At 37.9% G+C, this 288,358-nt stretch overlaps 2 protein-coding genes and 3 pseudogenes across 2 annotated transcripts; all 5 read right to left on the bottom strand.

Moving 5' to 3' along the window:
• Positions 1-65,548: 65,548 nt before the first annotated feature.
• Positions 65,549-67,741, bottom strand: LOC149225788 (3-phosphoinositide-dependent protein kinase 1-like). Its single transcript, XM_089380017.1, has 4 exons — positions 67,598-67,741; positions 66,691-66,696; positions 65,952-66,550; positions 65,549-65,762 (listed from the first exon to the last, which is right to left on the bottom strand). The coding sequence occupies exons 1-4, from the start codon at positions 67,739-67,741 to the stop codon at positions 65,549-65,551; spliced, it is 963 nt and encodes a 320-aa protein (XP_089236143.1).
• A 3,585-nt stretch (positions 67,742-71,326) lies between these two features.
• LOC149225787 (3-phosphoinositide-dependent protein kinase 2-like) lies at positions 71,327-73,519 on the bottom strand. Its single transcript, XM_089380016.1, has 3 exons — positions 73,376-73,519; positions 71,730-72,328; positions 71,327-71,540 (listed from the first exon to the last, which is right to left on the bottom strand). The coding sequence occupies exons 1-3, from the start codon at positions 73,517-73,519 to the stop codon at positions 71,327-71,329; spliced, it is 957 nt and encodes a 318-aa protein (XP_089236142.1).
• A 23,889-nt stretch (positions 73,520-97,408) lies between these two features.
• Positions 97,409-101,077, bottom strand: LOC149225786 (pentatricopeptide repeat-containing protein At3g12770 pseudogene; annotated as a pseudogene).
• Positions 101,078-109,134: 8,057 nt separating this feature from the next.
• Positions 109,135-127,065, bottom strand: LOC149225785 (kinesin-like protein KIN-5C; annotated as a pseudogene).
• A 9,446-nt stretch (positions 127,066-136,511) lies between these two features.
• LOC149225784 (putative LRR receptor-like serine/threonine-protein kinase IRK pseudogene) lies at positions 136,512-273,646 on the bottom strand (annotated as a pseudogene).
• Between the last annotated feature and the right edge of the window lie 14,712 nt (positions 273,647-288,358).

Here is a 288,358-nt window from a genome sequence, read left to right as displayed (position 1 = left end):
TCAATTGCTCATCTGGGTCCTGAAATACTATGACTGCATCCTGCAGAAGAACATGTTTGTCTATACATCTCGTTCCTTCTGCTGGAATTCTAGAGACTTCATCTATGACTGCTTCAAATACTGTTATGTTCCTGCCTTTCACCATGCTATGGCCATTCTATAAATTCTACAGAAATTCAAGTGTCATTTCCTCATGAAATCCCTATAATTTGGTAAAGTATTGTAGCTAGCCGACGTGCTCAAGAATCACACAAGCCTGGTCTGATACCCTGAGCACTTTGGGTTCATTTCGAATGGCTTTTCCTCCCATTTCTATTGTTTTTCTGTGGTTGGTTCACTTGCATGCACTTCTCTCACACTTTCACAGTTTGGAACAACACCAGAGAATGTTAAAGCTATTGACAGAAAAATGACGTTGTTTTGAGAGTTAATATCAAAGGAAATTATGTTATTTGTCTCGTCAACAATATTTGGCGTAAGATCATAATCAATTCGCATGCTATCCATAATGGTTGCCTTCTTCCCTCCAATCAGAAATGGTTTGATAATTATTACACACGTGCATTCATCATGCAGTCCTTTAACCAAAAATTAGTTTAATAATCATCACACAAACTATCCATAAATTGTCACACATGTTGTTCATACGTAGACCATCCCCCCTCCAATCAGAAAAGGCCGTCCACACCCACCAAACATGGGAAAAAGGGAGAAAGCGTCGGTAAATCATAAATGTAGGCAACCAATCAATAAAAGCGGTGTAAAATACAACAACAGCAATCAAATCAGTACACATCAAAAGATTTGAAATTCCTGTAAAATAAAATAGAGATTTAGATCATTATATAAATATATTTTTACCTTATGTGTAAAAGTGACAAACGCATGACTGACGATAAATATTAATGATTGTCAGTAAAGTGATTGGACAATAATGATATAATACATAAAAGATATAGGTTACCATGCATGTTGACTAATTAAATTAGAAATGTTATTCAAGTGGGAAACTTTCCTTTAGAAATGAATCCATACGTGGTAATAAGATAGAGAGAATTTGGCAGTGTAACATAGTACTTCAAAACCATAAGTAGAGCCACTACTTCTAGCAGGTGTTCATAGCCTCAACAAGGTTGCTTTTTAACCGCACAAATGAGCCAGAGTCCTCCTTTTAGTATTTATATGATTCTCCTTTTCTTGTTATAAAGAGACCATTACGCTGGCATGGTAACCAGATAATCATAGTGCCACTCACCAAGATATAACAAAGTGATCAGGCTAGTTCGTGATGAGACCCCCTGTCCTTTTGACAGTTTTAATTATCAAGAAGGTCATTACCTTGGTGTGGTGGCCATAATAGAATGTATCCTGTTACATCCTTATGATCATGGTAGGCTAGCTCATACTGAGACCCCCTATCCTCTTTAAGACAATGTTTGTTGCATTTTCATATTTTTATATTTTCATATTTCGATGCTTTTATTGTAAAGAGAGGGAGGCTCATTTACTCCTTAAGAGTCAGGGATGGCATAAGAAGTAAACAAATGCCAATGAAAGTTATTCTTTTACCCCCATATCATCATATCAAAGGGATTTATCCATTTGAAAGTGTGAAATATAAATCAGCATGGTATTAAGATAATAAAACATTTTATGATGTGTCCAAAGGGAAGATATTCAGCCAATCATTATAGAGATGCACCAAATCAGATTTTGAATAAAGATGGCCATCAAAAAGTTTCATAAGTCATAATGGTATTAGGATTACTGTTTTTCTTTATCTTAGGCACAAATCCAACCAGATGGTTTTTATTCAAAACATAGAAGAGAAAGAAAATGACAAAAATAATGACCGGCGAAGAAACAGCAAAAATAAATCACAGCTATTCATTCTACCGAACAATGGTTTTTCAATCGATTGAACAACAACTTTTCAATTGATCGAACAAAAAACACACAAAAGAAAAATCGGGGTTGTTCAATTGATTGAACAACAATCGTTTAATCGATTTAACAAAAAAAATAAGAAAAGAATTGGGTGATGTTCAATGGATTAAATAGCAATCGTTTAATCAATTGAACAACAAACACACAAAAAGAAATTAGTGTTGTTCAATTGATTGAAGAGCAATCATTCTATTGATTGAAAAACAAAACACAAAAAAAGTGTTTTTCAATTGATTGAACAACAATCGTTCAAACAATTGAACAACAAAACACGCAAAAAGTGTTGTTCAATTGATAGAACAATAATCGTTCAAATGATTGAACAGCAAAACACGCAAAAAGTGATGTTCAATTGATTGAAAAACTCTCATTCAATCAATTTAATAGAAAAACACACACAAACAAATACGTGCTATTCAATTGATTGAACAACAATCGTTCAATCAATTGAACAACAATCATTCAATCGATTGAATAGCAATCGTTCCATCCACTGAACAACAAAACACACGCAAACAACTAAGTGTCGTTCAATTGATTGAGCAGAAATAGTTCAATCGATTGAACAACAATCGTTAAATCGATTGAACAAAAATAGTTCAATCAATTGAACAACAATCATTAAATCGATTGAATAGCAAAACACACAAAAAGTTTTGTTCAATTCATTGAACAATAATCGTTCAATTGATTGAACATCAAAACACACAAGAAAGTGTTGTTCAATTTGATTGAACAATCGTTCAATCGATTAAACAACAAAACACATAAGAAAGTATTGTTCAATTTGATTGAACAACAATCATTCAATCGATTGAACGATTGTCAATTGATTGAACAAAAAAACACAAAAAAAAAAATAGCGATGTTCAATTGATTGAACAACAAAACACACAAAAAAGATATTAGTTTTGTTCAAATGATTGAACAGAAATCATTCAATCGATTAAACATCAAAACACACAAAAAAGAAATTAGTGTTGTTCAATTGGTTGAATAGCAATCATTCAATCAATTGAACAATGAAGAACACAAACAGAATTAGTGTTGTTCAATTGATTGAACAACAATTACTAAACACACCCAGAAACAAGAGAAATCCTCATATTTACATGGTGATGCCTAACTAGATTTCAACCAACCATAAAAGAATATATACATTATTTACAGCTAAAGAAAGATACATTTTTACGAGAGAAAAGTTGTTGGGTCATTACTCCCTGCAGCTAAAATTTTCATAGTGGGGTCATCACATACCTATTGACAAAAAGACTCTTTGGTGAGTGGTTTGTGATAAAGATGCACCCAATTCCCATTCACCTTGAAAGAATGGCTAGACCCATCAATGGTAGTCAGAGTGAGAGTATCATTGTTATGTACTTCTTGAATTTCATAAGGGCCAAGCCACCTTGTCTGTAACTTTCCCGGAAAGTCTTGGAATCTGGAGTCATAGAGGAGTGCCCAATCTCCTTTTTGAAATGTCTTCTTTTTAATAAGACTGTCGTGCCACTTTGCACTTTTCTGCTGAATAATTGCGGTGCATTGTAGAGCAAGTAGTTGAGCCTCGTCCAATTCATTTATTTGTTGAAGTCGTTTGGTTTGGGCCTCTGTCAAATCCAATCCCACTTCTTGAGCTGTTCTGAGAGTCTTTATTTCAAATGCAATAGGAAATATAGGTTCTTTGCCAAATACAAGTTGGTATGGAGAATCTCCAGTAGTATTTCGCCAAGTTGTGTGGTAGGCCCACAAGGCATCTGGTAGTCTAGCAACCTAGTCCCGCCAATGTGTTGAGACTGTCTTGGTCAGAATATCTTCGATGACTTATTAGTGCTTTCAACCTACCCGTTCACCTGCAAGTGATACGGGAAAGTGACTCTATGTGTAATGTGGTGGTTCCTTAGAGTGGTTGTAATCTTGTGTCCTACAAATTTCCCTCTTCCATCTGTTATCACTTCCCGAGGTAAAACATACCGCACAAATAGCTCAAAAAGGAAATCAATTACAACTTCTTCTGTAGCTCTTGGCAAATCTACTGTTTCTACCCACTTTGTTACATAATCTGTGGCAACTAGTATATAGGCCTTTTGGTTTAATGGCATGGCCAACAAAATCCAATGTCCATCATTCAAAAGGTTTTATTACCAATTGGGGCTGCAATGACATTTCATCAGATTGACCAGGTCGGTCCATCCTTTGGTAGCTATCACAAACCTGGGCATATTTCTTAGCATCTTTAAAAATAGTGGGCCAATAATAGCTCATTTGTAGTACCTTATGCCCTGTTCTATGATCTGTGAAGTTTCCTCCATAGGGCTCGTCATGGAAAGCCTTCAGGATGTCATAAATTTCATCCTCATGAATGAATATCTGTATACACATATCAAACCCTATATGAAAAAAGTATCTGCCAATCCAAGAAAACCGGGCATTGCGCTGGACAACCTATTTCATTTCCCTTACTGTCAAGTGCCTGGGCAACTTTCCTACTGCTAGATAGTTTGCTACATCTACATACCATGGTGTTTTGACTACTATGGAAAACAAATGTTCATCTGGAAATTGGTCGTCCATTGCCAATGGATCATTTATCTTTGAAACTCAAGACAAAAAATCAATGACTAGGTTTTCCTTCCCCAGACGATCTTTGATGGTGATATCAAACTCCTGCAAAAGCAACAACCAATGAGTCACTCAGCCATTTGTAATAGGCTTGTTAGCTAAGTACCTAATGCAGGAATGATCAGTATACAGGAAAACTTGATAGCTAGTTATATAATGTCTAAATTTGTTTATGGCATAAATGACAGCTAAGAATTCCTTTTCTGTTATTGTATAGTTAAGTTCAGCAACAATAAGATTTTTGCTAATATAATATATAGCATAAGGTTTTGTGTCCTCCTCTTGACCGAGGACAATGCCTATTGTTGCATCTGACGTGTCCCTGGAGATGTGAAAGGGTAAGTCTCGGTTAGGTCCACGTAATATTGGTGTCGTCGAAACTAATTTCTTTAAATTTCTAAAAGCTGTGTCACATTTGTTAGACCATTTAAAGTCAACATTTCATGTTAAAGCATATAAAGGCGCAGCAATTTGTGAATTTTTATTGATAAACCTGTGATTATAGCCTACATAACCAAGGAAGCTATGTACCTCAGTCTGAGTACAGGGTGTATGTAGTAAGAGAATTAGCTATATCTTTGTTGGATCTACATGTATCCCTGCTGCAGAAATGTAATGTCCTAGGATTACGCCTTTTGTCATCATCATGTGACACTTGACATTGCTTAAACACAGCCTGGTAGTGATGCATCATTCCAAAACCTTCTCTAATGTTTGTAGCGCTTGATCAAAGTCATCCCCATACGAGGTAAAGTCATCCATGTAAACTTCAAGTCCTTCATTTATCAGATCAGCAAAAATGCTAAGTATAGCTCTTTGAAACGTAGCTGGGGCATTGCATAAGCCAAACAGTAACACTCTGTAAGCAAATGTACCCCACGAATAGGTGAAGGTTGTTTTGTCTTGGTCTTCAGGGGTGATTTGAATCTGATTGTAGCTATTGAAGCCATTTAAAAATGAAAAGAATTGCTTCCCTACCAAAGTATCAAGGACTTGATCAATAAATGGAAGAGGGAAGTGATCTTTCTATGTTTCCTTGTTCAATTCCCAATAATCCACACAAATATGCCACTTCCCATTTTTCTTGGGGAAAACTACCAATGGAGAGACCCATTTGCTATCTGAAATGGGATAAATGAAATTCACATCCAGTAGCTTCTGTAGCTCTTCTTTTACAATGTCCTTGAGATGCGGATTCAATCTCCGTTGAGGCTGCCGGATAGGATGAGCATCCTTTTCGGTGTAGATATGATGCGTACATAACTGTGGGTCTATGCCCTTCATGTCAGGATAGTCCCAGGAAAAATCCCCTTTATATTTTTGCAGGACCTGAATGAGTTTTTGTTGTTGGTCGCTGTCCAGGCTATCATTAATGTTTAAAACCTTGTCTGGTTCAATTTCAACAAGCTTGTTGTTATGAACATCAATTATCTTGATATGTTGAACATCAGTATCTTTCAAGGGGTCTTCCAAGGCTTCATTGTCAAGAATTTATTTTAACATTTGACATTTTACATTATTCACATTAGCTGGATGATTGATAAAGTTGTTGATAACATCATCTTCAGTTTGATTCTTGAATTCAAGTGCCTCTACTACTGTAAGTGGTGAACGAATGCTTTCTTCCAGGTATGCGGGCAGTCGTTTATGTAATTTTACAATGGGAAGACTTGGTTTGGCAGGAGGATATAAAACAAGATTTTTTACAGCATCCCCTTTAGCAATGGTCATGCTGCCCTCTTGGAAACCTATATAAGCATCAGTTGTTGCCAGCCAAGGTCGGCCCAAAATTAGAGGGTGCCCATCCAATCGAATATTTGGGTTTATAACGAGAAAATCTATGGGATACTCCCATGAATCAACAGAAACCATAATATCCTGTAAAGTTCCCTCTGGTCTTACCACCAAACAATCAACAAGTTCTAGCAGGGTGGTGGTTGGTTCCAAAGTTGTAATACCAAGTGTCTGACAGGTTTCTATTGTTAAGATGTTAATGGTTGCACCCAGATCAACTAGTGTGTTTGGAAATGAGCGGCCATATATTTGAACTATAACTATGGGATTCCCAGGATCTTCATACTTTACCAGAGTTTCCCCTCCCAAGAGAAAATCAGACAAGGTCCCTACAACGTGAATAGTGGGTGAAGCTTTTCTTTTCCTCACAGGCTTCTTCACACATAGCTCTTTAATTGTTTTAGCATAAATAGGAATATCTTGGATGGTCTGGAGGAGAGGAATTTTAATACAAATATTTTTCAGTTCCCCTACAAGATCAAAGTTTGGATAAACAACTGGTTTAGGTATTGTTAACCTTTCAGGGAACGGGGGAGAAGTAACTATGAGTTTTTCAGGGTCTTTATGCTCTTATATATATTTTCTTTGTTTTATTTCTATGTCAGTTACAATCGATGGTGTATGTACAGGTGGGGTTTCTAACTCAATTGATGGTTGGTCTCTGTTTTCCCCAGGGGTGATGATGTGTCCTGACCTCAATCTAAGTTCATTACATTCTTTTTGTTCAATCTCATAGTCTGAGCTTTCGACAATTTGCACCAGTTGAACCGGTCTATTATTGGGATTCAAATTGGTTGAGATGGAAATTGAGGACGCAAAAGGGGCTGAGGATTTTGCTGTAATGGATATGGGGTTGATAATGTAGGTTGAGGTTGAGGACCTGTCCCCATAGGTGTATTGGATATCCCTAAAGGTCACTGCCAATTCAGAGACCAGTTCGGATTTTGTGAAGTAGAGGCAGGCCACTGGGATGGATATGGATTACCTTGCCAAACAGGAGTAAAAGGAGAATTTGGCCAGCCATTACCTGGAAAGGACTGAGTTGGCCAAGGTGTCATAGGAAATGGTTGGGATTTCCAATTGAGTAAGGTGATTGACCTTTTCATGTTGTCTCGGGGTTTCTGTTGTTGATTAAATGATGAAGAAGGAAAGAACTGGGATGTGTCTTGTGACATACCTATGGGTTTGGCCTACCACTGTTGACGTTGGTTCATTAAGTATACTGGTTCTGTCTCTTCTTCTGCTTCTTTGAAAACTGCTTTTAGCCCTGGAAGTGATGGAAATTGTTTAGTGGCATGATCCTTGGTGTAGATGGTGCATGTTTGGACCATGTCCAATGGACACTCTCGTTGGCTGTGCTTCTTCTGGCAGCGTGGGCAGAAAACGACCAAGTTTTATTCTGCTAAGGCTTGTTTCTGTTTAGCCTGCAGGATGTCCAACTACATTGTAAGGGTGCCCAGGATGTCCGTCTTGAAGTCTTCCATGAGGTTACCAATTTCCATTCTTGTTACGCCTCCACTATGTGGTTTTCTTCCTCTGGTCATAGGATCTCAGCTTCCTAACCTAGTGCATATGCTACCTCGTGAACACCTGATACACAAGTGAATGATTTAATCATAATCTTATTAAGAAATATCTCCTTTCCCCATCAAATTTAGAGTTTCTATCCATTCTTCTTTCATTCCCTTAATTAAGATAGCTCTTAGGACTTCTTTTGGTAAAGTGGTGTGAGAATATCTCTACAAAGTACAGTGAAACCATTTGACATATTCTTCTAGAGTTTCATTATCCTTTGCAACCATCTTAAATATTTCATCTTTTAATTCCCTAGTTTTGCAAAAGTCATGGTATCTTGGGAGGAAAAAAGTTTTCATGTCATCCCAAGAGTTAATAGTACGTCCGCCTAAACCCATGAACCACCTCAAAGCTTCTCCTTTTAGAGTAGAAGGGAACAATTTTAGTTTTTGAGGGTCAGTGGTATAGTCATACCCTCTGCAGAGGACATCAAACTTGAATAAGAAGGCATCCGATCCTCTATGATCATCCCATGAAAAGTTGGGATGCTTTGCAAGGGAATAACTTTCATCAGGGCATTGTCCACTTGGTCAACTATGGGGTATTCCAATGTCGAGGTCTGACCTTGAGGTACTAGGTTTTCCATTTGGTCAAAAATGTGCCAATATCCTATGGGATTTTATTAGGTGTTATTTGGGTAAGCGGAGGATTCCCAACCCGAGTTGGTTTTGTAGCACTGCCTAGATTTGGGATCACAGGAGATCCTTGTTCAGACAACTGTGGTCCTGCCTTAGCAATTCCACTGGTTTCTCCCTTTACTTCTCTTAAGTTGCATGATTTTCCCTCTTGTAGAGGATCAGAATGTAAATTTGTTGAAACCTGAAAAATCTATTCAAATCCTCCAATTTGGCTATGAATCTCAATGTAAGCTACATATGGTGAGCCTGCTTCTTGAGGGATTATAGTAGGGATTTTTCCAAATACAGTCTAGAATCCTATTGATGCTTCAGACTCTTCTATTCTTACAATTTCATCTATAAAAGTTTTTCTCCCAAAGTTCACTGATCCCTTGGGTTTTGTGGATTTAGGTGGGGGGTTCTGATCTTTTTCTATCTTTTTATCCATAGTCATTCATAAAAACTATTCCTATTTAACCTCTATGCATTTGCTGAAAAGCGAGCTAGCGAGAAAGCACTTCACTTGTTGGTTATGCAGGTTCTTACCTCTCATTTTTAAAACCCAATTCTTTTATAGAAAGATAAAAATAAATCACTTTGAAACATTGTCCTCGGCAACGGCGCAAAAATGTTAGTGCACTAAGATGCCTTATTACAAGCAATAGTAATACCTACATTAATCATCAACCCAAGGAGAGTCTTTTTATTTCAAGAGTGTCATCACTGTATATGTAGTGAGTTCAGAGGTCAATTCATAATGAAAGAAGTTGGAATCATTGTAATTGCTAATGTCTATCTATCTATATTCAATTCAAACAATTCTAAAAGAAACCCATAAAACACCTTCAAGTCTACTTAATCTATTCTGCAAGAAATTGAATCAGAATGCAAATAGAAAGAATCACTCTCACCAATCTAACTGGTATTGAAACTAATTCATTTAACATGAAGGAAAGCTATAACAATTAAACAAAAAATAACCATATAAACATATCATGGAAAGCAATCAACTCTAGCTTTAGAATCTGTGATAGCGTTACTTAGAATGAACAACAATCTAATGCTGAAATTAACATAACCAATTCAATAAAGAGTATCACACATATGTAACACACAACTAAATCTAGAATCTTGACTGAACTGCAAATGAAAACCAAAATCATCAATATTCACAGTAATCAGAAAGATGCTAACTTTACAGACTAAAAATAATAAATAGTTATAAGAATAAACAGAAATAATTATAACACAATTGAAGTAGAAGATATCCTTTTGACTCAGCCCAAAGTCTCCAGAAGTCCTCGTTGATAGACATTCAGAATACGATTATGAATTAAAAGTAGTCTTCTTCATTAAAATCAATAACATAGTTACAACATCACCGTGATGAAAGTATTATATGTCCAAAAATAATAGTTACAATATGTGAATTCCTAACTAACTGTTTAGCTCGCCTTACAACTTTATATAACTTTTGGAAAAGTAAATGGATAGAAGCGAATCCTCAGGATCAGGGGATCTTGAGGATTTCGCAACACTCTATCTGATTTCATCATAGAATAGCATTGGTCCTCTTGGTCTTCCGTTGTCTTCCATACTTAAGATGTTTTATTTTTTCCTTTACTAGTTTTTGTTGTTCTGTTGATTGAACAGCGATTGTCCAATCCGCATCCCTGCATATAAAGATAGTGAAATTTAGTTTTCCATGCCCAGATTTATCTAATTTGTTACTAATCGATTTTACCTAGCTTCTTCTATTGTTTCCTCTCTTTTTATCCATAAAATGAAGATACAAATGTGAAGACAAATGCTTAATTAAGCTATTTATGAGGATAAAACATACCTTTTCCTTGTCCCAACAATGAGATGCGCCATTTAGCTATGAATTGCCCACTCGAGAAGTACAAGAAGAGGTCCTCAGGAGGAGCAGTGGGTAAGGCTTTGGCCTCTCAATTGAAATTGTACTTTTCCCTCATTTCATGCATGGTGTCATCAATTATGGGAAGTGTATGGTACTTAGACAGTGGAGCTTCATTCCACATGACCGACGAAAAAGAGCTATTCAGTGACCTGGAGGAGAAATATTTCCACATGCAAATCGAGATGGGTGATGATGGGAAGTATAGTGTTACTGGATTGGGCATGATTACTTTTTAGAGGGATCATGAGGCACCACTCACCTTGAAGAATTTTATGTATGTGCCCAAGCTGAAGAAGAACTTGGCATCCATTGTCATGCTTGAGGATAGAGGCTATGATGTGATCTTCTCGAAAGAAAAGGTGTTCCTTCGACACATAACCATAGGTCAAGTAAAGAAGATATTCAAGTGAAGAATCTCTATAAGTTGGAGGTAGAGGAATGTGTTGCTTTGAGCACTAAAGCAGAAAGGGTGCAGCACCGAGATGTTGGTGAGTTGTGGCATAGATGATTGGGCCACTTGCATTGTGGGCCTTTGAAGATATTGCAGCAGATCTCTACCGGGCTTCCCAAAGGTACACTTGAGAAAGTTTATACATGCAAGGGGTGTACTTTCGGAAAATACACCAAGTCTTCCTTTCATGATAGAGATAGTCAAGAAGAGGCCATTCTAGAGCGAGTCCATTCAGATGTGTGTGTACCATTATCACAAACATCCATGGCCAAACACAAGTATTATGTTATATTTTTTGATGACTATTCTCGTAAATTCTGGATATTTTTCATGTAGAAAAAGGATCAAAGTTTCAAAAAAATTTGTGAGTTTAAATCATTGGTGGAGAAAGAGTCGGGCAAGAAGGTTAAATCTGTATAGAGTGATAACAGTGGTGAGTATGTTTCAAATGAGTTTAAGAACTTTTGTGCAATGAAAGCGATTAAACGGGAGTTGACGACACCCCATAACTCTCATCAGAATGGGGTGGCTGAGAGGAAGAACAAAACCATAGTAGGGGAAGCAAGGGGAATGTTGCATGATCAGGGCCTACCACTACACTTATGGGCTGAGGCATGCAACGCAGCAGTTTATGTTCAGAACCATAGCGCACATCAGATACTTGAGATGAAGACACTAGAGGAGGCTAATTCCGGTAATAGGTCAGATGTTGGTCTCTTCAGGATTTTTTGGTCATCAGTATATTTCCATGTGATCAAACATACACGGAAGAAGATTGAGCCTACAACAGAGTTGGGGATATTTTTGGGGTACACTGATACACCTCACAAATATCGGGTTTACTTGTCGACTAGCAGGATGACAGTGGTTCGCAGGGATGTCAGATTCGATGAGGAGAAGGTCATGTGAGATTCCCTTGAGAGGGAGAGTGAGATACATGTAGATGAGGAGATTTTAGCTCCTAAGGTTGAGGAGCCTCAGATTGATGTGGAGTAGCCACATGCAGAGGATCCGGGAGTGGAGACATCCACTCAAGCAGATTCTTCCAGAGAGTAAATAAAGCACACCAGAGAGGCTGACAGATTGTTGGATAATGCACGGGAGAATGTGGGAGCACCCACTTATTAGCACAGGAAGAGGAGGTCACCTGAGAGGTACATTGGATACATGGATCTTATGGGAAAATGTGTTGTGACAGAGCCATCTTCCTTTAAGGAAGAAGTGCAGCAACCAGTTTGTGTTGATACCCTGGTGGAGAAGTATGACTCCATAATTCGTAATAGTGTTTGGGATGTGGTCCCGATACAGGAGGACAAGTCAGTAGTGACCTCCCGTTCTATTTTCAAGGTAAAGAAAGATGTATATAGTAGTTTGGAGAAGCATAAGGCTAGATTTGTGGCCCGTGGATTTTCACAGGTAGAGGGGATTGACTATGATGAGACCTTTGCTCCTGTTGCAAGGTACTCGTCAATTAGATCAATATTGGCACAATCAACACAGATGGGTTTGAAGATATATTAGATGGATGTGAAAACAACCTTCCTTAATGGCATTATTGAGGAAGAGATGTACATAGAGCAGTCTGAAGGTTTTGAGACCTTCGACCGTGAGCCACATGTGTGCTAGCTCAAAAGAGCGTTATATGGGCTAAAGCAATCACCTCGTGCTTGGTACACCAAGATAGATAACTACTTCACCAAGTTGGGCTTCACTAAGAGTGAGTCAGAGGCGAACCTGTACCACATAGTGGTGGAAGGTAAAATGTTGATCATTGTACTTTATGTTGATGATCTCATACTGACAGGTGATGATCAACTGATCAAATATTGCAAGGAGGACCTTGCAAGAGAGTTTGAGATGAAGGACATGGGGCTCATGCATTACTTTCTTAGCATGTAGTTATGGCAAGGAGATGTGGAGTTGTTTGTGTCTCAGGGAAAGTATGCCAATGAGATACTCAGGAGATTCTGCATGGAGAGCAGCAAACCCATGTAGAGTCCTCTAGCAAGGTAATTGGAGGAAGGAGGATGCTACCTCAGGGGAAGTAGTGGAAGCTACCTTTTACCGACAGCTTGTGGGTTCACTCATGTACTTGGTGAACACATGACCGGATATGTTCTATGCAGTTAACTAGCTTAGTCAAGTGGTGGTTAGGTCTACCAAGTTGTATTGGAAGGCGGAAAATCATGTGTTCAGATACCTTAGGGGAACTTATCAATATGGATTATGGTACAGACAGATAGAGGGAGTAAATATTCAAGGCTTCACCAATGCAGATTCAGAAAGGATTCCATCCAACAGGAAGAGCAGATCAGGAGGGATCTTCAGTGTTGAGTCTGTGACAATTTCTTGGTACAACAGGAAACAGAGATAAGTTGCACCCAGTTCAGTAGAGATAGAGTAAATGGTTGCGATTTAGGCAACATGTGAGGCCATCTGGATGAGGAAGATCCTAGTTGGTTTGTTTGGTCAGCAGATGAATCCAATCGTGATTCACTGTGATAATCACAGTTGTATCAAACTCTCTAAAAATCTAGTTTTTCATGATTGGTCCAAGCATATTGATATCCGATATCATCATTTCAGAGATTGTGTATTGAGGCAGATTATGTTGTTAGAGTACATTCCCACGAAGGAGCAAGATGCTGACATTTTGACAAAGGCATTGTCAATATGTAAATTCGAGTTTCACAGAGACAGGATCAGGTTAGCTGATAATCCCTTTCTTGTTGAGATGGAGTGTTGAGAAATGGAAACAAGAAATTCCTGTTTAATTTGTCCTTGAATTAAACTGAGAGTTAAAATCAAATTCTATTCTCATAGCAACTTGTAAATAGTTAATTAAGTTTACTTAACTTAATTAGCTTAGGAAAATCGAGTTGGAAGTCTTTCTATAGTCATGTATAAGTTCTCCGTAAATTTTAGGGGTCTAGTATGAGTTTAAATTTAGTTGGAAATTAGATCACTCGATTTACTGAGTTAAGTTCAGTTAAATTAGTTCCAAATTGTTTGAGGAACAAATAGAGAGTTAATAGTCAGTTGATGCACTAGTGCATCAACAAGTGCCACCCTAGTTAACTGAACATTGCCTCATCAAAAACTCATGCACGTGAGTTCTGAGAAAAGCACAGTTGAGACTAGAGTGCAGGGACAGTGTACTATTAGTGGTATTATTTACTAGAGTGTAAATATCATGCATGCATCAAAGATTGATCCTATGTTTGGATTTCGCATTTTTGGAAGCATGAATTCTCTTTAAATATGGGCTATTAATCCTAGGAATTACGGAAGAGATTAGGGGCTTGGAGAGTTGTAGAATTGGATAATTGTTGGCCAAGAGCTAGCTTGTGAGCTGAGAGAGATGAGAAAGCTTGTGCGAAATTGTTCTAGTGAAAACAAGCCTTGTATATTCATTCATATTTCTGATATATGAAACAAAGATAGTGGGGTTTTGAGCAGTGGATTTCCCCAGAGACATCTTGTATTATGTGCCATTGATTTATCTTCTTCTTGTTCATATTGTTTTCGTCAATCTATTGACTTCTACTGGTTGAAATTAGAAGTATATTATTGTCCTGTGCTTTAGTACATTGCATGAGCTTGTGAATCTAAAGGAATTTATACAAGATTCTCACTCACCTACTCCACTTCACCCTATTGTTGTTGGACCTTTCACCAAATGTTGAAATGACTTCATGCAATTTAAACCCACCTTAGCTCGGAGTCACCATTACATCATTGTTGTTGTCAATTACTTCACCAAGTGGTTTGAGGCTATGCCAACCTTTTCAAACAACAACTCCATTACAAAATTATTCTTTTTCAACCATGTCATAGCTAGTTTTGGAGTTCCCAAAACAATTGGCATTAATCACAGTGCTAATGGACCCCCTATTATCCCCTATTATCCTCAAGCTAATGGACTTGAATATAGGATGTTAATCAAGTCTTGAAAACTATGTTACATATGATGGTAGGGAATCACAATTCAAATTGGGACCTTATGATTTTCTCTACACTTTGGGGATACCAAACCTCAGCTAAAAATATACAGCTTTCACTACTTTTAAGTTGGTTTACAAAGTGGAGGATTTTCTTCTTATTGAATGTGAGATCTTGTCCTTAAAACTAGTTTTATAACTATTACCTGACACTCCTACTGAGGAAGAAAATTTATTACACATAGCCCATCTCAATAAAAAAATATTTAAGTTGCATTTACCAACATTACTCATATGAAGTGTGCCAAGGCATAGTATGATAAGTTTGTCCAACCTCATGTTTTTACAGAAGGTGACCTGGTTGTGGTCTATGATCAATATCATGATAAGTTGGGGGTAAGTAAACTCAAACCTCTATGGAATGGGACCTGTTAGTGTCGGTATCTTTATCCCTCCATCAGTGATCAAATTTCTCTTTTTTTCATGCATATTAGGTATCTCATCTGATCAGCTGCATTCCATTAGGTCATGGATCAACTGATGGTAGTGGTTCATTGTCAATTTCCCTCATGGCATTTACCTACTGGCATGTTTTCACATGTTTTAGGTCATTTATTGTCATTTTGTTTCATTTCATTTACAAAAGTCAGTTTTAGGGTGTTGGTCTCACTACGTCTAGGGTTTGCCACCATGGTCATCCAAAGCTCAATAAAAGGTTAGCAGGCACATGAGGGGGTTTTATAAGTTCATAAAATCATAAATTCACTGATGATATGCTCAATAAATGGTTTTTACCTCAAAACTTTGTTTTGAGGTGAAAACAGAGTTTTTTATTTTATGTACAAATTTTATGTAATTTAAAGTGTTTTCTATATGTAATAAGTTCCAGCTGCTACCCTTGGTCACCTTGCCAACTCCAGCCACTGCAAAAAACAAAAACATCAATGCATCAGTTCATCAATTGATCAAGAAAAGTCACACTTCAAATGAAAAATAGAATTTTTGAGCAAAAGTGACTATGACATTATAAAAGTGGGTTTGAAATAAGGAAAAATCTAAAGGCATCCATATATAAAGTGAAAACATACTAGTCATCTATTTCATTGTGCAAGACATCCTTGAAGAGATAAAATCATGATTTGGAGGCAAATTGAGAAAAAGAAGGTGAAAACCCTATTTTTCTAGCAAGTCTTCCAAGCGCTGTGCATCAGAGGCAGTGCGTTGCACATCAGTGGGTTTTAGCTAGTGTTAATTTACAAGGACGTTGTGCATTGGGCCCAGTGCGCTGCGCATCAGTCAAGAAAGTGCCAAAACCATTCCAAATCACCCAAAACTCTCAAAAATGTTGCATTTCCCTCCTACAAGTAAGTTCTCATTGGTCTTGAGCTGAATTTGATCTTCTACATGTTTTCTTCATAAGTTTTGCATCTTGAAAATCAAACCCTAGCTTGTCTTCATAAATTTCCATTTCATTGTAGAACTTTCACTCCATAACCAAAACCAACATCATTTTCCCCTTTTCTATATTTCATTGCCCTAAATTAATCCATTAAATTCATTTTCCATATCCCACTCCCCTAAGAAAACCCATTCCCTTCATTCAAACCCTAAGTCCCTTCACAAAACCCTAATTTCCCAAAACCTCTTCCTTCATTCCCCAACTCCATTTCACATTTCTAAAATCTCTTCATACTCATCTCCCTTGTCCTCCCCATTATCATTTTCCACCATATCATCATCACATCACTTCCCTAAGACAAGCACCATGACAAGAAGCAGTGAATCACTTTATGAAGAAGAAACACTTAATGATAGCTCAAAGGAAAGAAATGTACAGCCTAGGAGACCTCACAAGGGTGGAAAAATTATTGTAGAGGAACCTATTAGCATGACTAAACTCCTTGCTTGCCCTCTTGCTACCACATGTTTCAGATATCAATCTTGCTTTGATTTTTGTGAGATGGTTGAGCACATTAAATATCATCATGAGCTACCAAGGCAATTTGTCATAAACATGGAGAATAATGTGGTGAACCTTGCTAGGATCAATTTCACTCTTTCACTAGCTATTATTGCAGAAGCTACTAGAATGCCAAATGTAGGGGAAAAGTGGAACAAAAGGCAGAATATCAGCAAGCAGCATTATGAACCATATATCAAAGCCAAATATCATGATAAATTGAGCAGGGTGTTTCCTTTCAAGTTCTTGGAGGACCGGTATGTTCCACTCATGAAACTTATCATCAAATACTTCACTTGTGAGAGTAGGTTCTCCAGACTCTATGCCTACCATATCAGATTACTTATGCACTTCACCAGGGTCAAGATGATGAGTATTCCATATTTCATCTGTAAAAACATCAAGAGGATGACTGTGATTGTAAAAAGAAAACCATACCCACAGTGGCTCAACAGTGTTATCACTTTGCTGTCATAAAAATTATTGTTTTGCATCAGCTCACTCAGTTGGGAGTTCCATGGGAAACTTTCATTGCCCATGAAAGCTTCAAGGGGCCTCAAATATTTGCAGATCCTCAAGAAGAAGGTGAACCTTCCGGGCAACAAAAAGAGCCTGAAAGAAAAACTGAAGAGGCTCATATTCATGTGTTTATAACTTATGAAAGAGGGACTAGGATGCTTTTTTCAACTTCCAAACGAGTACTATCTCCACCAGGGGTGGAAGGGGTCTCGTTTTCTTCACCAGACCATGGGAAAATGCTATCTTCACTAGGGGTGAAAGGGGCTTCGCCTTATTCTTCAGCTAAACAGGTACAATACAAATACAAAGGAAAGCAACAGGTGCATGATGAAGGCCCTACTGAAGGGCAAGACAGGGATTTTGTTTTGGTTGAGGAAGATGACACTGATTTGGACTCTCAAAGCTCAAGACTCAAGGATATGATCATCAAAGAGAAGGAGGCTGAAATCCAAGCCTTATCACTTGACCTTGAGAGGGCTAAATGGATCATTAACTTCCTTGAGCAAGAGAACAAGCAACTGGAGGACAAACAAGCTATTATGGAGCTGCAAACAATTAGAGAAAACAGGCAAGTGGCAAAAAGAAGGAAAATCAAGATGACATCACTTGAGCAAGAAATTGAGGCTAACCGAGAATCATGGTTGGAAAGAGTGAATATCCACCTTGAGAAGATGCTCGATAAGGCTAACAAAGAGAAGAAATTTCTGTGCCACATGGCTTATCATTACTTAGCTCGGAATAGAATTTGCAAGACAAGGATAAACAACCTAAAGCTAAGTTAAAGAGAGCCTTAAAAGCCAAAAAGGAGCAAGATAAACTTAAAATTTTGGCTGAAGATTCATTGGCTAAGCAAAGCAATTAGTAATCTTGCATCTTGCCAAATTTGAAGAGATTTTGGAAAATTTTTGTCATTTCACAATTTTATAATGCAAAACACGGGAATTTTCAGACGGTGGCACTGTGCATTGAGTTGGCTAGGAATTTTGCAAAATGGCTTACATTTTGGGTTCCTCATGGAAAAATAATGAAACCCAGAAAGTTTCATAAGATTTGGAGGAGATCTAGGTCACCTAAAGGGCTAAAAACACCTAAAAAAATGCCCTCTCTGCCACTTTTTGGACCCACAGGAACCAATCTTGGGAGAAATGATTTTTGAAGGGGCAAATGGACTCCAAATCCAAAAATTCTAGTTTTCCTAGAAAGTAGACAGGTAGAGCTTTCCAACAAGCTATCTTGGGCTTGATTTGGTGAAATGGATGGCCTTCAAACTCAACCTTGAAGTGGCACTGCGCATTAGGCTCAAGGCGCTACGCATCAGGCAAAATTTTGCCAATTTTGCCTAAAAACTCATAATTTCGCCTAGTTTGCTGTCAGTTTGACTTTTTCTTCTCTCTTTGGTAAATTAATGATGTAATATGATGTAACATGATGTACTATGATTTAAATATGATGAAAAATGACTTGAGGGGGTAGATACATTAGTTAGAGTTGGTTTGAGGATGAATGAATCAGTTTCCATAGTTTTAGAGGCAAGTTGTTCCACTACCTACTTTTCAGTTCCTAGTTTAGATGTTGTTGAAACAGCTCCCTGATCATGGATTCGACCCCTGATGGCTAGCATGGGTGGTTTGATGCCTATATCTTGTACTTTCTTAGTCACTTGTCAAGGTTGGACTCTTGTGGATGCATTGAGCACGATTGTAAATCACTTCTGCAGTTTGGCAAGGAAATGAACCATGGTTTTGCAGCATTTTGTGGGATTCTTTTGGTAATGTGTATTAGCATTATTTTCTCCTCCGTTGTTTAGTTTCTCTTATGTGTATATGTGCCATCATCTATCTTTTTCTGCATAACTCAATGAATCAAGATTAATAGGTGGAATAAATTGATGTTCAGTGCCCTGCCTTAGATTTCATTTAGTTTTAAATGTTTTTTGTTGTTTGAAGAGGACTCATGAAATTTGCATGCCATCTCCAACTCCTCACCAGTCATTAGACTGACCATCTCATTCAATTCAAAGTGCTAAAACACTTGCCTACCTCGCCCCACAGAAACCTCTGCAAATCTAAGTTGATTTCTTGGGCCCAAAGCTGCCTTCCTCATTTGATCCAGCAACCAACCATTAAAATCAATCAAATCCTCTGAGCAAACATACGTAGCTTAAAATTAGTATTCATTTCAGTCATCTCAAGCCTTAGTTCCCATATTCTTTTTGAGATTGACAAGGAGAGAGCCCTCTCCCGACCTGGTAGGGCTAGCTACCAGGTTAAGTGTGGTTTGATGTTACCCTAGACCTTCCTTCCTTCAACCTGAGGTAGATTTAGGCACTAACAGGACCTATATTGTTAAACAATTTCTTAAGAAAGATTCCTATGAGCTGGTTGATTAGGATGGGAATCCACTATCGGAGCCATTGTAATGGGCTCTACTTGAAACGATACTATGCATAGATTTTTGCATGGTGTCTTTTACATATTGTGCGTAGGAGTGTGTGTGATGTTTTGTCTCTTTTTGGGTTGTGTTGACGATTTCGTTGCATAACTACTTTTTGTGGTTCTTGATTGGCAGATGTTAAGACCCTCTTTGATTTACGTAGGCTTTATAGATGGTGCCATCCGTAGCACTTATAACATAACTTATGTCGATTGGGTCTTATTTTCACCCACCAATGAGCTTGTGAGTTTAGGGAGAATTTGTCTTTTCCCAGTCATAAATAATGTGGAAAATTATAGTGCCATCATTGAGTTCTTAATCAAGGCCATTTCCTTTAGGATCTTCCACGATCGTGCAACTTGAATCACAACTTGTAGTGTCTCAACTAAGCCGTGCTCACTCTATGATGAATCCTGCGTTACTTTGATACTATTTGAGGGTCTGTCTCTTGGAACGAAATTTTGATTATCATATTTATTCTCATATTCCTAGAGGCTACAATATGCTTGTTGATTCTTTGGTTAACTACATGTTGAATTGGCATTTGTCACATTAATAATTAAAACCATGCACATAAAAATGAACTCATAGAACATATCATTTGAAACACACCATCGAAACCATCATATATATATAATTTTTACATCATCAAACCATGAGTACATAGGTTGAAATAAGGCATCTAAGGCCCAGGATATCAAGTCGAATACATATGCAAGACAAAAATTCCATCCTAGGAGTACTACTCTATGAAGCTAATTACACTTGTTATTAGCTTAGAGCGGTTTCATCAACTTGGAACTAGTTGCTACCCTTTATACAACTCATTCCTCCAGGACGAGCTTCCTTTGTGTCATTCTTATGCTCGTTAAAAACCAAAAGGCATTGAGTATCCTTTTATCTCATTTTTAGGCTTGTTAAAACTTAACAAAAAAGGATATATTGAGTTTACTTGTCTTCTCTTTCATGCTCATTAAACTATGAAGGATACTAAAAAGAGAAAATGGAAGAGGATTTTCTTGAGTTATTAGTCAAAATGGTATTGTCAATCACATTTCTCTTGAACATGGCACATGTTTGTGTCATTTTCTCATAGTTGGATTTTAGCTTTCCTAGGAGTCATACCATACACGAGTCTCTCTACTCCTCTGGTCGGTTACTCTTCTTGTCACTATGGAGCGTGCTTCAATGCCTCTTATGTTTCTTCACAATATAATGTGGTTCTCATTAGTCAATGCAACCAAGTCAATTTTATGTTGTGTCATTATATGTTATAGGGAAGTCTCAACTTTAGTTGGAGATTTGCATTACTTGTTGACATTTTTGTGTTGGCCATCCTAGTGTCAGTCTTACTTCATGAATTCTTCTATTCACATCATCTCTCAATATTTTCTGTGTTGATTGATGGGGAATACATCAAGACCCTCCTTCGACAGATCTTCTCTTGTCGATGTCAACTCATTATCCAGGAGTTTGATCAAGGAACCAAAAGCACCTTGGAGCTTGCATACCTCAGTGGCAGATTTCCTTGTGGCTAAAAGCTTTTTTACCTCATTGGATCCTAATCAGTGGAGTCCTTGAATCTTCGACATCAGATCATTTATTCACACCAGTGGATTGTCCTAGGTACCTTGGGGTCCATTTATATTATCAATGGGTCCCCTCACATCGGTTTATGGTATACCTCAATGACATTAGATGGTTTCTACGATCCTTGACATCAACACATATATTCACATGTTGTAGATTCGTACCAGTAGGCTTGTGTAGAAGGCCTTGGGTTAGAGACATTATACTCTTATATCTCACCCTTCCCACGTTGTGTTGGATTTATGTATTATTTCATGTACTTTGAGGACTACTCTGGGGCACCTCTCTTCTGTGTGTCCATATTCCTATTGTCGTATACTATGACATAGATCCATGATGTATCCATTGGTTGATCTGAATTGGATCCATGAAAAGTATCAAAGTGCTATTACTGTATCAAATCAGGACAGACCTCAAACTTGTGAACAAAGAGCTATCAGGAAGGACCTCTGGACAGTGGCAGTTTGTAGCCAGCAACGAATGACAAGGACCTCGGTCAAAGCATGTTGACCGAGGCCCATGGAGACCGCGCAAGATGCAAACTGGCAGTTAGGAAGCCCTGATCAAAAAATGGAGGCCGTTTCTAATCACTGGGGAAAACCCCTCGAGAAGGAAAGGCACCGAGCACTCGGTCACATGGGAAGCCGGGAAACCATAAGGAAAAAGCGCTAAAGCGAAAGGCGAGTCCCGCGCTCCAAAACCGGCGGAATATCGGAGGCATTTTGGGTGGTAAGCGGATTTGGTAGAGAACGAGTGATTCCATACATTGCACGACGCATGTCCGGCAGATGAGAGAGAAAACCACCTCTCATTGCGGGATAATGGTCGAGCAAGTCAACCGAGCGATAAGAGCGAACACCGTAGGATCTGGGGGCTCTAGATCTAACGGCAGAGATTGCACCCAATGAGAAACTGGATCTGAAGGGAAAATAAGCTACAACACAAAAAGTTTGAAGTCCAATCTGACCACTGAGTTGGCGGATGAATCATTTCACAACATAACTGAAATACCGAACTGTTGAGGAAGAGTTGGCACAATTCGTGAGAGGACAAGTGGCCACTTCCCTGTGAGATGTTGGCGATGACGTAGAGGCAAGGAACTCGAAGAAAACAACAGTAGGTGATCCGAAGGGGAAGAAGAGGAAGCGAATAGTCAAGGACATATTGGCTTTAAGCCATGAATAGACAGACAATAGAACAAGAAGAACTAGAGAAGGGAACAGTGAAAAAAGACGAAAGAGACAGTGAAGCAAGAGGCAGAAAAAACAGAGAGTCGAGCTGACCTGCAACATAAGGCAACATCAAGCAGAAAGAAGGCTTGAGAGGTTCAAGCGATCCCTAAGAGGATATCTGTTGGGAACTGAGTACCACATTGGACTCATCCCATTAAAGACCAGTGAAGTTAAGACTTGGTAAGAAAAGAGTTTGTGCACTCTAGTGGCTTGGGGAATCCAAGAACCACCCTGCCAAGCATTATCTATTTTGGGAGACTCAAATTGAGCTCCTTATTGTAAAACTCTGCTTTAAAGACACAATAAAAAAAGGCCACCGCTAAACATTGGATCGGAGACGTAGCCCAAGAGGATTGGGTGAACTCCTTATTAATGTTGTGTTCTTGTATTTGCTTACTGTGTTTCTCTTACTGTTTTCCATTTTCCAGTGTCTGTGTATTTTGCAATCTGATCGATCTGTTTCCTAAGATAACATAGACACACACCAGCACATGAGTCTGTAATACCTTCTTTCATTAATTATTTAACTGAGATCACTCACAAGTGATTTTCAAATCAAGTGGTATCAGAGCTATAGGCTGTTAAGGTTAGACAAGCTTGTGTTGGATTTAGCTGTTGAATGCTAACTAGATCAAAGCTCAAATTGGATGAAGGGGAGTTGGTCGAAAGTAATCCTGAAGTTGGGAGAGTCTATCGTCGTAAGACAATGTCAAAGGAAGGTTCTATGGGGCTAGCCCCTCAATTCATAGATAGTTACCTAGCCATAAAGTCCATGGTAGAGGAAATGTATAGGGACTTTAGAAAACACAAGGATGAAGATTCATCAAGCTCCAAACAAGACAAAGGAGAAGATGAGTCTCACTTCCATGACCACTCAAAAGGCAAAGGGAAAGAAGAAAGCTTTCTCACACCTCCTAATAGCCCTGAACATAAAAATAAGGCATCTTTGATTAAACTAGATGTTAAATTTGATTTACCTATATATGATGGAGAGTTGAATGCAGAAAAGTTGGACAATTGGATTAGACAAATTGATGTTTATTGTAGAGTGTGGAATATTGATTCATACAAGAGCAAGATTCATCTGGCAAGCCTACACCTTGGAGGCACTACCTTTGTTTGGTGGGAAGGTAGGACCCAAGCTGACATGAAGAGACATGGTAAGACTATCTATGTTTGGAGTGAATTTGTTTCTGCAATAAAAAAATAGTTCTATCCATTGGCCTACATGCGGCAAGCCATGATGAGCTGGCAAACTCTTCGACAGTTGAAAGGGAAAAGTGTGAAAGGGTACACTAATGAATTTAGAAAGAAGGCATTGATTCTAGGAATCTCATTAGACTCACTTGAGACTCTGTTGAAGTACATTGGTGTTCTACACAGCTACATGAGGCACACTATCCTCATGTTTAATCCCACTAGTATAGATGAGGTATCTATACAAGCTACTCATCTAGAAGCTAGAGGAAAGAATGGAAGTCCAAAAGTTGGGGAATCATCCCAACCCACTGCCAGCAAGAATAAGGAGAAAAGAAATCAGAAATGGAAAGCAAGGAAGGCTAACACTGCACAGAAAAATAAGGCTTCATGCACTCACTGTAAAAAGGATGGGCATGATGATGAGCATTGTTGGAATCTGCATCCAGAGCTGAGACCTAAGAAGTTCGAGGGCAAGAAGAAGAAGATTGTTGTAGCTATTCAGAAAGATTTAGGGTCAGACTCAGGAGATGAAACAACTATTGTAGCCACAGGTATAAGAGGTAAGAATTCTGAAGCATCTACTAGTAATTCTGCACAATCTACTATTGATGAAGAAAATGAGAGAAAAAGACATGAGCTTTTCCATATTCGAGTTATTTCCAAACATCAAAGGATTGATACTTTGTTTGATAGTGGCTCACAAGTAAATTTAATTTCTGAAGCAATTGTAAAGAAGTTGGGATTAATGACTACACCTCACAAGAAACCATACCCATTAGGATGGTTAAATGATAAAGCACAACTACAAGTGACTAGACAATGCAAACTCAAGTTTTCTTTTGGATCATAATTTGTAGATGAGGTTGAATTAGACATAATTCCTTTGGATATATGTGGAATTGTTTTAGGAAGTCCTTACTTGTGTGACAGAAAAGCTATTTTCTATAGAGCCGAGAACAAGTATCTACTTGTTAAACATGGAATTGAATACTTTGTAAGAGCTCATAAGCTCAAGAATAATTATACTCTCATAAACTCAGGGCAGATGAAACGAATGATAAATTCATGCAAACAATTCTTACTAATGATTGTAAAGGAAAAGAAACCTGATAAAACCAATGTATTTGAGGGTTGTAATGCTAAACAGCAAGCTAATTTAGAAAAGTTTGTTTCAGAGTATGATATCTTGTTTCAAGAACCTAAAGGACTACCACATGTTATCACTCAGGTTGTCCCTTAGCTCCTTGAGGGATACGGCCGAGGTAACCACAAACCAATCTTTGGACTGTAGGTGCTAGCCCACCAGCAGTCAAATAGGGCTCTCTCTTTAGGATTTAGCTTTGTTGATGATGATTTTAGGCTAGTTATTGAGTACAATGGGTTTTGTTTTAGTTTTGGTGGGACGGATGATGCTTCCAAGTAAAGAGGCAGGGATAGCATGAAAGTTTTAGAACCATTGGGCGTGGAGTCAAGGAGTAGGACTGTTGGTGCATTTTCTTGGTCACAAGAGGGAATATGGAGCAAGCTAGCTACACATGAAACAATCATTCAAAGCTAAAGGATGGAGTGAAGGCTAGGAATGAGAGGCAGTTAAGAATCTCTCGTTCAGCTTAGCAGAGGGAAGGTGAATGAGCTCTATCTAGGAGCAGTGAAGAATCCCTAGATAACTGTCAAACATGAGTGAATTAGGGGAAATATGAGCCACAAGGAATTCATATTCATTTCTAATTCAGATGAAAACATATAGAAACAACAGAAATTGAGCATAGAGGGCAATTAAACAAATTCTAAAACTATTCATTCTTTCTACTATTTTTGATGCTACATCAATGGAAAACAAAAGGTAAGAAACACTTAATGAGTCATGTTGCAGCACAAGAATTCCACATTCAATTCTTCAAAACATTCATACACAGCACACAGTCATTCCTCCAAGCTTTTTAGCAGTCTTTGATTAAGTAAAACATCAGGTATACAGAGCTAGTCTCTCTTGGAGCTATACAACCAACCAACCCTTTAAACAGTGAATTAGGGTGGTTTTTATAAGTAAAATATCTATAAAGATCAGATCTCAGACAGATCTGCTGTAATAAGTGTCTTTAACCTAACACATGTCTGAAATAAATGCGGGAAAATATCCTCGAGCTGCGCTGGGTGCAGCTATACCAAAAGGAGTTTAATGTGTTGTCTTTATGGCTCTGTGCTGATCACTTAGCCATAACTGTGCTTTGGGTTTTGATCCATGCTCTTGAGTGGTTCTGAGGAGCATTAACTGTGATGGGAGAGCCTTGATTGGCCTTTACTGCTTTCTTTGACTTTGTTGGAGGTCATTCAATGTCCACCTGCATTGGGAATAAAGGTTTTCATTTAAAACTTTCGACTGATACTCTTTGCCGCTTCCTTGATATGCTTTGGCACTGAATGTGCGCCTTTCTTACTTCTGATACTCTTTAAACTGTTGCATCGACCTTTCATGGCTACTGTTCAGCCCTCTGTTTGCTTTTAAAATTGTGTTTGCCCCTTTCTGAATGTTGTGCGAAGAAATTCATGTCATTCTGCGCCTTTCGGGCCTGCTGGAGGCCGAGCCACGAAAGGGATTTCCATTTTGGCCTATTTCCCGTAGCGATGCGCGATTAGCACTAGGCGCTAATCGCGCATCAAAAACTGCCTCAGATTTTGATTCCGGGCTTCCTAGGCTGCGATTTGCGCCTCTCACATTTTTTGACGGTGATGTCAGCATGACGTCATGCGGTGGGACCTAGTACGGCGGGTGATGTGGCAGGGTGACGTCAGCAGGGTGACGTCAGCAGTACGGTGGGTGACATGGCGGTACAGTGGAGGAGGCTACGTGGCGGTGACATGGCAAGGACACAGCAGTAGGAGGCCGACGCAGGATGATGACGTCAGCATGACGTGGCGCTGACGCAGGAGGAGGAAAGGCGGTATCCGGTTTCGGGCGCACCGCTTTTGTGCGCAGGCGGTATCGGAGGAGGGGGCTCCGCCACAGCCGAGAGGGTGACGCGTGGCGGGAGTACGACGGGAAAACCGCCCATCTCCTGGGCGTTAACCCTCAGCACGTCGGGGCACAAAAAGGCCCGCCCACCGTAGATCTTGGGCGCGCCAGATCTGACAGTCGGCGGCATGAGTAAGGCGGCGGACGGTTAGGGACGGGGCCCGCGTGCAATTTTTGTGTGTTTTCATATGGCGGGGGGGGGGGACTTTAATAATGTGGGTTTTTATGGGTTAATGCGACATGGGTGTGATTCGAACCAACTTTATCACAAAATATGAACACGGATGGGTTAAATATAGGTCCCAGATGGACTTAATATTTCCCCAGACTTGATAAATGTCGCTAAAAAATGCCAAGGGGTGGGAATATGTACGTAGGGGAGTTATTAACATATTTTTAGTAAGGGAAGGGGAGATAGATAGGGAGCTACATAGTAAAATTAGTAGTTAATATGACAAGTGATCAGAAAGCACTAAGTATGTGAATATTAGGCTATTTATGGGGAAAAATGATTCATAGAGGAAGTATGAACATGCCTTGAGCAAAGCAGATCTTTACCAAGGCAAATGATATGGAAAATGATGAAAGTAAGATATATCAAGCAAATCTTGACCCCTTCATGGAAGTTAGTGAGTGATTTTGAAAATGAGAAGAAGGGGGAGTTAGACATGCCTCACTTGAGCTCCTTCGAATGGAAAATTGCATCATAACTGTGATCTGTGAAGATATAACACCTGAAAACATGAAATGGATTATAGAGCATGATTCTGCAACCACAAAACTACTTACCCAGCCTACTTACCTAGCATTTTTTCTCCTTTTTGCATAGGTGCACTTGGACTTGCAGACCCAGATTATCCTTTTCTCTTTTTGTTGTCCCTCTATCTAAGTCTACACTTATTTCTTCCAAGGGCCCAGATTAAGCAGTTGGGCTCCTTTGTTTCTCTACCTATCTATAAATCTTCCAAGATTGAACTGTTTGGACAGATAATGACTTTCTATATTCTAAAACAAGAAATTTAAACCTAGGGAAGCCAAGATTAGGCTGTTTGGACTTCCCTTTAATAGAAACTTCTTCAAAATGGATAGCTCATCAAAATTGGGATACAGTAGTTGCATTTAGACTGGCACACTTTCATGGCCTCTTCTTTGGCCTCTTTTTAGGAAATATGGAGCTTTGCAGTATGCAAAGTATGACATATTTGGCATGTAAAAATGTCAATCATGAAAGATGAACACCTGTTGCAACAGGAGGCTAACAGTGGCTCCACTTGGGGATGGCTTCTCCTTGTGAAAAGCCAAGAACAGCAGGTCAGACTGCCTTGATCTCCTATCGGTGCTGTGGACTGAAGAATTTCCTTGTGCTGGCTGCTAAAAATGTAAAACTCTGAAATAGGAGCAGCCATCTCCTTCATTGAAATATTGTGAAATACATAGCACTGCTTGCTTTCTTCTGCGTGCTTGCTATTATATACCATATTGCTTGAGCATTTCCTTTGAAATAGAACCAAAAATGGATCAAAACTGATGTATTTCCCTTAGCTTCTGGTCTAGAAACAGTTGCTGATGTGAAACTAAACAGTTCTCCTCTCTTATTGATACTTTTTGATTGGATACTGCAAACTGAAACCAGTTTCCTTTTATCATGGATTGTTGTTATATGATAGCGCCACTCCTGCTGTTTTGCTGAGACTAATGCAGAGATAGAGCCTTAAAATGAAGTACTTGCACTGGCTGTGTCTTAGCAAACTTTGCTGCTGCTCCTCTAACACTCAGACTGCTAAAAAAATAAAACAAAGTGCTAATATATACAAATATTAATGTACAAAGAGATATGTACAGAGCTGCATTGTACCCCTTAATAGGGATCATGGTAATGTTTTAGCATTCGGCCATTAACAGGGCCTTCTTCAATAGTGTTGCCCTCTACAGATTTGAGGAAATATGTGTTATTTCCCTGAACAGCAGAAATAACAAATGGCCCTTTCCATAAAAAATCAAATTTTGCATGTTTGCCCTTGTCTTCTATATGTGAGTCCCACCTTAGAAATTTGTTGCCAATGCAGAAATCCTTAGCCTTAGCTCTTTTATCAAACATCTTTTTGAGTTTCTCTTGTAATATTTGAGCTCTGTTATAAACTTGCTCTGTGGTTTGCTGAAGATGAATGGTCTGATTGATTCTTCTTTGAATATCATTTGGTTCTGCTTGGATCTCTTGCAACATTTTCATGATAGGAGTGCCCAAGGAGGATGGAAACGTGGCCTCCATGCCATACACCAGCTCATAAGGGCTCATCCCAATGGATTTTTTTGTTGAAAGTCTGTCTGCCCATAGGGAATTTGTGAGCTTTTTATGCCAGTTCTTCTTGTTTTCTTCTAAGACCTTCTTGATAATATTAATCAGGCTCTTGTTAGATGACTCGGCCAAGCCATTACCTTGGGGGTAATAGGCTGTGGAGTGGCCCAAGGTAATGTGAAATTTATGGCAAAAACTGATCATCTTCTTGGATTTGAAAGCAGCGGCGTTGTCAGTGATGATCTTCTCAGGGCAGCCAAATCTAGAAAGGATATTGCACTCAAGGAACTGGATAATAATGGAGTCATTGGCCTGTCTGCATGGGATGGCTTCAATCCATTTAGTGAAATAGTCAGTGGCTGTTAAAATCCACTTGTGCTGGCCTGAGGAGGAGGGGTGGATCTCTCCAATGAAATCAAGACCCCATTGTTGAAAAGGTTTCTCGGTTGAGATGGGCTTAAGGGGCAAGGGTAACAACTTTCTTTTGCCCTCAAAGATTTGGCATTTATGACATGAGATAGCAAATTTCTTTATATCTACAAATAGAGAGGGCCAATAGAAACCAGCCCTTAAAATTTTATCAGCAGTGGACTTCCAATATAGATGTCCTCCACAATCCCTTGCATGGAATTCTTTCATGACATTGTTAGTTTCATTCATGGTTAAACAATTAAGCAATATACCTTCATGATTTTTCCAAAATAATGCACCATCTATGACACAAAACTTTGAAGCCTTCATTTTTAGAAATCTTTTCTTGGTTCTGGACAATTCTGGGGGAGAAAACAGGTTTAACAATACAATGTATATATCAGCATACCATGGGGATTGCAAAAAGGTTTCACTGATCTGTGGAGTCGCCAGCTCCTGTTCATTGTCCAGTTGGTTGATGTCTAAGGCTTGAAAGTTTGTTTCGGACATCAGTTTGGCTAAACCTTGTCCCTTTATGAGCTTGGTTGGTTTAATTTCTATGTCATACTCAAGGATGTTAGCAATCCATTTGCCTCTTTTGCCTTCTAGCCCCTCTTGGGTTAATATGTCTTTTACAACAGCATTTGGGACATAGGCAATCACATGTGAATACAAAATGTAAACTCGGAAATCTTTGATTGCTTTAACAAGGGCATAGGCCTGCTTCTCCATGATTTGGTATTTCAAAGGGGCATCTCTTAAGGCTCGGCTGAAAAATGCAATTGGCTTTTCAGCTCCCTGATCATCCTTTTGCAAAAGGACAACAGCTATGGTGTGCTCAGATGCAAATGAAAATATGATGAAATCTTTGTCAAATTGCGGACTGGTGAGGACAGGGGCTTGGGTTAAGGCAGTTTTGATACTCTCAAAGGCTTGCTTGGTCTCAAGAGACCATTTTACCTTAGCATCCTTTTTTAACATGTTGCTTAACAGTCTTATTATCTCGGCTAGGTTTGGAATAAATCTTCTTAAGAAGTTGATTTTTCCAAGGAATGCTTGCAATTCTTTTATGCTTCTTGGATATGGGATTTGGAGGATGGCTTGGATCCTTTCCGGATCTATTCTAATACCATCTTTTGAGATGATATGGCCAAGGAGTTTGCCTTCTTCAAGGCCAAAGAGGGATTTCTTGGGGTTCAAGGAAATGCCATATTTCCTACATGTCATGAATGTTTGCCTCAAATGTTTTAGGTGCTCTTGATCGGATTTGGAGAAAGGGGTTAAGTCATCAAGGTAGACAACTAGGAAATCATGTATTTCCTTGGCCAATGAAATATCCATTGCCCTTTGAAAGGTAGCACCAGCATTTTTAAGTTCGAAAGGCATCTTCACATACTTAAATGTTCCCCACGGTGTGGTAAAGGCTGTCTTGTCTTGGTCATCCGGGTGAACCAGTATTTGATTAAAACCTGAAAAGCCATCTAGCAAAGAGATTCTAGATGACCCCATTACTCTTTGTAGGATGTGGTCCATTTTTGGCAAGGGGTAGTGGTCTTTTAGGGAGACTTGGTTTAAATTTCTTAGGTCTACACATAGCCTAATCTCACCTATCTTTTTTCTTGTGGGAACAAGATTGGATACCCATTCAAAGAACCTGATGGGTGCTATGATTATGGATTTCAGAGATCTGTGGCTTGAATCTTTTGAATCAATGTCCGGAGAATCCACAGTTTTAACATTTTTGTACCAACGTTTCAAATCCCAAATGGGATTCATCATCAGGATATGAGAATGATGAAGACAGAAGAGCAGCAAAGAATAATAAATAGTGATGAGGATAAAACTTTTAGAATGACAAACTGTCGGCTGAAATAATTTTTATTTTTATTTAATTAATTTTTAAAAATTTTATATATTAATTTGCTTTAAAAAATTTTAATTAATTTTAATTAAATTTATATAATCTAATATTAATATTAATTTGATTTTTAAAATTTTTTAATATATTAGCTTGTTTTATTAATATATTATATATATAATATTAATTTGTTTTAATATTAATAAGATTTAATATATAGAATTAAAATGCTTTAAAATTATTAATATGTTTTATTAATTTGTTTTATTAATTTGTTATAATATAACATTGATTTATTAATTTTATACCTAGATCTAAGAGAAATTAATATTAACTCTAATATGAAATTAATTTTTACCTAGAACTAAATAAAATTAAAATTAATATTAACCCTAATATGAAATTAATTAATACCTGGATCTAAATGAAATTAATATTAACCCTAATAGGAAATTAAAATATACCTAGGGAAAAATTAATTCTAGAATATTAATTTGTTTTATTAATATTATATAAATAATATTAATTTTGAATTAATATTAATTTTTATTAATTTGATTTATTAATTTGATATAATATTATTAATTTGCTTTATTAATATTAACCTAGATCTAAATGAAAAAAAAAATATTAATTCTAATATGAAAATAATATTAAACCTAGGGAAAATAATATTAATCTGAAATTGATTTTATACCTAGGGAAAATTAATACTAAAATGAAATTAATTTTAATAATATTAATTCCTAAATAATTTAATTAAATATTATTATTATTATTATTATTAAATTATTATTATTATTATTAATATTAATTATATTATATTAACTATTATAAATAATTAATATTTATAATAAATTAATATAATGATTAATATATTACTCAATAGTAATAAAGAAATTAATAAATCCTAGAATTTAATGGACATTCTATACCTAGACCTAAATGAAAACAAAGACTGAAGTCACAAGAAAGGAGAGGGATAACTTACCTGCTGAGGCCTTAACCAGGGGATGCGCTTGCGATTTCCTTGATCAAGGGAAGCCAGCTCCCGCTAATCTCCACGCCATTATCTCTGTTCAAATTATGAGGATGTTTGATAATTTCAAGTGCTTCTCTGATCTTTCGTCTCTGATGTTGCTCTTCCCTAGCGATAATTGATGCGCTTTCCAGACAGATATGGTGTTTAGTTTTTAAGGAGTGCTCTGCCAGGGCTGAAGTACGAGATCTTCCGTTCTTAATATCCGCGCCATGTTCCTTGAGTCTTGTCTGGAGGGAGCGACCTGTTTCACCAATGTAGCTTTTCCCACAGGAACACTCTATTTTATAAACTCCTTTAAGCTGATGGTTGTCGATAACATCTTTAACAGACTTCAAACTTTGTCTGATAGTACCAGGAGCTGAGAAATGAGTGATAATGTTTTTCTTTTTTAGGATTTTAGCGATTTTGTCCGTAATCCCATGGATATACGGTAGAAAAACAACACCACAATTAGGCTGGTCTTGAGCCTTAGGCTCATGAGACAACAACTTTCTTTCAGCTTTCTCTATGGCCTTTTTGATTTCCTGCTCCTTGTAGCCTATACTTTTAAAAGTTAAGATTAGATGCTTCTTCTCTTCCTCCAGGTGCTCTGAGTCGGAAATTCGAAGGGCTCTGATGGCCAGCGTGTTTAGAACACCAATCTTCTGTGCAGGGTGATGGGTTAAAGCAAATTAATATATAAAATTTTAAAAAATTAATTAAATAAAAATAAAAATTATTTCAGCCGACAGTTTGTCATTCTAAAAGTTTTATCCTCATCACTATTTATTATTCTTTGCTGCTCTTCTGTCTTCATCATTCTCATATCCTGATGATGGATCCCATTTGGGATTTGAAACGTTCGTACAAAAATGTTAAAACTGTGGATTCTCCGGACATTGATTCAAAAGGGTGCTATGATACCTGCTTCAAACATCCTTTTCACTTCCTTTTCAATTAAGGGAAGGAGTACGGGATTGATTCTTCTAAGTTTTTGTTTGAAGGGCTTTTGGTTTGGTTTTAAGGGAATGGTGTGTTGGATCACTGAGGTGTCATAGGACTTCAAGTCCTCATAACTCCAAGCAAATACATCTTGGAATTCTTTGAACAAATCAATATATTTGGGTTTTTGATCGGGTGGTAAAGTTTGAGATATTTTGATAATTTTGGGCTTGTCTGCTGTCCCAATGTTGTGTTCTTCTATAGCAATGTTTAGGGGCTGTATTTTTGGCTTTTTGGGAACATCATTTGCATCAAACATATCTTCTAATGGAGTGAGGCCAGCAGGGAGAAAGTTATCTTTCAGATCAATGATCTCGGCCTCTGTTTCTACTATATCCTCCAAATGCATCTGTTTCAGCTCTTCTATGTTTACATTGTCAAAAATTGTTGGGTTTAGGATTTGCTTGGCTGTTACAGCGGTTACAGCCTGCTGATTTTCATTTGTTTGCTATTGTTCATCCGTCATAGCGTCCATGTCAATGTTAATATTGGAAAACGCATGCTCAAGAGTGAGGAAGTTGTTAATCTGGGCATCACTTTCAAACACTTGCCAATCTTTAACATTATTTGGGATAGCAGGCCTATGTTTTATCTCAGCAGTAAAATGGTGATTTGGCTCAAAGGGAAGCTTACATGTAATAGCAAAAGTGGCTAGGCTGTGTGCATGAATGTTATGATCTCTTGAAATCTTAGCAAGCTTGGATTCAGTGAATGCATTGAGTATATTAGTAGCGGCAGTCCTATAGGCCCTCATTCTATTGTCATTGGTGACAAAGTTGCCTTTCATTTGTTGTATGATTAAATCAGAGTCACCTAGAATAGACACTTTTGCAGCTCCTAGAGCTTTGAGCAGTTTAAGGCCTCAAAGGAGAGCCTCATACTCTGCCATGTTATTGGTGCATTTGAAATTTAGTCTGTAGGCATGACCTTCTGCATGATTGTTATGCGTATTGTGAATCCAGACACCTACCCCTGCTCCTAACTTGTTAACAGAGCCATCAAACTCTAAATACCATGTGATTTCTTGCTTGTGGTTAGTATCCAGAGTTTCAGTCACTTTAGGATTGGACAGATTTGAAATTTCTGTTTGGGGAGGTTTTTCTTGTATGCTGGTTGCCTTGATTGTTTTGACAGTTTCATCAGTATGGGCAACCAATTCTTCATCGGTGTGTGTTTTTAGTTCTAAAGCCAAGGGCTTGTCATCAGTGAGAGTATTTGTTTCATCATTAAATAGAATAAAAGAATCCATATCAGAATGGATTGAGTGAATAGGAAAATTTTGGGGCTTATCCTCACTAGTTATCACATACTTCATCAGTGTTTCTCTATATAGTCTCTTTGGTTGCCCAAAGACAGATATAGTGGCATAAGAGAGGTCTAATTGGAGGGATCCTTGGAGTTTTGCTCCCCAAGATCTTGATAATAACATGCCATACTTTGGTGGAATGTCAGCAACCACCACATCCATGAGGATAGTCTTGTTGGGATATTGGACTAAGGAGACACACAAGTCTTTGATAAGGCCTAAACACTTGACTTGACTTGAGTCAAAGGAGAATAGATCTTTGTAGGGTCTTGTGACATCAAGGTTGAGTTTTTCCATTACAGCTTTGGGCATAAGGTTGTGTGAGGCACTTGAGTCAAACATAGCATTGTGCAAGACTTTGTCATGTATGTGTAAACTGACATAAAAAGGTAGAACAGATCCATATGTTGATTTTCCATTAACTTCAAGACCGAACAGCAGTTCAGGCTGATCATCAAGAACATTCACATCATCCTCAACCTCTGGCATTTGAAGTGATCTTTGAATTTGTTGCCTATTGTTACACTAAAAAATGTCACCATGACTATTTACAGTTAGTATGGCTCTATCAACAGTCATGCTATCCTCTTAGGCAAGTCTTATGCCTCTGCTCTCCATGTCAAACTCCAAAAAGAGAGAAAGTCTTTATAAATGTATTTATCTCTGGGTACGCAGGTTCTCTCAACCTTACCTGCGAGTACGCACCCAATGTTCATAAAAGTTGCGTCTTTGGACGCTCTGTATGTAAAGGGGCAGGTGCGTCCCCCTGTAAAGGTCAAAATGCACAAGTTTCATCTTTAAAAAGTTACTTGTGGTCATTTCTAGAGCATTCTAGAAGGTTGTTCGACGTGTATTGAGCGCCTCCAGATGGTTCATGTACCCCTACCAAAGAGGAACTTATCCCATCAATAAGGGAGCTATCCCATCCAAAGAGGGGATTATCCCATTGATGGTGGACCTGATTAACTTCCTCTTGAGCACTATACATACAGGCATTGGGCCAGAAGGAGGAGAGGTTGGAAGCTATACATTTCTAAGGGTAAATGCTATTGGAATTAGGACTCCCATTTAGAAGCTTGTGAGGAGAGATTGCCATCTTTGCTTGTTCTATTTGGAAGTGGGTGAGATTTGTCAAAGTAAAGGAGAACTCTTGATGGACCCTGGGAGGGACTTGCACAACACCAAGGCTCAGGTTGTATTTGTTCCTTTTGTTACCTATTAATGCAAATGAGTCCATTCTTCTCAATAACTTGTTATTTATGAGTTGTTTCATGTACTCCTTGGTCTATGTGTTAAATATGTTTTATTCTATGAGATTATCAAGTGCTATTTAATCGTTTGATTGTTAGTGGATGTAGGTTTCAAAGTGAAGGAGGAGCTCATCCGGACCAGCGGAGCTGGACTGCTACAACAGCGTTGGACTACAGGTAGGATCTAAACACTTGATTTCCCATATAGTAAATGCATGTTTAGAGAAGGATTGCTCTTGTTTGTCTTGTTTGTCACTAGAGAGTCTTAGGCTCCTAGGGAGGTTGGTTGTGTCCGCACAATCGACTCTTTCCGCCTGACAAATTGGCGACTCCACTGGTGACTCCATTGATGTGAAAGTCTTTTCCTTTGTATGCAACTTTGCTCTGAGAAAAGTCATTTATTTTCTGGTTTTTGGCTCTGTGACTTTGTTTTTGGGTGGGTTAGCTTAGGGTTAGATTCAATTTAGTTTTTCTTGAATTTTCCAGTAGGACGCACCCTCTGAGTATTGCACAGTGCGTCCCTGGATGCACTGTCGCTGTGTGCACAGATCGGGCCCCCACCTGCCTTAACAGGTTGCCTGCGTCCCCTGCTAAAATTTAAGAAAATTCCATTTTTTGCATTTTTTCTCTTAGATTTTGCTTTTTCTTAGTTTTTACTGCCCAGATCCATTAGTCTCTTGTCAAAGATCTTCACCTGAACTTGTTTCGATAGCATTGAGTGTTTTAGTGGATTTCATAGAAGTTTAAGCCCTAGGGTTTGATTTTTGAGTAGGTCTTGTAGTGACTTTGGCGGTAGAATTTGTCAAGCCTTAGATCTCTCTGGTTTTGTCAGCATTCTTAGAAGTCAGACCTGTCATAAAGTCTACCTGTGAGAGCAACTTACCATTGAGTTGTCTCTTTGGCAAATTTCGAAGTGCTTGTTGATTGAGTATTGAATTCCATTTTACAAAAAGAACAAAAAGATTTGAGTTTTGTTTTGACTGGTCTTTTGACTCTGCATTAGATGGTCCTTGACTTGATTGTGGTCAAGTAAAACAACCTAGAATCATCTTTGTAGGCTCTTGCCTCGTTAGGTTTACTTAGTGTAAATTTCTTTTTGATTTGCTTGTGAGTCAAGTTTTCATAGATTTTATAGCTTTTAAGATTGATTTTCGTTAAGATAGATTTATATGCTTTATTAAAAAAGAGAAAATACAAAAACATCTCCTTTGAAAAGTTTTGTTTCAAGTAGCTTTGAGGCATTTTGAAAGAAAAAGAGTTTTTTCGTGCACGTAAGGAGTGGTCATGTTTGTATGCTTGAAAAGATAAAAAGAATTGTTTCTTTGATTGTCTTTACTAAGAAAGTTGTTTTCTATAAAATTTGCATCTCTCAACTCTCTTAGTTAGGAATTTCATTGAAAGAGGAAAGTAGCGTAAATCATCTTAGGTGCATCTTTGTAGTGGTTTGAGTCGAGTCTACACACCATTGGTTTCACTTCCGCTACCTTTTGTCTTTAAGAAAAACCATAAAATTAACGCTTAAAGTAAAATCGACGTAGTAACTTTTATTTACTAGGGCTCTGAAACACCAATTTAGATCAGGCTAGTGTCTTGGAGTAGGTGAGTAATTAACTCTCCAAGACAACAAAACCAAACAAGTAGCTTATCTTGTGATAGAATAAATCCAATTGTCTCATTTGTACTCTGGGAAAGCTCCTCTTAAAGGAGAAGCACGAGCTCGTGTCCGAACCAATGAGGGGATCAATCCCCCCTCGTTGGGAACGACGCCAGACACGCACGTATTACAAACGGTAAACCTCGGATTAACCATTGTCGAGGAGCCAGGGGTCACTTGTCGGTAAACCTTGGATTATTGTCAAGGAACCGACAAGGGGATTGAGCTTGATACTCTGCCCTTGCGTGCTGTCGGAGTGTAGACTGTTCCCCCAGGTGCATTTGTTGCGGTTGGTAACCTTAGTGACCATTATCTTTAGGATTCTACCGAGGTGACGGTGGAGGGAAGATCCCATTGTACCTGGAGCAGACGTCGGCTAGACTCACTTGGATTTTCCGGGGGGTTCACTTCACTCGAGACGGTTAAAGTGGAGGAACTTGTGCCGGTCTATTCATTAAGCAGGTTGCCGGGGTAACTGTTCCACCCGCCACTTCTGGTCTGCGAAACCAGAGATTCTGGGTTCGATCCCCAGCGGAGTCGCCAATTTGTCAGGCGGAAAGAGTCAATTGTGCGGACACAACCAACCTCCCTAGGAGCCTAAGACTCTCTAGTGACAAACAAGACAAACAAGAGCAATCCTTCTCTAAACATGCATTTACTATATGGGAAATCAAGTGTTTAGATCCTACCTGTAGTCCAACGCTGTTGTAGCAGTCCAGCGCCGCTGGTCCGGATGAGCTCCTCCTTCACTTTGAAACCTGCATCCACTAACAATCAAACGATTAAATAGCACTTGATAATCTCATAGAATAAAACATATTTAACACATAGACCAAGGAGTACATGAAACAACTCATAAATAACAAGTTATTGAGAAGAATGGACTCATTTGCATTAATAGGTAACAAAAGGAACAAATACAACCTGAGCCTTGGTGTTGTGCAAGTACCTCCCAGGGTCCATCAAGAGTTCTCCTTTACTTTGACAAAGCTCACCCACTTCCAAATAGAACAAGCAAAGATGGCAATCTCTCCTCACAAGCTTCTAAATGGGAGTCATATCGACATCAGCACATTATCTAGAGAGATGACTTAGAAATCGTCAGTACCTTGAAGTCTGCATTGTGAAAATAGTCAAAGGTTCTCCCACTCCTGCTGTGTTAAAAGATCCATTTCCAAAGCAAGAAAGTAAGATGATAGGTTCTTCCTCGACTGCCAGTGAAGAACCCATTTTGATGATGTCTCATGTGAGGATTGCGACTCGATCACAAGATTATGGTAGTAAGGCTCCTGTTGATGGTAAGGAAGCAGAATCTTCTCACTCTAACCCATCAACCTCAGCTCCCGGTTCCGATCCACTACAGATCGAGAAACCTAACCCGGACCTAGTAATTAAACCGCCCGCCAAGGGTGTACTTCGAAGGTCTGCTTTCAATCCACATGCGAGAGTGGCCCAGAATTACAACATCGTTGAGGACTTAGTTGTTTCACCCTCAGCAATGTCGGCTTTAGAAGTGCTGCAATCATGCCCAGCACAACGAAAATTACTTTTGTCGGCTATCGGAGCTGTTGATGTTCAGGACCCGAACCTGATAATCTTCGATCTAGAAAATAGTACATCGCGTCTACCCCATGAAATGGCTTTCCAAATTCCAGTGATAGTCAAAAACAGGCCTATTCATCGGACTGTGATTGATGAGGGAGCTTCTACGTGTATTATGTCGATTCAATGTTGGAGATCACTTGGTTCTCCTTCGTTGAACCAGTCCCCGACCATCCTTAAGGCCTTTGATGGTCGTGGGTTCCGTCCGTTTGGTATTCTACAGGAATTACCTATAGGGGTAGAAGGCAAAACCGTTAGTCTGGATGTGGAGGTGGTTGATGCCCCTCTAGACTACAACCTTCTTTTGGGTCGAAGTTGGTCATATGCTATGACAGCAGTCGTTTCATCGGTCTTCAGAGTAATAAAGTTTCCATATAACGGTAAGATCGTGACCATTGATCAGCTGACATACTTTTCATCCGACCTAGCCTCTTCAGAGAGTATCCAGCATGTCGGTAAGACGACAATCCCCTATAGGGACGTTGGCGTAGGTTTAGTTAAAGATTCCGGTTTACTGGGAACTTTTCCTTTCCCTCCAATCAACGCAGACCCTTCATTTGCATCAATTCATATGATTACATCAGAAAACATTATTTATGATGATCCTTGGATCGTCCCATCTGAATCTGAAATAGACTCATTCGGTGATGCTATGCCTTTGAGTCCATATGAAATTGCTTATGAAGCTGTCATGTCTTTTACCGACTCGCGTTCAACCGAGCTCGACCAAATGAATGTGGTCAGTGAAGAATCACTTTTCACATCAACCTTAGAACGGATAGCGTTTCCTGAAGTTGTGTCATCTGACGAGCAACTTCGTGAAATCCTAAGTGTAGACGATCTACCATGGGAAGATCTCCATCACAGATCTTCGTTTTTACCTAAGGATGATGCTTTTGAAAATGATTTTTCATCTATCTTTACCGCTGAATATGTCAAAGACGCTCAGAATCCAACGAAACATTCTGATTCAGAGTTGAATTTAGGGAATATTTCTCGTACTATTCCCATTGATATTTCAGTGAAGCCCGGAATTGAGGAGAACATTCATATAGGTGCCTCATGTACAGAAGATGAAATCCAAACTTACAAGGCCCTATTCCAAGAATTCCGCGATGTGTTTGCCTGGTCTTACGAGGAAATGCCGGGAATTGATCCTGCCATTATTGTTCATGAAATAAAGACCTACCCGGATGCTAAACCCGTCCGGCAACGGTTGCGTCAGATTCACCCTCGGAAAGCGGCTGCGATTAAAGCAGAAGTCGAAAAGTTGTTGAAAGCAGGTTTCATTTATCCGATCCCGTTGACGGATTGGGTATCGAATATTGTTCTGGTCAACAAGAAACAAGGAACAATAAGAATCTGTATCGACTATAGGGATATCAATCGAGCTTGTCCAAAAGACAACTATCCTACGCCTTATATCGATCAAATTATTGATGATTGTGCCGGAAGTGAAATGTTTTCCTTTATGGATGGTTTTTCGGGCTATAATCAAATCAATATTCTACCTGCCGACCAACCAAAAACGGCATTCATTTGTCCATGGGGGACATTTGCTTATTGCAAATTACCTTTTGGGCTTAAGAATGTCGGGGCCACTTTTCAAAGGGCGATGTCTTATGCATTTCATGACATCAAGCACATTGTGCAACCGTACCTCGATGATTTGCCTGCTCATTCTTTACATCGAGCTGATCACCTTGTCCACTTACGAGCAATCTTTATGAGGTGTAGGCATTATCGAATTCGATTGAATCCCCACAAGTGTGTGTTCTGTATAGAGAAGGGTCAATTGCTGGGATTTGTTGTTTCAAAAGCCGTCATTCGCGTCGATCCCTCGAAGGTCGAAGCTATCATCAAATTGCCTCCTCCTTCGAGTTTGCGCCAACTCCAAAGTTTGCAAGGGAAAGCGAACTTTTTACGCCGATTCATTCCAAACTACGCCGAGGTCACTAAAGGTTTTACACGGTTGTTGAAACAGAACGCTCAATTCTTTTAGGACGAGATTGCCCAACAATCTTTTGATGCACTTAAACACGCGTTGACCCATGCACCGTTGTTGCATCCTCCCAACTACAACCAGGACTACTTCTTATACCTCGCAGCTTCGCATTCCACCATTGGAATGGTTTTAGTTCAAGAAGATGAATTCGGAGCGGAACATGTGATATATTATCTTAGTAGGACCTTAAATCCCACTGAGCTGAAATATTCGCATGTGGAGAAATTGGCCCTGGCAGCCGTTCAAGCTGTCCAGCGTTTTCGTCACTACATTCTTCTCCGTAAAACTACAGTTATTTCGGATTGCAACCCTATGATTTATATTTTGACAAAACAACTGCTAGGGGGCAAGTACTCTAAATGGATCGTTATCCTGCAAGAGTTCGACTTGGAGTTCGAGAAGTCCAAGTCTAAGAAATCCTTAGTTTTTGCGGAATTGATGTGTGATTTCCCGCGTGCTAACACAGAGACTGTGGCAGAGGAGTCCATTGCGGACGAATCTTTGTTTCTTATCAGTACTTTAGATCCGTGGTACGGGGATATAATCATCTATCTCCAAACCCAAACCTTTCGGCCTGAAGCTTCAAAGTCGGAACGTCAAAAAATTCGGTTTCAATCCCAGCAATACAAAATTATTGGAGATACACTTTATCGCCGTGGGGCAGACTTAGTTTTTCGACGTTTTTTAACTCACGAAGAGGCTGAGAGAGTTTTGAATGATTGTCACTCTGGAGCATGTGGCAGTCATATGTCTGGGTATGCCACAGCTCAGAAGGTGTTGTGCGCTGGCTACTTCTGGCCATCTATGTTTAAAGATTGTATCATTGCAGTCCGGAAATGCCACAACTGTCAAGTGTTTGATCGCAAGATGCGTGCACCACCTGCTCCTCTCCACCCTATAATTGTCGTTGGTCCATTCGCCAAATGGGGTATCGATTTTATTACTTGTAACCCTCACTCGGCCAGGGGGCATGCGTATATCATCCTCGCGGTTGATTATTTTACTAAATGGGCCGAGGCGATGCCTACATTCGACGCAAGCGGCAAAACAGCTGCAGTTTTCGTATTCAATCATATTATAACTAGGTTTGGTGTCCCACAAGCAATCATTACTGACCATGGGAGCCATTTTCGAAACATCATGATGACTGAGCTTACAAGCCAGCTTGGTTTGCGCCACGATAGCTCTACTCCTTATTATCCGCAAGCCAACGGTTTGGTTGAGTCTATCAACAAAGTTCTAGTTATCATGATCCGACAAACCATTGGTATTCATCGGTCGAATTGGCACAACATGTTATTTTCAGCGCTATGGGCATACCGAACCTCAGTAAAAACTTCAACAGGGTTCACTCCTTTCCAGCTAGTTTATGGCTTGGAAGCTGTGTTACCCATTGAATGCGAAATCCCATCACTTCAAATGGCTGTCGAATTACTTCCAGCTACTTCCGAAGAGGAGAAACGTTTATTATACTTAGCTAAATTAGATGAGACTCGACATGACGCTGCATTGGCAATCGAGACTCACGTGAAGCGAATGAAAGCTCAGTATGATAGAAATGTGACCCCTCGAACTTTTTCAGAGGGAGACCTAGTGCTATTATATGATCAAGCTAACGATAAGCTAGGTGCTGGAAAATTCGTTCCTATGTGGCATGGACCCTACATTGTAAAGCGAAAGCTAGCAAAAGGGGCTTATGAGCTGGTAGATTTTGATGGGGACTCTTTGGGTAAACCCAGAAATGGACTTTACCTAAAGAGGTATTATGCTTAAATGGTGGGTATAGAGAATTTTTAGTTAGGTTAGGTTTTCTTTCTAGCTAGCATGTTTGTTAGTGTAGTCAGTGTGCTTAGCTTAGAGAGTGTGTTTTTCGTCGTTATTCTGGCTTATCTTGGTTTTACTCTTGATATTGCAGATGTCGACGCCTCTCCAAACATACATCGGATTTGCTGATGGTGCTTGTCGTAGTACACGGAATATCTCTTCCGCAGCTTGGGTTATCTATTCGCCCTCTGACGAGTTAGTTTCTATGCATGGGGTAAGCCTCGGTCAAACAACGAACAACATTGCAGAATACAGTGCAGTGGTTGAATTATTATCCGAATCTATTTCATTTGGAATTCGGCGTTTGATAGTGAGGTTAGATTCTGAACTTGTTGTATTACAGCTTAATAGAGTATATGCTATTAGAAATCCTGTGTTATTAAGGTTGTTTTTGAGAGTGCGTCTTTTGGAACGTGAATTTGATTACATTTAATATCAGCATATTCCGAGGTCTTTAAATACATTAGCAGATGCAATTGCTTCTCGAATGTTGGACAGACATTTACGATAATCATGCAAGTAAATTTAAAAACTTTTCATCACATATGTTAAACAAGATAAGCCGGTAATAGTGATATATATATAGATAGGAGTGTGTCAAAAAATATACATCGTCTTCGATCATAGGTTGAAAAACACCTTATGATCGGCAAAAATGATAAGTACAAAAAGCCAAAAATGTCATATGTGTCTACAAAAGTGGCTAGCCAATCACTGGTGGTGCTCCCTATACGACACCACTGCACGGGCTACCTTACACAAAAATCTCCTAAACGGCCCAGGGACTGCGACTACATAGCGCTGAAGTCTGATAGGAATATCATCTATGGTAGTCTCAGGTATATCCGCCGTCAGACGCTCTAGATCCTACTCCAACTCAGCCAGTGACTCTGCAGCCGCATCCTGTGGGGCCGGTACCGGTGCAACTGGATGTCTCCTCTCAAAAGGCCGGAGGTTGGCTGGGCGCTGTGGACCAACATCTGCATTTTGAAAATTTTTACTGTCAGTTTTGAGATGATATATATAAAAAACAAAAAAATATATAATTTGAAAACTTGTGAAAAATAAAGTACCTCTATCATCCCATTGTTCTCCCTGTGGAAGAACCATGTCCGGATCACCTCGAAAATCTACTCCAGCATACGAAAAGTCCTAGATCGAAAAAACCTGGTCCTCTAACCAGTGAAAATAACTATCAGGGAATCGAACAACCGCCGCGCCCTCGTCAGGATGTCGGGCCATCACCGTAACCCATCGTATCAGCTTTGGCTCCCGAGGACCCAAGATTTCAACAGTGAGTTGCTGAGGGATCAGCATCGGGACTCTCTCTAAGGCAAAGCTCACAACTAGAGGCCCATATCCAAAGGTCTTCAGTTGTCCGTTCTTTGCCCTAGTCAGTTGGCCCTTCATATTGGCCGACACAGCATCACACCAGTTGAAAATGGTGCCTTGGAAACAGTCAATCGCCATCCGCATTTGGGACCCGGTGGCAATATGTAAAGCGGCTGCACCGCAAATTCTAGTAACCGTGAAAGCTATAACCTTGAGTTCACGCAGAGAGATGTGTTTGATTTCTACGCCTTTCGCATGGTGTGCATTGGGTGTGCACCAATCTGCCCGGAGACTAGCAAGGGATTGGCCACCCGGCCTAGTCCCGGCTAGATTGAGTTGCTCGCCCCTATTTGGCAAGCCAGTGAGAAAGTATATGTCAGAGGGCTCTATCTCGAGCTGGTGTCCTCCGATGTAAAAGCATTGCTCATGAATGTTCCATCTCTCAACCAGCCACTCCAAGAATCTCACCTGAGCCCTCATGCCAGGTATGGCCCAATATTTATATAGTCCGCATGCTTTTAGGGCATCAATGGAAGGTTGATGATTAATTGCGACTAAATCAACGTCCTCGTGCTCTCTTTCTCTCCAATCCAACATGGTGAGTGCCCTACACACCAAGAAATGAAGATTAGAATTGATTTGGGAAAATTCAAATGGTTGTTTGTGGAGTTTGGGGTTTCAAATTCTGCCTTTCGCGGGGGACGCACCCCGTGTTTAGGACACAGAGCGTCGGGACGCAGCTGGCCTGAAGGTGGGCTGCGTCCCTCGACCTTTTTCCTGTGTGGGAAAAAGTCGGGGGACGCAGGTCACCCTAAGGGCACCTGCGTACCCCGCAGAGCGATTTTTGAAACCCAAAAACCCCCAAAAATCAAAACTAAAACCTAAAACAAACTTTTAATCGGATGAAATTGAAGAGGAGGATGTTGTGAAATACCTGGAAGAGACGGCGTTCGATTCTGACGGTCGGATTCTCCGCAGCGACCACGGGAAGTTTCTTGCCAAAAGCCCTTTTTTCAACCTCAACAGTAAAATGGTAAAAAGTCTTTTTATAGGTTTTTTGGATGAATGAATGCTAGGTTTGTTCATTTTTCACCATGGAAGGATATTTTTCAATGTATTTTTGCCTATCTTAAACAGGTATGAGTAATGTGTCATTTTTGTGTAGGACAAAGGGATTTAGAGGGAAAATTGTCATTTTCACGAACCAAAATATCAGAGTCATCTTTTAAGCCCTTTTCTGACTCCTAAAATATGAAAAGATTGTCGAGCGTTTCTTTTACACTCGTTAAAACGGAATTAAAAGACGGTCCCCTTATATCTCTTTTCTGACCGTAAAATCAGGAAAAGATTGCCGGGTTTTTGTCGTTTCAAACTCGATACGGAAATAAAACGATGTGTCCTTGATCGCTTTTTACTTTTCAGGTCAGTGACACTAATTATGAAAGTACTCCTTGGTCGCAAGATCAAGCGGTTCCCCCAGGTATTATTTTATACTTTTTCGGGCTTGAGGGACACAAATCTACGAAAAAGTTCAACTTGGAGTCTTCTTAAGTTTTTCAGACTCTCTAAAAATGAAAAACGCCGAGTTTCTCCTATACTGGGCTCGTTAAACATTTCACAGTGAAGGACCTGTTCAATTACAAACAGGAACGAACCACTCCTTCCTAGGGTTCGAATCAAAACTAGGTTGGACTCATCCGAAGGATGAGCTTATAATCAAGCATATGTTATCCTCCTCAAGCTTGTTAAAAATAAAGAGGTACTTGCCAGAAATGGTGGGGGAAAAAAGAGAAGAATGAGCCTATTTGTTATCCTTTGTCTCAGAAGAAACTTTATTACCACTCTTGAACACGACACTTTTTCATTCACCTGGGTTGGGAAATCTTTTACCTCACAGTTGATCAAACCACTTTGAAAGTCTTCAGCCGGGTTCCGGGGATTAACTTCGAGTTATTCATCACCAAGCCATCTGTCGTGTCGTTATGTGTTCAAGAGGTCTGCAAGTAAAACTTTCATTTGCAAAATACTTGTCATCCATTTGACCACCCCTGAGTCAGTCCTTACAGCAACATTTCTTCAACTTGAACAATGATTTCGTGTTGTGGGCTTGCCTGCAACGGGTCACTTTCTATCGACATCAGCACATTATCTAGAGAGATGACTTAGAAATCGTCAGTACCTTGAAGTCTGCATGCATCAATGGCAGGTTTCTCGCCTTTGACGTCAGTTTACATCATTGACTTTCGATCGAAGGATTCCGTGAAATGTTCGACATCAACTCATTCATTCACATCTCATGGATTGTACTGGGTACTTTGAGAACCATTGACATTACTGGTGGTCTCTCTCACACTTGTTAACAGTTTGCATCATCGACTAGTAATCGAGTGGTTTCTACCATGTTCGACATCAACTCATTTATTCACATGGCTAGAATCGTACCAATTCGGGAAGTAGAAATGAAGACCCTGGATCTAGTTTCCACCATCCAGGCTGCGAGGAGTTTTGTATTCATTATCTAAGTAGACTAATCATAAACAGATGGCTGCGCCCATACTGTGTCTACAAAAGTCTATGATTATGATGTACTGCAAGATCATTCCTGTATCAGAGTAGTTAGTCTGTTAGTTAAAGTTTTGACCTGAGTATGGGAATGCCTACCTCAGTGATGATATAATCTTATACATGTATTTTGTGTTGAAAATTGCAGGTTCTGACCAGGCTCTCCACGAGATAATCCTTGAAATGATAAAGCACTTCACCCTTCCTAGATAATACAAAACCCTAATCTATTACAGGCTTCGCACTTTAGGGGGCAATCTATTACACTAAAAAATGTCACCATGACTATTTACAGTTAGTATGGCTCTATCAACAATCATGCTATCCTCTTAGGCAAGTCTTATGCCTCTGCTCTCCATGTCAAACTCCAAAAAGAGAGAAAGTCTTTATAAATGTATTTATCTCTGGGTACGCAGGTTCTCTCAACCTTACCTGCGGGTATGCACCCAATGTTCATAAAAGCTGCGTCTTTGGACGCTCTGTATGTAAAGGGGCAGGTGCGTCCCCCTGTAAAGGTCAAAATGCGCAAGTTTCATCTTTAAAAAGTTACTTGTGGTCATTTCTAGAGCATTCTAGAAGGTTGTTCGACGTGTATTGAGCGCCTCCAGATGGTTCATGTACCCCTACCAAAGAGGAACTTATCCCATCAATAAGGGAGCTATCCCATCCAAAGAGGGGATTATCCCATTGATGGTGGACCTGATTAACTTCCTCTTGAGCACTATAAATAAAGGCATTGGGCCAGAAGGAGGAGAGGTTGGAAGCTATACATTTCTAAGGGTAAATGCTGCTGGAATTAGGACTCCCATTTAGAAGCTTGTGAGGAGAGATTGCCATCTTTGCTTGTTCTATTTGGAAGTGGGTGAGCTTTGTCAAAGTAAAGGAGAACTCTTGATGGACCCTGGGAGGGACTTGCACAACACCAAGGCTCAGGTTGTATTTGTTCCTTTTGTTACCTATTAATTCAAATGAGTCCATTCTTCTCAATAACTTGTTATTTATGAGTTGTTTCATGTACTCCTTGGTCTATGTGTTAAATATGTTTTATTCTATGAGATTATCAAGTGCTATTTAATCATTTGATTGTTAGTGGATGCAGGTTTCAAAGTGAAGGAGGAGCTCATCCGGACCAGCGGAGCTGGACTGCTACAACAGCGTTGGACTACAGGTAGGATCTAAACACTTGATTTCCCATATAGTAAATGCATGTTTAGAGAAGGATTGCTCTTGTTTGTCTTGTTTGTCACTAGAGAGTCTTAGGCTCCTAGGGAGGTTGGTTGTGTCCGCACAATCGACTCTTTCCGCCTGACACCTATACACTTCATGTTTGGCAAGTTCAGATAAGGGGATGGAAATCTTGAGTTTACCTATTTCTGCCTCTAAGTCAAACGATTTTTCAGATTGGGTTTTAGTATTTTGGGAGGCAGGCTTCCCTTTTTCTATTGGAGTATCAGCAGTTTGGTCTTGTTTGTCAACGTTAAGGGAAGTAATTGCTTGCGATTTTTCAGTTTTAGGAGGGCTTTTTGGAACGTTGTTCAAATTCTCTTTCAAGGAATAAGGTGGCAGAGGCTGATCATTAGAAGATTGCATTTCTATTATGTCCTCTATGGTGACATCCTTTGGATTAGGGACTGTTTTACCAGCAGTTTCCATGAAGGCAACCTTTTCTTTAATCTTCTTCGGCTGCTTGGTATCATTTGCCTTAACCTTTTCAGGCACATCTATGGTTCTTGTCCTCAGCCTATATTGTTTGTGTACCTCATACACAGCAGTATCATAGCCTTGTTTAAAATCAAAAGACTCACAAGACTTAGTCTGAAATTGATTAAGGTCATCTTCATCTTGGTCTTGGTCTTGTTGAGTTAGGAAAATTTGTTGCTCAGCCTTCAAATCCACCAAGTTCATGTGAGTATCTTCCGTCTATTCACTAGATGTAGATGCTTCAGCGTAATTTTCGTGAAAAGGAGGCCTTACATCATGGTCTGGGCTAGACCTACCAACATTTGTATTCTGAGTTTTCCGGAAATTTGGGTTCCTTATGGTATTGGGTTGTTGTCCTTCCCATGATGATTTCCTCTCAACACTCTCTACTTTGTCTCCCAGCCTATGCATGCCAGTGATAATAGCATCCAACTTTTGGTATAAGGCTGAGGGTTCCTCTTTAAAGGTAGTTCTTCTCTCAGTTCTAGATTTGTTTCTTTTGTCAATTAGATTTGCCTCTACGCTAACAGCAACATTTTTCATGTCTGCAAGGGTTTGAGGGGCTCTTTCCCTTAACTGATAAGCCATGTCAGTGTCAAAACCATCAAGGAATTTATACAAAGCAAGATCAGGTGGAGGTCTTAAGTTCTGTGGTATTGCATTATAAATATTATTAAATCTTGCACAATAGTCCAAGACAGATTCTTGAGGGCCTCTTTTGATGGTGTCATATTCAGATAATATGTGCAAGGGGTCTTTCTTTTTTTCCCATCTGTTGATAAATGACTGGTATAAGGCTTCTAGGTCTGCTATGGAATTGGCTGTGAGTGCTCTAAACCAAGTTCTAACATCACATGTCAAACGCTGGATAAAAATATTCATTCTGATGCTATCATCATCTATCTCGTAGTTCTCAAAATAGTCTTGCATCTTCTTTGTATGCTGAAGGGCTATGCAAGAACCAGTTCCATCAAAGTATGTGATTTTAGTTTGATAATCCTGCGGCATAGCCCCTGGATTAGCAGGTAACTGCAGGGGTGCATATCTATTAACCATGTTTACGGGGATAAGTGGAACAATAGGAACAGCTGGAACAGCTGTAACAACAGCGGTCAGGGGCGTATGTGCAGTAAATGGAGGTGTGGAAGGAGTGCTTTGAGAGGTGGACGATGAACAAGGGGAAGTGGGGGTTGAACGAAATAAAACCTTGATAGGGGTTGGAACACAGCTTGGCTAAACTGTTTCAGGGCTAAAGTCAACAAAATCTTCTCTTTTCTCTAGCTTCCTGAGGTTCCTTGGGATTAAATTGGGATTTTCAAAAATAGTTGGGGGGTTTGGGTCTGGACTTCCTGAGGTTCCTTGGGATTAAATTGGGATTTTCAAAAATAGTTGGGGGGTTTGGGTCTAGATTTGACCTTGTATACCGTGAATTCCTTTTGGGAACCAGATTCTGAACTTTTTTTGGTATTTTCTGTGAATGCTTTTTTAGAATTAGCAAGGAACTGATCAAATTTTGGAATAGCTATCTATAACTTAAAACTAGCACGAAGTTTGACTAAAGCAGCATTTCCTTACTCCTGTAAATGCAAAGCAAGAACAGTTTCAAAGGCTTCGTGGGTGACATTCAGGCTGCATCTGTAGTTTTAAGGAATATGCAGCAATTGGAAAATTCATTGTTTTTCCCCAGTGGAGCTTTCCAACTTGATTTATGAGATTTAACCGAGGATGTCCCCAGTGGAGTCGCCATTATGTTATCACTCAGGTTGTCCCTTAGCTCCTTGAGGGATACGGCCGAGGTAACCACAAACCAATCTTTGGACTACAGGTGCTAGCCCACCAACAGTCAGAGAGGGCTCTCTCTTTAGGATTTAGCTTTGTTGATGATGATTTTAGGCTAGTTATTGAGTACAAGGGGTTTTGTTTTAGTTTTTGTTGGATGGATGATGCTTTCAAGTAAAGAGACGGGGATAGCATGAAAGTTTTAGAACCATTGGGCGTGGAGTCAAGGAGTAGGACTGCTGGTACATTTTCTTGGTCACAAGAGGGAATATGGAGCAAGCTAGCTGCACATGAAACAATCATTCAAAGCTAAAGGATGGAGTGAAGGCTAGGAATGAGAGGCAGTTAAGAATCTCTCGTTCAGCTTAGCAGAGGGAAGGTGAATGAGCTCTATCTAGGAGCAGCGAAGAATCCCTAGATAACTGTCAAACATGAGGGAATTAGGGGAAATATGAGCCACAGGGAATTCATATTCATTTCTAATTCAGATGAAAACATATAGAAACAACAGAAATTGAGCATAGAGGGCAATTAAACAAATTCTAAAACTATTCATTCTTTCTGCTATTTTTGATGCTACATCAATGGAAAACAAAAGGTAAGAAACACTTAATGAGTCATGTTGCAACACAAGAATTCCACATTCAATTCTTCAAAACATTCATACACAGCACACAGTCATTCCTCCAAGCTTTTCAGCAGTCTTTGATTAAGTAAAACATCAGGTATACAGAGCGAGTCTCTCTTGGAGCTATACAACCAACCAACCCTTTAAACAGTGAATTAGGGTGGTTTTTATAAGTAAAATATCTATAAATATCATATCTCGGACGGATCTGTTGTAATAAGTGTCTTTAACCTAACACATGTCTGAAATAAATGAGGGAAAATATCCTCGAGCTACGCTGGGTGCAGCTGTACCAAAAGGAGTTTAATGTGTTGTCTTTATGGCTCTGTGCTAATCACTTAGCCATAACTATGCTTTGGGTTTTGATCCATGCTCTTGAGTGGTTTTGAGGAGCATTAACTGTGATGGGAGAGCCTTGATTGGCATTTCCTGCTTTCTTTGACTTTGTTGGAGGTCATTCAATGTCCACCTACATTGGGAATAAAGGTTTTCATTTAAAACTTTCGACTGATACTCTTTGTCGCTTCCTTGATATGCTTTGGCACTGAATGTGCGCCTTTCTTACTTCTGATACTCTTTAAACTGTTGCATCGACCTTTCATGGCTACTGTTCGGCCCTCTGTTTGCTTTTAAGACTGTGTTTGCCCCTTTCTGAATGCTTCGCGAAGAAATTCATTTCATTCTGCGCCTTTTGGGCCTGCTGGAGGCCGAGCCACGAAAGGGATTTCCATTTTGGCCTATTTCCCGTAGCGATGCACGATTAGCGCTGAGCGCTAATCGCGCATCAAAAACAGCCTCAGATTTTGATACCAGGCTTCCTAGGCTGCGATTTGCGCCTCTCGTGCTTTTTGATGGTGACATCAGCATGACATCATGCGGTGGGACCCAGTATGGCGGGTGATTTAGCAAGGTGACGTCAGCAGGGTGACGTCAGCAGTACGGCGAGTGACGTGGTGGTACGATGGAGGAGGCTACATGGCGGTGACATGGCAAGGACACGGCGGCAGGAGGGCGATGTAGGATGATGACGTCAGCATGATGTGGCGCTGATGCAGGAGGAGGAAAGGCGGTATTCGGTTTCAGGCGCACTGCTTTTGTGCGCAGGCAGTATCAGAGGAGGTGGCTCCGCCACATCCGAGAGGGTGACGCGTGGCGGGAGTATGACGGGAAAACCGCCCATCTCCCGGGCGTTAACCCTCGGCACGTCGGGGCACAAAAAGGCCCGCCCACCGTAGATCTTGGGCGCGCCAGATCTGATGGTCGGCGGCACGAGCAAGGCGGCGGACGTTTAGGGATGGGGCCCAGGCACAATTTTTGTGTGTTTTCATATGGCGGGGGGGGGGAACTTTAATAATGTGGGTTTTTATGGGTTAATGTGACATGGGTGTGATTCGAACCAAATTTATCACAAAATATGAACGCGGATGAGTTAAATATAGGTCCCAAATGGACTTAATATTTCCCCAGACTTGATAAATGTGGCTAAAAAATGCCAAGGGGTGGGAATATGTACGTAGGGAAGTTATTAACATATTTTTAGTAGGGGAAGGGGAGATAGATAGGGAGCTACATAGTAAAATTAGTAGTTAATATGACAAGTGATCAGAAAGCGCTAAGTATGTGAATATTAGGCTATTTATGGGGAAAAATGATTCATAGAGGAATTATGAACATGCCTTGAGCAAAGCAGATCTTTACCAAGGCAAATGATATGGAAAATGATGAAAGTAAGAGATATCAAGTAGATCTTGACTCCTTTAGGGAAGTTAGTGAGTGATTTTGGAAATGAGAAGAAGGGGGAGTTAGACATGCCTCACTTGAGCTCCTCCGAATGGAAAACTGTATCATAACTGTGATCTGTGAAGATATAACACCTGAAAACATGAAATGGATTACATAGCATGATTCTGCAACCAAAAAACTACTTACCCAGCCTACTTACCTAGCATTTTTTCTCCTTTTTGCATAGGTGCACTTGGACTTGCAGACCCAGATTATCCTTTTCTCTTTTTGTTGTCCCTCTATCTAAGTCTACACTTATTTCTTCCAAGGGCCCAGATTAAGCAGTTGGGCTCCTTTGTTTCTCTACCTATCTATAAATCTGCCAAGATTGAACTGTTTGGACAGATAATGACTCTCTATATTCTAAAACAAGAAATTGAAACCTAGGGAAGCCAAGATTAGGCTGTTTGGACTTCCCTTTAATAGAAACTTCTTCAAAAATGGATAGCTCATCAAAATTGGGATACAGTAGTGGCATTTAGACTGACACACTTTCATGGCCTCTTTTCAGGAAATATGGAGCATTGCAGTATGCAAAGTATGACATATTTGGCATGTAAAAATGTCAATCATGAAAGATGAACACCTGTTGCAACAGGAGGCTAACACCACCCAAAAAGGAAATAGTGCATGATATTACTTTACAACAATATGCTCCATTGCCTAACATTGGAATGTATAGGTTGTCCGCTTTAGAGAATGAAGAAATCAAGAAGCAGGTGCAGGAGTTGCTCGAGAAAGGGTTCATCAGACCTAGCGTATCACCATGTGGGTCACCAATCGTTTTGGTGAGAAAGAAAGATGGCTCATGGAGAATGTGTATTGATTACTGAGCACTAAATAAGATAACAATAAAAAATCATTATCCCCTTCCTCGCATAGATGAGCTTTTAGATCAATTGAAAGAAGTTATTTATTTCTCCAAGCTAGACTTGCATAGTGGATACCATCAGGTCAGAGTTGCAGAACCAGATGCATGGAAGACTACTTTCAAAACAAAGCAAGGATTTTCTGAGTGGCTGGTTATGCTTTTTGGCTTAACTAATGCTCCTGCTACTTTCATGAGATTAATGAATGAGGTACTCAGACCTTTTCTTGATGATTTTGTTATTGTGTATCTGGATGACAGTTTGATATTTAGCAAAACATGGGAAGAACACTTAAAGCATGTTAAGTAGACACTAGATGTTTTGAAAAGAGAAAAACTTTATGTTAAGATCTCAAAATGTGAATTTGGCAAAACATATCTGAATTATTTGGGTCATATAGTAGGGGGTGGTGAATTGAAGATAGATCCCTCTAAAGTTGCAGTCATTGTGAATTGGCCTAAACCCAAATCTGCTACAGAAGTTAGGAGCTTCTTAGGAGCAGCACAATATTGGAGAAAGTTCATTTCTAACTTTTCCTTAATTGTAGCTCCCTTACATGCTTTAACAAGATTGAACAAGGTGTTTCAATGGGGAGGCAAATAGCAGAAAGCCTTCAACACCTTGAAAGAAAAGATTAGTATAACACCTATACTAGCACTACCTGATCTTCAAAGACCATTTGAGATCCAAATGGATGCCAGTGACTATGCCATGGGAGCAGTGTTGACACAGCATGGTAAACCCATATGTTAGCATTCTGAGACATTTAATTTTGTAGTAGTTAACTATCCTACATATGATAAAGAATTGTATGCATTAGTACAAAGTGTGAAAAAGTGGAAACATTACTTAATGGGCAAAGAGACAGTAATACATACTAATCATCAACCACTTCAATATCTACACTCCAAAACTAAGTTGCAACAATCAAGGCACTATAGATGGATGGGTTTTCTACAACAGTTCCATTTAGTCATCAGATATAAAAATGGCATACATAATAAAGTTGCAGACATGTTATCTAGACCCATTATAAATGCATCTACTATACTTAAGCATAATTATGTGTTACAAGAGAGCTACATTGAACAATATGCTCAAGATGTAGACTTTAAAGATGTATACGCAACTTTAAGTCAAGGCAAATGAGTAGAAGAATTGGATTATCATGTAAAGGACCGACTCTTATACCATTGTGGGAAGTTATGCATTCCACAAACTGAAAGAGTAAAGATAATTCAAGAAGCACACACTTCTCTAATATCAGGTCACTTAGGGTAAGTAAAACAGTTGCACAGCTACAAAGATTTTTTTATTGGCCAAAAATGAATGAGATAGTTTCTAGATATGTAAGAGGGTGTACTATGTGTGCTAAAAGCAAGCCTGGCAATAGAAAACTAGGCTTGTACATTCCATTACTAGTTCCTTCTCACCCTTGGGAAAGTGTTCCCATGGATTTTATTGGAGGACTGCCTAAATCTAGGAAAGGTCATGATTATCTGTATGTTGTTGTGGATAGGTTCAGCAAAATGTGTATTTTGATACCTTGTAATAAACAGATTACAGCTGAACAAACTGCAAAATTGTTTTTTGAACATGTATGGGTCCATTTTGGATTACCCACTTCCATTGTATCTGATCGAGACACCCGATTTGTGGGGAAGTTTTGGTCAAGTCTGTGGGAACTGAAGGACACCAAACTGAATAAAAGCACAGCTTTTCATCCACAAACTGATGGCCAAACAGAAGTAGTCAACAGGACAGTGATCCAGTTTCTCAGGGGATATTTCAGCAAGCATCCTAAGCTTTGGGATGAACATTTATGTTATGTGCAGCATGCTTACAACAAAGCAAAACATTATTCTACACAGAGATCTCCTTTTGAGACCTGTTTTGCTTTCACACCAAGGTCTCCTTTGGATTTTGTCTTTGGTAAAGACACCACAGTTGAGGGACACAGTGATGTGTTCAAGGCAACTAGGTTCATTGAACAAATCCAAGAGATCCACCAGGTAGTATAGGAACAGCTGGAAAAGAGCCAAGCCAAATACAAGGCAAGGCATGACAAGCATTGGATGGAGCATAGTTTCCAAGTTGGTGACCAAGTTTGGCTGTATATCAGCAAGGACAAGATGCAAGGTGAAGGTAAAAAGCTAAAGCCTATCAGGTACTTGAGAAAATTGGTGAGAATGCTTTTCGCCTTGATCTACCAGCTTACATTCTCATCTACTCAGTCGTGAATGTAGATTGCTTGAGGCTGTTTGAACCTTCACTAATTGAGGATCTCGAAGAGCAAAGTCAATTGCCTTCTATTGATGACCTGCTACCTTAATATCTTAATGAATTGTAGGAAGACACAATTCTGGATAGGAAGGTGAGGACGACACATAGGGGAGATGTTGAGTACCTCAGACTTGGGCTCAAGGGTTCAAATCCGAGCAGTGCAAAGTGGATAGAGATTGGACAAGTGAGACAAGTGTTCCCTCACTTAGTCGATGCTTGAAAAACAACTTTTGGTGGTCCAAAAGCTTTTTCAGTGGGAAGGCCATGATCTGAATTGGATCCATGAAAATTATGAAAGTGCTATGACTGTATCAAATCAGGACAGACCTCAAACTTGTGAACAAAGAGCTATCAGGAAGGACCTCTAGACAGTGGTAGTTTATAGCCAGTAACGAATGATGAGGACCTCGATCAAAGCACGCTGACTGAGGCCCATGGAGACCGCGCAGGACACAAACTGGCAGTTAGGAAGCCCAGATCGGAAAACGGAGGTCGTTTCTGATCGCTAGGCAAAACCCCTCAAGAAGGAAAGGCCCTGAGTGCTCAGTCACATGGGAAGCCAGAAAACCGTAAGGAAAAAGTACTAAAGTGAAAGGTGGATCCCGCACTCCAAAACCAGTGGAATATCGGAGGCATTTTGGGCAGTAAGCGGATTTGGCAGAGAACGAGCAATTCCATACATTACACGATGCGTGTCCGGAGGATGAGAGAGAAAACTGCCTCTCATCGCGGGCTAACGGTCAAGCAAGTCAACTGCGTGATAAGAGCGAACACCGTAGGATCTAGGGGCTCCAGATTTGATGGCAGAGATTGCGCCCGATGAGAAACCGAATCTGAAGGGAAAATAAGCTATAGCACATAAAGTTTGAAGTCCAATCTGATCGCTGAGTTTGTGGATGAATCATTTCACAACGTAACCAAAATACCGAACCGTTGAGGAAGAGCTGGTGCAGTTCGTGAGAGGACAAGTGGCCACTTCCCAGTGAGACGTTGGTGATGACGTAAAGGCAGGGAACTCCAAGCGAACAATAGCAGGTGATCCAAAGGGGTGGAAGAGGAAGCGAATAGTCAAGGATAGATTGGCTTTAAGCCATGAACAGACAAAGAACAAAACAAGAAGAACCAAAAAAGGGAACAGTGAAAAAGATGAAAGAGACAGTGAAGCAAGAGGCAAAAAAATAGAGAGCTGAGCTGACCTGCAGCGTAAGGCAGCATCGAGCAGACAGAAGGCTTGAGAGATTCAAGTGATCCCTGTGAGGATATCTGTCGAGAACTGAGTACTAGATTGGACTCATCCCATTTAAGACCAGTGAAGTCAAGACTTGGTAAGAAAAGAATCTGTGCACTCTAGTGGCTTGGGGAATCTAAGAACCACCCTGCCAAGCATTATCTGTTTCAAGAGACTCAAATTGAACTCCTCACTGTAAAACTCTACTTTAAAGACACAATAAAAGAAGGCCACCACTGAAAGCTAGACCAAAGACGTAGCCCAGGAGGATTGGGTGAAATTCTTATTAAATTTTTGTGTTCTTGTATTTGCTTATTGTGTTTCTCAAACTGTTTTCCATTTTCCAATGTCTGTGTATTTTGCAATCTGATCGATCCGTTGCTTAAGATAACATAGACACACATGAGCACATGAGTTTGTAATACCTTCATTCATTAATTATTTAACTGAGATCACTCACGAGTGATTTTCATATCATTGGTGGCTATGATCTTTTGGTTTGTCATAATGATCCACTATGTATTCCTCGTGGCCATGTCCTAGCATTTCATGTCATGGATCCACTTTCTCATTTTCCTTTAGATTATTTATCTATTGATCCTATGGAAAAGGGCCCCTGGGGGATTCTTGGATTTTTAGGAGAGTGAAAAAAATCCTCTTCTTAAGAATCCACCTCATCTTCTATCCTGCATTGATCAACACATATTGCAGTTGAAGGACATCTTCAAGTCTATAACCAGCACACTTACTAGGTGATGGGTCTTGGGGGATCTCCTCATTTTCATTAATCTAATTTTTCTTCTCTTATCCCATCAACTCCAAAACTACAAACTTATTACCTTGGGGGCCCATATCCTTATTTTTAATTAAAGAAGAAGCCTACGCCTCAACCATTTTTTTTGGAAAGGGAGGGGCTTTTCATCCTGCTCCATTTGTCTTTGAGGTTTTCAATATTACATTTTGACAATTTGGACCTCACTTGCACTTTGATTGTTTCCATTGTTCACCCTCCTTGAGTTACTTCTACTGATCTTTAATTTTTGGGGGGAATTCATAGTGAAGTTCCCATATTCATGGCATGATTTGCACTTAAAAGGAAATTGATCATAATCAACCTCTCAAGAGGAAAGTCTAGTTATTTAGATTGAGGTGCACTACTTCAAGCAAACTCTTATCCAAATCCACTTCAACACATATATATGCACATGTAAAAATCCCTTCCTATGGTTTGGCATGATCAATATATCATCCTAGGGCATTACCTATATTTCGAAATTTTTCTTCATTCCAACAATCAAGCGGAAAGTGGGGTAACTTGACCCACACAAGAACTATTGAAGGAACATCATTCTTAGGATTAAAATTTGGACTCCACCTATCCACATATGTTCCTTAAGAATCCATAAAATATAGCCTACTATGGAATATGAGATTGGAATCTACCTTCCCCTCAAAGAGAAACATGAAAAACCCTTAAGCATAGAAAGAAATCGGAAGGTGCCCCTATTGAAGAATCTAGGGAAAATTAGGTGTAGTGTGATTCTTCGTTACTTGCTAACAATTTGTGGAGTCTTTTTACTTTTCTTGTTAGCTTAATGTTCTCTTCTTATTATTAATGCATGTGTGTGTACTTCATCAAATTTCTACCAAAACATAAGAACAAGAACATAAGATGTTGGCTCTCTGTCAGGGCCAAAACCTCTCTTCTCTTCAGAGGAAAACCCTTTCGTGAATTTCTCTTATTGAAAATTTTATTGATTAATTCCAAACCCTAGACCCATGACAAGAATATCCTCCAAGCACAAGTCAACTCCTTTCTTCTTTATTCACTTTGTTTCCCGGCACATAGGCTTCCTTCTTTTGACACTTTCCCCTCAGCACTTCGTCCTCCTTCTTTGTTCTTGTCTAGAGATAAACCTTCCTTAAGTGAGCCTTCTAGATGAAGTGTTCCTCTTCTATCCCTTGCTCAAGTAGACTTCTTCTTGGACCAAGTGAGATCCTTCTTGATGTATGGGTGTATGACTATACTACTATTCTGTTGCCCTAGTTTTCTTATGTGTGGAGGGTACCCTTAGTGAATTAGGGTCTTTTCACCTTCGCTAGAGAGATAGGCTCCTTTTCTAGGTTTGGGAGTCCTTTTAAACTTTATTTCTCACCCAAACAATGATATTTCATGGATTGTTCACTATATATTGTTATTATGTAGAAATACCCTTCTCTTTTCCGCATGTGTCACTGTTTATAGCCCTAGAAGCAATCCTCTTCTCCTCGACCTTATTCTTTCTTCCTTCGTTTGTGAGAGTCTCTTCTTCACTCTTAGAGGGAGGCCTTATAGACCTTAATTTCTAGCCAAAATAGTGATAAGTATGGGACTGATGTACTATTGTTGTTATGATGGTAGAGAGACCTCTTTTCTTCACACGTGTGGTTGTTTTTGGCCCTTAGAACAGCCCTCTAACCTTCGATCTTGTCTTCTCCTTCTTCATTGCACTAGAGGCTCCTTAAACTTGTCTTCATTTCCTCCTTTCTTGGCTTCCCTTACTCGCTGATTTCAGAGATGATTTACGTTGTCTTGGAGAGGTGAAATGACCCTTATATATAGGTGTTTGCTCTTTCTTTTAGGTTGACTTGAGGCTGACTTGACTTTTATGCTTCGGATTTCTTACTTTTAGGATGTTGTTGCTTGGAGGAGGCTTTTGACTTCGCTTGGAGGTATTCTCTTGACCATAATACATACACATACAAGGTGTAACATGCCCTTAAGGTCTTAAAACTTTTCTTTGACTATTTGACTCACCTATAGCACTTTAACTAGTGCTACACCTATTTCAATGAGCAAGAAACTCATGACATATATTATAAAAATAATATTTCTTTTCTTGAATAAATACAAATATCAAAAGTACATTTATGAAGACCAAAGCTAGTTACATTTCTGTCAAAACTCCCTCTTAAATAGGGAGGTATTCATACAATATTCCAAGGTGATTGGCTATTATCAATCTTGAAGAATTCACATAAGAGAAACTGGATTTGTAATCCATCTGTTATAGCATCATATCCATCAACATTGTCATAGTGCAAGGCCTTGACTAACAGCTCCATCTCTCTACGAGACCGTGAGCTACAATGTTGGTGAGACCAATGATTTATAGACACCTTCATCATTGTCTCTCAAGGTACATACCCACTCGGGTGTTCACTGAGTATGCCCTTCTAGGACTATTCTTGCCTTGGGTTCCCAGCCCTCAAAGAATATATGTCCTCTTGCCTACTCTTGTCTTGGATGCCCTACACTTCCTCAAAGAGTATCGGATGCCAAATGATTACCCAATCCTCCCATTATTTCTTCCCACGTGAAGACAAGAATGTTGTGCCTATCATGTATCTACATTTCCCTTCATGGCCTTCATTTAGACTTACAGCTATCAGTCTTAGTCTAGTGCATGACCCATGAGATGGAAAAACACAAATCTCACTCCTTGTAATTAGGGGTGATTCAAGAACTCCTTCTTGATCAGGGATCAGTCAGAGCTCCCTCTTAACTAGGGACTCTTTCATTCATCAGTAACTTCTTCTTCGGGGGTCCTTCAGCTGCTTGTTCACCTTCCTTTCTTTGATGTCACGAAGTCTTTGTTTTAACTTCTTCTAGGTAGGGCACCATCCATAGATCACTTTCCTTCCTAGTTTTTCATGTCATTGTTTCCTTTGTGGAAAGTAGCTTTCTTGTCATACATCAAGTTTTCTTGTCATCTTGGCTACTCCTTTGTCATCTTGTCCATGCTTTGGAATACTCTTCTCATGGATGCTTCATTGTACTTGCTTGTTTACATGCTTCGACCTAGTAGCCCATCATGACTTCATCTTGATATTCTTTCAACATTTCTTTTTCTTTTGTTGGATGGCTTCTTCATCACAACATCTTTGTAGAGTATAATCGGTTATCTTCATCTTCAATATCTCCAAGGCCTTCATAAGTATCAAGGGTCCTTTCTTTCTTTGTCAAAGTTGTCATGCCTTCTTTTGGCAGATATCTTCAAAGATTTTTGTTATATAGTGATTCTCGGTGATCATGTTGTTCTTACATGCTTGATCTCTTTCTTCATTTGCTTCTTTATTAGCTAGATAGGTCAACCAACGTATGTTTCTTGTGAGATTATTTCTTCCTTGCTGGCTTCCTAGACTTGTCAGCATTTCTTCTTGCTTCTTAGTCATCAACCTTATACTCCTTATTTGAGCATATCCTTTTGTTAACCTTCATTGCATTGTAGTACATGCCTTCGAGCATGTCCTTGGTGAAAGAGATTCTTTCATACTTGATCATGTTATAGAACTATTCCCATGACTCAACAATATACAAATGATAACATGACTAAACCTTGATGCATACATACCTCATCTTGATTCTCCTTTGATCATCTTGGCTTCATTTGGTTGTCCTTGGTGTGGCCCTTCTTGCTTCATCTTAGCTTTTCTGCATGTCATCCATAGGATCTTAGATACCCTTGTTAATCAAGGTTGTCATTGATGTCAATATGGCAGTGTTTGTGATGGAAAATTCTTGTGATCATAATGTTGCCCATGAAGGACCTAAGGACTGAATACAACATATGGAATGAATATATATATATATATATATATATATATATCTATATATATATATATATATATATATATATATATATATATATATATATATATATATATATATAGATATATATATATATATATATATATATATATATATATATATATATATATATATAGATATATACAAACATAATAGAAGCAATAAACCCAAAGAGGAAAGCCATCAGGGAAGCCATTGGAGGATAGGAACAAGAGCCATCAAAAGAGTAGCCATCGGAAATCACAGAGAAGCCATCAGAAAGCCAAGCAAGAGTAAGAGCCATATCGGAAGTATTGCATGTAATATATGCCCAAGAAGAACTGATAGGAAGAAAACAACGGAGGAGCATAAATAGAGTTATTGGAGGTCACAGGAAGATAAGCCACAGGAGCAACAGCTATCGAAAGAGCGGAAGAGTGAAGAGAAGTCACAGGAGATCAAACCCAAGTGCTTGCAGAAGAAGAATGGCGGAGGAATAGATTTGGATCATCAGATCGACAAATCAGTCAGATCGACGGTGATTAGCAATTGTGGGGGTAGGAAAGTACGGATTTCCTTGATCATGGCTGAAGTCCCGCACTCAATCCTAGCCATCGATCTCATATTCAACTCTTAGATCACATTCAACTGTGGGGGTTAAGGCCGTTTTAATCCTTGTGCCAGTCGAAGTCCCACAAACCATAGATTGTGATATAATACGTGGACCCGATGCTCCAATAGAACACGCCCTAATGTAATATCGTGTCCGCCTCATCAGAAGTCAATGTCACACTAAAATTGTGATTGTGATAATACATGCGGACCCGAACAGGTTATAGTAACAGCCCTAATATAACATCGCATCTGCCATATCGCAAGTCTTATAGGGTTGTCATGGTAAAACCTTCGATTGCGATATAATATTGTGGACCCGCTGCACCATTATAACATGACTTTATACAATATCGCATCCGCAGTATCACTAGTTTCTAAGGGATGTCAAACCGTTGATTGTGATAAGTGTGTGGACTTGCCAGATTTATTAACAATTGTTTAATATCATATCGCATACGCTATGTTGCCAGTAGAGGAATTGGCTATGTTATGTGCAAACCTCCGAAAGTTGCGATTACAGGATTAAAGGAATAACTCTGACTTTCATGAAGGTTGAGATTATAGAGGTAAGGTGATAACATGGTCGGCCCCTTCACCTTCAAATGAGTCATTTCGATTCATTGGAAAAACACATACATACATATATATATATATATTGAAACGCTTCACTTCTGTGAGGTGTATCAGGCATCTACCACAGAGAACAAGGAAAGTTCACAACTCATGAACTTGAAAAAACAGAGGAAACCGAAGGGCTAGAGATGCAGAAGGTGTAGTAGAAGTCGAAGGTCTGGCAGATGTAGAAGGTGCAGTAGAAGTTGAAGGTCTAGCAGACACAGAAGGTGCAGTAGAAGCCGGAGGTCTGGTAATTGCAGAAGTTACAGTAGAAGTCAAAGGCCGAGTGGAGAAGGAAGCTAAAGACAGAGCGGGAGGACAATCTTTTGACCTGATTCATCTTGAAAGATAGGGTTGGAGCCCTTGGGGTTGGTGCCTTAGAGTTGGAAGGATTGGTGTCTTTGGAGTTGGTGCTCCTAAATCCAAGGTTGGTTCCTTGACAAGATAGGGTCGAAGCCTCATCAAAACCAAGTTGGAGCTTGGAACACATTTATATTTTATTTATTATTTACTCAATAAAATTATACTTATACATTTCTCTATTTAAATTTTGAATAATTAAACTGGTAATAATAACAATTGAAAGAAAATATTGATTCAACCCCCCCCCCCCAGTATTTCCAACAATTGGTATCATAGCCAGCTTCTTCATATCAGCCTAACAGCTAGAAGAAGGATTCTTAATCACAATGAGAAATTAAGAAGTGTCAGGAAGACCTCCTCTGTGTGATGGCACAAATTTTGGTTTTTGGAAAAAAAGAATGTCCTACTACTGAATGTCCCTTGGACCTGATTAAGATGAAAGGAAATCTTACATTGCAAATGCAAAAGCCTTAAATTCCATCACTAGTGCAATCACTGATTTTGAATTTATAAAATTCATGAATTGTGACTCGACCAAAGAAATATGGGATAATCTAGTTAGCTTATACGATGGGGACTCCAAAGTTAAGAAGGTAAAGCTTCAAACTCATAGAAGACAATTTTAAATTCTGAAAATGGATGATGAAGAAGATATTGCATCATACTTTCTCCGAGTAGTTGAAGTGGTCAACTCTCTTAAAGGATTGGAAGAAAACATTGAAGAAAGCACTATTGTTCAAAAGGTCTTAAGATCTTTCCTAGATAGATTTGACTCCAAAGTAAGTGCTATAGAAGAAATGAAGGACCTACATACTCTCAAGATGGATGAACTTCATGGAATCCTCATTGCCTATGAGATGAGAAAAGGAAGCCCAAGTTCCAAATTTGCAGCGTTCAAAATGTTATCACAAAACCAGTACTAGGGGCTGCAACCAAGCAAGGTTTCATGTAACTGTTTCAGACCAGACTTTAGACTAGGAATTAGCCTTCCTAATCAGAGAGGGCTCTCTCACAGGCTTTTGATAGAAAATTAATCACAACAACAGAGGGCTAACTCTTCACACATTTATAAAAATATAGCTGGCTGGACATACATCAAATTAGTCTTCATTGGGCTATGGAGTCTCTCACAGTTAATAAACAAAATCACAGTCATCTCATGGAAGTCAAGGCTCTTTGCATCATCAGATGTTCAAACATAATTTACCTAAATCAAAGCTTGCTAAACATACAGGAAGTCAGAGCATTAAAAATGAATTCTGAGTGATGTTCAAACATGCTTCACCAAAACCCACAGCTTGCCAAACACACAGGAAGTCAGAGCATATAATATGAATTCTGAGGGATTGTGCTATAACAAGGCTGTAAAAAGAACATTAAGAAACTAAACCATCATCACATTTGAACACAGTGATCCATTGAGAATCTTGAGAAGAAACAACCTGTTTTACCATTACTGTAACAGTCTTTACATATGCTCAAAAAAAACTCTGTTTTTGTATATACAGTCCAACCCCTTTTACATCCTACATTGATCCATATATAGGCAAGCAAACTAAACCACCTCGAGCTTCCTCCTCCAGCATGAGGGGAGCCTCGAAGGTGGCTATTAACTATTCCTACATGCTATTTAATTAATGCATTAATTACAAACATGCTGGGCTGTAATTACATAAAGTCCTAATCAAACTAAAACACTAATTCTTTTCTCCTCGCAGGCTTGATGCTTTCTTGAATGCTGTGACAGCTGTCCTCCTTTAGTTAAGTTGAGATGGTTGAGCTTACAGATGCGATGAATGTTGACTTGGGATGCTAGAAAGCGCTGATGGCTCATTTAATGACCAGAAGGTGTGCTCCTATTTATCGGTTTCTGTCTCCCAACATTCTCCTAAAACATAGCAGCCTGCTCCCAAATCTTTTAATAACCTCAAGTATGGAATGCTGACATGTTTCTGATTGTGCTGTAGATGGTATTGATAAACAAGTGTTTCTCTTCCTTATCTCCTGCTCACGGTATCACACTAGCTGCTCTGTGCTTTTAAAATCATCACCTACAGCAGTTTCGTAGCGCGCTACGAAACTGCTGTGTGATTTCAAAAAATACACTCTTCCTCTCTGGTTTTCTAAATAATCACCAGTGTTCATGGCTTAAGCACTTGATTGTTTTGAAAAGGTTTGCTTGCAACAAATATCTCTCCTGAGGAAAAACTTGTCTCCTCTGTTAAAGGACTCTTGGAACCTCCCACAACATCCATGTAAGGTAATTTACTGCGTACTGGACCGTCCACAGAAGATGAGTAATAATGTCTTGATCCTTCTGTTGGTATAACCTTTTGCTCAAGATACTCCTCACACCTGAAGGAGATAGATTTGTCACATACCACAAATAAATTAAGCCTTCATAAATCCCAACTGGAACGTAAAGTCAGTGTAGTATTCCTTGCTGTCTTCAAATCTTCAAATGAGGTGATCCTTTTTAAAGTACAGATCTTAAAGTTGGAAGAATTCAACACTTGGACATTAAGCTCCTTAAGATTATCATACCAAACTATCTCACCCTTCTGTACCAATTTGACTAGGTCTACATATATCAACTTTGGCTTGTCTGTCAGCATCAGCTGCATCTTTTTGTTGTAAAGTTTCCGAATTTTCTTAACCAATGAAACCATCACAATGAACTCCCCTGGATCTAGAAATTTCTCCCATTTAGAGTCAAAAGCATCGATAGTATAAAATTTAGCCTTGTGCTCCTTATTCTCTACTGCCACTGATGATGAGGCCAACTCTTTCTCTTTGGGAGGTGCTTCATCATTAGTAGAACCATATCCAGCATGTGAAAGAAACCACCCAGCATCTTCAGCTTCATCTTCCTTGTCAACAGTTAATGGTGGGGCTAACTTTGGAGCCAGCATACCCCTAACATTATCCCAGTCAACTCTCTTGAAGAAAGGATGACTCTTGAGAGAAGCATACCCTTCAGGGCCAGAAGCCAATCTTTTAGATGGGTCCATATCCAGCAAACAATCAATAAGGTGCCGTGCTTCATAAGAAAAATATTCAGGAAATTTGAAACCTTTATCCATGATCCTTTGGAATGTGAGCCACTCACTGCCATCTTTAAAAGGTGATATGTCAGACAGCATCTGATACAAAGTGCAACCTAGTGCCCATAGATCGTTTCCAGTTTGTTTGAGTTTTCCATCCTCATACCATTTAGCGCAGCTAAGGCCTTCGACTTACTGTATACAAAATAGCCCTTTCCAACTCTAAAAATCATCTTCACCTGAAACTGTAATATGAATTCAAATAAAAAGAATCATAACTGGCACAGAAAGGAAAACATTTAAAGAGTATATTCCGGTCACCACTATTTGGCAAAGTGCTCCAGTTTCTCTGATATAAATTGCACAGCCTCTGACTATTCGTGCAGCACCATGGCATTCAACTGCTGGATGTATGAATTCTCCCAGCAACAAGGTATTGTAAGTAACAGAGGAAATATAGTTCTTCATGGGCAAACTTATATTCTGCTTCTTGAGACTCTGTTTTTTTAGGCCATGAAGAACTTGGTTAATTTAATTCTCAAATTTCAGAGTTGTGATATGAACCGGTGAATTAAGTAAAGCCGAGGATCCATCTGTTTCTTCTGGAAGCAACCTAGATCTTCTCTGTAATATATTATGAACAAATGAACTCCCTTTCTGAGAAAACACATCAGATAAAGTATTTACTGCTTGGAAGATATCATGAGGTTAGGCACGAGTTGCAAACGAACCGCCAGATGGAGATTCACTGGTTTTGTTGTCTGCTACTTGAATTCTCCGCCATCCAATTGTCTCGATTCTGTAGGCTCCGGAGAAATAAATTGTAGGCCCTTTCTTATGTGCCCCTTAACATCATTCACGGTCATGAGGATTCGATTTAGCATGATACCGAGGACGTGGATGTATATAGATCAGCCAAAAGGCTAAACCTAACTCCTTCAGCGCCATCTGTATTATGATTCACGTCGGTGCCAAACCAATGACCTGAAATTTCGTTCTTGTTTAAAAGTGCATTATGTCCACATTAAATTACATTTAACTTTTATCCTAAGATTGCTCAGATATTTTACGAGGATAGAACGGAAGTCTTGAACGAAAAGAACCCTGTTCGGATGGCGCAGGTGTATATAGTAACATCTTCATTACCTTTCGAAGAACTTTTAACCTTGCTACTTGGTCTGCCAATGACAATTCACCACGAACCAATCCCATCAACGAGAAAAGATCAATGCTCTCGACGTTTACTAAATCTCCATTTATTTCTATCAGGGATTTTCCTGAAGGCACCATGCGCTAATTGGTAATAATTTCATCTTTGATTAACTGATTAAGCTTCATTCGAGACAAAACGAAACCAAATTTGGAAAATTTTGGTTTATTTCTCGCACAGAATGCAATGGACCAGAAACCAGAACAATCCTCTGAGCTGTTTGATGTCCTAGATCTTTCAGTTCCCATATATCTTTTTCTGTGCAGCAGTGACTTTACAAAGTGTAAGGTATCCATTGGAAAAAGACCAAGCACAATATATAGGAAAAACATTTAACCTTGGGTACCATATTTTGCAGTGAAACAGAAACAAGGAATTCAAGAGTTCCAAGGCTTTGTCTTCTAAGAAAAGTAGCGCATCTTTGGAAACATCTTCCAATGCAACGACAAAACGGTCAAACCTTTGCTTTAGACAATCTTCCTTAGAGGTCACTTATGACCGAAAAATCAATCATCCTCAGATTGAAAAGCCGAAGTATCCTTATCTTTATCCTTGAACAAGGTGTGAATATGAACTTTATCATAAATATTTTTCAAATCTTTCAATCCATTGTGGCGCCCTGTTTTGTGAAAGAAGTTACAGATTGTGAAAAGACAATCCCAAATATCAAACACTCTATGTTTTATGGAATTTAATAGATTCTTTGTCTGGAGGATTCAACACAAAATCTCCTGCAAGTCTCCCACATTAGTATGTACATCTTTCACAATCACCCATGAACCAGACTTCAGAGATAACTCCCTTAATGTACTTGATGCCAAACCCACAATAGCTGCATCATCATAGGGTGCCTCCTTGGACACACTGTCACTGCCCTCATCAACATCCCTGGAGGGAAGCAAAACTCTATACAATAGGCATGCTAGGATTTAGACCTTCGCTGAAAACTTGAACCAATTCCCAATTTCGTAGCACGCTACGAAACCACGCAAACAGGTAGCGCTGCGAAACTGCTAAAAATAATTCAGGCGCTGCGAAAACACCCACTCTTTGAGCTAGACCAAAAATTTTGACAACAGCATTTTCAGTGATAACAGTGGCTCCACTTGGGATAGTGTGCCCTTGTGGTGCGCTAAGAACATGCAGCTCCAGTGCCTTATCCATTGATTTGACAAACAAAAATTTGCCTGACCAGCATGATTGTAGGAGAAAGAAAATTATATCTACTGAAAAATAAATGCTCAGCCAACTTTGAGCTTATTTGCAATTTACCTACCTGCCTACCCTAACCATTTCAACTTCTTCAGCTCAATCAATATGAAACTTCCAATGCAGCCAATCATTAGCCTCATCTGATATTTGATTTCTTTGACTGTCCTGGAGTTCAGGGTCAATGTGATAGTGTGATGACCTCTGCCACTGAAATCTTATCTGACTGTATCGGATTTCAGATCCAATGTGATAGTGTAAAGACCATTGCCACTGAAATAGTCTCTGATCTTCATATGAAATCTGAAACACTGGAGAGTAAAACTCTTCCATATAATCAGCTACAGGATCCCAGAACACATGATCAGCTTGTCCTTCCACGACACTTTCCAGCTGTGTAAACTGATCTTCAACCACAGTGTTCAGTTCCTCAATCGTAAAAGAGAGGGGAACCAGCATAGTCTCCTTGCGTTCAGTCATAAAAAATTTCTGGGAATAATGATCATGATCATGAAAATTGTATGCCTGAATTTGTCCTTCTAAACCTTCAATTTCTTTCTCAATGTCTTTGGCAAATTCATCAAAAAATTTCATCTTATCCTCTGACTTGCAGTCAAAAGATTTCAGATATGAGGACAGGGACAAAGAAAAAGATTCATTTGTTTCTTCTTTATTATGATCATCATTCCACTGTTTAAAACCTTCAACTGAAGGAGAGTTTACTTCCACCTCTGACCTATCTATCCATTCCTCCAAGAACATAAGCCAAAAGTCTGGCAATGACTTAATGGACTTGGCAGGCAAGCATTCAACCCACTGTTTGCATTTCCCTTGGAGTGAATCATAAAATAACCTTATGCAAACATCCTCATGTTTAACTCTAAGAAGCTCAGCAAAATGACAAAAATCTGAAATATGATCCAAGGTTAAACTCAAATCTTCTCCGTTGTATTTGGGACCATTCCTTAAAAAATATTCATCCTTGGGAAAATGGTTTGGAAAACCATGAATTCCTGAGAAATCTATGCATGCATACCTTGAACAAAGAATGTCAGCTTCTGGGTCTTTCATAACTCCAGTGGAATCACCATGAATGTATAAACCTTGAATTCTTCAACAATGGAGTCGCCAAGGTAGTTTTGCAGCCTTGAAAATCATTTGAACTCCTGCTACCTTCAGAAATCCAATCTTAAGCTCCCGGCAGACGCACCAAAATGTTATCACAAAACCAGTACTAGGGGCTGCAACCAAGCAAGGTTTCATGTAACTGTTTCAGACCAGACTTTAGACTAGGAATTAGCCTTCCTAATCAGAGAGGGCTCTCTCACAGGCTTTTGATAGAAAATTAATCACAACAACAGAGGGCTAACTCTTCACACATTTATAAAAATATAGCTGGCTGGACATACATCAAATTAGTCTTCATTGGGCTATGGAGTCTCTCACAGTTAATAAAAAAAATCACAGTCATCTCATGGAAGTCAAGGCTCTTTGCATCATCAGATGTTCAAACATAATTTACCTAAATCAAAGCTTGCTAAACATACAGGAAGTCAGAGCATTAAAAATGAATTCTGAGTGATGTTCAAACATGCTTCACCAAAACCCACAGCTTGCCAAACACACAGGAAGTCAGAGCATATAATATGAATTCTGAGGGATTGTTCTATAACAAGGCTATAAAAAGAACATTAAGAAACTAAACCATCATCACATTTGAACACAGTGATCCATTGAGAATCTTGAGAAGAAACAACCTGTTTTACCATTACTGTAACAGTCTTTACATATGCTCAAAAAAAACTCTGTTTTTGTATATACAGTCCAACCCCTTTTACATCCTACATTGATCCATATATAGGCAAGCAAACTAAACCACCTCGAGCTTCCTCCTCCAGCATGAGGGGAGCCTCGAAGGTGGCTATTAACTATTCCTACATGCTATTTAATTAATGCATTAATTACAAACATGCTGGGCTGTAATTACATAAAGTCCTAATCAAACTAAAACACTAATTCTTTTCTCCTCGCAGGCTTGATGCTTTCTTGAATGCTGTGACAGCTGTCCTCCTTTAGTTAAGTTGAGATGGTTGAGCTTACAGATGCGATGAATGCTGACTTGGGATGCTAGAAAGCGCTGATGGCTCATTTAATGACCAGAAGGTGTGCTCCTATTTATCGGTTTCTGTCTCCCAACATTCTCCTAAAACATAGCAGCCTGCTCCCAAATCTTTTAATAACCCCAAGTATGGAATGCTGACATGTTTCTGATTGTGCTGTAGATGGTATTGATAAACAAGTGTTTCTCTTCCTTATCTCCTGCTCACGGTATCACACTAGCTGCTCTGTGCTTTTAAAATCATCACCTACAGCAGTTTCGTAGCGCGCTACGAAACTGCTGTGTGATTTCAAAAAATACACTCTTCCTCTCTGGTTTTCTAAATAATCACCAGTGTTCATGGCTTAAGCACTTGATTGTTTTGAAAAGGTTTGCTTGCAACAAATATCTCTCCTGAGGAAAAACTTGTCTCCTCTGTTAAAGGACTCTTGGAACCTCCCACAACATCCATGTAAGGTAATTTACTGCGTACTGGACCGTCCACAGAAGATGAGTAATAATGTCTTGATCCTTCTGTTGGTATAACCTTTTGCTCAAGATACTCCTCACACCTGAAGGAGATAGATTTGTCACATACCACAAATAAATTAAGCCTTCATAAATCCCAACTGGAACGTAAAGTCAGTGTAGTATTCCTTGCTGTCTTCAAATCTTCAAATGAGGTGATCCTTTTTAAAGTACAGATCTTAAAGTTGGAAGAATTCAACACTTGGACATTAAGCTCCTTAAGATTATCATACCAAACTATCTCACCCTTCTGTACCAATTTGACTAGGTCTACATATATCAACTTTGGCTTGTCTGTCAGCATCAGCTGCATCTTTTTGTTGTAAAGTTTCCGAATTTTCTTAACCAATGAAACCATCACAATGAACTCCCCTGGATCTAGAAATTTCTCCCATTTAGAGTCAAAAGCATCGATAGTATAAAATTTAGCCTTGTGCTCCTTATTCTCTACTGCCACTGATGATGAGGCCAACTCTTTCTCTTTGGGAGGTGCTTCATCATTAGTAGAACCATATCTAGCATGTGAAAGAAACCACCCAGCATCTTCAGCTTCATCTTCCTTGTCAACAGTTAATGGTGGGGCTAACTTTGGAGCCAACATACCCCTAACATTATCCCAGTCAACTCTCTTGAAGAAAGGATGACTCTTGAGAGAAGCATACCCTTCAGGGCCAGAAGCCAATCTTTTAGATGGGTCCATATCCAGCAAACAATCAATAAGGTGCCGTGCTTCATAAGAAAAATATTCAGGAAATTTGAAACCTTTATCCATGATCCTTTGGAATGTGAGCCACTCACTGCCATCTTTAAAAGGTGATATGTCAGACAGCATCTGATACAAAGTGCAACCCAGTGCCCATAGATCGTTTCCAGTTTGTTTGAGTTTTCCATCCTCATACCATTTAGCGCAGCTAAGGCCTTCGACTTACTGTATACAAAATAGCCCTTTCCAACTCTAAAAATCATCTTCACCTGAAACTGTAATATGAATTTAAATAAAAAGAATCATAACTGGCGCAGAAAGGAAAACATTTAAAGAGTATATTCCGGTCACCACTATTTGGCAAAGTGCTCCAGTTTCTCTGATATAAATTGCACAGCCTCTGACTATTCGTGCAGCACCATGGCATTCAACTGCTGGATGTATGAATTCTCCCAGCAACAAGGTATTGTAAGTAACAGAGGAAATATAGTTCTTCATGGGCAAACTTATATTCTGCTTCTTGAGACTCTGTTTTTTTAGGCCATGAAGAACTTGGTTAATTTAATTCTCAAATTTCAGAGCTGTGATATGAACCGGTGAATTAAGTAAAGCCGAGGATCCATCTGTTTCTTCTGGAAGCAACCTAGATCTTCTCTGTAATATATTATGAACAAATGAACTCCCTTTCTGAGAAAACACATCAGATAAAGTATTTACTGCTTGGAAGATATCATGAGGTTAGGCACGAGTTGCAAACGAACCGCCAGATGGAGATTCACTGGTTTTGTTGTCTGCTACTTGAATTCTCCGCCATCCAATTGTCTCGATTCTGTAGGCTCCGGAGAAATAAATTGTAGGCCCTTTCTTATGTGCCCCTTAACATCATTCACGGTCATGAGGATTCGATTTAGCATGATACCGAGGACGTGGACGAATATAGAACAGCCAAAAGGCTAAACCTAACTCCTTCAGCGCCATCTGTATTATGATTCACGTCGGTGCCAAACCAATGACCTGAAATTTCGTTCTTGTTTAAAAGTGCATTATGTCCACATTAAATTACATTTAACTTTTATCCTAAGATTGCTCAGATAGTTTACGAGGATAGAACGGAAGTCTTGAACGAAAAGAACCCTGTTCGGATGGCGCAGGTGTATATAGTAACATCTTCATTACCTTTCGAAGAACTTTTAACCTTGCTACTTGGTCTGCCAATGACAATTCACCACGAACCAATCCCATCAACGAGAAAAGATCAATGCTCTTGACGTTTACTAAATCTCCATTTATTTCTATCAGGGATTTTCCTGAAGGCACCATGCGCTAATTGGTAATAATTCCATCTTTGATTAACTGATTAAGCTTCATTCGAGACAAAACGAAACCAAATTTGGAAAATTTTGGTTTATTTCTCGCACAGAATGCAATGGACCAGAAACCAGAACAATCCTCTGAGCTGTTTGATGTCCTAGATCTTTCAGTTCCCATATATCTTTTTCTGTGCAGCAGTGACTTTACAAAGTGTAAGGTATCCATTGGAAAAAGACCAAGCACAATATATAGGAAAAACATTTAACCTTGGGTACCATATTTTGCAGTGAAACAGAAACAAGGAATTCAAGAGTTCCAAGGCTTTGTCTTTTAAGAAAAGTAGCGCATCTTTGGAAACATCTTCCAATGCAACGACAAAACGGTCAAACCTCTGCTTTAGACAATCTTCCTTAGAGGTCACTTATGACCGAAAAATCAATCATCCTCAGATTGAAAAGCCGAAGTATCCTTATCTTTATCCTTGAACAAGGTGTGAATATGAACTTTATCATAAATATTTTTCAAATCTTTCAATCCATTGTGGCGCCCTGTTTTGTGAAAGAAGTTACAGATTGTGAAAAGACAATCCCAAATATCAAACACTCTATGTTTTATGGAATTTAATAGATTCTTTGTCTGGAGGATTCAACACAAAATCTCCTGCAAGTCTCCCACATTAGTATGTACATCTTTCACAATCACCCATGAACCAGACTTCAGAGATAACTCCCTTAATGTACTTGATGCCAAACCCACAATAGCTGCATCATCATAGGGTGCCTCCTTGGACACACTGTCACTGCCCTCATCAACATCCCTGGAGGGAAGCAAAACTCTATACAATAGGCATGCTAGGATTTAGACCTTCGCTGAAAACTTGAACCAATTCCCAATTTCGTAGCACGCTACGAAACCACGCAAACAGGTAGCGCTGCGAAACTGCTAAAAATAATTCAGGCGCTGCGAAAACACCCACTCTTTGAGCTAGACCAAAAATTTTGACAACAGCATTTTCAGTGATAACACAAAGCCTCAAAATAAAAAAAGGGGAAAGAATGGAATACCAGTAGTGATGACTCTGATGTTGAATCCGAATTGGCACAATTTGTACAAAGATTAAAGAAAGGATCTAAGCTAAAAGGTAAGTAACCTCTTATTTGTTTCAAATGTGGAAGAATGGGTCATTATGGTGCAAAATGTCCTCTTAAGAATGATAGTGATGGTGAGGAAAAATCTAAAAGGATGGTATACAAGAAAAACGGGTTAAATAAGAAGAATTTCTTCTCTAAGCAAGATGAGTCTGATGAAGATGAATTTGTACTCATCAAAAAGAAATCAACTAATCATTTCCCTCATCGGAAAGGAGGTAATGATGAATCAGATGAAGAAAATGACTATGTTGGAAACCAAGAAGTATCATTCATGGCATTCACAAATGATGATGATTCAAGTATAAAAGGAAATGTAGATGAATTGATAATGAGTGCCACTGAAGAAAATGAGAAATTATGAAATAAAATCATTTCTCTCAAGGTAGAAAAGGAGGAAGCAAAAAGAAGGGAAGACCTCTTGAAAAATAAGGTAAAAGAAAAAGAAGAAATTTGTGAAGAACGTGAAGCCTAAATAGTATCTCTAAGGAAGGAATTGGAGCAAGTCAAAAAGAGTTGGGAAAGCTCTCAAATACTTGACATTATCCTAAATGATCAAAAACCTCAACATGACAAATCTGGGATAGGTTTTAAAGGAGAATCATCAAGTACTAAGAATAATGCGAAAAGTTATGCCGACATACTTTCCAGCGACCCAAAAGAAGAAAGATTATTTCATCAAAGGCCCATCTCAAATCCAAAGAATGAAGAGAGAGTAACTGCAAGGAAGAATTTTGATTCAAATCATTGCTATTACAACAGGTACAAAACTATTTTTTTGGGGCATTGTTTTTATTGTAAAAATTTTGGTCAACAAGCTAAACATTGCATGGCTCGTAAGAGTGAAACACCAAAATTGAAGGATCAAACAAACAAACCATATGGTCTCAAAGGGCAAGGAAAAATCAAGACCTACAACTCTTTTAATCCCTTGGCCAAATTTGATCCAATTTTCTCATTACGTAATAATAATGGACATAATGAACAACATTGCCCCCTCAAAAGAAGAGAAGCAAAAAATGAGAATCCCAACATGAATAAATGTGGCCTAGCTCTATGTGCTCACAGTGATGAAAACCATTGGTTTGTGGATAGTGGGTGCTCCAGACATATGACAGGTGACAAAAGGATGTTTGTCTCATTGAACAAAAAGGAAGGAAATGTATCCTTTGGAAGTGGATCTCCCAAAATTGCTGGAAAAGGAACTGTTACCCTTATTAATGGAAAAGGAAAGACTCAAAAGGCTTCGCTAGTGGATGGGCTCAAACACAATCTCTTGAGTGTTAGCCAAATCTGTGATCAAGGACATAATGTTGCTTTTAGCACTAAATATTGTGAAATAAGGAACTCTTCCTCAGGGGAACTTGTGGTGAAAGGAGTTAGAACATCAGATAACGTCTACATTTTGAACAAAATTCAAGAAGATAAATGTTACTTAAGTCAAACAGATGAAATTTGGTTGTGGCACAAGCAACTTGGACATACAAGTTTCAATAACTTGATCAATATCAACAAGATTAATGCAGTACGAAACATCCCAAAGTTATTCAAGCCAAATCAAGGAGTATGTGGTCCATGTCAACATGGAAAGCAAACTAGAACCATCCACAAGACCAAGGAATTTTCTACATCAAAAACTTTGGAGATCATCCACGCTGACTTATGTGGACCAACTAGAACTCCGGCACTCCAAGGAGAAAGGTACTTTGCTTTATTTGTTGATGACTATACTAGAATGATGTGGGTATATTTCATAAAATATAAATCCGAAGCATTTGAGTGTTTTAAGAATCTTAAAGCTCTTGTAGAAAATGAAAAGGATTCTAAGATTAAATGTATTAGAACAGATAGAGGGGGAGAATTCACATCAAAAGAATTTGATGAATTTTGTAAAGTACATGGAATCGAAAGAGAACTCTCTGCTACCAGAACACCCAAGCAAAATGGGGTAGTTGAAAGAAGAAACCGAACAGTTCAAGAAATGGCAAGAATAATGTTAATAGCAGCTGACTTGCAGCCAAAACTCTGGAGAGAAGCAGTCGGGACCGTTGTTTATACCTTGAATCGAACTCAACTAAGATGAAATAATGAGAAGACTCCTTATGAATTATGAAAAGGAAGACCTGCTTCAGTTAAATACTTTAAGATTTTTGGACGCAAGTGCTTCATAAAAATCAATGATGACTCGCCAAGAAAATTTGATTCTCGGGTTGACAAAGGAATATTCCTTAGATATTTTACAAGGAGCAAAGCCTACAAGTGCTACAATAATAGACTACTGAAAATAGTTGAAAGCATTGATGTGAAAATTGATGAAGACCTTCCAGAAAAAGAAATTGAAGATCATGAAGTTGACCCTCTCATTGAGGAAAATGAAGAAGAACCTGAAAAAGAGGAAAAAGATCAAGAAAAACATGAGGAAAAGGAACCATCTCAAACCCCTTCAAAAGTGAAGTTTCTCCAAAAACATCACCCAGAAGAGAAAATTATTGGCAATATAAATGAAGGGATGAAAACCCGAAGAAGGATGACAAGTACACCAAAGAAAAATGATGGTTGTTCTCCTATCTATGATAGAACCAAAAACATTTACTCAAGCAAGTAAGGATCCTCATTGGGTAAAAGCCATGGAAGAAGAAATGCCTCAAATCAAGAAGAATGAGACATGGGAGTTGGTACGTCATCCAAAGGATAATAATCTAATTGGAACCAAGTGGGTGTTCAAAATCAAAGTGAATGAAGATGGACAAATCATCAGAAATAAAGCAAGGCTTGTTTGTAAAGGTTATTCACAAATTGAAGGAATTGACTTTGACGAAACCTTTGCACCAGTAGCTCATGTGGAAGATATAAGGATGTTCTTGGCATTTTCTTGTTCAAAAGGATTCAAAATCTATCAAATGGATGTAAAATCAGTATTTTTGAATGGGGAACTCAAGGAAGAAGTCTACATGGATTAACCAGAAGGGCTTAATCTAGCAGAAGGAAAAAACTTTGTTTGTAAGTTGAAAAAGGCATTATATGGGTTGAAACAAGCTCCTAGAGCTTGGTATGTAAGATTGGATCACTATCTACAACAACAAGGCTTCAAGAAGGGGGTGGCAGGAAGTAATCTCTACATAAAGATGGATGAGGATAAGTTACTAGTCACTCTTGTCTATGTTGATGATCTAATTTTTGCTAGTAATAATGATGAGATGAGCCATGAGTTTGCTCAAAATATGTCAAAAGAGTTCGAAATGTCGATGATAGGAGAGTTATCTTACTTCCTTGGACTACAAGTATCTCAAACCACAGCAGGTGTTGGCTTAGTGGGGCCTGACCCAGGTTCGAAAGTGATTTAGCGAAGCAAATCCCGGTATTATTGGCCCTTTCGGCAACACTCCGCGAAACCCGGACTGAGCTCTCACCCGAAGTAGTATGGGAGTGTGCTAGAACCAGGTTTCCGCACCCTTGAGATGTCTGATATGAGGTGATTGATACCCAGTCCAACCTTCGCACTCACTGCGCTACACGCACCTGCGGGCACCCCTCACCCTATGCTATTGTCTTCGCGTGGTTCTAGCTGTAGCTCAACTCATGTTATTTACCCAAGTCTTCCTTAATTAGGCTCTGTTAACTTGTTTACTTAGATTATTTTCATATATAAGCATTCATATGAGTATTCATCAAGTGCGCGCAGTAACTAACCAGAATAAAAGTAATGTATCACATCAACATAAAGATTCAAGAACAGATGCACAAAATAAACTTCTCTTTATTATCTTTCAATCCCAAGTACATACTCGACTCCTCCCTACACACTCAGCTGCAGAGGTCTGCGCACTCATCTGCAGACTCTACTAGGCCTCTGCCTACTACTGTGACCCAGTACGCTTCAGATTCCACTCTATGCTCTAACCATGCCTTCACATCTCTATATATTCTCTACTTAACTTAGCTGACTTTACAATTTAGAGCCTCTCTCTATATATACAATCCCATGGTCCGCGGACCATGGGTAGGCCGACACAACTTTACATTAAATTACAATTCTTAGGGTGGACAACCCTATGACTTGATTATCCAATTCGCGCTCCGCGCCCGTACTTCGTGGAGTTCTACACCATCTTTGACCAAAACTTGGGCTTTAAGCCCCAAAACCTACTGTGGGGGATCCCATGCCCAACAGGCCCCCAACACAATCATCGTGACTCATCCCAAGTCACTCTGCTGGTGCGGCGATCTTGGCACGGAGCCCCTCCAACTGTGCCTGTGTTGCGTGAAGGTCCACAGTGCACTGTTCTGCCATCTATTGGATCTGCTCCATTTCTGCTTCTGAATCATCTGCATTTGACTTGAGTCTCTTCTTTGGTACCGACTTCTAGTGCTTGTGTTTATAGTCCCGCGCCCCTGTCCGGCTCCTCGGGTCACAAAGACTGTGCTTCAGTCGGTTAGTCAGATAGTCAGCCCACCCGTGTAGGGCTTCAGGCGACTGCCGTTTACTTTTCTTGGGAAGGGTTCTCCATTAAGTTTGACTAGTTGGACCGCGCCTCCGTCTGTGACCTCTTTTACCACATATGGTCCCAACCAGTGCATTCTGAATTTTCTAGGAAATTTTTCAAACTTGTTGTCATACAGTAGCACTAAATCGTTTACCTTGAAGGTGCGCAACTTGATATGGTGGTCGTGCCAGGCTTTCTCACGTTGCTTTTGTACCTGCTGGTGAAATCCGACCAGAAATCGTTCTTCCTCAAGTTCTTCTAATTGCGCGAGCCTTTCTTCCAGAGCTTCGTGGTCCATCATGCCTGTGAGCACTGCTATTCGCAGACTAGGTACGATGTATTCCATTGGCATGACTACTTCCATACCATAGACCAACCGGAATGGTGTCTATCCTATCAATTTCTTGCATGTTGTCTTGTATGCCCATAACACAGTGGGTACGCGTAGGTCCCAGTCGTCTCGCTGTGCATTACATATTTTGGTCAACGCAGTCTCTAGTATTTTATTGAATGCTTCTACTATTCCATTAGCCTATGGGTGGTATGGTGTACTTTTTTGGTGATAAACCTGGAACTCTTCTGTGAGTGCACTGATGGTTTCATTCAAGAAATGTGTTCCACGATCACTCATTAATATTTTCGGGCAGCCAAATCATGTCAACACGTTTTCGAACAAAAACTTTGCAGTCGTGGCAGCTGTGCATTCCTTGACTGGTTATGCTTCCACCCATCGTGTTAGGTACTCCGTCGCAGTGACGATGTAGCATGCACCCATCTTTCCTTGAGGTTTGATTGGGCCCACAAAGTCAATTGCCCATTTCTCAAATGGTTGCAGTGTCATTTGGGAATTTAGTGGCATCTCATCCCTTCGTGATGGTTTTCCCGTCCTTTGACATATATCACAGGCCTTACAATGCAATTTTGCATCTTGGTGTAGGGTCAACCACCATAACCTTGCGTGAAGAATCTTTTGTGCAGTCGCGCGTCATGCATAGTATCCTCCTTCAACGCCCCCATGTGCTTCCGCGATGATCTGACCTCGTTTAAATGCAGGCACGTATAATATCTCGTCGTTGCCCATCTTGTAGAGGTACCCTGCGATGACATAAAAGTCCACAGCACACCACCAATTCCTTATTTTGTTGGATTGAGTACTCCTTTGGTGCAGTTCTTGTTGTTAGAAAATGGATTATATCTTCGAAGTTTTTGTCCGCGATGTGCACTGCAAAAAGTTGTGCATCCGATAGTCCCTCCTCCAAATTTGTTAGTTCCTCACCCATCTCAATTCGTGACAAGTAGTCTGGTCCTACATTCAAGCATCTCAGCGTGAATATGACCTCAAAATCATATTCCTGAAACAGTAAAATCCATCTGCATATGCGCCCCCCAACACAGGCTTGTTCACCAAATATTTCAATGGTCGATATACATCTTGAAATGTCCGCCAAGTAAAAAGTGTCGGTATTTCTGGAGTGCATACACCACTGCCAAGCCCTCGCATTCAATGGTAGAGTAGTTATTTTCTTCTTTGGACAATCTTCGACTCAAAAACGCGATCGGGTGATCCACACCCTCCACGCCCTCCTATGTGAGTACGACTGCCAACGCGATACACGAAGCATCAACATGTACATGAAATTCCACGTCCCATTTTAGGAAGACCAAAATTAGCGCGGAGGCTAGTTTCCCCTTTAAGACATTCAAATTCTTCATGCAATTATCATTCTAGCAATATGTCACATTTTTTTTCAACAGATTTTCCACTAACGCAGTTATTTGGGCATAACTCTTGATAAACTTCCTATAGTATCTAGTGTGTCCCAAGGTAGTGTGCAGTTGTTTAACACTTTGCGGTGCTTCCAAGTTGAGGATAACGGCAATCTTCACAGGGTCCACCATCAGTCCTTGTTTGTAGACCACATGTCCCAGTAGGTTTCCAAAGGGAACAAGGAATGTGCACTTCTTCAGGTTCAATGCAATCTGGTGTCGGCGGCAAGTATCCAGCATCAACCGTAGGCCCACTACATGGTGCTTAACTAATCCAAAGACAATCCAATCATCCAGATAGACCTCCAAGAACTTGTGGATGTATTCTTTGAATGTTTCCACCACCATGTGGGAGAATATTCCTAGTGCGTTCTTCAGTCCAAAGGGCATAATGGTGTACTGAAAGCAACCCCATTCTGTTGCGAAGGTTATTTTGCTCCTATCTTCCAGCGCAATCTTAATCTGATGGTACCCTAAGAAGCCATCCGTAAATGAGTAAGCTTCCTGACTGCCAACATTCTCCAATACTTCATCTGTGAATGGTGTCGGGAATGGATCGTGAACATAGGCATTGTTGAGCTTCCTGAGGTCCACGCATATTCTTATTTCGCCTTTCTGTTTTTTCTCCTGTACTACCATAGGACTCACCCAATTGGATTCTTCCACTGGTTCGATAATTCTGGCTGTGAGCATTTTATCTAATTCATCGTGAACCTTTTCTTTATACTTTGGGTTCAAGCGGTAAGGCTGCTGCTTAACTGGCTTTGCGTCCAGTTTTAGAGTGATCTTCATCATCCCTAAGTCGCCAATGATCCCTTTTAAGTCCGTGATTTTGGTCAGGAACAAGTCTTGGTATTCGTGGAGTAACTCAACGACCTTATCTACCATAGCATCGTCCCAATAGTCCCCAAGCGTCGCATACTTCAGCTCCGCTTCTATGCCAATGTTTACCTACTTTGTTTTTAGCGGCGCAGTGATGTCGGGATCCTCAATTGATGGTCCTCGAACCTCGCAACAGCCTTTGGTTTCTGGAATATCAATATTTCAGGGGTCGTCATCATCCTCCTCCACCTGCACATTATAACATTCTAGGGCACTACTTAACTGGGTTGCCCATACTGGTTGCAGCATTTCCAATGGCTCCTGTGGTATTTTGAAGATGGTGGCTTTTACTACTTGCAGCACATTGTCAACAGTATTCGACCATTGGTCTTCAAATGTGAATGTTAACAAGAATCCCTTGCGCAAGACATCCCATTCACCCATACCATGTCGGAGTTCTGTCTCAGTATACCAGTTCATGGGTATTACATCCAAGGTATGGTAGAATAAGTGTACCCATTCAGGTTGTGGTTCTTCCCCGTAGACCTTGGTCCATTTCGTGAGGTGCATACATGGGTCATCTCATCCATCGTATTTGTCTTCTAACCACAGTTGCGGCTTCCCAAACCGTAGGCACATCATCCTTCTGCATCTACACCAGTCCTCAAAATTTCCTTGATGTGTACCCCACCATCATGCGGGTGTTGCACGCAGTGCCCATTTCAATGCATCGAACCACTGCTGTTCTGGTACTGTGCTTTCAAATTTTCTCAGGAATTCATCCACCTCTGTAAATCCATCATCTGTTGGAAATTCTCTTGCCTCTGTTGTCACACAACACAGTGATCGAACCATCATGTTGCAATTCAACGTCATCACTTCGTGCAACCGATTCTGCCATCGCTCTACTTCTTCGTCTAAATCCAAAGAGCATGAGTTTTCGCGCTCCCACGAGATCCTCCCATCTGCAGTCAAATTCACCCAATCTTGGTCTCACACAGTTATCTTGTAAATACAATCAAGATCATCTTCGTTATCGTCATCGCGCACCGGTTCAATGTAGCATGCTCCTTCGGCTGGGTCCAGTGGGATTACTATGTGTAGGGACTTTTTTTTGAATATCATTTTGCGCTTCTTCAGGTTGATGACTCCGTTCATATCGGTGGCCCAGTCTATTCCTAACAGTGCGGGAATGGGATTGTTGTCATCGACAATCTCTATTACTTCAAAATCTTTCTGCGCACTCATGCCTTTAATATCAACTGTTACCCCTTGCAACCTCCCCATGGACAAAATCTTTTGTTGGATTTCCATTTGTAATTGAATAGGGGACCATTGTAACATGGGCATGCCCATGCATTTCCATGTTTGTTTCAGTAATACATTTGCGTCCGAACCTAGATTTAGGATCACCTGATCCATTTCATATTCCCCAATCTGTGCAGTCAACCTCATTTCCCTTTCTGGTGCACAATGCATGCTTCCCTAATTTCCAGACTACATGCAGTTCTCCTAACCCCGCGCACCTGGTGATCAAATCCTATGGTCCATTCACTGTCTTGTTGTCGGGCAGAAATTTCATGCATGTCTCCGAAAAGGTAGTGAGCATTGAAGGATCCATTCCTGGCTCTAGTTGATCCTTACTACCTGAATTGGAGGCCTCCACGAGGCTCTTCTTAGCTTCCATGAATGTCTCGTTTGCACGTTCTAAGTCAAACTCGGGTTCCTTCACAGGAGCCTTGCGAACCCATGTACTTTCCTTTGGTTTTTCCCCATATCTTTTCCCGTGGTCATACTGCTTCTGAGTATCATGTTTACATTTGGGTCTTCTTCGTGTGGCTCAGACCTCATCATTTGTATATTCTAAGTTGGGGGAGGCTGGAACACCCCTTTTTCGCACATCTTCATGATCAATGTAGGACAGTCTATCATTTCATGATCAAATTGAGCACAATACGAACATGATATCCTCGTCGGGTTGGTACAATCGCGGGCATAGTGCCCTGGTCCTCTGCAATTGTAACAAATTAATTGTCATCGGCCCCTTCCTGGTTCCATTCCACCTCGTCCTCATGCTCGCCCCTGAAATCCAGCGTGCGCCATCCTCGCATCTAGGTCGAGGGCTCGCGTTTCGGTTTGCATCCTATAGACTGGGGTCCGATCCATCATTATCTTGTAACTGCAGCAAGTGTGCTCATCGTGGCCTACCAACCTGCAGAAATTACAAAACAATTGATGGGGTGTCTATGTATATTTCTGCAGCAAATGAAAATTATTCGTCGTGTGTTTCCTTCCTATCTGACAGATCACACACCATAAAGCGAGTGTCGCACTCGGTCCTGCCTGCGCCTCCGGTCTCAGCGGCATTGGCCCTCCTCCTACCAAGTATTTCGCGAACACTAGACAATGATCCTTGTAATGGCCTTGGCCTTTGCATTTTATGCATCGTACAACCTCGCGCGCTTCTGGCCGCGGTGCCCTATCCTGCGTCAAGCTTTGCATTTCCAAACACAGATTTTGTAGTTGCATGTGGATTTGTTGAACTCCCAACCCAGGGTCTTGTATCAAGGTTTCATGTAATCTCATTGCCATTTCCAATGCTTCAGCCTCGGTAGAAAGTTTCTGTTGTGACAGCGTTTTCCTCAAGTGCAGTGCCAAAGATGCTACAAACCATAAGCGATGTTGTGCATCTGTCAATGTCATATTGGCTTTGCGGATCGTACTCTTCAGCCGTTGATCCAGATCCCAGGGAGTCTCACCTGGGAGCATCGCGATCTCCTTAAACCCGATGATTGATTGTGTTTCTGACTTTGGTCTGCTAAATTCCCTGTTCAGCGCGTTCTGGATCTTTGCTATCCCTGCGTTTGGGTGGTCGTTAGAGTTCTTGATATACCATGTCAATGCGCGATCCTGCAGCGTGCTCACCAATGTAGCCTTCTTAATATTATTTTTTGTGACGCCCTGTGCTTCCGATACTGCTCTTACCACGAACCAGAATTGGTCCGGATCCCCATTCCCAAAACCTCTGAATACCGTAGTTTGATTGTGCTAGCCATATTGCACTGTGGCGGTGGTGGAGGTGGAGTGGATGGAGATGGAGGTGATGGAGGTGAAGTGGGTGGCAGGGTGGGTGGAGGTGGTAACCGCGGGATGTGCTATCTTATCCAACTGACTACGCTTCTTGGAGAGACCTTAGCGAACTCCTCCTCACTTTATCGCGAGGTTGAAATTAAGGGACTGCTTTCTAATTCTTCACTACTTTTGTAGATTTCTCCGCTCCGCGTAGTCCTAAACATTAATGTATTCGCATGACCCATTTTTCACACAATAGCATCTTAATCCACGTATTCAAAGATTTAATATACTTACCTTATGATCGCTTGAGGAAGCGTCACTCTGCCTCACTGTAGCTCACGGTTGTGTCTACCGCAAACTCAGTGATAAATGCCCCTATTATCTGGTCGACCCAATGGTCCACAGCTCACGCGATCTTATCTTCTGATGCTTCTTGTCTGCGCACTAATTCCGGAGTCCACACTATTGGTTGGTTGAGCCTACACCTTCCCTGGATGTCTGCTAACCTTGCAATCCACTCATATAGCTCATACGGAAAGGATGCAAAGAAAATCTCATGGATTTCCGTATACACGTAGCGATCCAGCCACTTTTCCTTAGATACTTGCGGAGTTCTATTTTCCTGTGTCGCGAACTTGTGAATCTTCTTGTCCAACCACTCTTCAATTTCCTTCTTTGTTGGGTTCCAGTGGCACGACATCAGACATCCCTTATGCAGATCCCAGTCCTGGCAATAGAACCATTTGTTGGCTTAGTGGAGCCTGACCCAGGTTCGAAAGTGATTTAGCCAAGCAAATCCCAATACTACTGGCCCTTTCGGCAAAAGTCCACGGAGTGTAGACTGAAGTCTCACCCGAAGTAGTATGGGAGGGTGCTAGAACCAGGTTTTTGCACCCTAGGGATGTCTGATATGAAGTGATTGGTACGCGGTCCAACCTTCGCACTTGCTGCACTACACGCACTTGCGGGCATCTCGTGCCCTGTGCTAATGTCTTCGCGCGGTTCCATCCGCAGCACAACCCATGTTATTTACCCAAGCCTTCCTTAATTAGGCTCTGTTAACTTGTTTACTTAAATTGTTTTCATATATAAGCATTCATACGAGTATTCATCAAAAGCGCGCAGTAACTAACCAGAATAAAAGTAATGTATAACATCAACATAAAGATTAAAGAATAGATGCACAAAATAAACTTCTCTTTATTATCTTTCAATCCTAAGTATATACCCGACTCCGCCTGTGCACTCCACTGCAGGGGTCCACACACTCAACTGCAGACTCTACTAGGCCTCTGTGTACTCAGCTGCAGGGGTCCATGCACTCAGCTGCGGACTCTACTAGGCCTCTGTGCACTCAGCTAAAGAGCCTCTACCTACTACTATGACCCAGTACACTTTAGATTCCACTCTATGCTCTAACCATGCCTTCACATCTCTATCTATTCTCTACTTAACTTAGTTGACTTTACAATTTAGAGCCTCACTCTATATATACAATCCCATGGTCCGCAGACCATGGGTAGGCTGACACAACTTTACATTAAATTACAATTCTTAGGACAAACAACCCTATGACTCAATTATCCAATTCGCGCTCCGTTCCCGTACTTCGCGGAGTTTTACACCATCTTTGACTAAAACTTGTGCTTTAAGCCCCAAAACCTGTTGCGGAGGATCCCATACCCAACAGGAAGCATGTTCATATCTCAAGCAAAATATCTTAAAGACATGCTTAAAAGATATGGAATGGAAGATTGTGCACCAATGAGCACACCTATGACAACAGATTGCAAATTAAGCAAAGATAATGACTTTCCTCCGGTTGATGCAACTCATTACAGGTTAATAATTAGAGCCCTCCTATACTTAACTGCTATGAGACCTGACATTATGCAAGCAGTAGGAATGGTAGGAAGATTTCCATCAGTGCCTAAACAATCCCATTTGTTGGTTGTAAAAAGAATTATCAGATACTTGAAAGGAACTCCTGATTTTGGTCATTGGTACCCTAAGAGCTCAACTCTGACTGTGACTGCGTACATCGACGTTGATTGGGCCAGAAGTGTTGATGATCGAAAAAGTACTAGTGGAAATGCATTCTTCCTGGAAGATTGTCTAGCAGCTTGTTCTCCTTCCTTTCTTTGATGTCACGAAGTCTTTGTTTGAACTTTTTCTAGGTAGGGCACCATCCATAGATCACTTTCCTTCCTGGTTTGTCATTTCATTGTTTCCTTTGTGGAAAGTGGCTTTCTTGTCATACATCAGGTTTTCTTGTCATCTTGGCTACTCCTTTGTCATCTTGTCTATGCTTTGGAATACTCTTCTCAAGGATGCTTCGTTGTACTTGCTTGTTTACATGCTTCGACCTAGTAGCCCATCATGACTTCATCTTGATATTCTTTCAACATTTCTTTTTCTTTTGTTGGATGGCTTATTCATCACAACATATTTGTAGAGTAGAATCAGTTATCTTCATCTTTCATATCTCCAAGGCCTTCATAAGTATCAAGGGTCCTTTCTTTCTTTGTCAAAGTTGTCATGCCTTCTTTCGGTAGATATCTTCAAAGAATTTTGTTAGATAGTGATTCTCGGTGATCATGTTGTTCTTACATGCTTGATCTCTTTCTTCATTTGCTTCTTTCTTAGCTAGATAGGTCAACCAACATATGCTTCTTGTGAGATTATTTCTTCCTTGCTGGCTTCCTAGACTTATCAACATTTCGTCTTGCTTCTTAGTCATCAACCTTATACTCCTTATGTGAGCATATCCTTTTGTTAACCTTCATTGCATTGTAGTACATGCCTTCGAGCATGTCCTTGGTGAAAGAGATTCTTTCATACTTGATCATGTTATAGAACTATTCCTATGACTCAACAATATACAAATGATAACATGACTAAACCTTGATGCATACATACCTCATCTTGATTCTCCTTTGATCATCTTGGCTTCATTTGGTTGTCCTTGGTGTGGCCCTTCTTGCTTCATCTTAGCTTTCCTGCATGTTATCCTTTTCTTGAATCCCATGAATGTGATTCCCAATGAGACATCTTCTTTGGTTCATGAACCTTCTTTTGAAGATTCCATCATAGGATCTTAGAGACCCTTGTTAATCAAGGTTGTCATTGATGTCAATATGGCAGTGTTTGTGATGGAAAATTCTTGTGATCATAATGTTGCCCATGAAGGACCCAAGGACTGAATACAACATATGGAATGAATATATGTATATACAGACATAATAGAAGCAATAGACCCAAGGAGGAAAGCCATCAGGGAAGCCATTGGAAGACAAGAACAAGAGCCATCAAAGAGTAGCCATCGGAAATCACAGAGAAGCCACAGGAAAGCGAAGTCAAGAGTAAGAGCCATATCGGAAGTATCGCATGTAATATATGCCCAAGAAGAACCGATAGGAAGAAAACAGTGGAGGAGCATAAACAGAGTTATCGGAGGTCACAGGAAGATAAGCCACAGGAGCAACAACTATCGGAAGAGCAGAAGAGTGAAGACAAGTCACAGGTGATCAAACCCAAGTGCTTGCGGAAGAAGAATGGCAGAGGAATAGATTTGGATTGTCAGATCGATAGATCAGTCAGATCGACGGTGATGAGCAACTACGGGGGTAGGAAAGTATGGATTTCCTTGATCGTGGCTAAAGTCCCACACTCAATCCTAGTTGTAGACCTCATATTCAACTCTTAGATCCTAGTCAATTGCGGGGGTTAAGGTCGTTTTTTAATCCATGTGCCAGTTGAAATCCGGCAAACCATAGATTGTGATATAATACATGGACCTGATGCTCCAATAGAACACGCCCTAATGTAATATCGTGTCCGCTTCATTGGAAGTCAATGTCACACTAAAACTGCGTTTGCGATAATGCATGCGGACCCGAACAGGGTATAGTAACAACCCTAATATAACATTGCATCTGCCATATCGCAAATCTTATAGGGTTGTCATGGTAAAACCTCCAATTGCGATATAATATTACGGACCCGCTGCACCATTATAACATGAGTTTATACAATATCGCATTCGTAGTATCACTAGTTTCTAAGGGATGTCAAACCATCGATTGCGATAAGGTTGTGGACCCAAAGGATTTATTAACAACTGTTTAATATCATATCGCATCCACTCCGTCAGCAGTAGAGGAATCGGCTATGTTATGTGCAAACCTCTGAAAGTTGCGATTGCGGGATTAAAGGAATAACTCTGATTTTCATGAAGGTTGCGATTGCGGGGGTAAGGTGATGACGTGGTCGGCCCCTTCACCTTTGAACGAGTCATTTCGATTCATTGGCAAAACTCATATATATATATATATATATATATATATATATATATATATATATAGATATAGATATAGATATAGATATAGATATAGATATAGATATAGATATAGATATATATATATATATATATATATAAAGTTGAAACGCTTCACTTCTGTGAGGTGTATCAAGCATCTATCACAGAGAACAAGGAATGTTCACAACTCGTGAATTTGAAGAAACAGAGGAAGTCAAAGGTCTAGCAGATGCAGAAGGTGTAGTAGAAGTCGAAGGTCTGGCAAACGCAGAAGGTGTAGTAGAAGCCGAAGGTCTAGCAAATGCAGAAGGTACAGTAGAAACCAAAGGCTGAGCGGAGAAGGAAGCTGAAGACAGAGCAGGAGGACAATCTTTTGACCTAATTCATCTTGAAAGATAGGGTCGAAGCCCTTGGGGTTGGTGCCTCAGAATTGGAAGGATTGGTGTCCTTGGAGTTGGTGCTCCTAAATCCAAGGTTTGTGCCTTGACAAGATAGGGTCGAAGCCCTAGAGGTCGGAGCCTCATCAAAACCAAGTTGGAGCTTGGAACACATTTATATTGTATTTATAATTTACTCAATAAAATTATACTTATACATTTCTCTATTGAAATTTTGAAGAATTAAACTGGTAATAATAATAATTGAAAGAAAATACTAATTCACCCCCCCTCTCAGTATTTCCAACAACCCTTCTCTTGCAAATGTTTCTTTTCTTTTGATGATGGAGGTCTTCTAAGATTCTTAATCATGATCAATCTTCTTTTATCATGGATGAGGTCCTATACTAGGTATGCTCCTTCTATATGAATATCTTGAGCTATATCTACCATGCTCCTATATTCTAGAAGATATTTTTACCCATGCATTTTTATTCTCATTATAATGCTACATCTTCATGAGTATATAGAACTCTTATCTACATCATGCTTCTGGATTCTAGAAGATGTTTCTAGTCATGCAATTTTATTTTATTCCTACATGCTCCTATCCTACTCAAAACTTTGATAGAAGACTTGATGTAAATAGTTTGACCTAGTCATCGTAGAGATCCTGAGGATCTTCCTTCTTTTGCATCTTTCCTTCTTCTTTCACCTCTTGAGTTATGTGAGCTTCTTCCCTCTTTCTTTTGTTGTTGTTATCCTTCTTAAGGTTAGGACAATTCCTTTTGTAATGTCCATATTCTTGGCATCCAAAACATTGGAGTTTGGACATGTCTATGTTGTTTATTCTTCGTGGACCAAATTTTCCAAATTTACCCTTTCTCTTGGCCATAGTAGCAAATGCTTACTCCTTTGATCCCACATCTTCCTTTGCCTTAAGTCTAGTTTCCTCTGTCCTGCATAGAGACCACATTTCACTGAGAGTGGTTGCTTCCTTCTTGGCATATATGCTAGATGTGAAGTTGCCCAATCCTCAGGTAGAGCACTGAGTACTACAATTTTCATCTCTCTGTCAGACATGACTTCCCCAAGCTCTTGAAGTTGATCTCTCATTTTAGATATTTTCATGAAGTAGGGAGCTATTCCTTCCTTTATTATCCTCATCTTCTATAATTCATTGCTCGGAGATATTACTTCTCCAGTTGTGGATACCGAGAATAGCTCTACTAGCTTATCATAAATTTCTTTTGATGTCTCAAATTTGGAGACATAGGGAATGAGAGAGTCTTTGATTGATTCTATCAGAATCCTTTGAGCTCTTGTCTCATCCTTATTGTACTTGGTTAAGGCTTGAGTTTGTTCCTTAGTAGGGATAGTGATACTCCCTTTGACATGTTCTAGGAGTTCATTCTCCTTGAGAAGTAGATCAGTCCTCTTCTTCCATGCAAGAAAGTTATTGGTACCTACCAATTTATTGATTTCATTGCAAAACGGCATTGATGTTTATTTAGAAGGGGACATGTACTTACTTGATATATTTTTGAGATGTAATGGATTTTCTTCCTCCTTGAAGACTTGATGGCTTGCCTTCCTTGGATTTTGATGTTCTTTAAGTTGCCTTCTCCAAGTGGACTTGCTTGATGACTTGTAGCTTGATGTAGGTCATGCTTCAATATACTCTTCTTCGTAGGTGCCTTTATGTAAGGCTCTTCTTCTAGCTTTGTAGACCTCCTTGATGAATGATGGATCGTAGACCCTTCCTGTCCTTGAAGTGATTGAGACTTATAGGATTGATGATTCAACCTTGTAGATGCTTCTCCTTGATGAGTGTTCATGAGTTTCCCTTTCCTTGATGTGTCACCTTACCTCTGATACCATGTTGAATAATCTAGGGAAAATTAAGTGTAGTGTGATTCTTCGTTACTTGATAACAATTTGTGGAGTCTTTTTACTTTTGTTGTTAGCTTAATCTTCTTTTTCTTCTTATTAATGCATGTGTGTACTTCATCAAACTGCTGCCAAAACATAAGAACAAGAACACAAGATGTTGGCTCTCTGCCAGGGCCAAAACCTCTCTTCTCTTGAGAGGAAAACTCGTTCGTGAATTTCTCTTATTGAAGCTTCTATTGATTAATGCCAAACCCTATACCCCTGACAAGAATATCCTCCAAACACAAGTCAAGTCCTTTCTTCTTTCTGCTCTTTGTATCCCAACACATAGGCTTCCTTCTTCCGACACTATGCCCCTCAGCATGTCGTCCTCCTTCTTTGTTTCTTGTCTAGAGATAGACCTTCCTTGAGTGAGCCTTCTAGATGAAGTGTTCCTCTTTTATCCCTTGCTTAAGTAGACTTATTCTTTGACCAAATGAGATCCTTCTTGATGTATTGGTGTATGATTGTACTGTTGTTTTGTTGCCCTAGTTTTCTTATTTGTGAAGGGTACCCTTACTGAGTTAGGATCCTTTCACCTTCACTAGAGAGATAGGCTCCTTTTCTAGGCTTGGGGGTCGTTGTAAACTTGATATCTCACACAAACAATGATATTTCATGGACTGTTCACTAGCTGTTGTAATGTTGTAGGCATACCCTTCTCTTTTTTGCATGTGTCATTGTTTCTAGCCCTAGAAACAATCCTCTTCTCCTCGACCTTATTCTTTCTTCCTTCGTTTGTGAGAGTCTCTTCTGCGCTCTTAGAGGGAGGCCTTATAGACCTTAATTTCTAGCCCATATAGCGATAAGTATGGGACTGATGTGTTGTTGTTGTTATGACCGCAAAGAGGCCTCCTTTCTTCGCACATGTGGCTATGTTTAACCCTTAGAACCGCCCTCTAACCTTCGGTCTTGTCTTCTCCTTCGTTGCACTAGAGGCTCCTTAAACTTTTCTTCTTTCCCTCCTTTCTCGGCTTCCATTAATTGCTAATTTCATAGATGAGTTGCATTGTCTTGGAGATGTGAAATGACCCTTATATATAGGTGTCTGCTCCTTCTTTTAGGTTGACTTGAGGCCGACTTGACTTTTATGCTTCATACTTCTTCCTTTTAGGTGTCTTTGCTTGGAGGAGGCTTGTGACTTTGCTTAGAGGTATTCTTTTGACCATAATACATACACATACAAGATGTAACATGCCCTTAAGGTCTTCAACCTTTTCTTTTGACCATTTGACTCACCTATAACACTTTAACTAGTGCTAGACCTATTTCAATGAGAAAGAAACTCATTGACATATATTATAAAAATAATATTTCTTTTCTTGAATAAATACAAATATCAAAAGTACATTTATGAAGACCGAACCTAGCTACATTTCCTTCAACAACCCCTTAATGAGAGGGCACAAATTCTTATTGATCCATAGATTCAAAGACATGGTGAGGGCCAAATCCTAGTGAACTACCCTATCAAACCCCATTCTGCCAATTTTAGGGCCATAACACATGATTGGGTTACATTCATTGAGATATTTGCAATATCATCTACTTTCTCTACAAATCAAGCAGACTTGACTTTCTACACACATGGGAAAGCTGTGACAACAACATTGAAGGCTACTATGTTAGGGGTGTGAGGGGGCAAGCGAGGAGTAGCCCCTCCTGAGACCAAATCCATCGTTGAAGACAGGGTCATGACTAGGGTTTTAGACGAACACACTCACCACATAAAAAATTCGAAAAACTAAGAATATCCAATAACTTGATTATAAGTTAGAGAAAATTTAATTTTTCGTAAGCTTTAAAAATGTTGTGATTTAACCCTAAAAAATGTTGTGATATTAGTAGCACGACCTTTTGGTTCATGAATTCGTTTTGGTGTTTTTAACACAAAAATATGGGTTTTGAGGGCTAAAGTTCTCACTTTGAGGTCATAGTTCTCATAAAGTCGGAAAATTTGTTTCCTTCATTATCAAATTATGCAATTTTTCCATTCAGAAGATTAGGTCACATATATTTTCACCAAGCCACTTACTAAGGCCAAGTTCTCTTTTTTCAAGAGAATAGGTAGACCTGTGTCCTATCACCAAGGAGGCTTGAGTCAAGTCAGAGGGATTGCCCCTATACTCCTGAGCCTAACACAATCACCACAAGCACACAAGGTGGATTAACCAAGTTTCAAATTTGGGTGGGGCCCCAATATTGGTCAACGAACACTTTCCAATGTGGGACGTCCATTGTTCAGCCTAGCCAAATGGGCTCTAAGGCCAAGTTCTTTATCTTCAATTCTCGCTAAGGGTAAAGGAAATTACCTTTATGGAGGGATAGCATGTAAATCCTTCTTTTGTCCCATCAACACCAAGTCAATCTTACAAAGGGGATGTTGGTGCATAATTATGTGCACATTAATTAATTGTTTATGCACACGTAATAAATAAATTATGCACAATAAATAGCTTTATAATTATCTATATTTAATGTTGTTATCAAAATCAAGTTTATCTTAATCTATACATGCATGCATGGACCTCAAATCGACATAAGTTGGAGAACCTTCTAGTTGTGGCTTAATGAACTGAGAATACGCGCGTAGATTGCATCTAAGTATATGCTTTATAAATAAAAGACATGTTTCTTTTACAACATAAAAGGTTAATCGATAGAAAAATAATTGAGCTCTTCCCCTTTCTTTGTGGATGTTTTCTTTTCGAGAGTTTTATGATGTATATCTTTTGTCATTTGGATGTTTGATGTCATGCTAAGGTCTTTTTTTAATGTCTAATTTCAAACAAGCTCTCTAAATATTTTTTTTCATTATGTTCACTACCCATGAGTAGTTGAAGATGTGTTTTGTAATGTTCTAGGCATGATTTATAGTGTTCTTGACCCAATCCTCTTTGCTTGTTTCCTTAAGCATGAGTTCTATGTAGCATTCAACACATGGGGTCCAAAATGGTTTTATGTCTCTCTTTAACATCATACCAGCAAAAGATTAGTTAAAGGCATCATCTATGATGATCTAAACAACATGGGTGAACCCCACCTCCACGACAATCTCATCCAAAAGTTGAAATAACTTATTTGCATTTTCACCCTATTATATGCATATACTAATTTCAAAAAAATAGTTCCTCATATATATATTGCTTTCTATCACTTCATCCATCCAATATGGCAATACAACCCATTCTGATCCATGACTCTTAAAACTCTTCTAGTCATGTATGGACCCAACTTCTTTCTACTAGAGATTCCCTCAAGTCATTTATACTAAGGCCTTTGGATCCCAAACAAACAAAAGTAATGGAATCCAACATAAGATGGTAATAAGGTGAACAAGAAGCATTGAATGAGATATATGCATCATACCACTATCTAGCCATGTATTCACAGGTAGATCCCTTGTATTTCCTTTTCCAATGGTTATCTAAGGTGGTTGAGAGGCACTAGTAGGGGTGAAGAATGGTGGAAAAACACTTGTATGTTCTTCCTTTAATAAGCAATTAAGTCTATAACATTAGGCTGATTTTCATGAATGGGAGGAACGTATCAAAGGAGGGCCCAATAATAACAAACAAGCTAGAGAAAGAACCTTCAACACTAGGATTGGTTTGGGATCCTATCTATCTCCTTCATATTTAATCCTCTTCACCTTGTCTTCTTTAATTTTGCCAGGAAGCTTTCACATTTCCACTCTATTGTTCCTAATGTCTTTAGAATCACATGGGATAATTTCACTTTTTTCACCAACCAAGTCTTCTTTTAGCATATAGATTTCCCCAACTCTAGCTTTTATGTGTTTCTTGCCATATTTGCGATAAATAATTTTATCAACACTCCACATAGATCCATATAGAGTATTTGATCTTAGGGGCCATGGTAAATACAAACAAATCTACAAATGCAAAAAAGAAAGCCTATCTTATTTTTTTTCTTCTAAACAAAAATACTTCATATTTACAATTTTATGAGGAAAAAGAGGAACAAATTTAACATGCCTTTGAATGGGCATAAGAATCTAATCAAGAATTCCTCCAATATTGTAGGTGGGATGTAGCCTCCAGAGTTAGATACCGAATAAACCACAAGCTACCCACAAAGAATGTGAAACAAGCTCCAAGATCACTCCAGATTGCAACTCTTCATTTTTTCTCTACGAACTCCAAAAGCTCACAAGTACTTAGTGAGAGAGGTGTGAAGCAAATAGAGGGGTTGTCCTTATATAACAATGTGTTTTAGGGTTTAGTGGACCATGTAGGGTATTTTAAAAGGTATTGTCTAAATATTATACATTTTGGAGCAAAATTTGGTGAAATTTTTATTCTTCAGAATGCATGATTCTGTGATTCATGATTTATACAGTCTTTTCTAGATAAATCACATAGTTGTTTATCTCTATCATTTAAAATCAGTTTTTGATTGTATATATGGATTCAACACCCTAAAAACCCCTAGGGCACTCGGATTGTGGAGAGTTCGCAACTTAAACTTGTGACTCCAACAAATTCCTGTCAGATTTTGGGCAAATTTGACTAGAAAATATGCCGAAAAAACTTCCAAAATGTATAATAGATAGACTATGCATTTTTTATTTTTTTAATTGGTGGATCCTTGTCGCAAACATAGTCAGTCTACTTTGGTATGGAATGGGTTGAACTAACCAGTTTGTTATGGAATGGCACTAATCGTTGAACCTGTTCAATGGCCAATTCAAGGGTTTTAGGGGTTAAATTGATCAAACTAGTCGGTTCCAGTTCAAATTCTGGTTTGGTGTGTGGAAGAAGTAAGGATAGAATGGAAGCAAGATGAGACGGTATGCAATATCATTCAAAAACTACAAGAGGACCCCGATGTAGTAGAAAAATTTACGTGGAAGAATGAATTGTTGTGGTATCAACATTGCTTTTACTTATGTAAGAATTCTCAACTCAAAGAGAAGTTCCTTTTGGAATTACAACCTTCTCGTATAGGAGGATATTTAGGGTTTTTGAAGACATACCATAGGATCAAGAAATATTTTTTGGGGGAATGTCTTAAAGTATATGTGCAAAAGTTTGTGGCTAAATGTGTGGTATGCCAACAAAATAAAGGAGAGATGATCAAAACCCTAGGGCCCCTTCAATCATTAGATGTACCAAGCCAACATTAAGAAGTTCCAATGAAGTTAATTCAACATTACAAGTCTACCCAGATCAAAAGGAAGAGTGTCATTATGGTAGTGGTAGATCAAATGACAAAGTATACCATTTTTTCTCTCTTTTTGATCCTTTTAAAGCACTTACAATGGACGAAGATTTCATGGAAACAATACCAAAGTTACATGGAATGCTAAAGATTATTGTAAGTGCCAGAGATCCAATTTTCACTGAGAAATTTTGGACTGAATTATTTTCTTGTTTGGGTAATGAATTGGGTTACAACTCATATTAAAAAGTAGCTTGGAGTAGTTAAATAGTTAGAAAGCTTGGAACAGCTCGAGGGACAGCTGAGCTTTTAGCTTGTGAGCTTTGATAGCACAATAGCATGACAGGATTGGTGGCTCCAGAAAGAAGATCACAGATCTGAGATAATTTATCCAGAAACAGGTTTATGTTAAGCTACTTTTGAAATCTGACAGTTGTAATGGATACAAAGTTTGTGTCTATTTCCAATTCTGTTGTGCATTCTGGGAATGCAGAATTACAGGTTATTGTGTTTACTTATTGGCCTGTCACCTGCCTGCAGCAACAAGCTTCTATGGGTGCAATGATGCTCAGCTCTAAAGCTTCAAACACAAAGAATTTAAAACCTGGTTACCTATTTGCAAATTAAATTGTGAAACACTGTGGACCAATTCGAAATAAATCAAAACCAATCCAAGACGCTCTAAAGCTTGGTGTTTCATAACAGAAAGTGACCATCAAATGCAATGGCCAATTTCACCTTGTTAAGGTACAAGTATACTACATGCAACACTAAGGATTCGATGGGTTAAATTCAAGATATTTCTGAAGCCTCGAACTGATCTACCACAGCACTGCGACAGCTAAATTCCTATATGCTTCATGTCTTTAGTTCAAATTCCCACAAAAATTCTGATTATTACGGTCTAGACCTATATAGGAATGTAGATCTGCAACTTTTCTATGATTACCAAATTATTACACCCTTGATCTTCAAGCATTCTATACTGCAATAATAACACCTAGCATTGGGTGGCCAACTCGTGGAAGATAATGTGCATAAGTTTGCAGTAATGGGAGGTTAAGTTTATTGTTTAAGATCACCAGTAATCCCCAAAAGAACATACTCCATCCTTCAAATGATGGAATCGATTTAAATCTCTTACAATAATTTCTCGCTCAATAATTTTAGAGATGAATTTAGTCGCATTATGGCAGTCGCCACATGCACGAAGGTTTTTGGTGATACGTATAGTAGTTCCAGGACTTGTGTTGAGAAGCCCAAAAGCAATTGCCAGCTTCTCACTGTGGCTGCAGAGCATGTATTCCTTCACCTCCTCCTCCACATCATGCAGCACAACGTTGGTATTAGGGACATGCCCTGCTGCCTCCATCTATCCAGTCAAGGTCTCTAACATTTTATTGATTTGTGTATATTGAGGATGTGATCTGTCATCCACAAGGAATGCATGGACCTTGTTATCTACCTCAATCATGCTGCAACCTGGTGTCTTTTTCACCCCCGTCTGCCATTGTTCTTCTCACAATTTTTGCATCATCCCACCTACTAGCTCCTGCATAGATGTTCGATAGAAGTATATAGCAACCATCATTTTTAGGATCTAAGACAGAAAGACGTTCTGTCACACGTTCTCCTAACTCAACATTATTGTGGATTCGACAGGCACTAAGCCAGGCCCCCAACACACTTGGGCCAGGTTCTAACGGCATCTTCTTAATGAAGTTTTCTGCTTCATCTAGGTATCCACAGCGCCCAAGGAGGTCAACCATGCATGCATAGTGCTCCATTCTAGGTGTGATACAATATTCTTTAACCATGCAATCAAAATACTTCCATCCCTCCTCCACCAAGCCTGCATGACTGCATGCAGACCAAATACCAACAAATGTAATATGGTTTGGCTTTGTGGCATGTGCCTTTCTGCTGCATTTGATGAAAAAGTGCAAGGGCATCTGCAACATAGCCATGCATACCATACCCAGAAATCATTGCACTCCATGAGACCACATCTCTTTTCAACATGTTATCAAACAAATCGCGAGCAATATCTATACGCCCACATTTGGCATACATGTCTATGAGGGAATTCCCGATACAGATATTCGAATCAAATCCATTTTGAATTACATAATCATGAAACCACTTACCTTGTTGCAAGGCTCCAAAGTGGGCACACGCCTGAAGCACACTCACCATTGTCACAGAGTCAGGTTTTACCTTTGCCAATTGCATTTGATCAAAAAGTATCAAGGCCTCATTGGCATGTCCATTCTGAGCATACCCAGCAATCATTGAGTTCCAAGTTACTAAGTTGCCTTTTGACATCTTGTCAAGATCTTCCATGCAACCTCTACATGCCCACACTTTGCATACATATCTACCAAAGAATTCAAGACAAAGATATCTGACTCAAACCCAGTTTGAATAATATAATAATGAATCCACTTACCCTGCTGCAAAGCTCCTTCATGAGCACATGCCTGGAGCAGACTCACCAAGGTAATTGAATCAGGGATCATACCTTCCACTCGCATTTGCTTAAAGAATGCCAAGGTCTCGTTGGCACATCTGCTTAGAGCATACCCAACAATCATGGCATTCCATGAGACAACATCTCTTTTAGGCATGCGACCGAACAACTGATGTGCAAGCTCTAAATTTCCACACTTTGCATATAGAGCAATAAGGGAATTCTCCACAAATATATCCAACTCCAGTCTACTTCGGATGATATAATCATGTATCCATTGACCTTGTTGTAAATCTCCTAATTGGGCACATGCCTGAAGCACATTGACCATGGTGACAGAATTAGGTTGGATGGATGTCGGTTGCATTTGAGAAAAGATCTCCAAGGCCTCAGTAACAAGCCCATTCTGTGCATATGCACCAATCATTGCACTCCACGAAACTAGATTTCTTTCAGACATTTTGTCAAATATATGGCGTGCAATCTCTACTCGGCCACATTTAGCGTATATATCAATCAATGAATTCCCTACAAATACATCCAGCGAAAGTCCACTCCTCTTTAGATAATCATGTATCTTCATGCCCTCTTGCAAATCTCCCAAATGGGCACATGCCTGTAGTACGCTCACAACTGTAACCGGGCTAAGCTTTATGTCTTCCTGTCGCATTCGATCAAAGAGTGTTAAGGCTTCATTGGCATGACCATTTTGGGAATACCCTGCAATCATTGCATTCCATGAGACCACATCTCTTTCTGGCATTTTACCAAACACTTTCCTTGCAGACTCCAAACTTCTACACCGTGAATACATTGTTACAAGGGAATTTCCCACAAAAACATCCTACTGAAATCCCTTTATAATTATGTGATCATGAATTTACCTTCCTTCTCGCCGAGCTGGCAAACCAGAGCAGGCCCTCAGCACGGCACAAAATGTAAAATTGTCTGCCTGCATACCTGCTGAATGCATTTTGTGATACACCCAAAGAGCCTCTGCAAAATCCATGTTTGGCATACTCTCTAATCATCACATTCCATAAGAACACTTTTGGTTTGCATATTTTGTCAAACACTTGGTGCGCATTATCTGAATCACCGCACCTGACATACATGGTCACAAGTTTTGTTTGTACGAACTTATTTTGTTGAAATCCCGTGATGATAATGTGGGTATGAAGTTGGCTTAGAGATTTGATGTTGGAACAAGCCTGCAGCAGAGCAGCATAGGTATCGCCATTGGCATTTGGATTTTTCAATAAATTCTGTGTGTTGGCATTGTTGGGTTGGAAAATCAAGGCCTGTTCATTGACAATGGCAGCTGCAGAATGAAGATGATGAATATGAAATACATATAGATGCTTATGGTTTTTCAATTTGTATAGTTTATGGTAATGGTGTTCAAAACAACAAACCAATATTGCTGTTGCCATCACATAAGTTGACACTCGCCACCACAGTATGTCTTAAAGCTTTCTAACCTTGAAACTGCATCATGGAGTCCACTGCCCAGATTAGAATTTAAACTACTTATATGCTTATTAAGTATCCACATTCTTGCTTTCGAACCTGTACATAGAATTTTTTGTTTCGAATTCATCTCTGCTGTGCCATGGATTATTCCTCTTCGAAATTTTTGGAGTGACACGATATCAGAATCGTCGGTTGCGCTTATCAAGATGGCGCCAAGACTCCAGAAAACAACTGAATTTTTCCCCGAAAACCAATAACTACTGGCTCTCACCTGTAAAGGCATTGGCAAGATTTTTTTGCACAGTTGACATATTTGCCACGACAATCACGGAGATTCAGCATTGGATTGGTCACACTGAATGAGTTGCTACCAAATTTATACATTGTAGTCCAATGGCAACTCCATCACCATTCAGCATTAATGCCATAGAAGCGCACGTTTCAAATTTTGAATCGCTTCTTCTAACTGGAATCAAAAGTTTTGACTTGCAAATCTCTTCGGTGTTTCTTGTTTTGGTTGTTGTTGGTAAAACAAACAAAGATTTACACTAAAAGTGAATCGATTCCTCAGCTTAAGAAATTTGGGAATAAGATAGATGGATTTACATTGATTTTAATTATGTTTCAATTGTAAAAATTAAAATTTATTAGAAATTTTGGTTGGTAAAACAAACAAAGATTTACACTAAAAGTGAATCGATTCCTCAGCTTAAGAAATTTGGGAATAAGATAGATGGATTTACATTGATTTTAATTATGTTTCAATTGTAAAAATTAAAATTTATTAGAAATTTTGAATCTTATTTTTTAAATGGAATCAAAAGTTTTGACCGGTGACGGATGTTGTTGGTAAAACAAACAAAGAATTAAACTAAAAGTGAATTGATTCCTCTACTTAACAAATTTGGAAATAAGATAGATGGATTCATATTGATTTTAATTTTAATTTTAGATAACCACATTAAAATTATGTTTTAATTGTATAAGCAAAATTAATTAAAATTAAAATTTATTTAAATCTTAATTTGACAATAATTTATTTTAATGACAATGATACGTTTTTTCAATATTAATTTTTATGACTCATGCTCTTTAAACCGCCAAGTAAATCGTAATAGAGTATGCTTTCATTTACCTCTTTTAATAAGAGTAATAAGTTTAGTCTAAAAAAAATATATATTATCCTATGGAGTCTTTGTATAGTTATCAAATCTTACTAAAACATAAGTAAGAGGTTTTGGGGTAAACTTATAAGATTATACATAATTTGTTCAAAGACTTCAAGTATACCATTGACAACCCTTATGTGAGTCTATATGTGGGAACTTTGAAGTAAGCATCACCCTATCTCTAATTGAAATAGTTATTGAACTTCTAATGTTTCTTCATCTTCTTTAATAGAAGAAATGCTTCTCACTCTTATAACAACATTATATTCAATCAAGTCATGTAAAGATCTCAAACAATATTTATTGTAATTGTGTACATCATCATTTGTTGTAAACAAATGTATGACCTTATTAAGTGTTGTTTTTTTGGAACAATCCAAATAAGTATATATACAACACATTATCAATTTTCAGTGTTCTACAATTTGAATTATATCTCTAGCATTCATTAATAAATCACAAAAATGCTTTTAATGATTGCTTTCTCCATTGTTCCTAAACATTGTATCAAAATCCATAATTCCTTTGATTAAGTTTCATATTTCTCTCATATGATATTTATATACATATAGAAGGTTATTCATAACATGGGGAGTTTGTTCCAAATAACCTAAAAATATAATCCTCTCTCTCCAAAAAGAACAAATGAATTTATCGTGACAAATTTGAGAATCAATTTGCATTAACATTTTTCTCCATAAAACTCATCTTATCAAGAAGGATATATTTGGGATGTCACATTTCCTCTTGGAAGTTAATCAAAGATGACACTTAGGAAGTGTTCATGTCTTGATAAGTATATGAAGTGCAAAGTGCACTATTGATGTAGATATGTTAAATGTGCAACTCTACTCAAGACCAAAAGGAGCCACAAGGGTCTTTTAAGGAAGATATTCAATTTCAAGGGTCTATTTATCAAGTTTAGTCAAGTAAGTCTACTTAGTATCAGTGATGTCCCCCAATAAATATTCCATAGTTTTATATTGTTGTCCTTATGGCTAGGCTCTTTTGCATTTGATATTTTGTCTTATTTATTCACCCTTTTGCTCTAGAATCATATGTTGTCACTAGTTTTCTCTTCAATATTGTTGGAATTAAACATTAGACCTAAGGGTTAGTGCATGGGCCAACAATAGAGTTCATTACTATCGACATTTTCAATTTCTTATAAAAAATAAGGTCTCAACTAAGTCACTAGTGAACATTACATACAAGAATATAAATGATAAATAAATTAGATATGAATCCTAAACATACATTATGCCATCATCGATCATTCATCATCCAAGAAAGACAATATATAGAAAATATATCACATAGAAATAATAGTGCTCAAATTTTTTGAAAGGGGGAACCAACACATAACCCATTCCATTTCATTCTAAGAGAGACATTACATATAGTTCTCCTTATCACTCCCTATCAACAACCCCTCATCTATCTCAATAACAACAACATATTAACTGAGTACTAATACTAGCAACCCCAACTCTTCCCTCTCTACCCTTAGATATACATCTTCAAGTTGGTTAAAAGGTGGCACAACCATATTAAAAAAATCGTTTCTTAGTGGGCGTGTAATATACCCTATGTGAAGTATACAAGCAACCTATGTTGTTTATTACAATGTTGTGTGTAAATCCCAAGATGCATAAGCTATAACTTCTCATAGAAGTCCCAAAATGCAAAATAAGGCACCAATAAGCCCACAATGTAAAAATTTGTCTCATCTTTAACACAACTAAACTAAATCCTAAAAAATAGGAAGCAAAGATGGAAGTTCCTTCTTCAGCTACTCATGCAAATCAGTGAATTTCTTAATCATTATAGCACAGAAAAAATTAATGTTATATATATGCTAACATATTTAAAAACCACTTTTTGAGTAACTTGTTGTTATGAACCTGTTGACAGTGCTGGAAATCTGTCAACCAAGGGGTCTCCCCGATGTGAAGTCCCAATGAGACCTCACATAGTTTGGAATAGGAGCCCCATTTGGAGTATTGGCCTGGTTTCCATGTATTTTTACAAATTTTCCTTGGCTCTAACTATCAGCGAGAGAGAGGAGTGAAAATGTGCCTTTGAAAAGCAAGGGGGTGTGCCTGGTGAGTGTTTGGTCGTATGTGTGCCAAGTTCTTTTACTGCGGAGGGGGAAGAGAAGTGAGCCTCTAAGAGAGAGGTAATAGTACCACCCTAGTAGAGACACACATAAACAAGAAGAATTCATTCAACATCCAACAAATAATCCACAAATATGTGATAGTCATTGCAACCAATACAACAAGAATGATTTGTCTAATATCCAATAGAATAGTCCACGAGAATGCAACATCGATAATAACCATTACAACACATTCTCAATATGATAAGTACCAAAATAACCTAAATAGTTTAACTACTTTAGCATAGATCAAAGAAAACATGAATTGCAAACATTCACTTAACAATCTTACAAATATTCATAAGCCATGCATGAAGAATGTGTTGGCCATAAGGCTTTTGATATTAAGTAAAATTTCTAAGACATGTGTATAAAATGAACACCACTAGCTCCAATAGTGGAGCATTGGAGCCACTCCTTGCTCCTAAAAAGAACTAGTTGGTCTCTCTAATTCCTTGCGAGAGGAGCCAAGGTGAAAAGGTACTTTGCTCATACAATGAGGGTGTATATATAACCAATGAGGTGACGGGTCACCTTCCTTGTGACTCTCTGACTACCCTCATGACTGTTTGACTTCCTATGACTTTTCAACTTTTACATGACTTCATATTTTGAATGTGTCCTTTTGACTTCCACTTTACAATACATTTTGAATAGATAATTACATGATCCACAATAATGATGTAGCATATGATGACTTGTGATCAGACATGATGTGACATTGATGACATGGACTGCATGATGATGTGGTAGTGCCAAGCTTTCTTTTTGCTGCTTCTTTCTTTCTGCCTTCAATAAAAGATGTATTCAATACTTCATCTTCATGAGAGATGTGATTTTTTCTTCATATGTACCCTCAAAAGGGTTTTGAATTGGATGGAGTCTTCATGCGGTCCTGATCTTTGGTCTTTTATTGTAATCTAGTGTTCCTTCGTCTTCTCGTCCGATGATCATCTTATATTTTCAACTCCATATGTTTCTTCTAGCATGTACCCCTTCTCCCTCTCCTTCTTTATCATCTTGCCATAGAATGATAGAGTTCCTACATCTACAATCAACTCATGAAAAAATGTCGTCAATCCCATAAACCCCTATCTAAGATGTTGCATGATGATCCATTGACTGAGCCAAAACCAGGTGGTAGGCTAAGGGAGAGGCTCAGTGACTGCGCAATTGCATAGCTCACGCAGTCAAGGGTCAGTATTGAGCCTTGAAAATGTGCAATGCATAGTTCAGGCTTGTATTGAGAAACACTACAACAAAATAGGCAATTTGTGCCAGTTTTAGCACCAGGTTTTACTGCATTTTTTTCTCATTTGGGATGAGCATCTTGGCGCTAAATCTAGCTCTATTGTATAATTTTTAAAGCGTCCTTTTTGCGCCAAATTTTGCATCTTTTTTTTGCATCATATTTTGCACCAAGATTTGCATTTGGTTTTATAACAGGTTTTGCTTCTAGTTTTGTGCCATTTTTGCAGCTATTTTTGCATCATTTTTTGCTTCCTCTTTTGTTCCATTCTTTTCTTCTATTTTTGTGTCACAATTTGCATCAAGTTTTACACCATCTTTTTCATTCTATTTAGTGCCTTTTTTTGCATCTAATTTGTGCCAATTTTGCATCTAGACTTGTGTCATTTTTTGCTTCTAATTTTCTACCTATTTTTACATCTATTTTTTCACCAGTTTTTGTGCCTTTTTTTGAACCATTTTTTGCATCCAGTTTTTCACCATATGTTGAATTTGATTTAGCACCAAATTTTGCATCCATTTTTGCACCATTTTTTTCATCCACTTTTGTGTTTGATTTGTCCCCCATTTTTGCATCTTATTTTGCACCATATTTTGCATCATTTGTTGCATTCAATTTGGCATCATTTTTAACAACATTTCTTGCATCCAATTTTGCAATCCTATTTTGAGCCATGTGTTACGTCCACCTTTGTATCCCATTTTGAGTCTAATGTTACGTTCAATTTTGAGCCATTTTTTGTCTACTTTTGCATTTGTTCTTGCACCAAGTTTTGCATCATTTTTTTGCACCTCATTTTGCATCCAATGTTGCATATCAATTTGCATCCAAATTTGAGCCAATTTTATGCACAATTTTGCACCATTTTTCCTACTTGTGTGTCCAATTTTGCAATATTTTTTATGTCCAATTTTTCATCTTTTTTGGTGTCTAATTTTGCATCCTTTTTGGCATCCAAATTTTCATCCTTTTTTCTACCACATTTTGTGTCCACATTTGCATCTCATTTTGCACCTAGGTTTGAGTTTGAATTTGCATCTAGTTATGCATCATTTTTGGCATCCAATATGGCATCCTTGGTTTCACCCTTTTTTAGTCCCATTTTGCATCTTGTTTTGTGTCTTTTCTTACATCCTTTTTTGCGCCCAATTTTGCATCCTAATTTTACACCATTCTTTGCATCCTCATTTTGGTGTCCATTTTTGCATCCTTGTTTGCGCCCAATTTTGTATCCCTTTGTATGCCCTATTCTGTTCTATTGTTTGTGTCTAGTGTTGCACCCTTTTTTAATTCTACTTTAAAACCCTTTTGTGTCATTGTTTGCATCTTGTTTTGATGGCTAGTTTAACATCCAATTCGACTCCTAATTTTTCATCCATGGTTACATCCACTTTTGTCTTATTGCTTAGAGTGTATTTTTCTTTCCATTTATGACCCCCTTTATGGGTTCATTTTACTAATTTCAATTACATAGTGAAATATATTACAATTTCTAAATATAATTTAAGAATATATCACAATTCAAATTGATAACTTAATGTTTGTAAACAAATTTAAGGGTAATTGACAACATTCATCAAAAAAATAGCAGTATCATCATATATAACAATTCTCCATCAAAAAATCATTGACAATTTTCAATATACATATATGACTACTAAATCAACACCTATCACAAATATCATTATTCCAAGGTAAATTCACAACATTACATCCAAAAATAGTAATATCATCATACATAATGATTCTCCATCAAAAAGCATTGACAATTTTAAACACATATATAAAGTAACAAGATAATACTAATAATATCCTCATCATCTTTAATCAAATCAATTAAGATTCAAATGTGTGATTATCAGATCAAAATCTTTCATGAATATCATTATTCTAAGGTAAATTCACAACATTCATCTAAAGATAGTAATATCATCATACATAATAATTCTCCATCAAAGTAATGTTGATAATTTTCAATATATACATAAAATAACAAGATAATGATGATAATATCATCATCATATTTAATCAAATCAACTAAAATTCAATGTATGATTACCAAATCAAAGTGTTTCATAGATATCATTATTTTAAGGTAAATTCACAACATCCATAAAAAAATAGGAATATCAACATACACAATAATTCTTCATAAAAAAAATGTGAACAATTTTCAACATATTCATAAGGTAACAAGATAGTACCGATAGTATTATCATCACTATTCGAATCAACTAAAATTCAAATGTATGATTACCATATTAAGACATCCCAACTAAATATAAAAAATAACACATGGCTAGCTAGCACCACGAAAATCATAGTCAAGATCATCCTCATGATCATCATCCTAACCATCTTGATAATCTCATCCCCATCATCAGCAGTAATTCCATCACCATCCTCATCATCATCGTCTCTGATATATGATGTAAGCTTAACATAGTCTCTATCATCATATTCGCGGTCATTACCTGTAGCGTTCTGGAAAAAAAATCAATATTACATGTTAGTATTAATTCCATAGCACAATGCTAACCATAAAATGAGGTAGGACATAATAAAATTTAATAGTACTAAAAAACAAAATGAAAATATGGTTTACGATAAATTGGAGATCCAACTGGGCCAGCAGGATTCGAAGGCATTTTCAAAGATAGTCGAGGATGGACCAGATGGGTTTATGCTGATTGGGGAGGTATAATGAGCAATAACGAAGCTGAACTAATGGCAGTCTATCAAGGCATCAGAATAGCAATACGAAATGGGTACACAAAGTTAGAAATCGAGGGAGACTCAAACCTAGTAATAGAGATGCTCAGAAAATTGAATAATGGGAAGGATTGGGAACAGGTAGCAAAGAGTTGGAGGACGGCCGGACTTATTCAGGACCTGGCAGAAATTATGAAACGTATTGACTATAGGATTATCAATCATGTTAGAAGAGATGGTAATAAAGCAGCAGACTTTCTAGCTAACTGGGGTTGCAATGAGCAGGATGGGAGGGTAGATAGCATATGGCCAACTCACTTGGAAGCGACACGATGGGAGCCCCTTAACTTAATCATTACCAAAGACAACCATGAGATTACAGCTTAAAGATAAAGGTTACAGATGGCCCCCGATCGGGGTGGACAAAAGGGTGAAGCGTGGGATTATGATGGAGGTGGGAAGGTGGCAATACAGCCCACCTCTCAATTTAATCATCCCACAGGACGTTGAGACGGCTTGCAGGTATGATAGAAACCCGAGGTGAGGAGACGGCAGAATAATGAAGGAAGAAGGAGTAGGGATCGGCGGCGTTCAGATGATGGGACGTTGGGTATGTGGCAACAGAACAATAAAAGCAGGTAAGGGCAGAGCTGAAGGCAGTATGATGCAAAGGAGGGCGACGAAGGAAGTGAGCAGCTGGCAGGTAATCCCTGCTATTCATTTCAGAAAGGGGCAGAAGGCAACGGCAGGGAGAATGAGAAGGGTTGTAGTCGACGTGAATAAGACAGGTAGGCAGATGAGACAAGATAAAGGCATGCAAGGATCACAGGTCGACACTGAGAAGGGTTAGTTGGAGACAGAAAATCTGAGGGCCTAGGAGGAAGAGAGACCCCTTGAGCATAAAGACCAACTTCTTTCCAGGAAAGGAAGAGTGGGGATGGACAAAACGCTGGAGAAAGAGCAACAAGGAGAAGGAATAGATAGGGATAGGAAAGTCAAGGAGTCCGGTAGAGAGGAATTCACAGGGAATGTCTCATTCGAGGTTGAGCAGGGGAGCCAGGCAGCTATCAGGAGCAGACAACTTTGCTCAGGTAGAGGAAAAGGTCGCAGTGGCAGAGGGGAAGCACAACAACCCGACAATCAAGATTCTAAAGCACCTTCACCAGCATGACAGAGACAGGGTCGAAAAACAATGAAGCATATGGTGTAGGAGGCAGAGAAGGCCTATAATGAAGGCACAGACGTAGACATATGTAGACTTATTCAAGAATTGGAAAACAATGCTATGCAGGATGATTCGGAACCGGAGATGGAGGATTGGGGCAACCTGATCCCTGACCTGGGCAATACAAGGGGACGCATGTCCTTATACAAACAGGCCCTACATGTATACTGGGTGGTGAAGTGGTTATTGGGGAAGGCAATGGAGTAGGTAGCAGTGGATATGGCAGAAATGGCTCAGGGAATACCAAATATGAGGAGGGAGATGAAAAACCTCCAAATTACTTTGCTGATGCAGGATAGTAAGCTAGAAGATATACAACAACAGCTGAAGAAGATAGCAACAACGCCCCAAGAAGAAGAGATCAAGCTTGAGATCATGGTAGACTAAACCTTCCAGATTATGCAAATGGTTTTCTTTGTTAGTCCTTTGAGAACTAGTTCTCCTTTTTGTTCTGTTTTAAGTTGATTATGTCGATAGGAAACCAGATTAGAAATTTTGAAAATGAATTGTATTTGGCATGGATTTGCAGACTTAGCCTTTTTGTTTTCCCTTCTGGGCAGGTTGAGGCCACCAAACATTTGTATTTTTGTCAACCCGGTTAAATAGAAAATCAAAGGTCCTACATTAGCTTACAAAAAAAATAAAATTGGAGATCCAACTAAGATTACACTTGTAATTCACGTTAAGAAGTAGAAGCATTTTTTAATACGTATGAAGTAGGTACCCAATTGTTCTTCATATTCTATTGTGAATGTTTCTTGTGATGTCCATGAACGATTGGTAAATTAAGAGTTACTGGAAGATTTATTTCAAATTACAATTATAATTCAGATTATAAATATAATAATTTTTAACAAAAAAAGAATGTTACATGAAAAAGTAAATTTTTTTAATGAAAAACAAGTCACATACAATGTGAATGTCACATGAAATATTGAGTTTTTTTTAATGCATGTACTTTTCTATATGATATAATGGATCCTAATGTTCGTTCAAGAAAAAATGCTCATAAATAATTACTTCATTTTATCTATTATCACACTAAATCCATTATACTTAGTGACAACAATGATTCCATTCAATTTGTTTTGAACTCCCTAAATTATAATGTAAAAGAGAAATAAAATCTTGATTTCAGTTTAGATCTAAATCCAATTGATTTTGAACTTCCTAAACCCTAAATTTTTTAAAAATAGTTTGATATTATTATGATTTTAGCACTAAATACAATGTATGTAGTGATCTAAGTAGGGGGCTTTCAACCAAACTAGGTTTAGTTGGAGTGAAAGGTAAGGTAAGGTGGACATTCTACCAAAAATTATTTGGAAGGAAAGATATCCCTTGTTTGCTAGTGGTGCTTAGGATTTAAAAACATGGAAACAGAGTTTGAAAGGTGCCAACAAGAATTAAAAATGCTCAAATTGATTACCTCTAGAGAGTGGGTTCATATTATATCATAGATTATTGTAGTCTAGCTGAAAATTGGGTAAGATGGAATTTTTAGAATTGTAATATGAACAAGAATGTTAAAAAAAATGAATTCTAGAGCTATTGGGTTTTTATCACTAGAATTTTTTTATTAAAAACGTTTTTATTTTAGTTAAAAAATAAATTTCATCAATCTAGAAAAATGATTTCTAGAGCTATTGGGTCTATGAGCACTAAAAGAAGGTTTAGTAAAAACTTTTTGATTTTTTTTAAAAAGTAAATTTAATTTCTATAGTTCCAACTCACAACCCCAAGTTCCAACACCAAACTCCATTTCTGACTCACAACCCCAAGTTCCAACACCAAACCCCAAGATATGATATAGATCTATGAAGTACTAGTATGCGGCTAGGAATACAAATATGGCTATAAAAAGTAATAGAAAGGGTAGACAATGAGACCTCTAGCTTATTTTTGATATTTTTGGCCCTGTGGGCACAGTCCAAAGTGCTGAGGGTTTCTTCGAGATATCGGAAAGATGGTGAAATAGTTGTTATTATCAAAGTCTTTGTCCTTCCACACAACAAATCATGTAACAATATTGTAATTTTACTATCCCCGCACCCTTTTTCAAAGTTAGATACAAAATTACAGTCCAATTTCATTCTCAATTACACGAAGGGTCAAACTACTTACATGCCACTGAAAAACTAACCCAAATATACTTGTAAAGAACATTTCCATGATACTCCACAAGAGCAATAATAACATGAGATAATTTTAGTATGCTTTTGTTGATCTCCCCTACCTCCCTTGCACGGCCTTTCAGAATTCATTAAATAAATTACAATTATTTTTTTGTCTTTAGTCCCTCCCAGGATGTATGCAGTGTGCACTAAATATCTCACACATAATCTAGTTAAGTTCTGAATATTCAATTTTAGTTTTTCATGTTGTGTAGGTAGCAATATTTGACCACCAGATTCCAACCTTGCAAACCATAATCTATTAGATGTCATTCCAATTTATATACTAAGTACAAAAATAAGCTTGAAATTTACCATCTACTAAAAGTTGGATAGTTTGAATGACCTCACCTCCCTGGCCCCTAACCGAGATATGTTTTCTGAACCAACAAGATCAACCAAATTAAGCTTTCCGCATTTAATCAACTATTCTCCTTCTAGTGTTTCTTCTTTGATATGAATTGTGAAAGAAAATAATGGATGGGAGTGACTGTAAAGAGAAAAAAAAAACTCAGAACTAGAAGTTAGAACTAATCCCATATCTGATGAGAAGAAACAACGTGGAGAGGATTTACTTTACCTAGATTGCTTGTTGAGAAGTGTTTTTTTTGTTCATCGCTTAGCAGAGCCTCTTTCCAGTAAAGTAAATATTTCATTCACCCTGGTAACTATTTCTTCCTCAAGGCCTCATACAAGTACCCCACCTTTTGCGTCATCCATCAATGCTAAGGGATTTCGTTGTTTATCATCTAACATAACCTTAGATATCTCATCAGGTGCAAGAAAGTCAGTGATTTATTCATTGTACAACTCCAAGAAGGTGACATTGTATTCAACATTTTGGCTTTCTAAGGTGTCAAATATTTGCTTAACAACCCTTGGAATCACACTAGCATTGGATAGAAGCTCCCCATTTGATGCACTCTGCAGATGCAATGGGTACAATCGTTATACCTCCATCATCAAGTTTCCACCTAAGGACAATATTGCTAGATCCAGAAAGACCAACATTTTATAATTGATGACAACAAATAAATTAAGTGCAATTTAATATGTGCCCCTTGAGGATGTTGTGCTAGAAAACCAATTAGAATTATTCAGTTGTGATTTCAAATACGTCTTTGTAGTAAAAAGTATAAATTGGAAAATAGAAATGTAGCAATTTATTAGATAACTAAATGTAGCCCTAGGAATCATTAAAAAACTATCTTCATAGAAAAACATCAAAACTTGCTATTGCCATTTTCCCTTCACCTTCCATGGTGTAAGTTTTTCCTGTGCTAGTTTGGCCATAAGGTAAAGATTGTGCAATTGAAAACTTATAATACTTCATTTACTTATGAAATGACAGCGTGATCATAGAGATCCTTCTCTTGTGTAGATGTACCAAATACCTACAATTTATGAGAATTTCATGTAGCTAAATTTGCAGAGACAAAGATATAGTAATATTTACATTACTTAATGTGAGGCTTTATAGTACATCCGAAAACTTCAACAAAAAATGGAATGAATATACTGTAAGATGAATTTCAACAAACTATTCACTTTGTTCAATGGTTACTTATTAAAAATCTATGAAAATATTAATTGGAAAGAAAAGTAGGAATTTTCCATTTTTAGTAGGAAAGTAGGTCAAGGACATAAACTACATAACACACAAATTATTACTTATAGAAACAAAGTAATACATGTAGGTAAAAAAAATAACATGAAATATTAAAAACAAGAATACTATGTGTATTTAATCAAATGCAATACATACAATCTATACACAGATGGATTACAAAAAAAAATTGCATTGAAATTTTCAACACATGTTAACGATACCTCCTTAGAATCAACAAAAAATTGGAAGTACTATAAAATGGTAAATCTAACTCTTACTAGTAACTAAAACATATCAAACTAAAAATTATAACAAGTACAAGATATTAGAAATTTAAATCATGTCAATGTTTTATTCCTATGAATACAGGAACTACTGGAATCTTTGAATCCTAATCTAGTCATTCATTTCTCCCCCCTTAACTAAATGATTAAGAATAGAGACATTACCTCTCTTTAAAGATGAATTCAGGGTTGTAAACTAAAAATAACCTAACCCTAAGCACCAAGGTTAGAATGCCCAGTCTGCATGCATACATGCATGAGCTTCCCTTCTAGAGAAATGTGCCTAGACTGGAGTAGCCTACACATGCACCTCACCTTCACCCTCCTCTTGGGATCATCAACCCACCTCTCTAAAATTTATTTAAAGTTATTTTCCTCAAATTGGGAAAGTAAATCATAAATAGAAAAATAACTGAGAAAGAGAACTTACCTAAAATAGAAAATTGAACTGAACTAGAATTTTCTAAATCTGGAACAACAATGAATTGAAGGTGGAAAAACTGGAAATAAACTAAGACTGAAGCATGCATGCGCCCTCTACTCCCCTACTTAATTATGCCTCCCTCACACTTTGTTGCACACATGATCCCAAGTAGAATATTGTACGGATATGTTGTTGTACTAACTTATTGTTATGCAAACCAAAGTCTTGGATACATTCACAAGTGCATGTTGAACTAACAAGTGTGCCTAGGACAAAAACTCTAACGCTCCCTCTCACCAATTTTTGTTTCTTCCAAACACAAGATTCTCTTACTGCATCACAAACCTCCCCCCAATTGGGGCTTGATCAAATTGTTGACTTCCTATAAAACTAAAGAAACATGAAGCTAGATCATTGTTTCCTTCTATACTCTAAACACTCTTTGGAATATTCAAGGTGAAAACCTTTGATACAAGAAATACTACATCAACAACTTGCCAACATCCTTTTCCCTTCATGTCAACTTCACTGATCAAAGTCTTCCCACACCACAACATGAATTGTTCTAGATTTCCTACAATTATGAACTCATATGTATACATGGCCAAAATAAGTTTATCAGATCTATCAAATAAATAAGTAGCATCTACACTAAATTTATAAAATCCCAGCATGAATACAAACACATTGATACCAAAATCCAAAACTAGTGATGCATGCATCAACCCATCCAAGGAAACTCCCACTTCCTCATAGAATCCTTAAACCATTGGAGTAAGAGTCTCATCAAGGTAAAATCCCTATCCCTGAGAGAATCCTTTAGTAACAACCTTATCTTGGCATTCTTCCATACTCCTATCAACTACAATCAAGGAATCAATCATTGATTCCACAAATAATTTTGTAATTGTCTCCTCGAGGCTAAAGGAATTCTCCTCCATCGTGGCATCGTACCATACTTGTTCAACCATATCTATGAATAGGCTGCAAAGGTCACTTTTTTACTTTTTTGGATGTTGTCTTCAATGGTAACTTGATGACCATCAAACTCAACCAAATACTATAAATCTATCATGCAAGAAACTGAAAGCAAGCTCTTCATTAAATCAGGAACATACAAGATAGAAATTAACTCAAACATCACTTTAAGGCATCTAGAAAGACGTGGAGGCCAATCCCTTAACAAGATATGTGGCATACTCCACATGCATTCCTCCCACAAGCCATATGTATCAAAGCTCCATTGCACACATTCCACCCGATACCAAAAACTATGTTTCATGGAAAGACATGACACCATAGAGAAGGTAGTATCAAGCTTGGCAGTCAACTCATTCACACTTTAAGCATCTACACTTCCTGCTAAGTCACATGACACATATATAAGTGTCCAACATGAGACACGATGACCTCAAATACAACATACAAAGAATATATATATGAGTATGTGGAATTCACTATTTTGTGAATTCCACATACAAAAATGAAATATAGACAAAGATTCAATTTCTTTTAGAATTTAGAAACTAAAACATTTACTATTTTACATGACAATGATACAAATTCAATCATACAACTTTTTCTCTTGAGTCCATTCTCTTGGTAAACGATGTTTTTTCCAGCATTTGATGTTGTTGGATCCCCACTTCCAGCAGATGGAGCACTAACAGACCCTGAAGAAAATGAAGGAAGGGAACCAACATTATTGGGGAAATTCCTCCCTTTCCTTTGACCTTTCGTAGTTGCCCTTGATGATTTAGTCATGATTTCTATGAAATAAGGAAGATAATGGATTTTTGTAGGAAAAACTTGGATATTGGTGGACAAATCCACTTCCTTGGCACTTTGACTACACTAACAATAACCCTAAGTTGTACTCAAAAACATCTCACACCTCCAACCCATTGAGTGAAAAGAGCTCAAATGAATGGGAAAACATGTTTTTATGGGACACAAGCCTCGTTTACAAGGGACATGGTGAGGGAACATGTCCATAAGACACATGTCAGAAACATTCCCTCATGTATCAGTGTCCACCACATAGGATATGGGACACAAGCCTTATTTGGACATGTCTTGTTACTTAGACTATCTACAAAATCATGTTGCTATTTCTTGGCCATGTTCTTCTCAAGACATTGAGATGCATAGTTTCCCATATATTCACACTTGATGCACTTGATATGAATCAATCTTTCTTCCCTTAACATGATTCTTACTCCTTGATTTTTTTATCCATGTCTCAAGTCCTCATTTATTTCCTCCTCTTTGGTAATTCATCCTCAAAACCATTTGAGACTTGTTATGGTCTCAAGTCATCCCCAACGAAAGGCATCCCACAACTGTTCAAATTCAATGAATTTTCCCACCAATAAATAACTTGAACAAGTGGTGCCAAGTTGAACTAAGTCCATTCAAAGAAATCTAAACTATCTTATCATCTTTGATTGTCACCAACTACACCAAGTTGGTCTCTCAACTCTGCTAACTTTATCAAATAACTTTCTATTGAATCTGTCTTTCTCTTGCAAGTCGTGGTGAGATTTTTGCTCAAGAACATATTCCCATATATGTTCACACTCTAGCATAGGGTTCCCAAGGCATCATACATCTTCTCTGAAATCTTCATCCTAATGATAGGAGGGACCAAATGACCTTTCATCAAACCCAACAAGACAAGCTCACATTCATTGGAATCTTAATGTACTTCACTAAATCTTTGGGATATGTAGATAGTGTGACCCTTGTTTCCAAAAGGCACCAAAAATTTAAGGCTCTAGGAGATTCTTCAATCTGCATTTCCATGGTACAAAGTTGGGATCACCCTCCAAATGCTAGATGTACACATACTAGGAGTGGCCAATTCTACAACTCTACAAGAAAAACCTTAATAAACAAATCAATCAACACAAAAATCAAAGTCACAACTTACCCTGAGTGCAGATCACCAATGTCTTGTCAAACTTAATCTTCCAATCACTAGAGGATCTTGGGCATCAACACCCTCTCAACCCTTCTCAGGTCCACATGTGACAACTACTAGCATGGATGTGCTTCAACCCCTAAAGTTACTTGGGCTTCACACCCTCTGAAATATTCCGAGAGTTATTCTCTCCATACACAACGTCTGGAAACTTTCATATACACCACTCTAATACCATGTTGAAGTTATTGGCATGCAGTAATGGTATTATCAATCTGACCTAACCAACCTACTTAGGATAACAAAAAACTAAAAGTACTATCAAAACTACAATTTGATTTGTATTAGGAATTGAAATTTTGAAACACATCAAACTGAAAATCATAACAAAAACTCCAACATATCGGAAATTCAAATCACATCACTATTTATTACTCTGAAAACAAGAAATACCGGAAGTAATAAATTAGAACTCTATTCACTCACTAATATCTACTGAATAAAATGAATAAGAATAGAGACCCTACCTCTCTTTATAAAGGAGGCTTGGGTTGTACAATAAAAATAACCTAACCATGTGCACCTAGGTTAGAGTGTCCAACATATGCATGTGTGTTGGCCTCCTATAGAACTACACTTGGATTGGAGTGGGATACACACACACCTTGCCTTCACCCTCTCCTCGGATCAACAACTTCTCTCTAAAACCTATATAGTGCTCTTTTCCTAAAACTGGAAAATTATAAAACTACACCTAGATTGGAGTGGGCTACACACACACCTTTCCTTCAATCTCTCTTCGGATCAACATCCTCTCTCTAAAACCTATACAATACTCTTTTCGTGAAACTGGAAAATTAAATCATAAATAGAAAAGCAACTCAAAAATACAAATGCATTGAAATATAAAACCAACTTAAACTAGAATTTTATAAATCTGGAATTATAGGGAATTGAAAGTGGAAAAACAGGAAGTAAACTAAGACTGGGGCCCTTAATTGCACCTCCCTCGCACTCTGCTACACACAAGAACACAAGGAGACTGTTGTACAAAGAACAAACCTAATGATGTGTGCTCCTAGACCTTGGATAGTACCTTTGGAGGTACATGTTGAACTAGAAGATGACCCGCTATAACTCTGTAAATAATGGTGAATTGAGAGGGAAACATTCCTGGTTAACTGTCACCTAAATATCCTGTAATATATATTTGTCAGCATGCTATGTATTGTTTTAGAGAGTCGAGACTACACAGACAATTGTCTATAACAATTATCATTAACATCTTACATTTTCCCTTCTGATATATTCTCACCAATTGACTTTTGGACTCATCCTTGACCATTCTACAAAACATAACCAGTTGGTTCGAAACAATTTGATGAGCATTCCACTTTTCTAAATGTTAATAGTTTGTTTCCAACTAGTATGATGAGACTTTCATGATGCATTTAGTGCCAATTCAAATAGTTACAACTCTGCTCTAAAAGTACTAGTGTGAAGAGGATTGATTCTCAAACTTATTTTCTTCAAAATAAATCCTTGTAAAACAAACAAAATGTGTTTCTCATCAAGAAAACCATGAGATCCTACCCTGAGCTATATAGAAATCTCTTGATTCAGGAAAACACTTGGAAAATCTTTGCTCAAATTTTAAATAAAAAATGGCAAGCATAATGTTCAACCAAGCTGTAGGGAGACTTTAAACCAATTTGGTTGAAGGAGACTTACAAAAGAGTCAAAACTTGTCACTTAACGAACTTAGTAAAAACAATTCAAAATTTACTTGTGGTCAAGGTCATTTGTTTAAGATGTTTATAGAGGTTATACACCACTGAAGTGTTTCTCAGGCTCGTAGAATTAATTGATAAGGATTGGACCTGGGTCCCGGAGCATTTTGAAGGTTAGATTTGTTGAAAACATTTTCTTTTCTAAACATTAAATGATCCAAAATTAGATGGGTATAAATGTACACTATTGAGAATATTTTAAATACAAAGAGGATATGACACAACTACTCAAAAAATATAAAAAGATTGGCAAAGATGTCAGTTTAAAAGGCCTCCTTGGCCACTTCAAACCCTTTCAATGTGTCTAAATATTTTCTACCTTCAGAGCAAGGAGGGTTTCCAAAATAAAACCACGTTGAGATAAAATTTGGGCAAAACAGCCTAGTTTTCCATTGCAACTTCTTTATATGATGTGGTTTTAAGTTTCCACGCAACTACAATACATCTCATTGAATGTCAATATTTCGATGCAGAGGAAAATTTTCATTATTTATCATTCATCATAGAGTTTTTTTCATATTTTCCCATCGAATGAGAAATAAATGATGTGAAGTAATTTTGTTTTATGCATACCAGACTAAAAGTGAGGATTACAAGCCTCTGTTAGATGCAAATCTAACATATGTTAGCTCCTCCAACTTTGGAAAGAAAGAAAAAACATCATATTTGCATCTAATTAAAGCTACATAATCCCTATTTAAGGGCTAAATCCAAGCTCACTATTACCACTAATATTTACAAAAGGTCTAGGAAATTACCTGATCCAAATTGGATCCTTAAACATTTCCATGACTGTTTCAAATTATGTCAGGTTTCAAAATCTTATGAATGTCGAGCTTATCAGAAATGACCTCTAGACAATGGCAATTTGTGGCCAGCACGGAAAAACAAGGACCCTCAGTCAAAGCACGTTGATCGTTGGCCCATGCAGACTGCGCATGGACACAAATTGGCAATCGGAAGCCCAGATCCAAAAACAGAGGCAATTTTTGATACGCGATTAGCACAAATGCAGGGAAAAACTCTCAGTGAAGGAAAACACCGAGCGCTCGGTCACAAGGAAAACAGGAAACCATGCGGAAACCATCAGAAGGTGGGTCCCGCGCCCAAAACCGGCAGGATATCGCGTGCACTTCGAGCGGTAAGTGGGTTTGGCCGAGTTCAGCATGATGCCACACACCGGGTGACACACATCTAGCGAATGTGAGTGAAAACCGCTTACATCGCATAAGTAATGGTCGAGCAACTTATCCGCGCAATATAGACGGAGACCATAGGATTTGGAGGCTCTAGATCAACGGTGGAGAATCAACCCGATGGAAGACTGGATTTGACGGGGAAATAGACTGAGGTACATGAGATTTGAGGTCCGACATGACCGATGAGTTAGCAGAGGAATCAGTGTCACGGGTGATGTTGGAGCAACATAAATAACGACCGATTCAAAGAGAACTGACACTCAGTTCGTGAGGAAACAGGTGGCCACCTCTCTGTGTAGCATTACACAGGGATGATCACGCAGAGCAAGGGAATTCCAATGGACAGAGGCAGGCGATCCAGAGAGCCGGGAAGTGGAAATGAACAGTTAGGGAGTAGATTGGCTTTAAGCCATGAACAGACAAAGAGCAGAGGGGACAGAAGTAGAGAGAAAGAAATGAATTGCAGAGAACAAAGAAGCTGAGCTGACCTACAAAGCAAAGGCAACATCGAGCAAACAGAACATAGAGAGTCTGAGAGTCTGTGAACTCCAGAGAAGGCTTGAGAGCTTAAAGCAACTCCTCTATGTAGACCTGTCAAGTATTGAGTACCAAATTGGACTCATACCACAAAGACCGGTTGAGGTCGAGATTCAGTAAGGGGAGTCTGTGTACTCTAGAGACTTGGGGGATCCAAGTACAATCCTACTAATCATTCTCTGTTAAGTGAGACTCAAATTGAACTCCTTATTATAAAATCTCTGCTTTAAGACACAATAAAAAAGGCCACCACTGAAGGTTGGACCAAGAGACGTAGCCCAAGAGGATTGGGTGAACTCCTTATTGAATTTGTTGTGTTTTTGTATTTGCTTACTGTGTTTCTCTTACTATTTCAAGTGCCTGTGTATTTCGCAATCTTATCGATCCGCTGCTTAAAATAATATAGGCACGCCCCAGCACATGGGTCTGTAATACCCTCATTAATTAACTGAGATCGTTCACGAGTGATTTTCCGATCAAGTGGTATTAGAGCTCTAGGTTGTTTAAGGTTAGACAATATTGTGCTGGATTTTGTTGTTGAATGCTAACTAGATCAAAGCTTAAATTAGGAGAAGGAGAGTTGGTTGGAACTAACCCAGAAATTGGAAGAGTCTGTCCTAAGAAGAAAATGTCAGAAGAAAGTCTCGTGGGACTAGATCCTCAATTCATAGATAGTTTCCTGGCCATGAGGTCCATGGTAGAGGAAATGTACAGGGAGTTTAAGAGAGGTAAAGATGAAGATTCATCACACTCCAAAGAAAAAGGAGAAGAAGAATCTCTCCTCCATGACCACTCAAAAGGCAAAGGGAAAGAAGAAAACTTTCTCACACCTCCTAATAGCCCTGAACATAAAAAGAAGACATCTTTGATTAAATTAGATGTTAAATTTGATTTACCAATATATGATGGAGAGATGAATGTAGAAAAGCTGGATAATTGGATCAGACAAATTGATGTTTATTGTAGAGTGCAAAGTATCGACTCAGATAACAGTAAGATTCAACTGGCCAGCTTATGCCTTGGAGGCACTGCCTTGGTATGGTGGGAAGGCAAGACACAAGCTGACATGAAGAAACATGGTAAGATTCTTTCTGTCTAGAGTGAATTTGTTTCTGCAATCAAAAAGCAGTTCTATCCACTAGCTTACATGCAGCAATCCATGATGACCTGGCAAAATCTTTGCCAATTGAAAGGGAAAAGTGTATAGGGTTCCACCCAAGAATTTAGGAAGAGAGCTTTGATTCTAGGAATTTCATTAGACTCACCTGAGACTCTGTTGAAGTACATAGGTGGTCTACACAGCTACATGAGGCACACTCCTCATGTTTAATCCCACTAGTATAGATGAGGTATCTGTTCAAGCTACACATCTAGAAGCCAGAGGAAATAATGGGAACCCAGAAGTTGGAGGATCATCCAAGCCCATTGCAAGAAAGAATAAGGAGAAAAGAAAACAAAAATGGAAAGAGAGGAAGGCCAACATTGCACAGAAAAGCAAGTCTTCATGCACCCACTATAAGAAGGATGGGCATGATGATGAGCACTGTTGGATTCTACATCCGGAGCTGAGACCTACGAAATTCAAGGGCAAGAAAAAGAAGAATGCTACAACTATTTAGAAAGATTTGGGGTCGGACTTAGGAGATGAAACAACCATTGCAGCCATATGTATAAAAGGTAAAAATTCTAAAGCATCTACTAGTAATTCTACACAATCTATTAATGATGAAGAAAATGAGACAAAAAGACAAGAGCTTTTCCATATTTGAGTTATTTCCAAGCATCAAAAGGTTGATACTTTGTTTGATAATGGCTCACAAGTAAATTTAATTTCTAAAGCAATTGTAAAGAAGTTGGGATTACTGACTACACCTCACAAGAAACCATACCCATTAGGTTGGTTAAGTGATAAAGCACAACTACAAGTGACTAGACAATGTAAACTTAAGTTTTCTTTTGGGTCAGCATTTGTAGATGAGGTTGAGTTAGATATAGTTCCTCTGGATATATGTGGAATTGTTTTAGAAAGTCCTTACTTGTATGATAGAAAAGCTATTTTCTATAGAGCTGAGAACAAGTATCTACTCGTTAAAGATGGAATCGAATACTTTGTAAGAGCTCATAAGCTCAAGAATAATTATACTCTCATAAACTCATGGCAGATGAAACGAATTGTAAATTCATGCAAACAATTTTTACTGATGGTTGTAAAGGAAAAGAAACCTGATAAAACCAATGTATTTGAGGGCTGTGATGCTAAACAACAAGCTGATTTAGAAAAAGTTGTTTCAAAATATGATATCTTGTTTCAAGAACCTAAAGGTCTGCCACCCAAAAAGGAAATAGTGCATGATATTAATTTGCAACAAGATGCTCCATTGCCTAACATTGGAATGTACAGGTTGTCTGCTTTAGAGAATACAGAAATCAAGAAGCAGGTGCAGGAGTTGCTCGAGAAGGGATTCATCAGACCTAGCACATCACCATGTGGGTCTCCAATCGTTTTGGTGAAGAGGAAAGATGGCTCGTGGAGAATGTGCATTGATTACCGAGCACTGAATAAGATAACAATAAAAAAAATTGATCCCCTTCCTCGCATAGATGACCTATTAGATCAATTGAAAGAAGCTATTTATTTTTCAAAGTTAGACTTGCATAGTGGATATCATCAGGTCAGAGTTGTAGAAAAAGATGCATGGAAGACTGCTTTCAAAACAAAGCATGAGTGGTTGGTTATGCCTTTTGGCTTAACTAATGATCCTGCTACTTTCATGAGAATAATGAATGATGTACTCAGACCTTTTCTTGATGATTTTGTTATTGTATATCTGGATGACACTCTTATATTTAGAAAAACATGGGAATAACATTAAAAGCATGTTAAGCAGACACTAGATGTTTTGAAAAGAGAAAAATTTTATGTTAAACTCTCAAAATGTGAATTTGGAAAAACATCTTTGAATTATTTGGGTCATATAGTAGGGGTGGTGAATTGAAGATAGATCCCTCTAAAGTTGCAGTCATTGTAAACTGACCTAAACTGAAATCTGCTACAGAAGTTAGAATCTTCTTAGGAGCAGCACAATATTGGAGAAAGTTCATTTCTAACTTTTCCTTAATTGCATCTCCCTTACATGCTTTAACAGGATTGAACAAGGTGTTTCAGTGGGGAGGCAAACAACAAGAAGCCTTCGACACCTTGAAAGAAAATATTAGTACAGCACCAGTACTAGCACTGCCTGATCTTCAAACACCATTTGAGATCCAAATAGATGCCAGTGACTATGCCATGGGAGTAGTGTTGATACAACACGGTAAACCCATATGTTATCATTTTGAGACATTTAATTCTGCAATAGTTAACTATCCCACATATGATAAAGAATTGTATGCATTAGTATAGAGTGTGAAAAAGTGGAAACATTACTTAGTGGGCAAAGAGATAGTTATACATATTGATCATCAACAACTTCAATATCTACACACCCAAACTAAGTTGCAACAATCAAGACACTATAGATGGATGGGTTTTCTACAACAGTTTCATTTAGACATCAGATATAAAAAGGGAATACACAATAAAGTTGCAGATATGTTATCTAGACCTATTATAAATGCATCCACTATACTTAAGCATAATTCAATATTGCATGAGAGCTACATTGAACAATATGCTCAAGATATAGATTTTAAAGATGTATATGCAACTTTAAGTCAAGGAAAACGTGTAGAAGAATTGGATTATCATGTTAAGGACCAACTCTTGTGTCATTGTGGGAAGCTATGCATTCCACAAACTGAAAGAGTAAAGATAATTCGAGAAGCACACACTTCTCTAATATCAAGTCACTTTGGGGTAAGTAAATGGTTGCACAGCTGCAAAGATTTTTTTATTGGCCAAAAATGAATGAGACAGTTTCTAGATATGTAAGAGGGTGTACCATGTGTGCTAAAAGCAAGCCCAAAAATAGAAAACTAGGCTTGTACACTCCACTGCCAGTTCCTTCTCATCCTTGGGAAAGTGTTTCCATGGACTTTGTTGGAGGACTGCCTAAATCTAGGAAAGGTCATGACTATTTGTATGTTGTTGTGGATAGGTTTAGCAAAATGTGTATTTTGATACCTTGTAATAAACAGATTACAGCTGAACAAATTGCAAAGTTGTTCTTTCAACATGTATGGGTTCATTTTGGATCACCCACTTCCATTGTATCTAATCGAGACACCCGATTTGTTGGGAAGTTTTGGTCAAGTCTATGGGAACTGATGGACACCAAATTGAAGAAAAGCATAGCCTTTCATCCACAAACAGATGGCTAGACAGAAGTGGTCAACAGGACAGTGATCTAGTTGCTCAAAGGCTATTGCAACAAGCATCCCAAACTTTGGGATGAAAATTTGTGTTATGTGCAACATGCTTACAACCGAGCAAAACATTCTTCTACATAGAGATATCCTTTTGAGACCTGTTTTGGTTTCGCACCAAGGTCTCCCTTGGATTTTGACTTTGGTAAAGACATAGCAGTTAATGGACATAGTGATGTGGACAAGGCAACCAAGTTCATTGAACAAATCCAAGAGATTCACCAGGCAGTACAGGAACAACTGGAAAAGAGCCAAGCCAAATACAAGGCAAGGCATGACAAGCATCGGATGGAGCATAGTTTCCAAGTTGGTGATCAAGTCTGGCTGTATATTAGTGAGGATAGAATGCAAGTTGAAGGTAAAAAGCTAAAGCCAATAAAGTATGGACCTTTCAAGATACTTGAGAAAATTGGTGAGAATGCTTTTCGCCTTGAATTACCAGCTTACATGCACATCTACTCAGTCATTAATGCAGAGAGCTTGAGACTATTTGAACCTTCATTAATTAAAGATCTCGAAGAGTAGAGTCAATTGCCTTCTATTGATGATCTGTTACCTGAATATCTCAATGAATTGCAGGAAGACACAGTTTTGGATAGGAAGGTGAGGACGACGTGCAGGGGAGATGTTGAGTACCTCAGGATTGGACTCAATGGTTTAAAGCCAACCAGTGCAAAATGGATAGAGATTGGACAAGTGAGACAACTATACCCTCACTTAGTTGATGCTTGAAAACCAACTTTTGGTGGTCCAAAAGCTTTTTCAGTGGGAAGGCTATGATCCGAATTGGATCCTTAAACATTTCCATAATTTTTTCAAATTATGTTAGGCTTCAAAATCTTATGAATGACGAGCTTATCAGAAATGACCTTTGGACAATGGAAATTTGTGGCCAGCATGGAACAACGAGAACCCTTGGTCAAAGCGCGCTGATCGTTGGCCCATGGAGACCGCGCACGGATGGAAATTAGCAATCGGAAGCCCAAATCCAAAAACAGAGGCAGTTTCTGAAGCGCTAATCGCGTATCGCAGGGAAAAACTCTCAGTGAAGGAAAGCCCCAAGCGCTCCATCATGAGGAAAATACGACACCATGTGGAAACTGTTAGAAGGCGGGTCCTATACCCAAAACCAACAAGATATCGCATGCACTTCGAGCGATAAGTGAGTTTGGTCGAGTTTAGTGTGATGCCACACACCGGGTGACACGCGTCCAACGGATGTGAGAGAAAACCGCTTACATCATGTGAGTAATGGTCGAGCAACTTACCCGTACGATATAGAGGGAGACCGTAGGATCTGGAGGCTCCAGACCAATGGTGGAGAATCAACTTGATGGAAGACTAGATTTGAAAAGGAAATAGACTGAGGTACATGAGATTTGAGGTCCGACATGACCGATGATTTGGCAGAGGAATCAATTTTGCGGGCGATCGTGGATCAACAGAAATAATGACTGATTTAAAGAGAACTAACACTCAATTTGTGAGGAAACATGTGGCCACCTCTCTGTGAAGCATTACACAGCGATGATGACGCAGAGTAGGGGAATTCCAGCGGATAGAGGTAGGCGATCCAGAGAGCCGAGAAGCGGAAATGAACAGTCAGGGAGTAGATTGGCTTTAAGCCACGAACAAACAAAGAGCATATGGGATAGAAGTAGAGAGAAATAAGTGAATTGTAGAGAACAGAGAAGCCGAGTTGACCTGCAGAGCAAAGGCAGCATCGAGTAGACAGAATAGAGAGAGTCTGAGAGTCTCTGAACACCAGAGAAGGCTTGAGAGGTTCAAGAAACTCCTCTGTGTAGACCTATCAGGTATTGAGTACCAAATTGGACTCATACCATAGAGACTAGTCGAGATTGAGATTCAGTAAGGGGAGTCTGTGTACTTTAGAGACTTGGGGGATACAAGTACAATCCTACTGATCATTCTCTGTTAAGTGAGACTCAAATTGAGCTCCTTATTGTAAAATCTTTGCTTTAAGACACAATAAAAAAGGCCACCACTAAAGGCTGGACCAGGAGACGTAGCCCAGGAGGATTGGGTGAACTCCTTATTAAATTTGCTGTGTTTTTGTATTTTCTTATTGTGTTTCTCTCACTGTTTCAAGTACCTGTGTATTTCGCAATCTTATCAATACGTTGCTTAAAATAACATAGGCACACCCCAGCACATGGGTCTGTAATACCTTCATTAATTAACTGAGATCATTCATGAGTGATTTTCAGATCATTACCTTGTTGAATGTAAATGTTCAATCTATTTTCTTGTTGGTAATATTTTGACAGATGATAACTTCTTGCTGGAAGTCATTGCATGTCACAACCAGAGGCATGTTGCTTCTCAATTCTTCCTCACTAAATGGCCTAAGTCGCCTAACCAAATAAAAAAAATCACCATAGAAGGAGAAAAATCCAAACAAAATACTATAAATAAAATGCAAGTGAAAAAAGGAATGACAGTGAAAAACCTGCATACCTGCAATGGAGTAGAACCTGGACATGGACACCTTGTCATTCTCATGGTAGATCAAAATTTTTGTTGTAAACTCAAATAATGGATGAAGAAGATCCAAAGGAAGAAACCTAACAGAGGGTCAGGTAAGGACAAAAGGGTTTGGGAATGGTCAAGAACAAGGGTGCCAGTTTGAAAATCCATGTTCCCGCTCGCATCATGAGTGCCATGCGCTCCTGTACTTTTTGATTTTGAGAGGGTTTCTTTCTCTATTTTCTTTGTATTATCTATCTCTAGAATTCATGAGTGGGGCAGATGAGAAGGAAACATCGATGTATGTATTGAATTTCAACTCTCTGACCTTCTCTCTTAATGCTTGGTTTTTGGGGAAAACTTCTCTCTTAATGTTAATACTATCAATTGCTCCAAAAGGGTGCAAAAATACCCGAATAAAAATGTTAAGTTAAAAACTTTGTGGTTTAGTTTTCATAATTAGTTAAATATAAGTTGATATGTGTTATATTTAAAATGGGACCTGTTGAAGTACTGCGCAGATACGCCCCTAAACATGAAAGACATAGCATTCTGACAGAACCTCATGGAGGAGTCATGGGTGGGCATTATGCAGGAAAAGCCACTGCGTAAAAGATTTTGAGAGCTGGATTATGGTGGCCTACAGTGCATAAGGATAAAAAATACTTTTGTCAAGCATCTTATGGATGTCAAAGGACAGGAAATCCATCTAGAATAGATGAAATGCCACTAGTACCACAGGTGACTTTGTAGGCTTTTGATAAATGGGCAATTGACTTTTTTAGACCTATCAGTCTGTCGGGGAAAAGCACTGGTGCAACATATCATCACCACGACTAATTACTTGACAAGGTGATCCGAGGAAAAACCAGTGAAGGATTGTAGTGCAGAAACCATTGCGAAGTTCGTTTTCGAATATATATTGTCCAGGTTTGGTTGTCTGAAGATCTTGATGAGCGACCAGGGGGAACAATTTTTTAATAAGATGATTGAAGCACTAACTGAGTAATTTCAAGTTTACCATCAGAAGAGAACTCCCTATCATCCTTAGGTAAATGGGACAGTGGAATCTTTCCACAAGATTCTGGAGAATGCATTGACTAAGGTGTGTAATGTAAACGGAGATGACTAGGACTTGAGGATTCCAGTAGTGTTGTGGACATATAGAACAACATGTAAGAAATTGACTGGGCAAACCACTTTCAGGTTGGTATATGGACAAGAATAAGTTATGGCTATGGAATACATTGTGCCAAGTCTGATAATTGCAATTGTCACAAATATGGAAAACCCTGACATGATGAAGGAAAGAATGTCACAAATACTAGCTTTAGAAGAAGACAGATTCATAGCAGGATTCCACTAGCAAGTGCAAAAAGCAAGGGAGAAAGCCTGGCATGACAGACATATAAAAAATGAGATATTTTGAGAAGGGGATCTTATATTATTATATGATAGTAAGTTCGTGAAGTTCCCGGGAAAATTCAAAACACATTGGTTAGGGCCATATATCGTAAAGAACATTTCAGATGGGGGTGTTGTTTAACTCATGAAGTTGAATGGTCAAATGACTCCAAGATGAGTAAATGCTAGTAGATTGAATATATACAGGGACGACTATGTCCCTGGAGCTTCACACTGAAAAATGAAGGGGAGGAAGTCGTAATGCCAGCTTTAGTTGAAAGTGGGCACGAGACTATAAAATACTCTGTAGGAAGGGACTTCGCCGAAGGAAGATTATTGTGCGATACTTAGGAGTATGATGAAGTTTGAAGGAACTGCGATGAAGAAGAGGTGACTGTGCCAAAGGGGAAATCTGACGAAGTTAGCTGGAAATATGACCGTTGGAAGGAAAAAGGGCACTGTTAAAAGGAAATTATCGCAGAGGGGCACGAGAGAATTTTTTTTAAAAAGCACAAATGGCTATCTCTAACCCATACCTGCATTAAATGAGAAAAATCTAAGGCAATCACAAGCCTAGGAATTCTAAATTGTTATAAAAACCGCATCTCGCGCCACATTTTACACTTTGCTGCCTAGAGAGATCAGAAATTGCACCTAAGTGAAGAAGAGCTATTGCATGTCTGAGAGGAGTTGGGAAGAATTGGTTAGGATATTTACAAATAAAGGGCTAGCTAGTATCATGGATTCACAAGCAGGAAATACCATAGGGGTGAATGTACCCATGTCCCTGACGCACTTAAGGTAACCAAGAAAGGTGCTTGTACAACCACAAGCACAGGCACAACCACAATTGCAGTCACAGAAGACAAAGGAGAAGAAACCAACTGAGGTATCTACAACAGAATTAAGAATATCACCGTGGAAAAAGACGCAGAAGGAAGTGCGGACAAAGAACGTGGTGAATAAAGGAAAAAATCTCATGCAGAAAGGAAAGAAAATGATGCAATATGAGGGACCTCAGCAGGTCCATGACAGTGAGGAAGAAGCTGAGTTTCAGTGGAAGGAGACAGAGGATGTGGATATTCCCTCTATGCTCCCATGGTACATGCCATTCAGAAAGTTGGGCACAAAGTCGTTTAGGGAACCAAATGAAGGGAAATTTGCTATCTATATACCACTATTGCTGGAGGAGGTGCCATTTGAAGGAGAAGTGTTCAGGAAGATCCCCCAGCTCAAAATGAAAGACTGGGATTTCAATGACATAAGAAAATACTCACTATTTGAGCCCAGTTGGTACCTAAAGAAAGTCTACTGCCTAGATATCAGAGTTACAAGATTGGAACCACAACAATGGGTTGCGGGAGTGTAGAGAGCAGTGCTCTTGAACATGCTGAATGTGCCACACTTCAGTTGAAGTCCATTCAGTAAAATTTGTGTGTGGTAGCTCCTCGGACTGGTACGTGATTATTGTATTTGGCTAGGTATGAGGATCTCGATTGATGAGATGCTCATCAGGAGAATAAAAACGCTGCCATATTAAGGAAAGGACCTCACAAATGAATTTATGGGTAACAACAAAGACAAGGAGATGGCCTAGATGATGAAGGAAAAGTTTGGATTAGTGAAGAAATCCCACGGATATGAGATAAACTCTATCGAGCATCAAGCTGTGCGCTTATCTGCACATATCCTAGCAGGGAAGATTGTGAGGAAGTGCAGGGTCTTTGAGGTGCCTGCAGAAGTAGTGTCATTGGCTAAGCAGTGCAGTGCAGGGGTCAAGTTCAACTAGGTTTCCAATCTATGTAGGTAATTTTTAATGGATTGCATGGAAGCACAAGAAGGAGGTAATACCTTCCACTATTCCTGACTACTAATTATTTGCACTTGTTGCATGGAAGGAGCCGGAAGATTCTCAATTTCTGACTATTGAGGTAGATGTATACGAAGTAGCAAGGTATGCTTCGCTATGGTTTACGAAAACGCCGACGTGTGAAACAAAGAATAAGATCTTCTTTGTAGACATGGCAATGGATCTGCATATGGTGGTTAATCAATATCCCAAACTATCACTGATCTTGTATAAATAGTACTTCCATATCGCGGAGTTCAAGGCAGACTTTCACAAAGCGTATGTGAAAGTGATGAAGGACCCAACGGAGACATGGAATCCATTACCATACCTGGTAACAGAAGATGATCTCCCCACGGTAATCCAGGATTGGATAGAGGAATCGATGACTCCACCCAGTGGAGTGGTTGGAGCAGTTGGCACAGAGAAGGGTACCTTGCAGGGTGTAGGTACGAGTAGAAAATATGTCGATGGAGAGACAAAAGAAATAGGGCAAGGATAGGAACACAACTGTAATATACCTAGGGGGGATAATATGGGGTACAAAGGAAGGTACCTAAGGGAATAATGTAATAATAAGATGGGCCATAGTAATAAATAAGGTGGTTAACCCATATCATGTAAGGGACCACAAGTAGTTAGTAATAATGTAATGGGCCCATGGTATTAGATAGATGGTATTGAGGGAACCATGGTAATGACCCATGGTATTGTATGTATGAGGCCTATATAGAGGCTAGAGACTCCCCATTGAGAGATGTCAAGGAATATTGTATGAACAGGCATATGGCTTGTGGAGTGTTCTCCTTCCTTAAGGAGTGAATGTATGGTGTTGCCCTACCTTAAGGGTTTGATCAATAAAGAAGAATTTCTATCTATTCAAATCTGGTTAGTTCTTGGGTTTATTTCTATTATCATATATTTCTGGGTCAGATATCTAACAAGTGGTGTCAGAGCTATAACAAGTTCTAGTCTCTAGCCTCTATATAGGCCTCATACATACAATACCATGGGTCATTACCATGGTTCCCTCAATACCATCTATCTAATACCATGGGCCCATTACATTATTACTAACTACTTGTGGTCCCTTACATGATACAGGTTAACCACCTTATTTATTACTATGGCCTATCTTATTATTACATTATTCCCTTGGGTACCTCCCTTTTTACCCTATATTATCCCCCCTAGGTATATTACATTCCACCCCCCTTAACATGTTTCGTCCCCGAAACATGGGAAGAACACAAATAATAAGATCTACTCAAAAGAGTAGTCCACTGGTACCATGCACGTGCATCTAGCCATCCAAGAGAAAAGTGAACCCTCGATCTCGCTGATGCCTCGCTCACTTGAGATGGAAGTTGACTGTGGCAGCTCTTCTTTGTTGATGTGTAGTAGGTGGATCTTCGCTTCTCGCTATCTGTCATGCGGGGGTTGTTGTCCTTGTGGCAATCGATTGCCATCTTGTTGGTTTTTTTCTTGCGGGGTGATGTGGGTGATAATGCGTTGAAGTTTTAACCCACGATGTCTTTTTCTTTAATTCACCCTTTATTGGAGCCTGACTGTTATCTGGTGCATGTTGTGGTACTTATTGTGGTGTCTTATCTTCCAATATTACTTCAACCACTGAGCCTTCATCTGATGTATCATCACCTGTAACCTTTTCTGCTTCAGCCTCTGTTTGTGTTTGATTGTCAATCATCAAAGACTCATCATTTGATATGTCAGACCCTGGAACATCTTCTGCTTCAACCTCCGTGGACTCTACCTATTTATTGATGGAAATATCCTGTAATGTAATTTTCTTCTTTTTATACTAGAGCTTTAGGAATTTCTTCGGCACATTAATATTGATAGTACCCATGGATTCCATCCAAGGATATCCCAAAACAACATCCATGATATCCAGATCTGATGTATAAAAATCACCATCCAACACATACTTATCCATAGAAATATTCAAATCCTTATAAACTTGAACATCCTCATCATCAATCTGTGTGTTTTCAATGTGTTTTGCTGGAACTTGCAATTTTTTTTCCAAGTTAACATTGATAAAATTATGCTGACAACTAGGATTTATAGACACAACGATCTTCTCCTTCTGAATGAATCTATGAACCTACAGTAATGATATACTAGTAGAAAATAACCCCTTACATGTCTCATTATCCTTTTTTCTAGCCCGAGACCATTTGTCTAAAAGGACTCTTTCAAATTCTGCATCTGAAAGTTTGGGCAACTGCTTGTAGTCAAGTGAGCACCACCATTTAGACGCCTCATCTTGGAACTTAAGCGGTACCATACCCTTCCAAAATTTCCCATATTTGAACTTTTTTCTCTGTATGAATTCTTCAATAGTAGGGCTATCATCTTTTCCTGTAAAATATAGCATCTCCATAAGAGGGTTTGGGAAAAACTCACAAACTTGGTGAAGATTTTAAATGGCCACAATTCTGTCAATATTGCTCAGAATCCCTATTATGAGATGTTTTCGGAAATGGAACAACCATTATGCATCTTCCCATGTGGTAGAAATCCAAATCTAGGCACTGGAATTGCAGATCCACACCGCAATTGTCCCGTCATCACAAAAAATTGTTGAAAAATAGCTGATTTTAAATCAGCGATATCTCCCTCATTCAGACTTCGATTCGACTGATTTTTTTTTTGAACTTGGGTATTTTTTCACAAGAAATCCAGATCTGTAATTATATTTTAAATATTTTTCCCCAAATCATACAGATATGATCTGCAAATTCGCCGCCCCGAAAAATGTCTACAACACCACTGATTTTTAGTTCAACGATATCTCCTTCATCCGGACTCCGATTCGACCGATTTTTTTTTTGAAATCGAGTATTTTTTCACAAAGAATCTAGATATTCAATTAGATTCTGCAGATTTTGCACCATGACGTCCATATATGTGCCGTAAACTTTCTGCCCCAAAAAATTGTCTGCAACACCACTGATTTTTAGATCAGTGATATCTCCCTCATCCAGACTTCGATTTAGCCGATTTTTATTTTTTTGAAATCCAGTATTTTTTCACAAACAATCCAGATCTGCAATTATATTTTGCAGATTTTGCCCCAAAATGTACAGATCTGATCTGCAAACTCGCTGCCCCCGAAATTTTCGGCAAAAAATAAAAAATAAAAAAATTCTCCACTTTTGCTCAAGAAAGTGCTCCGATACCACTTGTTATAGATTTAATCTGAAAATATAAGACAATGAAAATAAACCCAAGAAATAAGAATATAGAAATAGATAGAAATGATTCACTTTATTGATATCAAACCCTTAAGGTAGGGCAACACCATACATTCACTCCTTAAGGAAGGAGAACGCTCCACAAGCCATATGGCTTAGTATCCATATGGCTTGTGGAGTGTTCTCCTTCCTTAAGGAGTAAATGTATGGTGTTGCCCTACCTTAAGGGTTTGATATCAATAAAGTGAATCATTTCTATCTATTTCTATCTTCTTATTTTTTGGGTTTATTTGCATTGTCTTATATTTTCAGATTAGATCTATAACAACAACAAACACATCAGCAATGCAGAGGTATCAAAAGATTCACCATTTGTGGTGAAAATGACACCAATAAAGAAGAAGAAGGCATATAAGAGTAAGGGAGTAGTGCTGCTCGTTCTCACTGATGGGGACATCAAAGAAATAGAGGAAAAGATCCAAGAGATCAACGCAGAAACTTGGGACAAGATTGATGATCACTGCAAAGCGATATTGGCTGAGGTGCAACAGGGCATCGTGGAGCTGAAGGCGTTGCCACAGGTAGCAAGGAAACTAGAGAAGTTTACCTAGCCCTTGCAGCTAGAACAATAACTGGAAACAACTTACAGAATTAGGATGTTACACATGCCAGTTGGGGCACTGAAGTTTGAAGCAGCAACAAATAAAGAGCGAGCCAAATTATAGCGCAGTGTCCAGATGAATGTCCCTGCACTACTCCTCTAGATGCTGCATGAATTTTGCCAAGGTATCACTGCAGAATTGCAGGAATGAGAGTAACATATGTTGTTGTTAAAATCAAAGGTGGAGTCAGAAAAAGCATCGATGAAGAAGGAAATGGAGAAATTGGTCAAGGATAGGGAGGAAGCAAGGCAACAATGAGAACAGCTAGAGAAAACCATTGTTGAGACTTGCAACATAGTTCTAGATGTGCAGGTCCAGGAGGATGAACCACCAGCAGAAAAGGTCGCAAAGCTTACCGTCACGATCAAGGACTCAAAAGATACTATGGCTAAGTTGAAATTTGAATACGAAGTGTCGATATTAGAGCTGCGAATAAGGTTGCAGCAAGTGGGGCCACCAGAGATTCGGGAACAGAGACAAAGGGATCTCAATGCAACAATGAAAGGCATCTCTGATATGGTGGTAGACTATGGAAAGTTTCTCAACGATATGATGAGGATTTGGACCTCACTACAGGAGGATCCAAATGTCTTGAAGATTGAGGAGGAACTGTAGGCCAAGTAGAAGAAACGTGGTGAGATCCTGACAGCTATGAAGACCTTACCAGTCTTGCAGAGGCTTGCCAACATTACTGAAGGAAAGAACCTCCAGGTGCAAATAGATGATCTTCAGAGAAAAGCACAGATCTTGCAGGAGAGGACTCAACCATGGCAAGAGGAAGCCCTGCAACTTTCATAGGAAGTGGATGAGAGGTTGAAGGAATTGAAGAGAAGGGAAGCAGAAATATTGCAAAATATTGTTGGCCCTACTACAGAAGCTTTGTTGAAGGAGGCGCGCCAAGAAGAAAAATTGATGGTAGAAACAGTCTAGTAGTACAACGCAGTGTACAACAGGATCGTAACAAAGATCAAGGGTGTCGAAGCTGAGTGACTCGGGATGAGTCACGGGTGAGTCTGTTGGGCATGGCCCAAATTGGTCCAAGTTTTGGGTAAAAGACCTTGCAGAAGAAGGAGCAGACCGCATGAAGCTGGCAAAGATATATTCATCACACGGTATTTTAGGGCTTTGGGGATGGGAGAAAATCCTTATTTTGTAACGCGTATTGGGTAAGTCCTTGTTTTATGGATCCATGGGATGTGGACCATGGTTTTTGTAAATATGAAATGTATATAATAAGATGTAATACTTTGTAATCTAATCATATCATCATAAGTGAATTAAATCTTTATATTTGTGCCCATGGTCTATATTTTTGGGGAAGGCTTTGTAGCTGAGTGCACGAAGGTCTGGAAGAGTCTGCATCTAAGTGCGTAAACCACCTGCAACTGGGTGTGTAGGTTGAATACCTATATATACTGAAGATTTATATTAATAAAGAATAAGCTTTGGTGAATAATTTTCTATCTTTCAATGTTCAGTTTTTATTGTTGTTAGTATAGTTATGTATGCTTTTCACTGAATTATGAGAAGAACTATAAGATATACTATTATTTGTTAGAGTTTATGAGTTTAATGTGATTATGTTAAATAAATCATCTGCGTGAAGTTCTTATGCACACGGAGCTATAAGATCAATATAGAGTAGAAGTAAATACATGGCGCCACTGCACAGATATCCCTTCTATTACAGAAGCTTGGTTATACAACCTCCCATAAATGCTTCGGGCGAGACTGTGATATGCTTGCAGATCATTTCTGAAAGGGCCAGTAGTTGAGGGATTTGCTAGTGCGCAACACACTTTGAACCTGGGACAAGCCCCCTCAAACGAACACAGATCGACATTTTTATTATAATCTCAAATAATGGATGAAGAAGATCCAGAGGAAGAAACCTAACAAAGTCTCAGGTAAGGACATGAGGGTTTGGGAATGGTTAATAATAAGGGTTCCAGTTTGAAAATCTGTGTTCCTGCTCGCATCCTAAGTGCCCTGCGCTCTAGTACTATTTTATTTTGAGAGCGTTTCTTTCTCTATTTTCTTTGTATTATCTCTCTCTAGAATTCGCAAGTGGGACAGATGAGAAGGAAACATCGATGTATGTATTGAATTTCAACTCTATGACCTTCTCTCTTAATGCTTATTTTTTTGGGTAAAACTTCTCTCTTAATGTTAATACTATCAATTGCTCCAAAAAGGTGCAAAGATACCCCAATAAGAATGTTAAGTTGAAAAATGTGTGGTTTAGTTTTCATAATTAGTTAAATATAAATTGATATATTAGATTTAAATTTTTAATGTTTTTTATTTTTATTAATGTTTTGTTTTCTAGGAAATATTTAGGCAAGATCCACAAAGAACCCAAGGATCCAATACCACTGCGGATCATGAGCAGGATAACTCACAGAAACAGTAGTCACCTACTACCAAATTTGCACCTTCAAACTCATCATAGCCTTATGTTGAGCCATCTCAACCCTCAACATAGGAAGCTCATTCTTCCATCAATATTAGGCACATAAGTTAGCTACATTCTTATTCTTCCTTAAATAAGTTACATTACTCCACTGACTTGCAAAATAAGTCGAATCCACACAAGTCAATGCCTTTCTTTCATCTAGTAATGACCACACATTGTCACATAAGATCACAACATCATCCTCCATGTATTCAACTGGCATTTTTCTTGTAACAAGTTCTAATAACAACACCCCAAATCCATAGACATCACATCTTTCATTTATCTTAACGCTCTGACAGGCAAATTCGGGTGCCATATATGCTAATGCACTCAATATTTTTCTACAAATAATGCATATATCAAGCATGGGAAACAACTTTGCAAGGCCATAATCTGCAACTTTAGGGTTGTAATTCTCATCCAACAAAATATTGTTGGATTTTATGTTATAGTGTATGACTGGTTGTTTGCAAGCATGGTGAAGATTTGCAAGCCCCATTGCAGTCCCCAAAGCTATATTAAACCGATTTGACCAACTTAATAGGGGATTTGTTTGGGATCTTTCGTGAAGTCAACTATGCAAAGTTACACTTTGAATGTATTCATATATAAGAAGTTGTAATTGTGGTGTCAAGTAGTAGCCTTGAAAATTCACTAGATTTGGATGTTTGATTCTACACAAAAGTTGTATCTCCTTCTCAAAGCCTTATTATGATTTAACCAAATTTGAAACCATCGGATTCTTTATAGCAACTTCTTGCCTATCCCCTAGGACTTCTTTGTACACAATGTCAAACCCTCCCCTTCCAAGCTCACAATCTTTGTTAATCAATGCATGAGCACTAGTCATCCAATCCTCAGATGCATGATCAGAGTTGGGTGTAAACAGAACCAATTCCTAGAGCCATATCAGTGGATGGGTACTCCGAAAAGCTATCAAGCATATGATTCATCAATTTTGAATTGGACTGTGCTCTTATATTCAGGATAGTCGCAACAACAACACCAAATGTAATCATAGCTATTGTAGATATTGCAATTATTGAAGAAACACTTCTGTAGATATTACAATTCTCTACATATTATTGCAATCGCAGCTAATGCAGATATTACAATTCCACTGCATCTAGATTTAATCACTTGAATTCCTCCTCTGGTTGGACTCCCACTCATATTTAGATTTGGAATAATTGGCTTATGCGTAACCACGGGACAAGTAAAATTGACTCCCAATCAACATAGGCCTGCATTTCCTTCAAGAGAAGTCATGTTTGATGTGTTGAATCTATGGCCTTTTGATATCCTCCCTTTAAGTTTGTTGTGGGAAAATTTTACCCATAATAAATAACCAAAATTCCCTAATTGCTAGGTTAATTCTTTAGTAAGATTGCTCATTCCCAAATTAATCTTTTATCAGTCGACTAAACTTGGATAATTCCTTGGGTACATTTCTACTCAAACTATTTTTTAACAAGCTTAGTAAAGCCAAAGATGAACATTCGCCAATTTCTGTAGGAATTCGTCCAAATAAGAAATTTCCATCCAGTTGCAACATTGAAAGAGCACTAGCATTACCAAGTCTCACAGGTATGGCTCTAAACAGATGATTATAACTTAGATCCAAAGACACCAGTGACTTAAGATTACCTATCTCCGACAGAATCTTCGAGGCGATAAGGTTATTTGACAAGTTCAATAGCTTTAAATTGGAGCACTGAGTGATTGTTGGAGATATTTCCCCACTTAAGCTACTGTGTGACAAATCTATTTCTTTCATAAATTGGTATGATTTTGTAGAACCAACTTGCAGAATGCTCCCATTGAGAAAAATCCATGACAAATATATGTTTTGTAAACCCAACTGAAACAACTCACTAAGAATGTTTCCAGTAAATCCATTCCTACTGAAATCAACCAAGTAAAGCTTACTACAACCCAATAAATATTCCAGAATGGGTCCCAAGAGCTTACTATATGATACATTGATAAGCCTAACATTCTGCAGGGAGGAAATGGACGGAATTTATCCAGTGAAATTGTTTCTTGAAAAATCTAGAGACTCGAGATCTCTCAAACTTCCTATCCATGATGGGATAGTTCCCACAAACAAATTAATGATAATTCTCATAGTCGAAACAAAATTCAACCCTTTCGGGGAATCTGGCATCCCACTTGAAAACAAGTTATGACTAAAATCTAAAATTTTCAAAAGAGAAAAATCACCTAAATCAACTTGCAAAGGGCCAGAAAAATTGTTATTATTGAGATGAATATCTCGAAGAGTACTGAGACCCCCAATACTCACAGGTACAACTCCTACAAAGGAATTGTGGGACAAGTCTAGTGATCTTAGATCTTTTAGTGATGAAATTGACCCAAGAAGAGACCCAGACAGATGGTTTGGAGACAAGTTCAATGCTATCAAACTAGAATAAGAGCTCAAGCTAGAAGAAAGGGAACTTTGTAACTCATTGTGGGAAAGGGAAATGGCTCTGAGTGTATCATATTATTGAAAGAGTTCGGCAAGAATTGAAATAGAGAACGAATTGTGATTCAAATTCATGATTTTGTGGTCGAGACTTTGTGCCAAATCTTTGATGATATTGATATTTCCAAAGAAATTGTTGTAGGAAAGAGAGAGAATGTGAAGGGACTGAATCCTAGTGAGACCTCTGTTGAGCACCACTTCTATGACTCTTCCTATTTTGGGGCTACATACCACACTTGCCCACAAACATGGGCTGTCATCGTCCTCATTCCAAGAAGCAAGGGATAATTTTGGATTGTTCAAGTATTCCTTGAAAACTATGAGTCCCAACACATCATCGTTCACCTCAAGCCAAAACCGGCTCAGAGAAACCACTAGAAAAACTACAAATTCCAACATAGTCAAATGCAACAGGCCACCCATTGAAGCTGGATACTAATGCTATCACTCTACAACTCTCAAAGAACTAAAAACTTGCATTACCTTAGGGACTTATTTCCTTCCACATGCTACAGTTCCATTAAATCCCTAGGTGATTCCTCTTACACCTTTAAAATATTATAGATTGGAAATTTATCCATACAATGGAAACAGGTCCATCGATTGGAGACGACAAGATGCAGGAATGATCAGGAACATAATTTTTATGGTTTTCATATTATTTTGGGGTGATTGTGGATATACGTAGAGCCAAATATTCTTACATGATTAAATTTTTTCTAGATCATAAATGTATCCATAAACTAGAAATAGGTCCATCGATCAGAGACAACAAAATTGCAGGAATGATCTAGATCAACGTTTCCATGGTTCTGATTTGATTTTGGGGGAGTGTGGGTATATGTAGAGCTGAATCTACTTACATAATTAAAATATTTCCAGATCGAAAATGTATCCATAAATTGGAAACATGTCCATCGATTGGAGATGACAACATTGTAGGAATGATATGGATGAACATTTATATGGTTTTGAGCTAATTTTGGGGTGAGTGTGGGTATAGGAAGAACTGAATCCGGTAAATTTTCTTCTTGGTTGACCCTTAATAGAAAACCATTGGCCCTGAGCATTTCATAATGAAAGATAAAATAATCTTATTAAAGGTTAATGGGTCTAGAAAGTAAAACAAACCATTCCAAGAGAAAACTATGGAGCAAACTCTGCATAAAATAGAATTCCCCCTAGGAGGATGGTGACTGAGAAGTATATTTACTTTCGATTCATGTAAATACTAAGTATTGATGGTCCCTAATTGGTCAAAGTAATACAAGAGAAATAAAACTCTATGTTATGTGTGAAATTTTCCTTTGATTAAAAAGTTTCTAGGGTTAGATGAAGCAATGTTTTGTTCTTTCTGTTCAAACCTAAAATGTATTAGGTTGTATGAAAATTTGGACTACAAAAAAATTGCACGAAGCTTGAAGATTGTTGTAGGTAATACCAATGGTAATATATTGGTATTGAAGATTGAGATTGGAAGATATGTCCATCATATGGTAAGGAAATCTGTGAATTATGCCAGAGCAAAGTTTTCTGTATAATCATTGTTGAATCTGGTTGAAATATAAATGACATGCAGAGTTTGGATTGGAATTGGAGCTTGTAGAGGAGCAATTGACCCATCACGTGGGGAAATTATTTTTAATTACCAAATGAATTATAAACCTATAATGGATCCAACACACATAAATGACTTTAGGTCATAATTACAGGAACTTCTTGTAATCACAATTGTAAATCAAGATTAAGAAGGATGTTGCGTGTGAATGGATAATTGTTGGTAGCATTAATTGCCTACCAACAAATTTGTTTACATCACTGACCAATTTTCGATCCCATTCAATACAACAACTGATATGCTGGAAAAAAATGGTTGAAGCGAGGCAACTTACAAGAGCCATCCTAAGTGCAGTTCACCCTCAATGAGGAGCTCAAATCCTAGCTTTCCTTCTAGATCCTCATCTGCAGTGCGCCTCATCTATTATCTATTGCACCCCCATGACCACGACTGCAACCCCCTCCCCCATCTCGTCCACCATCAGAGACAATAAACTTGGAGTTATGACCACAACCGCAACCCACTCTCTTGCCTCGTGTCCACCATGAGAGGAATTGAACTTAGAATTAAGATTTCTCATGTTTTCTTTGCTCCAATTAATCTTCAAGGGAATCAAACCTTGATCAATATATCAAGGACTCGATCAAAGAATAGATATATCACAGAGGATGCTTGATAGGTTGTGCCAAAAGAGTGTGAAATAACACTTAGCTCTATTTTATGAAATAGATCGAGTGAGTGGAATGAATGGTGGGAAACACTCACGAGGAAAAGGAAGAATTTTGGTCCATCCTTATTTCTATTATTATTTTTTCTTTTTGTAATGGAGGGAAGTGTTTAAAAAAATTCTATTTTTTGTCTTTGTTTTTTTTGTTTTTTGTTTTTTGTTTTTTTTTTTTTTAATTTTAATTAAAAAAATAATAATTTTCTTATGTTTTAGTTTTTTTTTCTAATATATATTTAATTTTAGTATTATTTTTTTCTAAAAATATATATTTAGTTTTTGGCATTTTTATTTTTATTTTTATAACAAAAATTATATTTTGTTTTATAAAAATGGATTTTAAACATTCCATTCATGATAGTTTATGATTTTATGATAACAGTTTAAATAATATATAAAAAATAACTTAATGCCATGTGTTGTATAGCTGAGATGGGTAGTATACATCTCTCCTTGCTAAGTTATAGAATGTGCTTGGGTTTTCTTAATGCAATAAAATTCATTTTTCTCTTCATTATATCTTGAGACGTTCAACATGCACATAATAAAACAATAAAGTTAAAATAGGGTTGCTTTTGTCCTTTGTAGATCTTTTTCCCCATTAATCTTGGTCTTAATAGATTAATTGTCTTATGTTGGCCTTGAGTGGTCACTCTCATTAGTTGCTTGTTTTTTAGTTGCATTTTAGTGACATTTCTTAGGCTTGATAACATGTTATTTAATTTATGAAAAATTGTTATTGTCCATATTATTGTTAAATATTAATATTAAATATGTGGGTTTTGAGCATGGTTTAGCAAAAAGTTTCCAAAAGTTTTTGTAGATTGTCTTTTATAATGTAATGATTCATTTCTTGATGAAATTGTTATGGATATTTTTTTTAATGATTCATTGCTTTATGAAATTATTATGGATATTTTTTTTATTACACTAACTTGTATACGATAAAGTCAAAAGTAATCTCCTTTTGAGATTTTCATTGGTCAATTTCCCTTTAGGCCATCAAATTCACCATTTAGTTCTGGGTTAAGGAAATATAGGAGTCATAAAGTGGCATTGTCCAAGCACTTAAATATTGAAACATGTTTTTTTTTAGTCACATTATACTTCCTTTGTGTAAATTCTCCATGAAAGTAGTCTCATGGAACATGAGGGGCCTCAATAGTAAAGGAAAACAAAGACTCCTAAAAGAAAAATGGTACACAAAACACCCATCAATAATGTTGGTACAAGAAACAAAAATATTAAGTGAGGTTCTACCTCATATAATTAGAAAATGGGGGAGGAATTTCCAAGTAGTATTGATTGATGCTTAGAGATACTTGGGTGGAATGGCTATTACTTGGAATGATCAGGACATCAAGATTACCAATATGTTTACCACTTTTCACATTATGACAATACAATTTTAGTTAATTGACATCGAGGATTACTACCATGTATCCAATGTCTATGAATCTAATATCACAAATGCCAAACCTCTATTTCTCAATTCTATTGCTAGCACAAGTAACTTATACTCCCCATCTCCATGGATTATTGGAAGTGACTTCAATATTATCAAGTCTCTTGAGGAAAATAAAGGATGAATCATAATGTTTACCAAGAGATTTTGTAAGCTATACCATCAAATCCCTAAAGTAGTCTCCATTAAAGTGTTCAAGCAATGAGTCTCCAAGTCACACATGTGGATAAAATGAGATATAATACATGTGTGTGTGCTGACTAACTTAACACACTTTTCTAATAACTCCACAAACTTAAGTATTTCACTCCATCACATAAATTGACCATAGAGTGACATAAGTAAACCAATAGTAGACATGAAACCCTTAGGAAACAAGCATTCCCTAGATCCTCAATTAGGTGCTTAAATGATGAAATGAAAATTCAAGGGGAAAATAGGACTTCATGATTTAACCATCACAAAAATGTGATCAAGTGTGACTAGGGCTGTATATATTCATATGTTTTCCAAAGAGGGAGTGAATACATGAGTTACCATTCATTGTGCCTTATTTTCCTTTCTTTTGTTTTTTCTTATATATAGGACTTAGGGAATGAGGTTTTCATAAGTTTGTCACAACTCATCGATATAACATTTACATGAATTTTCACTTAAACCATAGAGTTTAGAATTAGATACATCATTCTAGTATATATTTAATGATTTTGGCTTTCACTTTTATACTTAATCATAAATATGTCATGTGATGAAAATGAATTAATGATATTATGCTCTATGAAAAGCATGGGTATTCTTGAGAAAATCTTATGCTTGTGGATGTCTCCTTCCTGGTTGAGAGGGAGTGAGGGTGGACACCATATTCTCCATGTTCCATGTACTATGGATAGGAATAATAGTCATAAGCCTAGTAAAGACATAATTAGGGAGAATGGTGGATTTGATAAATATCTAGGACTGATATTATTTAAGAATTTTTACTTTGACTAGGACTAACTGCCATAAGTCAAGTACATTAATCCAAGATAAGAATAGTCATGAGGATCGACATTTCCTGGTGTCAAGTATTATGATAGTGGATTAGGAAATGGTTATGTGAGGACATAACCAGTGAACTTATTGGTGGGGTATGTGCCTAGAGAGGTAGTGGTTTCCATATTTATGCCTCCCAACATTGTGCTCTGATCTAATGGAGAGATAAAACTTGTTAGTCAAGGCCTTGCTATTTTGACAATGTTGGTTATGACGATGTAAATCATCGTTGATTCTTATGAATCCAGATCCTTTCTTATATGAATATTTAAACTTGAGAGTAGTTTGTTGTTTCATTATGAATACCTCCCTAGTTTAGACGGAGTGTCGAAAAATGTAACTAGTGTCAATCTTCGTAATGCAATAAAATGTAAATTTTAGCATTCATATTTATTATTATATTCATTATTATTACTTCATTTTTGTCAGATCATGTTCTTAATGCTTATAGAGTCAAAAATAAATTATTTTGAGTTAAGATAAATGTATTTGAGTCAAGTCCCATTTGGACTTTTGAAAGGAAAAGGAACATAATTTTTATTTTGAGTCAAATAATCAACACAAGACCAAGTCATCCCTCCTTGAACAAGTTGGCCTGAGAGGAAGATATTTGACCCTTTTGGATAGGTATATATATCAATAAACTTGATCACTTCGAACATCAATCACTTATCATCACAAAACATCATTTCTTGTGCCAAAAAAGAATAAAAGACAACGAAATTAAAGGAGAGATAAACTATGATTTTTTAGCCTGTTTCTATTCACACATGTGAAGGTTCTATGGATTCTCTACAAAAATTAAAGGTCTTAAATTCATCCTTTACTGCAGGTCCAAATTTTTTTGATTTGACCATATTTTAGAGTGTTTGATTGGTGCTGACTTTCGTTGACTTTGACTTGGTTGAGGGATACTTGGAGGAGGGTTGACTTGGATATTTGTGGCAATCTTGGTCTTGGTATTGGGTCTTGTATATACCATTTTGATCTAATTCTATAAGAGAAGGATTTATGGGTTTTCCCCCTTATGGAGTTTTGCCCTGGCTTGGAGCCTAATTCTTGGTGTTCTTTGTTTCCTTGTGATCTTTATGTTTTTCATTTTTTTGTAATTACTTGACGAAGAAGACAATCTAAGTAATCAGAACCCAAAAAAATTTACAAGTAATTATTATCAAGTTAAGATAAATCAATCATTTTCTTCTAACACGTGGTTTCTCAACATGAACTAGGGTAATAGGTCCTGTGACATAGTAACCTGTGATCTATGATGGGAAATCCTCAATAGTCTCTTTGAAGAAATTTGTCCCATTGAGGGGTCAAGAAGAGGTACAAGGCATCACCGATTTTATAGTTGAATAATTTTGAGTCTTGGTTTGTCAAATTTGGCCCTATGTAGGCAAGGAAACATGGAAGGAGGTGAACCCCTTGGAAGAGTTAGAAAGGGGAAGGTCACATAAGGCCTTATATAAATATCTAAATCCAAGGACCTCCCTCATAAATAGAGTTAGATGTGTATTGAAAGAGAGTAAAAAATGATCCATCCAATTATTGATAAAGACAATCAAACATCCCTTGAATCTCGTAATAAATGGGGCATCTATAGATGAGGTACTGACCCTCTAACTCTATCTCATGTATATGGAAAAGATAATGGATATTATTGAGAAGAGGAAAATATCCCAATAGAGACAGAAAATGTAAAAATTTTGATAATAATACGTATGCATAAGATAATCTTGAAACTAGTAAGCTCATGAATCCATAATTGTAAGGTCATTGGCATCATCATAATCATTGTCATCATCTTCATTATCATCATCATCACCACCATCATCGTTATCATTATTGTCATCATTGAATTATCATCATAATCACCATTCATGCTATCATCATCATCATCATGATTATGGACATTATCGTTAATCGTTCATAATTATAGGTGTCATAAGAAATATCATCAACCCAAAAAATGTTATGAGTGCTAGAAAAGGGTTCTTAGGACACATGATATATGCAAGAGAAATAACAACTCTATTGAGAGATGATCGATGATCATCATCATCAGTACCATTATCATTATCATTTTCATTTTCATCATCCCCATCATCATCATTAATGTAATTTCTATCATCATTGTTGTCATCGTCATCATGAACATCATCATCATTGGCATCGTCCTCATCATTCATGCGATTATTTTTGTTGATAATGACCTATATGACAATAATGATAATAATGATTAGATGATGATGACTTGGATGATGAAGCCAAATATAATGATTATGATTATAACAATGACAAAATTTAAAAATTGGGAATATTGGCCAAGGTAATTAGCATTGCCATCATCACAATCATTGTCATTGTCATCATCATTGTCATTGTAACCACCATCATCTTTGTTATCATTGTCAATATCATCATAATCACAATTCATGTCATGTCATCATCTTCATTATCATAATCGTCATAATTATTGACATTGTCATCAGTTGTTCATGATTGTCAATGTCATAAGAAATATCATCAATGCATAAAATATGATGAGTGTTGGAAAAGGGATGCAAAAGTGAACATAAAAAATGGGGGCAACAATAGACGTAAAATTGGATGCAACATAAGTAGATGCAAAACAAGACACAAAATTTGACATAGAATTGGATGCAATAGTTAATGCAAAGTTGGACACAAAATAGGATGCAAATGTGGATGAAAAAGTGGAAGAAAACATGGGTGAAATAGTAGGCATAAAACATGACTCGTGGTGCAACAAATGTGGATGCAACAATAGATACAAACTTGGATGCAAAAAGGAGGAAAGCTTGTATGAAAAAATGGACGTAAAAATGGATCAAACATGGGTGCAATAATGGACACAAAATTAGATGCAAAAGTGGATGCATTAGAAGTGGATGTACAAGTAGATGGAAAATTAGATGCAAAAAACATAAACAAATCGATGCAAACTTGGAAACAAAATAGGATGAAAATGTGGATACAAAAGTGGAACAAAATGTGGTTTGCAATGGTAGGCACAATATATGGCACAAATTATGATGCAACAAAATTGGATGTAACAACAGACACAAAAAAAGATGCAAACTTGGATGCAAAACAAGATTCAATAATAGATGCAAAAGTGGATGCAAACATGGGTGCAACAAGAGAAAAAAATTTGGATGCAATGGAAGTAGATGCAAAGGAAGACACAAAACAATATGCAAAACCCAATGCATAAACCCAACAATGGATGCAAAAAGAGATGCAATATTTGATGCAAATATTGGATACATAAGAGGATGCGAACATGGAAGCAAAATTGGAAGCAAACGTGGGTACAATAGTAAGTGAAAAACATGGCACAAATTGTGGCACAACAAAAGTGGATGTAATGATAGATGAAAAAAATAATAAAATGAAGATGCAAAAAGGGATGCAAAAGTGGACATAAACATGGGTGCAACAGTGTATGAAAAATAGGACACAACAAAATTCAATGAAAAAGTAGATGCAAAACGAGACGCAAAAGTTGATGCAAATCCCGATGCTAAAGTGGATACTAAAAGGGATGCAAAAATAGATGTAAAAGTCAATGAAAACGTAGATGTATATGAGGATGCAAAATTAGAGGCAAAAGTGGGTGCAAAGGGAGGTGCCAAACTAGGTGCAAATTATGGCACAAGAAAATTAGATGCAATAGTGGGAACAATAATAGATGCAAAAGAGGATGTAACTATGGATGAAAAACAAGATGCAAAAGTGGACGAAAAAAAATTAGATGCAAAATTATACACAAACCTCGATGAAAAACTTGGCGCAAAGGGGATGCAAAAAATGATGCAAAAATGGATGCAAAAAAATAATTTAAAAAAGGATGCAAAAGAGGATGCAAGAGATGATGCAAAAGTTGATGCAAGTGTAGGCACAAAAAGTGGATGCAATAGAGGATGAAAAAGTAGGTGAAACAAAATTAGGTGCCAAACCTGATGTAAAACATGGTGCAAAGGATGACACAAAATCTAGCGTAAAGCTTGGTGTAAAACCTGGTGCAAAACCTATTACAATGCCTAGTGCTAAACTTTGTGTAAGACTTGGTGCAAAACTCGGTGAAAATTTTACATCAATTTTTGCACCATATTTGATAAATGGACACAAATAACAACAAAATGGGTACTAGACACAAAATTGGAAGCAAAATGGGAAACTAATCACAAGGTTTTGTTGTAGTACAAAATGTTTGTGTAGTTGGGGAGCTTAGGGAGCCAGGATGAGGGTTTGAACACTGATTTTTCCCATTGCATAGTTTTGGAAGATATAGGAGCCTAGGTGATTGCGTAATTGTGCAGTTTAAGAGCTTAAGTTTGAGGATTGAGCCTTGAGACTGTGTAATGTGCAGTTCAAGCTGGACTGTGTAGGAAGATTGCACAATTTTGAGGCTCAGTGAGTCAGATTGCATGGTTTTGCACTATTTTAGTCTACTGCGTAGTTTTGGGAGGAAGAGAGGACCTGGTGATTATGCAGTTGCGTAGTTCAAGAGATCAAGGTTTGGGCTTGAGCTCAGAGACTGCATAATGCATAGTTAGGGCCAGGCTAGAGCACTGGATTATGAAAATCTGGGGGCCAAGGTCTAGGCTTGAGCACTGGAACTATGCAGTGCACAGTCCTAGGAGGCAGGAAATGTGTATTGCACAGTGTCAAGGAAAAAGGTTTCAACTTGAGGTTGGAACTGTGCAATGCGTAGTTGAGGAGGGTCGGATGAGGTTAGGTTGTAGGGAAGTTTCTGAAATTTGGATAAGTGTGGGATCAATGAGACTTATGTGAACAATGATATGACTTGACTTTGATCACATACTTAGAACACTTGATGACATAACAACATAGATCATATAGAACACATTAACAACATATTTCCCTAAATGTTATAACTTTGTGACGACTTTACGACAAGTGCAACACTAAAGATACACTTTGTGATGACCATGACGACACTTGTGTGACAATGCTTAAAAATATGGAAATGTGTACGATAGGTGTTTACATGGTGATATCAAATCATTTTCATGAGGATAAACCCTTGAAACCACCAAAATGAGCTTATACACATTGTGTGATAATTAACATGTGTAAAGACGAAATTTACTATATGAAGAGAAAAGGAAGAACAACACTTGTGATATGTGAATGATATTGAAAGAGACACATGCCATAGTGAAGATAACATGAAAATGACACTAATTAAAGTGAAATAAAGAAAGAGAGACAACCAAAAGCATGAAAATGACACTCGTGAAAATGAAGGTATGCAAAAGTGACAATTTGAAAAACTCACCAAAATAAAAGTACAAAAACCAAAAGTGAGGGACTGTCAATGACATTGTGCACTGACTGTCGACATGGATTGAAAATTGCATAGACACTGTCTTGATGGACTATGCTTATTCTTTTTGAAGCTTGCATGGAAGAATGTGTTCATGAACTTATTGCAAATTGAGTATGTGTGAGCAAGTGACTTCAATCGATCAAGAAGTGACTGTGGAACGACCGATCGTAAGATCCATAGTAGGCTCCAAAATCCAAGTAGAGGAAAATTTTTGGAGGGTGTTTATCACAGGGAAAACACTTGGCAACACACTGGTAGAACTCCAACTTCTATTCCTTGGTCAATTCTTTTGTGAAGGGTATAGTGGTTCAGGATGTATTATTCATTGCTCAGATTTCCATGGCTTCCCCACTTACCCCATGCAAAAGCATAGCCCCCTTCATTCATTTACTTAGTTAAACAAAAACATAAGATCAATGATCACACAATGTTTCGAGTTAGGATAAGGTAATGAAGTTCGCGATATTTATATTTTCAGAGTATATTTTTTCATCTATGGTGTTTCTCCATTGACAACAAGCTTAGACAATACCCTGATTGAGTCACTTTAGGAACATAAACATCGCTTCATTGTTAGTGGGTCTTGATATTACCTTGACAGAGTTTCTTGCTTCACCTATCTGTGCAGGAAGCACTTCTCTTCTTTTTCCTTTATTTATTTATTTTATATAGGACTATGCATCGACACGTATTTATTTCATGGGCAAAAGAGGGATACCAACTTATTGAGAGTAGGAGAGGTTGTCCCTCAGAGAAGCATATATAAGACCTCTAATATTGGTTTGCTTGTTTATATTTCCCCTTGTCTTTCTGTACTTGACTGGATCAGTCTGAAAAAAAAAAAACATAAAGGCTCAAGTGTAGGGATGGGGTTTTCAAAATAGTCATGGAGATCATGGTTCTACATAAGGCTTTCTAAATGCAAGGATCATATTTTCCGTCAGAACATCATCGACCAAAAGATGTAACCAGGATAAGGAAGAAGGGCAGAGAATTAGCTAAATGTTGCAATGTCACAAAGTCCTTTTATATTTTTCCACATTCCCTTTTCAACCAACGAAGCATCTTCATGCAAGGTCTTACAAAACAAAGAAAAGAAAAAACACAATAAGGAAGCAAAACTAGAAGACAAAATGCAAGAGGCTAACCAAAAAGATGATGTGAAACCAAAATGATAAAACACAAGAAAAACTATAAAAAATGAATGCAAGATGGATGTGAAGGTAAAATAATATGCAACTGAACCTATTCCAAACCTAATCATCTAGAAGTTTGGGGTCACATATAATGAAACTTCCGATGAAGCCATCGTAATTACTTCCAAGCTACATTCACAAAGATATAAGCAACTAAAACTGATATAAATCAATGTGCAACAAAATAGATAAGAACTTGAATAACTTGCACAAAATTTTGAAGGTCTAGCTCGTTAGTAGAAATATGGGCCATAGCCACTACTTATAACTAATTCACATTCTTACCTTTTTCTATGGAAATTTCCATTCAACAAACCTCAGAAGTTTCTTGCGAATGTCTTCAACTACACCAAACTCCTTAGCAAGCCAGTAGAAATAAAAAACTTGTTATTTGTGACAAAGCCTGCCAAGTAATATTGGTCCAACCATTCAACGTTTGGATCGTGAAATTCATGACAATCCTCTTGAAAACCCTGAAATACTTGAAAAGATGAATTTTCAATTAAAGGCACGAGAATACGATGATAATATTGTGAGGAGAAATAGATATGATCATACTGAACGGCATGTCAAGATAGGGAGGACTTGACATAACCATCTGCGAGTGCGGAAGTGCCTCAACCACTTGACAAGTACCCAGATAGTGAGATGTTAAACCATAAAAATCAAAGGATGTAAAACGACTGTCATTGGATGTGTTGATGGGAAAATAGTAAGTTGAACAATAGTCATCAAAAACAGAATCACAATCAGATGGGATGATTAAAGCATCATATTACATTTGGAATTACCAAAGATAAATCAATTTGAACAGTTCCACAAATGCTCTGCATAATAGAATCATCTTCCTCATGTGACGAGTGTAACAAACCATTTTCTTGTGATTGGTTACACACTGCACTAGCATCGTAATCATCGAAAGAAGTAAAAAGGAATGTTAGTATAACAAACACATGAAACCAATCAAGGTAAAACAAGTGAAGAAGAATTTGGTTCATTAAATAATCCATGTATTTACTGACACTCAAGAGGATTTCAGGTGTGATGAGGAAAAATATTAGCATTAGAATATTCACAAGAAGGATTAGGAGCTAATTGTTTTCAAAATTGTGTGATAGGTATGAATACTTTACCCAAAGATAATATTTAGAATAATCAACTTCACAGTTCCATTATTCTATGAGAGATACACATTCCAAACCCAAGTTTGATATAAGATATTTTCATGAATATGAATAATCTTGAATTCGATCAAAAATTGAATCTTGAAGGTTCGAAATATCATTTCTGCAATGCAAAATATATTTCAATAAAGAATTTACATTAAGTGAAACCATGCAAAAAGAAGAGTTTTGTGAAGAAAACCATACTTGACTCGGTTCGGGGGTCTTACCATAGTTGCGAGATCCAGACATAACGATCAACATAAGTTGAAGTGCCTCGTCTCTCTTGAAAGTCTTGGAACGTCCAAGGATATTAAAATAAAATTCCTAAGATTGAACCAGATCATGCATGGTGTGAGGATATCTTCTTTCATTGATTTGAATGATATCACTATTAACTAGATGGCAGCCATCTCTATCACTAATTTTATCATATTTTACAACTCCAACAACCAGATTGTTCAAGCCGAAAGATTCTTCTGATCTCAAATGTAGAGATGGAGAAATTTCATGAGCAAGCTAATTTGAAGAGTTGTCTTCATGAAAAACAAAAGATGATATGGGATAGAAATGGTACTCAATGATCTGAGTATTCTCTCTTTCATCTTGGACAACCTCATTACCTTGTGTCAATTGAGAAGTGAGCTCATATGATGAATAAGTTGAAGATCATGGAGTATCTTCATCGCATGTAGATGCATCGTAAATGGGAGATCACAAGGGACAATGGGACAAAAAGGAAGTTTCAATAAGAGAAATTTATTTTATTGAAACAGATACCATATATAAATCTTTCAAATTAAAATTTTCATGATAAATTGAAAGATTAATTGGTGCACTTGGGAATTCATAATCGCATACATCAACAAAAATATCATCATCATAATGATTATTTCCCAATACTACAGATCTAAACAAATTGATTTTACTTGATTTGTTACTGAGATTAACAGATTCAATATCAACAAAGAATGAGTAGACACCATATTTACATGGAGGATTTTTAAAAAGAGAAGAAATATTGAATGGATATTCACCTTCACGCTCCTCTACTTGGGTAATGTGACTATCTTGAACTTGATCACTATCTCGGCCAACAACTTGAAAATTAGGAGAGTGCGGAAAACTAGTTGATGGGGTAGATTGATCAAGTGGATCATAGTACAAAGAGTCAGGACATGTAGATGATAGAGGATGACATAAATTCAAATCAGATTCAAGACTAGAGTTATGAGTGTTAATACTATCTTTAAAAATATAAAAATTGGTTTTCACCATAGGTTTCATGAGCCAATCCATGATTTCCTCTATTGGATTTGAATCATGAAAGTAGAAGGAGAGTGAGAAGATGGATTGGGGATTGATGTGAAAATTTCCCAAATTTGCGATCATCGCAAGGAGGCATCCACATTAGAACTAAAAAACGAGGAGGAAAAGGAAAAAAAGTAATAACAGGTTCCTCCTCTAAAATTAGGGGTGTCTCTTGGTTTACAAGGGTTGGCAATGAAGAAAAATCAAGTGTTCTTGATTCACCGTGCAAAGAGATAAGAACGAAGAGCTCAAAATATTGTTTCAAGAAATCTCGATCCATATCTTCTTCAGGAAATTCATAACAAAGGTGAAGGAATCGATCAGAAAAATCCTCAACTGATTCATTAGGCTTCATTCTTAAGTGATTGATTCTTTTACAAACATCTCGGTAATCATACCTATCAAAGGCTAGATGAAGATCCCCGAGGAAATGATGAAAATAATGGATGGAAGTGGGTGGAAAGGTATGGAACCATCTATTAACATGACCTTCATAGGTGAGGAATAAAATTACACAAGAAAAATATTTATCATCAATTTCGTAAGATTCACAAAATTTGAGAAAAATAGAAATGTGCTTGGTTATGGATTTTCCACCCTCGCCATCAAACTTTAACTGAGACAAGTGATAGAGAGGCTCATCAGGGATTGAAAATTTAAAAATGGATAAATTGGAGAAACACATTGGGAGTAAGATTTGAGGATGAGCCATTTTAGATAACAGGTTCAAAATAGACCCAATGGACACAACTTGCCATTTGGCCCTCCTTTTTGCACCATTATTGACAGTGTTGTAAATTCGTCATCCAAGGGGTATCCCCAATGTGAAGTCCTAATTAGACCTCACCCTATTTGGAATAGAGTCCCCATCCAATGTATTGGCCCAGTTGCCATGTATTCTTATAGATTTTCCTTGGCTCTAACTATTAGCAAGAGAGAGGAGTGAAAATGTGCCTTTTAAAAGATGATGGTTTGAACACTAATTTTTCCCATTGAGAAATTATGGAAGACAGAGGAGCCCGGGTGTATACGCAATTGTGTAGTTCAAGAGCTTATGGATGAGGCTTGAGCCTTGAGACTACGCAATGCATAGTTTAAGTTGGACTGTGCAGTTTTGAGGCTTGGTGAGTTAGAATGCAAGGTTTTGCACTATTTCAATAAACTACATAGTTTTGGGAGGTAGAGTAGACCTGGTGATTACACAGTTGCAAATTTCAAGATCTCAGGGTTTGGGCTTGAGCTCATAGACTTTGTAATGCATAGTTTGGGGTAGGATGGAGGGATGGATTGCACAATTCTAAGGGCCAAGGTCCAGGCTTGAGTACTGGAACTGCACATTTCACAGTCCCAGGACGCAGGAACTGCACATTGCACGTGACAAGGGACAAGGTGGTAGCTTGAGCGTTGGAACTGTGCAATGTGTAGTTTAGGAAGGCTAGATGAGGCTAGGTTGTAGGGAAGTTTCCGAAAAATGGTTGTGTGGGATCAATAAGAATGATGTGAACATTAATACGACTTGAGTGCAATCACATACTTAGAACAATTGAAGACATAACAACATAGATCATGAAGAACATGTTAACAACATATTTCCCTCAATATGACAACTTTTCTATGACTTTATGACAAGTGCGACACTAAAGATACACTTTGCGACGGCTATGACAATGCTTGTGCGACAATGTTTAAAACTATGGAAATGAGTGTGATAGGTGTTTACATGGCAATATCAACTCATTTTCATGAATATAAACCATTGAAACCACCAAAATGAGCTTATACATGTTGTGTGACAACTAACATGTGTAAAGATGTCATTTACTATATGAAGAGAAAAGGGAGAGCGACATTTATGATATGCGAACGATATTGAAAGTGGCACGTGCCATAGTGAAAATAACATGAAAATGACACTAATTAAAGTGAAATAAATCAAGAGAGACAGTCGAAAGCATGAGAACGACACTCGTGAAAATGAAGGTGCACAAAAGAGACAGTTTGAAAAACTCACCAAATAGAAGTACAAACACAACCGAAAGTGAGGGATTTTCAATAACTGTGTGCACTCACTGTCAACATTGGTTGAACATTGCATAGACATTGTATTGACAGACTATTTTTATGCTTATTTAAGCTAACATAGAAGAATTCATTCATGAACTCATTGGAAACTGAGCATGTGTGAGTAAGTGACTTCGATTGATCAAGAAGTGACCATGGAATGATCGATCACAAGATCCATAGTAGGCTCCAAAGTTCAAGTATACGAAATTTTTTGGAGGGTATTTGTCACATTGAAAACAAAACCTTGCACCTTAAAAATGATAAGAAACCAATAAATATAGTCCACTTCAAGGGGAAAACCTTCATTTACAAATAATAAAATCTAGAAGACAACATTTTATGATCCTAAGACTAGGTCTCCTTAGTTTATATATAGGAGACAGAGGGTGCAAATATAATAAAATGAGACCATAAAAGGTTCTATCCTACATAACAATAGAATAATAGAAATGTAATCACTCATTATTTAGGGCTTAATAAGAGTTTTAGTGTTAACATGGGGCTTATATAGGGATTTACATGCCCCTCCCCTTTAAGAAAGTGTTTTCCTCAACAATTGACTATCTGTGGGTGTTTCTACAAGAATAAATCATCTTCCCAACTCACCTTCTCCACTAATAGGTTATTCTATTTGATGAGGTAATTAGTGATTTCTCAATTTCTCAGCTGCTTAATCCTTATTTCCAAGATTTTTTTTGGTTCTAGTATGATATTCCATTCTTCATTAATCGTTGGTAAAATAGTTTGGATTGAGATCTTGTCATTAATTACTTCTTTAAGAAATAAATATGGAATGCTAAATGTACATGTGAAGATGGATATAACTCTAATTTGCAAGCCATACTTCTAATCCTTTCCAATGCATTATGGGGCCATAATACTTTGTTACTGCTATCGTGTCCATCTTTTGTTACTTGAGGGATGCTTGTGTATATGGTTGTAGTCTCACAAATAACCACTCCCCCACATGAAATTTCCTTTCACTGCGTTATTGATCTACTTGTTGTTTCATCCTATTTTTTTCTATAACAATGTTATGATTCAATAGTTTGAGAACCTCTTGCTGATGTTATATGTGGCCCTTTACTTCCTGAGTATTTATAGTTTTTTTCAAAGGTGATGTGATGGATGGATGATGATATCCATAAAGTTCCATGAATGGTGACATTTTGGATGAAGTATGGAAGGATGTGTTGTACCATCATTCTACAAAGGGAAACCATTTAAACCATTGTTTTTATTATTATTATATGTGAAGCAATGTAGACATCATTCTAAACATTTATTCACATATTTAGTTTTCTAATCAGATTGATGATGGAAATATGAGTTGTAAGCCAATTGATTACCCAAACAAGAAACTAATTCAGTCCAATTTTTTTATTATTGAAAACTAGATCTCTGTCACTCACAATAATCTTCAGCATTCCATGTAGCTTTTGTATTGTTTCCATGAAAAATTATGCCATTGTACGTGCTTTAAAAGGATCCGAAACTGAGAAAAATTGACATAATTTGCCATGTTATCTACCTCTAACATAATGACCATATTTCTTTCCGATCTAGGTAGACATGTAATGTTGAAACTCCATTAAAAACCTATACCTAATGTTGGCTTGGTATGGCTAATTATTGAAGGATCCCTAGGGTCTTGATTGTCTCTCCTTTATTTTGTTGGCATACCACACATTTAGCCACAAAAATTTTCACATATACTTTAAGACATTCCCCCAACAAATATTTCTTGATCATGTGGTATATATTAAAAAACCGTAAATATCCTCCTATATGATAAGGTTTTAATTCCAAAAGGACCTTCTCTTTGAGTTGTGAATTATTACTTAAGAAAGGATGTTGATGTTGATACCACAACAATTCATTCTTCTATGTAAAATTTTCTACTACATCGGGGTCCTCTTGTAGTTTTTGAATGATATTGCATTCCTTCTCATCTTTTTTCCATTCTATCCTTAATTCTTCCACCCAATTACTTTGTGGAATAGAAATAACACATAGTAAACCCTTTGTGTCTTCCTCTATCCTTGAGAGTGCATTTGCCACAATAGTTTGTTTTCCCTTTTTCTAGATAATTTAAAAGTCTTAACTCAACATATTTTTAAACCATTTTTGTTACTCTTTTCATCATAGTTTTTTTTTCTAATAATCACTTCAAATTATCCTGATCTCTTTTTACTTTGAAGTGTATTCCTATTAGGTATAGACGCCATTTGTTAACTACATGTAGTATGGCCAATATTTTTTTTCATAGATGGATTTGAGTAATCCATTTCCTTTAATTTCGCTACTTTCAAAGGCAAGGGGCCTTCCTTCTTGTATCAAAGCTGCACTAATGTCATGGCTTGAAGCATCACACACCACAATGAATGTTTTTATGAAGTCAAGTATTTCCAAGATGGGAGTTGTACACATAGCCTCTTTAATTTTTTCAAAATAATTTATTGTTTCTTTAGTCCAAGAAAATGCTTCCTTTTTCAATAATTTTTTTCAAGGTGTTGTTATTTTACCATAATTATTGACACACTTGCAATAATATCCTGTCAATCCTAAGAATCCTATAAGTTTCTTCAAGGTATATGGAATTGGCCATTTCCTGGTAGCTTTGATTTTGTTAGGTACCACTTTAACATCCTCATGGGATATGATGGGACCCAAATATTCTAATTCTTGAACCCTAAAGGCACACTTGGATGAATTTACATATAATTTTCACTCTTCCAGTAGTGTCAAGACTCTCTTCCTAATATTTTTTTATATATGAGTAGGTCATCAAAATTACTAACAAAATTTTTCTAAGGAAGGGATTGAAAATAGAATTCATCAAGCTTTGAAATGTTCAAGGTGAATTTGTAACTCCAAATAGCACAACAAAAATATCATAATGACCTTCATAGGTTCTAAAGGATGTTTGGGAAAGTCTTATTGCCTCATTCTAATTTGATAATATCAAAAATAGAGATCCAACTTATTAAAAATTATTTTTCCATGAAAGTCATCTAATAATTCATCAATGACAGGAATAAGAAACTTATGTTTGATTTTCATCTTGTTAAGTTGTATGTAATATGGACACATACACCATGAACCATTCTTTTTTATAACAATCATCACTAGTGAAGAGAAAACACTCTAGCTAGGTTAAATGATGTCAACCTTTAACATTTGTTGAACCTTCTATTCAGTCTCACTCTTTTGTGCATATGTATAGATGTAAGGGCTAATTTTAGGTGGTACACATCTAGGTTGCAAATGATTAGCATGGTAATGATTTGGAACAGGTGGAGAACCATTGGGCATCTCTTTAGATACCTTCGAATGATTGTTGAGAAAATTTTGGACATCCATCGAAGAGAGGATACAAATGTTTGAAAATATAATGGACACAATTGTGCAATTACACATTGGTGTCCCTTTTTAGCAATTTTTTCTTGTTATTAGAGCTTATCACCTTACAGTTATTCCCTTGGATATCTCTAGGCTCAATTTCCTTTCCTTCTGAGGAAAATATTGTGAAAAAATATTGAAAATTAAGGGTCATTGTTCCCAATGATTGTAACCATTGGACACCTAATAAAACAACAAAACTACCCATTTGGATTGTAATCATGGGACTATACAAAAAATTCACCCTCATATTCAGCTTAATATTATGAAACTTCCCTGGACAATTTATGGAATCTTCATCTGCAATCATTACCTAAAATTCTAGTGCTAGAAATACGAAACAATTAAGAAGTTTTGTCAATTTGTAACTGATGAAGTTATGGGTACTACCTTAGTCAACCAATATTCTTATCTTTTTCTTTTTCTATATATCCTTCTATATTGAGGATTTGTGGAGTATTGATGTTGGCCAGTGCATAATAATATATCATTGGAGTATTATCTTCTAGCTCTACATCTTGTGATGGTTCCACTTCTTCACATTTTTCACCTTCATTGTTGTGTTGAGATGTCAACCTTGTCTGTTTATCAAAGGGAGCATGATCTTCTTCATAGTTATTGTTGACCAATTTTCTAGTGGCTATATTTTTACTTTCAACTTTTCTTGCTAGAATGAAAGCATTCTCTAGATATTTATGTTCAAATATATATACCTCATGTTGGATGCTTTCCTTTAAAGCTCTGATAAAGTTGGATGATTTCCTTTAAAGCTCTGATAAAGTTGGATGCTTTCATTTAAAGTTCTCATAAATAAGTCTAAAAAATTATCCTCTGAAATGTTATTTATTGTTGAACACTCATGAAAATAAAAGACTACATATTAAATCAATGTGAGGTACATTTCATTAATAGAATATACATATTAATGCATGTAAATGACCCTTGGATTTCATATTCAAAGAGGTCTCTTGAACTTCTATGATTGATGGAATTCCTTCACGCCAACTCTAATAGATTAGGTGTCCAACATTCCCCCCATTAATTTGAAAGGGTGTATATGAGTCCAAGACGAGAGCTAAAATACCATAATATGTGTAAAAATAAAATGGATAGATGTGCTCCCAGAGATGTAGCTTAAAGAAGTATATAAACCAAATGAGGTAGCACAACTCGATTATTCTATTGATGGTGGTTTAAGGTTGACCACCAACTTTGGAACTTGACTCAAAGAAATCCCTAGAACAATTCTAAATCTAGCTAGAAGCTGAAGTCTTTTGCAAAGCGGAAGTGCTCCTTAATGGTGGTTTAAAAATAACCACAAATTGATGAAGTGGGTAGAAAAACTAAAGTCTTAAGTTGGTGGTGGTTTAAAGCTAGCCTCCAACCAAATCATGCTCATCAAACATGAGTCTCTCTCTAGCTAAAACTATGATTCTAGCTATAGGATCTACCAGTTGGCTTTGGTTCAGGCTCGCTTGATATATATTCGAAGCTAGTGGTTGACCATCATCCCCCCCTATAAATTAAAAGGTGAGAATACGAAAAAATATCCATTGCAATATGTGTCAATACTTGAGAACGTACTCTAAAGTATGACTGATATATATTCTTGGTTGTTGAAGACAATTACCAAGAAGCAATCCATCCAAGGTGAATCCTTGTTCTTCCAGGAGCCTTATGTTTGGAACATATATCTGAATTTTGAGTATGTTTACCACAATTTTCACAAGGGTTAAGATCAAAACACTGAAATTTCCCATGGAAAATTCGATCACAATGTTGGCATCTACGAATCTAAAGTGGTTGTGGAGCAAGTGAAAATGAACAAACCTGAAGGAGCCCAACACTCTAAAAATGGATTGATTTGGAATAGTTTGGAATCTGAAAGGATAAATCCATTTCATATCTGAGATTGGGTCTATTCTTGTTGCTGATAAGTTATTCCTAGGTTTAATGATGGACTTGGGAAGTGCAAGTTTAACCTATGCATATTCAGGTAAATATTCTCCTGAAATCACCTCATTGATATGATCAAGTACTAGTTGTTGATGGGATTCTATCTCAAAATAAAAAAGAGAATTGTTTTGAACAAGAACCAATCCAAAATGCTGACTCTTTTATTGTAGTTAATATTTTTGAAGTTTTGATTCAAGTTGAAGAAACTCAATTTTCTCTTGTGCATCTTGTAAACAAGCTTGGATATTAGATATATGTTTTTATTGATTTTGATTGTATTGTCAATATTAGAGACTAATAAAGTGTTTAGTTATTGAAAAAATGTAGCAAGAAAGGCTCAATTTGACTTTAGCCTTAGTCAAATTAAGTAAATCAAATTTCCACATCAGTAGGACAACCTAGAGGTAGCTAACTAGTGTGACATGGCTCTTGTCACTTAGTTAGCTCGATAAATTTGAGTTAGAGGGCTTGGATTTCAGTTATGAATGTGTGATTTCTAAATTTTAGTAATTGATTTCAATCATTTTTAGTTGTATTCAGTTAAATGACCTCTAAATATTGATAGAGTCAGTCGAAGGTCATTTGTGTAGTGGGACAATAATCTAACTCAGAGATCCATCAGTTAACTGATCAATCAACCCAGAATTACTAGTGCATGCAAGGAATTTGAATTCCTCAGTTGAAGTGGAGATGACAAGGCAGTGTAACATCATTTGTAAACTAGTTTGAGTGTACAAGTGTTGCATGAAATTAATGATCAATCCTTGGGAATTGCATAATCATTTTGGAGGAAATTCCTAGGAAATATGGTCTACTTTCCTCAGGAATTAAACAAGAAAATAGGAGGCTTGGTGAGCAAGGAATTGGATAAGTGTTGGGAAGATTTTCTCATTGAGTAGAGAGAATAATTATTCTTCTACAGGTTGAGCTCAGAGCTGGAGTTAGCAATTGTAATAGTTTCTCTATTCAATTGATTAATGAAAAAAGGCATGAGGGGTTTTTCCTAGTTGGGTTCACCTAAAAATCACTGTGTATTTATGGTTTTACTGATTGCATGTTTGTGCATGTTGTTCTAAATTGTGATTTTCATTCTGTAGATGAGTAGAGTAGAATTGTGTCTCTTATTTTCATGTTGAAATATTGAGTAGCTTCGATTTCTATCAAATTTATACATGGTATCGTATCCTTAAAATCACATTAGAACTAGTTTTTCAAACTTTTCTATCAGGAATTTTGAAGGAGTAGCTTCAGTGCAACAATTATTTTTAAGGATCAAAAGAATGTCTTTCAATGGTCTAAGATTGGAGTATGTCATGGAGTATTAGGTGTGGAGCCTAATTATCTTATTTATTCAGAGGTATCTCCATGTGGGACCCTAGTTCCTAATGTGGTGGTAATACTGCCCATTTAATCATTGTCATAGGGGTCCAGGGGGGGCGCTGGCAGGTGTTCAGGGGCAACGCCTCCAAAGATAAAAATATATGTAAAATTGCCTTGTAAAATATTGTAATTTCGTAGTCAATCTAGGTTGTTCATTAGGTAGATGATTTGATGGTAGAAGTTATATTAATTTAGGGTTTTTTTCCCTAGAAGGAAACCCTCAGTTTATATGAGGGAATTGTATTGTGACTGTGTATGTGTATTCTGAGTGAGAAAGAGAGAGGAGACTATGTGAGAGCGAAGAGGAAATTACAATAGATCTGTTGTATGTTGTATCTCTTCATTTTGCTAGAAAATATAAAAGGAAGGACTGATTGTTTCTCCTTGGATGTATCCCAAACTAGGTGAACCACGTATATCTTTGTCTTTCTTGTTTTATGTGTTTTCTGTGTTTGTGTTTCTGCAATATTTTATGTGTTCCATTTCTCTGTAATATATAATTTTCTAACAAATAGTATTAGAGTCGAAAGTCTATTTTGATGATATACTCATAGGGGAGAAGGGTTCCTTATTTGAGTGGGAGAAATGGCGGAAGATGGTAGGTTTAGGGTCGAGAAATTTAATGGCCAAAACAACTAGCTGTGGAAGATGTAGATGGAAGATTATTTGTATAAAAACATCTCTCTAATATGAACCCTCAGCCTCAAACAAGGTATTTATTATGAAGCGTTTATTTAATATCAATATGTGGGAAGGTGGATCTCTGGTTGATCATTTAAATGAATTTAATACGAATACCAGTAAGTTAAGTTTTATAGGGGTAAATTTTGATGATGAAGTTAGGACTCTGCTATTTCTTTTCTCGTTACTAGAAAGTTGGAATGGTTTATTTATGGCCATTAGTAACAATGTCTCTAGATCTAGTACTTTAATGTTTGATGACGTTGTCAGTGCAATCCTTAGTGAGGAAATGTGACGGAAAAGATACGGTGAGACCTCAGGTAATGCTTTAACTACAGAGAGTCGCGGAAGAAAAATGGAAAGAGGAAAGATCCTAATATATCACAGTAAGTCAAGGAAAGGAAGATCCAACTCTAGATCGAGGATAGTGTGCTGGAAATGTGGGAAGAAAGGACACCTGAAGAAATACTGTAAGTCTCGGAAGGGAAAAGAAGGAGATGTACAACAAGAAAACAATCATGAAGTAAACGTGACAGGTGATGTGTTGCAAGGTGCTTTGATTCTTTCATTAGAAAAATATTATTGATGCTTGGGTGGTAGATTGAGGTGCCTCATTCCATGCCACACCTAATAGGAAACATTTTCATGATTATGTTCAAGGAGATTTTGGACGGGTTCATCTGTGTGATGATAAACCCTGTAAAATCATTAGAATGGGTAAAGTTTTCATAAAACAACAAAATGGAAACCAATGGTTATTAAAGGAGGTAAGGCATGTTCTAGATCTAAAGAAAAATATAATTTCAATAGGGTAGTTGGGAAGTGAAGGTCGTGTAACTAATTTTACAGATAAAACCTAGAAGGTCACAAAAAGATCCCTGGTAATAGCGAAAACAGAAAAAGTTGGTACATTGTATTTATGCAATGGTATTTCTAATTTTGTTAATGCTTTAACCTCCATAGGTGTAGATACAACATTTTGGCATCATAGGCTTGGGCACATGTGTTACAGGAATAAGTACCCTAGGGCTTTGGGTTGGAACCCCAACAGGGCAGGAGAAAACTACAGTAATAAACACTCATACAACTCATGGAACATGCTTATATAAACAAACTATGCGATAACGACCATACCCAGATGTCCTTCATTTGGGTAGTTCCAACAGGGTTCAGACCCTCTACAACTCCTGATGATTTTCAAATCTGCAAATCAACCAATTCAAACATACATAATAGCATATAGATAAGCAATTTTAATGAAATCAACTCTATATCATATAAGCAAATGATTAGTTATACATCAAAATAACATTCATACATGAATTATAACAGTATATGATGCATAAAAAAAGTCAATATCAGGAACAAGACAACGTTTCTTTTTATTGTAGAAAGATATAACTAACATGGAGAGAATTCACTTGAGTCTTCTTCTTCTGGCTCTAAGCGGAACTGTCTTCCAGATCTGTCCAGTGCCAGTCTTCAAAAACCTCCTTCCATAACCAATACCATGATATCTCAAGCAAGTGGGAGAATATCAATAGTCAAGGAAACAAGGGTTTCCTAAAATTTGGGGAAGTGCTTGAAGCACAGGGATACTTCAAACTCAGTGAGGGATAATATCAGTATAATAATTCTATCTCTTCTCCCCTTAAGGCCTTCCCATATAAGTCTATTTATACTTCTCCCAATTAATTTTTTAGTTGGGAAACAGTTGGGTCATGAGCACTAGGAGGTAAACAATAGGTAAAACCCGTGAACTCCGCCCATAATTAAGGAAATTTATTTTTTTTTAAGTTTTTGAACACATATACGCGGGGTTGGGTATGGACTAACCTATGTGTACACACTTTTATCTCAGGGAAAAGTAGCGTATAGGGAATAAAACACTATTTTTAAAATATTTGGACCAAGTCAGGAAGGAGGGGTTTCCCTAGGCCATAAACCAAGCATCACAAGTACCAAGGGTGGTAATTGGAGCTATAACAGCTGCCCCCTAATATATGAGGTCAGAAGGGGAAGATGATGGCCGAAATGTATTAAGTATATGGAAAGGAATCCTGTCGAGACTATGAAGGATTTCACCAGAATTTAGCTTGCCAAGCCATTAAAAAGAGATCAGAAAGAAACTATTGTCTAAGGCGGCATACACATGCTCAGAGAAAGCAAAGCATGTCTGCATATCAAGTACAAGCGGATCCACTATGTATACAAGTATATAAAGAACTAAAAGCACATAATGGATCATCTGATCGTGATCGAAAAAGTACATGTCTGAATATCACATATAAGAAGATGATCAATGAAGTTGATCACTGATATCAAAAACTGATCCCAATAGTACCCAATGAACATAATGGAATAAAATGATACTACATCACAAGTCGGATTCTAGCATATAAGATGTCGCTGTGAAGGACTGCAACATATAAGGTGGATGGTGTTGACTAGCAGTAACAGGAGCAACTGACAAGTGAACCAAAACATGCTGATGCAACCTGAGGTCTTCACCGACCGCTGTGGTACATTTCTACACAATGGGAATAAATGATCTGAGGTCGACCATGTGAGAAATCATTTGATTACTGGTCATTGATGTATACCATTAACAAATGTGAGACTACTCACCGATAATGATAATTAGAGTCAAGGTACCCAGTACAATCTAACAAGTGCGAATGAATGAGCTAGAGTCAAACACCTGGAAGAATCTATCAATCATGGGACAATGATGGTTTCCCACTGTTGATAGTGAAGGAATCTGCCACTGATGACTGCAAACCCCAAGGAACTGCTAAATGGACTCTATATCTTTGTCCCAGAGCAATGAGCCATAGTCGATAGGAAAAGATCCATTAGAAGGAAGGCATTAAGGCATCCTTCATCAATCTAGCGCGAGTGTAACCCGTAGGCCAATAATGTGGAAAGAATCAGATGAAAAAGATGTAGTAACCCGACTGAAGCACGTTTTTGGCGTACACAAGATGTAGCTAGCACATGATAGAAACCCTCTGAACCAACCAATAATGAAAGCTGACATAGAGGCGAGGAATCCACCAATAGGGTCAAATGGAAACCAAGGCACTACATGAATCCCAATGTTTGATAATGAAAGCTAATGTCGAACACAAGGGAAAACACTCAGTCAAAGACCCATGATATTGATCGATGTTGAGCACAAGGTGACCTATGAATAATGAAAATAGGGCTAGGTTGCGGCTCTAGGCCTGCCCTTAGAGCAATATGTCATCGTCGATAAGGACAAGACCCGCCAGCAAGAAGTCAATGGAGACCTTCTCAAACCAGCATGAGAAAAGGACCAATATAACTGATGTGATGAAAAACATGACACTGACAACCAGGGATGGCTGACTGAAAAATAGGTTAAGAGACACCACAGAGAGGCTGACTCAGGCTTACTTCCCTTGAACAAAAGCACGACTCAATGATGACTATATGGCAACATATGATAACTCTGTATAAGTTCGTCATGCAGGAGGCATGAGCGAAGTCTCCATATGGTTTGAAGAGGTAACCAATCAGAGGAGAACTGACTCAATAAGAAGGTTAAGGCGTACCTAAGTCAAACTAAATCTAGCCCAAAATGGAGGAGAGACTTTCTTTTGAGTGATTTTTTCAAGGGTGACACGACTGACTCTAGCTACCAAAAATATATGGAAATGTTGTCCCGTTCCCGCTCCTTTTTGAAATATATAATTTTTTTGTCTTTTTCTTTAAGTCGAAGAAAGAATAAAGAATGCTATAGTACAGTGGAAAGAACAAGTGTGAGAGAAATAGATGATCTAGTTCGTGGGATGGGAACATTCCTATGCTCAATGTAGGGAGGTAAAACTGGTCTAGGACACTCAAAGGGATGTTCCTTCCATAGGTCAAAGGATATTTCAAGTTGCAGAAGCTAAGTGATTGCATGTGTTGAGCCTCAAACCTACACTTCTTCACACATCCTCTCAGCCTCCTTTTCCTATTCATTTCCTTCTTTTGCCACTCATTCCCTCCATCAAATTGCTCAAATCATTGTATTTTAGGACTTTTTACAAGGTTTGCTAATTATGCTAATGACTGTTGTTGGCTTAGAATTTTGGTTCAAAGTGCTGCGTTTCCGCAGCCCACACAGGGTTTCCGCAGCTGATCCCGGTTTCCGCAGCCAACCCCGGATTTTGCAGCTGTTTTATTAAATGATATGTTCCAGGTGTCCTCCGGGAAGAAGAGCCACATGGGCAAGTTCGTGGAACCGAGGACATGGTGTGTGTCCTTCCAGCTCACCCAAACCGGTCATAAAAACCCGTGGTCAACGAGGAGGCAAATACGGTCAACAGAAGTCATTGGTGGTGGCACAACTCTGCGTGTTCTGTTTTGGAGCACGTGAAGAACAGGTGGCATCTTCCTCAGCCACGAAGACAGTGGGAAACATGAATCCAACAGCAGATTGAATGCCCACAATGACCGTTGCCTAAATCTGAGGACGCAGCAAGATTACGTGTTTTTACACAGCTGCTTGAATAGCTTAGTTTTCGTTAAGTTAGTTTGCTTTCCTCTGTTATAAATAAAGCGTCTTTGAACGCTGGATAGTTAGTCGTTGTTGTAATCATTTTGTTTGAACTCCCCACTGTACTTGACATTTTGATGTTTAATACATGAGAAGACTGTTTTACATCTAAGCATATATTTGCTCCTTGAACCGGCTGAAGTAGGCAGAGGGCCCCTGTTTGCTGACGTCCTGTATAGTAATCTTTAATTTCCTGCATTTCTTTTTCTGATTTCATGTATAATAGCTGTACAGATGTCTTTTAAATTGCTGCGTTTTCAACATGTATAATAGCTGTACATAAACTTTGATTTCTGCTGATTTACATTTCTGCATTTTATGTTCATGACTGATCAGTGTGTTATGCAGGTTTCTTAGGCGTGCCCGGGACAATTTTCTTTCTTTTCTTTTCATAGCTAGTGGCATGCGTGATCATCTTGTCTATGTTGCTGACCTTAATTGTTTTGCAGCTTTGATTTTCCTTACTGTCATTTCTTTAATTTGCATATTTACTTTCTGCTCTTAGATATCAAGTTGTTCATCTATTGATGGTTCCTTTTCCATAATCCAATATCTTTATTGAGAGCCAAAATATCACTTAGCACAGCTTGGTTTAGTTTGCTTTAGAACTCACATTACTTGACTTATTCATAACTGTTTCTTACATGATAAATTCAGCTGAAAGGCAAGAAGTTAAGAGGAAGTTAAAGTATTTGTGACTAGTCTCTTTTATGTAGTTTCACTTCAATTTCACATTGCTTAAACATTCCATGAGATCTTTTCATAGAGAGGATTGAGATGAAAGGTTGAAATAGTGTGAGATAGTTGTTTTTACTTATTAGTTGGATTTAATATAGATTTCATTTTCATTTTCTTGCAGCAGCAGAGATACTGGGCCGATGTCATTAGTCTTTTATTTGATGTCTTCATTTTCCTTTAAGAGTTGATTTTATTGCAGTTGTTGTTCAAGCTTTCTTGTAGAATACTTTTTAAGTTTTGAGAAATCATTTAGAGCTCACCACAATCACCCACATTTCACTTGCTTTATTTCATTTCCATCACATCACAGTAGGAAAGATACATTTGAAAACAAACTTAAAAAAAAACTAAAAACGACAAAAGACTAAGAAAACAGTTGCCTAAGTACATATAGTACACCTCACTTCATCAGCTTACGAGCCCCGGGTTGACATTTAAAAGTTGCAATTTAGACATCACTAAATTGACCAAACATTTTGGCGCCGTTGCCGGGGAAGTGAAATTAGGTAGCCAATTTCTAAAAAAAAACAAGAAAATTTCAAGGAAGGAAAATTGATAACCTCTCAAAGTATGCTCTCCTCTTGCACTTAATGTGATCTAGAGGATCAGAAAAGAGAAAGTTATTGGTTTAATAGTTTCTTGAGTATGCTCTCTTCTTGCACCTAGAGTGATCTGGAAGATCAGAAAGAGAATTATTACCCCGACTTGAAGAAAAATAAAAAATGACATGCATAGAGCAAGAGATTCTAGGGGAAGGTTTTTAGCTAGAGCCAAGAGTTCGATTTTTACAAGTCCATCTACTTCAAGGAATAGACAAGAGACACCTCCATCATCTCCAACTTACACTCCTAGCCCTAGGATTCCTGGAATTCAAGAGGCAATAGTTGACTCTCCCACACCATCCATCGAATCTGAATCAGAAAGGGACCCTTTTCTTCCTTCCATAGGAGGACAAATTGTAATTGAAGAAGTAGAATCATCTGAAGAAGAGGGAGAAATTCCTTCTCGTTCACCCTTAGTAGAAGAACCGGAAAACTCTGAAGTCTCCGGGGAAACTACCATGACAGAGGAAGGAGCACCTGGATTTGGTAGAGGTAGAGGTAGAGGAGGAGGAGGAGGAGGAAACAATGGAGGAGGTCGAGGTAACATTGGGGGAAATAGGGATGGAGATAACTCATTCGGATTTCCTATAGTCGATGAGGACTCCCGAGCCACCATGAAAAACATCTCACCATCTGTCCTCCCAAACTTCCACGGGATGAGAAATGAGGACCCTGAAACATTTCTATTTGAGTTTGAAGTCGTTTGTTGAACTTATGATTATCTGGAAGACTCTCAAAAACTCAAACTGTTCCCTTCAACATTGAAAGGAGCAGCCTTGAAGTGGTTCATGGGATTACTCACTCAATCCATTAGGTCTTGGAATGATATGAACCAAACATTTTTGGATAGGTACCTGGACTATTGTATGCCCACCAATCACAAGGATGAGGTATTCAAAATGATGCAAAAAGAGGATGAAAATTTGGAGGATTTGCTTGAAAGATTTCAATACAACTTGAAAAGAGAAAAAATGAACAATTTAGATGAGGAGACCTTAAAAGCCCTTCTATTGAAAGCCATTAGAGATGAATGGATAGATATTTTGAACATGATGGGAAAGGGAGATATATCTCAACTTTCACTCAATGATATAGCAGAACTATGTGTCCATCTCTCAAGGGGGAAGTCTAAAACTCAAAAAGGGCCTAGAGATCCTTCTCTCATCAGAGCAAACAAATCTGCAACTGGATCAGTAAGTAGGGCTGAGATTGGCAATATGCTTGATGAATTTAAAACTGACATCTTAGGGAGTCTTAGCGAGCAACTAGACACTCTTAAGATTCACAATAAGCAGAAAGCAGAAGCTGAGGCTTTGGCCATCTTTTGCCCAAAGTGTAGGAAGAAACATGCTCTAAGGGAATTTCCCTTGGATGCAAAAGTTGTAGAGACATGTGTAATTTGTTCAGAGAATCATGAGACCAAGGATTTTCCTTCAATCCCTGGGCTCAAAGTTGTCTTTCAAGAAGATCCAAATACACTCGAATCTCTCTGTTTTGTTGCAAGGAGACCTTGGCAAGGGCAACAAAATCAAGGGTTTAGCAACGCTATGAATTTTCAACCCCCACCAAATTGGAATCCTTGGCAACAACCTTGGTCCCAACCTCAAAATCCTTTTCAAGCATGGGTACAAGGTATGCAAAATCCTTATGGGAGATTTGCTCAATTTTACCAGTATCCTCCATCTTTTCAAAATCAACAAGCTCCACAACTTCCAAATCAAAATCCACAACTATCATTGCCATTTCCACAAAAACAACAACCTTCTCAACAGAATCCAAACTCTCAACTCTTGCTTCCATTCCAACAGAAGTCAAATCAACTTCCTTCTCAGCCATTGCCAAACCCCAATAATAAAAACCCTCAAAACGCTTACATGTTGGAAGGTCAACAATTTCCTACCTATATGATTGTTCCTCTCAATGAAGTACAACTCAGATCAGGTAGAGTCTTAGATAAGCCTTCTATAAATGCTCAAAAGCAAAGCATTTTTGAAGAAGAATCTCTTGAAGCCAATAAGGGTTCTGAAGCATCTCTTCAAAACCCAAACACTCAAAAAGAAAAAGAAAAAGAATTAACCCCCACAACTCCCATAGTTGAGCAACCTGCATCTTTATCCACACCTCCTTTTCCTGAAAGATTACAAATTGACAAAGGAGTGGAAAAACAAATTTTGTTGCCTGACTATAATTTTCTAGATGAATTGAAGAATGTCTGTATCAAGATTCCCTTGTTACAAGCCATTAAGGAAATTCCTATTCTAGCAAAAACAATAAAGGAGTTGAGTCTTAAAAGATCAGGAAGGAAACCAAGAGATACCATAAGGATCCACCTAGTAGGGAAAATTGCAGATATCATGATGGGAAAAATTACTATGCAGAAATATGTAGATCCCGGTAGTCCAATTGTCAAAACACATATCAATGGGGTAGAAATACCAAATAATTTGATTGATTTAGGGGATGCTATTAACATTATGAGTAGACAGACTATGGAACAGCTAAAACTTCCAAATCTTCTTTTTACACCTACTTTATTGCAACTGGCAGATCGATCAATTATTAAACCAGATGGTGTATTAGAAGACATTCCAGTCTCCTTAGATTCTTGGGAATATCCGGTGGATTTCATGATTTTAACTCCCAAGAGTAATCTAGGAGGACATCCTCTTATTTTAGGAAGACCTTGGCTAGCCACAGCTGATGCTTTCATAAGTTGTAGGTCCGGGGATATGTATATTTCTGATGGTAATTCGACAAAGAAGTTCAATCTGTATCCTCTAGCAAAAGCAATTACAGAAATAGGGGATAATGAGTGGGTTGATGATGAAGATACTATACAACCTGTCTTTAACATTTCTGAGATTAGTGAAGATAGTCAAATTCTGAACACATTAGAAAACTTTGAACCATCTTCAGAATATGACTCCACACAATTTCAGTTGGATTCTGACATTGAGTGTCTATCATCTAGACAAATGTCTCTTTTCTCTATGGAAGAGTTTGGTAGTTCTGCCATTGAGATCTTTCCAGGAAAAACATTGAATATCAACAGAAACTTGGAAAAATCACAACAGGAAGAGCTAACCAAAATCTTACAAAAACATTCTACTGCATTTGCATGGGAGTATACTGATATGAAAGGTATTGACCCTAAGACTTGCATTCATCACATCTACATTGAGGAAAACAGTAGACCAATCAGACAACCTCAAAGAAGGATGAATCCAAACCTTAGGGAGATAGTGAAAGAAGAGCTCCAAAAGTTACTTAATGTAAACTTCATTTACCCCATTTCAGATAGCCGGTGGGTTTCCCCTTTGGTTATAGTACCTAAAAAGAATGGTAAATGGAGGGTTTGCATTGATTACAGGGAATTGAACAAAGCAACTTTGAAGGATCATTTTCCTTTGCCCTTTATTGATCAAGTATTAGATACTTTAGCAGGCAAAAAGTATTTCTCATTTTTGGATGGTTTTAGTGGTTACAATCAAATTCAGGTAGCACCTGAAGATCAGGACAAGACCACATTCACCTGTCCTTGGGGAACTTTTGCTTACTGAGTACTTCCTTTTGGATTATGTAATGCACCCGCAACATTTCAAAGGGCAGTACTAGGAATCTTTTTTGATATAATTCATGATTGTGTAGAGGTCTATATGGATGATTTTACAGTTTATGGTAATTCATTTGAAGAGGCATTAGAAAATTTGGAAAAAGTCCTTATAAGATGTAAAGAAACAAATCTTTCATTAAGTCATGAAAAATGTTTTATGATGTTTATTGAAGGGATTGTTTTAGGACATCATATTTCAGGAGATGGAATTAAAGTTGATAGATCAAAAGTTGAAGTCATCTCCAAGTTACCTATTCCAAATTGTCAAAAAGATGTTAGAAGTTTTCTTGGGTTTACTGGATATTATAGAAGATTTATTGAAAACTTCACCAAGATAGCATCTCCACTCTTCAAATTACTTACAAAAGACTGTGAATTCAAGTGGGATCCTGACTGTCAATCTGCATTTGAAACTCTAAAAACAAGAATATCTGAAGCACCCATTTTGAGAGGGCCAAATTTGAAGCTTCCTTTCCATATTTCTACAGATGCTTCAGATACAGCTCTAGGAGCTGTGTTGGGTCAAAAGGATTTAGTTCCTTATGCCATTTATTACACCAGTAAAAATTTGACTCCCACTGAGTTAAATTATACTGTGACTGAAAAAGAGTTCTTAGCCGTTGTTCATGCAATTAACAAGTTTAGACACTATATAACAGGCTATGAAACTTTTGTCCATACTGATCATTCTGCAATTAGATATCTCATGAACAAACCTGTTACTAATGGCAGAGTTACAAGATGGCTTTTACTTTTACAAGAATTCAATATTACTGTGTTAGATAGACCAAAAAAACAGAATACAGTAGCTGATTTCTTGTCTAGAATCCAAAATACTAAGGAAGATTCTCCCTAGAGGATAAGTTTCCAGATGAATATCTGTTTGCAGTAACTACTAAAACTCCTTGGTATGCAGATATTGCTAACTATTTGGTTACAGGGAAGCTACCTCCACACTTATTTCCTAATGAGAAAAGGAAAATCATTCAGGAGAGTTCAAAGTTTTCATGGATTTCTAATGAATTGTTTAAAACAGGGCTAGATTGTGTGATCAGAAGATGTGTTCGGGAAGATGAAATGCCTGACATCCTTAAGGCATGTCATGATGAACCGTGCGGTGGACACTTTGCTGACAAGAGGACTGCCTATAAAATCCTTTCTTTAGGATATTATTGGCCTTCTCTCTTCAAAGATGCAAAACAATATGTTAGAAGGTGTGACAGCTGCCAAAGAGTTGGGAGACCAACTCTTTCAAATGAAATGCCATTACAGCCACAGGTACTCATCGAACCCTTTGAGAAATGGGCTTTAGATTTTGTTGGACCTATTAATCCACCATCTAAACAAAAGAAGTATATATTGGTTTGCACTGATTATGTTACTAAATGGGTAGAAGCCAAGGCATTGCCTTCTGCCACTGAAAATTCAGTTGTTCAATTTCTTTTTGAGGATATTTTTACTCGTTTTGGTGTCCCAAGAGAAATTGTGACAGATCAGGGAAGTCAATTTACATCTAACTTGATGGAGAAGCTGATGGAAGAATACAAAATCAAGCATATAAAATCTACTCCATACCATCCACAAGCAAATGGTCAAGTGGAATCTACAAGCAAAGTTCTTGAGAGCATCATCACCAAAACTGTTCATCTCCACAGAAGAGATTGGGCAAAAAGGCTTCCTGAAGCCTTATGTGCCTATAGAACTACATGGAGGAACACAACAGGACATTCTCCCTATGAACTTGTTTATGGGAAAGAAGTCTTGCTCCCCATTGAGTTCCAAGTCAAGACCTTCAAGATGGCAGTTCAGTTGGGGATGAGTCTATCAGAAGCCCAAAAGCACAGAATGGAGCAGCTGAATGAGCTAGATGAAATAAGACAAGATGCAATTTTAAGGACCGATCTAGTTCAGCACCAAAGAACTAAGTGGCATGACAGATATATCAAAGAGAAGAAGTTTCAAAAGGGAGATTGGGCGTTACTGTTTGATTCAAAGTTTAAAGACTTCAAAGGAAAATTTCAAACTCATTGGCTTGGGCCATATGAGATTGATGAAGTCTTTAGCAATGGAGCAGTTCGAATCAAGACTATTGATGAGTTTCATACTCCTCTCATTGTGAATGGCCACCGATTGAAAATTTATCATAAGCCACTCTCAAAAGAGGACTTTTTCAAAATGTTTCAAGAAAATTCTGCAATGAGGCTGGTGGGGAAGAGTCCTTCTCCTCCATCAGCCTAGTCTTTGTTTCTTTCAGTTGAAAAAAAAAGAAAAGAAAAAGACAGAAAAAAAAATAAATCTTTTGTATAAGCCTGAAAACCAATCATAGATTGGCAGTCTTATACAGAAAATGTAGAGTGAAAATCAGGGACACCTGACACTCTATATTTTCCAAAAAAAATCTCCCTTCCTCTCCATCTTCACTCCACTTGTCATTTCCATCTTCACCTCCATCTCATCTTCATCTCCATTCCACTTCACTCCACTTCACTTCCATCTCATTCCATTCATTTCATTCCATTCCATCAATAAAAGTCCCTCTCAGGACTATTTCATTCAGTTAGTTATTTTTCTAACTATTTTGTGCAGTTAAAGGAGTGTTGTCTTAGTTTCCGCAGCTGGAAACCGTTTCCGCAGCTCGCACCAGTTTCCGCAGCCAAAAACGATTTCCGCAGCCAGCATCACTCTGTCTCTACAGCAGCACTCTGTTTTCAAAGAAAAAAATCTCAGTCAAAGGTTAACATCATCATCACCAAAGGCAGTAAAGATATGAGGCACCTGCAAGATCAAAGAGCAATAATGGGTCAGAAGCCTTAATCAACAAATGGCAAACTTTTGAAGGTATGATCAAAATCTTTTCCAAACAACAATTTAATGTCATTTTATGCATAGTTATTAAATCATGGAAAGAGCCACTAAATGCAATGATTCGGCAAGATCATCCCACTCCTCCTCCACGATAATGCTTCATCCACCTCATACCTTTCTAACGGTCCCCTAATCATCATTAATTCAAAACTTGAAACGGGGCTGCTCCTCCATTACTGGCCGTACCTCTGTGACGTAACCCAATGTACCACGGCTCTCCTTACCATCATTTCCGCAGCCAACGCTGAGACGTGTGCGTAAGCCACCCGACTCTAAAGGATTCGGCCGTTATTCCGTCCACTTATCACTCCATTTCCGCATGCATTGAACTCATTTCTCGTGTTTGTCTTCTACTCCCTCGTACTCACACCATTTCCACTCTCATTTCCGCTGCAAACTCCACAGCTCTGTTTCAAACCCCGATTACATTTCTGCAATATGCCTTGCATTACGTTGCGACTACTCCACTTATAGCCGTAATCCACCTGTTTTTTTCCCGTGAGCATCCACACACAGTCAAAGCTTCAGCCGAAGTTGAGAGCCGAAGATGGGGAAGCTGCTTAGAGCTGAACCTGAGGGTCCGAAGTATTTAGAAGGGTATCCACAGACGAAGGAAGCATTAAAGAAAGCAAAGTGGTTGAAGTTTATTCAAAAATTCAGAGGGTATAATAAGGAGGTAATGAAAGCATTTGCTCGATCCTTCAATGGACACACCGTGGAAGTAGGGGACCTGAAATTCACAATAACAGAGAACACCATAGCAACAACAACCAGTTTACCTCAGGAGGGAGAAAGATGGTTTAAGAATAGAGGGCTGGAAGATCAGGGATGGAAAGACATGCTTAAGAACCCAGGTATGGACACTTCAATATTCACTAAAGGGATTCCTGTGCATGTAATTAAGGAAGAATGGACTGCATTGTTATTACTTGTTCAAAAGTTTATCACATGTGAGGGCCACTTTGGCATTATGTATATGTACCATGCAAGGATTATGATGAATTTCATGGAAGGCCATGCCCTCAATTTACCCTACTTTCTGTTAGCAAGCCTAAAGAAAATGAGTTCCACTGTCCAAAAGCATGTAGGCCATATTGAACCCCACTTGTATCATCACGGGTTCATTAGAATTCTCATAGAAGAACAATTGAAGAATAACAAGGATACATGGGAAAAGTTTCTAATTAGAAACAATTTCCAAGAGGTGATTGAAGCCTCTAGTAGTTCCCCTAGAATCCCAAAAAGAAGTAGGAGAAGAGAAAGAGATGTTGCAGCCCAAGATCCTCCTACAGTAGAAACTCAGGAAACTGCTCAAGAAGAAGAGGAAGAGGGAGATAAAACCAAGAAACAGAAAAAGGATAAAGGGAAAACAATTGTTCAAGAATCATATCCATCACCTGAACCTTCAGTAGCAGAAGACTCTCAAACCTTGGCTAATAGACTAGCACAACTTCAAGCTGCTGCCCTCTCAAAGAAGAAACAGAAAGAAAAATAGAGTGCCCAGCAAAAGAGCACTAGTGCACAAGTGAGAAGAAGCAGTAGACTTAAAGGAAAAATGAGTGTGACTAAAGAAAAATAATCACATTTCATTAGTTTGGGAGAAGGTACACTTGAAAAGGCTCCAACTCAGCTTGACCTTGAGTCGAGTCCTCCACGTGTTGAGTCCACTCCTCCACGTGAAGAGAGTCCCTTTCAGCCAGAACCTCAAACAGAATTTGATTTTGAACATAGCCCAAGAAGAACACCTGAAATTGACCCTGACCAGCAGGAGGTATACAATTATTTGGAGACCTTGGAGCAATCAGTTGCAGGTCCAAGCACTATATTGCCTCTTGATGAACAGGTCCAATCTTTAAAACAGGAGGTGTTTGAGCTAGAAGTCCTGAACCGGCATATTAAACAAGAAAATGAAGCATTGAAAGAACAAAGCAAGGTGGACAAAATTTTCCATGAAAATACCATGCTTCAATTAGGACTCTGGCAGAAGAAGAACAGAAAACTGAAGAGAAAATGTAAGAAGCTGAGCAGGGCATTGATCAATTTGAAATTCAGGTGTTTAGTCAGAAAACCAAGGACAATTTTGGCAGCAAGGAGAAAGAGAAGAAGGCTAGATGTTTTGGCAGAAGCCTCTGAGCACATGGATTGAAAAACAATGACAAAGTTTTGGCTGCATGAGGACATGCAACACCTTCACAGTGGGGGTATGTTGAGCCTCAAACCTGCACTTCTTCACACATCCTCTCAGCCTCCTTTTCCTATTCATTTCCTTCTTTTGCCACTCATTCCCTCCATCAAATTGCTCAAATCATTGTATTTTAGGACTTTTTACATGGTTTGCTAATTATGCTAATGACTGTTGTTGGTTTAGAATTTTGGTTCAAAGTGCTGCGTTTCCGCAGCTCACACAGGGTTTCCGCAGCTGATCCCGGTTTCCGCAGCCAACCCCGGATTTTGCAGCTGTTTTATTAAATGATATGTTCTAGGTGTCCTCCGGGAAGAAGAGCCACATGGGCAAGTTCATGGAACCGAGGACATGGTGTGTGTCCTTCCAGCTCACCCAAACCGGTCATAAAAACCCGTGGTCAACGAGGAGGCAAATACGGTCAATAGAAGTCATTGGCGGTGGCACGGCTCTGCGTGTTCTGTTTTGGAGCACGTGAAGAACAGGTGGAATCTTCCTCAACCACGAAGACAGTGGGAAACATGAATCCAACAGCAGATTGAATGCCCACAACGACAGTTGCCTAAATCCGAGGACGCAGCAAGATTACATGTTTTTACACAGCTGCTTGAATAGCTTAGTTTTCGTTAAGTTAGTTTGCTTTCCTCTGTTATAAATAAAGCGTCTTTGAACGCTGGATAGTTATTCGTTGTTGTAATCATTTTGTTTGAACTCCCCACTGTACTTGACATTTTGATTTTTAATACATGAGAAGACTGTTTTACATCTAAGCGTATATTTGCTCCTTGAACCGGCTGAAGTAGGCAGAGGGCCCCTGTTTGCTGAAGTCCTGTATAGTAATCTTTAATTTCCTACATTTCTTTTTCTGATTTCATGTATAATAGCTGTACAAATGTATTTTAAATTGCTGCGTTTTCAACATGTATAATAGCTGTACATAAACTTTGATTTCTGCTGATTTACATTTCTGCACTTTTATGTTCATGACTGATCAGTGTGTTATGCAGGTTTCTTAGGCGTGCCCGTGACAGTTTTCTTTCTTTTCTTTTCATAGCTAGTGGCATGCGTGATCATCTTGTCTATGTTGCTGACCTTAATTGTTTTGCAGTTTTGATTTTCCTTACTGTCATTTCTTTAATTTGCATATTTATTTTCTGCTCTTAGATATCAAGTTGTTCATCTATTGATGGTTCCTTTTCCATAGTCCAATATCTTTATTGAGAGCCAAAATATCACTTAGCACAGCTTGGTTTAGTTTGCTTTAGAACTCACATTACTTGACTTATTCATAACTGTTTCTTACATGATAAATTCAGCTGAAAGGAAAGAAGTTAAGAGTAAGCTAAAGTATTTGTGACTAGTCTCTTTTATGTAGTTTCACTTTAATTTCACATTGCTTAAACATTCCATGAGATCTTTTCATAGAGAGGATTGAGATGAAAGGTTGAAATAGTGTGAGATAGTTGTTTTCACTTATTAGTTGGATTTAATATATATTTCATTTTCATTTTCTTGCAGCAGCAGAGATACTGGGCCGATGTCATTAGTCTTTTATTTGATGTCTTCATTTTCATTTAAGAGTTGATTTTATTGCAGTTGTTGTTCAAGCTTTCTTGTAGAATACTTTTAAGTTTTGAGAAATCATTTAGAGCTCACCACAATCACCCACATTTCACTTGCTTTATTTCATTTCCATCACATCACAGTAGGAAAGATACATTTGAAAACAAACTTTAAAAAAAACTAAAAACGACAAAAGACTAAGAAAACAGTTGCCTAAGTACATATAGTACACCTCACTTCATCAGCTTACGAGCCCCGGGTTGACATTTAAAAGTTGCAATTTAGACATCACTAAATTGACCAAACAGCATGGTTGATTTTTCAGAAGACATGGTCAAATAAATGGCTTAAACATGAGTCCAAGTGAAGCCAGATCAAGGCTAAAAGGTGCAAATAGTCAAAATGCAATGCAGCAGTACAACTCAACACAAAGGATCCTCTAGGGTATAAGGCTAGAAATAAGCATAGAAGCAAGTAGAATGTGTCTTCAACGCACAAGTAATGGCTAGACTAAAGAGGACTCCCGAGCCTACTCAGTATAACAGCATGGGCAACCAATGTCAGTGAGGTTCTAACTTCGATGCTTATGTAAAGGATGGCTCTACCATCGCATCATGATTTAAGAATTAGTGAGTGAACATGGTTTGCTAACCAAGACATGATGGGGTCAACCCTATGGCTAATGTATCACTGAATGGAGGCTAGTATGCAATATTCAATGGAAAAAATGGTTTCCCTAACCTATATGCCAGTAAGTGAACGATACCTGCCATGACGGGTTAGCGGTCATGGGACCAAAATAAGATCTCAAAGAAGTGTCCGAAATATCCTAAAACAATAACCCATTCTCGACAATCCAAGCCCATAAGTCAAAAAATTCATGAGACAAAAAATCAAGTTTTGAGAAAACATTTTGAAATTTTAAAGCTATATATTGACTTTTAGACTCACAAAATTTTTATTGTTGTTTGGAAAAAAGTTGTGTATTAAAAAAGGAGAAAACTTGCCTCGGAAGAATTCGATCGTTCAAATCGCGCCAAAGTTACCAGGTAACCCTCAAACCATACTTGCAATGTTTTGTGATACTTTTTAGAAGTTTTTATTAAGATTTTACCGTGGGAATTCATGTCAAAAAATCCAACTCTACGTACGCGCAGATTGGCTGTGACTAACCAGCGTATACGACGACCCTACACGCAACTGTGTGTAAAGGGAAACTGTGTGTACGTGAGTTGAATTCAAACACAAAATATAACGGTTGAAACTCATTTTATTTCAGGATGACCATCACATGGAGAGAGAGAGAGCATACCACAATTGAAAATGAGGTAATGAACGACCAAAATGCACTAGATGCTTTGAGAGGGTGCGGTTTGTTGAAATTCTTCAAAATGTCGAACATGAAAGCCAACACACGCCTGCTCGAATTACTGATCCACTACTAGAGTGTAGAGGATGATGCCTTCATGATAGATTAGATGCCTCTTAGGATTGAGGTGGAAGACATCTATTTTATTACCGGTCTCTCCTGAAGAGGGGAGGTTGTGCATTTGACCGACAAGACATGGAGTAGTATTTCAGTAGAAAACTATGTACATATATACTGTCCTGGGCATCCAGAAAATATTGGAAGTCAGATTCCAATAAAACACTTGGATAGTTTATCTCTGAGGATTTTGCTGTTTGCCATTACCAAGGTAAATGGATCAGCTTCACTACATCAGGCTTCACGGGTGTCCATGAGCCTAGCAGTGGAGTGCCTAACCATGGTTTTCGACTGGTGCACACCTCTTCTAAATAACATAAAGAGCCAGCTAACCTCCATTCAGAAGGGTCAGACAAAAAACTTTGGATATGGGACTATTTTATGTTCCTTCTTCTTCGAGAAGGTACCTGGGCTATGTCCCAAGGTATCTATCTCTATCAGCAGCCCGCGAGATCCACGGATGGGTAGATGGGCTGACTTGATGAAACGCCTTGGAGGCAGAGATGTGCCGATGATGACTTTCGATGATGAGTTTTTCGCCTTGTGGGACCAACAGATCATCTCAGTCGATGACTACCCATATACTGGCATGGATTTCCGAGGAGATCTAGACTTGGTCTTGCCACCAAATGTAGCATGGGGAGACATAGGTAACAATTTTTTAAGTTTTTGTCAATTTTTAAGACTTTTTTTTTCCTTTGTTAAATATGAAATGAACTTAGAAATATTTTTGATGGGATGAAATACTGACAAAATGATCATGTTCCAAATGTGGGTCCAGTGAGACCAGATGGATTCCCGAGGCACAGGCATCGCGGAAGAGGTGTCGAAGAGGCAGCAACTGAGACAGAGAGGGTCCTATATGCAGTCGAAAGAAACTTGGTGATATTGACTCACCAAGTACTGATGATAGCCATAGAGTATCTACCTGAGGATATGCAACGCCGCGTGGTATGAGTACCATGGGACTAGGTCTGCATACTTCGGCGTGTGGCCAATCCAGTAGTTAACTTCTTAGCCACTCATCCTGAGCCAGGTCGATAGACAGACTAGAGATGATTATGGGCATTTAGTCCCAATTTTGTATATTATTTTTTGAACACTTTATGTATACACAAGCAGTTTTATGATATATATACAGACCCAAATTTTTTATGTTTGCTTAATTTGATGAATGATTGATATGCCAATCTAATGCTTGATTAGCAATAGATTCCGCTAATGAATTTTTAGATCGTGGAATGTGCACATATGTAATATAAACAAATGATCGTTGCAACACCCTCACTCTCAAAAATTGGTGATATAAATAAGGATCACGAACCCGATAAATGTTATTTAATTGAGACACTACCAGTTGTGAGTCAAGATACGCTACCAACGAATCAATTCCATAAGAAATTGCTTCGATAGTAAATTAATAATTATAGTATATTCGGCAATGTTATTTGAAGCAGGACCAATACATACTCCCCTTGACACCATCAACTAACTAGATGGATAATAAATCACCCAAGCTGCGGAAGCAAGATTCTGAGTGTGTCGACTAGCACCATTGACGAATCTAAAATATATCAAGTCATCCATCAACACCTGCCAAAGCAGATAAAAAAGAATGCCGATATCACAAAATGCTCGACAAATATGTACAAAAATACAATATATACAAACAAGCAATTGCTGGGTCGAAACCTAAGCAAAATACTTCTTAAGGTAGAGCCCATTTCGGGGCTCTGCCAACTTGTTCCCTTCAAAATCAACTAATTTATAAGCCCCTTTTCCTAAAACTCGTTTTACTACAAAGGGACCATACCACAGACTTGAATTTGCTTGCCCCCAAGGCATCTTTATCTTGGTCATAGACTAAGACAAGGTCGCCTTCAGAAAAGACCCGAGGACGGACGGCTTTATCATACTAAGTTTTAACCCTTTTCTTATGGGCCTCGTCTATTATGGCAGAAACTCGACGCTACTCATCGAGATGTTCCAAATGAAAGAGACATTCTTCAAGACTAGACATCTCTCGAAGAAGCTCTACAACTAGTTTAAGGGATGGAATTTCACATTCAATAGGAAAAATAGATTCTAGCCTGTAAACTAACTAAAAAGGTGTAAAACCGGTGGTAGTCTTCACCGAGGTTTGGTATGCCTAGAGAGCCGGGTACAACATGATGTGCCAATTGGAGATATTTTTGTCAATTGTCCTGTGCAGGATCGTCTTAAGGGACTTATTCATGGCTTCGACTTGCCCATTGGCCTAAGGATAATACGGAAAAGAATGCTCTTGCTGGAAGCCCAACTTAAGAGGCAATTTGGTCATCAGTTGGTTCTGGAAGTGACTACCATGGTCAGTGACAATCTCTCTCGGGATACGAAAACATGAAATAATCTGATTGAAGAGAAACAATGTTGCTGTTTCACTATCGATTTTGTAAGTAGGCATGGCCTCAACCTACTTCGTAAAGTAGTCTACAACCACTATGATATACTTGTGATTCGCCGCCAAAGGCAGATTACAAGTGGTAAAGTCAATGCCCCACTTTGTAAAAGGTCCAACAGTGATAACAAGAAAAAGAGGAGCTGGATGCGCATGTGTCTTCCGAGTATAGACTTGACAAGGGTGGCAACATTTGATAGCTTCAATACAATCTTTGAAAATTGAAGGCCAAAAGTAGCCGGCATGTAAAATTTTCTGGGCTGTTGCAAGCCCTGATAGATGAACACCACAAGCTCCACTGTGGCAATAATTGAGTATAGATTTTGCTTCCTCCAGAGTTAAGCAATGCCTAAGGATTGAATCAACCCCTCTACGATATAATGTATCACCAATGATAACATATTTTTTTGCAAGGTGACATAACTTTCGACACTCATCCTTTGAGGAAGAAGGCGAGAACTTCGAAGTCTAGAGATATATGATGATATCTCCATACCAAGGATCTTGTGAAGAAATGAGGAATAAATGTTTGTCGGGGAAATTTTCCTCATAAACAATGTCTTCTTCACAAGGCAGCTTGGAAATTAATTCCGCAAAAACCAATGACTTCTTAGACTTGGCTGACAAGAACTCGAGATCAAATTCTTGCAAAATAACAATCCATTGATTGTATTTGTCCCCAATCACTCACCTATTGAGGACAAACTGAAAATAATTGACAACTACTAAGATGAACATTTTGCGTAGGAGAATATAATGACGAAGCCACTGGACAACATGGACAGCTGCCAAGGCCAATTTCTCAATAGGAGAATAGCGTAGTTCAGGACCTACTAAGCCTCGACTCAAGTAGTAAATCACATGCTCTGTGAGAGCATCATCCTCCTGAACCAGAACCATACCTATGGTTGATTCTGCTACTGCAAGATACAAAAGGAAATCTCTGCCATAATCCGATGGACTCAACAATGGAGCAAAGATTAATGCCAGCTTCAAGGTAGCAAAAGATTGTTGTCAAAATTCGTCCCATAAAAATGGAACTCCTTTCTTTAGCAAACGCATAAATCCTTTAGTTATCTTGGCGTAGTTTGCTATAAATCTCCTCAAGAAATTTTCCTTTCCTTGGAGACTTTGAAGTTGTCGGATGGAAGACGGGGGAGGCAACTGAATTATTTCCTCAACCTTGAAGGGATCAACTCAAATTCCTTCAATTGATACGATGAACCCTAACAACTGACTAGATGTGACCCGAAAACGCAATTATTCGGATTCAACCGGATTTTGTAAAATCGACATCTCTAAAACCTTGGATTTATTATATTCGAAATAAATCTAATATATTTGATACTTTTAAGAAATGGAAATATTTAGTTGATATTGAGACAAGAAAGAAGTTGAAGTGTCTCAGATCATACAATGGAGGAAAATCTTGTTGCAAAGAGTTTGATAAGTACTATTTAGAGCATGGAATTCACAGAGAGAGGACAATTCTAGGAACACCACAGGAAAATTGTTTGTTAGAAAGTATGAACATGACAATCATGGAGAGTGCAAGGTGCATGAGAGTGCATGCAGGATTGCCTTTACAATTTTGGGCAGATGGTGTAGATAATGTTTCTTACCTAATAAAGAGAGGGACTTCAATTTCCTTGGATGGTGGTATTCTAGAGGAGGCATGGGCAGGTAAAAGTCATTTTTAAAGACTTTCGGTTTTGAAGCCTGTGTCCACATTAATAAAGAAAATAGAAAAAATCTCGAGGCAAAATCAAAGAAATGTACCTTTATTGGATATAATGTTAATTATTTTGGTTATCACTTATATGATTATGAAAATCAGAAAAATCATTAGGAGTAGAGATTTGATATTCAATGAAAGGGTCTAGTACAAGGATCAAATGCAGGAAAAGAAGCAGGAAAAATAAAATAGAGAATACACAGTGCTTGATGAGATCACAAAAAAAGTAAAGGTGTTTGAAAATCATAATGATCAACAACCACCACAACAACAACAACAACAACCACAACAACAACAGGCACTTCAAACACCTGAAAGTGGTGTCAGAAGATCTAGCAGGATAAGTAGACCCCATGAATGATACTTTCTTTCATTATATTATGTATTTTTGAATGATTCTGGTGAACTAGAATGTTATGAAGAAGCAATACGGGTAGAAACCAGGAGGAAGTGGGAGCTAGCCATGAAAGACGAGATAGACTCCTTGGTACATAACCAGACATGGGACTTAATTAGGTTGCATGCAGGTAAAACAACATTGCAAAATAAATGGGTTTACAGGTTGGAGGAAGAAGATGGAGGTAGAAAAAGGTATAAAGTTAAGACTTGTGGTGAAGGGGTTTGCACAAAAGAAAGGTATAGAATTTGATGAAATATTTTCTGTTGTTGTTAAAATGACTTCAATCAGAACTATTTTAAGTCTAGTATTAGCAAAAGATTTACATCTTGAGCAGTTAGATGTAAAGACGATCTTTCTCCATGGGGATTTGGAGGAAGAGATCTATATGCAGTAGCCGCAAGGGTGTGAGGTCAAAGGGAGGGATAAAGTAGTGTGTAGGTTGAAGAAGAGCTTGTATGGCTTAAAATAGGCTCCAAGATAGTGGTATCTAAAATTTGACAAGTTTATGTCTGAACAAGGTTATACTAGATGTCACTTTGATCATTGTGTTTATATCAAAAGGCAAAATGACGGAAGCTATATTATATTGTTATAGTATGTAGTTTACATGCTTGTTGCAAGGTCTAACATGCAAGAAATAGATATGCTCAAAGGAAAATTGGAAAACTCATTTGCAATGGAGGATTTAGGCGCTGCCAAAAAAATCCTTGGTATGAGAATAACTAGAGACAAGAAAAATCGTAAATTAACATTGTCCCAGAGTGAGTACAAAAAAAAGGTGTTGGAAATATTTAATCTGCAGAATGAAAGATCGGTTAGTACACATTTGGCTAGCCATTTCAAACTAAATAAGGAGATGTGTCCCAAGACTTGGGAAGAGATGAATTATATGTCTGAAGTTCCATATGCATTAGTAGTTGGAAGCTTAATTTATGAAATGGTCTACACAAGGCTTGATATTTCACATGCAGTGGGAGTTGTAATAAGGTACATGAAAAATCCATAAAAAGAACATTGGATGGCAGTGAAGTGGATTCTTAGGTATTTGAGAGGTAGTAGATATGGAAGGTGATAAAGATAATAGGAGAAGCACCATATGGTACATGTTTACTGTAGGTGGAACAAATGTCAGTTGGGTTTAAAGATGCAAAGTGTTGTTTCACTTTTGACGATGGAAGCGGAGTATGTTGCTACTATAGAGACTGGTAAAGAAATGACTTGGTTGCAAAGGTTTATGGGTGAATTGGGTAAGAAGCAAGAGATGGGTAGGTTATACAGTGACATCTAGAGTGCCATTCATCTTGCAAAGAACTCATCATTTCATTCCAAGACTAAACATATACAACTCAAGTACCATTTCATACGACTAATGTTGGAAGATGGACAATTGAAGTTGAAAAAGATACATACTAGCCAGAATCCTACAAATATATGTTAACAAAATTTGTAACTAGGGGGAAATTGAGATTATGCTCGGTTTCGATTAGTCTTCAAGTATGATGATGAAGATGAGAAAAAACCATGTCCAAAGTGGAAGAATTGTCTAGCAAATGAAGCAACGGTGGAGTTGCTATAATCAGTCTCCAAGAGGGAAATTGTTGGGTGTGGAGCCTGATTATCTTCTTTATTCAGAAATATCACCGCATGGGACCCTAGTTCCCACCAGGGTGGAAACGCCACCCATTTAATCACCATTAGGGGGGTCCAGGGGGGGGGGGGGGGCTTGGTGGGGATTCGGGGGAAACCTTGTAAAATATTGTAATTTCATAGTCAATATGGGTCATTCATTAGGCGGATGATCTAACGTAGAAGTTATGTTAATTTAGAGTTTTTTCCCTAGAAGGAAACACTTTGTTTATATGAGGGAATTGTATTGTGACTGTGTATGAGTATTATGAGCGATAAATAGAGAGGAGATTGCGTAAGAGAGAATATGAAATTATAGTGGATTTGTTGTATGTTGTATCTCTTCATTTTGCTGGATAATATATAAGGAATGACTGGCAATTTCTTTGTGGATGTAGCCCAAACTGGGTGAACCATGTATATCTGTGTCTATCTTGTTTTATGCATTTTCTGTGTTTGTGTTTCCGCAATATTTTATGTGTTCCATTTCTCTGTAATATAAAATTTTCTAACATGGATGGTAGCTCAAATTTCATAGTCTGGAAGGATCGAATGGAAGCAATACTCGATGAAAATGGTGTGTTATAATATGTGAAAACTGACATTGCAAAACCCCAGTAGTCAGATGCACAACAATTAGCTCAATGGAAGAAGGATGTTAGAAAGGAAAGAAGAATTATTATGGAAGGTGTGAGAGACCATGTGGTATCAAATCTCCATGGAAAAGAGACACCATTTTCTATGTGGAAGACACTAATTGCTCTATTAAAAAATACAAGTAACCATAGAAAATTGGCCCTGAAAGAAAAAGTTCAAAACATCAGGATGCATAAAAATGACACTATTCCTCAGTATCTCTCAATGTTTACATAAGTTAAAGATGAGATTTGAGGGGTCAGGGTGAATGTAGCAGAAGATGACCTGGTGAGAATAACTCTTCTAGGCCTTCCAAAATCCTAGCACAACTACTAGGACTTTGCGAATGGAAGGGAAAAATTACCGAATTGGGAAAGGTTGTGGTCCGTTTTAGTTCAAGAGAAATAATAGAGATGGAACATCATGTAAAGTTGAGGATGAAGAGAATTTTGCATTGGTTGGAAAGGAGAATAAGGGAAAAGGAAAGAAGACCCATAGTAAAATTGAATCTAGCCAAAATAATGGCAAGAAGAAAGACTTGAGAAAGATAAAATGCTTCCATTGCCACAAATTTAGGAACTATGAACCAAAATGTCCACATAACAAGTATAACAAGAAGCCTTCAGGAGGAGTAGCAGGTGAAGCATTGGCTTCACAATTCAAATTAGACTTCACCCTAATAACATGCATGACTAACTTTGTTATGAGGAATGTGTGGTACCTTGATTCTGGTGCCTCATTCCATATGACGGGGCTGAGGAATTTTTGAGCAGCTTGGAGGAGAAGGATTTCCAAATGCATATTGAATCAGGGGATGATGGGATGTACAATGCTATAGAAATTGGTATTTTCACCATTGAAAGGGAGAAAGCCTCTCCTCTTCGCCTCAACGATGTTATGTTTGTAATTGGGATGAAGAAGAACCTGATTTCTATAGTAGTTTTGGAGAATTGTGGCTATGATGTTATCTTTAGTAAAGGAAAAGCCTTTCTGAGGCACATAGCTATCAGAAAAGTGAAGCAGATTGGAGTTTGATTCAAGAACCTATACAAAATTAATGTGTGAGATTATGTTGCATTGAGCAACAAGGAAAAAAAAGTTTAGAGTTGAGATGTTTGAGAACTCTGGCATAGGATATTGGTTCATATACACCATCATTGGTACCTTAAAAATGATGCATCAAATTACCATCGGTATCCCTAAACGCTCCCTTGAACATATGGATGTCTACAGGGGTTGCACATTGGGGAAATATGTCAAATCCACTTTCAATGTCTGAGATAACAGAGAAAATGAAATCTTGGAGTGAGTACACTCTAATGTTTGTGGACCCTTTTCTACAACCTCCACAACAAAATGTAGGTACTATGTTATTTTTATTGATGATTACTGTAGAAAATGTTGGATCTTCTTGATGTGGAACAAGGATGAAGTTTTCTCAAAATTTGTTGAATTCAAGGCATTAGTTTAGAAGGCGACTGGGAAGAAGGTGAAGGCTCTCATGAGAAACAATGAAGTTGAATTTGTTTCGCATGCCTTAAAGGATTTTTATGCCAAAGAAGTTATTCAAAGAGAACTTATAGCACCCCATAACCCACAATAAAATGGGGTAGGTGAGAGGAAAAACAAGAGCATAGTGGGAGCAACAAGAGCTATGCTACATGACTAGGGGTTACCATTGCATTTTTGGCCAGAAGCATGTAACATAATAGTCTACTTGTGGAACCAAGGTCCTCATAGGATACTTGGTATGATCACACCAGAGGAAGCTTTCTCTGGGAGAAATCCTGATGTGTATCATTTTATAATTTTTGGAGCTTTTGTTTATTTTCATGTCTCCAAATATTCAAGGAATAAACTTAAGCCTACATTAGAGTTAGGAGTTGTTGTAGGATAAACTAAAAATCCACACAATTATTAGGCATATTTTCCTTCATTGAGGTTGACAGTTCTGAGGATAGATGTCAATTTTGATGAGGAGAAGGTGATGAGATTCTCTCTGGAACGAGAACTTAGTATTCCACCAAATCAGGAGCTTCTAGCTATAAAGGAGGAGCATCAAAAAGAGCTTCAGGAGGGTTTGGAGTATATAGGAGGCAAAGTGGAGGCACCCACTCAACCAAAATCTTCGAGAGAAGGGAGAAAGTGAACTAGAGAAGTTCATACATTGGTGCATGATGCTAGGGAGAATGTCGGAGCCCATACATCACAACGCAGGAAGATAAGTTCACCTGATAGGTACATTGGTTACACGACACTAATGATAGATATCATTGAGACAAAGCCTTCTTCATTTTGGGAAGTCGTTTTTCAACCTGTTTGGGTTGAAGCGATGGTGGAATAGTATGAATCCATCCTAAAGAATAATGTACGGGAGGTGGTGTCGAGACCAGAAGGGAAATCAATGGTTGGTTCGATATGGATCTACCAAGTGAATGATGCAGCTAACAAGAACATTGATAAGTACAAGGCCAAGTTTGTGGCCAAAGGATTCTCTCAAGTAGAGGAAGTGGGCTATGAGGAAACTTTTGCACCAGTTGCAAGATATTCCTCAACTGGATCCACTATAGCATTGGCTGGACAGATGGAGTGGAAAACCCACCAAATGGACATGAATATTGCCTTTCTTAATGGTGTTGTTGAGGAGGACATTTACATAGAGTAGCCAAAAGGATTTGAGACAAATGATCAGGAGTCATATTTGTGCAAACTTAAGAGAGTATTATATGGTCTCAAACAAACGTCTCAAGCATGGTACACTCGGATCAACAATTATCTCATTGGATTGGGATTCACCAAAAGTGAAGTAGATGCCAAATCCTATCACATTGTGGTATATGGTAAGTTCCTTATTATTTTTTTGTATGTTGGTGATTTGATATTGAGAGGTGATGAGCAATTGATTTGCTCTTGAAAACAAGATTCTACAAGGGAGTTTGAGATGAAAGACATAGGCCTCATGAATTAATTCATTGGGATGGAAGTATGGTAGGGTGATGGTGATTGCTTGTCTCAAGACAAGTATGCTACCAAGATACTTCAGATATTTCACATGGAGAGTTGTAAGCCCATGGACACACATCTAGCTACAAAATGGAGGAAGGAGTATGCTTCTTCAAGTGAGGAAGTTGATGCTACCATTTACAGGAAACTTGTGGGTTAATTGATGTATCGTGCGAAAAAATGACTTGACATGTGCTATGCAGTCAACCAGCTCAGCCAAGCTATGGTGAGGCCTACCAAATTATATTGGAAGGCAACAAAGCATGTTTTACAGTACCTTAGAGGCACTACCCAGTATGGATTTGGTACAAATGGACAGAGGGAGTGAAGCTGCAAGGATTCACCGATGTATATTGGGTAGTGAGTCAATTTGACATGTAAAGTACATTAGGTGCTATCTTTAATGTTGGGCCCATAGTTATTTCTTGGTTCAACAGGAAGAATAGGTCTATGGCGCTCATCTTAACAGAGCATGAATACATGGCTACAAGTAAAGAAACATGTAAAACAATCTGGATGAGCAAAATACGTGTGGGGATATTCAGTAAATAGATGGATCTAACAATGATATACTGTTATAATCAGAGTTGCATTAAGCTCCCCGAGAATTTGATATTTCATGACAGGTCCAAGCACATTGATATCTGGTATCATCATTTGTGGGCCTATGTGTAGAGGAGAATTACGTTTCTACAATACATTCCAACTGAGGAGAAAGATGCTTCCATCTTGACAAAGGCATTGTCAAGAGGTAAATTTGAATTACACAGGTGTAGGATAGGGGTTTTGGAAAATACCTTTCTTGCTAAGAGGGAGTGTTGAAAAAATGTAGCAAGCAAGGCTCAATTTGACTTTAGCCTTAGTCAAATTCAGTAAATTGAATTTCCACATCAATAGGACAACTTGGAGGCAACTAACTAGTGTGACATGGCTCTTGTCACTTAGTTAGCTCAATAAATTCAATTTAGAGGGCTTGGATTTTAGTAATGCATGTGTGATTGCTAAATTTTAGTAAGCGATTTCAATCATTTTCAGTTGTATTAAGTTAAATGACCTTTAACTATTGATAGAGTCAGTGGAATGTTAGTTGTGCAGTGGGAAAACAATCTAACTTAGAGATCCATCAGTTAATTGATCAATCAACCCAAAATAGCTAGTGCATGCAAGGAATTAAAATTCCTCAGTTGAAGTGGAGATGACAAGGCAATGTAACATCAATTGTAAACTAGTTTTGAGTGTATAAGTGTTGCATGTAATCAATGATCAATCCTTGGGAATTTCACAATCAATTTGGAGGAAATTCCTAGGAAATATGAGCTAATTTCCTCACAAATTGTGCAAGGAAATAGGAGGCTTTGTGAGAAAATGATTGGCTATGTGTCGGCCATAGTTTCTCAAGTAGCAGAGAGAACAATTATTCTTTTGCAGGTTGATCTAAGAGTTGGAACTAGCAATTATAATAGTTTCTCTATTCAACTGACTAATGAAAAAAGGCTTGAGGGTTTTTTCCTAGTTGGGTTCACCTATAAATCACTGGGTATTTGTGGCTTTGTTTATTGCATGTCTATGCTTGTTGTTCTAAATTGTGATTTTCATTTCATAGATCAGTAGAGTAGAATTATGTCTCTTGTTTTCAGGTTGAAATATTTAGCAGATGCAATTTCTATCAAATTTATACATTAGTAACTATAATAACTCATGAATCCAAGTCATTCCCCAAAACATTCAAGCTTTAGGTAGGGTGCTAAATAAGAAGAAACCAAAGAGAAACTTCTAAAACAATAGCCGACTAAATGAGTGTTTATCACTTTGTGCTTGCTACATAATTCTCATTGAGTATTTTCACAAGATCTAACACTTGGAGAATAAGCATGTAAAAATAATAATACTCATGAAGGGTACCCTAAAATGAATGGAGAGAAATGTCAATCCTAGCATTCCATTTTACAACCATTCAAATACATATGTTGTGTGTTCATCATCAAAGTCCAAGCACATCCTTCATTTCTTTTATTGTTTGCTCTGCTATGCTCGAGTCATAATTGTCATTTGACAAGATATCAATATGTTGTAATTGCATGCTTATTGAGTAGTGATGAATAAGTTATTGTGATTTTATTATTAAAAACAATTGTAGACTCTATGCCTTTCATTGGTTGCAACGCTTAAGAATATATACTCAAATTGTTTTGGAGTGTGGATGATCATGTATTACAAAGACTAAAATTTCACACCTTACCATCCTCTTCCATGAAATTCAATGATTATAATGACCCGACACTCTATAGGTTGAAAATTTAGAAATTGTTCCTCCTTTAATATTCACCTTCCTAGAGTCTCATGGTGACTTGAACCCTGCGTGTCGTTGTTGCTTCAATAAGTGTTGCTTCCAAAGAGGGTTGTAGAGAAGATGATTATGGACAACTTTTATTTAAGGCCATTCAACAAAAAAGGTTGAAAGCTCATTTCTATATTTGTATTATTTCAAATTCTAAATGTAATTTCCATCTGCAGCCAGGCGAGTCAAAGGAAGAGCTTCATTTTAATTTAGCTACTTGGAAGGAACAATGGATTTAAATTTATGCCATTGAATGCTTCTAGTCCAAGGATAATAAGAGATTGTGGGTGCTTCAAATGCCAAAAATTACCTACATTGATGTAAAATCTCTACATAAACATCTATGTACTTAATTCATAGCCCAAACTCGAACACAATCATTTTCATGTTGGTTGGGAAATATTGGGTGTTCTATAGATCCTTTCCATAGTTCAACATAGTTAATTCTAGTGAGTTCATTCCTAGATTTAACACATTTTCAAAAGAACAAGACCATCATTCTAGGATAGAATAGGGTTTTATTCATCCATTAATAACCATCCCACTCTTTCTCACACACATGAAATCACCAAGAAATACCAAAGACCAAGCGAAGAAGTAGCTCAATCAAATAAAACTCAAATTGGAATCAACGCAAGAATGGATGGGCACTTGCAGACAACCGTTTGTTGCGATTTCACTGAGAGAGAGGATCATTTTCTATTTTTCTTTATTGATAGTTGGTGGAGAGTTAAGAAAAAATAATTTTGGATGCACCAACAATAAGTGTTTCCCAACAAAGAGATAGGTCTACACAATTCTAGGGAAATGCTAAAAATAGTTCTGCCACAAACCAACCAAAATGTTTACTAAGAACTAAGAACTTGAGAATTGGTTTCAATGGATATCTAGCTTAGAGAGGTCACTAACTCAAAAAAAACAAAAATGGAGAGGCTTAGTAGGCTTTTGTAGCTCCCAACAAATAAAGGACTACAAAACTAGTGGTTAGGGAAGCTCACACAGAATGGCTTTGATACCATGTTAAGCACACAAAAATAAAAGATTGCAGTTTTAATCAATATGAGATACATTTCATTAACAAAATGTACATATTAATACATGCCACTGACACTTGGTTTTTATCTTCCTAAAGGTCTCTTGGAATTTTATGACTATTGGAATTTCTTCACACCAAATCTAACAGATTAGGTGACCAACATTTACCTTGAGGCTCAACTTTTGGAATTGTTGAATGCGCTCTATAACTAGAAATTTTTGTCGAAGATTTATCAATTGAGTAAAGATTGTATTGGTCCTAATAGCCTCATAATGTGAGCTATCAATTCCTCTGAAAAAATGGATTGAGGTAGAACACAAACCTTTCTTCTCTCGTAAATCCATTTATACCATACATGTTAATCTTGTTCTAAAAAAGTGGTTACAATATTTACCTTTTGTAAGGCTACCACTTGGTGTAAATCAAATAATTGTTACATCTGGAATATCCATGTTATAAGATCGTTACCATCAAAATTCCCCATATTTATCTTCAATATGTAGTAGTTCCTTGGTGTTGACTTGAATTCCTAATGATGAGGATATTGGAGTGAAAAATCATGATTATAGTTCCATGGTTTAATAGTTATTCTCTCTAATTGTGATAAAATACTCCCCACGGGTGATTGAGTTCGAAAACAATTGTTCTTCTTATTTTCATGATTTTGTTATATCTCAATATCCCTTATAGGAAACCTCTCGGGGATAATATTTTGCATCATATTCATGATTTGTTTTATTTCTACTTGTTTTCATTCATATTCATTTCTATTTCATCAATCATTTCTCTTTTAGTGTATTCCTAAAAACATGGTAAATCCAATTGTTTTAGAAAACTTCCATCCATTTCATTAAATTTCTTCTCTGAGTTGAAAGAACCTAAATTCATTTTCTTCAAGTCCTAAATTGGCTTTAGGTGGTTTAATTGGTGTAGTAATTTTCTTTAGAGGAATGTTGGAAAATAATAATAGTACTTCTCTTTTTCATAACTCCTGGTTACCAAAAAGAATCATATATTCTAATCAAAATTGATGTCACTTATAATTTATGTACCTTTAAAACCATAATTTGAAGAATATCCAAATGGATGGCCCTTTTTTTATATATCCTTAATATTTGTTTCATTCTGAATTTGAAATTTTAGTATGCAATACTCTAATATGACTTCTCTATAATTTCATAGGTCTAACCAAAATTTCATGTGTCAAGTGAAAGTTTTGGTAACTTTTCCAAAACTTGCTAACTTTTGGCCTCTTCCCAAGAAAAAACTTGTATAACATGCCAAATATCCAATTATTCAAATACAATTTTGAATATTATACTTGAGGTATTTCATTATGTCTCCTATTATCTTTGAAAATTTCACAGTCTAAGGTATGATAGGAAAAACATTATAATGAAAATTCCAAGCTCATTTGTTTGAAACTAATTTAGGGCCCTTCACAAAACTTAACTTACACAGGTTATATCTCTAAACGTATAATAGACCATAATCCAAAATTTCTACCATGATATCTTCTTGACTTTCTGCAAATTTCACTATCTAAAACGACTTATAAAAGAAATTATAATGGAAATGCTAAGATGACTCATTTGAAACATATTCCAAAATCAATCACAAACCCTAACTTCCATAACATATATCTCTAAAAGTATGCAAACAAAAATCTAAAATTTTAACTAGATGTTCCCCAAGATCTTTCCTTAGTATATTTCACGATCTAAAACTGCCTAGAAGAAAAGTTATAGTGAAAATGCAAAAATGACTCATTTGAGGGAGAAAAACCCTAGGATCATATGCTCTGCTATTGAATTCTCTAAAACTTTCACCTTAAAGATGATAAGAAACCAATAATTAGAGTAAATTTCAAGGGGGAATCATCCTTTTACAAAAAAAACATGTACAAGACAAGATTTTATGATTCTAAGAACAAGTCTCCATAGTGTGTGAAAGTTCCTAGAAAAACGTTATAGTGAAAATGCCAAAATGATTCATTTGAAGGAGAAAAACCCTAGGATCATATGCTCTGATACCAAATGTTATGAACCTTGCACCTTAAAAATGATAAGAAACCAATAATTATAGTCCACTTCAAGGGGGATTCCTCCTTTTACAAAGAATACAATGTACAATACAAGATTTAATGATTTTAAGATCAAGTCTCCTTAGTGTGTGAGACTGAGAGAGAGAGAGAGAGAGAGAGAGAGAGAGAGAGAGAGGGGGGGGGTCAATTATAATAAAGTGGGACCATGAAAGGTTCTAGCCTCCATAACAATAGAAATGTAATATCTCAATATTTATGGCTTAATAAGGGGTTTTAGTGTAACATGGGGCTTATATAGGGCTTAACAAATTGAATAAGGATGGGATTAAAATTCTTAGTTGTCTAAATTATTTTAATTATGAGCTCCTAGGACTCAAGAAAATATGTATATTTCTTCCATGAAACCTCCTAAGATGTGTCACTTTCCCAATTAATTGTTGCTCAAGGAGGGCTATAGTGATCCATTTTGATATATCTATTATTTATACCATATAAGTTCCATGCATACTAATTGACAGATATTTAAAACCTTTTTCCTTCTTGGGCACCTAGGTTTCGATAGTCTTTGATATTATTCTATACTTCTTGAATTTCCAACATAATATGTAGATTACTCCATATCTTAAAACCATAATCTACCAAGCCTAAAATTTTGGTGATGTCATTCTTTCCTCTTTGAAATGTTTCTTCGGCCTCATTATTTCTTCTCTAACTCCATATGTTCCTATATTGGCACTATTAAGGTCTTCTTCTAATTTATGGTTCCTAGTGTGAAAATTTTAATAAACTTACTAAAATTTGGTAATTTTTCTTAGATAGTGGTAAGGGAAGTGTAGTGGAAGATAAAATTGATTTATAATTCCAACTAGATATACCAAGAAATATAAATATTGAATACGTAAAGTAATGAATGATTATTACTATGAACCAAATGACAACATAATATATCCATTGATTGGTCAAGAGGTGAATGGGTGTACACCCTTTGACCTTTCATTGGCCCATTATTATTATTATTATTATTATGTTTATAACATTGCTACCATCTTAAGGACTACTTTGTTCTCAAAGTAGGGTAGATAGGATTCTCTCTAGCTAAGCACATACCCATGGTGGAATAATGTTTGTCTAGTTTTAGGTGTTTGACTTTATTATTGATTTAAGCACTGGGGATTTCCCTTTATATTTTTTGCATCATATTTTGAAGTCTTTTGACTTGGTTGTTTAATGTAAAACCTTGATGCTTCATGATAACATATTTTCCTTGCTTCTATTTTTGTATGTTTGTTTGCACCCTTTGCATTTTTTCATTAGTTGGAATTCATTCTTTTATATAGTGGAACCTTCAACAAAATACGATATAATTTTGACCTTTCCAATTAAATACTATGGAATTTTCTTCAGGCTTTGTGGTATAAGTGCTCAACTTCATCAACCATTCCACACCTAGCATCAGATCTATTTCTTTGATTGGTGGATCATAGATTTGTACTTGTAGTTCCAATCCTTGTATTTGATCTAAGGCATTATTGACATCTTCATACTTCTTTGACCTTTTATACACCAATGACCACAATAGTCAAGTCCTTAGTACATTACACAAAAAGGTTTAGTTGTTTATCAATAATGATTTCTATATAAGTATGAATACCATTGGATGATTACCATTACATTTCTATCTTTTATGACTCCTTTAAGCTTGAATATATTAGTTTTTGATCTCCCTATCATAGTTTCTATTGAATTCTTACCTCCTATGAGGTACCCTATGTTTTTCATGGACAATGCCATTGTAAGTCCAATGAGATGCAAGTTCCAAAGGCCTATTGATCATGTGATTATTGGATATGTGTTATACTATTTGCATGAATTATAAGTATCATGAACAAAGGGGGGTTCCCAAGGGGGCTATTTATCCCCCCTTGGTTTGGGGCGGGGTGGGGGGGGGGGGGGGGGGTTGTTACAGAAGGGGGTGGGGAAGCACCCCAAAATAAAATTTCGGCAATTTTTTGTGTCTATTTTTTGTTGTTTTCAACCGATGATTTTGCTAAAAGAAGTTTTGTGGCGCATTGTAGTTGTTCCCATGGTTTGTAGTTTCAGTTAAAGAACTATGGTTACATTGTTTATTCACATACACCATGGGAGATATATTGTATTGTAATATTGTATAGAAAATATAATAAAAAACAAACTTGCTAGTTTTCTTGGGTTTGGGTTTCTAGGATAAAATATTTGTGTAGATTTGTGTGTTTGAATTATATCTTTTTTGTTTTTATTAAGAATCCATTTGCAATGATTAATTGTACAGGGTTAAAACCTATATTGATGATTATGTATATGGTAACTTGGGCCTCTTGTGGACAATCATGCTTGATCCCTTTAGCCCCAATATTATGTCCTTTCATCATGGATATGATTAAAGGCATCGATATAGATCTAATAGGACATAGGATTTAAGGGAGCCATTGATTTTATATGGGTGATTGCACTATTTAAGGCATGTCCAACCCATGTGTTGATTGCACCGATGCTTTTTCCACATGGCCATGTGCCATAGAATTTTCATGCATCTCCTTGACTATGGTATAATATAATTCAATTTTTTCCACATAGTAATCCCTTAGTTCACATTATTCCATGTTTTATGGAACACTACATGGATCCTAATGCATAAGTCTTATGGATCCAAAATACAAGAAGGGATCAAAATGTTCAACAAAATTTATATTTGAGACGACATGTGAATATGTTGGTAAATGAAGATGGCATCAAGCAAAAATCACTCCTCTAAGGTGGTCCTACTCTCTCTCCTAGCCATATGGGAGTAAAATTGACCAAATAAGGTCATTCATTGGAATGCATGGACAAATTTTACATCAAATTTAAAGTGAAACATGCTTTGAACAAAACCCACATGTAGAATCCATTAATCAAGGAGGGTGTTACCCATGTAAGAAAAAATCAACCTCATTTCTAGTTCACATGTGTTAAGATTCAAGTGGGAATATAAGTAATTTACTAGGTGGAGATTTTAACCATTTATAAAAATTACTTGCAGATGGATCCTTAAAAAAGAACAAAAAATATACAATGATAGGAATATAAAATATACATAGATATTTTTTCTCCTGGAACCCAAAATGGGGAAACCAATTTGATTTTTGAGTATATTTCTTTCAATGTTACATTACATTATATACATGTCAAAGCATTCATAAATCCCTCATTCATTAACCTTGGATTAGAACATAATCATAGTTCCCTTGACCAAATCTATAAAATACCATTGGAAAACCATCATATGAAAACCATGGGTAGGTTATCTCCACCACGAGTGGGTCTGCCCAATTTTTTTTCACCCCCCTTCAAACACATTGGCAGGGGGGCTGCAACCTTTGTTGTGCTGGGTGCAATGTAACAATGCATTAGGCTAGTCATGCAAAGAATATAACACATACGCAACATTCTCCCACTTGTTGTTTTCTTTGCACACAAGGGGTTACAGGAGTACATAGTTATTGGTCTAGGGCCACAACACCCATTGTTTCTTTACACTAAGAAAAATTCACAGTGCTCACTGACTTTATCAATGCATATATGACATTCTTCAAAGTTTCCACATTTACCAACAACACATTTTTGTCTTCAAACTTGTCCCTCACAAAGTGACACTAAACATCGATATGCTTTGTCTTTGAATAATAGGTTATTTGCTAATAAAATTACACTTTCGTTGTCACAATGTACCAACCCCATACCTTAACACAATCTCTGTAACCAAATTGCTTCCTTGCTTGCATGAGTGGCTACCACATATTCATCCTCTGTAGTTGAAAATTCCACTACAAATTTTCTCTTACTCATCCAAATGATTTCTCCTCCAAATAGGTTGAAAACATACTCACTTGTAGATATTCTCTGATTGAGATCTATAGCCTAGTCTGCATCAACAAAGCCATGTATGTCCAACACTTTATCCAATCCTAGTCTTCCTTGGTAGCACAAACCATAATCACTAGTGCCCCGCAAATACCTGGAAACTCGCTTTACTGTTTTATAATGCTCCTTTTTTGGTTTTATAAGCCTTCTTAATACTCCCATTGCATGTGCAATATCTAGTTTCATACAAAACATTTCATACATAAAACTACCAACAAAATATGAGACATGTCCTCTTCCTCTTCCTATGCCTTTGGACACTATTCTCCAGATAATTTTACACCTACATGAATAGGAACCTTCATCATTTTACTATCCTACATATTAAACCTCTACAATATCATCTCGACATAATTCCTCTGGTTTAACCATAACTTCCTCTTTTCTCAATCTTCTTTAATTTCCATGCCCAAAATGAAGTTTACAGCACCAAGATCCTTCATTCCAAATTTAGAGGACAAATGGGTCTTCACATCCTAGATGATTTCTCTGTCATTTCCAATTAGAAAAATATCATCCACATATAAGACCAAATAAATAACATGATCACCAACTAATTTATAATATACACAGTGATCCACTTTTCTCCTTGTGAAGCCAAGTTCTTGTATAGATGTATCAAATTTTTGATACCACATCCTTGGGGATTTCTTTAACCCATACAAAGACTTCATTAACCTGCACACCAGTTTCTTCTTACAATTCACTGCAAAACCTTCGACCTGCTTCATGTAGATCTCTTCTTCCAGATCCCCATGTAGGAATGTTGTCTTCACATCCATCTGGTCTACCTCAAAATCAAAATTAGAAGCAAAATATAAAAGTAAACTAATTGAAGCTAACTTGGCAACAAGAGAAAAAATATCACCAAAATTAATTCTTGTCACCTATGAATTACCTTTCACTACTAACTGAGCTTTGTATTTCTCCACTTTTCCTTCTTAATTCATCTTCTTCCTAAACACCCATTCAATTCCAATGGGTTTTCTTCCACCCGAAAACTTTATGAGGTCCCAAGCCTAATTTTTGTCCAAGGCTGCCATTTTATCAACTATGGTCTTTTTCCATAGTTTTCCATCCTCTAAATCCATTGCTTCCCTAAAACTATAGGGTCATCATCAGTAATAGATAAAGCAAAATTTTGATGAAAATCAGATGGAGTATACCTCTCTAGCTGCCTTTTTTGTCAAATTGATATTCCCAAAACCGAAGTGTCTAGTTATTCTTCTTCTTATTCTTGTTATTTTATGGAGTTTGAATCTTCATTATTCAGATCAAACTCTATCTTATCTAGTTCCTTTTTCCTAGGTAGGACTTCATTTTTCATGACATCCTTTACTTCTCTAAATACCACATCTCAACTATACACAACCTTCTATGTTTGTGGCTTCCAAATCTTGTAACCTTTTAAACCATGTTTATACCCAATAAATATGAACCTTTCAAATTTACTATCCAACTTGGTTCTTTTCTCCTTTCGAACTGTGCATATGCATCACATCCAAATACCATGAGATGTGAGAGAGAGAGTTTCTTACCATTCCAAACTTCATGTGGAATCTTTTCCTCCAACGTTGATGAAGCTGATATATTAAATAAGTAATATGTAGTATCCATTGCCTCTGCCCAGAATTCTTGTCCTAACTAGACACCATTGAGTACACTCCTTTCCTTTACCATCAACATTCTGTTTATTATTTCTACAACTCCATTCTGTTGAGGTGTGTATGGAGTAGTCTTTTGCAGTGCTATAACACACTTCTTGTAGAACTCTTTGAATTCCTTATTATAGAACTCTCCACCATTATATTTCCTCAACACCTTGATCTTCTTCTCTATCTAATTTTCCACCAAAGCCTTAATTTATTTCATTTAAACCTTTCAATGACTTTATATTTCTTCCCAAGGAAATATATCCATGTATTCCTCAAGAAGTCATCTAAAAATGAGGCATAGTACACATATTTACCCAGTTATGGAACCAACATAGCTCTAAACACATCATTGTGCACAAGCTCTAATATTCATTCTTCCTTCTTAGCACCAAAGGAAAAAATCACCTAATTCTGCTTCCCATATACTTAATGTTCATAGAAATAAAAATCTAGAAACAAATAGAAATTATACATACCTTCTACCGTACCATTACCATGTAGTATCTCAAGGCACTTCTCTCTAATATGTCCCAGTGTTTGATGCGACAACATAGTCTTTTCACTAGAGAATACAAGATTTTCTACTCTAGTTTTAGGAATAAAATAATTGTTTTACCATCAATAAATTTACTACCCAAAATATTGTACATAGTTTCAGAACAAAATCCCCGCACCAACACCAATTCTCCTTTAACCATATTACAAGTATCTTTCTCAAACATTGCCTTTACACCTACATCATCCATATTTCTTACAAAAAATAGATTTCTCGCCAATCGTAGAATGTGCAGGACACCAATAAGTGTTATAATCCTTCAACCTATCAACTTCAACTTGACTTTTCTTGTTCTTATGATTTTGGTCTTCCTGCCATCACCTAGGAAGACATCACCACCATCATATTTCTCGTATTCACAGAACCACTATGTATGGGGAGTCATATGAAAGGATGCACCTGAGCCAATTAACCATGGCTCATGATCTATGTATGTACTTGAGAAATAATCCAAGTACACATCCCCACCTTCATCTAAGGTGGTTTTTTCCTCTATAGAAGGAGCATCATCAAATCCATTTCCTTTCTTAGGAGTTTTAGATCTACAAAGTTTCTTTTAGTTCACTTCTTTTCTTCCTTTTCAACACAACTTTACAAATTTTCCTAGAGATTTAGATCTCCCACTTGAGGACTTATTTCTATTTCTATTAGGGGACCATCCTCTTACATACAAAGAATATTTGTTCTGGTTCTCCACATTTTTCTATCTCATCTGCTTCAACAACAACGATGAGACTATTTCATCCAATTTCAAGGTAGTTGTATTTCTACCTATGGAAACCACCAGACTATCCCTTGAATCTAGTAGAGAACACAACAAATTAATGCACTTATATTTTTATAATATTTTAATATCAATATATATTAACTAAATTACCATAATATTGAAGGATTTCATATGATCTATCACTGAGTCTCCATCCCTCATCCTCAGGTTATACAACTTCTTCCACAAGAATTTTTTTTAACCAAGGACTTAAAGTGATATAAAGTCCCTAACTTGTCCAAAAATTATTTCATTGTAGCTTCTCCTGAAACATTCAGTAATAATAAATTAGAGACACACAAATGTCTTGTGCTCTTTTCCTTCCGATCCAACTTGGTCTAGTCCTCCATCAACATTTCTTTTGGTTTAGTATATATATCCACCATGATCCATTGATATTTATCCACCAAAATTTCCTCCATCTTGAGCTTCCACAACTCTAAACTATGTTCGTTAAATTTCTTGATCTCTATCTTTCATCTATTTTCCATCTCCTTTCATTGCAATAATTGATACAATATATCTCCCACTATAACAGGGTCTACCATAGGCCTGAGCCAATCCCCTCAGCCACAAAGGCATCCCCTTGAAGACAAAACTAATTTGATACCAAATGAAAGTTTTAACTCTATAAAGAAATTATATGCAAATTAATTATTAAATAAAATACAAAATATACAATGGCATAAATATAAATTATACACATCTATTTTTTCTTCTCGACCCAAAAATGGGAAAACCATATTCATTTTTCATTATATTCCTTTCAATATTATAATAAATTATATACATGCAGAAGATTTCATAAACCACTAATACATTAATATGGATTAAAACATAACCATAGTTCCCTTGACCAAATCTACAAAATACCATGGGAAAAACCATCATGTGAAAAACCATGGGTGGGTCTGCCTCACCATGAGTGGGTCCACCCAATCCCATGTAGGGTGGCTAGTCATGTAAGGAATATAAAACATACCCAACACTAAGTCCAAATTGGGTAAGTGATGGCTCATTTGGATCATCATGACCTAGCTCAATTTCCTTAAGCAAAATAATGGGTTGATCTTATAAGGCATTTTCTCCACAAGGCATTTTTCACAACTCATTAAAACACATTCAAACTCACATGTGGGAGTTAAATAAAGGTAAAATTAGTTGTTGGGGCTACCTAAGCTAATCGTTGAACTACTATTCTTCTCATTTAGTTTGGTCAAGGTCAAATCAAGCCACACATAGGAATCCAAGGCCCTAAAATTGCCTCTTCAAGCCAAATCAAGCCTCTTTGTGGGTTAATAATTATTTTAATGTAGAAAATTATTTTTATGAAATGACTTGGTTTCCAACATGTGGATCAAAAGTCAAATAATATTGGTTTTGGAGACAATCAAACCAATCATTATCTATTTATTACAAGAAAAAGTATATAAGGCTAGATCTTCTTCCCATTTGAGGTTGTTGTTGAACTATAAAATCATTCATGCCATGAAATAAAATTTTGCTTTCCAAGTGTAAATTTTTTTGTATGGATTGGTTCTTCAATTGTATTTCTTTTTAGCTTTATGTTTTTCAAGTTGCCAATTTGCCATCTCTTTCACCATTCAAAACACACATTTTTAGTCGTTTTATCTCACTATTTGTCATTTATTACTAGTCTTGTCACATTTCTTCATAAACATAACATCACATGCTTATGAATGTTAACATAGTCAATTATCATTATTTTCCTTAATGAATTAGAAATAATTGTTTTTGGTTTTATTGATGATGGTTTTCCTATCTTGGTTCCTATAGCTTCTATGCAGTTCCTATAACAAACCTTTGAGGTAGGCATATCAACACAGTTCCAAGGAATTTCTGTAACATGGGTTTTGTTCTTAGGGATGATGACATGGTGTCATGTTATTTACATTGCACCCAGGTTGATTCCAGAAGCCTTTAGCTTATGATCCACATTTAAGTCAAACTGTGCTAGGAAAAATCAAGTGATCAATTTCAAACATGATTTACAAATTAATGAAGAAAAATATACAAACTCCATGACAATGGTTTTGTTCATAACATCCCTAAAAATGCCAGTCTTCAGTGGATTATCCAAAAAGTGTGTGGATTGGGAGATACACATAGTTCTTTCTATAGAAATTCTTTGTAGATTCAAACTGCTAATTGTAATTTAGTAAAACAATATACTTGAATCTACTCTATTCATTAACAAAAATAATTAATCTATCGAGAATCCATGAAGCATACAAGAGAAATAATTCAATTAGCACATTATACAATGATTTCCTAGAGAAAGCCACAACTAAAAACCCCTTCTATCTGTATATTGCATTAGTCAAAAAATATGAGAAGATTACAATGCTTTTCTCAAGCCCGAGCAACCTCTGCACTATCTTTATCTATCACACATATTCCTAGACATGCCTTTGCCAATACTTAACCAATTTTCTACTTTCCCGAGTCCCTATTTCCTTGCGTTGTTTCCTTGAGGATTAGCCCCTATTAATTAGGAAAATTACTCAATTGGAATTGCACAATCGATCATAGGCCTTCCTACACATGCATGAGTTATCTATGGCTAAATCATTAGTTAACTTGTAGAACACATAAAGTTTCACCCCATTGCTAGACCTCCTACTATTTCATCCAACAGTTGGAATTAGCTTAACCGACTTTAACTCAGTTAATCTGAATTAATTTATTACAACTCAAAATAAACTCAACCAGGGCTCCTATAAAGCAGGAGCCACTCTACATGACTCAATTTAGACCCTCAAACCGAATTAACTAAACCAACTAAGTCAAATTAGCTTAGTTAACATGTACAAGTTGTCTTGTGATGAGGAATTAAAATTTTTCTCCTAATTTAATTCAAGGGAAAATTAAATCAGGATTTTCTTGGTGCATTTTCAATACTTTCAAAGGGATTTTTATTCTTGCAACTACTTCCAAATCATGTCTCGAATAGAGTAATTATTTAGCGAAAAAGAACCAACTCAAGCTATTCTTAGATGGTTTTAGGTTAGATGAATCATATGTAATCAAGTCTTGAGTTTTTTTCCAACCAATATCTACCAATAACACATATAGACACTATTGGTAAGCTAATCATGGCTTGAAATTCAAATATTTGGGGGAATTGATTCCAATTCATGCCCCCTACTCTTTTGTATAAATGTATGGATAAAGAGTAATTTGAGTAGGAGATATCAATCTGCAACACCCTTAATATAAATCTATTTTGATTGATCTAATCATTTGGGATTGTTTACACTATGCTGACATTTAATTTCTTGGCAAGCTAATGATATACAATACATTGGTGTTATCCTTAATATGTTCCTTTTATAGCTATCTGCATGGTGTAGCTATTTGTAGTAGGTGACATAGCTGGTTGGTGAGGCCCACCAACCTAGTTAAATATGCTTTGTATTATATCATTTGTTAATTTCATGTGTATGTGTAGTAATACGTCTTTCCTACACTCTGTTTTGATTCAATTTTAAGGGTAATTATATATACCTAGTTATATGCCTTATTGCATATTGATTATATCATTATTATTTTGTATGAGTATGACCTGATGTTTGGTTTGTTTGCAGGTATGGGATATCAACTCTTTATCTTGTATAAATAGGATGTAAAGTTTGTATAACCAATGTGTATGAGCTCTATAAACAAACCTTGGCCATGCTTCTCTTTTCCATTGCATGGATAGATAGGTTTACATTCCTTACATAGTTTGTTGTTAATTTGAATTACATAGGATTTCATTTTTTATTGTAGTGTGATGATTATGCGAAGGAAATGTCAAGCTTTGCTTCCCTCTTGGAGTTACAATGGCCATTTATCCTAGTGAGTGTGATAGAAAAATATATCATTAACTAGGGACATGGTAGGAAACCCCGATGAACTATATAGATTTAGTATCCTTTCTCTTTCCCTATTTGGTTTTGTGTGAATCTTAAGACTTGTAGTTTCCACAATGAATTGAATCCATCTGGGATTGAGTTTAAGGTTGTGTGAACGAGATATTAATACAATAGTTGTCCTATGTAATAAGGTTGTCTCATGAAATCCGCACAACAATACTCCTTAAGACTATTTTCTAAAGGATGAGTTCCCTGTGACTTTAGTTTCCACGCAAGTGTTCTTAGATAGTTGTTTTTGTAGGATAGGTCTCACTATATATATGGTTTAAGGTTTCTACAATAAGGTATGGCGTAGTGGCCTAAGATATCTCATGAAATATATATAACAATATTCCTTAAAGCTTATTTTCCATTAGATAAGCCCCTTGTAGCCTTAGTTGGTGTGTTGTTAAGTTTTATTTCCATTCTATAACAATAGATTTGGAAGACTATTAGTGCCATGAAGTTCACACATATATTGTAGCATATTTATGTTTAAAAACTCCTAGTTGACAATTTAATTTCGATTATTTAAGAAATTAAATAAAACAACATTTTTGGTGTTGCTACCAAGGAGGTGCTAAAAGAGATTAGGGATTTTATAGTTTTATTTTCTGCAATTAGGTATACTAGCTAGTAGATGAAGGATGCCAAAGAACTTGATAGGGAATACTACTCCAAGAACTCTCCTTAATCTAGACAATTACTGAAGGAATATCTTCATCTTAGAAGGAGAAAATCCTGATAACAATTAGGAACATAATTGAACCTCAAGGAGGAAGATAATAGCAAGGGATTCATGAGAAACATCTCAAGCAAATCTATAAGCTCATTAGACACATCGAGAGGATGGCCTAGAAGCTTTCCTTGATCATCCTTTCCAATCTATAAAAGAAGGAAAAATATCATGGGAAACAATCAATTGAGAGAATATAATGGAACCTAAGATCAAGGAATTCCTCCCTATCATTAGATCCTTCATGCATTCAAGAAAGCAATCAACAAGCCTCTGAATATTTGCATGGCATGAAAAAGGACATGTGCCCAACAGTTCCTGATGAATTAGAGAACTAATGAATAGATCACATTGAATTTTGGTTCCAAATGATTGTCAACACATGGCCTTCCTCCATCACTAAACAAATATTTGCACCATATCGGTCGGAGCAACTAATTCCTCATATTCTGGTATTGATCAAATCATATTATTTAAATCGGAATATGAGTACAATTGTAATTTTGTTGTGCACAAGGCTTCACTGAAAATATGACTACACTTGAGAAAATGCTTCCTTTTCTACATGAAGTAGGATACTGCTGAGAATAAATAAGTAAAATAGTAAAGATAAAAATAAGTCTAACTATGAAAACCATGAAACTAGTATAGTTAGACAAGGAATTTTCTTCAAAACTAGGTTATGGGCTTGCAATGTTCTAAATAATATATGCATCTTGTTGTTGGTCCTCCAAAAATACTTCATTTTTTTATAATTTTTGTTAGGTGACATGAGATGCATTAATGCCCTCCTGCCAATGATTTTTTACCCAAATGATTCAACACATTATCTTGGTGTAAGACTAGAGATTTATTTTAGCACCTTGAGGCTTGCATACATAAACAACATGTTCTCTCATTAATGGAAATGGGAATATATAAATGTCCCATAATTTTTATATCTTGTAGGTGAATAAACTTCAATATCTTCATTCATACCTAAAAATATGTATTAGGGTACCTTGACACTCATTGACATTATTGGTGAATCGTATTGCATTGATTAATGACATAGATCAATTGTTGATAATCCAATGATCTCTTCTCATGCTCTACTTCAACACATTTATTTTAATGGCAAGAATTTCACCATGGATTCAGGTTTCGATGAACATTTCATAAATAACTCAACAACAATTGCAATCTTTTAGTTTCACAAATAAGAAGAATAGATTGATTGTTAGATAACTAGGGAAATGCCAAGTTAGTTGTCATCCTTTCAGAAGCTTCAATAGTCATGTTCATGCACCTATAGGTTTAATGTCACCACCATGCAGTATGGTAACCATTGTTATAGAAAAAAACAACGTGCTTGTTTAGATTTTCCCTGAAAATTGATATTCATCAACATCATTCACCGTTCGTGGTCTCAAATCCAATAAAATAGTTAGCCTCACACAAACAATAGTCATCAACATTGGTCTTTTAACGAACAATCAAAATGTATTAGAATTGATCTTAGATCTTTGTTATGGATAAGCTCAATAACATATAAGTCTCAAGTTCAGTTTCCCTTCATCAACATCCTTGGAAAATTTAAGATATTAAGGTAAAAATTGAGGTGAATATTAGCTTGAAACTTCTTAATTTGTTGAACATATATGAATAATGATAAGAGAATAACGTAAGCTTGACACATCTATCCTACTATTTCATTTGTCTCCATCTCTTTGAAAAATGTTTTTCAATCTGTTTTATCCCTCATCTCCTATCATTCCATTAATCCATTGGCGTGCATTACTGAATATGCACTTAGAACAAATTCTTTCTCAGCATTTGCATGCATGTGTTTGTTTTTGTCCCAACTATTTACATCCTTTCCTTCAATCCCCACCAAACATTCATTTCACTATGTATTGTTTCCTTCCATCTGTAATCAACAATCATTTGATGATCTTTGAATGATGACCTCACTTCAATACCCCCACTCTTTTATGTTTGTAAAAATAAATAGTTTATATTTTCTTGCAAGATATTATGTTTCTATGACAATCTGCACAAAAATTTCATAGACAGATCTTTAGGCAAAACTTTGCAAATATTTCTCCAAGAGATTTCCAATCAAGGTTTATTTACAAGGAGTTCATTTTTTAATTTGAAGGAAATATGCCAATTTACAAGTGGATAATTTAAGTATAAAGACATAATGTTTCATAATTGATGCATATTTCAAAATTTAAATTATGCTTTTGATCATTGGTCGTACACTTAGTAGTTAATTTCACTTGGGATTTTTCTTCTTGTATATAGATTAATCAATAACATGAGAATTATGGAAACTCAATTAGTCCTCTTGGTTTCAACAATGGTAACAGTTTCATCCTCAAGTGCATAATGATTGAAAGAAGAAATCATGCTTATCCTGAGTGGTCATTATGAATGCTCTTACTTCTTTAAGAAGTTAAGAATAAATGTATTCGTCACAATTAAATAAATCTTTTAGACTATATAGAGAATATTTAGACTACTTTGGAAAATAAGATGCTTCAGTGAGAAAGACTATGAACTATAACAAAGGGACGAAGACTCTTCTCCAGTGGTCCAACATAGTTAAGAACCCATTAAAGATAGTCTTGGTGCTATTCCCTCTTGTTCTAACATCGATATATGCTTAGTTGAAGGAAAATATGAGAGGGGTGCAATTTTTTTCCCAATGAAGCATTAATTATTATGGATGAATTCAAGCTTCTTACAAAACCTACACCACAAATTTCAACTTTAAGGCCACCTCCTCCTTTATTCATTGAAGTAAGGGCCATCTTCAAAGAAAAATTTAGAGATGTCTTGTAATAAGCCTACTCTTCAATGATAATGTAAATATATAATGATGTGTAGGTTGGTGAGCCACATGTATTTGATTAGTTAGATTGGTGAGATGAACTTATTTTGTGGGCATGTGTGCCTATGTAGTTATGTTTATAGGTTTTGCGGATAACATGCCCCTATACAACTATATGTCATTTTTGGTTAACTGGCCAGAGGGCCAAAATTGTAAATATTATGTAAATTATTGTACATATTATATTAGTAAAATGGACTGGTTGTGGATCCCCCTCCATGGTAAATAGTATGGGGGGAGGTACAAATCCATGGTGATAGGAAACATGGCGTTTTGTTAAGTGTTGATGGAAAAGGGCAGCTGGGGCCCACGTGGCTTTAGGGAGTGCCACATGGTAGAGGAAGGCCATGCATATTTAAAAGTTTTATATTTTCCTAAGAGGGGGATTCATCATGAGGGATTGAGGATTATTTATTTCATTTCGGTGACTTCGGTTTTATGCAACTAGCTAGTTAGGCTTGTGCTTGGGTTTTGGACTAAATAGAAGCTATTTCGTTTCATGTTTAGAGAGGTGCTTAGAGAGAAGCATGAGCTCCTGCAATCCCAGGATGATACTATCTCTAGCTGGCCATAAGGTGCCTCGAGAGATGGGAAATATTGAGGGACTAGTAGGGTGCAGAGAAGGGTTATACCACTGGTGTAGGTTCGAGAGAGTATGAGCCTATGGTTGGGGAAGAGTATGTTGGATGGGTACCTTGTCCATTATTATGTGTTTATTATTAGTTTCTTACACCATTCTGTATGGATTTGTAGCCCCAGCTCGGTGGTGACCCATGGTTTTGATTTATGAACCATGTGGTCTATGGCTAGGTGGAACATGGACAACCCACATCTAGTTTCTCTTTTTATTCAAATAAGTGTTCATGTTTATTGCTTTGTTAATTTATGAATCTATGGTTGAAACTCTAATTTCAAGGTTATGCATTTAGTTGTTGTTAATTAACCATTAGCCCATTTTTAAAATTTTGTATTTATGATATATATGCATTAAATATTACATTATAGACATTTTGTTTTCCATTCATGCTAACTAGGGACTATTAGGCATAGGAGCCAGCATGGAAGGGTTAGGGTTATTCTATTTCACAATCATATTATGCCTTTTTAAGTAGTGTGGTATGGTAGTGTTTCCCAGTAGATGGATGGGGGTGTTATAAGGTGGTATCAAAGCTTAGTTTACAACACTATGTCTAATTGGGTCAGATTCAGGGTAGATTGAAAGATCATAGGTTGCACAACAATTGTTTGATGAAAGTCACAATGGTGGGAATGGTTAAAATTCCACCTAAAAAGGGGGCACATGTGCTAGGAAAGGCTTATTAATGGTTAAAATAAAATTATATGGAAAAAATTGAAGAAAAAATGTCAAATTTAGCCTTGGAGGGATAAAACTACACACACAATTGTTAAAACTAGTATCAGGGGTTTTGTTTTTGTATATAAATAAAAGTACTATAAAATATAATAAAATTAAATTTGGGGAAAGGTTATAGGGTGGAACCCCTGCCTTCCCTATTGAATGAATTGAGTATTGTTTCACAAGTGGTTCAAAGGGGTTTGAACTAATTTGAAGACTAAAAGCTCGTGGAATGATTATGTGGCTAGAGTATATGTTCGGAACAATGTGGAGAGGTTTTGTGAGTGGGGTCTATCATGGGCCATAAGCCATAGGCTGCGAGAACGTTTCCTTGAATCTTGAATGCCATTTGGGTAATTTCGAGAGGACAAGCCCTAGCCACAGATAAAGGGCCACGGTGGTGAGACATTGTTTCATGGTGACCAGATGCATAAGCGGGCTCCAAAGTGAAGTAACTAGATTGGGCACACGTTAGTTGATGGAACGTTCATTATCAAAGGTGGAATGTTGATGCTGATGGTTAGAATGAGGAGCAGAGGTGGCAAGGTTATGGGGAGGGACATAACCACTATAACAGACCCCCCTTTCTTAGGTGGTGTCACAATGTAACCCCCCTTCCCCCTAGCTATTGATGCACACCATTAGATCTTTCCTCTGATTGAATGTCATTGATCGACTGGATATATGAATTATATTTTATATATATGTTTTTATATATTTTGTTGTTTTTATATGTTTTATATATTTATTTTTATATATGAATCTATATATTGCTTGTTAGCAAGGTAGCTAGGTAACCGCGATCACATCGAGGGTAAGTTTAAATTTATATAGATGTATGTGTGTGTCTATACACAAACATATAATATTTTATAAATTTGTTTTTATATGTATTTGTTTGTATATATGTTTTTTGTAGGTTTTAACCCTGTACATAAATTACCTGCATATGAATTCTAAGAACAGAAAATAAACAATGGTGAGAGCATAACACATAAAACAAACATACACAAGGATTTCCCCTTAGATCTCAAAACCGGGACTACCAAATTGATTTGTCATTATGTTCCTTTTAATGTTACAATACATAAATATACATGTTGAAGCCTCCAATACCATGAACCGAAGACCATCGCACCCAAAACCATGTGCGAAAACCATGCACAAAACCATAGGTAGGTCCGCCCACTAATATAGGGTCCAGAAACAATTTCCCCATGGTGCTGCCCCAAACACCGTAGAGGGGGGCTAACTGTCCCCCTCAAACACCCTGTGACCCCTCCACTACGCAATTGGTGCAACGAAGGGGGCGCTTCACCCCCCCTCTAACCCCCCGGGTAATTAGGTCAGCTAGTCATGGAAAGAATATAAGACAACCCAACATTTTTTTTGTGGCCATTATATATAATATTATATTTGTGGGCGTGTGGGTCACATGGGTGTATGAAGGAAACCATGCCTATGCATATATTGATAATAATTATTTTGTTTTATATTTTTTTATGCTACATTATTTTGCGCCGTGGGTGTAAGGTGGATCTTGGGGTTGTAGCTACAGATGCACCACGTGGAGGTTTGGTGGATTTCAGGGTGGCCTATGATGTAACTAAGAGGTTGTGGAGTGGTGAAGAGGTAGGGCTGATGGGAGTGAGCTAGACCTTGGTTAAGGTCCCGCCACATGGGATGACCCACATGATGGATGTGGAATCGTCCAATGAATGTTGGCCAAGCTTGTGAAGATGTTACTTATTTCCCAATGAAATTGAAGAGGGCATGTGGTGATGAAGAATTAGATTTCAATTTTGAAAAGAATTAATTGTTATCTTTATTTTGTAATGACAAGAGAATAAGGAATGAGAGAGGAAAAACTTTATAGGGGCAAATATTTTTTCCCAAGAATAAGAATTTGGCCCATGAATAGTCAAATGAAAGAAAATTTCAAGTAGAACACATCTGGAAAGTTAGAAACTGGATTTGGATGCAGGGAATTTCTAAAAATCAAGGAGAAAGCTACAAGGATTTTGAAAATAAGAGCTTGAGTTTAGCTGAAACTTTTGGAAAGCATAAATTTATGCTCGGGTATTATAATTTCCCGTGTGAGTAGTTTACAGAAAGATATTGGTGAGATGAACATGCTAGTGGCTGCATAATCTCAATTTGAGCAAGAATTTCAAAGAATCTTTATGAAAAATGGCACAAGTCATTAGGAGAATTGAAAGGACAAAGGACATTTCAGGCATTAACAACTTAGAAGAAGTCAAGGACACATATCTCAGTGTTAGGAATGCATGAAATGAATTAAATGGTCACATGAGGAGTAGACCCGAAGATAAAGACCTAGAAGAGACTACATGAATCCTAAAGATGGAGGTTCTCAGTTTTAAAGCTGATAATTGTAGAATGATGAAGGAACAACAGTAACTCAACATCCAAATTCTGTATAACTTGAATAGAATCTAGTGAGAATAGGACAAACAATATGAGATTAGAAAAAGGGGTGTTGGAAGTTCAAGGAGGGATGGGAGTGTTGACCAACAACATTTTTATGCTGAAAGGAGGTTGCATAAGTGGTCTTACACTACTCCAAAGTCAAGTAGTAATCCTAGTGTGTCATTGGTGAGAAGGAATAGAAATAAGAATTCTAATGGGAGTAGTTTACGAGGAGAATTATGGAAGATTAAACCACCCACATTTAATGGAGAACGTAAAAAGGTGAATAGGATGAAGCTTAGATATTAGAGATGTAGATCTATCTACAACTACTTAATTACCCCGCAAATTTGGAAACCCACATTTCCATTTACCATCTAAAAGGGAAGGCTAACCTATGATGGGAGAAATTGAATGAAGTAAAATATTTAGATGAGAGGAAGATAACATGGAGGAAATTTAAATTATCTTTTCAAAATAAATATTTTTCAAAGCGCTACCAAAAGAGGATGTAGGAGCTTTTTGAAGTTAATGGGCAACATGACTATAAGAATATGACCATAAATTCATAGATTTATTAAGATATGTGATCTTTATTAAGGATGAGAAAGTCAAAATTTAAGGGTATGTCAATGGGATACCTTCATTTTATGGAGATAGAATTAAATTTGATGAGGAGAAAACCATGAGGAAGGTTGAGTATATATATAAATAGAACAAGAATAAATCAATAGTTTAGAAAGCTTGGGATAACAAGAAGAAGGGTTTCATGGAATGAAGGAAGAAAGGGAGAAAACCCTCACCTTTCAAGAATGGGTCACAACTAAAACAAAAATCAGCTCTATTTTTTAGCGAACTTGTTGTTGCTGTGATAAACACCCTAAAAAAAAAATTCTACACTTGAATTTTTGAGCCTACTATGGATCTTGTGATCATTCATTCCATAGTCACTTTATGGTCAATCCATGCTTTGTTAATTATTCTAGTATGTAAGTGTCAAAGTCACACTTTCACACATTCTTAGTCCGCATTAAGTTCATGAGCACATTCTTTTATGAAAGCTTGAACATGCATAGCATGAGTCCACCATGACAGTGCCTATGTGATGATCAACCTATGTTGACAGTTAATGCATGCTTTTATTATCTCAATTTTGGTTGCGAATGCAATTATATTTCGGTGAGTTTTTCAAATTGTCGTTTTTGCGTGCCTTCACTTTGTGAGTGTCGCATTCATGTTTCGAATGTAGATTTCTCTTTATCTCACTTTGATTAGTGTCATTTTCATGTTATCTTTGCTCTGGCATGTGTCACTTTCACCGTCATTTTCATATCGCAAGTGTCGCTCGCATTCTTCTCTTCATAGAGAAAATGTCATATTTTGGGATGAGAAGTGTCGCTTATCTTGTAAAGTGGAGTTTTGGATTGTTTCAAAGCATAAATTTGTTGTTGAGTAGTCCTTCTAGTCATGTAGACTTGTTTTACACTCATTCCCAAATATTTATGCACTCTTGCACAATTTTTGTCACTTTCATTGCAAAGTGTACCTTTTGTGTCACACTTGGAGAGGTATGTTCTATGATCGTTGCATTGAGGACATCATGTTATTCTTGTTTTCTAGGTGTCCAATGTTTTTTTCCCGCTATTTGAGTGTGTGAACATGATCTATTTTTGTCTATGTTCACCTGAGCTTCATTGATCCAACACTTAGCCTTGTCAAAAAAATTTCACTCTCGGGCAACATGACTTCACTCAGCCTTCCTGAACTAGGCACCGCATAGTCTCAACCCTCAAGCCCTGACCTTGCCTCTTGGAACTATGAATTGTGCATTAATATTGCCCAATATTGACCCTTGATCTCTAGAACTCCGCAATTTCTTCCCTCTAGTCAGCCATAACTATGCACTTTGTAGTGTCAAGCCTCAAGCTTCCAGCTTGACACCTTGAGTTGCACAACTACGCAATCCATGAGACTCTTTTCCCTCTAGAATTGTGCATTGGGAAACTTCAAGCTTGAAACCTTTAACCCATAAACTATACAATATCCCAGCTTGATCTCCTGCCAGAAATATGCATTGGGAAACTTCAAGGCTCAAGCCTCAAGATTGACCTCCCGAGTCCCTCAACTACATAGTTCCTTAAGTTTGTCATTCTAGAACTATGTATTGGGCAACCTTAAGCCTCAAACCCAAGCCTTGAGCTCTTGAACCCTTCAATTGCATAATCTTTTGAACCTATCCATCCTAAACTGCACATTGAGTAATCTCAAGCCTCAGTCCCTAACCTTGGCCTCTGGAACTACGCAATCCTTGAGTCAATCACTCAATCCTTCACCTAGTTTCAGCCCTAACAATTGCTTTTAGACTGATTTCTAATTGTCATGAGTGGTTTTTCAGTTACAGGTACTCTATCTTATCATGATAGGATGATGATGGAGAAAAAGGAGAAGGCGACCATGTTAGAAGACACCTATGTTGTTGAAGGGATAAGATGATCATTAAGTGAGAATATGATGGAGTATCAAAGTACAATAAAAGATCAAAAATCAGGACCACATTGAAGATTTGTTACTTTCAATCTAGATGAAGGAGGAAGAAGAATAACATGCACCACCTCTCATGAAGACACAAAGAAAGCAGCAACAAATAATGGCTTGACACTGCCACATCATCATGTAGTCAAAGCAGCAACAAATAATGGCTTGACACTGCCACATCATCATGTAGTCCATGTCATCCATTTCATGTCATGCCATGTCATGAGTAATCATTTTCCACAACATTTTGTGGATCATGTAAATTAAATATTGGGGAAACGTAATGTAAAGTGGAATTCCAAGAGTCATGTATGTAATGTGAAAATTCACGTAGCAAGTCGAAATGTCATAGAGAAGTAAAAAAAATCACGAGGGTAGTCCAAGAGTCATAAGGGAGGTGAATGGTCACCCCATTTATTATACATACGCCCTCATAGCTCATGTAAATGAGTTTTAACCTTGGCTCCTCCTACAGGGAATTAGAGAGGAAGATAGTTCTTTTGGAGGACCAAGTGACTGCTCTAATCATCCACTATTGGCACTAGTGGTGTTCATTGTCTTGATGTATCTTGGAACTTTTATTTAATTCAGATTCTCATTGAGTCAACACACTTTCATGCGTATGTCATAAATATTGTTAGAATATTATTTGAATTTTTGTGACGTATGTTGTTCTCATATGTAAAGGAAATTGAACTATTTTGGTGGCCTTGGTACTTATCTTGTTGATTATTTCAACAATAATTGCTTTCATGCGAACTATTTCCCTGGTTGGTCAACGATTCATTCTTATGTATACGTTCATGTGTCTTTTCTAGATTAGTACTTTTACTTATCTTCAAAAGTCTCACTTTTCTTTCCCTTTTCGTAGAAGGACCTTGATGCATCGACAACTGAGCATCTAGAAGGCATACTCACTTGCTAATCTGAAATTACCTATGTATGACTCTCTCTTGTTGAACTTTGCAGCTAAGGAAAATCTATAAAAATACATGGCAGCTGAGCCTTTATTTTGGAAGGGCTCCCACACCAAACTATGAGGAGTCTAATTCCGAATTTTCGTTGGGGAGAACCCCTTGGTTGACAGATTTCCAACACTATCAACAAATGGTTCTAGAAGGAGGAACATATGGAAAGGTGTGCCTGTTGAGTCTATTTTTAATCTCTTATGTTAAATGGATCATCCCCAAATCATAGTCTCGAAATGTTTCTCTAACTTGTCCCCTGGTAAAATTTTCATCTTTGTGGAACAACTTGATGACTTGTCACAATTTAAGTTTCATAGTGAGGGTGATACACCTATTACCAAGCATATATTTTTCTTAATTTTTGTGAACATTATGAAATTGACTATGAAGGTTGAGTTAACGGATGGTGTTATACCCTACCACCCACTTCCATTCATTCTTTTGAACACCTCAACAAGGATCTTCATTTAGAATTTGATATGTATGATTACTGGGGTGTTCTTGAAAGAATTAATCAACTAATAATGAAGCCCAATGAATCAATTGAGGATTTCCATGATCAATTCCTTTACCTTTATTATGAATTTCCTGAAGAAGATATACATTGGGATTTCTTGAAACATACATTTGAGCATGTGGTTCATATCTCTTTGCATAGTGAATCTGAACCCCTAATGTTTCTGCTTCCCCAACTCTTATAAATCATGAGACACCTCTAATTTCAGAGGATGAACCTACTTTTCCTTTTGTTCCTTATCCTCCTCCTTTTTAAGTTTTGATGTAGGTGTCTCCTTGCGATGATGCCAGATTTGGGAAATATTAAAATTATATCGATAATATGTCTCTTCAACCTTCATCCATCTCTCATGATCCAGATCTGATGGAGGAAACATTGGAATGGTTCATGGAGCCTACGATGAAGGCTAATTATTCCACTCCTCAAGATGATACTAGCATTCTTAACCTCAATCCTGAATCTTGTTCCACTGAAAGTATTACTTCTTTAAGGGACATATGTCATCCTCTATCATCTACATGCCATGAATCTTTATATCATGATCCACTTAATCAATCTTCTCCACTAACTAGTTCTTCAAACTCTCTTGATTTTCAAATTGCTGGTTCAAATTATGATCAGGTACAAGGTAGTTACATGAGGGGAAGGAAAGTGAAGATATATTTGATATTTCTTCTCTTTTTCAAAGTCCCTCATGTTAGGATGATGCTCTTCATTCTTATATGGTTTTCCATGTGCTAATCTCGGTATTGAATCAAATGAAAGAAATTTGTTTAGATCCGTAGTCTTGGGAAACTATCATTCTGATGATTATGACTCTATTAATGTGTGTAATGAAAAATTCCCAAGCGTACCAGTTGATCTTTCATTTTCTTGACAAGATTTTGATTTTAAAGAATTAGATTTGGAATATGATTTAGCCAAAGAAGATTTTCTTATCAAAACTTCCTCTTCATCTCACTATCCCTTGTGCTCTACTATTTGTGATGAATCAACTTGCGATGAAGATACTACATGCTCTTCATTTTCTTCATCTGATGAGAAAATTTATCAATTGACACAAGCTAGTGAGGTTGGCCATGGTTAAAAAGGAAATAATAAAATCATTGAGTATCCATGCTTCTCCTTGTCAATTTAAGTTTTTCATGAGAAAAACTCTTCAAATTAGTTTTCTCATGAAATTTCTTTAGTTCATAAATATCTAGATTTTCAATGAGATAACCTTTAGACTTGAGTAATCTATTTGTTAAAGTTGTAAAATCTGGTCAAATCAGTGACATAGATGACTACTATCCAATTAACAGTGGTCCTATTCAAATTACTGGAAGCAAATATCTGCATACCATGCATGATCTGATTCAATCTTTAAAATTGTATTTTACTATCCTTGAGATCTATGGGACTTGTCAAGAAGTTGAGGCACTTCAACTTTTGTTGATGGTTATAACAAGATCTTGTGACTATGGTAAGATCCCCAAATTAAGTCAGATTTGGTATTTTTCACAAAATTCTTTTCTTCGCATGGCTTCACTGCATGTAACTTCCTTATTGAAATATGTGTGGTATTTCGGATATAGTATTTTGAAATTTCAAGATTTGGTTTCTGACCAGATTCAAGATTCGATTTCAATGAATTCTTCTCCATGCAAGGATCTTGTACTTAACCCAGGTTTGGAGTGTGTATCTCTCATAGGAGCATGGAATGTGTATCTCTCTCTCAAGTGGACCCTCATGAAATCCTATAAATAGAAGATACCTCAAGCTCATTTGGATAGAACCTTCAATCACTCTCTTTTCTATTCTATTGTTTGGTTCACACAGGTTGGATGGAGGAAAGCTCCCGCAAAGGGTTCAAAAGTACATGGTCGAATCTCACATGTATCTAGGGTTTCTGAGTCACAAACGCTTGAATCAGGATCTTTGAGTATAAATATATTTACGGTCATGTTATGGATGTTCGAGTTGTTTTATTGCATTGATGAAGATATGGATCATTGTACTCTCTTTTGCTGAATCATTTGATGACAATCTACGAAGAAGAAGAATTTCCAAGGGTTTTCCCTGTAATGGGTTTTCCCCCAGTCTCCGACCAATCTTGGTGTCTCAATGTGTGCATTATTTTATTCTATTATTCCTTTATGTTCCGCTGCATTGATGATGATGATATTGTTCTTTCTACATAGTTTCATATGCTGATGAATAATGAGGTAAATCTGAATAATGTTATAATGTTATGGGGTGAACTTAATGTGTTTAATGAAGAAATTCAATTATCAAAGAAAATAACAATTTAGCCCTAAAGTTAAGGGAAGAATGCATTGAAACACTAAATATCTTAAGTTCCGGTGATATCTATAAGAAGCCCTTTGCCAAAATAGTTGAACTATGTAGAAATTATTCTAGAAGTCAGGCTAAGGTAGGCAAAAAGATCCAGGGCAACTCAAGGGATTATGTGTCTAGGAATTATAAACCAGTACAAGGTGGTGTCACTTGAGTGGAGCTGGGGAACCTCTTGGAAACTTTTAAAACAGACATCCTAAACACCATTACTAATCATGTTGTAGCATTTTTTGGTTTTGGTAAGTTAGTATCAATTAATCAAAAAATGAAAATATATTTTAGAAAATGTTAAGTTAGGATATGGAAAAAAAAGAATATTAAATAAAAAATGTTAGGGATATTTTTATGAATGAATCCATATCAAACAAAATGTTAGAATATATGCCCTAAAAAATGAAGGCAAAAATAAAATGTTAGGTTAGAAAGAAAAGAAAAAATAATAAACTCTAAAAATGTTGCAAATCCAAATGCCACTACTCTTAGTCCAGTTTGTTTTTGCAAATAAAAGTTGTTTGCAGATTGTTTAAATGCCACACTAGTTCGTACAATCCAATTGTACAGTTTAATCATGATTGAATTTCATTTAAACTAATTGTCAATAGGTAGCAATTAAAATTGGCTCAATAGTTTAATTTGAGCTAATGGAGGAAATAAGGGACAGAAGTAGATTAGTCATTAAAAGGAAATATTGAGTTGCTAGTCTAAATGCACTTGCAGAACTAAGTGAGAAAATGTTAGGAAAGATAAGGGTAGGTAGACAAATAGAATACAATTGGAGCATGAAAGGATTTTATCCTAAGTTATAACATTGCAAAGATGCAAATATGGTATGGGTTTTAATTAACCATAAATCCTAATTATCAATGTAATTATGCAATTATTCTAACTCCATCCATTCATTCGCCCACAACCCATAATTGTCACATCTGCCATAAATACTGACCCCACCATCACTTTTTGCCTCCATTTTTAAATCCCTTTCATCTCACCTTACATCCTGTAGACTCCCCCAAGATCCAATGGCCCACATCACTCCTCGGCCATCATTTTTCATCTAAAATTTATCGGTAGGGGGGGCCCGAAGTGGGCAATTTTGGAAACCACCCTCTTAAACCAATTTCCCCTCATTCTAGTCTTTCAGGAATTAAAATCCCAAAACAACTTACCACCTGATGTTGCTCCAGAATTTGGTTTACATTTGACCATTTACTGTCACTCCAACATCACTGTCCACGTCCGCTCCATGTCACTTCCTCTATCCAATTAGCTTTCGCCTATCCGTTATTCATTTAATTCACAACTCCCGCGAATTTATGCCCCATAGACCCGTTTATCAGTCCTGTTGGATAATTAATGAGGATTTAGCCATTCATTAAACATCCCCGCTCCAATTTTGTTCATTATAAGCCCTGTTCCTTCATGAAAACCATTACACAGTATAATTATGAAGCTCAATTCATCATTAGAGATTTCGTACTTACAACCTAAATGATAGACTCGTCATTCAACTGAATTCACCATTATGTTTCGAACCAGGCCAACATCCAGGTCCACCTATCTACATTCAATTTTTCTGTTTTCTGTTTTCACTGTGTTTCAGACCAATTTTTTCCATTTCTGTCACTTCCAACCTGTAATTCACTTAACAAGATGCCTCCTAAGGGAAAAGAAATTGCAAAAATCCAAAATCCTCTTATTCATCCACAAGTTGACTTCCATCATACTCCCCTGGCCGACATAGATTGTAAAGTCATTAATTCTTCCTCTCAATTTGATTTATATGAAATTTATTGTTGGATGGAGGATCAATTAATTGATCAGACAAGTGAAATAGGACTATGGGACTCCCACCTTCCCCACTACATTTTCCCTCAGATACACAGAGCACCTGAATTTTTCAAGAAATGCCATGAGTCCTATGATCCCACTCAAAGAGAAATCATTTCACCCACAAAATAAATCCTCTGTTTTATCAATGTTGAGTCCATTGAAAAGATGTTGCAAGCCCCAACTATTACACCAACCCATCCTTTTTCTCATGAAAACCTGATAGAATCTTATCAAAAGCTAGATTTTACTAAAAGTTCCTAGACTATTGAACTTTTCCTAGCTATAGATAGTCCTCTGCCTAAAAGAAACCCTCCCTATGATTCATCCATGTTCCCTGACAGAACCAAGAAAATCACCACAACTTTATTATATCTGCTTGGTTACAACTCTGATCAATATGTTAATGAAGCCATCCTATGTTTCTTGTCAATATTTTCTGTTGATTCCAAACCCACTGTTCTCTATAACTTTAGCCAATTCCTAGCTGAAACCATACATGAGCAATTTGTCCAGTTTAACACTGAAGAAGTATTCAAGTATGCTTCAGTACTTGTATGCCTTTTTATATATTTTCAGGGAGACAATTTTCCATTCACCTTATAGAAGCTAGATGAGGAAGGCAACCAATAATCAATGATCTTTTGGACTTCAATGGGAATGAAGGAGAAGGAAGAATTTACATATAAACAGCTCATAGAATTGTTTATTCATCCAGCTATTGGTCTTATGAGCAGCACTCTAGTACCAAGAATCAATGATGAAATTGCGAAAGCGTTGCAACTAGTTGATCAATCCACAACGAGAGATTGGTATCTTTACCAAACTATACATAAATCAGGGTTTATGGTTGTGATCTTCTACCCTACAAAATTCCCAAGTACATCCCCATCACAATATTTGCATTGGAATATATTAGGCAGAGGTTAAATGCAAATGAAGTACACTTTGTGGTTGCAAAGAAGAAACCAAAACTCAAGCTAAAAGCTCAGGTCAGCCCATTCATCTGCAACACTAGAGCAGTAGGAGAAGAAGCAGATAGGTTATTAAAGGAAATGAAGTTTGGTTTTAGTTTCACTTTGTCTTATGACCCAATGGGAGTGAATTCTAAACTCAGGGTTGAAAATTAGTTTACTGCATATCACCACACAGCCAAACCTAAAATAGAGCAGTACAAAAACCAGTTGGAATGGAAAGAAAACACCCTTCAAGAAGCGGAGAGTAGGCAATTTCTACTTCAAATGTACAAAATCCAGTTGCACAAGAAAAAACAGCTAAACAAGGAAGGGAAGAACAGTGATCCCCTACAATTGAAGCATCAAGCCAGGGCTTTAAGATTGTGCATAGAAAGAAGAGACCTAGGATCTCTATGATTGTTGGTGCAACAAATGAGTCTCAGAAAACAAAATTTGACGGAATTGTAGAGACTTTTCTCTATGCACAGTCTGGTGGACAGTCTGTTAGAAATTATATATTATGGAGCAATGGAACAAATATAATATTGCAGAAATATAAACACAGAAAACACATAAAACAAGAGAGACACAAATATGCGTGGTTCACCCAGTTTGGCTACGTCCACCCCGAACAGCCAGTCCTTCCTTTCTATTATCCATCAAAATGAAGAGACACAACCTACAAAAGATCCGTTGTAATATCCTCTGTTTTCTCTCACAGTCTCACTTATCTATTTCTCACTCACGCAATACACATCTATTACACAGCCTCAAATATAATGCCCTCATACAAAGATAGGGGTTGCCTTCTAGGGCAAAAAAAAACCCTAAACTAAACACAAGTTCTACCGTCAGATCATCCGCCTAATGAACGGCCCAGATTGACTAGAAATTACTATACTTTTACAAGGAAATTTTATAGCTGTTTTTAGCTTTGGGGGCACTGCCCCTGAAACCCCTCGCCAGGGGGGGGCTCCTAAAGGTCGCAGTCGCCCCCCCTGGACTCCCCCTGCAGCGAATATTTTACAGGCCGCGTTGCCGCCCCCATTTCGAACTGGGGTCCAATGTGGCGATACCTTTGAATATAGAAGATAATCAGGCTCCACACCCAACACAGTCTACCCAGTCCCCAACCCATTCAACTACTTCTAAGGAACAACAGATGATTTAGACCAGTGGAAGCATTCAGAAGTACAAGGAGGAGGACATATTTCATGTTTCCAGTGAGATTAAAAAGAAGAATGAAGAATTGAAATTGAACACCTATAACTAATTTTGGAAATATTCCTACAACTCTCAAGCCAGACTTCTTTCAGTCTTTGACTCTGAGAAAGGAAAAATGTTGATGCCTTTCTTGCAAGCTCAAGTTCCACAGCCCATGACTTATGCACATTATCAGAAGCAATCCTCATTTGAGTTTAATGTAAAAGATGTGCATCCAATTGATCAAATTGAGATGCACAAACAAACAAGTCAAATGATTTCTTCCACTTTAACTCATTCTGCCATGAGTTTGTCAAAATTGCAGGTCACCCTAGCCAATACACAGTCACAGATCAAGTTGGAAAAATTTTCCTCACTAGCAAAGGACACCAATATCAAATCTTTGGAAGATCTGGTGTTGAAGACAGGATATGATCCCTCAAATATAAATGTTGCAAAACAACTTATTGAGAAGAAAAATTTTTAGCTCTCAGTATTAAGGAAGAAGCTCAAACTGCCAGCTTCTGAGGATCCAGTGACCAAAAATATTGAAGAAACCGAGACTCAGAAATCTGACATGATGAAGCTCATCATGGAACAAAATCTGCAAATAAAACAGATGGAGGAGAAAATGGAAAAAAATTTCAAAGAGAAAGAGGAAGTTATCAAGAGGACTCAAATTCTAATGGATGTAGCTCCTCTTTCAACAATCTCAATAAACAGAGCTTCTTCAGGCACAACATCAACTACAGGTATAGTAGAAGGAGTTGAACAACTTGTAGAAGCTATTCAAAATCTATCCATTAAGATAGTTGAAATGAAGAAGTTGCAGGATTAACAAAAGGAATTAAAACATATGAAGGCAGTGGCAGACAGTTCACATGTAGCCAAGTTGCAGAGGACAAAAATTCAAATTGAAGTTTTGCAGATGGAAATCAAAGAGTCTTACCTTGGAAATAAACTAGGTTTGGCAAAGGAGATTCTATGGGAAGAAATTACTAAATCAGTCAAGGATATCTGGCCCTATATCAAGATAATCTTTGATCAAAAAGACACGTTGGAGAAAGTTTAGGAAGCTGTTGAAATTATTTCTAAAGAGCTTGAGGACATGCCAGAAATTGCTTCTGAAATAATCAAGTTCCTGAATTCTAAAGACAACTATGAGCTTGAAGAATTGGGTATAAATGACAGGACAACAACTATACAGAAAGTAAATAAGATCATTACCAAGAAAAACCTCATCCTTCAGTTGGAGGAAAAGTGCAGTGGTGTGAATCAAGTTCTTGAATTCTAAAGACAACTATGAGCTTGAAGAATTGGGTATAAATGACAGGACAACAACTATACTGAAAGTAAATAAGATCATTACCAAGAAAAACCTCATCCTTCAGTTGGAGTAAAAGTGCAGCAGTGTGAATACTATAGTTCAAATATTTTTCAGTAGGTTAGAACCCTTGACCAACAAGGGATTTCCCTCTATACTTGTGATAAGCGACAAATTAATTCCCATTGAAGATAATGTTTTAAAGCTTACAGAAGTGGGTGCCAATGTAGCTCCAGTTTAAAACATAAGAGGTGAAGCAACACCAAGGGTTGTGTTGAATGCACTTAGAGATTCCTTTTTCATTCTGAATGAGATCAGACACATATTTCTAGTAAAACCCACTTTTACTAAATATACAGACATGGATGAAGTTTATAGAAGGGTAAATAAGTTATCTATCCCAGATAAGAAACGTTGGGAAGAATTAACTGATTTACTTGACTAAAGGGTGATCAAACAATATTTAGTATTTTCAAGCAATAGCCATCAACAGCTCAGCACCAAAATAGTGACAAAATGACTATTAGTTTATATTCCTGATTTTGTATTTATCTATTTTTGTAAAATAGTTTAAGATATTTTCTCAGTTCTAAGATTTTATAAATAACTCTCTTTCACAAGTTATTAAGGGTTGCACCCTTGAAGAAGCATTTCAAAACATTAAATGTACTTGACTTTTCTGAATCATTAATACAAAAGCAAAGGATTCTGAATTCTAATTCATACAATTTCATTTTTACCGTAAGTTTTTCCAGTTTTATTTCACAATGTTTTCTTCATATTCTTATGTTTTACAAATATAACCAGGTAGGAGTAATTGTATTTGAATTATTCCTATAAGCTTCTGAAGTGATCATCTATAAAGAGAATGAATTATATAAACTATTTGTTTTATTAATTCCCTCTAAATCATAAAATCATCAGCATCTTTTGTAAGCTTAAGCATATTTTGTTAAACCTTTTGAACATAGTTTAAAGGTTTTCTTACTTATGATTATTTAATTTTCAATTTGAAGATTGTGATAGTCATACCATATCTCTATTTCTGCTCACCACCATGCAAGCTATATCACCGTGTGAATTTTAATAGTAGCCCGCTGTTTAAATATTAATACTATTCAAAAGGTTAGGCATCACTATTTTAAATATGTTTCATATAAATTGGTCATCCAAACTAAAACAAAACCCCCAAAACAAACATCTTAGATTCCCTGGCATGATTGCTGACCATTATCATCTCAGAGATAGAATAGATCAATTGGATATTCTGAAAATTAAAAGAAAACAGGAGGAAGAGAACACTACTTTGGTTGTTTTCTATCCTAAATGCAAATGAAAGAATGCTAAGGGAGAATGCCCCATTAATGTGGTGGAATTTTGTGGAATCTGTACACATGAACACCCCATTGACTAGTGCCCCTCCTTTCCTGGAATACAAGCTATTTACAAAGGGTGGGGGGGGGGGGGGGGGGGGGGGGGGAACTAGTGAGTTTCCTCAATCAACTAGGAAACCATCATGGAGGGGGCCAAACAATAATACTTATCAAGACCCTAACATGCAAGGTTTTCCTCAAAATCAACCATGGAATCCTCAACCATTTTATCCCTACACAACCACCTCAAAATTCACCTTGGAACCAAGGATGGAGAGGGAATCCTTATGGGAGAACCTTTTAGCCTCAAAACCAAGCACCCCCATACCCTCAGTATCAATGTCCACCCTACATGTCTTATGCATCAAATATGCCCCAATTTCAGGAAGTGTATAACCCACCTTACCTTTAGCAACCTTCATTACCGCTACCACCTCCAGTACAACAACCCTTTTCCCGTACCTCAAAACACTAATTTATCTTCAGAATAGATGCAACAATATTTTAACCCTCCTTTACCAACACAGTTTCCTGTACAGCCAATTTATAATCCCAATAATATACCTCCTCAACATGTATAGAACATTGAGCTGCAACCTTTTCCCACTTATGTTATCATTGCCTTTCCCTTAAATGAAATTCAACGAAGGTCTGGGAAAACTATTAACAAAAATAAATCAACAGTAGTTATCCATGAGGAGGATCTTTATGTAGAATCTAAGGATAAAAACATTAAAAAAATAAAAAATAAAAAAACAATGAAATAAAAGAACTCTAAGAGCTCTTAGAACCCAAGGAGCCTCCTTTCCCAAAAAGGTTGCTTGTAAATAAAACTGAAATTCCCACAGAGTATGCATTGGAGTCTAAGTTGAGGAATGGCTACATAGAATCCCTATGTTACAAGCCATTAGAGACATTCCTATTCATACCAAGATTATTAAGGATCTGTTGACGAAGTTGGACCCACAAACATTCAGTGGATCTCCCTGATACAAAGTCCCAACTAGACCTCACACCATTTGGAGTTGGAGTCCCAATAGTGGGTGCTAGTGTAATGCCTTATCGCGATATCGCACAGAGGAAAGTATGATAACTTTGGGTTAGAGAAAGTGTGTGACCCTGTGGAGAGTCAAGTGCAATGTGTGAAGGTTCTAACACACTAAGGGGAAAATGAATTGCACCCCTTAGAAGCCTGTAATAGTATGCAGTTTGAAAGGAACACATGAGTGGAATGACATCACAAGATAACATGAAGAATAATCATGTTGGATTTCTGGGGCCTGACCCAGGTTCAACTTTAACAACGCTAAACAAAAGAATCCTAACTACAGGCCCTTTCAGCAACAACCTACATAGTGTAGGCTACAGTCTCACCAGAAGCAGTATTAGGGGATGCTAGAACTAGGTTTCTACATCCAAACGCCTGTGTGATGGTTTCCTGATACACTTGCAGATTAGATATGCCTTCGCACAGATCTAATCCTCTCGACAGATAACGAATGCAAATATATCTAAATGAATTCCAGATCTTTGCGAACGTACTGAGTTGTACTTATCATTTATAAATATTACAGATCTACTAGTTTCACGCAGTAAATAAGAATTAATTCACATAAAACATATCACAGAGCAAAGATCCATAAAATTTAGCAGAAGTAAATAATAAGGCATAGATGCATCAAAATCATCTCAAAATATTCTTTATTAAGTATAAACATTCAATTACAAACTTCTTATCCCTATGCCCTCAGCTTCAGGGGCCCACGCACTCAGCCTACAAACTTACCAAGGTCTCTGCACACTCAGCAGCAGGAGCCTTCCCCTTTCACCTAAGTACATGAAACAAACTTTTCCTACCTTAGCACCTTGCCCTTACAATGATTTTTCACAAAAATTTACTCCTAATAATCGCTATGACTCAACTTTATATAACATTTTCTTTACAATGCCATGGTCCATAGACCATGGACAGGTCTTAAAACAACTCTATTACCTACCCAACTAAGGAACTAAAGCCCCTTTGACTTATACTAGTTTTGCAATCTGCTTCCACATTTCATGAAGACTTTACATTCATTACAAAAAGAACTACAAAATTTACTCAAAATTTACTCAATTGATTCCTAGGGACCCCTTCCCAACGGGCCCCCTGCCTTGAGTCACTTAGCTAGCACATCTATCTTGTTGCAAAGATCAATGAACTCCAGCTTCAACACCTGTATGTCAGCAGCGCCCTGCACCGCAGCCTGTTGCACTTTGTCTACCAGCTTTTCTGTAGTTGGGCCTTCCATCGCGAGGCACATTATTTGTTGTGTTAGCTAGAGTGTCTTCAACTTCTCTTGGACTGACAAAGTAAGTTGGCATGCTTCCTCTTTCCAAGTTTGTATTCTGGCCTTTAGGGTGAGCTCTTTTTTCTACAGCTCTTCGATTTGTGTTTGTAGCTGATTTCATTCTTGCAATCGTGCTAAGCGCTGGACTAGCACCAAAGTGCATGCAGCCTCCCTGAGTTCATCGAGCTTCTGCTGCATCTATTGGATATATGTGCCAAGTATTTATAGGTTTGGGTACTCATGTAGAGTCATCCATAGTTCCATTTCATGCTCGAAGATCAATGTGCAGCCTGTGACTACTGCATCCAAAGTGGCCATGCTCTCCCTGATGGCTACTCTGTGCTACTCTAGGACTTCTGGCAGACTAGTTGGCTCCAATTGCAATTCGAGCTCTGAGATCTTCATTTTCAACTCAAATTTTACTTTGCTGACCTCATCCTTCGATTCTCTGATTTCGGAAACCAACTTATGAATCTTCGTTGCTGTTGTTACATCTTCTAGAATGTGAATTTATGGCGGTGTATGCCATGCATGTGTAATTGCCTCCTCCAAGCTTTGGCTTCGCACAACCAGTTCTTCCTTTTCCTTCAGTGCCTGAGTCTTTTCGGTGAAGATCTACTCATTGTTCATATTTACCTTGTTGATAACTAATAGCACGTGCTACTCCCTGATCCTGAGCTCATCTGAGACCCCCTGATGAAGTGCATGGAGGGTCTGAATAGGCAGCACGGCTAAGTTGACACCCACATCCTTGATCTGTCCTAACTGGGTGTTTGCTTCATCTTCTTCTGCGCGTAGTGATCCATCAGGTAAAGGAATGACTCTGATGTCCAGAGTCATATATGTTTACAACACAGTCGTGCTTACTTTCTTTAGGCTCTCTTAAATCCTGCTCACTTGTCCCACGCTCGCCTAAAGTCGACATATTTGAATTTTCAAGTCACACAGATCATTCTGCACATTGCCTAGTGTCTACATGTATTGTTATTTGAATTGTGTGCACAACTCCGTTGTTGTGTCATGGACCTTGTCTCTAATCTCATCCAAGTCCCCCTTAGTGAGGACCATTGGATCTGCATGTGCATGCTTGTCCGATTTCTGCTTCTTCCTAGGCCTGGAAGTTGTCTCCTTGGTCCGCTTCTACAATTTAAAGGGAGTGTTATGCTCCTGCCACTGCCTCCTTCCTCCTTGAACCCTTCCTTGTCCACAGTATGTTGAGAAGTAGACTCCTCAACCTCCATTGTGGCCTCCCTTGTGACACGCTCCTTGTCAGCAGTTGCCTTAGCAATGACTTCCTTCTTTTCCTGTGCTGATATTTCTTGGGCTGCAGCTTGGTCAACCTCTTTCTTTTTCTGCACTACTTTCTCTCGAGCAACAACCTACGCAACTTCCTTTTTCTTTTGCATTGTTTTGGCTTGTGCAAAGGAACTTTCCCCAGCCGTGCTTTTTCCTACATCGATATCTAATGGCTGTTGCCATTCACCTGGCCATTTTCCCACGAATTCTTGTACATCTGCATCAGTGAGTAGGTACGGTAACTTGTACCATACTTTCTTAGGATCGTCCCTTGCGTGGATGGATACGTTATGAAAATATTCTTTAAACTCCATGTAGGCCTCCAATTGTTGAAACAGGGTAGGTGACAACCTTGGCCTCTAGCTGATCACCATGTGAAGGTTCATCTTGACCAGTACCTAGAATATCTTTGTTTCCATGACCCGTTTAGGGTCCTTTTCTACCCACAACGAAGCAAGCTTCATTGGCTCTGGTAAATATGCATCTTGTGGAGGGAACTGACTATATTTTGGCAGTCTCCATCCAACTATGACAATTAACAATAGTAACTAGGCATTGTGGAATGCCTTGCCATCATCCCGTGTTTCACGACAATTCAACAGAAACTATTTGTAGAGATACTACACCCAGTTGTATTGCACTCCCTTCACACATTATGTAGCCAAGGAAATGACTGGCGCCAACACCTTATTCATGTGACACTACCTCATAATCTTGCAAGCCAAAATTTGGGCTGAAAACTGCACCTATCTATCAATGATGGAACAGATAAAGTATCCGCGTGACTTCTTCACTAAGATGACCTCACGCTTCATTTTGTCTACAAGTCGTTTTTCTTTACTCTTGCCTCCAAACTCCTTGGCAAGATCCACCCCTTGGTAGAAAAACCTAGTGATATGGTGGATCAACATATCTATGATGGGGATGGGCTCTCGAAACCAAATACACCGATCATGAACCAGTGTAAGAAATTAACTTACGCACACCATGTTGATAGTGGTTCTACTAAAATTTGGTACACATAGAAAATTTAGCAACCCAGCCTCTTCAACCACCATGACCCACTTCATAGGCGTCAGTCGCATGACTTTGGTATCCTTATAGTATATGTTTTCCAAATATTGGTTTGTCGCAAAGTGCGGGAATTTCTTGTGATCAACTAGATCCTAATCTTCCATTTTGAGTGTGGGAATCCACCCTAATAGCACGCCTTCAAATGGAACTTTATACGGTAATAGCGGTGTGGAGACCATAAACTTGCAAGAACCAGGATCTTTCAGGACCTTTGGTTTGCCCTTTCACAGAGGGATATACTTCGGGAGCTTAGTGATAGGCTCTCCCTCAGCATCCAAATCTTCAACCCTTTCGTGAAGCTCCTATATGTCAAGATCCAAGGGTTCATATGGCTGTTTCGACTTGTCCATCTTCCCTTTCTGTCAAACCTCTATAGGGTTCTTCCTCAGTGACTGCCTCATCGGTACAGCCTGTGGTTTCTTCTATTTCTCCTTAGTAGTGGATGGTTTAGGCCTAGGTGACCTCAACACCTTAGGCACAGACGATGTAGCTTCCATTGCCGACTTAATTTCAGGGGCTGCAGCGTCAGATACAATGTCTTCTTAGACTACGACTTCAGAGACAGTGGCTTCTGCGGGATTAATCATTTCATAAAGGATGATCTTAGGAAACCCAAAACATTTGAAGACATATTCAAATAGGAACTTCACGGCAGTAAGCAGTAATAGCTCTACAATCCTTCACTGGTCGTGCTTCTGCCCATCTTATCAAATACTCCATCGCAGTAATAATATACCACGCACCCATCTTTTTCCCTGGTGGCTATATCGGACCCATAAATTCAGTCGCCCATTTGTCAAACACCTGTAATGAAATCTGAGAATTTAAAGGCAATTCATTCCTTCACAATGTCTTTCCTGTTCTTTGACATGCATCACATGCCCTACAATATGCCTTAGAATCCTTATGTAGCATCAGCCACCATAATCCACTGTGCAGAATCATCTACGTGGTTGCTCTACCTGCACAGTGTCTTCCTGCTACTCCTCCATGTGCTTCAGTGAGGATGCTCGATTGTTCAAATTCTAGAACATATTGGTGGAGTATTTCATCAGCGGCGCCCATCTTATATAAGTGTCTCGTAATTACATAGAATTCACTTGCACGGACCACCAACTCCTTTTTCTGCTATGTAGAGTATCCTTCTAGGGTTGTTCCAGTAGTCAAAAATTGGATGCTATCAGCAAAATGATCATCTACGACACGTACAGCAAAGAGCTGCGAATTCGACAATCCTTCCCTCAAATTAGCAGGTTCTTCTCCTGTCTCAATTCTGGATAGATGATCTGGTCCCGCATTCAACCACCCAAGCTTCACAATCACCTCAAAGTCATATCCCTGAAACAAAAATAAACACCTACAGATATTCCCCCCCAACATAGGCTTTTTGACTACGTACTTGAGAGCGAAGTGATCTGTATACATTTTGAAATGTGCGCCTAATAGGTAATGTCAAAAATTCTACAGTGCATAGACCATCGCCAAATCTTTGCGCTCTCTCGTTAAATAATTTTTTTCTACCTTTAATAATTTTCGACTTGCGAAGCTATAGGGTGACTATCTCTCCTTCACCTAGTTGTGTCAATACCACACCCAACACAATACAAGAGGCATCCACATGAACATGAAATTCTTTCTTCCATTCTGGGAATACCAAAATGGGCACAGTCACCATATTTTCCTTTAATACATCCAAACTGTACTGACACTCTTCATCTCAGTAGAAAGTCACATCCTTCTTTAGTAATTTCTCCATTGGCGCAGTTATTTGTGCTTAAGCCTTGATAAAATTTCTATAGTAGCCGGTGTGGACCAACTTTGCGCGCAATTGCTTTACATTCTTCGGATCTTCTAAATTGACAATCACATCTATCTTCATAGGGTCTGCCATTAGTCCCTTCTTACAGACCACATGGCCCAACAATATCCCATAAGGCCCACAAAAGATACATTTCTTCAAATTTAGAGCAATCTAGTATCTATGACATGTATCCAGCATAAGGTGCAAACTTGCAACATGGTGATTGACTAATCCAAACATAGTACAATCATCAAAATACACTTCTAAGAATTTATGGATGAATTCTTTCAATGCTGCAATTACAACCCTTGAAAAAATCGCGGGTGCATTCTTCAACCTGAATGGCATCACTGTGTACTAGAAGCATCCCCATTCGATCGCGAAGGTCATCTTGATGTGATCCTCTAGCGCGATCTTAATTTGATGGTAACCTGAGATCCCATCAGTGAATGAATAAGCTTCATGTCCTCCAACATTCTCCAAAACTTGATTTGTAAATGGTGTTGGAAATGGATCATGAATGCCTGCATCATTGAGCTTTCTCAGGTCTACACATATTCAGATTTTACCCTACTGCTTCTTCTCTTGAATAGCCATAGGGCTCACCCAATTAGATTCTTCAACTGGTTCAGTAATTCCAGCTTCCATCATTTTGTCTATCTATTTGTGCATGTTCTCCTTATACTTTTGATTTAGACGGTAAGGTCTTTGTTTTAAGGGCTTCGCATCGGGATTTAAGGTGATATTCATGACTCCCAGATCCCCTACTATTCCTTTAAGGTCAAAGAACTTGGTGGGAAACAAGTCTTGGTATTCGCGTAGCAGCTTCGCAACTTTATCAACTGTATCTTCATCCCAATAATTTCCTATCTTTGCAAACTCAGGTTGTGCTTTGGACCCAATTTTTACTTTCTTGCCCTTCAAAACTTCTAATATACCAGGGTTCGCTGCTTTAGCACCTTCAACCTTGCACTATCCTTCAATCTCCGAAATGTTGATTTTTCACGGATCTTCTTCTTCTTCTTCGGCAGTCACATTGTAGCACTCTAGCACATGGCACAGCTGGGTACTCCACGCTGGTTGAACCCATTGTACTAGCTCTTCAGGTGTTCTAAAGATAGCGGCCTTAATTTCCTGGAGTGCTTCATTAGTGCACTCAAACCCATCCTCAAAGCTGAAACTTAACAAGAAACTTTCCCTCAAGATATCCCATTCAATTTTCCCATGGCGTAGCTCTATTTCCAGGTACCAATTCATGGGAATAGTATCTAAGGTTTGATATAAGATATGCACCCATTCCTGTTGTGGCTCTTCACCCCATGCTTTAGTCCATCATGCTAAGTGTTCACACAAATCATCATTTTCACTGTATTTTTCAGTCATCCAAGTATTAGTGTATCCAAACCCAATCTTCATCATTCTCTTGTATTCCTTCCAGTCAGTGAATATATCCTTATGCGTACCCCACTAACGAGCAGGTGTAGCACGCAGTGCCAAATCGAGCACTTGGAAACGATGCTCTTTGGGCACCTCCCTTTCAAACACATCCAAAAATGAATTAACATCATTGAAGCCATCATAATGCAGAAGATTCCTTCTGTAGAGATGCACCACAATGATTTTGTCATCATATTGCAATGTAGCGTGGAGACTTCATGCAACCTATTCTACTAGTGTTCAAGCTATTCATCTGAGTCTGAACTATAGGATTTGTCTCTATCCCACGTGATCCACCCATCTACAATGGGATTGATCCAATCTTCATCATGCACAATTATCTTGTGTATTTGATTGAAAACATCGCCCTCCAATAGTCGCATACTAGTTCAGTGTAGCATGCTCCTTTGGCAGGATCCAGTGGCACAATAACTTTGAGCGCCTTATTCTCAAATGTCATTCTTCGTTTCTTCAAATTAATTACTACATCCATGTCAAAGGCCCAATCAATTCATAGTAGCACAGGGTAAGGATTGCTATGATCCACTATTTCAATTACTTCAAAATCATCCAGAGCATTTTCTCCTTCAATGTCTACCGTTACCCCATACAGGCACACCATAGGAATGATCTTCTACTGATTGGCCATGCGTAGTAGTATGGGAGACCATTGTAGCACAAGTCTCTGTTGGAAATACTGAGAGGGGGGGTCAATCAGTATTCCTTAGCAATTAGCACTTTTAAATCTTTTCAGAGAATTAGTTTATCCACTAATAACAATAAATAAAAGAACACAGTAGACATAATAATTTTAGGTGGAAAACCCCCTTCAGGTCAAAAACCATCGAACGCTTTTCTAATAAATTCTTTAATCTTCCAACCCCAACTGAAATGAAAGTAAAAACTTCGTAGAATTCTAGAAAATCATTCTTCTCTAGCTCCCACTGGAAGGATGCCCCAATTCCCTGGTTTTATCAGCAGTCAGCTGAATGGATGCCCCAACAACCAAGTAAGCCACAACTCACCCTAGTACCACCCTACCACCCTGAAGTGTTCACAGGCTCTACCCTGTAGGTGACTTCATGCACCAACCTAGTATCTCTTTGCCACATTATAATGATTGAAATGAGACAAGAGTGTGGATTCCATACCGGGGACAACAATCCATGATACAATATGATTTACAATGATTTTGATCGAACACCCAACCATGAAATCATCCCAATAGAGACTCATATACCTCCCAATAAGTCCTTTTTGACTCTAGCCAAATTGACTCTTTTACAATAATGACTCTTCCAATGGTGACACTTTTACAAATTACTCTTTTACAACTTTACAATGATGACTCTTGGCCTCGACACTTCTTCACAATATACGGATGGTTGTCATGTCTTCAAAGGATGTCCCGCTACAATGCTTCCTTTGATTTGATACTTCTTCTCTTGAATTCTTTCTTAAATTTGTACATGAATCTTCTTCTACCTACATGCAAAATTTGCCCAGCGAAACCAATCCCAAAAAAAAACAAAATACCCTTCAACTTACCTCTGCCTGCAAAACACATGTAAGTGCATAATAATGAATAAATACAAATTAAAATTATAATGTGTACCTGAATTGTGCTTGTCACTTTTTTTGTTGACTTGTTGCAGTAGTAGACAAAGACTCCCACCCTTGATATAGGCCTGGACTCTATGCAAGACTATATCCAAAATTGACCTAAAGATATATAAAATAAAAACTTATGACAAACCCTAGACTTGTGATGGACCAAGTTCTAAGTACAACAAAAGAGACCATTCTATCAACTATGACAAGACAAGTAACATCAACTTACAACATCATATAGATTTAGCAAACTTGGTTTAACATCAAGAATATGTAGCATCAAATGTGTAGTATCAAGAATAGGACATCTGAAATGTGGTATCAAAACTAACTGTGACATATAGAGACATAGAGATATAACCGAGACCCTGTATGTGCTTACGTTGTCCTACAAAAACATATGTCAGAGATGATACTCATATTTCAAATGTAAGCACTAATCATACATACCTTTCTATAGGAGACTCACCCTTGACTGTTGATGTGTGGTCCTTACTGCAATGATCCTTGAATGCATGCTTTTTCTTGCCTTCTAGGAGCTCGATATTGAATCCATTGTATCTATGTAATTTTGGATCTATAGGGTTTGAAATTTTGTCCTATGGTAGCCCTCTAAGGCCTCTTTCCAATCCCATAGGTCTGATCAAGATTGGATTCTTAACCCAATTTCCCATGATGACCAGATTATAGACTGGTTCAGTGGAGTGAAATTGTACGAAATGCCATGTGTCACTGTGACATTTGGCCCTGAAAACGCTATTCAACAAACTACAATCTATCCTATTTCTGTGAATATTTATGAAATTTGAATCCAATGCTCAGAGAGAACTTTATGACGATTTTCACAATGTCACATGTTTGACATAGAATTCGGGAGCCTGCAAAAACCCTAACTTCCTTAGATCATATATCCGAAAATATAGCGAACCAAGATCTGAAATTTGGTCACAAGGTTCATCATAATTTAGACTCAAATGGGTTTTAATTTCAACTTCAGAAGCTTTGTATAAAAAAACGTTATAGTGAAAATTCTATGATGACTTGTTTGAAGCCACAAAATCCTTACTCGAGGAGGATATGAGGGTCATTATTTATGTCAATGTCTTGAGTTGAGAGGGTCCACAACAAGTGAACGTTGGAGGGATTTTAGGAGAAAATTTTATTATTATTAATTATTTATTATTCAATGACAACAACCAATTATGAGGCCATGCCACAACCCCATAAGGTTTTAGCCCACTAATTGGGGTTACTAACTTCAAACATGAATATCTCTCAAACCGTGAAGAATTACTTGGTGTGCCATATATCAACAGAAACATCTCGACACGTAGAATCCATATAGAAGATCCTTGACTTAGAATAGAGTAATTTGTCAACTCAAAATTCCCATGCAAGATCGGGGTAGCCCCTGGTGCTGCTTGGGTTGACATAAATGACAACCACTGATCAACAATCTCCCCCTTTGGCACTAATGGAAACATAAGTACTCCCCTTGCGATCATGACACCTCTTCCTACTGCCTTCTCTCCCCCTTTGTCATCAATGGAAAAGGGTAACTCCCCTTGAAAAACAACCATCATGCAGACTTGTACACACCTCCACTCCCCTTTCTACTCGAGTAGATAAGAGAAAGAGTCTAATGAAAACTTGGGAGAATCCCAAGATTTTGGCAAAGATATTCAAATGCATCATGAGGTAATGGTTTTTGTAAATATGTCATAAATTTGTTCCTTTGTGCCAACATATTCAAAATTGATATTATTTTTAGCTACCTTCTCTCTAACAAAATGATATTTAACTGGAATTTCCTCCTTTTTGAATGCATCACAGGATTCTTGGAGATACTGATGGCACTTGTGTTATTTCAAAAGATGGGAAAAGTCTCATTGAACTTGACTTGAAGATCTTGCAAATTTGGCTTCATCCAAAGAACTTGAGTACAAAAAGTTGTTGCCGCGACATATTCTTCTTCTACTGTGGATAACGAATTTGAAGACTGCTTTTTACTTAATGATGAAACAAGACAACCACCTAGATAGAATGTTGGTCCAATGGTACTCTTAAGATCATCAACACTTCATGTTCAATCTGCATTTGTATAAGCTTGGATGACCATATAATTTCCTTTGGGATACCATACACCATATTCTGTTGTGCCCTTAAGATACTGAAGAATTCTTGTGACGTCAATAATATGAGATTCTTTTGGTGCTGCTTGGAATCTTTCTACTTGTCCAACTGCCTACATCACATCAGGTCGAGAGGCTCACATATAAGAGACTACCAATCATGGATCTATACATGGTCCACATCCTTTGATGAATTTTCTAAGCTTAACTTGCAACATGTTACCATGGGGGTAAGGATTGGCTTGCAATCTTCCATTTGGAATTTTTTGAGCATTTATTTGATGTACTTGATTTGATGTATGAATATTCTTTTATCTTGTTGAGAAATCTAAATCCTTAAAAGGTATGTCAGTTCACCAATCATAGACACTTCAAACTCACTTTGCATTTTTGTGGAAAATTATTTACTTAATTTGTCATCACTTCTTCCAAAGATTATATCATCCACATATACTTCAATGATTGTTAGGTTATCTCAATTCACTTTCACATAAAGATTGTTGTCAGCACTTCCTTTCTTGAATCCCTGTTGATGTAGATATCCATCAAGACGAGCATACCAAGCCCTAGGAGCTTGCTTGAGGCCATATAGAACCTTCTTTAATCTGAAAACGTAGTCTTCTTTGTCAGAGAGTACAAAACCTTCAGGTTGTTCAATGTAAACTTCTTCCTCCAATTCACCATTTAGAAAAGCTAACTTAACATCCATTTGGTAGATCTTGATTTTTCTCGAGCAAGCATAAGCGAGAAACATCCTAATAGCTTCCATTCTAGTAACGAGAGAAAATGTTTCTTCAAAATCAATTCCTTCAACTTGTGCATATCCTTTGTAGACTAATCTTGCCTTATTCTTGGTAACCTGTAATCCTTCAACTATTTTGCTCCCCCTGAACCTGTAATGAAACTGCCATCTTGTTCAAACTACCTTCTTATCAATCGTAGACTTGTGCCATACACTACTGCATAGACTCCTCTAAAAACATTAAGGAGTCAACAAGCCAGATTGTTCAAAATACTAAGTCACCTAATATGCCATCTTGACTTGATTCATTATCTGAAGCAACTGCTAATTTCTCATGACCTTTTGCTTTTACAAATCCTGAAAGAATAATTGCTGAAACCTTGTTATCTGCTTTGCCTTCATGTATCTGTTTCCTTTTCTAGACCTTCTTATTCCTATAATCTTGAGCGATGTGCCCATAGTTATGACACTTGAAGCATTCAATGTTGTCCATAGGTGATTCCATCTAATATCTGCAACTGCGAGCGCTATGGCCATAGTTATGGCATTTGAAACATTCAATGTTTGGCCCATATAACACATATTCTCTTCTGATAAAATCATCATGGAACTTGTCTCGTGATCCTGCAAACTTGCTTCTAGGGTTTTGCAGATAATGATTGTACTTGTAAAAAACTTTACAATCCTTGGACATATGTCCATAGTTAACACATGAAAAACAATAATCATTAAATAAACAAACATACCTGGAATATTTTTCATTCTTCTTTGGAGGCGGTGTTGTAGTTTGTTGTGGTCCTCTGTTCTTGATTGCTTTGGTCTTATTTTTTGGAGTTGCAACATTCTTCTTTGGCTTTTCACTTTGATCAACCTCCTTAGAATCATCCTACGAAGATGTGGAGCTTTGCCTTCTTTAATTGCCTTCATTTTTTCTTCTTCATATGTCTTATCTTGTAAGTGTTCTTTTTGCGATCCCTTGATTTTGTTGATTTCATCACGGTTTGCATTAAGTTCTTCTTGATTTTGAGAAAGATCTTCTTGAAACCATGTTTTGATGATCTTCCTTCCTTTTTCTGCCTCCTCAACCTATAGCTTGAGAAGAGTGGTCTTCTCTACTTCTCTGTTGAGAACCTGTATCTGTTCCTTCTGCTTCTTATTTTCAATCCCGAGCCTGATTATTTCTACTGAAGATATTTCTAATTCCTTTTGCTTTTGGTCAACAACAAATATGTATCTTTGATCAGATTCCTTCCTTTCAATTTCTTCTTTCTGCATCTGTTGTGTGATCCTGCTAATCTATGCAAATGTTGTGTCGAGTTCTTGTTGCTTTTGTTGGACTTCTCTCTTGAGGTCTCGTGTCACTATATTCTTGATTTCTTCCATTTGATTTCTAAGACTACTAATCATCTTCTCAGACTCTTCATTTTAATTGACGAGTTCCTTTGTTGTCTTCAATTTTGCTTCGAAAAGTCTTGTCTTTTCCTCTTGACTTTTGAGTTCCTTTATCATCTTGATCACTTGATTTTGAAACTCTATTTTACTCATTTCTCCCATTTCTTCATCATAATCAGAAGGATCCAAATTTTCAATAACATCTTGACCTGATTGCTTTGTTGAATAGATATTATGAACCTTTTTTGTATTAAACATTGACCAACTTTTGTTTTCACAAACTCTAGGAAAACATTCAAAATTACATTCATGGCCTTTGAATTGTACCTTTTAGCTTCGTCGGTAAATGTGTCTCCAGAAACAATTGATTCCCATACTCCATGTGCCTGCAAATGTACTTCCATCTTGGATTCCCATATCTAGTAATTATCTGCATCAAAATCAGGGATTGGTACACAATAATCACCTTCTTCATATTTTGTTGTCCCTGTACCTTCCTTTGAAATCCTTGTAACTTGCTTGTTTGACTTTCCCAGCTCTATGCTCTAAAAACTAACTTCCAATGATTAAGCCGTTACTGAAGGAACCAATCTCTGATACCAATTGTTGGAAATACTGGGGGGGGGTGAATCAATATTCCTTAGAAATTAGCACTTTTAAATATTTTCAGTGCATTAGTTAATATTCAATTATTATTAATGTTTATGCAGTAATAACAGTAAATAAAAGAACACAGTAGACACAAGAATTTTAGGTGGAAAACCCCCTCTGGGTCAAAAACCACAAAACACTTTTCTAATAAATTCTTTAATCTTCAGCTCCAACTGAAATGAAAGCAACAACTTCCTAGAATTCTAGAAAAAACAATGTAAACTTTGAAACGGGAACTGATACTGTTACCCGTTTTGTAGAGGTGGCAAAAAAATGACCCGATTTTCAAAAGTGTTGATGCAGAATACACATGTTTTTTTAAGAACATGCTTTTTGGAACTTTAATTTTTTTCATGTGCATTAAGTGGGTGAGGCTCGGTGAATGGTAGTGATTTTCATCCTGATTTTAAAAAGTGTGTATTCTGCATCACACCCTTTTTTTAAAAGACCTATTTTTTGACTTTAAATTTTCTAGTGTGTGAAATGTAAAAAATTATTTTCTAAATTCGATAGTTTTTGAAGTCGTCATTGTATTCATATTTTCTTGTTCTCTATCTTAATTTTTTATTTTTTTTAGTGGGCTTTTTATTGTTTTGCATTTTTAAATTATAAAGTCGATAGTTTGAATTTTAGATAATCTACATATTTAGACATCTTTTCAACCCCCTTAATTAATTTTTCAATCCACATGAAATAATTGTTTCTAAAAAACAACATTTTTTAACAATGGACATAAAAATAACCATTTTTAACATAAATATAACAAAAAAACTAAACGTTTTGATAATTTTTTGCTAGAATTAACATGTCAAAATCACAATTTTTATACAAAAATATTAACTAAAAATGGTCAAATAATAGTTTTTTTATGAATTTCATGTCAAAAAAATAATAATAACAACTTTTTTTTTTCAAAAAATAATAATTAACTAAAAAATCAATGCGAAAATCACAGTTGTGCTCTCCCCCGCCACCGCCCCCTCCCCGCCCACCCCCCGCCCACCCCTCCACCGCCACCGCCCACCCCTCCCCCGCCACCGCCCCCTCCCCGGTCCCTCCGCCCACCCCTCCACCCACACCGCCCCCTCCACCCACAAGCTCCAAGATTATATGGATTGGGATGTGTCAATTTAGGATGTTGAAGCTCATCCACTAGCTGCTAAGAAATCAGATTTTTCTAACTTCCACTTGTCAACGGCCATCTTAGCTATTTTGTTCTTTATGTAACAATTGCTAATGGAACAATCCTTGGTCATAAGAACCAGATTGGGATTCATAGACTTACGGTTATTGGCATCAACCTCACCATTTTCTTCTTGTGGTTCAGAAGATGGACCTTTATCCTTGTCAACCTTCAATGTGTAACACTCATCAATAGCGTGCCCATGCCTCCGATGTTATATGTGGTACTTCTTCTCCCATTACCTAGATAAGGTGTTGAACCTTTCGTTTCCCAATTGTTTCCCTCCCCATGGTTAGAAGGCTAAGAAGAAGAAATAAAAAGAAGTCGGCTTTGGATTAGAAACCTTCTTCTGCGATTGTTGTTGAGAGGACAGAGTCTGCTTAGAAGGTGCTTTCTGCTAACATGGACTCTAACTTCAGTGCAAATTGGAAAGGTGGCTAATTGAAGTGATCCTGAGCAACTTTACTCTTTCCATACATCCATAAAACTAAAACATCCACCTATCAAATGGGTCTAGCTTGGATGGCTGAGAGGACAAGTTCTTATCCCCACCACCCAAGTTCAAGTTCAAATCTTGCTTGTGACATGTTTGCCTCTCGTGGGATGATTGGAACTAGCAAAGTACCAAATTGATGGGAAGGATCCCTGGAAGTTTTCTCCGGAAAAAAACAAAACTAATAAGTCCACCAAATTGATGGGAAAGATCCCGGCAAGTTTTCTCCGCACAAAAACAAAAACTAACAAGTCCACCAATATCTTGCTTGTGACATGTTTGCCTCTCGTGGGATGATTGGAACTAGCAAAGTACCAAATTGATGGGAAGGATCCCTGCAAGTTTTCTCCGAAAAAAAACAAAAACTAATAAGTCCACCAATAAACTTAAGATGTAGGTTTTCATAATTCATTATCGTAAAAAAACAAAAACTAATAAGTCCACCAATAAACTTAAGATGGAGGGTTTCATAATTCATTATCGTCTTTGACCTCAAGCTTGATAGGTAGTTTGTTGAAATTGTCAATGAATTGCTGAACAGTCTACCTGGTGATCTGTCAAAGGTGCAAGTAGCGTGCTTATCGCCGTGCTAGTATTTCCTGACTGTAGCCAAGAGGATAAACCCGCTTCCGAATTGTTCCACCCATAATGTGATATCTGGTTAATTAGAGGCAGCGAACATCTAATTTTAAGAGTGCCGCCGATTAAGGGTTTGATCCTCTATATGAACTTCAGCAACTATGAGCCTCTAATCATGAAATATTCTTCTGGGTTGTTAAGTAGGCTTCTAAATTCCAAATCCACGCATTCAACTTTTCTCTGCTGAGGGAACCGTTTAGACAAGAAACAGACATTTTGGTATCTAACTGAAAAGTAGGTTGATTCAGAGGAGCAATCTTGGAGGACAAGGCGGTCAGAGTTCCCAAATGTGTTATTGCTACTGATAGCCATCGAATATAGAGCTGATTTCTTGAGTCAAGTTATTCTAGAACTCATATCGTCCTTGAGACAGCAAATAAGTTGTTGTCGCAGGTCACAAATCCCTTATAGCCGGTACGGGTCGATTCCCGGAATCGACCCGCCGCCGGTCGGGCGGGGCGAAGCGGCGCGGGGGTGGCGCAGCGCCACCCTGGGCCGCTCCGCCCCGCCCGACCGGCGGCGGGTCGATTCCGGGAATCGACCCGTACCCCATGACTACTAGCGGGGAACCATACATGCTTAACGTTAAGCACACGCATAGAACTCCAATTACAGTTACTCTCATATGTTGGTTCAGTGCCAAGAAAGTGACCATAAACACACCAACGTAGAATACCATATCCACAAGCAGCACCAGTAGAACAGTCTTGAACTTCATAACAACAACAATTATGAATATGAATATCCTGCGTTGCAGAGTATGCTGTGGGAGCTTTATTCAGGTATGCTGTGGGAGCTTTATTCAGGGCATCTAAATGGCCCACTACGTCATTTACGGTAGCTTTCTTTTCGAAGTCCTGATCTGCCAAATCTAACGTGAACGTGGCTCGTTCGGTCTCCGAAATTGTCGGTTGGACTATTCACCGCGTGTATATTAGACAGGGTCCATATAATATATTAGACAGGGTCTATATAATAGCCGAAAAAATAGTTCGAATTTATGTTTGATACAAAACCAATAAGTGAAACACACCATAAGTGATACATTCTGGACTTAATGGTTGATTGCGATCAAAATGTATAGGTAGTAAAGAATATTGATGGTCCTAGAAATTGTATACATTATTGAATATAAAATGCTTAAAAAGCCAAAATCATATACATTGCTTATTATTTTACTATGCCAACTACGTAGTAAATATAAATTTTTAATCATAAGCAAAGCTATAGCAAATATTTCTTAATTTCTAAATTCAAATCATATTCTAAACCACGATCTTGATCCAGACGGTTTAATGCAAAAATATTTGTTAATTTGTAAATCCAAAGCATATTCTATAACGAGAACTTAATCCAGACGGTTTAATGCAAAAAAAAAATAATACTGGGTGTCTGCTACTCATATAGACGCTTGCACATTATAAATGAACCGGCCATGGAATTGTCAGGCACAACCTCAGACAGCTGCCGCCAAATCTCTCTTCAAGACGAACAAGCGTTTTATTCTATAGCATTATTTAGTAAGTAATAATAGCAGTAGTGATAGTGCTTACCTGCTATTCAATCACCATCGATGCACGAAAATACCCAGTATTTTTTTTTTTTTTGCATTAAACCGTTTACATTAATTGAAGTTACAAGATTAAAAGACGGGAGTGAAAATAACATTATTGCACTTTTACTCTTACACCTATTACATCGTTAATAATTATTACATCGTTTTAATTATGTCTGTGTTAAGGTTTATTGTTTTAGTTTTCCTAAATTTTTTATTATATATATTATTTGTGTGTTCAAACTATATTGCGATTTTCATAAAATCCCTAATTTATTCAAAATGTGGAGAAATAAATATTAAAAAATTGGAATTATCCTTAGATTACTTAAATCGAACACGTAAGATTCTATGCACGACACTATAAATACACTTGTCAATTTACAAAACACGCTTATCACCTCACATCGGGAATAATTCGACATCTGTAAAATTCAAGCATTACCGGCGCGGCACGTCCAGAGGTTAATGTGGCCTTCTCCATTTATAGTCACAGAGACAAAGCTGTCTGCACAGAAGAATTTGAGAGGCAATATTGTGATTATATTACATAGATTTTAGAGGTTCAGAAATTTGGGGGGAAATATTGTGATCTATGTATTACTAGTAAACACGATAAAATTATCAAACGCATTAAAAACATGATATAGGTGTTACATTATAGATCAACGGTACACGTAAACAGAATGTTACAGCTACAATGGTTGTATGAGTTACACATGTTTTGTCGTTTTAGTCTGGTGAGTGATTATTCACTGCCAAATGTGTAGTTGGATCGTTGCATAAATTACACACGTGTCAGATGGGATTTTTGCATTAAAGATTATGAACTGGTGTTTTCCAAATTTAAGCAAAAGTAAAATATCCAGCAATAAAATAGGAAAGAACCCTCCAGCAGTGTCGTTCTATGCAAACAAGGCATTGCCTCCACCCTCCACCACGGTTCTCTCTTTCACAATCTCTCGGAATCTACCTGGCTGGAAGGCGTCGGCTTCCAAAATTCGAAGGTAACGCTGGACATGATATATATATAAAGATTGAAACTCGTCATTTTTTACATGCCCATCAATACTACATTTAAAAAAATTATTGGGCAGTAAAAAATAAGTGTATATTTTGAAATCGAAAGTATTTGACTTCTAAACGGTGTCAAATATAACCCCGGAACATATGCAATCCCCCCTGGTTTGATTGACGTTGCTGAGTCGTTGCTAAGTACGTGATTATTTTGTGAATGGAAAGCGGGGGTCGATTCCCGGAATCGACCCGCCGCCGGGTCGGGCGGGGCGGAGTGGCCCGGGGTGGCGCTGCGCGGCGGCGCCGCCGCGCAGCGCCACCCCCGGGCCACTCCGCCCCGCCCGACCCGGCGGCGGGTCGATTCCGGGAATCGACCCCCGCTTTCCATTCACAAAATAATCACATTATTCCTATAATATGTACGCCAGTTGGATGCAGCTTACATTCTTTTCTCCAAAAGGCCTTTACCTCGTATTTGATTTGAATGACATGTTATATGAACTTTGTGTCATGAGTTTTTAGTTCTTCATAAACCCAACAAAAACATCTTTGTATTCCTTTAAAAGCTAAATATATGCCTTCTTTTCTATTTCTAACATTGATGTTTTTTTTTTCCCTTCAATTCCCAGATTTATTAACTAATAACCCACAGAACGTTTGTTCATCTTAAATAGCCACCATTTCTCAAAATATTGTTGACATATAAAACAACCTCTTTAATGTTAGGAATCATTCATTTTACGCATATTAGAATGCACTTAATATTTTCCATGTGTGATTATGCGCAGCTACATCATGTTCCTGATCAGCTATAACAATGTTTAAAAATTCCATGTTTGGCCAGGAGTTCAGTAATTTTATCATCATCATTGATTACCATCCGGGTGGTTAACTTATCAAAGGTTCAAGCGTTAAAATTATTTTAGATAAAGAAAATGTTATTCAAAAGGAGAAAACCTAGCAGTAGCACCTTAGCAAACATATACATGATACATTCTCAAAGTGAGGAATATATGTAAAGAACAAATAAAAATTATTAATTAAATTCGAAACTCTTAGACGAGAGCTCGTTCATTGAGGGGAGAGATAACATATGTAATTCGTTACCAAATTGATTGTTATTTGAGTTACTAAAAACTTTCAATCAGTTTACCTTTTAGATCAATAACTTAATCAAACTTGAAGTAAAGCTTCATACTCGATTATGCTCTGAACACAGTCAAACAAGAAATTGGAGCCTACCTTTTCTGTGTATCAATAAGGATACAACTTTCCCTAGCTCCTTCATGTGATCTAGAGCCATCCAGAAAAAGAGTTAAGATTTTCATGTCGTTGCTAAGTACGTGATTATTTTGTGAATGGAAAGCGGGGGTCGATTCCCGGAATCGACCCGGCGGCGGGTCGATTCCGGGAATCGACCCCCGCTTTCCATTCACAAAATAATCACGTACTTAGCAACGACTCAGCAACGTCAATCAAACCAGGGGGGATTGCATATGTTCCGGGGTTTCAAGTATTAATAAAACCCACGACTATCACAAATAATTAGCAAAGCCTAGCAATACAGAGATAAAATTGTTATTATAAAGTCAACACAAGACTTTGTGTGTGTGTGTTGAAAACTTTTTCTAAGGTATAGTGTTAGTTAAATCGTATGACGAGCACGAGTGAAACATGTTGTGAGCCAACATAAAGTGAATTGGGACTTATTTAATTATATTTGTAAACAACTTGCAGAGTTTTGAAATTTGTGTTCACTTGTAAATTTTCTGCAAGCTGTCACAAGCTGACCATTTTCCCTTATTTTATATCAAAGAAGCCAATATATATTTATCTAAACAGCTGACAGGTTGAAGGGACATTTGCTCATGGTAAAAATGTCTTTCTTGCATCCTCTCATGTCTTACTTGCAGTATGCTGGTTTGCATGTTGTTTGGGAGGCAATTAATTCTTATGCTTTATGGGTGGTTATTTTGTAACGGATATGGTTATTTAAACAGTAAATCCTAGTACATGTGTTTGGTACTAGCACTTAGGAACTAATATGAATACGAGAAAAAGGTTTCGTGAATGATAAAATGTAAATATTAGCGATCAATCGGGAATAGTGAGCCGGTCACTGAAGGCTCAGGATTCTGTTCTGTATGCTGTAAAGAAATTCTTTCTTTTCAATACTATCCCCGCAGTTCTGGATGCCTCTAAATTCCTACGTTATGCAATTAAGAAGTAAAGAGATGTGATGTACATGAATTCATATAATGATGGAAGTAGCCAGTAACTAAATCTACCTTTCATAATGGCAAGTTTCAGCTTTCTGAAAAAGCAATTGAAAATCAAGAGGATGATAAATATATTACTGAAATGTGGTGGATTAGTAGCGTTACAGGATTACAGGTATTTTCTTTAGGTACTGGCAGTTTTGGTTATTTCCGTGGAGTTTTTAGGAGTAGATGGAAATTGAAATAAATGCTAGGTATAATTTTCAGTTTCATAGAAATTCCGGTCAGTGATTGGAATCAACCTTTGTGTTTCAAAGGTTTTTGAATAAGAGGTGGGGCAATGAAATGTTTTATTTCATATGCATGTATTACCTTACTGCAGTGTTTTCTTTCTGCAACGTTATGCAATAGTTTGACACTATTACAAAACTTGTGGTTCATACTTGCAGTATCGGAAATCTCAAGTATAAATTTAATCGTGGAATGTTGGAAGTGTTTAATTGTGAAAATGAATTAGGTTTCTTTTGAAAATAAGTTCTGAATAAATGAGCCAAAGGGAACATGAATGGCAGTACGTGCTTCGTCGGAGTATAATTTTTCATATACAAATCATAAAATATGCTCTGCGAATTATTATCATTTATAATGGCCATATTGTAAGGACATTATTGTACATATTTTATTATAGTAATGATTATGAATAAATGAGATGCTCATTATATAATGACCGTTGATGACAATATTAACTAATAATTATGCCAATAGAGGTGATATATTTTGGAACTCGGCTTCAGTAATTTAAATTCTTTATAAATTAAAAATTGTTTGGATGGTTAGGATTTGATATACTACGAATATTTTTCGCCTAAGTCATAATGATTAACTAAAAGGTTTGGGAAATGAGTGATTATGGTTTTCAGTTTCAAAACCAGGAATATGAAATCAAGTGTTTTGCCACCTGCGACTGCTTCTATTACCTTAGCGTTTCTCTTCGGCTGCTTATTTCAATTCGGATTTCAATCAGCGTGGTGATTTTGTGTGTGGATGGCCCCGTTTTAACAACTACTGCAAATCGATTTGGAAGCATCCAAGACAGTGAAGTTGAGACCCAAACTTGTTATAGGACCGCCAAATATAAAGGATGATTTTCTTTCATACTTGTCATATTAATTGAGGATGAAATTGGATTTGGAATCATCCAAAATAGTAGTCGAGACAACTTGTTATAAGACAGCCAAATATAAAAGATCATTTTCTTGGTAGTAGTTCTAATTGAAATGCATAATTGTCTTATTATGATAAAATATTTAATTTTGTCCATGAGCTAAAAGCTTACTTTTCAAATCCAACCTCACTGTTTAAGAATCTTTGAGAACTTTTCAACAATTGAAATGAATGTTTAACTAGCAACCCAAACCTATTCTGCAAAAAAGTACCATAATGAGAACTCATCAATCGAAATAATGTAAATAAATGTTAACCAACAAAACAAGCCCCATCCTCAATAAAGCACCATAATCATCAGTTTCATTGTTCAATATGATAGGTTTGTTATTAATATAATATAGATAGTTTTGTAGTGTTTTCACCGTACATATAAGCATCACAACCGGATTATTTGCTTTCAATATAGTGCCAAATCAAATAATCCTAACTGTAACCGCTCAAAATGTGGAGTGCTACAGCAACATCAATGTAAAGTTATCTGATCCCTCAATTTAATGTATTGGATCTAAATAAACATAAGCAAACAATGGTTTCGAGTATTGTAACAATGATATAAATTTAGTTGATCTCTCAATTTAATGTGTTGGATTTAAAAAAATATGAATGCATGTACTTATTTACCGTATCTATTTTATGGTATTATATATCTTATGTATATAGCAGTTGATAAATTCGGTTGTGCCATATATACAGGTTGGATAATAGAGGTTAGGGCTGAAGTCAATACATGGTAGTTTTTTTTAATCACTGAATCTGAATAAAATAATTCAAGTTAGGAATTTAAATTACAATTTTGGGTATAGATAAAGCGCGAACCTGAATTCGAGGAATTTGAGTTTTTGTCTCCCTTCATTGCTCTCGAATTATGAGTGCACCAAATTTATCTTATTACATAATAATAGAAATGGCCGATGGATGCATCTTTCTTATGCCGGGTTCCAACAAACTCTAGGATTCAAGCACTATTCCTTATGCCTATTTTATATTGAAGCCCAAATGCTTGAATTGGGGAATTTTTCAGATTTATTTTCATGATCAGAGAGAAAAGAAAGAAATATTTTTAAATGAAAATTTTCAAGTCTATTTTTATGATTAAAAGGAAATGAGAGAAGCAACAGTAAATTGAAATTAAAAATGATTTCAACAGTAAATGAAAAACAATCAAACTAGGCCTAAAGCCTCTTACAAAACAATATACGATAAGGTCATATATTCAAAAGCGTTTCACTATCTGACCAAAAATTATTCAATGCTTACAATGAGCTTGTTAAAGACCTGGAGGGGACTTGTAAATTAGAAGAGTACAAATAAACAAGAGGTACCTACTTTGTCAATGGGGTCTAGCTTAGATGATTGAAAGGAAAAAAATTTAGATTGTTATCCTCTCCACCTGGGTTCAAAATCTTGCTTGTCACATCTTTGCCCTTCATGAACCAATTGTTGTTTGAGGCTCTTCATGAGCCCTGAGGAATATCTTACCCTTGCTTATCAATGGTGAGAGTGCTTGGTTACACCATACATGTAAAAAGATCAAGAGGCAACTACAAATATGCCAGAGTTCTTCTTGTGAAACCTCACATCAAAAACCCATTTAATGATGTTAAAGAAGCAACCATCTATCAAGTTCTTGTATTTGTAGACTATAATCACTAGTCATATCCAACCATATTGTATCAAATCGAAGTGAACTGGGTGAACGATATGCCATTGGGAGGGAGACTAATGGAATAATGAAATTATTGTTTGAAATAGATACCAAGTTGTCATTCATGGACAACCTGGAAGAGTAATGTGGTGATGTTCATCAGGCATTTGGGAGTTATGTTCAAACGATTTTCCATTGGCTCGACAAGTCATGTTCCACCGAGATCAATGGTCAACAAATATGTTGGGTTGAGAAGTAGTGAGGGAGTTAACTACCTCGAGAAACATGATAACTAATATGACCCATATCATTCTGACAAAAGGAGGGGGCTCCAACTTTGGGGATGCAGATCATCGATGCATGAGTGTCACACGGAATCTGTCAAGGGTGCGGACACGACTGACCTTCCTAGAAGTCTAAGACATTCTAATGACAAACAAGACAAAATGGAGTGATCTTTCTCTAAATACACCTTTTACAACATGAAAACTACAAGTGTTTAGGCTTACCTTATTCCAAAACGTTGTTGTTGAAGTCCGTTCTTGACGATCCGGATGAGCTCCTCCTTCAAGTCAATTCCTGCAACCACAAACAATCAAACAATTACCAAGCACTTGCATTTCATATAATAAAACATATATTCAACATGCAGACCAAGGAACACATGAAATAACTCATTAACACAAGCTATTGAGAAAAATAAACCAGTTTGTATTAATAACGAAACAAAGAAACTCTTACAACCTGGCCTTGGTGTTGTGCAAGTTCCTCCCAGGGTCCATCAAGGGTTTTCCTCTACTTTGACAAAGCTCACCCTCTCCCAAGTAGAATCAAGTGAAGACAATCTCTCCTCACAAAGGCTCTAATGGAAGACCTAAATCCTGCAGCATTTACCCAAAGAAAATGTATAGCTCCAACCTCTTCTCCTTCTGGCTCAATGCCTTTATTTATAGTGCTGTAAAGAGGTTATTCAGGTCCACTATCAATGGGATCATCCCCCTCTATGGGTGGGATAGCTCCCTTATTGATGGGATAAGTTCCCCCTTAATAGAGATACATGAACCAACTGGAGGCGCATCCATTTCATCAAACCGACCTCTAGAATGTTCTAGAAGTAACCACAAGTAACTTTTTCAAGATAAAACTCGCGCATTTTGTCTTTTACAGAGGGACGCACCTGTCCCTTAACATACAGAGCGTCCATGGACGCAGATTTTGTGAACAAGGTCCGCGTCCCCGCAGGTAAGGCTAGAGAGAACCTGCGACCCCAGAGATAAACATGATTTTTACAAGACTTTCTCTCTTCTTTGAGTTTGAGATGGATAACAGAGGCATGAGACTTGCCTAAGAGGGTAGCATGACTGTTGATTTGAGCCATACTAACTGTAAGTAGTCAAGGTGACATTTTTTAGTGTAACAGATTGCCCCCTAAAGTGCGAAGCCTGGAATAGAATAGGGTTTTGTAATTCTAGGAAGGGTGAAGCGCTTTATCATTTCAAGGATTGCCTTGTGGATGGCCTGGTTGGAACCTGCAATTTTCAACACAAAATACATGGATAAGATTATATCATCACTGAGGTAGGCATTCCCATACTCAGATTCAAAACTTTAACTAATGGACTAACTATTCTGATACAGGAATGATCTTGCAGTACATCATTTTTATAGACTTTTGTAGATACAGTATGGACGCAGCCATCTGTTTATGATTAGTCTACATAGACAATGAATACAAAACTCCTCGCAGCCTGGATGGTAGAAACTAGATCCAGGGTCTTCACTTCTACTTCCCGAATTGGTACGATTCTAGCCATGTGATTAAATGATTCGATGTCGAACATGATAGAAACCACTTGATTACCAGTCAATGATGTAAACTGTTAACAAGCGTGAGAGAAACCACCAGTAATGTCAATGGTTCTCAAAGTACCAAGCACAACCCGTGAAATGTGAATAGATGTTTTGATGTCGAACACTTCACGGAATCCTCTGATCGAAAGTCAATGATGTAAACTGACGTCAAAGGCGAGAAACCTGCCATTGATGCATGCAGACTTCAAGGTACTGTCGATTCCTAAGTCATCTTTCTAGATAATGTGTCGATGTCGATAGAAAGCGACCCGTTGCAGGCAAGCCCACAACACGAAATCATTGTTCAAGTTGAAGAAATGTTGCTGTAAGGACTGACTCAGGGATGGTCAAATGGATGACAAGTATTTTGCAGATGAAAGTTTTTGCTTGCAGACCTCTTGAACACATAACGACACAACAGATGGCTTGGTGACGTATAACTCAAAGTTAACCCTGGAACCCGGTTAAAGACTTTCAAAGTGATTTGGTCAACTGTGAGGTAAAAGATTTCCCAACCCAGGTGAATGAAAAGTGTCGTGTTCAAGAGCGGTAATAAAGTTTCTTCTGAGACAAAAGGTGACAAATAGGTTCATTCTTCTCTTTTTTCCCCCACCATTTCTGGCAAGTACCTCTTTATTTTTAACAAGCTTGAGGAGGATAACATATGCTTGATTATAAGCTCATCCTTCGGACGAGTCCAACCTAGTTTAAATTCGAACCCTAGGAAGGAGTGGTTCGTTCCTGTTTGTAATTGAACAGGTCCTCTACTGTAAAAATTTAACGAGCCCAGTATAGGAGAAACTCGGCGTTTTTCATTTTTAGAGAGTCTGAAAAAACTAAAGGAGACTCCACGTTGAACTTTTTCGTAAGTTTGTGTCCCTCAAGCCCGAAAAAGTATAAAATAATACCTGGGGGAACCGCTTGATCTTGCAACCAAGGAGTACTTTCATAATAGTGTCGTTAACCTGAAAAGTAAAAAGCGATCAAAGACACGTCGTTTTATTTCCTTATCGAGTTCGAAACGACAAAAACCCGGCAATCTTTTCCTGATTTTGCGGTCAGAAAAGAGCTAAAAGGGGACCGTCTTTTAATTCCGTTTTAACGAGTGAAAAAGAAACACTCGGCGATCTTTTCATGTTTTAGGAGTCAGAAAAGGGCTTAAAAGATGACTCTGAAATTTTGTTTGTGAAAAATTACAATTTCCCTCGAAATCCCTTTGTCCTGCACAAAAGCGACACATTACTCATACCTGTTTAAAATAGGCAAAAATACATTCAAAAACATCTTTTCATGGTAAAAAATGAACTAATTCATCCAAAAAACCTATAAAAAGACCTTTTACCATGTCATTTTTACCGTTTCACTGTTGAGGTTGAAAAAGGAGCTTTTGACAAGAAACTTCCCGTGGTCGCTGCGGAAAATCTGACCGTTGGAATCGAACGCCGTCTCATCCAGGTATTTTACACATCCTACTCTGCATTTCTATCCGTTTAGAATCAATTTTTAGGTTTTAGTTTCATTTTTTGGGGGGGTTTTGGTTTTGGAATGCGCCTCTCGGCGGACGCAGGTGCCCTTCGGGTGACCTGCGTCCCCCGACTTTTTCTCATACGGGAAAACGGTCGGAAGACGCAGCCCGCCTTCAGGCCCGCTGCGTCCGAGCGCCCTGTGCTACAAAGCCGGGGTGCGTCCTCCGAGAAACGCGCATTTCAAAACCCCAACTCTCTCAAAAACCACCAAAAATTCCCAAATTAATTTCTAATGCTATTTTTGATATGCAGGGCATTAATCATGTTAGACTGGAGAGAAAGAGAGCATGTAGAGGAAGATGAAGCTGCAATAAATCATCAACCTTCCCTGGATGCCCTAAGAGCATGCGGATTATACAAATATTGGACCATACCGGGCATGAGGGGCCAGGTAAGATTCTTGGAATGGCTGGTTGAGCGATGGAACGTACAAGAACAATGCTTTTACATAGGAGGGCACCAGCTCGAGATAGAGCCCTCGGATGTATACTTTCTCACTGGCTTGCCAAACAGAGGTGAGCAACTCAGTCTTGCGGGGACTAGGCCGGGTGGCCAATCCCTTGATAGTCTCCGCGAGACTTGGTGCACACCTGGGGCTCACCATTCAAAAGGCATAGAGATAAAACACATCACTCTGCCGGAACTCAAAGTCATAGCGTTCACGGTTACCAGAATTTGCGGCGCGGCCGCTTTACACATTGCTTCCGGATCCCAAATGCGGATGGCAATTGACTGTTACCAAGGCACCATTTTCAACTGGTGTGAAGCTGTGTCGGCTCATATGAAGAGCCAACTGACCAAGGCAAAGAACGGACGACTAAAGACTTTTGGATATGGGCCTATAGTCGTGAGCTTTGCCTTGGAGAGAATTCCAATGCTGATCCCTCAGCAACTCACTGTTGATATCTTGGGTCCCCAGCAGCCAAAGCTGATACGATGGGTTGCGGTGATGGCCCGGCATCCTGACGAGGGCGCGACAGTGGTTCGATTCTCAGATAGTTATTTTGACTGGTTAGAGGGCCAGCTTTTTGTGATACAGGACTTTCCGTATGCCGGAATGGATTTCAGAGGTGATCCGGACATGGTTCTTCCACAGGGAGAACAATGGGACGACAGAGGTACTTTTTATTTTCACAAGTTTTCTAGTTATGTATTTTTTGTATTTTTTATATATATCGTCTCAAAACTAATAGTAAATCTTTCAAAATGCAGATGTTGGTCCACAGCGTCCAGCCAACCTCCGGCCTTATGATAGACTACATCCAGCTGCACCGGTACCGGCCCCACAGGATGCGACAGCAGAAGTACTAGCTGATTTGGAGCATGATCTAGAGCGTCTCACGGCAGATATACCTGAGACTACTATGGACGACATTCCTATGAGGCTTCAGCGCTTCGTAGTCGCGGTCCCTGGACCGTTTAGGAGATTTTTGCGTAAGGTAGCCCGCGCAGTGGTGTCGTACAGAGAGCACCACCAGTGATTGACTAGTCACTTTTGTAGTCACATGTGACATTTTGACTTTTTGTACTATCATTTTGCCGATCATAAGGTGTTTTAAACCTATGATCGAAGACGATGTATATATTTTTTGACACACTTCTATCTATATATATCACTATTACCGGCTTATCTTGTTTAACATATGTGATGAAATGTTTTTAAATTTACTTGCATGATTATTGTAAATGTCTGTCCAACATTCGAGAAGCAATTGCATCTGCTAATGTATTCAAAGACCTTGGAATATGTTGATATTCAATGTAATCAAATTCACGTTCCAAGAGACGCACTCTCAAAAACAACCTTAATAACACAGGATTTCTAATGGCATAAACTCTATTAAGCTGTAATACAACAAGTTCAGAATCTAACCTCACTATCAAACGTCGAATTCCAAATGAAATAGATTCGGATAATAATTCAACCACTGCACTGTATTCTGCAATGTTATTCGTTGTTTGACCGAGGCTTACCCCATGCATAGAAACTAACTCGTCAGAGGGCGAATAGATAACCCAAGCTGCGGAAGAGATATTCCGTGTACTACGACAAGCACCATCAGCAAATCCAATGTATGTTTGGAGAGGCGTCGACATCTACAATATCAAGAGTAAAACCAAGATAAGCCAGAATAATGACGAAAAACCACACTTGCTAAGCTAAGCACACTGACTAAACTAACACACTTGCTAGCTAGAAAGAAAATCTAACCTATCTAAAAATTTCTCCATACCCATCATTTTAAGCATAATACCTCTTTAGGTAAAGTCCATTTCTGGGTTTACCCAAAGAGTCCCCATCAAAATCAACTAACTCATAAGCCCCTTTTGCTAGCTTTCGCTTTACAATGTAGGGCCCATGCCACATGGGAACGAATTTTCCGGCACCTAGCTTATCGTTAGCTTGATCATATAATAGTACTAGGTCTCCTTCCGAAAAACTTCGAGGGGTTACATTTTTATCGTACTGAGCTTTCATTCGTTTCGCGTGAGTCTCGATAGCTAAAGTAGCGTCACGTCGAGTCTCATCTAATTTAGCCAAGTATAATAACCGTTTCTCCTCTTCGGAAGTAGCTGGAAGTAATTCGACAGCCATTTGAAGTGATGGGATTTCGCATTCAATAGGTAACACAGCTTCTAAGCCATAAACTAGCTGGAAAGGGGTGAAACCTGTTGAATTTTTCACTGAAGTTCGATATGCCCATAGCGCCGAAAATAACATGTTATGCCAATTCGTTCGATGGATACCAATGATCCGTCGAATCATGATGACTAGAACTTTGTTGATTGACTCAACCAAACCGTTGGCTTGCGGATAATAAGGAGTAGAGCTATCGTGGCGCAAACCAAGCTGGCTTGTAAGCTCAGTCATCATGACGTTTCGAAAATGGCTCCCATGGTCAGTAATGATTGCTTGTGGGACACCAAACCTAGTTATGATATGATTGAATACGAAAACTGCAGCTGTCTTGCCGCTTGCGTCGAATGTAGGCATCGCCTCGGCCCATTTTGTAAAATAATCAACCGCGAGGATGATATACGCATGCCCCCCGGCCGAGTGAGGGTTACAAGTAATAAAGTCAATGCCCCATTTGGCGAATGGACCAGCGGCAATTATAGGGTGGAGAGGAGCAGGTGGAGCGCGCATCTTTCGATCAAACACTTGACAGTTGTGGCATGTTCTGACAGCAAGGATACAATCTTTAAACATAGACGGCCAGAAATAGCCAGCGCGCAACACCTTCTGAGCTGTGGCATACCCAGACATATGACCGCCACATGCTCCAGAGTGACAATCATTCAAAACTCTCTCAGCCTCTTCGTGAGTTAAACAACGTCGAAAAACTAAGTCTGCCCCCGGCGATAAAGTGTATCTCCAATAATTCTGTATTGCTGGGATCGAAACCGAATTTTTCGACGGTCTTCCTTGGAAGCTTCAGGCCGAAAGGTTTGGGTTTGGAGATAGATGATTATATCCCCATACCACGGATCTAAAGTGCTAATAAGAAACAAAGATTCGTCCACAATGGACTCCTCTGCCACAGTCTCTGTGTCAGCACTCGGGAAATCACACATCAATTCCGCAAAAACTAAAGATTTCTTAGACTTGGACTTCTCGAACTCCAAGTCGAACTCTTGCAGGATAACAATCCATTTAGAGTACTTGCCCCCTAGCAGTTGTTTTGTCAAAATATAAATCATAGGGTTGCAATCCGAAATAACTGTAGTCTTGCGGAGAAGAATGTAGTGACGAAAACGCTGGACAGCTTGAACGGCTGCCAGGGCCAATTTCTCCACATGCGAATATTTTAACTCAGTGGGATTTAAGGTTCTACTAAGATAATATATCACATGCTCTGCTTTGAATTCATCTTCTTGAACTAACACCATTCCAATGGTGGAATGCGAAGCTGCGAGGTATAAGAAGTAGTCCTGGTTGTAGTTGGGAGGATGCAATAACGGTGCATGGGTCAACGCGTGTTTCAGTGCATCAAAAGATTGTTGGGCAATCTCGTCCCAAAAGAATTGTGCGTTCTGTTTCAACAACCGTGTAAAACCTTTAGTGACCTCGGCGTAGTTTGGGATGAATCGGCGTAAAAAGTTCGCTTTCCCTTGCAAACTTTGGAGTTGGCGCAAACTCGAAGGAGGAGGCAATTTGATGATAGCCTCGACTTTCGAGGGATCGACGCGAATGCCGGCTTTTGAAACAACAAATCCCAGCAATCGACCTGTTTCTATACAGAAAACACACTTGTGGGGATTCAACCGAATTCGATAATGCCTACACCTCATAAAGATTGCTCGTAGGTGGACAAGGTGATCAGCTCGTTGTAAAGAATGAGCAGGCAAATCATCGAGATAGGGTTGCACAATGTGCTTGATGTCATGAAATGCATAAGACATCGCCCGTTGAAAAGTGGCCCCGGCATTCTTAAGTCCAAAAGGTAATTTGCAATAAGCAAATGTCCCCCATGGACAAATGAATGCCGTTTTTGGTTGATCGGCAGGTAGAATATTGATTTGATTATAGCCTGAGAAACCATCCATGAAGGAAAACATCTCACTTCCGGCACAATCATCAATAATTTGATCGATATAAGGCGTAGGATAGTTGTCTTTTGGACAAGCTCGATTGATATCCCTATAGTCGATACAGATTCTTATTGTTCCTTGTTTTTTATTGACGGGAACAATATTCGATACCCAATCCGTTAACGGGATCGGATAAATGAAACCTGCTTTCAACAGCTTTTCGACTTCTGCTTTAATCGCAGCCGCTTTTCGAGGGTGAATCTGACGCAACCGTTGCCGAATGGGTTTAGCATCCGGGTAGGTTTTGATTTCATGAACAACAATGGCAGGATCAATTCCCGGCATTTCCTCGTAAGACCAGGCAAACACGTCGCGGAATTCTTGGAATAGGGCCTTGTAAGTTTGGATTTCTTCTTCAGTACATGCGGCACCTATATGAATGTTCTCCTCGATTCCGGGCTTCACTGAAATATCAATGGGAATAGTACGAGAAATATTCCCTAAATTCAGCTCTGAATCAGAATGTTTCGTTGGATCCTGAGCGTCTTTGACATATTCAGCGGTAAAGATAGATGAAAAATCATTTTCAAATGCATCATCCTTAGGTAAAAACGAAGATCTGTGATGGAGATCTTCCCATGGTAGATCATCTACACTTAGGATTTCGCGAAGTTGTTCGTCAGATGACACTTCTTCGGGAAACGTTATCCGTTCTAAGGGTGAGGTGAAAAGTGACTCTTCACTGACCACATTCATTTGGTCGGTTGAATGAAAGTCGGTAAAAGACATAAGAGCTTCATAAGCAATCTCATACGGACTCAACGGCATAACATCACCGAGTGAGTCTAGCTCAGAGTCAGAGGGAACATACCAAGGATCATCATAAATAATGTTTTCTGACGTGATCATATGAATTGTTGCGAACGAAGGGTCTGCATTGAGTGGAGGGAGAGGAAAAGTTCCCAGTAAACCGGAATCCTTAACTAAACCTACACCAATGTCCCTATAAGGGATTGTCGTTTTACCAACATGCTGGATAGTTTCTAAAGAGGTTGGGTCGGATGAAAAGTATGTCAGCTGATCAATAGTCACGATCTTACCGTTATGTGGAAACTTAATGACTCTGAAGACCGATGAAACGACCGCTGTCATAGCATATGACCAACTTCGACCCAAAAGAAGGTTGTAGTCTAGAGGGGCATCAACCACTTCCACATCCAGACTAACGGTTTTACCTTCGACCCCTATAGGCAATTCTTGTAGAATACCAAACGGACGGAACCCACGGCCATCAAAGGCCTTAAGGATGGTGGGGGATTGGTTCAACGAAGGAGAACCAAGCGATCTCCAACATTGAATCGACATAATACACGTAGAAGCTCCCTCATCAATCACAGTCCGATGAATAGGCCTGTTTTTGACTATCACTGGAATTTGGAAAGCCATTTGATGGGGGAGACGCGGTGTACTACTTTCTAGATCAAAGATCATTAGGTTCGGGTCCTGAACATCGACAGCTCCAATAGCCGACAAAAGCAATTTTCGTTGCGCTGGACATGATTGCAGCACTTCGAGTGCCGACATTGCTGAAGGTGAAACAGCTAAGTCTTCAACAATGTTGTAATTCTGGGCTGCTCTCGCATGTGGATTGAAAGCAGACCTTCGAAGTACACCCTTGGCGGGCGGCTTAATCACTAAGTCTGGGTTAGGTTTTTCGATCTGTAGTGGATCGGAACCAGGAGCTGAGGTTGATGGGTTAGAGTGAGAAGATTCTGCTTCTTTACCATCAACAGGAGCCTTACTACCATAATCTTGCGATCGAGTCGCAATCCTGACATGAGACATCATCAAAATGGGTTCTTCACTGGCATTCGAAGAAGAACCTATCATCTTATTCTCCTGCTCTGGAAATGGATTTTTTAACACAGCAGGAGTGGGAGAACCTTTGACTATTTTCACTACCTCGGCCCGATGAGGGCAGTCTCTCGTAAAATGATCTTCTTCACAAATAAGACAAGGATATCGAGGTTTGCGCTTTTCGTCATTGGTTTCCGACTTTTCCGTTTTCTCCTTTGGAGCCTTGTCTGCTTTAGCCTTCTTCTTTCCTTTCTTCTTTCCACCGTTTTTGGATTTGGCCGTAGATGACTCTACAGCGTGAATGTCGGCGGTAAGTTCAGGAGGAGAAGACTCTCCTGTCGGAGAATCAGGCAAAGTGATAATTGGAGTATTGGAGGTCTTGGAAGACTTCTTCTTACTCTTCGTAGTCACGATACCGATCATACCATCAGCGGCATGAGATCCCGAAGGAGCAGCAGCGATTTGGTTTGACTTTGGAAGATCCGGAATTTTCTCGTGTAACGTACCCGACTGAGTGTAAACTAAGTCAAGGTATTGTGCCTGAGCAATGACTTGCTCCTCAGTAACTACTCCGGCCTTAGCTACATCTTCAGTAATTCTTGGTAATAATGATTTGACAAACCATTCAGCTAAGATTTGGTCCGGGATAAAAACTTTCACTAATCTCCTTCGACGTCTCCACTCATGGATGTGATCAGAAATGTACGTGGATGTCGATTGTTTTAGCGAAGTTAATAATTCTGTACCATTATCGTATCTGACTGGTAACTGAAAATGAGTTAAGAACGAGGTAGCTAACTGGCTAAAGTTGTAAAAAGAGGCCCGTGGTAACTCAATGTACCACTTGGCTGCGAGACCAATGAGTGTACGCTGGAAAAGACGTAAGCGGATGGAATCATCTGAGATGGAATTTGATGCACACCAGAGGTGGTAAGTCATCACGTGATTAGACGGATCCTCTCCAGACTTACCTTCGAACTTGGGTATATCGCTGGGCAACTTATTTGGCATTGGCGGCCAGAACGGAAGATATTGAATTGGATCGTTCGTTAGGCGCGTCAAGTCGGGTAAATCTAAAGTCGCAATAAACGGTAACTGCCGGTTAGGATCTCTAAAACTCTGAGTCACAATACCAGCCCCAGGAGGAGGATATCCAGGATAACTAGGAACAGGAGTCGCATTGGGGATATTATATCCTCCTGGAAAACCAGGATTAACCGGACCGTACTGGGGTTGCTGAGGTGGTTGATAAGTGTACCCAGGATACGGTTGATACTGGTAAACCGGTTGTTGGGCAGCTTGCCCAGGTTGATACTGTCCCTGGTACGGAGGTTGAACAAATTGAGGTTGAGTAGTAACAACCGTACTTGTACCAGGTTGGCCTGCAGGCATCTGGACTGTGGTTTGAACCGTGGGTCCAGACAACGGTACAGATGTCTGAGGAGTGGTTACAGGGACAGTAGAAACCGGAGCTGCCGATACTCCAGAAGTAAGCATGGTAGATGAAGCGGTAGTTGCTGCAGCCGTGTGAGGTGGAGTACTAGGTGCAATTGGCGGCTGAGTAACTACAGAAGTTACAGGGGTCTGAACACTTGACTGGACAGGTTGCGGTTGCTGGGGTGGACCAGGAACTGCAGGTTGTCCTGCTTGAGGTACCGACTGTATACTTGGTTGCGACATCTGTTGACCCTGTGACGGATCCCATGTTAACATTCCAGGGTATTGACTCGTAACAGGTTGAGGATACTGAGATCCATAGCCGTATTGAGGATAGGGTTGATAACTGTAAGGTGCAGTCCCATATGATTGCCCTTGAGGTGGTTGATAACCTTGACCAGGGTATTGACCCGTAGGTTGATAACCTTGAGGTAAATACGAATACTGGGGTTGACCTTGACCTTGAGGTTGGTATCCTTGAGGTTGATACCCTTGGGGTTGATACCCTTGGGGTTGCCATCCTTGAGGTTGCCATCCTTGAGGTTGATACTGATACTGAGGTTGACTTTGGGGTACATATTGAGGCTGGGGTTGATACCCTTGAGGTTGCCCCCCAGTCACGAATGAAGTACCTTGAGGTTGCCCCCCAGGCATTAACGAAGGTTGCCCCCCAGGCGGTAATTGGCCACCTTGAGGTTGGTTAATGGGAGTTGAACCTGACATCATATAAACGTCACCTATACTCAATGGTACATTACCACTGTTTCCAACTAATAACCCATGATCAACGGGTTGAGGAGATGCTCCCGCAAAGGTACCAGAAAGTGATTGATACCCAGTAGGAACAGAAGGACCGCCATGTAAAAATGATTCAGGACTTTGTGAAAACACAGATGACTGACCAGACATATTTACAGGAGAATGAATTCCTCTAGGTGGAACCGGAGTACGAGGTGTAGAAAAACCTACTGAGTTGTCTAAAAAATTGGTTAATGCAAGGTACCAAGATTCACTTCTAGGAGGACTGTAAAAGATGGATTCACGCTCCCTTAGATCAAGGGTAATTAGATCTTCAGAATCAGAAACGCCTATTTCTTCCTCTGGAACAAGTTCTTCTATAGCAATTAATCCAACAGGAAGATTTTCGGTGATAATTCTTTCTATTCTTGGTGAATCAGGAACACTAGGAGTTGGAGTAACAGGTTCTGAAATTTCAGGTTCTTCGCCTGTTTCACTGGCAGATGAAAAACTACCAGCAAGCTCGGAAACTGTAACAGCTTCGGGATTGTAACCTGTTTCTAAACTTTGGTAATCTGGATGGACTACCAAGGAAGATTCTCCTTCTTCAGGTGATCCTACTCTACTGCCACTAGGAGGAGTTACAAGGACCTTTAACCCTTCTAAATGACCCGGAATGTCTTCAGGAGATTCACCCCGCGATTTACGGAGTTTTCTTAACAAATCTATTCCGGTAACAATCTCAGGAGACTGGCCCGCAATTCGACGGGACCTTCTCGGTAATTCCGCCACAATTAAAGATTTTAACTACAACACACGAAAACAAAGTAAAAAATTTCAAATCAAACCACCTAAAGTCTTCTAAAGAACCAATCAAATTTGAAGCACACGCCTAAATAATCTAGAGCGTCAAACCACACACAAACAGTAGTCTTCCGGACCAAAAGCGCTAGTTGGTGATTAGGCCCAACCTCGCAGGATTCAGTACAGAAATAGTGGGTGGAACAGTTACCCCGGCAACCTGCTTAATGAATAGACTGGACCAAGTTCCTCCACTTTAACCGTCTCGAAGTGAAGCGAACCCCCCAGAAAATCCAAGTGAGTATAACCGACGTCTGCTCCAGGTACAGTGGGACCTTCCCTCCACCGTCACCTTGGGTAGAATCCTAGATATTATGGCCACTAAGGTTACCAATCACAACAATTACACCTGGGGGAACAGTCTAAACTCCGACAGCACGCAAGGGCAGAGTAGCAAGCTCCAATCCCCTTACCGGCTCCTTGACAACAATCCAAGGTTTACCGATAAGTGACCCCTGGCTCCTCGACAATGGTTAATCCGAGGTTTACCGTTTGTAATACGTACTGCCTGGCGTCGTTCCCAACGAGGGAGGAATGATCCCCTCACTGGTTCGGACACGAGCTCGTGCTTCTCCTTTAAGAGGAGCTTTCCCAGAATGTAACTGAAACAATTGGATTTGTTCTACTCAAGATAGACTATCTGTTTGGTTTTGTAGTCTTGGAGAGTTAAGTACTCACCTACTCCAAGACCCTAGCCTAAGCTATGTTGGTGCTTCAGAGCCCTAGAAAAATAAAGATTACTAGATTGATTTTAATTTAAGCGTTACTTTTAAGGTTGTTTCTTAAGTCAAAAGGTGATGGAAGTGAAACTAGTGGTGTGTTGACTCGACTCGAAACCACTACAAAATGCACCTAAAATGATTTATCCACTACTTTACTTTTTCGATGAATTGCTTAACTAAAAAGTTGAGAGAATGCAATCTTTATAAAAGCAACTTCTTAATTGAAGACAATCAAAGAAACAATTCGTTTTTCTTTTCCAAGCATAAAAACATAACTTCTCTTTACATGCACGAAAAAACTCTTTTCTTCTTTTGAAAACAAAAAGCTACTTGAAACAAGACTTTTTAAGAAGATGTTTTTGTATTTTTCTTTTAATAAAGCAAGTAAATCTAATGTAAACAAAAATCAATCGCACTCATAAGCAAACTAAAGGTAAATTTACTCTAAGCAACCTTAACGAGGTCAAAACTAACAATGATTATTTCTAAGGTGTTTTACTTGATCACAATCAAATCAAGGACTAGCTTATTGCAGAATCAAAAACTAGCCAAAACAAAATTCTAATCTTTTTGTTCTTTTTGTAAAATGGAAATCAATACTTTATAAACAAGTAATTCGAAATTTGACCCAAAACAACTCAAATGGCAAGTTGCTCACAAAAGGAGACTTTACGACAGGCCCGACTTCTAAGAAGGTTGACTAACCAGAGAGATCTAAGGCTGGACAACTTTCTACTATCAAAGTCACTACAAAGCCTTTCCAAAAATCAAACCCTAGGTCTAAACTTCGTTGAAAACCACTAAAACACTCAAAGCTCACAAAACAAGTTCAGGTGAAAATTCTTGACAGGGTACTAAAGGATCTGGGCAGAAAACACTAAGGAAAAACAAAATCTAAAAGCAATTTAAAGCAAAAATGGAATTTTCTTAAGTTTTACAGGAAGACGCAGGCAACCCGTTGTCACAGGTGCGGCCCCGCTCTGTGCAGACGGCAACAGCGCGTCCAAAGACGCACTGTGCAGTACTAAGAGGGTGCGTCCTTCTGGAAAAATGAAGAAAAACCAAATCTAACTAAATCTAAAGCTAAGCCACCCAAATACTAATTCTCACAGTCAAAAACCAGAAAATAAAAATGATTTTCTCAAAGCAAAGTTCATATAAAGGAAAAGACTCTCTCATTAATGGATTCCCCAGTGGAGTCGCCAATTTGTCACACGGAATCTGTCAAGGGTGCGGACACGACTGACCTTCCTAGAAGTCTAAGACATTCTAATGACAAACAAGACAAAATGGAGTGATCTTTCTCTAAATACACCTTTTACAACATGAAAACTACAAGTGTTTAGGCTTACCTTATTCCAAAACGCTGTTGTTGAAGTCCGTTCTTGACGATCCGGATGAGCTCCTCCTTCAAGTCAATTCCTGCAACCACAAACAATCAAACAATTACCAAGCACTTGCATTTCATATAATAAAACATATATTCAACATGCAGACCAAGGAACACATGAAATAACTCATTAACACAAGCTATTGAGAAAAATAAACCAGTTTGTATTAATAACGAAACAAAGAAACTCTTACAACCTGGCCTTGGTGTTGTGCAAGTTCCTCCCAGGGTCCATCAAGGGTTTTCCTCTACTTTGACAAAGCTCACCCTCTCCCAAGTAGAATCAAGTGAAGACAATCTCTCCTCACAAAGGCTCTAATGGAAGACCTAAATCCTGCAGCATTTACCCAAAGAAAATGTATAGCTCCAACCTCTTCTCCTTCTGGCTCAATGCCTTTATTTATAGTGCTGTAAAGAGGTTATTCAGGTCCACTATCAATGGGATCATCCCCCTCTATGGGTGGGATAGCTCCCTTATTGATGGGATAAGTTCCCCCTTAATAGAGATACATGAACCAACTGGAGGCGCATCCATTTCATCAAACCGACCTCTAGAATGTTCTAGAAGTAACCACAAGTAACTTTTTCAAGATAAAACTCGCGCATTTTGCCTTTTACAGAGGGACGCACCTGTCCCTTAACATACAGAGCGTCCATGGACGCAGATTTTGTGAACAAGGTCCGCGTCCCCGCAGGTAAGACTAGAGAGAACCTGCGACCCCAGAGATAAACATGATTTTTACAAGACTTTCTCTCTTCTTTGAGTTTGAGATGGATAACAGAGGCATGAGACTTGCCTAAGAGGGTAGCATGACTGTTGATTTGAGCCATACTAACTGTAAGTAGTCAAGGTGACATTTTTTAGTGTAATAATGAGCATATCGAATCATAAGGTAGCAAGGGGGTTAACTACTTCAAGTCACCTGATATGTTGTAGATTGAGTTAGTGCTCCACCATGGGACTTAAGCTCTAGCGTTGATTCTTTTATTAAGATGAGAAACTATTGATTTTGGTTGAAAACATGTTAAATTTATACTGAGGAAAGAAAAATGATATTCTACCAGAAACATTAATGTGTTTTTTCCTTAAAATTTAACTTTGTTTGAGACATAAAAAATTGGTTTTATTAGCATTTTTTAAAAAGTATGAAAATTGACCCTAAAAAAAAAATCATTATTCCAGTATCAACACTTTCATTCTGAAGCTATATTTTGCAGGAAAATTTCGTAGAAAATTTCGTAGTCACTGCCATTTTTAAAACAGCTGCAAAATTGACACCTAAAAAAAAAATCATTATTCCAGTATCAACACTTTCGTTCTGAAGCTATATTTTGCAGGAAAATTACGTAGAAAATTTCGTAGTCACTGCCATTTTTAAAACAGCCGCAAAATTGACACCTAAAAAAAAAAAACATCGTTCCAGTATACACACTTTTCGTTTTGAGCACTGTTTTTGTGGTTTTTTTGGGGTTTTTGGGCCAGAGTTCCCGTTTTGACTTTATAGTTCCCGTTTCAAAGTTTACATTGTTAAAAGAATTCTTCTCCAGCTCCCACTAGAAGGACGCCCCAATGCCTTGGTTTTATCAATAGTCAGCTGAATGGATGCCCCAACACCCAAGTGAGCCGCAACTCACCCTAGCACCACCCTACCACCTTGAAGTGTTCAAGGGCTCCAACCTATAGGTGACTTCATGCACTAGCCTACACCTCCTTGCCACCCTATAATGACTGAAATGAGACAAGGGTGTGGATTCTCGTACCATGGACAATGATCCACGATACAATATAATTTACAATGAATTTGACTGAACACCCAATCACACTATGACCTGCAACCCAACCAAAACATCATCCCAATAGAGACTCCTATACCTCCCAGTAATGCCTTTTTGACTCTAAGCAGATTGACTCTTTTACAGTAATGACTCTTTCAATGATGACACTTTTACAAATGAATCTTTTAAACAATGTAAACTTTGAAACAGGAACTGATACGATTACTTGTTTTGTATAGGTAGCAAAAAAGTGACCCGATTTTAAAAAGTGGCAATGCAGAATACACTCTTTTTTTTTTTTGGAGCATATTTTTGACACTTTAAATTCTCTTATGTATCAAATATAAATATTTGTTTTTAAATGTTAGTGATTTTCATGCTAATTTTGAAACGTGTTGATGTAGCATCAACATTTTTTTTTAGAGGCCATATTTTTTACACTTTAAATTTTTTAATGGATTAACTATGCATACCTTTTTTTTAGATCGCTTATTTTTTACGCTTTAAATTTTTTAATTTATTAAGTATGATTTTTTTTTTAAATGTTACATTTTTGGACAATTAAAAATTTTTTATGTCCAATTTTTTTTGAAATCATGATTACTTAACAAATTTTCTAGTTATTATTTTTTTTAAACGTTGATTACTTAAAAAAACAAATATAGAAATATATATAAAAAAGACTAAAAAGAACATAGAAAAATTAAAAAAGAGAAAATTTATCTAGTAAACCATAATAGAATTTGGAAAAAAAAACAAACAAACTATAAAATTAAGTAAGTAAAAATAGAAAAGAAAAAAAAAAAACATTAAAAAAAATAAAAATAAAAACAAACGAGATTAAAAAAAGAAAAAAGAAAATTAACCCAAAAAAAACAAAAAAAATAAAAGAAAACTATTAAAAACGTTAAAAAAATAGAAAAACAAAAACATATTCAGAGCAAAAAAAAATTAAAATTAAAATATATATATATATATATATATATATATATATTAATTAAAAAAAAAAAAAACCAAAAAACATTTAAAATCTAAAACAAACATATACATATATATATTTTAAAAAAATAAACATTTAATTTTTTAAATATATATTTCTTATTTGAAAAGAAAACAAAAAAATTATGCACATTTTTATTTAAAAAAAAAATTAAACATGTAATTTTCTTAAAAATATATATTTTTATTTTAAAAAAAAGTTTATGCGATTGTTAATTTTTTTTAAATTAGACATTAATTTTTTTTTAATACGTATTTTATATATATATATATATATATATATATATATATATATGGGCCCGGCCTGCCACCAACTGGCCGCCAATGGGGGTGTGGCCCTAGGCAACGGAGTTGTAGGTAGCTCCACCTCCTAGGGCCGGGCTCCCATGGGCGGCGGCAAGCCGGGCCCAAAAACAATTTTTTTTTTAATTTAAAATAGATATTTAAAAAAAAATTAATGTCTATTAAAAAATGGCATAATTTTTTTTTAAATATATATATTTTTTTAAATTTATATGTTTATTTTTTTTATTAAATAAAAAATGCACAAGTTTTTTTTTTTTTTTTAATATATATATGCTTATTTTTTTTTAAATAAAAAATGCGCAATTTTCTTTTTCTTTTAAATAAAATATATATATATATATATATATATTATTTGTTTTTTGTTTTTTTTTTATTTGAGTATATTTTTTTGTTTTTCTAGGCTTTTTTTTAACGTTTTTAATCTTAATTTTAGTAGTTTTTAATCTTTTTTTTTTTGGTTAATTTTCTATTTCTTTTCTTAATCTAGTTTGTTTTTAATTTATTTATTTTTTATAGTCTTTTGTTAATTTTTTTCTATTCTTAACTTTATAGGTTTTTTTTTTCAAATTTTGTATAGTTTACGAGATAAAATAAAAAATTTACATTTTTTCTAGAAATATGTTTTTCTTATTATTTATTTCTTTATATTTTTAATTTTTGTTTTTAGTTTTTTAATTCTTATTTTTTATAGCTTATTTATGTTCTTTTTAACAATTTTATGATTGATTTTTTTTTGGGTTAATTATTATTATTATTATTATTAGTATGTTTGATTTATTTTTTTTGTCTTTTTTATATAATTGATTTTTTTTTTGTTTTTTTTTAATTTTATGTTTTGTTTTTACTATATAATTTTATTTACGTTTTGTTATTTTTTTGTTTTACATTTTTTTTGGTTCTTTTTCGTTGTTTTTTTTTAATTTATTCTTTTGAAATTTTAATGTTTTTCAGAGTCATGATAAAATCTTTTGCGCCAATATTTCAAAATGTTGAAAATTTACCCTCGAAAAAAAAACCTCTTATCCTCAATACTTTACGTTTTTAGCACTGTTTTTCATGTTTTTTGGGGGGTTTTTTGGTTAGAGTTCACATTTTGAGTTTATAGTTCTTGTTTCAAATTTTACATTGTTTTTACAACTTTACAATGATGACTCTTGGCCTTGACACTTCTTCACAATATATGGATGGTTGTCATGTCTTCAAAGGATGTCCCGCTGCAATGCTCCCTTTGATTTTATACTTCTGCTCTTGTATTCTTGCTTGAAGTTGTACTTGAATCTTCTTCTACTTGCATGAAAAATTTGCCCGATGAAGCCAATCCCAAAACAAAACAAAATACCTTTCAACTTACCTCTGCCTGCAAAACACATGTAAGTCCATAATAATGAATAAATACAAATTAAAATTATAATGCGTACATGAAGTGTGCTTGTCACTTTTGTTGTTGACTTGTTGCAGCAATAAACAAAGACTCCCACTCTTGATATAGGCCTAGACTCTATGCAAGACTATATTGAGAACTGACCTAAAGATATATACAATAAAAACTTATGAAAGACCCTAGGCTTGTGATGCAACAAGTTCTAAGTACAACAACAGAGACCATTCTATCAACTATGACAAGACAAGTAACATGAACTTACAACATCATATATATTTAGCAGACTTGGTGTAGCATCAAGAATATGTATCATCAAATGTGTAGTATCAATAATAGGACATCCGAAATGTGGTATCAAAACTAACTGTGACATATAAATACATAGAGATATAACTGAGACCCTGTATGTACTTACGTTGTCTTGCAAAGACATATGTCAGAGATGATACTTATATTTCTAATGTAAACACTAATCATACATACCTTGCTATAGGAGGCTTACCCTTGACTGTTGATGTGTGGTCCTTATTGCAGTGAGCCTTGAATGCATGCTTTTTCTTGCCTTCTAGGAGCTCGATATTGAATCTGTTGTATCTATTTAATTTCGGATCTCTAGCATCTGAAATTTCACCCCATGGTAGCCCTCTGAGGCTGTTTTCCAACCCCACAGGTTTGATCAATATTGGATTCTTCAATAAAGAGTTATGCCCAATCTCCCATGATGACTTGATTATAGACTGGTTCAGTGGAGAAAAATTGTATGAAATTCCATGTGACCCTTTAGGAATAGAGAAAAAAATATGGAATGATTTAAGGTTCAGTTGGGAACACCCCATCCCACAAGGATGGGCTGGGAGATAAGACCTAGTTGTCCCCTGAGGGACCACTCTGGTATGTGGACATTGTACAGCTCAGGCAAGGCAACCTTTCTCCCTAACCCTAGTCTGTACCCTAGTCAGAACCCTATTGAGAGACACTCCATCCTCCGATTGGACTAGGAGCTGGTCGGCACCCTAGGACCACCCATGATCTTGGCCATGTGGTGGTAACCATTAGAAATTAGGCCATGTTGCCTAGCTCCCTAACCTGGGACACACCATTGGCTTGGGTTCCAAGCTGTCCCCTCTGGCCCACCATCTTGAAGTGAGTGGTACCACATACGAGAGGCACATCAGACCAAATCCCTAACCTAGGACACCCCAATCATCAAGGATGGACTGGGAGTCAAGTCAGTCCCCTCAGCTCCATCGTTGTATCACCTGGACGAGTGGCACCAGTCTGCTGAGGCAAGGCTGTACCCTGGCTCCCTAACATCAACTCTGTGTGCTCGTTCCTTATTGCGTGTAGTTTTCTTTGTGGTGTGTAGTTTTTCTTTCTGTGAATATTTACAAAATTTGAATCTAATGCTCAGAGAGAAAGTTATGATGATTTTACCAACGTCACCTGCTTGACATGGAATTCAGGATCTTGCAAAAAAACTAACTTCCTCATATCATATCTTCAAAAATATAGCGAACTAAGCACTGAAATTGGATCACAAAGTTCATCAAGATTTTGGCTCAAATGGGTTTTAACTTCAGCTTCTGAAGCTTCATAGAAAAAATGTTATAGTAAAATTGCCACGATGACTTGTTTGAAGCCACAAAATCCCTATTAGAGGAGGATATGAGGGTCATTATTTATATCAATGTCTTGATTTGAAATGGTCCTCAACAAGTGAATGTTGTAGGGATTTTAGGAGCAATTTCTTTTATTATTAATTATTGACTATTCAATTACCACAACAAATTATGAGTGCCATGCCACAACCCCAAAGGGTTTTAGCGCACTAATTGAGGTTACTAACTTCAAACATCAATATCTCTCAAATGTGATGAATTACTTGGCGTGCCATATATCAACAGAAACATCTCAATGAGTATAATCTATCTGAAAGATCCTTGACTCAAAATAGAGCAATTTGTCATGTAAAAATTCCCATGAAAGATCGAGGTAGCCCCTGGTGTTGCCTAGGTTGACATCAATGACAACCACTGATCAAAAATCTCCCCATACATCTCGTGCCCTATTCGCTTTTTACACAGTTTCCTAATAGCACATTGCTCTGAAGGAATCTTAAACTTTCCCATACAATCATCGATTAGTTCCTGGAGCCCTTCCACTACCTTCTTATCTCTTAACAACTTCATACATGCTTTTAGAGAAGTGGATAATAGTGAGGGATCTACGTCCTGCACTTCATTGTTTCCGGTTGATTTCTCTTGACTCCCTGACGTAGAAGTTTCAGCAAAATTCTTCTTGACCTCCAGAAAAGTTTGTTTAGCCATGTTGATGTCAAACCTGACCTTCTTTTCAGTAGCCTTGCGCACCCATCCTTCAGTCTCTGGTTGCTTTCCTTTATCTTCTCCAAGTGACCATATCACTGCGCATTACGATATTAATACTGTGATCTTCTTCACGAGGTTACACCCTCATCATCTGCATGTTCTATGTAGGTTGTTGCATCTTTTTGACCTACATCTTGGAAATCAACACTGGGCAATCTTCTATCACATGATCAAACTATCTGCAATATTGACAAGATGGAAGTGTTGGGTTCTGACAGTCACACGCAAAATTTCCAACTTAGCCACAGTTATAATTGTTCAACGCTTGCTGAGTCTCTACCAACATCGTGCCAGGTTTATCTTGAAAGATTTTAATATGCCAGGTTAGCACCCTATCCTGTAGCACTGTGACCAGTTGCAATTTCTTTATATTATCATCTGTAATTTGTTGTGCTATCCACACAACATTTGCAACAAACCAGAATTGTTCGAGGTCTTCATTCCCTACCCCTTTAAATATTGGCATCTTCATCATGCTCGATATGATGAATGGTCGATGCAAAGGTGGAGGTGGAGGTGAAGGTGTAGGTTTATTGGTAGAGGTGAAGGTGGAGGTGGAGTGGATGGATGAGGTATCCTTGGGATACCCTGACTTACTATCTGCATCGCACTTCACTATGTACTTATAATAGTTCCTTTGTCATCACTGGAAGAGGATCCTAGAAGTGGATTGTATTCAGAGCATGATTCTCTGTTCCTTCTAAAGGGTTTTCCGCTTCGCGTAGTCCCAAACATCAAGGTAATGGCATAACCTGTTTTTCACACAACAACATCTTAATCCAAGTTTTCAGATATTTTAAGTACTTACCTCGCGGTCCCTTGAAGAGCCTGCGCTCTATGTTGCTATAGATGATGGTCGTATCAATTGCAAGCTCAATGACGAACCCTCCTATGATACGATCAATCCAGTGATCAACAACCCGCACGATTTTATTTTTTGAAGCTTCCAAGTGCTTCACCAGCTTTGGAGTCCACATAATAGGGCCGTCAAGCCTCCACGTACCCTGACTGTCCGCTAAATTAGACATCCACTCATGAAATTCACAAGGGAAGAAACATAAAAAGGCTTCGATTTCGTCTATGTACAAGTATCTGTTCAACTACTGTTCATTGGACAATTGCGGTTTCTATTCTCCTCAGCTACAAACACATGCAACTTTCGATTGAGCCACTTTTCGATTTCTTTCTTAGTATGGAACCACTTATTCAACATCACACATTCGTCAGATAGATCCCAATCTTGGTAACAGAACCATTCGTTAGCTTGATGGGGCCTGACCTAGGTTCAACTTTAATTGTGCCAACCAACAAAACCCTAACTATTTTCCCTTTCGAAAACAACCTACATAGCGTAGGCTGCAGTCTCACCCAAAGTAGTATTGGGGGATGCTAGAACCAGGTTTCTACATCCATAGGCCTATGTGATGGTTTTATGATACCCTTATGGCTTAGATATGCCTTCGCACAGATCTAATCCTTTCGATAGAAAACTACTGCAAATCTATCTAAACGACTTCCAGATCTTCGCGAAGGTGCTTAGTTGTACTTATCATGCATAAATATTACAGATATACTAGTTTCACGCAGTAAATAAGCATTAATTCACATAAACCATATCACAGAGAAAATATCCATAAACTTTAGTAGAAGTAAATAACAAGGCATAGATGCATCAAAATCATCTCAAAATAGTCTTTATTAAGTATAAACATTCAATTACATACTTCCTATCCCTGCACACTCAGCTGCAGGGGCCTGCGCACTCAGCCTGTGGACTTACCAAGGTCCCCATGCACTGAGCAGCAGGAGCCTTCCCCTTTCGCCTAAGTACAAGAAACATACTTTTCTTGCCTTAACACGTTGTGCTTATAATGATTTTTCACAAAAAGTTACTCCTAAGACTCGCTATGACTCAACTTTATATAACATTTGCTTTATAATACCATGGTATGTATACCATGGGCAGGTCTCAAAACAACTCTATCACCTACCCAACTAAGGGGCTAAAGCCCCTTTGACTTCTACTAACTTCGCACTCTGCTTCTACATTTCATGGAGACTTTACATTCGTTACAAAAAAAACTACAAAATTTACTCAAAATTGACTCAATTGACCCCTAAGGATCCCTTCCCAACAAGTCCAAAAGTTAAAGTGATGAGTTAATCCAACAACACGCATACAACCATATTCGTACAAATGCATACAAATTAGTTCATAATCATATGCGTAAGTTAAATAACATACATTTCCAATGCAATACGAATAGTCCTACTACATTAACAACATATGCATGAAAGCGTGTTGGCTTTGATTTTATTATTATAAGTGAAAGTTCCATCCATACATACACCATTGACGACCACTAGCCCAAAAGTGGAACATTACAGTCAAGCACACCTTCTCCTCCAAAGAAGTATACTCGCTCTATGCTATGGAGAATCCAAGGCTCTTCACAACACTCCCCAACCTTCTCTAAGCCAAAGCCTATCCAAAAGTTTGGCTCCCAAAATATTGTTCTATGAGTGATAAGGTTCTATTTATAACAAAGGGTGGGGTGACCCTTGACATTCCCTCATGACTCATCAACTTCTTCACTAAATGAAACATCACATTACATAATGACATTTCATATTCCAATATTCACACTTGGAATTTCACTTACAACATATTTACAAATAATATTACATTTTCCACATGTACCCATGTAAGACAAAATAGGCTGGAGACAGCCTAACAAGACACAACACTATGATTCTGGAGTTTGAGGAAAGTCCAAATTAGCAACGTCCACTTGATGCTTATTGGTCACATATCGATGCCAATCTTGGTACTGTGTGATGGTGTCTTTCTAGAATCAAACTCTTGCCTCCATGGCATCAAGGTATATGGTCTTGAAACCTATATCAAACTCATTTTGAAGCATGAGCAACATGGTGTTGACCTTAACAAGACCACCGATGTACTTCTTCATGTTGTGTGCATTTAGCTCCAAGTATTCCCTGGTGGCCTCTCATCTTAGCTGCTCAAAGTACTCATCGATCTCCAGTCAGATTTGGTTCTTGGGTTTAGCATCAGTGAGGGAATCGATTGATGTGATCGAGTGCTTTCTCACCATGACATCCAAACTATTGTACAATTGCACATATGATTCTTATATGTTGTCGATGAATGGGATGAGATTCTCATAGTTCTGGATCAACGTTCAGACCTTTGCTTTCTCCAACTCTACATGTGGCTTCATGTTCCTCTATAAGTCAAGTGGGGCCCCTTTGTACCACATTATTCACTCTTGTACATGGGCGACGCCGCCTGGATGCTTACACTCTACCTTTACCTGCTGACAATCCAAGCACCTATCCACAACCTCTACTACGTATCTCTTCAAATTCGGCCAATAATAGAATTTCTTCAATGTCGTCAACATCTTTTGATATCTTGGGTGACTCAAGTATGCCTTGATGTGAAACTCCCTCAAGATAAGCTTTTTAAGTTCACTACAATCCAACACATAGATCTTGTCCCTGAATCTCACCAAACCATCTACCATGAGACGATAGTCCAGATCCTTATCACTTATACCTATACTTGTACCTATACCTATACCTATACTTGTAGCTGTACTCTGTTGTAACTTGTGCATAATATCCATATGCATGTCATCTCGCTATCCTACCTGCAAGATCCTATCCTGTAGCTTTGTCCCATAGGAGCTCATAGCTACTATATGATTCACCTGTACCTTCCTTCTAAGAGCAGTTTCCATCTAGTTTTCCTTCCCCTTATTGTATCGGATCTCGATGTCAAACTCACTAAGGGTAACCAACCATCTAGCTTGCTTGACATTTAGATTCGGCTGGTAAAAAAAGTATCTGAACCACTGTGATTTCTCATCAATACAAATCTCCTGCCAACAAGATAATGCCTCCACATCTTCAAGGCATGAATAATAGTTTCCAACTCAAGATCATGAGTCATTTAGTTCTGCTCATGCTCGTTCAACTTCCTGGGCTCATAGCACACCATCTATCCCTCCTGCATAGGGAATCCACCAAGTCCTCTTTTACATGAATGTGTACACACCACAAACTCTTTATTCGAATCTACAATCTTAAGGACTAGGGCATTGGTCAACAATTTCTGATACTCAAAACTAGCTGCACATTCTTCTGTCCATTCAAACTTCTTATCTTTCCTCTACAAGGATGTCATAGGATATGCAATGTGTGAGAAGTTCCTAATGAACCTCTTGTAGTAACCTGAAAATCCCATGAATGATCTCACCTCATCCACATTCTCAAGAGCTTCCCACTCCAGGATGGTCCTTATCTTTTCTGGATCTACTGCTATGCCTTCATTGGAAACCACATGTCCCAAGTAATGTACCTATGTCTGAAAGAAGCTACACTTGCTAAGCTTGGCATATAGTTGATGCTCTCTTAGCAATCTCAACACTTCTGCTAAATTATTGGCATGTTCTTCTTCATTCTTGGAGTATATCAATATGTCATCAATGAATACAATTACAAACTTGTCCAGATAAGGACGTAACACACTATTCATCAAACACATAAATGTAGTTTGGGCATTAGTCAAACTAAATGGAACTACAACAAACTCATAATGCCCATACCTAGTCCCGAACGAAATATTATAGATAACCTCTTCCTTGATGTGTACCTAATAGTATCTTGATCTCAAGTCGATCTTAGAGAACATTGTTGCTCCCTTCAACGACAGAAAAAACCATCAATCCTTGGAAATGGGTACCTATTCTTGATTGTTACCTTGTTCAGCTGCCTATAATCAATGCACAATATGAGAGTACCATCTTTCGTCTTTACGAACAACACTGGTGCACCCAAGTTGATACACTTTGCCTAATTTATCCCTTGTCAAGCATCTCCTTTAACTGTAATTTCAACTCCACTAGATTTGGGGTACTCATCCTGTAAGTCCCTTAGATGTTGGTGCTGCACCTGGCACCAACTCAATAGAGAAATCTACTTCCCTATGAGGAGGTAACTCTATAATCTCTGTTGGAAACACATCTTGATACTACTACAATATAGGGTACCTCTTGAAGATTTCTGCATCCTCAACATCTTTAACCTTGTCACTAGATATGTGCACTAGAAATATCACACAACCTTTTCTGCAACTACGCTTAGTCTGCATAACGGTAACCATCCTTATAGATGTAGGCTTGTTCTTTCCCTGCAAAATTATCTTTTCCTCATTATCATCCAAGCACTCAATGGCCTTGTTGAAGTAATCCACTTTGGTCCTGTGAAGGTACAATGAATCCATACCCAAAGTCATGCTATATGATCCCAATGGCAATACATTCAAATGTGTTGCATTAGGCATACCATTTAACTCAAACGCACAATATCTTACCCAATGGTGAACTCTCTTCTTTGTACCTATAGCCAATTATACCAACCAATATTCTACATGCATTTCTTTTCTCAAACTGCATTTATCCACCAGGTGTGGATTAATATAAGTATAATTAGGTCTAGGATCAAGCAAAATAGAAACAAATTGATCACAAAGTTTACCATCCATCTCAATGATAGGTGCATGATGATCCACCTTCCTTCTGTCCATATTTGAATAAATTCGAGGAATTCCATGACCAACAACCCCAACTGTATGTGCCTTCTGAGCACTATAGATTTGGGGTCTACCACCATGGTACTACAGACAATCCCTCTTATAATGATCCTTTCCACATATCCAAAGCTACAATGGTGCTCTACCATTGCCTCTAGTTTGTTGCTCTCCATGTCCCTTATTAACTGTATTGAACTTCTTGTAAGGGACTAAATTATCTTTCTCACATGCATCTTGAGGTATTCCTCTATTTGGTGGTCATTTTCCTTCAACTTTCTCATTTCCTTTCAAGTCACGCTGATGCTCAACTTTTCACTTTGACTACTCGTAATAATGTTTCAACTTTCGGATGGCCTCCTCCAATGATCTAGCTCATCGAACTCAATCGGGTCTCTGTATGCTATTGGTAGTCCACTGATTAGTCTCTTAACCTTGGCCTTCTCCTCCTCGAGGTAAGGCACTTATCTCAACAACTCCATGAACCTACTAGTGTACTCCTAATCTATCATCGATCCCAGCTTTAGCTCATATAATTCTTTTCCCATGTCATCAAAGTATCTCTTTGACAAATACTTCTTATTGAAGAGCCTCTCAAACTCATTCCAAGTAAAGTCATCTTCCCAAATACCTTTAACATTCTTCACATCCTCCCACCAGATATCTACTTTCCCTTTAGGACTAAACATGGCTATATTTTCTTTCATGTTCTTTGAATAATCATGCAATCTGAAAAACTTCCTCATAATAAGAAACCATGCCTTTGCATCCTGTGATTTCTTCATCTCTCCATCGAATATAGGTTCCTTTACTTTCTTAAACTCATCCGACAAATATCCCTTGTCACTCCTCCTGTAAGGATGATAACGATGACGATCATAATGCCTGTCAGTACTAGAACTAGAATAGTACCTATGTCTATCACCCCTCATATCCGACGTATCTAAGGACCTTCCATCTTTGATCGTGTCCTCTCCATCTCATATGTACTCACCATGAGACATGGTGCCATATGCCCTGTTAGTTTTGTCGTTTTTCCCATGGCTGACCTAAAGTGGTCCCTGTCGCTGCAATTCTGACAAACTCTAAAGTATCACTACATTTACCTCTACTTGTTTCTCCTATGCCTGTATGATTTTGTCATTGTCTGCCTTACAACTCCTTATTTATGCCTTTAAGCTTCTCAATGTGTCTTCCAAATCAGAAGAGTTCCCAACACCATGCTACTCATATGATCCATAGGGAGAGTCTCGGGAACTGTAGTCTACCATCTTTCTAGTCATCTTTGATATTCTTCCTGCAAGTTATATCATGTTAGCTAAACCAAATCACAATAAAAAAATGTACCTTAGAATAATTCAGGGAGGATACCTCATTTGCAGGATCAAAAAATCAGCGTAATACATGTATAACATAATCATGACAACATATAGAAATATAACACATAAGCATATAAGAATATAAGCATATAACCATCATTCTAGCTAGATCCCAATCATCAATGCATGACCATATCAACTACACATATTGTTAGAGTCAGTCTGTTCAGCCCTTCATCAGAGATCAAAACCTCTTTTGTTGCATTTCATTTTAGGTGTCTCATTCAGTTTGATCATCTGCATTCCATTAGGAGCATTGATCTTCTGACAGAAGGGTCTTGTCTCCATACTTCCCTCATGTCATGTACCTGTTGGTTCGTGTCTAATCATCAAAGTTCATCAAATCAATTTTACAGTCATTATGGGTGGTCTTTTGGTCAGCCAAAAGTCATTTCAATCATTAGGTCTAGGGTTTCACAAATTTTGTCTTCAAAGTGTCCAATAATGCCAGCAGGCCCATGAGGATGTCTCCAATAAGTTTTCATTCCAAAATTTTCATTATCAATAATGCTTGAGAATGATTCTTCTTCAAAACTTTGTTTTGAAGAAGAAATTGTTAAATTTATTTTTTGTAATAAATATGTAATTTTTAAGGTTTTTCAAGTTCTACAGTTCTTCAGTGCAGCCCTGGTCATCCTTTGCCGAAATCCAATGCCAACCATCCCTGCAAAAAATTGCCAAAAGTTTCATCATTCAAGTCAAAAAGTCAAAATGGGAACCAAAACAGAGTTTGTATTAAAATGTCAAAGTGCCGAAATTCTACAACTTTACAAAGTGGGTTATTTGAAATCAAAAATTCAAATCCATTGGTCATATAAGATATTTTGGTGTCCAAACAATTCATTTGCCTGCAAGAAATATCAGTGAAGCCGAGTCAAGTTTGGAAGAGTGAAAGCATGTGTTGAAACCGAGACTGTGAGTTGAATTGCTTGCTTGACACATTGGGAGACAGTTGCGGCGCACTGGGAGGTCACGGCGCATGGAGCCTCCGTTCATAGTGTTAAATTGAATGTGCACGGCACATACAACCTGCGCGGTGCACTGGGTTGTGCACGCAGCGCAAAGGGCCGATGCTCCAGTTTTTTCACTGCCTTCAACAAAATCCCAAATTTCTTGGCTCTTCTGCTCCAAGTAAGTCCAATTGTCTTGTAAGTTTCCATTGATCAGTTTTGGGTGTGGTTTCAAAGATTGGTTGAAGAACTTGAATGCTAAACTACAAACCCTATCCTCTTATTTAAGCTACTCCTTAGGGTTTTACAATTGGTGGTTTAAAAAACAATTTTGTGCCAAGAATTTCATTCCTCACTGGATTCTCCCTCACTATTTTACTATCATCATACAGTCCCTTTCCTTTTCCCCTATGTCCCAAAGCCACTCTTATCACTTGTTTTCATTAATCCCTATCCCTTAACCATATCATTCCCTATCACTTTCCCTCTCCCATATTATTTGTGTAGAAATTTTGAATAATTTAACACATATTCACAGAGATTATCTTGATCATACAATTATAAGCGGAACATGTATAATACATAATCTCCTCTATGTTGATCATCAATTTACAGAAGCAGAAACATTCACAGGCACACATAGAAGCATCAATCAAACTCATTAACACAGTATGTATCCCAGGGAAATCATCTCGCTAAAAACCGCACGCTATCTATATATTATATTGATTGAATCATGTAACATTACAAAGTACAATGCTTATCACAAGCAATCCAGTACCAGCTCCACCTGTTACACACAATACAGCTCAGATCTGATCTCCAAATCTATTCCACTGCTTGCCTGCCTCTCCAGCTCAATACCTGCTCAAGAACTAATGAGAATGGCTTACCAAACTCGTATTTGACCTGCAAATAATCACTCACACTCTGTTGGACGTGAGCACAGGCTACAATTCTTGATATTGGCCAATTCATTGGCATACTCAATCCCTCTGATTGTGCAAATCATCATGCACAACTATAGTTACAACTGATAGCAATCTGATCCTCTAACACGTGTCCTTGCTGAACTGAACATGCACTGACATGCAACTGAGTTAACTGATGTATTCTATAGTTGAATTATGAGTTAATAACTTGTGAATTAATTAATAACTAATTCACCCAACTCATCTCTAGTCTATTGATCAGTTAGACTAAATACAACTAGTTTAACAAAGCTAAATTGAACACAACTCCATCAACTGCACCTCCAGTCCACTAAACTCAACTCACTTGAGTTCTAACTGAAGTCCTGCATGCAAATATTAGTCATCCCATAGGTAACCACGTATTTCCTTCTGGGATCTGCATGTACCACATCCGTAGCTCATCCTGAAGTGCTCCAAGAGAATAAGATCAATTTTATAGTCCAAATATTATTATGAGACAATAATATTTGACTTTCCTATTTTTGACATCCAGTCTAAAAATAGACTTTTATCACTCACACTGTGATCACTCACACTGTGGTCACCCACACTGTGATCACCCACATTGTGATCACCCACACTATGATAAAAAATAGAACTTGCGCCATAATTTGCCTGCGGGCCCACTTAGTGAAGGCGACTCGTTTCCACTAAGCTCCATCATCTTGTTGCATTCTCAACAAGCATTTCTTGTTGCACACTTTTCAACACTCCCTCTCAACAAGAAAGGCTTCCTCTCAAACCTGATCCTGTAACTCTGGAATGTTCTCCATGCAACACATTTGGCCGGTCCACTTGCTCTGTCATCAAAGTATCTGACTGCTATTGCCTCTATCAACTGAAAACTCTGCATCTCTGTGCTCTTCAGTATCTGACTACTCTAGCCTCTGTCACTTTGATCTCTGACTGCATCCGTGCTGCTGCTGGTTCTATCTCCCAGCATTGCATCCGCACTGCACCTCCCAACTGACCTCCCTGTTGGGCTAGAAACATCCTCTGATGCTGAAGCTCTACCTGCTGCTGACAAGTGCTCCATCTCTGACATCTGTGCTACTGCAACATCTCCATGCATCTCGCACCATTGCACACCTCTCTGTGCCACCTAGCACTGTGCAAAACACTTGTGCCTCTCGCATTGCTGTAGCTTGCTAGCTATGCGCTGTCCTAGGATTCCCTGCACTGTCGCTTTCTTTGCCGCTCCATCCGCATCTATCTCTACCCAATCAGTCAGTTCCTGCTACTACACATCTGGGGCTCTCGCAGCAAGGTCTCATCCAAGAGGTTGGGTACCTCAAGGATCTTGCCCCTCCTCCTTGGGACAATCAATCCACATCACCCCACCTCCTACCTAGAGGTATGGCTGCATGTGATCCCTTAGCCCACCTGGCTCGAAGTTTCCCCCTACTGGAGCTCTCTCCATGAGTAGATGTCTCTACTCGATCTCCTCTCAGCTTCCCTTGTTGTGGCTCCTCCGCAACCTCCTGAAGCTGCTGCACCAATTGTGGCTCCTCCACAATCGTCTGAGAGTTCTTCTGGCTCTGCATGTTGAGAGGTAATATACACTCCCTCTCAACCACCAAGTCTCCATCAGTTTCCTTGCTGCTCAAGGCTTTGCATGCATCTTGAACCTCAAGAGCATACAGGTTCTTGACCCATGAACCAATCTGCTTCACCTGTCTAGTGATGATGTGTCTAAGGAAAACCTTTCCCTTATTGAAGACTACATCATAGCCTTTGTCTTCCAGCATCGCGATTGACACCAAGTTTCTCTTCAGTCCTGGTACATACTTGACATCGGTCAAGGTAAGGCGAGCTCCATGCTCCCTCTGAAAAATAACCGTGCCTACACTTGAGACACTATACTTCTCATCATTACCCATCCCTATGAGTATCTGGAGATCTTTCTCCTCCAAAGTACTGAACAAACTTTTGTCACCAGTCATGTGGAAAGAAGCTCCACTGTCAAGAAACCAACCACTTCCCACCATGGATGAAACCATGCATGCGAAGAGTGTGAAATCCAACTCAAACTATGAAGCAAGTGCCTCACCTTCAGATCCTTCCCCGGATCCCTTCTTGGACTTCTTCTTTGGGCAATTAGTAGCATAATGACCCAACTCATGACAACGAAAGCATCTCACCTTCGCCTTGTCAACCTTCTTCCCATCATTGGAAGAATTGGATTCAGAAAGAGAAACCTTCCCCTTCCCCTTCTTCGCCTTACTCGCTAAGGCACAGTTCTCCTCATCCTGCATGGATGAAGAACCGTCTCTGGTGCTCCGTCTAATCTCCTCCTGCACAAGATCTGACCAAAGTATCTCCCATCCTGGTAGTTTCTCCCTTCCATTCACTGAGTCCTGGTAGCTATGCCAACTCTTAGGAAGGTCAAGGAGTGCTAGACTCACCATCCTCATCCGACAGTCACCCCCACACTTCCCAGCTCATCCTGGCATTGGACGAACTTCGTGAGATACTGGGGCATACTGTCTCCATTCTCACACTTAATGTTTCTGAGTTTCACCCTTGCTTTGGAATTAAATTCGAATTCCACCAGCTCAAAACTCAACCGCTTCCGATCTAGAATTTGTGAGAACAAAGTATTTGTTGTACAGAGATTGACTGCCTGGGCATTCACCGGATACCTCACCTTCCAAAAGAAGGATGAATCCAGAGGCTACCTGGCCCGATTACAGACTCTGCCTGAAGAAATAAAATGTAAACACTTTCTGAATAATAGATCCGATGATCAATCCTCGCTTGATATCCTGCAAAAATCTCTTCTACAAATCAAGCAGCGCCGATACCATGTAGAAATTTTGAATAATTTAACACATATTCACAGAGATTTTCCTAATCATACAATTATAAGTAGAACATGTATAATACATAATCTCCTCTACGTTGATCATCAATTTACAGAAGCAGAAACATTCACAGGCACACATAGAAGCATCAATAAAACTCATTAACACAGTATGTATCCCGGGGAAAGCATCTCCCTAAAAACCCCACGCTATCTGTATATTATATTGATTGAATCATGTAACATTACAAAGTACAATGCTTATCACAAGCAATCCAGTACCAGCTCCACCTGTTACACACAATACAGCTCAAATCTGATCTCCAAATCTATTCCACTGCTTGCCTGCTTCTCCAGCTCAATACCTGCTCAAGAACTGATGAGAATGGCTTACCAAACTCGTATTTGACCTGCAAATAATCACTCACACTCTGTTGGACGTGAGCACAGGCTACAATTCTTGATATTGGCCAATTCATTGGCATACTCAATCCCTCTGATTGTGCAAATCATCATGCACAACTATAGTCACAACAGATAGCAATCTGATCCTCTAACACCTGTCCTTGCTGAACTGAACATGCACTGACATGCAACTGAGTTAACTGATGTCTTCTATAGTTGCATTATGATTTAATAACTTGTGAATTAGTTAATAACTAATTCACCCAACTCATCTCTAGTCTATTGATCAGTTAGACTAAATACAACTAGTTTAACAAAGCTAAACTAAACACAACTCCATCAACTACACCTCCAGTCCACTAAACTCAACTCACTTGAGTTCTAACTGAAGTCCTGCATGCAAATATTGGTCATCCCATAGGTAACCATGTATTTCCTTCTGGGATATGCATGTACCACATCCGTAGCTCATCCTGAAGTGCTCCAAGAGAATAAGATCAAGTTTATAGTCCAAATATTATTATGAGACAATAATATTTGACTTTCCTATTTTTGACATCCAGTCTAAAAATAGACTTTTATCACTCACACTGTGATCACTCACACTGTGGTCACCCACACTGTGATCACCCATACTGTGATCACCCACACTGTGATAAAAAATAGAACTTGTGCCATAATTTGCCTGCGGGCCCACTTAGTCAAGGCGACTCCTTTCCACTAAGCTCCATCATCTTGTTGCATTCTCAACAAGTATTTCTTGTTGCACACTTTTCAACAATTTGTAGAGTTCCAAACAGTCAAGTGATTGTTATTACACCTTAATCTCACTTGAAAACCCACTTTCCCACTATTTCATATTCCTCACAGTCCCTCATTTCCCTTTGGCACATTTGGCATTGAAAACAAAGGCACCAATTAGTCATTCTCAACAAAACAAACATACACGTTGCTTGAAACATTATGGAAATGGACACCGAGTCATCTTATGAACAAGACAGTGATTCTACCACAGAGCTTCATGCACCGAGGAGGCCTCGTAAGGGTGGCAGACATGTCAGAGAAGAGCCCACCTCTTTGATTGAACTGCAAGCCTGCCCACTTGCCATGGCATGTTTCCAACAACAGTCATGCTTTCAGTATTGCGAAATTACTGCTCAGATTCATCATCATCAGGAGTTGGCTCGGTTATTTGTTTTGCATTTGCATGATGGTTAGGTAACTCTTGCTGGTGTAAATTTCACCTTAACACTAGAGACCATTTCTCAAGCAACAAGAATATCGAATGTAGGTGAGGAGTGGAACAAAATAATGCAGGTATAAAGAGTACATTATGAACCATATATCAAGCCTAGCTATGTGAGACATCTCAGTAGGGTGTTCCCATTCCGGTTTTTGAAAGAATCCTATGCGTCATTGATGAGACGCATTATCAGATACTTCAGTTGTGAGGGCCGCTTCTCACGCCCCTATGCATACCATATCATATTGTTGATGCATTTTACGAGAGTGAAGATGATGAACATTCCATATTTAATGTGCCGAAACATCGAGAGGATGACTACTCTTGTACAGAAGAAAACTCTTGAACAACATTATAACAGCATTTACCACTATGCACTCATCAAGATCATTGTTGTACATCAGCTTGGCTTGCAGGGTCTCACATGGGAAGATTTCATTTCCCGTGAGTTCTTCATAGCTTCAGCAGCTCATCAGGAGGTTGTCGATCATGCAGGTGAACCTTCACATCAGCATGGATGTCAGGAGGCAGAGACTACTAGTGTGCCGACATATGTCACCTATTAGAGAGGCATGAGAGGATTGTTTACAGCAGCCCGACGAGTACTATCTCCACCTGGGGTGGAAGGGGTCTCGTTGCCATCATCAGCAGAAAAGGTATAGGTACAGGACAGAGGTAAGAAGCCTATGTAGGATGAGGGCCCTTCAGGAGGCCTAGACACTGATTTCATACTCATCGATGATGGTGTGAGCTCTCCTAGCTCAAAGCTGAGGGAGGTCATTCAGGAGCAGAAAGCCAAGATAGATGCATTGACCAATAATTTGCAGAGAGATCAATGGATCATAAAATATTTGGAGCAGCGAAACAAACAACTGGAGGATCAACATACAGTCATGGAGTTACAAAATATTTGGAAAACCGCCAAGCTGCCCAAAGGAGGAGGATAGAGTTCACTTCATTGGAGCAGGAGATAGAGGCTGATCAAGAGACTTGGCTTGAGAGGGTCAACATTCATCTTGAGAAGTTGTTGGCAAAGGCAAACAAGGACAAGGACATGCTCAGGCACATGAAAAATCATTATTGGGCACGAACTCATGTTTGCAATGTAAGGATCAAAATCCTGAAGGCAAGACTAAGGAGGGCACTAAAACAATGCAAAAGGCATGATAGGCTACAAATCTTGGTCAAAGCTTCTTTGGCTGAGCATGATACTTGATGATGGACCTTCATTCCAAATTTCAACAAATTTGTTGAAAATTTTGTCAATTTTGAATTTTTTGGCTTCAAAACAGATTTTCTTGCCCAATGCGTAGTGCCACTTGGCGCGCACTTATAATTGGGAGATCCTCTGGAGGAAAACTTAGAATTTCTGGATTTTTTATGAAAATTTATGCATGCTCATGAATTACCTAAGGATTTCATCAAGTTTTGGGTTGCCTAAAGGGTCAAAAATACACAAAAAATGTCCTCTCTGCCACCTTTTGCACCCACAGGAAGTAGTCTTGGGAGATTGAAGTTTTGGAGGGGCAAATGACATCCAAATCCTGAAATTCCACTTAGGTTGGAAAGTAGACAGGCAGGGCTTTCCAACGAGCTATCTTGAGCTCAATTTTTACCTCAGGATGGGCCTCAAAATCAGCCTCAAATTTGTGCTATGCATACAGGTTTTGGGCGCGGCGCATAGAGAATTTTGGCCTATTTTTCACTCTCCAGCTCAGAATTTCGACCAGTTTTGACTAGTTTGACTTTTTGATGTTACTCTTGATCGAAATTGATGTAATTTCATGACCATGATGTAATTTTTGCACATTTTTACTTGTCTTAGTAGATTCATTCACCAAAAGGTGAAATGTGAGTGAATGAATCAGTTTCCTAACATATAGAGGCAAGTTGTTTCATTGCCTATTTTTCAGTTCCTTGTTTAGATATGGTTGAAACATCTCCTAGAATGATGAGCTCGACCCCTAGAGGCATGGAAAGGAGTTAGGCTTGTCTATATCATGTAATTTCTCAATCATTTTCAGGGTTGGACACTTGGGATTGCTTGGCACTCCATTGTACATCTGATTTCTGCATTTTTGGCAAAGGAAAGACCAGGGGCTTTCAACACTTTTTGGGATTCCTGTGGCTCTATGTTTTTATGGTGTTCCTCTCTATGTAATTTGTGAGTTCACTGCAATTTATGTGCATCATCTTCTTTTCTCTTTTCTTTTGAAATTAAACAAATGAGTGATAAAGGTAGAATTCATTAGCTTGTTGTGCTATGCCTGTTAGTTTTGTTTAATTTTCAATGTTTTCTTCAGTTTGAAGAGGATTCTTGGTACCCTCTTGCCCTCTTTAGCGTCTCACCGGTCTGAAACCTCCACCTTTAC

This window comes from Pinus tabuliformis, chromosome J (genome assembly GCF_031772625.1).
Source record: "Pinus tabuliformis cultivar Carrire ecotype Pingquan chromosome J, CPIR1, whole genome shotgun sequence".
Classification (NCBI taxonomy): domain Eukaryota; kingdom Viridiplantae; phylum Streptophyta; class Pinopsida; order Pinales; family Pinaceae; genus Pinus; species Pinus tabuliformis.
The sequence above is the reverse complement of the archived record's forward strand: the minus strand, read 5'-3'. Positions and strand labels throughout refer to the sequence as shown.

Coding starts and splice junctions, on each gene's coding strand:
- LOC149225788 (XM_089380017.1), bottom strand. CDS start 67,741: ATGGTGCCTTCAGGAAAATCCCTGATAGAAATAAATGGAGATTTAGTA. Junction 65,763..65,951: donor CAGAAGGGTGAGATAGTTTG/GTATGATAATCT, acceptor TATCTCCTTCAG/GTGTGAGGAGTATCTTGAGC.
- LOC149225787 (XM_089380016.1), bottom strand. CDS start 73,519: ATGGTGCCTTCAGGAAAATCCCTGATAGAAATAAATGGAGATTTAGTA. Junction 72,329..73,375: donor GGTTAAAAGTTCTTCGAAAG/GTAATGAAGATG, acceptor ACTTTGTATCAG/ATGCTGTCTGACATATCACC. Junction 71,541..71,729: donor CAGAAGGGTGAGATAGTTTG/GTATGATAATCT, acceptor TATCTCCTTCAG/GTGTGAGGAGTATCTTGAGC.